Below are 281,367 nucleotides of genomic sequence, written 5' to 3'. Positions count from 1 at the left end.
CAGTTGATGTTCTCTCATCGATGTTTCTCTCTCTCTCCCTCTCCCTTCCTCTCTCTCTGAAATCAATAAAGGAAAAAAAATAGATGCAGGTGCAAGACCAGGGCCACGAGACAAGGACTGGGTGGCCCTGGTTGACTCCAGGCAGAACAGAGGCCATAAGGGACTGGAACGAGCTTGGTGGGTTTGAGGGAAGGCGAGGAGGCGCGCTGGCCTCAGGTGAAGGCAGAAAGTGAGGCAGGCACTGGGGAGTGAGCTCAAGCCTTCTTGCATGGGCCCGTGTGCACAGCAAGGGGTGAGGGGCGGAGCCTGTAACCCGAAAGCATAATTCTCTTGGGTCCCTGCTGTGGAATGGAGGGCCCAAGGCCCTAGCTGAGGCCGTGCAGATGAACGTGACATTGGGTGGTGTCATGGACTGAACTGTGTCCCCAAAAATTCTTATGTTGAAGCTCTAACCCCTAGAACCTCTGAATGTGACCACATTTAGAGATAGGGTCTTTACAGAGGTGATTATAATTAGATGAGATCATATGGGAGGGCCCTAACCCAGCCTGACTGGTGCTCTTCTCAGAAGAGAAGATCAGGACACAAACACTCCCAGAGGGATGGCCATGTGAGCACACAGGGACAGGGGCCATGTACCAGCCAAAGAGAGAGGCTTCAGGAGAAAGCAATTCTGTCACACCTCGACCTTGGACTTCCAGCCTCCAGCACTGTGAGAAAATACATTTCTGCTGTTGAAGCACTCAGTGTGTGGTATTTGTTGCAGCAGCCCCAGCACACTAATACAGGCTGATAGAGCAAAGTGAGCAAATTTGAATACATTTTGAGCATAGACTTGGCAAAACTTGCTGATGAACTGCATGTGGGAAAGGGGACAAGCAGTGTGACTCTGAGATGCTTATTTGAGCAGCTGGTGAGTGGTGATGTCACATGTCAGATAGAAAAGCCTAGGGCAGGAGCCAATACAATTTCCTCGTAGGCCCCTGGAGTGTGCGAGGTCTGCGAGACCTTCGTGTGCTGCTATCAGGTGTGTGGCCCACACGGGAGTCTGGAGATCTGGGACAAGAACGCAGACCTGCCCTGGGCCCTCACCTGAGCTTGTGTCTGCAGCCCGCTCACAGACTCCTTTGCTATGGGCAGCACCCCATGGCGAGATCCCCTCACCAGCCTACACTGCAGCAAATAAAAGCAAAAACCAAGAAGTGCCCGTGGACAGGGGTCTGGGGAGAGTGGCCACTCCCCTCCCCTATTAGTCCTGGGCACTGTGCCTGTAAGGTGCCACAAGGAGGCCAGGCCAGGGTCCTGCTCTCAGGGGTCTCACTCATGTGAGTGAAAAGAAGAGGTACCGGAGAACGATGCAGCTGTGGTGCTGGGGCAGAGACGCCTGTCCAGGACGGCCAGCGGGCTGAGACGGCGAGAAGGAGCAGCAGCTTCCAGGAGACAGGGACGAGCAAAGGCCCTGAGGTGGAACGAAGTTCATTCTGAGGAAAGAGGGGGAAGAAGATGGAGCCAAGGAGACTGGTTGGGGTGGGGGCTGGGGTGGTCATCACACTATCTCCCCCACCCCGGGATTGAACCCAAGATACTAGGGACTTTGCTGAAGGCGGTGCAGCCACTTTGGGCAGGGGTTATAGCAGTTTGACTTCTGTCAACAGTGATTTCTTTATATTTTTTTTATTCCTCACCCGAGGACATTGATATTTTGTTCAGATAGAGTGGGAGTGAGAGAGAGAGAGAAAGACATCGACGTGAAAGAAACACATCGAGTGGCTGCCACCCACACGACCCCAACTGGGGCCGGGGACAAACTGCAACCGAGGTACATGCCCTTACGGGAACCGAACCCGGGTCTCTCCAGACCACAGGCCAACGCTCTAACCGCTGAGCCAACCTGGCCAGGGCAACAGTGATTTCTTATCGATTGCCTTAGATCCATGATTAGGAAAGGGAGATTGTCTATGCAGGAAAAACACTGAGATGGCTAATGGGCCCTGGGGGTGTCTACAACTTGCACACTCTGGTGTCCCTCCCACCCACCAGGCCGCCAGCACGGAATGCACCGGCTCACTCAGCGCCTCCCCGGAGCCTGCACGGCTGCAGGCAGCTCTGCCGCCCTGCGTGGGAACCCCAGCCAACGCAAACACCGCTCTGGGCTTTCTTCCTGAGGCAGAGCTAGCAGGCCACGGCGGAGTTTCAGCACAGCCCCCGGCCCTACAGGCTGCACTGCCCCAGCTTTCCTCCTCCGTCTCAGCCCTGTCACCACTCACCCCACAGCCCATGGCCCCCAGGGACCTATGCCGGGGGGAGTCCAGACTCATGTAGCCGTCATGATGTCCCAGGGGCATGTTAGAGTCATGTCCCATAGGGACACACTTTCCTTCCATTCCTCCTCCCCCACCACGCCTGGTGCAGCTGCCCCTGGCCACACCTCGGGTGGCCTTCTCCTCTCCACTGTCTTGCCCTTGTCCTGCAGGCCCATTGTAGCTCAACAGATGAAGAGTCTCCACACCACCTGCTTCATTCACCCCCACACTGCCGGCCAGAGATGGATCAATATAAATTATCCAGTCTGTAGAACAGAGAGATAAAACATCGATCAACAAAAAGAGGAGATTTAGCCCTGGCCATTTAGGCTCAGCAGTAGAGGGTCGGCCCTTGGACCAATGAGTCGTGGGTTTTATTCCGGCCAAGGGCACGTACCTCGGTTGCGTTCATCCGTGGTCCTGGTCGGGGTCGTGTGGGAGGCAACTAGTTGATGTGTACCTCTCACATTCTCTCTCTCCCTTTTTTTTTTTTTATCCTCACCCGAGGACATTTCTCCATTTTGTTGTTGTTGTTGTTGTTCGGATAGGGTAGGAGAAAGAGAGAGAGAGAGAGAGAAACATTGACGTGAAAGGGACACATCGAGTGGCTGCCACCCACACAACCCAACCAGGGCCGGGTACAAACTGCAACCGAGGTACGTGCCCTTAGCGGGAACCAAACCCAGGTCTCTCTGGACCGCAGGCCGACGCTCTAACCGCTGAGCCAAACCAGCCAGGGCTGATAATGTATTTTTAATTTTGGTTTCTATATATTCATTGCTACTATATAGAAATACAATTGATTTTTGTATGTTGATCTTGTATTCTGCAACCTTGCTGAAGTGGGAAGAAATCTACCTGATTTTACTATGTATTCTATAGCTACAGTAATTAAAACAGGATGGTATTTGTATAGAGCAGTGAAACAGAAGAGAATCCAGAAATAGATCCACCTAAGCATGCCAAACTGATTTTTTTTTTAACCTCACCCGAGGACATTTTTCCATTTTTTGTTCAGATAGAGCGGGAGGGAGAGAGAGGAAGAGAGAGAGAGAGAAACATCGATGTGAAGGGACACATCGAGTGGCTGCCACCCGCACGACCAACCAGGGCCGGGGACAAACTGCAACCGAGGTACGTGCCCTTAGCGGGAACCGAACCCGGGTCTCTCTGTACCACAGGCCGACACTCCAACCACTGAGCCAAACCGGCCAGGGCAGCATGCCAAACTGATTTTTGACCAAAGTTCAAAAGTAAGTCCATGAAGGAAGGATGCAACAAATGTTGCAAAGCAATTGGACATCCATAGGAAAAACAAAAACAAGAAAAAAACTTCAACTTAAATCTCACACTTTATGCAAAAATTAACTCAAAATGGAAATATGGCCTTAAATTTAAAATGTGAAATGATGTCACTAATCATTAGAGAAGTACAAATTTAAACCACAATGAGATGTCACCTCACACCTCAGCTATCATCAATAAATCAACAAACAAGTTCTGGAGAGGATGTGGAGAAAAGGGAACCCTTTTGTTGGTGGGAATGCAGACTGGTGCAACCACTGTGGAAAACAATATGGAGTTTTCTCAAAAAATTTAAAATGGAACTGCCTTATGACCCAGCGCTTCCACTTCTGGGAATATATCCAAAGAAACCAGAAACACTAATTCAAAATAATGTGTGCACCCCTATGTTCATTGCAGTATTATTTACAATAGCCAAGATTTGGAAGCAGCCAAAGTGCCCATCAGTAGATGAGTGGATAAATAAGCTATAGTACGTTTACACAATGGAATACTACTCGGCCATGAAAAAGAAGGAACTCTTTTGCAATAGCATAGATGAACCTGGAGAGTATTATGCTAAGTGAAATAAGCCAGTCAGAGAAAGACAAATACCATATGATTTCACTTATATGTGGAATCAATGAACAAAATAGAAACAGACTCATAGATACAGAAAACAAACTGACAGTTGTCAGAAGGGCAGGGTGTTGGGAGGCTGGGTAAAAAGGGTGAAGGAATTAAATAAAAACCAAAAAAATAAAACCCTAAAACAACTTCTAGACACAGAGAACAGTATAGTGATTACAAGAGGGAAATGGGAGTGGGAGGGGGTAGAAGAGGATAAAGGAGGGATAAATGGTGATGGAAGGAGACTTGACTTGGGGTGGTGAACTCACAGTACAATATGCAGATGATGTATTATGGAATTGTACACTTGAAACCTATATAATTTTTTTTTTTTTTGGTATGTGCCCCTAGCAGGAACCGAACCCGGGACTCTCTGGTCCACAGGCCAATGCTCCAAACGCTGAGCCAAACCGGCCAGGGCTGAAACCTATATAATTGTATTAACCAATGTCACCTCATTAAATTCAATAAAAAAATGTAAATATAAACTGATAACATTTTTAGGAAAAGATAAGCAGGAGAACAATGTTCAGGACCTAGGGCTAGGCGAAGATCTTTTACTTAGGTCCCAAAAAGACAAGTCATAAAAAGAAAAATTGATAAATTGGATTTCATCAAAATTAAAAACTTTTACTCTGCAAAACACACTCTGTTCAAAGGATGAAAAGACAAGCTACAGACAGGAAGAAAATACTTGTAAATAACATATCCAACAGAGGATTAGTACCTAGAATATATAAAGAACTCTCAAAACTCAACAGTAGCCCTGGCCAGTTTGGCTCAGCGGTTCGAGCGTCGGCCTGCGGTCCGGAGAGACCCGGGTTCGGTTCCCGCTAAGGGCACGTACTTCGGTTGCAGTTTGTCCCCGGCCCTGGTTGGTCGTGCGGGTGGCAGCCACTCCCTTCACGTCGATGTTTCTCTCTCTCTCTCTCCCTCCCACTCTATCTGTACAAAAAATGGAAAAATATCCTCGGGTGAGGATAAAAAGAAAACAAACAAAAAAAAAATTCAACAGTAAAAAAAAAAAAAAATTCCAGTGGAACATGGATCAATTCTAATCCATTAGAACATAGGAAAAAGATATGAACAGACAGTTCACTGAAGAGGATATGCAGATGGCAAATAGGCACAACAGGAAAAGCACATCCTTAGCAAATGAAAACTATGATGAGATGTCATTGCACATCTATAGCATGGGGGGAAAGTGACAACACCAAATGCTGACGAGGATGTGGCCCAACTGCATCATTCATACATGGCTAGTGGGAATGTAAAGTGGTACAGCCCCTCTAGAAAACAGTTTGGCAGTTTCTTAAAAATCTAAATGTGAAAGACCTAAGTGTCACTTACTCTGGAAACCCTCCATAGCCCCCTAGGTTTAGACAGGTGTCTTCTCATTTTTCTAACACCCTGACCAAATATCTAGCTCAGCACTGTGGGTTCTAGACTTTAAATTCCTTAAAAGAAGTGCCCATGTGCTCATGTCTCCATTCCTCACAGTACTCAGTACAGGACTTTGCATGTGGTAGGTACTCAATACATATTTAGTAAATAAATGAGTGAGCGAATGAATGAATGAATGAATGTGCACTTGAATGGCTAAACAGAGTAATAAAGTAGGTAAATGGATAAGATAGGAATGTTGAGGTTATGAGGCTGTTTCTATGATATTATTGAGGTTATGAGGCTATTTCTATGAGGTTATTCCAGAGATATTTCTACCTCATCAGTTGCTCATGTAGCTTCTTCAATAAATGCTGATAAAAAACAACAACAAAACAACCCTAAACATGTAACTTTCCTATGACCCAGCAATTACATTCCTGAGCATTTGCCCCAGAGAAATCAAGACTGATGTCCACACCAAACCTGTATGTGAATATTAGTAGCAGCTATATTCATAGTAGCTAGAGACTGGAAAGAACTCAGATTCCCTTTGATGGGTGTATGGTTCAACAAACCTTGGTCCATCCATACTATGGAATACTACTCAGCAGTAAAAAAAAAAAAAAAAAAAAAAGAAGGAACTACTGACACACACAGCAAATTGGATGAATCTCCAGAGAATCGTGCAGAGTGGAAAAAGCCAATCCCAAGAGGCTATATACTGTATGATTCTGTTAATGTAACATTCATAAAATAACAAAATTATAGAAATGGAGATGGAGGAGATAGTGATATATCATATACACTTTAGCTCTAAGACCACCGCCGTCAGCCCCTCTCCATCCTTGATCTCTTCCCTACCCCTTGTCACAGGTGTCTCCTTGCGGGTGTTCTAAGAGGTCTTGTCCACGTCCCTCCCTCAAACAAGGTCTTGGTGTCCAGAGCCCGGGCCTTCCTGTTGTGAATGCCCCTTGCCCTGGTTCTCCTGCTCAGTTCCTCGGACAGCCCAGATGGCAGGAGGGAGGGAGCATGGCCCTCTGCAGGGGGCTCCCAGCCAAGACTAGGGGTGCCAAGATGAATCTTGGTGGGGGAGACAGGGGAAGGTTCTTACCAAGCGAGGGAAGAGGAGGGAGGCCAAGGGCAGTGGTGGGCTCAGCACAGTGGAAGGGGCATGGCCTGAGAGTGGGAAGTATGGATGGTTACCATGGCACTCAGGACTGTCTCTGAAGATGGCCCAAGGTCCAGGCTAGACACAAGGAGGCCCACAGAAAGCTGGGCATATGGGCCAGGCATGGTGAGCCCAGGACAAGGTGGGTCTCAGGAGTCCTTGGCCCCCATCTTTGGCAGGCTCCTCTTGGGAGAAAAGACAATTCAAGTTCTTTGTCCATTTTTTAATTAAGTTGTCTTTTTGTTGTTTGATGATCTCTCTTTTTATTGAGATATAACTGAATATGACATCGTATAAGTTTAAGGTGTACAACATATTGATTTGATACATTTACATTACAATATGATTACAACTGTAGTGTTAACTAACACCTGCTGGGTCACATAACTATCATTTCTTCTAGTGGTGGATACAAGTAAGATCTAGTCTCATAGCAAATTTAAAGTTTATGATCCAGTCTTGTTGCCTGTAGTCCCTGTGCTGTGTATGAGGTCTCCAGGGTTTATTTATCTACTAGTTGCAAATCTGTACCCTTGAACAACATCTCCCCATTCCCCACGCCCACTCCTTGGTAGCCACCATTCCACTCTGTTTTTTCAAGTTCAGTTGTTTTTAGATCCCACATATAAGTGAGACATACAATATTTGTCTTTGTCCGACTTCTCTCACTTAGCATAATGTCCTCAAGGTCCATCCATGTTGTCACAAATGGGACAGTCTCTTTTCTTTCCTCAAAAGAGAGGAAACAGATGAAGAAACTGAGGCGGGCCTGCTCCAGACCTCAGGACGACGAGGCACCGGTCCAGGACAGGGCATCTGAGGGCTCAGAGGTGCTCTGGTTGGACCCCAGGTTAAACTTGGGTCTGCTGTGGGAATCTCGGATCCAGACTCTGGCGGGGGTCAGGCAGAACCTTCGGGGCTGTCTTGGCAGCAAGGCCCACACCCAGCATGCTGGCCCTGCTCCCTGCAGCGTAAGTGCTGAGACCACCCAACAGTGCCCTCATGATCACCCCGGACTCTCCACTCTCCTGGACCCCACCCCTTTCTTCTGGCCTGTGGCCAGCGTCTCATGGAGCCTGTGATATGTTGACCCTCCAATGTGAAACCCCAGGAAAGAGCTTTCACCCCACTTTCTGCTGTACGATGTGGCTGGGCAGGGCTGGTGGCCACTGTGCAGGTGAGAGGCAGCAGTCCTGCCCACACGGTGCCCTCCACTTGTTGTGCAGGGCTGACTGGGGAGTCCCGAGGGAGAACCGGTTTAGCACATCCTTGGTGGCTCCTTCCGAGGAGGCTGAGCATGGCTGCTCATCAGGGAGTGAGAGTGGGGGGCACCTGAGAACACGCCGGCACCTGTGGGCGTTGAGAAGAGTCGTGTCTGCAAAACGAGCCTTTGGTAAAAGCTTGAGGGAGGGGGGCGACTCCCAGTGATTCCTTTTTTCTATGTGGTCCCACTTGGATATCCCCAGGTCCAGTTCCCAAAAGTAACCTGGGGAGGCCTCCTTGATCTGAACGCTCTCAGCCATCCCCATGGGATGCGGGCCAGACACGCCGAGGCTTGGTGCCAAGCCTGTGCCTCCCACATGCCATTTGGAGCCACTGGTGATGCGGAGGGGCCTCCTTTCCCGGAAAGTAGTCCAGGCCAGGGGACTCTGTCTCCTCCAGATCTCTTATCTATGTGGGGGAGTCCTGACGATGGTTCTCATCAGCCTCTGAGTGGCCCCCACAGGCTCCAATGAAAAGACAGCCTTTGGAACAGGGAGGGGACAGGCACCAACTTCAGGACCAACCGGGAGCCCTTCCCAAAGGCTCCATGTGGCTCTGGCCTGTTGTGGGTGTGGGAGGAACGCCTTGTGGGGACTGAGGCCAACTGGGAGCAGAGAGGAGACCACCCCCACCCTCACCCTGGAGAAGGAGCACGAGGCCCCGCCCAGGCACCAGAAGGGCAGCCCCCTCATTCCCTACCCGCCCTCCTTGACCCCTCCTCAGAGGTGTGTGCCTGGGTAGGCAGAGGAAGCCCGAGGGCCTGCAGCCAGGAGGAGGATTCGGGAGGGAAGGAAGGAGGGAAATGAGCTGGGACCTGCCCTAACCCAGGTGTGGCCAGTCACCAGGAACCAAGGAAATCAGGTGACAGACACCAGCTCTGAGGACTCTGGTGGCCGCTTTCTCACCTGGGTGTGACCAGCAGCACATGTGCACTTGTTCAGCCAACCCCCTCCCCTCCCTGGGTGGAGCGGGGCCCTGCAGCCCAACGTGCATATGGTGGGGTGCCAGGGTCACAGCAGGACAGGCCTGTGTGACTGGATGGTGGGGGCTGGGGCCTTCGCTGTGTCGTTTATTCCCAGGGTATTCTGATCCGTCTCTGGCCTGATGCTCAAGGGGCAGACCTGGGAGCCAGGGTGCAGTGGGCAGCTGGAGCCAGCCTTTGGAACCCCAACCCTTGGCCTTGCCATGGCAGAAAGGCGGGTCGCAGGGAGGGGTGTGAGCTTCCCACGTTGCCTGGCTGGCCGCCTCGGGATCTAGGTCACCAGTGCTCCAGCCCCACGCTCTGCCTTGCGCAAGCACGAGTTCCCGTGGGATTTTTTTTAAATGCTTGACTGCCTCTGGGAGAATCTCCATATTGGTACCATTTCATATCTCCACTCTGGCTTTTCATGAAATCCCAGAACTGCAGTGAGGACAGAGAACTTCAGAGGTGTCAGGACACCTTATGGGAGGTGGTGTCCAGCCTTCCGGCCACCCCCAGTGCATCCTCTCGGAGGGCCCAGGAGGCACATGGTCGGGAACTCTTCCCTACCGAGCCGTATGGCTTTCAGGGCCCCTGTCACTCTGGCCCCAGCCCTGGCTGTTCTCTGTGTCCTCTCCCCAAGCCCTTCAGGGGATTATGTCTCATTGGATGTGGTTGGAAGCCCACGCCCTGCACTGCAGGTGGCACCCACCAGTGTTCTGGGTCCTCAGTGCCCAGGCTGGCTCACTGCCTCGGAGCACAGGCGCCCTTTGTAGCCTCCCTCCCGCTGCCCAGTGAATGGGGGACGTGGTGTGGCCTGAGGCTGCCCCACTTGGAACCCTGTTCTGTCCCCTGCAACACACAGGCTGCTTTAACGGGCCAGGCAGCACCCTCCTGGCAGGGGCAGCTGCTGTGACTGCTCTTTTATCAGCCTGTCTCCATTGGTGAGGGGGCCGGTGCGTTCCTGACCCTGCACATTTCTCACAAGCAGATCAAGAAAAGCGTTCTGTGGGGCCCCTCACTGCAGACACATTTCCCTGTGTGCCCTGAGGCAGCTGTCCCAGAACTCCTGGCCCCACAGCCCCACTCAGCCAGGCCAGGAAGGACTGGGGATGGCGCCTGGGTCCCCCGGGCCGGGGGGGCGGGGGGCAGGGCAGGGTGGTCCAGGCAGAGGGCACATGGAAGCCCAGAGCTGCAGGAAACACCCACAGGCACAAGGCAGAACGTGAGTCAGCAGGCAGGGCGGCCCTCCTGCTGGGAGCCCGAGGTGCTGGGATGGTTTCAGGTCTACTGACAGGTATGGCTGAGCCAGGACAACAGGACTAGCAAGGACGGGGCGTGGGAGCAGTGCCCCAAAGCAGACAAAGGCAGGGTCAGGAGGGCATCCGGACCACCCAGTTGATAGAGTTCAGGGTCAGACAGGGCTACCTGACTGGGACAGGCCCCTGGCTGGGCTGGGAGCATGTCACACCTGTTGGCAAGAGAGAGGCCTGAGCCTGGAGGCCTGGGTTCAGCTCTTTGGTCTTACCACATATAGAGCTCTGATTCCTGGGCTATGCATTCCCAGCCCGAGCCGGAGCTGTCCCAGACAGGACCATGTAGGTGGAGGGCTGCAGAGTGCCCTGGGTCCTGCTCCCGTCATCCTTGGAGGAGGTGAGGTAGGGTGGTTGAGTTCACCTTGCAGCAGACGAGGAACTACTCTGTGAGACCACTGGGGAGGCCAAGTTTCAGCATCTGCTGGCAGGAGAGGAGTGACTAGTTGACCCAGCCCGAGTTGCCCTCCATGGCTCCTGCATTGCACCCAAAGGAACAGGGGCCTTGGGACGGGGACATTAGGCTACAGTCCCCCAAGCCAGAGGAGGTAGATGCAGCAGAACAGTGTCCAGGACAGTGTGGCAGGAAGGAGGGGACAGGTGGGGCTATTTGTGGAAGCTGGCAGAGCAGGTGGGTGGAGGGGTGCATCAGGGCAGGGTGCTCATCATGGAGGGACCCTGAGCACAGCACCCTCCATTGGCCAGAGCAGTAAGTCCTTCTCTCGGCCCTCACTGAGCTTTGCCTTGGCCTGCTCTGCACACTGGTCCCACAGCCTACAGCAGATTCCCGGGAGTCATTTAGAGGACCCAAGCTCCACCTTGAGACCAGTTGAGGTGAACTGTGTGACTCACAGCCTCGAGCCTTATTTTGGGCCTTCCCTGACATTCCCCCAGGGAGGGTCCCACAAGCTGCCAGGCATGGGGAAAGTCGCCCCACCGCTAGGGCTTCTCCAGGGGGCAGAGCAGAAAGGGGTATCTCAGGGCTCCTGGCTTCTGGGGTGCCTAAAGTCCCAAAGAGAAAGTTGGGTCTTGTCTTTCCACACTGTCCATCCACCCCAGCCTCCAGGGTGCTTGGACCAGGGTTACATCACTGTCTCCAGCCTCTCAGGGTCTGTGGCCCCAGGTACCAATCTGATGTAGAAATGCAGGCAAGGTTTTCATTTCATATGAAGATTTCTCGAGTCGATTAAATGCATTTTGAGCTGATGTAAGGTCCTTCTTTGCTGTGCCTCTGTCCAAATAAAGGGACATGCCTCATCTCATAGTAGCCTTCTCCTCAAGAACATGGTCCAGTCCCCGTGAGGGGTCTCAGCATCTTACTTGCTGTGCTCAGCTTGGCCTCTGTCTTGTCCTCAGGTGGACTGAATATTCTAGAGTTTTGTCATCAGTGGCTCCTACTCCACCTAACGTGTATCACCTGCAGCAAACCTCTGGACCCTAGCACCTGCATTGCCTGCCACCCACTTGTCCTTTTGTCATCATCACTGGGGTTGACTGAGGCTATGTCCCTACAAGCTCCTTCCTCTCCATCCTACGTGACCACACAGACACCCACGAGTCTGTAGAGGGGAGAGAGACACCACTGGGCTAAATGCAGCCTCTTGAGGATTTAACTAAAAGAGTTTTTTTTTGTTTTGTTTTGTTTCTGAAAAGAATCAAGCTATTTGTAGCCCAACTTGGTTGAACAGATTTTTAGCTTATTTTTTACTCATTAACTTCTTTTCCTTATGAATCAAAAAGTAGCATTTTTTTTCTCACCCAGAAGTCTTATTTACGGCTCTCTGCATCACAGCCAGAGCTTTGTCTGCTGGGGAAGCTGACACAGTCCCACTCGGGGAGGCTGCACTTCCCTTCAAGCCACAGCTCCTAAGTAGGTAGAGGTGGTACGTCCGGGCCACACTCTGCTACTCCTGTCCCTTCTTTTTTTATTTTATTTTATTTTATTTTTTTAATCCTCACCCGAGAACATTTTTCCATTTTTCACTCAGATAGAGCGGGAAGGAGAGAGAGGAAGAGAGAGAAACATCGATGTGAAAGGGACACATCGAGTGGCCGCCACCCACATGACCCAACCAGGGCCGGGGACAAACTGCAGCCAAGGTACATGCCCTTAGCAGGAACCGAACCCGGGTCTCTGTGGACCGCAGGCTGACGCTCTAACCGCTGAGCCAAACCGGCCAGGGCTCCTGTCCCTTCTTGATGTGGTTGGATGGACAAGAGCCATGTAAGGGTTTTGCTTAGCCCATTCCATTGGCAATGTCCAGGCTGGCAAAAGTGAGAGAGGCTTTACACTGTCCCACTGGGCAGAACTGGTGGTCAGTGCCCTCGTGGCCCATTTCCTGACTTCAGCAATATCCCAGACAGACGTTTTGCCTGGCAAGCAATGGGTGCTGCCACCCTGAGGGTCTCTCAACTAGATGGAGCAGCTCTGGTGTGTCTGTGGTGGGATTTGGGGCTGTGTCCTGGAGGCAGTCATGGGTGACCACAGTTGCAGGGTGAGGAGCAGCACTGACCCAGGCCTGCCCTGACTTCTTCCTGGGAGCAGTTCCCAGTCCTCGACACAAATTCTCCAGACCTAAAATGCTGCATCTCTCTAATCCAACTGCATTTCTGTCCGTAATCTTCTGGGTCACACTTATCTTAATAAGGAAGATCATATTTACATGGTCACCTTGTTTTTTTCTGTCTCCCATCTCCGGAACTGTTTCAAAACTTAGAATCTTGTTCACGTACACCTCCTCTCCTCTGCCTGAGCTATGCCCTTGGTCTGCAGCCCACTCTCTTTAGGCCATTTTCAAACCCCCTGGCCCAGAGCTGCCTGGAGCCCCCTCGCCTGAGCCCAGAGGAGGGCAGCACTGTTAGGGCCCTTTGCAGGGGCATGTCTGCCTAGTCAAGGACAGGTATCTGCGTTTCCTCCTTTGTCCCCACAAGCACAGGCTTGTATGGGACCATCATGCTAAATGTCCAACTGTCATTTTTTTTTTTATCCTCACCCGAGGACATTTTTCCATTTTTGGTTCAGGTAGAGTGGGAGGGAGAGAGAGAAAAAAAACATCGGCGTGAAAGGGACACATCGAGTGGTTTCCACCTGCACGACCAACCAGGGCCGGAGACAAACTGCATCCGAGGTACGTACCTTTAGTGGAAACCGAACCCGGGTCTCTCTGAACCTCAGGCCGATGCTCCAACCGCTGAGCCAAAGTGGCCAGGGCCAAGTGTCATTTTTTATTGACCAACTGAACCATTTGCAAAGCTACAGAGCCCCGAGGCGGGGTTCCCATAGAGCATCTCAGAGCTGATGAAGGCTCAGAAGTCTTTCCTGACACCTTGAGTGTCCCCTCCAGCCCCATTCCTTTATCCACAATTCCAAATTCTCCGAAGCTCTGAAACGTCAAGGTTTTTAAGACAAAGCTGGACACAAACTGATGGGCAGCCCCAGTTCCTTTGAATAGTAAAATCTTGTATTTCATTACAAGGTACAGCCCCAGCTTCCAGAGACGTGTCATATAAAATACAATATATACAAAGAATCCTGAATTCTTTGGGAACCTCGGGACCAGTCACACATGGTCCCGAGGTTCTGGATGAGGGGTTGGAGCAGTGAAGTGTCCTCACACTTGTCACAGGTTTGGACCAGGAGGAGGTTCCCAGTTCTGGGAAAGATGGACTTTGGCCACAGAATTTGGCAGAGTGACAGTGCTGCTGATGTGACTTTTACACTAACAGAGCTAACAACTGTGTGCTAGGTGCTGTTGGAGCCCCAGGACCCTCTTTCCCCAGCCCAAGGGCCAATGGAGGAAACAAGGGCACATGAGGGGCTGGATCTGGAGAAGGGTTTCCTGCGGGGGGGGGGGCACTCACCTGGGGAGATGGTGACCACAGGTCTGACTGTCCCTTGCTGAGGGACCAAAGGCTCCAGATGTGCCACGAGGAGCACTCCAAGAAGGTTCAGGCTGAGGGTACCGGGAGTGTGATTGTGACAGAGAGGATGGGAGCCATTCGTGTTCATGAGTTCCATGTACTCAGTGCAGGTCTGGGGTCTCAGCTTTCTCACATAAATGGGGCAAAGGCCCTGGCCCTCCCTTCACAGTGCCCCTCGCTGCCCTCCAGTACAGAAAGCCAGGATCCCACCTCTAGCAGGTCAGCCTGTGAGTCTGCAGAGCAGGGGGTTGGGGGTGGAGGGGAGTGGGGTGGGGAGCAGAGCAGGAGCTGGCATGAGGCAGTCAGGTCCCAAGGGGCAGGTTTCACAGAAGGGCCACAGCACGGGGTGGTCAGAAGCCCACGTTTGGACTAGGGGCCGTGAAAGCAGGAGTCACAGTCCAGGACTGGGCAAAGGGACAAGGGACGGAGGGCAGGGCGTCGGGCAGTGGGCACGATGCCCCTGCCAGATGGAGGGGAGGGCGTGGCCCCCAGGCCGCCGGCGCGGGGGTGGGTGGTGGGTGTCCCGGTCCCCGCCCCCGCGGGCCGCGCCGGGTCGCGCGTGGGCGCGGCGGGCGCCGATTGGCTGCCGGGCTCGCGGGCGGGGCGGGCGGCGGCGCGCGGAGGGCCGGTCACCCCGCAGCCCGGCCTCGGCCTCGCCGCTCGTCGCCGCGCCCCGCCCGCGCGCCCGCCGCCGCACGTCCCCCGCCGGCGGCCACCATGAGCACAGGCCTGCGGTACAAGAGCAAGCTGGCGACTCCAGGTGAGCCTGGCGCCCGCCTGCGCGCGCCTTTGTCCCCGCCGCCTGCCCGTCTCTCACCGTGTCTCTCCGTCTCTCCCCCGCCCGCCGGCCCGGAACCGCCCGGACCCGGACCCCGACCCGACCCGACCCCTACCCAGCAGAGGACAAGCAGGTATGTGCGTGCTGCCGCTCACCCGGCTGGCTGTCACCCATTGTGGCACCAGCGCTGTGGGCGCCCAGGCGAGACCCCGCCCCCGCCGGCCGTCACCCCACCCTGTCGCGACAATCGATTGTCAGCTTGGGCAGTGCTGCAGTGCCTGGGGCTGCGGATGGCATTAGTAGGCGCCATGCCACAGGGGTCTGGCCTCTGACCCTCACAGCAGGAGTGTGCACCCCTCCCAGGATGGATGTACAGGCCAGGTGCCCTTCTCCACTGGTCCAGCGCCTGCATCCTCAGGCTGACCTGGCCTTAGGCCCTGTGCTGAGGGTCCCAAGTAAAGCTACTGTTAGGGCAGGCCACAGGCTGGGGGGGCCTGCACCATCCAGGGACCCCTGGGGCGGGGTCTCTGTGTTCACCAGCCAGCACAGAGACCCTGAGCAGCCCCACAGGGGAGCCCTTGTCCATCACTCCCCATTCTTCTGCATCTTATGCCCCTCTCTCCCCACAAACCCATCTGAGTGGGCTGTTCTGTGGCCAGGCCTTTTCTCCAGGCAGGGAGCCTCTGGAACCTGGTCTGAGTCATCCCTGAGCCCAGCAAGGGTCTTCCGACCTAGTGGGTACAAATAGGCTTGTCCCCACCCTCCAGGAATGCAGGACTCGACAGGAGGCTGGTCTGGGTACCCAATGAGAAACGCAGATGGGGTTCGGATTAAACAGCTGGAGACCCAGAGTGTGAGAAGGGAGTGGGTAACCGGGTGGGCTGGGGGCTCTGGAGCAGTCCTGCTGGGGCCTCTCTTACTTGAGAACAACCATGTTTTGGGGAGAAAAGAAGGGCCCAACTCTGGCACCAGGGTGGCCCTGCAGCCCTGGTGAGGATGGGGGTTCATACACCAGGCAGATGCTGGGTAGAAACCTGAAGTGATGGCACAGGGTGAGGCAGGTGGGCTAGGTGTGGCCCAGTAGTTGGGGTGGGGGCTGGGAGTCACTGGCTGCCTGATGCCAGTCTCCTGGCAGGGACACACCCTGCCCTGAGACTTGTGGGGCTCCTGGGGAGGAACCTCACCCTGCCAGCGAGGGGCTCCCTAGGGAGCCCAGGCCGGGAACTGCCTCTCCAAATGTGGGTTGGACAATGCCTGAGATGCGCGGACACATGCTGCCAGGCCATTGTTGAGGGAGAGAGGGAAGGCCTGGAAGACCAGCCCCCGCGGCTTCTCCTGGGCCTGCTGTCACTGGGCCGAGCAGTTATTGCCTAGTACCCCCCAGGGACCCCTCTTGCATGGTGTGAGCCCCTTCAGGCCTGTGTCTGACCCTCCTTTGAAGTCATTTAGGCACCTGCCTAACACCCTCTGCCCCTAGGACCTGGGAGAGGGCGCCATGTAGCTAGAGGGGGAGACCCGGGAGCAGGGCCATGGAGCCAGGTGTTTGGGGCTTCAGTGTCACCATTGTTGATGTTACTGTCCACACTCGGGGGGGGGGGGGTGGAGCTCCAGTGGCTCTCTGTGCTTCTAATCATCTCAGGAAGTAGGGGGGCTCTGGTGGCCCTCTGCGCCCCTTTCTCCAAACCCCACCCGGTCTCAGGCAGTGATGGGGGCTCTGTTGGCTCTGGTGACTGCTTCCGGAGCTGACTGCGCTGAGTCTAAGAATGGAAATGCCTCGAGAGTCAGGCTGCAGGAGGAGGTGGGCACAGCTGTGTCTAGGGCTTGGGAAGCCCTGAGGAGAACGTGTTGTGCTTCAGGGCCAGAGAAAGGTGGTGGTAGGGCCCCTTCCTCGGGGTTCTCCCAGGGCGGCCACTGGCCCTGTCTGGGCACATTTGGGTAATAGGGCAGGCAAACTGGAGCTGGGAGTGAGACGCTCTTTCTCCCAACCTATGCCTCCCAGAGCTGTGCCTTACCTCTGGGGATAATGAGGTAATCTGGGAGCTGTTAGACACCAGGCTGTGGAGTGCTGAGGCTCTCTCTCAGCCTGAGCCCAGACCCGGGTCTCTCTGTCTGTCTTCCTGGAGGTGCCCCAGCCACTTGCCAGACATTCCTTCCTGTCCAGCTGGCGCTGTCTTGTTCAGATTCTAGTTGGGTGCTGGAGGGGATGGAGAGGGTTTGGTGGCTCAGGAGACCACTGTGGCCTGGGGTAAGGGCTGAGCTGGCCGGAACTCTCCAGTCCCTGTGTGCTCAGTTCTGTGGGTCAGAGCAGTCAGAGAGGCGTAGAGCGAATAGCCACGGGAAAGGGGCCGCACTCCACACACCTCCACCTCTGCAGCAAAGGGCTTTCAGGGACAGCCATGGCAGCACACAGTGGAGCGACATGCTGGTCTCAGCTTCCAAGTTTCCAGAGGTAGAGCAGGGTAGGTGGCTAGTGCTCTGACTGGCCCCTGCCTGCTCCCAGCCTCCTTGGGGCTGGGGGTTGGGGAGTGGATATAGCAGCAGAGCAAGGGGGAGGTGGGGGTGGGGGGCACATCCAGGCTGAGGAGGATGGTCCTGATTCATGGGGAAGCTGGGCTTTGCCCTCGTCCTGTTCCCCCACAGGTCTTGGGGGCACGCTAGTTAAGTAGTCCCAAACATACATGCTAACACACGCACACACATGAGGGGGTGGGGCAGTTCAGCCCCAAGCGGAGGGGTGGGGGCAGTGCCGCGAGGGGTGTGCCCATGGGTAGGCCAGACAACGCCGGCGGTTTTCCCGCGGAGTCTGCGAGGAAAGTGGGTGCATGGGCAGGTCCCGTGTGGGTGCGCGTGGGGCCCGGGAGCGGCCTTTGGCGCCCTCTGGCGGACAGAAGCTACGCTGCACCTCTCGAGGGGCCGGACGCAGCGGCCAGTCTCCCCGGTTCCCCACAACGACCCGCCAGTGGAACCCGGCCTCACCTTCCCCCTCTTTACCCCGGTTGTCCCGACGCCTGGATTGAGGCCGCACGTCGGGCAGCGGGGCTCCCTGTAGGCGCCGCGTCCCCCCTCGCCTGTGCTCGTCCCTGCCCTCCGCGGCAGCTTTCGGGTGACTCCGCCCGCGGCCCAATTTCCAGGCGACCGTTTCCCGGCGACAGCGGGGCGGTCTCTGCGCGGAGCCCCGCCTCTGGTTCGCGTGCAGAGCGGGGCCGGCTGTGGCTGCGACGCCGCGTCTCAGGGCGGGTCCGCAGAGGCAGGGGGATGGCTTGCGCGGCCTCCGGGGTCGGCGGCACCTCGGGTGGGCCACGTCCGGTTTCCCGGCCTCGGTTCCCGTGTCCCTAAAACCGGAACGAGAATAGGGCTTCGAGACACTACCGCGTCTAAGTCCCTCCAGAACGTCGGGCCCGTGTTGGTCTGACCCGGTCTGAGGTCCGGAGGCGCCAGCTGGGTCTGGGGGGTCGCTGTGATGGATTCCCTGGCAGCGCCCCAGGACCGCCTGGTGGAGCAGCTGCTGTCGCCGCGGACCCAGGCCCAGAGGCGGCTCAAGGTGTGTGTGGAGAAGGGAGTGGAATGTGGGTCAGTGTGTGTGCGCCTGCTGGGGCCAGGCCCAGGGCTCTGGGATGTGACAGCGGCCCACGGGGCCAGGGTCCACAGGGGGTGGGTGTGGGACCCTGCAGGCCGGCGGGCGGGGGAGGCTCGGCGCCGTTATCTATAAATAGCCCCTGCTCCGATGTTGCTGCAGCCAGCCACCCCCGCGGCTGGATCAGGGCCACACGGGGCCTCCCACCCCCTGGTACACTAGGGAGGGGTGAGTATTGAGGCCAGGCTTTTCCTGCCTATGAAGGGCCTAGGGCAAGTTGGAAGGGTCTCGGTTTTGGTGCCCTCTGTCCGCCACTCAAGGGAGGACACTGCCTGCCTGCTGCCTCCAGACATCTCTCCCTCCACACACTTACACGGTGTCGGCTATGACCTGCCTACCCACCTCCAAGCCCTCATCCCCTTTCTGCCATTGAAATTCCCCACCCTGGGGATTCTTTCCTCTGCTGCCTTCTTGCCTGAGCTGGGTAGGGGACAGGGCGTGGGACTGCCCAGGAGCCCCAGGGTACCCCTGACCTGCCTCACCCCTGCCCCCAGGATATTGACAAGCAGTACGTGGGCTTTGCCACGCTGCCCAACCAGGTGCACCGGAAGTCAGTGAAGAAGGGCTTCGATTTCACGCTCATGGTGGCCGGTGAGTGGGCCAGGATCCCAGGTAGGGTGGCTGGGGCCTGGCCAGGATCTGTTGTGGGCGCCTCAGACCTAATCTGACTTCTTCGCTGTACCTGTGGGCAGGTGAGTCGGGCCTGGGGAAGTCCACACTGGTCCACAGCCTCTTCCTGACCGATCTGTACAAGGACCGGAAACTTCTCAGTGCTGAGGGTGAGTGAACCCCAAACTGTCCTGGCACTGGTTCACCATCCCCTCCTGTGCGACCCCCTCAGAGGATGCCCTTCCAGGTCCAGCCCCACTTCTCTCTCCCCACAGCATGGGTCTTCTGTTCAGGATCTAGCAGGAGTGGCCCAAACCGCAGTCAGGAACTGTGGCCAGGGCCAAAACACTAGGATGGATGAGAACAGGATCCTGGCTGCCAGGGTGAAGGGTGAGGGCCAGAGAGGCCCCTCCAACCACGTCTATGTTCCCCACAGAGCGCATCAGCCAGACTGTAGAGATCCTGAAGCACACTGTGGACATCGAGGAGAAGGGTGTCAAGCTGAAGCTCACCATTGTGGACACCCCGGGCTTTGGGGATGCTGTAAACAACTCTGAGTGGTGAGGAAGGCCTGGCTGGGGAACAGTGCCTGCCCAGGCTGACCCAGCCTCCCCTGGTGCCAGCATGCTGCCCTCACAGCCCAGCCTCATGCACCCCCTGCCCACAGCTGGAAGCCCATTACTGACTACGTGGACCAGCAGTTTGAGCAGTATTTCCGTGACGAGAGTGGCCTCAACCGCAAGAACATCCAAGACAACCGTGTGCATTGCTGCCTGTACTTCATCTCTCCATTTGGGCACGGGTGTGTGACTTTCCTGGGGTCAGGGGCCACCCACCTTTGCAGAGAGCCATCTGAGCCCCCACACCATTCCCTCCCTGAACCCTCCCCCACCTTCCCTCTGCCCCACCATCACCCCCACCAGCTCCTCACCACCCTGGCTGCTCCCTGCAGGCTGCGGCCAGTGGACGTGGGTTTCATGAAGGCTCTGCATGAGAAGGTGAACATCGTGCCCCTCATTGCCAAAGCTGACTGTCTGGTCCCCGGTGAGATCCGGAAGCTGAAGGAGCGGGTGAGCCTGTGTGGCAGTGGGGCCTGGCCCAGGATTTGGGCTCCAAGAGCACCAGGCATGCTGACCCTGGGGGCCACCACACTGGGCCCAGGGGACCTTGCCAGCCCTTAATCTGACAGCCTTACCCCACTGCAGATCCGGGAAGAGATTGACAAATTCGGGATCCATGTGTATCAGTTTCCTGAGTGTGACTCAGATGAGGACGAGGACTTCAAGCAGCAGGATCGGGAACTGAAGGTGAGTATGCAGCCCATAGGGCAGGGAGGAAACTGAAGTCCAGTTCACATGGGACGGAGGAGGGGAGCCTGCCCAGGTGCAACTTGGGAGTTGGTTTTCAGTCTGGGCAATAGAATCTCTTCACCTAGCCTGAGAGAGCTAGGGTCGCCCATGTTCCTGCTTACCTTATATATCTGGGTCCCTCTTGGTTAGCGAGTCGTGGAGCTCTTGCCAGGACCCAAAGGTACAGCTTCAGGCCAGGCCCCCGCCCTGACCCTGCTCCTCAGTCTCCTCAAGAATCACCAGCAGAAGGGCCTGGCCAGTGGCTTTGCATACACACTGGCTCCCAGAATTCTGTGCATCAGAGAGTGGAGGTGGCTTTGAGTGCCACAGCACCTAGAGTGGTTATGATCAATCCGAAGCTGGAGACAAGTGGTCACAAGACCAGGAGCAGGGTTGGGCAGGCCCTTGGCCCCAACTAAAGTCAGGAGTATCACTAGGAGGCATAGGTACAGTCATAGGCCGTAGGATGTGAGCTGCACCAGCTTTGGCTTCAGCCAGCAGCAGAGAGGCCAGAAGGTGGGGTGGGAGTGGAGGTGGTGACACCAGGATCTCTTTGGGGAGAGGACGTTGATGGTGATCCCGGAGGGCCTGACCAGGCGCTGAGTCATGCCCCTCTCCAACCACTAACCCATGCCCCTCTCCAACCACTAACCCATACTAATTGGGCGTGAGCCCTTGCACCTGCCCCTCCACAGGAGAGTGCACCTTTCGCCGTAATCGGCAGCAACACGGTGGTGGAGGCCAAGGGCCAGCGAGTCCGGGGGCGACTGTACCCCTGGGGGATCGTGGAGGGTGAGTCCAGGCATAGGGCACAGCATGCTGGGTGGGAAGGCTTCCCCCTGGTTGGCGCCCCACCCACTTCCTGCTCCTGCTCTGCAGTGGAGAACCAGGCGCATTGCGACTTCGTGAAGCTGCGAAACATGCTCATCCGAACACACATGCATGACCTCAAGGACGTGACGTGTGACGTGCACTACGAGAACTACCGTGCACATTGCATCCAGCAGATGACCAGGTGCATCATCTCGCCGCAAACCTAGACACAAACCTCTTGGCCTCAGACACATCTCTATAACCAAGCCTTGTCCTGGCTGCCCACCCAGGCCTGAACCTTGCCCCAGCCCCCAGACCGGCTCCCCACCACCTTGTCTCCGCAGAGCATCCCAGAGGTGTGGGAGATTAGGAGGGCAGCCTTGGTAGTGGCAGGGTTGACCGAACCTCCCAGCAGCACTATCCCTCCTGTCCACCCTGCAGCAAACTGACCCAGGACAGCCGCATGGAGAGCCCCATCCCCATCCTGCCACTGCCCACTCCCGATGCTGAGACGGAGAAGCTTATCAGGATGAAGGATGAGGAGGTTGGTGAGGCATGGAGCAGGGGTGGTGAGGGCTAGGGGCTGGGGACTGAGCCAGGACTCATTTCTCACCCACCTTCCCTTGTTCCTTCCACCCCCCCACCCCCCAGCTAAGGCGCATGCAGGAGATGCTGCAGAAGATGAAGCAGCAAATGCAGGACCAGTGACCCTGCCCCAGCTCCACATTGCCATGGATATACTGCCAGTTTCTGGACTGGCCCTTCCCACCCCTGGACCCCGACTGGCCTGGATTTGACCCTGGATTCATCTGGATCTCTGACAGGCCTGGACACAACCCCAATCCCAGAGTGGCCTAGACCCAGACTGTTCCTGACCTGACCCAGAGACGTGGGGTCACAACCCCCAGCCAACCCTAATTTATTCTCAGAATCAGCCCCTCCCCTCATTTGTACCTGTCTCCATGGGCCCTGGGCAATGGCCCTCACTCTGGCCTTGGGGGAGCAGGAGCTAGGTTGGGCTGTGACTTTTGAGATTTTACTCCCACCCCAGATCACAGCACTCAGACTCCAGGCCCTATCAGACAGGCAGGCAAACTAAGGCAGAATAGGGGAGCAGATCCTGGGGGTCTCAGTCCTATTCCCTCAGCCCAGTGCCACCGCACAGACTTGGGAGCTGTGTTCCCCTGCTCTGGTGGTCCACCCAGCATATGCTGAGACCTCACTTTGTGTGGATGTGGGCCAGGTCCTCTCTTCCTCCTCACCCGGTAGCTCAGCAGGCAGGTGGGACACCCGAGGCATTTAGGATCCTTCCAGACCTAAGGAGGCCAGCCCACTGCAGGCCAGGATGGAGGCATGGGGCTGGGGTGCCTGTATAGCCCACGCCCCTCCCCCACAGCTGCAGTTTGTGGAGGGCTCCAGGAGCAGTGAGCTGTGGGCCATCCCCTGGCAACCTTGATGCCTAGACTGCTGTTCCCTGCCTTCGGCTGGGGGTCCCTTTTACCCAGTATCATTGTTGCCCTGGGTTCCCTAGCCCTTGGCCCAGCCCACCACCCCTCCACCCGCATGAACCCCCCCCCCCCAAGCCCCATTCTCCAGTTTTGTTTAGTTGTGAATGCCGTCCTGTCCTGGTGACAGGAGAACAATGTTGGTGAACGTCCATGCGGGTGTCCGAGTGCTCCTTGCGCCCCTGGGAGAGGATGGGGGCGGAAGCGCGGGCGGAGCTGGCCCTGGTGATAGCGCTCTATCAGCGGCCTCAGCGCCAGCGGAGGCAGCCTCGGGGTTATTTCTGGCGGGACAGCTGTGCTGCGGTCGGTGAACCCGGAGCGCCAGAGCCTGGTAGGGGCGTGGCGGCCTTATCTCCTGGTTCTCGAGCAAACGCCTCCAGCTCCAGAGCAAGCCGGGCCACCATCCTCTCGCCATGGGCTCTGGTGAGTCTGGCGGCTGGGCCAGGCCACACCCTGAGCAGAGTCGGGTTGGGAGGCGCTCCTGTCATTTTGGCTGCAATAGAGATTTGGGTCGGACTTAAACTTACCGCCAGTGCAGGGGTGGTCAGGGTGGCGAGGCTTGCGGGCAACGAGGGGCGCGGGTTTCCGGGGCTGGAGTTAGCACCGGCGCTCTGGGTGCTGAGGGACCCCAACCAGGTGCCCAGCAGGCCACCCAGCTCACCGCGGCGCTTTCTTTCCAGGGCCGCACGGGGCGCTGAGCCTATTGCTCCTGCTGCTCGCGCCGCCGAGCCGCCCGGCCGCGGGCTGTCCCGCGCCGTGTCGCTGCGCCGAGACGCTCGTGGACTGCGGGCGCCGCGGGCTGACTTGGGCCTCATTGCCGGCCGCCTTTCCACCGGACACAACCGAACTGGTGCTGACCGGCAACAACCTGACGGCGCTGCCGCTGGGGATGCTGGACGTGATGCCCGCGCTGCGCGCAGTGCACCTGGGCGGCAACCCCTGGCGCTGCGACTGCCGCCTGGTGCCACTGCGCGCCTGGCTGGCCGGCCGTCCAGAACGCGCGCTCTATCGCGACCTGCGCTGCGCCGGGCCCCCAGCGCTGCGCGGCCGCCTACTGCCCTACCTGACCGAGGAAGAGCTTCGCGCCGCCTGCGCGCCCGGCGTGCTCTGCTGGGGGACGCTGGTGGCGCAGCTGGTGTTGCTCGTCCTCGGGCTGCTGCACGCGCTGCTTCTGGCGCTGCTACTGCGCCGCCTGCGGAGGCTGCGCGCCCGCGCTGCGCACCGTTGGTCGCTGACTGCCCCGCTAGTGGAGCTGGACGGAGCCAGCGAGTCCTAAGAGAAGTGGACTGGCGCCTAGCGAGGTGGGCCTGCCTACTCGCCAGGACCCTGCCCCAGGAGCCCTTCGCCCTAACCTGGACCCACTCTCCTCCACCCAGGCATCATCTCCCAGGCCCGCCATCCTCTGCAGGCCTTGGTCCACCCACCGCTAACGTGCGCGAGCCCACGCTCTGGACGCTTAGGAAGGTCCAGGGGATCAAATGCACCCCAACCCTTTGGGGTCCCTCACGCCAAATTCCAGTGCAGAATAAACCCGTCTCCCGATTTGACCTGTCTCTCTACACCCACGACCTGGGAACCCTCTTCCTCAAACCGCAGAAAAAGCTCTGAGAAGCAGTTCAAAGGGACAGTCACACCTTCATACACCCCCAATAACCTCCGAACATGAGGCCAGTGAGTAAACTGTCTCAGCCACTGACTCTCACAGAAGTTCAAGTGGGAAGGAAAACCCAAAGGACAATGACACACTGTAGGGTAGTAGGGACACTGTGGGGACAGTGCGGACCGTGAGGACTCTATGAGGAGAGTGAGTACACTGTTGGGACAGTTGAGGCTCTGTGGAGACAGAAGATATTGTGGACAGTGAGGACTATGGGGACAGTGAGGACATCGTGGGGACGGTGAAGACACTGGACAGTGAGGTCAGTGAACAGCAAGGACTCAGTGGGGAGTGGGGACATTAAAGACAGTGTGGGGCCATGAGGACGCTGGGAGCAGTGAGGACCCCTTCGGGACACAGAGAATGCTGTGGGGACAGAGAGGACCCTGGGGAGTGAAGACACTGTGGAGACAGTGGGAACACAGTTGGGAGAGCAAGGACACTGGAGAGTGAGGACTGTGGACAGTGAGGACACTGGGGTGGGCTGTGGGGACACTATGAAGACAGGGCACTGGACAGTGAGAGCTCTGGGACAGTCAGGACTCTGTGGGTACAGTGAGAATTCTGTGGGAAGAGTGGTGAAACTATGGGGACAGTAGGACACCGTGGGGCAGTGGGGACACTGGCAAGGTTGGAAACAGGACACTGCTGACACAGTGGGGAGTGACAGTGTGGAGCAGTGAGAACACGGGGCAGCAAGGACACTGGACATAGAGGACACGGAACAGTGAGGAGACTGTGGGGAATGACACTGGGGCAGTGAGGACACTTTGAAGACAGTGTGGGGACAGTGAGGACACTGGGGTAGTGTGGACAGTGTAGGGACAGTGAGGACACTGGGGACAGTGAGGACACTGGGGTAGTGAGGACACTAGGGACAGTGAGGACACCAGGGTAGTGAGGACACTGGAACAATGAGGATCACGGGACAGTGAGGACACTGGGGACAGTGAGAGCAGTGTGGGGACACCGCAGGGCAGTGTTTTGAGAGAGGATGCTCTGAGAGGCAGTTTCCAGGGTCAGTGAGGGCCCGTGAGGTGGCTCTGGGGACAGGTCAGTGTGTGACGTTTCCCCAGTGGCAGGCTTCAGAGCAGTCAGGGGTGAATTGGGGATGATGAGGACGGTCTGGTGGCCCACCAAGAACCTTGGTCATCTGGTGAGAAGCTCTGAAAGGCAGGTGGGGTGGGGTCCAAGCCATGCAAAGTGGGGTCTACAGAAGGTCTCTGCAGGGGTGAGTGCACACCAGGGTTTGCACGGTCTCTGAAATCATGCCCTCCCCTTACCACCGCTCACTGCAGGAAGGCACCTCCAACTGCGCAGACCAGCCAGGGGCTTCTCAGGGCCTTAAGTCACCCCCAGCCCCTGGCGGTCAGTCAGGGCTGGGAACTCCACTGTGGGCACCCCAGTGCATCACAGGCTGCTTACTGGGGATCTGTAAGCACTCCCGCCCAGGTGTGGCCTCCACCTGGCTGGTCCTGTGAACAATGAAGGCTGCTTTCCGTGGACCCCAAACAGGACCCCAGTGGAGCCTCAGGCCTGGACCTCAGCCGCCTGGCACAGGAAGGCCCAGACCCCCACTGACCGGGTCGGGGAGGCTGCTGCTGACATGGCCTTTGTCCTGGCCTTTGTAGGACAAGACGGATGACTCTCCGGTTGGGCTGATGCTATCTTGGGTCTACTGGTGGGACGTGAGGCAGGAACCACCCTGCCTTTGTAGGCAGGTGCAAGGCATCCGGCTGTCCTTCCAGGCTTATCACCACATCAGAGATGATGGCCCCTTTGTACAAATGAACTGCCACCCTGCCCTCCCCAGGGGTGGCCCAACACCCCCAGAGCCCTTGATAGGGATCAGAGGTGATGGTCGTTGTCACAGCAAGGTACACAGGCAACTTCCTAAACTCAGTCCCAACATGGTGTGGGGGCATCCCCCGCTCTTTCCAGAGGAGGAAAGCCAATCCCACAGATGGGTCTCCTGCTGAACCCAGAGCTTCCTCCATGGCTGAGAGCAGCCCCCTAGATTCCCTCTCTTCCCTTCACTGACGCCCTGAAGGGAGCAAATGCAGGGCCCAGGAGAAAGTAGCTCCTGGAGTCCTAGTTGACCCCAGATAGGAAGAGGAGGCTCCCTTGGGCTACAGGACAAGGCCCTAGCAGGAGCCAAACTTCACTGCTCACTGCCCACAGGGTAGAGGGCTTCTGGGCCAGTGCCCAGATGAGAGGGTGGGCATGGGGGCCATGAAGGGCAGGATGGAGGAAAGAGGTTGACAATACAGTGTGGTCAGACCTAAGGAAGAACTTCCCCTTGTTGGTGGATGGGGCAGCTGAACCCCGTGGTTCTTTTAGAATTCCCTCGCTTCCTTTCAGTTCTCCAAGATTCAGAACTGCTCCTGCCAAGGTACTGGCCACAGGGAACACTGACCTGGCCTCAATGGCTGACCTTCTCCAGCGGCCTGGGAGCCCCCAGCCCCAATCCTGACTGTGAGCTGACCCTCTACACACTGACCCTGGGGCCTCAGCCTCCGAGGAGTGTGGGGAAGTGGATGGTCCCAGCTCAGCGCCCCTGAATGGCCCTGCTCAGGGCGGGAGAGCCCCAGACCAGGGGGCCTACCATGCCCCTCACCACACCATTGCCCTCTGCCTCATGGAAAACACACCAATTTCAGGGCCCCTTTCCCACTGACAGGCTGGTCCGCTCTGTGGCCTCAGATGCCTTCCAGATGGGAACAGGTAGCAATCCACTCAAAGGCCCTGCCCAGCTCCTTCCCCACCACATCTCCAGCCCTCAGTCTGACTGATTCAGGGGCCCTTGCCCTGCAGCCCGAGGGTTCTCAGACCCCACCTCTGCTTCCTCTGTCTCCCTGGGCTCCCAGGACCCTCCATTCTCCATCAAGGTCCAGGTGTGCCCTCCCTACCAGGCCAATGTCTCCGAACCTTTCTTTGTCCCTTCCAGCTGTAACTACGTCCACACTATTCAAGGCCCCACAAGCACGGCCTCCGCAGGGAGTTTCCCTGACACATGGGACCCTGTGTTCAGCCAGGCCTGTGCCCCTGAGGTCCGCCAGGGTCAAAAGCCACATCCCAGGTCTGCTTGCAACCAGCTAGCTAGTGAGTGACCAAAGGGTTGAATAGAGCAAGCCCTCACGGGGCCAGACAGCATTCCTGGGGCAGACACAGCTGCGACCCGCTAGGAGCCTCAGCGCTGCTCGGGTCCCGTCCAGCCCTCCCCTCGCGCGCCGTGACCCCGAGCAGGCACCAGAGGGCGCTCGCGGTCTGCAGAAACGCAGGCAGGGGGGCGGACGGCGAGGTAGGTGCTGGATGCAGACACCCAGAGTCCACGGAGAAACAGGAGCCAAGAGACGGGGAACTTGCCCAGGCTGGCGGGCGGTGGGTCGTGGGGAGGGGCGGGCAGATGGCACACCCCGTGGGGGCGGGGAGGGGTGCGCCGAAGGCCGCTGACAGACGGGGAGGGGTGCGCGCCCCCTCCGCCCCTCCCCTCCTCTCCATCTCCCCGCCCCTCCATACCTCCCCCCTACCCCGCCCGGGGCTTGCTGACAGCCCGTCAACCGGGAAGATAAGGGACCTCTTCCGCCGGGTGGGGGTGGGGGGGGTCAACCCAGGTGTGCCCTCCGCCCTCCCGACGCCTGTTTGCTCCGAAAACACTTATTGAGCCCCTGCTGTGTGCACCGAGGCGGGGGTGGGGCAGAGCGGCTGCCAGGCCGGCGAGGAGGCGGCAGTGAGGGGCTGGCCTCAGCTCCTTCGATCTCGGATGCCGTTGGGTAGGAGGCCTGGAGCGGGCTCCCCAGAGGAGTGGAACAGAGGTCCCGCCACTTCCCGACCAACCTGGTGGTGGGGGAAGGGATGTGGGGTCCTCTAAGGGCCCTCCTCCAGCCTGGGGAGGCGAGGGGGAGTTTGGGGAGAGGGCTAGCCACTCACTGGGCGGAGTCTTGAGTAAAGCCCTTGGAGGAGGCCCTGGGAAGGTCTGGGGGACCGAACCCCTGGCCAGGTTGTGGTGGTGGGGGGGTGCACCCGCCGACCAGACAGAGCAACAACATTGGGGTGGGTGGTGGAGCCCTGGGGGCCCATAGCTCACTGCACAGTCTGCGCCCACCCCCAGCGTTTCCGATGGAAGACAGGCAGTGTGTGATAAATCACCAGCTCCCACCCCTACCCACCCAGGCAGCCATGGGGAAGGGGGGCTGCATGGGACAGAGACAGAGCCTGAGACAGAGACAGGCCTAGAGATGGAAAGACAACCACAGGGAGAAACAAAGGCAGCCATGGGGCCAGCTGACACCGGCCAGGTCCCTTTACCCAGGGTGTCTGGGTTTCCATCCCCAGGGTCCCCCTCCACCAGGTCCATCTGGAAACCAGCTGAGAGCCACCCTACCCCAGCTGACCCCCAACTGGGAGGAGGAGGAGGGAGGGAGCAAGGCCTTAGCAGCCTAAGTCCTGTCTACCCTGGAGGACCATAAATCAGCAAGGGGCTCTCCCTTCACTGGCCCCAGGCTGGGGGGCGGTCTTTGGGGTCACTGGTCCTGGTAAGCAGGCCTGGCCTTAGCTGTGTCCCTTCCTCCTTAAACAACCCTTGGGGCATCCATTGAGCCGGACCTCTCCCCCAGCACAGTCACACACCCAGAGCTGTCTCCACCCAGCGCTGTCTCCACTGGACGCACACTGTCAATGCCCCCATCTCTGTCTGCAGGGAGATGTCCTGTCCCATGAGGGGACCTGTGGGCTGGCCCTGCAGGAACTGAGGGTCAGTGGTCCTCCCCATTGAAGCCTTCCCAGGGGTCCACTCCGCCTCAGGGAAAATGCCATCTGTCCCTCTTTTGGACCTGCCTTCCCACCCCCCACCCACCCACCCCCTCCCAGTGCTGAGGCCCACTGGACAAAGGGTGCTGAGAGATGGGCCAGGTGTGCGCCCCCTGGAGGTCAGTACTTAGTGAACAAGGCTTAAGAGAGCCCACAGGAGTGTTCCCAGGACCTGCAGAGTGTGCTCAGCATCCTTAGTGTCCAGCACCCCAATCCTAGGCAGGACGCCCTGGGATGGCTGTTCCAGTGGTCTGTCCTGCAGACAACTCCTCAGGGCTCATATGGCAGAGATAAGGCCACCTGTACACAAGGAAACGCACAGGTCCACCGTGAAATCTTTCATGGCTTGTCTCAGAGTGGTAGGGGTGGGGATGGGGACTTGCTTGTCTTGAAAGACTTGGAGCTCTTGCAATTCTGTGCCTGAGAGAGGTGCTGAGTGTCCCATGGATTGGCCTGGGCCTCGTCACGTGGACAGTTCGCTTGACCCTCAGAACAAACTTCCTGAGTTGCCCCGCAGGCTGAGACACCTAAAGCACTGACTGGTGTGTCCACGAGGGGACTGGGAAGGCCTTCTGGGGAGTCCAGACCGAGGGAGCAGCTGTCAGGAGACACCTCTCCAGGGAAAGGACAGAGAGCGAAGGGCTGAAAGGTGCTGAGCTCGCCTGTAAGAGGCAGAGGGCAGAAGGGTGCCCAGGTGTGCAGAAGGAGCCATCATTCATGTGTTCTCAGTTGTTGTTCCCAGCAGTGTGCAGCCCTGCCTGGAGGCCCCGGCTGTGTGGGGGAGGGAAGAGGGTGCAGATCCTATGGTCCCCAGATCTCTACCCAACAGAGACACCCTACTCTTCCCTCCACCCCTCCTGAGGGCCCAAGGAAACTGGCCAGCTCCCTACTCCCAGTGTCCCTTGGGGGCTCATCTCAACCTGTTTAGGCATGTCAGACGAATTGAGGGGCTCTGAGTCAGACAGACCCTCATGTGGCATTGAGTGGAGAGGGGAGGCACCAGCCTGCCCAGCCCTCCCCACCTGCCCAGGTTCTGCTTTCTGTGCCTCTGTCTCAGTCATCCAGGACCCTGCGATCATCCCCACAAGGTCACTGTGCCCCTTTTGAGGTAAAGAAACCCTCAAAGGTGTGAGGGTCACGAAGGGAAACCTTCAAGCTTTGCCTAACGGACATCCCCAGAGAAATAGAGGGTCTCCAAGGCAACTAGTTCTCTTGCCCAGGTATGTGGACAGGCCTGGCATGACCACCCCCAAGAGGGAGCCTGTAGCTTGGGGCTGGAAGTACAGGGAACTGGGGGTAAGGGTCCCAGGGCATAGCTGGACAATTGTGTTCCTAGGGGGAGGGTGGAGGTGCACAGGCTTGGGAGGAATTTTGAGGAGGTGCCTGTGTGGGGACCAAAGGCGTAGTTCTGCTGAGTGTCTGCGGAGAAACCTATTTTGATGTGATTTGTATTTGGGAGTTTGCTTTTCTCTATGCTTTGTTTATTTAAAGATGCTCTTGAAGAATTCCAGCCAGTCTTTGCACTAAGGAAAGAGCTTCTGTCTAGGCAGGGCTGGGGAGGGGTGGGCCCCCCTGACAACCGCCTGTCCTAGCATGCCCGCCAATGCCCCTGTGTGCCCACTAAAGGTGCTTGTGGCTCTGAGGCTGCCCTGCCTTCCTGCAGGAACAAAGGCGGGGGGGGGGGGGGGCAGGTCTGGAAGAGCACCTATGACAAAGCCCCAGAGCAGGGAAAGGAGCCCATGAACGTGCCATCCTGCGATGCCCGTGTTGAGGTGGGTACAGGGGACCATCAGCTTTCTTTCTGGGAAAGGAGGTCAGATTTGTGGGAGCCCTGGCTCTCTCTCTCCTGACAGTAAATGCCTTACCTGGGCCCCCTCTGCTCTGAGGGGTCCCTGGTGATGGTTTTCATGTTGTGGATCTCTCTGCTGCAGGTCCTTCATCTGGGGTCCCTGCTATGGGAATTTCTGTGAGGGTCCCGATCTTGGTGTCTCTGCTGTGGGGGTGGGTCCTTGATCTGAAATCCCTGTTCAGTGGGTCCCTGGTGTGGGGGTCTCTGGTGTCAGAGGTCCCTCTCAACTCTCCAGGTGTCTGCTCTGTGGGTCCTTGGTACGGGGCTGCCTCTCCTTATTTGGGGGTACCATGGTTCTGCTTCAGTGGTCTCTGGGACATCAGTCAGCCCCTTCTCCCTGGGTTGGACATCTGCTGCCACCAGAATCCTCCCACCTGGAATGGCCAACAGGAGTGGCTGGAACACTGTGTCCCCAGACCATCCGTGGAGGGTGTTGACAGCTAAGGCTGACCCCAAGTCTCCACTCCATGAAGCTCCCAAGTCCTTGCCAGACTTCAGGGACGCTGGTGTGAGCCTACTGCGTCCTCCCCGAATCCTCCAGGAGCCCCACCCTCAAGCCCTCAGTCTGCCTGGGTCTCCCAGAGTCTTCCCTGCCCTCCCTGATGCTCCCTCAGGCTCCCAGGACCTTGCCTGCAGTGTTCCCCGACCCCGCCTTCGCAGGCTTGGGCTGCTGTGCTGATCGGGTACCAGCAGGTCGCTGAGATTGGCACCGGTAGATCCTTGAGCCTGGAAATGTCCTACGGAGTCCTGGTGGACAAGGTGGACAATGGGCATGGCAGTCTGCAGGCTTGGCAGCAGGACTGTAAAGGGACAAGGCTGAATCATGTTCTCACTCCTTTAGCATCAGTGTCTGGGGTGTATTCAGTGGCTGGACTGGTAAAGCCTCCAAGACAGTCAACCCTCAAAGCAGGTGGGACCCCAACAGGACTGATGTATCACCACCCGCCCTGTTCCTGCTCTTCCTCATCTCCCAATAGGCTCGCCTGTGTCCTCCTTGGGCCAGCTGGTCTCCTGCTCTGTTTTACCTCCCTGTACAATGACCCTGGCCCCCCTCACTTGGTCCTCTCATAGGCTGTCTGGGGATGGGGGAGACTGCACACACACTCATGTGCATGTACACACATGAACACATGCAATGCGCACAATGCACAAATGCACGCCCATGTACACACGTGCAAAACATCCCCACTTGCGTATGCAAGTACATATATACATACACAAAACACATGTCCACATGTGTGTGCATGTGTGCACATGCACAAACACACCTGCACCCACACATGCATGCACAAGCATTCACAGAGCCTTTGGTCTTCCCTTTCCTGGGTCTGGCTCCTCTGAGGGTATGGGTCTAACACGAGGCTAGGTGCAGTCTCCCCCACCCCTGCTTCTGAGTGGCATGCCCATTGAGTGTCCCCAGCATGCTGTGTCACCTTCTGATGTTTGAGTGTGTGTAATTGTAACACTGTGTTTACATAAGGTGCGATTATATAAGAGATGCACAGCCTTCCCGTCCCCTAGGAGCACATCTGTGTCCCCACACCCCCATGAGTGTGTCTATGTCCTCACACCTCCTGTGTGCGCGTGGCCTGCTGGCCCGCCATGCACTGCATGCCCCCAGCAGCCGCCTGTCCCTGCCCGCCGCGCCATGTGTACACAGAGGCTTGTTTTCTCTGCCTTTCGGGCCAGGGGTGTGCTTGTAAATCGTGCAGTCGATGACACATTTATCCTGCAGGCGACTGGCAGTGTGAATTTATGGCTGCCCCTCCCTCCTGGCTGAGGCAGGCCAGGGGCCCGGACACCCTGCAATCAGGCACCTACAGGCCATTCAGCTAGCCAGACTGTCATGGAGCCCCGGGGGCCAGAGCTGGGCCAGGAAGGTCTCAGGAGCGCTCTGAAGCCCTGAAATTTCAGGATCCTCAGGTCAGATGGAAGGCTAAAAGGCTGGGTCAGCTCTGTCTGGGCCAGGGCTGGGGTGCAAGGATGTCTGAGCCATCCATCTACAGTGCGCACTGTACCTCAGTCTTCCCACCTATGAAATGGTGCAGCAGCTCTACTGTGCAGGACTGGAGGGGCCCCCTCCCTCAGATGTGGAGTCAGCACACCCACTGCTACTGGGCCTATTGGAGGCATCAAGGTTTTGGGGAGGACTGTCTGAAAGGATGGGGGCATTAAGGACAGCTGGGGTTGCGGAGTGATACGGTGCAAAGTCAAGACAGGGAGGGCCCCTCAGCATGCCTGCCCTTCTCTGCCTTATAAAGATGGGGAAACTGAGACCCAGAGAGGGGCAGGGCCTCAAGACCCCAGATTCCTGCTCCCCAGTGTACAATATGGGGGTCCCAGGCTCAGCCTCCCTTCCTGCACAGTCTCTTTTGTCCTGCAAAGTCTTCAGGTGGGGGAGGGGCCAGCCAGCCAGGTCTGACAGGGGAGATGCTGGAGCCAGGTCCCCTGAGGCCACAGCTGGGGATGGGAGCCAGCCAGGGGACAGGGTTCCTGGCTGCCTCCCCTCTGTCTGTCTGTGTTAGGGGTCAGGTCTCCAAGGGACCCTCTGTTGGCTCTCATGCTCCCCTCCATCGCTGGTCCCCAGCCCCCCCCTCACCGCCCGCCTGTCAGGATGAGCGATGGCTGTGCCCCTCCCTAGGCCCCCGGCCCCAGGCCCGGTTCCCGCTCATTAGCCGCTGACACTGTTTGCTTTCCCGCCTGGGATGCCCACCCCCGTCACAGGCCATTTCTCCTGGCGCCTCCCACCCCCGTGGGCCTGCCTGGGGGTCCAGGGTGCCAGGAAGGACCTACATTTGGCTCCCAGAGTGATGGCCAGACAGATCTCAGCCCCACCCTCACCTGCACCCATCCTCACCTGCACACCCTAGAGGATGTCCCCACAGCCCACCACAGCAAGAGGGAGACGGGGGGCTTTGTATGACACCAGGGTGGGTCTCTGGTGACAGGCACCAGGCTCACTCTTTCTTTGTCTTATCTATCTTTATCACCTGCCCCTATTTTTGTCTTTGTCCCTCTGGGTCTTGCCCCCAGCTCCATCCCCTGAAATGACCGCTGAGCCACCAGCAGAAGACATATCCCCCACCTGGAGCCCCTCTGTCCCCCCAAGTAACCTGACATCAGTGTGTGGGTCAGAGGGTGAATCTGTGATGCCAAGGCTCTGCGAGGAAGGCAGGAGGCAGCAGTGCCCAAGACAGAGCTGGGGGGCACTCCCTGCTTCTTGCACCCCAGCTCTGGAGGGGTCTAAGCAGGGGAGGCCATAGATATCAGTGCGGGGCTTGGGGGGCATGTTGGGGGCAGTAGGCACTCCTCCCTCAGGCTGCCTCTGGCCCCCCACACCCCCTCTCCATATCCTCCCCCTACCCTCCCCACCCCCCCACCCCGCCCAGTGTGGCCACAGCTGGGCGGCATCAGGGCTCGAAGGCCGGTGGCAGCCAGTCCTTCACTTAAAAATGTGTTTGTGATTTCGGCGGCGGGGCAGATAACGGTGACGAATGGCCCGCCTGCCCCACGAGGCCCCCAGCCCATCTGGTTTGACTTTGGCCTGTCGTAGGGTGCCCTTGGGCCCCCACCCCTGCCCTCGGGCAGTACCCTCAGAGTGAAGCCCGGGGGCCAGTGTGGGCAGTCTGAGCAACCCGGATGCACCTCTAACCTTTGCATGCACTGGTCCCCCTGCCCTCGGAGAGTGCCCCCTCCTTCACGAATCTCCCTCGGTTGTGCCCACCAAGAGACTCTAGGGCACCAGGGCTGCAGGCGCTGGGCGTGGGCTGGGGTTGGTGTCAGGGCCATGCCTGGGTGGCTCCTCTGTGGAACCGGGAGTGGTGGGCGCCTCCCCTGGCAGGCGGCAGGAGCCACGAAGCAGGCCAAGCGGTGGATGCACGTGGTCGTCATCAGGAGGAATTTCTGACAGGGCTCCCAGCCCTCCCGCAGCCCTGACCATTGATGACTGGGCCAGAGAGCAGCCTCTGGATGGGCCCTGCTCAGCTGGAGGGCAGTGAGGTCAGCTGAGCTGCTCTCTTCCTCTCCCTAGGAGCTCCTGGAGGTGGGCAGAGATGAGGGGTGTCCTCTGTCACCCAAGCCCCTGCTCCACCCCCACAGCCCCAAAGCAAGCACCCTGGTCCAAGACCAGGCCAAGCCACACCCTGGGGACATGAGCTCATGCACTCCACAGTGAAGCTTCCTGAGCCCCTTGCCCAGGTCACAGATGGTTGGACACTCCCAGCAAGGAGATAAGAGAGGTACAGGGTTTAGAGGTCCATTGCGGGATGGGGGGCGGGGGGTAGGCTGCGAGGGAGGAAGGGCATCAGGCCCAGGGAGCGGCTGCAGGGCCTGCAGTCCTGAGGAAGCAAAGGTGGGGGATGGGATCACCCCCATTGGAGCAGCCTGAACTGCTCTGTCCCCCATCTTGGTGGTGAGGACAGCTGGGGGAGGGGGAGGGGTGGCGCCGTGTTAGGACCACATCTCTCCTCCCTCCATGGCAGGAAAATCCCTCTCCCTCAGTATCACATTGTTGAGAATTAACTTTGTTGAAATAAAAATTGGTCTTGGTATTAACTTGGCCTCCAGGATTTTCTCCGGATTGTGGAGGCCGCAGAGGGGTCAGACACCCATTCCCAGATCTGGCCGCAGGCTCAACTTTCAAGGGCGCCAACCACCTCCTAATCCTCCTCCCGCTGTACCTCTCAGCCCCTCGGGGACAGGGCACCTGGTTCCTGGGGGGAGGACACAACTCGGGCTCCTGCCTTGTCTGGCCCTGGCCATGAAGCAGGACAGTGTGACAGTACGGATCTCAGGGGTCTGTCCTTTGTCCTTCCCCTGCCAAGACTCTGCCCTGATCCCTGCCACTGCTGAGGATCCACAGGACACCCCCTGCCCCTCAGGCTGTTGCCTCAGCCTCAGCCTCACAGCCTTGGTTTCCCCACCTATAAAATTGGATTCTTGCCCCGGCCTGGGTGTAGGAGGCCCTGAGAACAGACAGGACAGACAGGTGGTTGCACACTCAAAGGCAGCCAACTAAGAGCACAGTAACACCCTTCTGAGAAGCCAGTACCCCAAGTGAGGGCGGGGAGCAGGTAGGGGAGGGCTCTGCCGGGGTCTCCGGAGGGCAGTGCGGGCACACAGGTGTTCACTGCCTCGGCCACAGACAGAAATCGCACCCCAGGCTGTGCAGGGGTGGGGGGCGCTTGAGAACAGGAGCACAGGGTCTGTGGGCACTGCCCAGAACTCTCCAAGCCCAGTCCCCACGAAGGCAAGAAGACACTTATCCCACTGGTGCTACCAAGAAGGATGGCAGCCACCAGATTGACATTTCTGCCCTACACAGTTCTGTGTGCAACTGTCCCAGAGCTGCTGGGGGTTCGCCTCCTTGCATGCGATCCCTTCTGGCCGAGGCGTCTCCCTGGGTCCTTCCACTGTCGGAAGTGTGTGTGTCCTACAGGGAGACTGAGCCCATGAACACAGGCAGAGGAAAGAGTCAGGGGCCATGTCGGGCCTCCCCCAGCCTGGGCCTGGTAGCCAGTGGGTAGGTGAGATTTCCCAGCAGGTGGTCCCTCACAGCCTCCTCTGGCCTGGGTGTTTTGGGGGTGGGGTGCAGCCTGGGAACGGCTGGGATGGGGGCCTGGGAACAAAGGCAGTGGCCCCTGGGGGATGCTCGAGTGGGGCCAGCTGTTGCTGCCTGGCTCCAATTCCCGCTCTGCGCCAAGGCCGGTCCCTCGGGCCAAGGCCGGTGGTCTGCCTGGGAGGGAAAGGGCGGGCCTGGGGAGCTGGGCCTTTCTCCAGGCCATGGTCCCAGGGGCACCAGAGGTAGAAGGGAGCCACCTTCATGCTGAGTGGCAGAACCGCTTGTCCAGGTGGGCTCTCTTGTCCCTGAAGCAGCAGGTCCCAAAGTTTGCTCTGAGCCTCAATCCCACCCTCACCTGGCATTGGGGCCAGCACCCTGCGTGGGCCTCTGTTCCAGGCCCCTCAGGTGCCCCCCATACCCCAGTTACCCTCCAGCCAGGTCCTCCTGCTCAGGCTTATCCTTCTGCCCAGGGAACCTCCCAACCAGGACCAGAACCATCTGAAAACTCCTACTCAACCTTCAAGACCCCAAGCATCCCTGTCCCTGGGAAGCCACCCTAAGTACTAGGCCCAGCATCAGTGTGGTGCCATCATCTTTTCCAGGCTGCTTTCTAGAGGCCCTGCATCCGCCACAGGGCTGGACACCGTGGTGTGGTGCACAGCTCCACGCCATGGCAAGAGGAGGCCTCATCCTCCCCAGGCCTTAGTTCCCTATCTGAATGTCCTTGGCTGAAGCATTCACAGGTCCTATTGGAGCACATTCGAGCTCTGGGGGGGAGACTGAGGCCTTGGGACCTATGCCTCCACCCTCCCCAGTTCTGAGGAGCTAGAGGAGCTCCGAAGACCAGGGCTTAATGTGGGCAAACAGGGGTTCCCCAAGGACAGGAGAGTAGGGGCCCAGCTGGCACCCCCTAAACACTTGGCTGGCTTCAGCTGAGGCCAAGGGGCCGGCAGAGAGGCCGGAGGGGTGGGGGCCAGAGGGGGAATCTTCTTACTCCTGAAATCCCTCCCGCCTGCCTGGAGGCCCCCAGGGAAGCCCCGTGATGCAGGAACCTGATATTTTAAGACTTAAAACAAATGTTTCTGGAGCCCAAGCTGCGCCAAGGCTCCCACCCTGGCCTCCTGGGGGCAGGGCCAGCCAGAGGAGAAGAACCCCCACACCCCTCACATTCCCACCATGAACCAACCCTGCCCCTCCCTGGGCTGCAGTTTGTAGTGGGACAGGAGGGACAATGAGGCAGGACCCTTTATGAGGGGTCAGAGCCAAGGGCAGCTTCAACATTGAGAGTGAGGGCCTGGTATTGGCTCCCCACTGGGCCGGTCCCTCTCTCATGGGCTTCTAGCACAACGCGAAGCCCATCAGGAGCCCGGAACCCCTCTAGGGCTGCCCTTCCCTGATGCTACCGGACCGTCCTTCCTGCACCATCAGGTGGGCTAGTGCCGTGCTGCTTTGGACCCACAGGCCACCTGGAGCTCGGTGCTGAGAAGCCTGAAGCTTCTGGGTCCACAGAGCAGGAGATCTGGGATCTGTTGGCGATGTCTGCCTGGGATGCGGGAGTGAGAGCATGAATCTGTGTGCTGAAACTGGCCGCATGAAAAAGCCACATGCCTGGGTTTCTTCACCGCCACATCAGAAGGGACTCCCAGTACCTGGGCGACAGGGAGCTTGGCTCAGGCTGAGCAGAGTTGGCCTTGGTGAGGCCCAGGCTCCAAGTCCTTCTGTCTGGGAGGGTGGAGGGGCCGAGCTGGTGGATGGACAGTGCAGGGCAAAGAGGCTGGGGACCCGCTGGGTCTGACAGGATTAGGGCCTAATCTCTAAGAAATGTTTTGGGGACTGGGCCAGCCCAGGACCAGCTGGGAATGTGGGGAGTGAAGAGGCAGATGTTCTGTGGATTCTTCCAGGGTGGGCCATCCTGACGACCTCAGTTAGCGGGGCCCCCTGCTTTCAAAGCACCTGCACTGTGTCCCTGCTCTGACTCAGCTGGTGGGTTGGGCCATATCCCTACTCCCACGCCACAGAGCCTGTCAGAGCCCAAAAGTCTCCTCATGGGCCATCTATCATTCTAAAGACGGGAAACCGAGGCCAAGAGAGGGGACAACCCTTCCAGAGTCCGGGTAAAGCCTACAGCCAGCTCCACTGCGCAGACTCCTTGCTTGACCCCGCCCCAGCCCGAGGCCCTCCAGTCCGGGCTCTGGACAGTGGGGTGGGGCGAGGAAAGGCCTGAATGCGAATCCCAGGTTCCTGCCTCCAGAGCCTGGGAGATGCTCGCCCACCCCGAACCCCAGCTTCCCCTCCCAACTATGGTCTGCTTCCCACTGGCCCTTCTGTCCTGGTGAACTCCTATGCACCCTCAAAATGCACTGGGGCCTAAACAGTGAAACCCAAATCGGCACACACACCCCAGCTGCATCCCCAGCTGCTCGCTGCCTCATACCCCCTGTGGAGCCCACCAGCCCTCCCTCCCTGGCAGTAGCAGGCCGGGCCCTGCTCCCTCACCTCACTGGACACCATGGGTGAAGGGGCTGGGTGGGTGGGTGGATAGCACAGGGCAGAGAAGGACTCATTGCCAGGCCTGGACAGACACGCTGCGTGGCTGTGCCTCAGTTTCTCTGGCTCTGCAATGAAGATGGCGTCAGGTGGGTGATGAGCTCTGGGTGCCCTGACGGAATGCTCGGGGGAGATCAGGGTGGGCTGCACAGAGAAAGGGCAGCTGCTGGGAGCCGCACCCACAGTGGCCACCGCTTCAGGGGCACGGACACTGTCCATAGTTCTCTCATCCAGCCGGATTCTCAGGGCTACGGGCAGACCCCTGACTACTGGCCCCGACAGGCGGGGGCTGGGGAACTGTGCCCATGGGGGCTGAAGGCTGCACAGCAGCCCCTCCCAATAAGCCAGGCTGCCCAGAAGTCACTGCCCCCCCAGCGGTCACTGCCAGAACCCTCCCACCGCTGCCACCGTAGCCCCAGGAGAGCTTCGACCACTCCATCCAGCACTGCGTCATCTCAGCACCTCCTTCTACTCCTCGGGCCTCGGTTTCCCCACGTGTGTCTGAGAGAAGGGCAGACGGGCAGACTTTGATTGGAGGAAGGGAGAGGGCATCCTAGGCATTTGGGGCAGCTGAGACTAGAGTGGGGAGGAGAGGCAGGCTCTAGGGCTTGGGAGAGGAGGGCAGGAGGTGAGAGGAAGGGGAGAGGCAGAAGGCCTTTGTCCATCCCTCCAGGGGCACAGAGAGGGCCAATGCCCCAGGTGTAGGAAGCAGAGGAACACGGATTTAAAATAAGGCAGACGATGTGTAGATGGGAGGTGTCTCCCACAAGAACACCACACTCTGGGACCTCAAGCTACTGCTCAATGCCACTGTCCCCACTATCCCCCCCCCCCCCCACAGAGCCCATTACCCAGGCCTCTCCCCGAGGAAGGCCGAGGGGGCCAAGAACCTAAGCTACTTGCTTTCGGGAACCTGCTCCACCCCAGCCTCTCTGACCACAGAAGTCCCGTTGAGGCTGCAGCCTGGGTCCCTTCCCAGACCTGTGATGGGCCAGATGGCACAGGCAGATGGGCTGAGGACCAGGCCTCCTCTTTGAAGCCCATGTGACCCTAGCAGCTCAGGGTGGAGCTCACCCACCTGTCAGGTGAGGGCAGATGTGGACAGGAAGGTGGCAGCAAGGCCAGGTCCAGGGATGGCCTTGCACCCAGGCCCAATTCCTTTCTTCAGCCACACCCCTGCCAGGGCCCCCTCCTCCTCCAGCCCCCACGCCCCACTGGTTCCCAGGCCCCTAGCCCTGCTTGGGCACCCAGGCTCCAAACCAGAAAAACTAGATGAAGAATAAACAAGCCTACGTTGCAGCCTCCACCATGTCCAGCGCGGACAGGGCCATGGAACTGGGTCCAACCCCTCCTGGGGTCCTGAGGGGCAGGGCAGGAGGGGCAGCCAGGAAAAGTGCACAGAGTCCACACTCTCCAGCCAACAAGCAGGCTTCCGTGGTCTGCCACCTCCTGCCTCGCCCCCTGTGCTGGCCCTGCTGTCTCTCCAGGGGTGGGCTTTCTACCCGCCAACCTGCAAAGCAAGAACTGTTAAGCCTGCTGACCTGGATGCCGTGGACTGCCTCTGGGGAGTGAGCCTCTCATCGCTAGGAGCATGGGAGTAGGGCCAGAGGACCGCAGGGGGCTGCAGGAGGAGGCGCAGGCTGGAGGGTGTGGCTGATTTTCCTGAGGTCCCTTTCAGACGAAGAGTCCCTGGACCCAAGGCTCCTAGGGCCCAAGCTTCCAGGATTCTGACCTCTGGGATGGCGGCATTTGTCGTGTGGTGAGCACAGTGCTGAACATGTCAGAGGTGCTGGACAAACACTAGATTATTCAATCTACAAACACCTGGGTGCGGTTTAGTGGCAGCAGGTGTCTTGGGCTCATCAGCCTCTGTTGTTGCCACCACCTGCCCCTGCCCTCCTCCCTGCCCCTCTGAGATCAGGCCAGACCACTGGACCCTGCAGTGCCTCAGGCAGGGCTCCCCTCCCCCGCACCTGCCACTCCTGCCCCAAGGGTTTTGCATGAGACTTTAATCAAGTGAGAGTAGAAACTGTCGGTTTGGATTCAAGTAACTGGAATAGCCATGCTGGAAAACTCTCTCCCAGGCTGCTTGCCATTTTTCAGTATATTTGCAGATTCTTAGCTAGACAGTCTCCTTTCTACGGAAGGAGCGGGAGAGAAGGCGTGTGCGTTAGGAAACAGTGGAGGGCTGGCTGCTTGGTGTCCAGGACTCGCCCAGCAGGGGGGGATGCAGCACTGGGCTTGAGAGACAGGCCAAGGTGGGACCTGGGGTCCAGAATGCTGTCTGAGGGGGCTGGGGAGGGCAGCTGAGAGGTTGGGGGGGTAGGGACTCTGTCCCCCACTGAGCCCCCTTTAGCTTCCTCAGAGCCCTGACCCCAGTGATGTGGGGTTCAAAGGACCTCACTTGACTGTCGGGTCAGGAGCAATTTGAGGCTGGGACAGGAAGTGAGGTCCAGAGAGGGCGTACAGAGGACACTGGAGTCAAGCTCCCTCTGCTGGGCTAGCTGTCAGCTCAGAACAGCCTGAAGAAGAGGGGTTTGGCATGGGGTGGTACAAGGATGAGCATACAGGGCAGGCTAGGGCCCGAGGGTGAAGGGGACAGGTGGGGGCTGAGGCTGTGGGGGCCAGAGTGGCAGGGTGGGACTGTGCTGAGGGCCTGGTCACACGGTCAGTGCTGGGCAGGCCTACCCTTCCGAGGGGTCTGACAGAAGCCTCAGGCTTGAGGTGAGGGTCAGGGCAGGGTCCAGGGCTGCTCCGAGCGGAGTGGGCTGGGCACCCAGCTGTCCTGCGAGGACATGCTGCCTCACCCTTGGGCCTTGCCACCAACATTCACATGACCCACGTCTGGCTGCCTGCCTGGCCGGCACCCCCGCCAACCACGCTGACCTTCCTCCCACCAGCACCTGCTGGGAGCTGACAGAGGTCTCTATTCCCGGCCAGGCGCCTGCTCACGTTATATTTAGGCCATTAGGGGGGTGCTGGGCTGCTGACCCCCTCCCGGGGCCCGGAGCAGGGGCAGCTGGGGCTGGGACGGCTGCCCAGGCCCAGCCGATGGCTTAGGCTGAGCTCTGCGCATAGGTTGCCGCCTGTGGGCCTCTCCCTAGGCTCCTTGCCCCCTGTCCATAGCTGCTTGTCCATGGGCGGCATGCGCTCTGGCCATGGCCCACGTGGGGAGCTGAAACTGGACTAGGGTCTGAGCTCCTGGCCAGGGAAGGATGATAAGGCTGACAGTGCTGGGAACTCCAGGAGCTCAGCCCAGGGTGGGGTTGAGGGGCAGGAGCTCCAGGTTGGGGTAGGTGGGGAGCCCTCCTGGGACCTCCCAGGGCCTGCCCGAGGGGATGAGGGGATGAGAGCATGAGGGGACTTGAGCCCCAGGCCCTTCCTGCCTTCCTGGACTGGAGCTCTCTTCCCTGCTGCTGCCCAGCAGGATATTCCCGAGGAGGAAATGGCCCCTCAGAGGCCACCCATCCCTCCTGGAGTCCAGGGCCTTTTCCTGCCCCACGTGGGCGCCTTGGTCCTGCCCCCGTTCTGCCATCCCAGGCTAGACCCAGACTTCCTGCCCCAGCAGCGTAGTCCAAACTCACCAGGCCAGAAAGCTTGAAAGCCTCTACCTGGGACCCCAGGCCCCTACCCACAGACCCCTCGTTCAGACACCCCCCTCTAACATCACCTGCTGCCCTCGCAGCCCATCTCGGGGGGCAAGGTGACCTCAGGCATTCCTGATCTGCTCCTGGAAGCTAGACTGCATCAGAGCCTCGTCCTGGCTACGCAGAGGCCGGCCGTCTTGCATTCCCAGGGCCTTGAACCAGTGGGCATGCCTATCTGAAGGGTCAACGGTAGAAGTCACAACCCTGTAGGCAGCTTTGTCTCCAGAGAAAGTCCCTCCTCAGCCCAGCCCTCCCCTTCCGCCCAGGCCCCTCACCCACCAGGTCTTCACACCCCATTCAATGGGCTTCCTGCCTCTGTTGACCCCAGTCCAGGGCGAGTTGCCTGGCCATCCCCCTCCACTCTCTGCCCCAGGAAACAAACAGCTGAGGGACTTTGGGACTGGGCTGAAGAAGCTGAGGGAAGGGCTGGGGGCTCTGGAGGGAAGTGCAAGGCCCCAGCCCAGCCTGCTCCGAGGTTCAGGAAGTGGGGGTCTTGGAAGCTTCCTCTCAGCCAGACGTGCTCTCTGTGGGGTGAGCGGCTGGGGGGTCAGAGGCCTGGTCACAGCTGCCCCTTCCTCTCCAGCCGGTCACCAGCTGGGTGGGCTATACTGCCACAGGCCTCAGGCTGGGTAGCAGGGTGTCCCTCAGGCCCACAGGTGGCCAGCAGTCAGGGCCAGAGGTCTTTGAGCCTACGCAGGCTGGAGGCACGTCAGCCATGGCCTCCTTGGGGAATGTGGGCACAGCCTCTCCTGCCTGGCAGGGTTTAGCCTCAGATGGGTATGGCAGGGCTCAGGAGTACCCAGCAGGTCCCACCCCAGCTTGGGCCTGTATTCCCTCCAGCAGGAACTTCCCCAATTCTCAGTTTTTCCATCTGTACAATAAGGTGACAATCCCTGGCCCAACAGATGAAGGGGCTGGTTAAGGTTGGAGCTAGGTTGACTGGGGCAGAGGACCCCTGGGGCTTTCTGGGGCAGTGCAGTGCACCCAGGCCTACCAGACCTGAGACTTGGAGCCCCACTACCTGGCCTTTCATCAAGACTCAGCCCCTCCTGGTGTGCCTGCCCCGCCCCACCCTGAGCTCAGGGACCTGGCCCCTCCAGGGCCTTTTCTCCCTGACCAGGTGCCCTCAGCTCAGGCTCTGCTGGGGTCCCAGGCTGTGGAGACCTCCGGGGCCCATGCACACACTCAGGTGCTGAGAAAGACTTCAGAGGACCCCGGCCTGATCAGGCCCAGCGCACCCAGAGCACAGAGGCCGAGGGGGGATTTTTGCCATCTGGGTGACAGGTGGGAATCTCAGAGGGTACGTGGAGGATCCCACCGTCAGGTATGTTGTCATATTGGCTTATTCCCCACCCATGATGGGGACCTAGACCACACAAAGATGGGGAAACTGAGGCTTGGGGGCACTGACTTGCCCAGGTTTTGGTCCGCCCGGGTCTCTGGCCAGGGAGGGTTTCAGGTTGCGACAAGGCCAGCACCGTGGCTCATGAGTGTGTGTCTGTGCCTGTGTCCAAGGCCTCACTGGGCCCCCGCCCCTGGCCCACACATGATGGGCGGTCGTCCATCAGCACGGCCAGCCCTTCTGGCCATCCATCACCAGCCAGCGGCCACAGGAGGAATGGCCTGTTTGTTTTGCCAGCTCCGTGTCGCTCCCAGGGGCGGGGGCTAGAGGAAATGGCCATTTTTGCCTGGGCGGGCGATGGACAGCAGAGGTGTGCAGGGCACCAAGGGCAGGGCCTGGCTGGGATGTGACAGGACCCCAGCTGGGCAAGGCTCCTCCTAGATGCTCGAGGCCTTGCCCTGCTCTGTGCCTCAGTCTCCCCTCTGGCATCAGTGTCAATGACATTGGCATTTTCCCACAGCAGCTGTCTCCAGCCAGGTCATTCACCCCTGCCCCTTGCCACTGGGTGGAGTGGGCTCAGGTATCAGCTGCCACCAGGTGGGAGGTCTCCTTGTCAGAAATCTAAGATGCTTGATGCTGGCTGTCCACAGCGGCTGTGGGGAGCTACCCTGGTGGTGTGTCCAGGCCACAAACCAGCTGGTGAGGAGTACAAGGCTGCAAGGAGGTCTAGAAGGACCTGGGCACCTATTTGGAGACAGCCAGCCTCCAGATCAGAGCCAGGGACACTTGGGGCCACATTAAGGAAGACGGCACATGTAGAATGGAGGAAGTGACATGCCATACCAAGAGGGCAATGTCCTCAGCACCTACACAATGACCACTGCTGCTTCGTGAATAACAGGTATAATTTACTGATCTGGTGCTAGGTGTCCACTGATCACGATCACTTCGCACAGCAACACCCCCGAGTCTCCTGTGGGCTGACCTGGGACGTATCTTTCACTGCTGCAGCCTTGGGCCTCTGCCCTTACCCCTGATCCATAACAGTCACTCTTCACGCCCCCAGCCCTGGGCTCCTGCTTGGGCCTGCAGACAAGGAAAGTGAGCCCCAAAGTCCACAGCTTCCAGGCCACTGGGCATTAGGCCCCTGCTCCACGGCAGACACCACAAAGAGAACACTCATTCTGAGTGTAGAAGGGCCTGATCCCCAAGAAGTAAAGGCAGAAGCCCAAAGCCTGTGGCTCAGTGCCCCCTGTGGCCTTTGCCATCCCCACTGCCCTCCTCCCTTCCCCATGGCCACCCCCTTTACTTACCTCCCAGGCAGCCCTGAGAGTTGCATAGCTTTTCATCTGGGAGAACAATCCCCTTCCAGAACTTTCTGTCCTTAGACCCGGGCTGCTTTCTCTGTCCTGGGACAGCTCTGCAGACATTTGAAGGGCAGTGACCCATTCTACACGTCTCAGACGGAAAGGAACTCGCCCTTGAAGTAAGACTCTGGCTGGTTTTAGCAGATTTCAGGAATGAATCTGCCAAAATTTCCTCGAAGGTGAGAATTACTGTTGGTCACCCTGCCTTGAATGTGCCGGGACAGGTGGGGGGCGCTCAGGGGAACAGTACTGTCTGCAGCCACGAGAAAGAAATACCTGGAAGCAAGTTGAAGGGGCTCTGGGAGGGCTGACTCCCCAGGTCCCAGCCTGGGTCCAGCTCATGAGGGCTAGCTTAGCCCCACCGATGTGCCACCTCCTAGTGGACCTTCTTTCAAGTCACTTACTCAGATGGCTTGGTTCTGCTTTGCCACCTACTGCCACCCCACCCCCCCAGGCCCAAAGAACAGGTAGAAACATCAAAGCAGAGCAAAGGGCCCAGCAGGTCCAAAGGGTGCAGTCCTGAGATGGATTTTGTTGGTAGTGGGGGCAGAACCATGGCACAGAGCCAGGAAGGAGGAGACACATGCCCAGGGGCCCAGATGGGAGCCAGGACCCAGGCAGGCAGGCGATTTGGAGAGGGGCTTGCGTGGAGTGGGAAGGAGAGCCAGGCTGGCCAGGCTGGCCCAGGGAGGCCCGGTGTCCCTGTTCCACGCTGGCTTTGTCAGGGGGCTGCCTCGGTTTCTCCAGTGGGCACCTCAGACACTCAGGTCCCGGCCACTCCCAGCGAGGCCCGACAGCCTGCCTAGCATGGGCAGCCCTGAGGGCATCCAGTCCTGGCAAAGACCCTGGAGGGAGGGGATGTGTTGGTTTTGGGGCGCCGGTGTAAGCTCTAATTCATCTGTCTGTCTGTCTGTCTGCCTCTCATAGCTGGTGCCAAGTGTCCACTTAGCAGGATGGGGCAGCTGGTGCGTTTTCCTGTCCCAGATGCCTGGCAGCCAAGGATAGCTTCACCTACCCTGTCTTGGCCTCAGTTTCCCCATCTCTGGGAGGCTCCTTGGTGGGTAGAGGAAAAGATCAAGGCATGGTGGGGGTGGGAAGATTCAGCCAGACCCTCCCCTCTGTCCTTCTGGCCCCAGTGTAGGGCTCTGGAGGGAAGCTGAGGGTCCAGGTCTGGCCAGGGACCCCTCCCTCCTCCTCCCTGCTTCCTCCCCCCTCACTGTTGGCATTACCTCAGAGCAGGGATAGCTTGGTGGGTTAGTGGGGACCCAAGAAGGGGGCTGCAATAGAGGAAAACTGACCCAGCCTGTGTCCCACCCAGTCACTGATGGCTACTGAGACAGCAGGAAGGGCCAGGCCACCCCTACACGCACAGATGCAGGCCAGACCCTCTCAGCCATGAAGGCAGAAGAGGCCCGGGGGAGGGGTGGGTGGAAGAACTGGCTCCGAGTCTCGTGGCCCAGGGATCCATCCAGGGGCTGACCAGAGAGGGCCCAGCAGCAGAGGCTCTACCGGGGCCTCAGGGCTGTCAGGCCATCCCCTCCCGGCAGCTGTCTCAAGCTCCCGCCTCCCCCACCCGCCCCCAGGACTCCTATTTCACTGAGGAGATTAAGACCACCTGGCGAGAACCCCCTCTGGGCCCTCCCTCACCCCAGCCCTCCCTCCTAGCCCTGTGGGCCCCTTGAGGTGCCCTCCTGCCTCGTGCCTCTCCACCCCACGTTCCCACACAGCCTCCACGGCCCTGCCCCTGAACCTAGACAACATTGCCACCTGCTCAGATGGCTGCCTGGTCCTCCGAGCTCAGACCTTGCAGTCCTCACCCACTCTGCTCCACCAGCCCTGCCTGCTGCACCTCGGCAGACGGCTGTCACCAGCGCTGTCTCCACAGTGGCTCCCTGGTCACATCCTGCCCTTCCCCTCCAGGCCCGGCATCCTTTCTGGGCAGCCCCATGCTTCAGGGACGGTGTCCTGAGGGTTCAGTCGTGGATCCTGTCCAGCCTGCCGTGGGCAGCCAGCGGGCCCTGATGCTGCTCAGACAGACCAAGGAATCTGAGCTCTGAAAACCACAGCTCTGAGCTCGCCTATTTGTTTGCTTTTGAGAAATTCCAACCTGGTTCAGCAGAGCCTCAGAGGAGGGAAGGGATTTGTCTGGCTGGGGTGGGGCGGGGCCTTGCTCATGGACATGAGGAACCAAGGCTGAGTGTGGGACCTGGACTGGGCGGGGAAGTCAGGCAGAGTGTGCCTGACTGGGCTTTCTGGGGGCACACCAAGGAATCCCTCCCTGAACCCCAGGCCAGGCCTGGAGGCCCCACAGGAGCACAGAGGCAACAGCTGCCCACCCATAGTCCTGTGGGACCAGCTGGATTGGGGGTGGCCCATGGGGGTGGCCCTGGGCAACAGCAATGATAACATCAGCTAAGGAGCCACATTCGGGAGCCAACATGAGCTCATTTGATCCACACTGTAAGGCCTCTAGCATTCTCCCCATTTCTTAGACAAAAACACTGAGTCTTGGAGAGGCCAAGCTGTGTCCCTGGACACGCGCGTTGCATGGTGAGGCTCACGCCTGGCCCCAGTTTGTGATGACTGGGCTACACTACCAGCCCTGGCTCTGCCCTGTTCTGAATGGCCAAGGGGACAAGGAGACCTGCCTGAGAGTCACATTCTCCTCTGCAATGTTATCCCCACCTCTTCCCAGCAGGTCCTTCCCCAGGAAAGCAGGAGGACAGGCAGGGCTGAAAGTCCCCCAGGGAGGTCTTGCTGCCTCCATTGGTCTGCCCAGGCCTCAGTCTCCCATCTGCCCATGGGGAGGGGGGTGCTCAGCAGAGGGGCTCCCCATTCTGGAGTCTTGCTCTTCAGGCCATTCTGCCTTCACATTGTACCATGACAGAGCGTCCCCACCACTTGGACAATGTCCCCCAGGCTGGACAGTTTACCTGCCTCCTGCCTGCAGCCCAGGTCAGCAGGCAGAGGGGGACTGCAAGGTGAGCCTGCTGAGGGCAGTGGGCACAGAGACTCTGGGTGCCAGGCCACAGCACCTGGGTGTGGTCTTGGGATAACCATCCAGCAGCGCTGGGGGCCCTGCCAGGGAGCAGAGTGGATGGAGAAGGGTGCAGTCACACAGCCAACCCTCCGAGGCACTCGGACCGGATTTCCACCCAGAGTTTCTCCAAATAGTCACACTTGGCTGTCACAGTGAATATGTGGGCAACTTGAATTTGCTAAACTTATCAAGCATTTAATGAAAATTCCAAGACTGAAATATTCAACTGTCTTAAACGCACTAAGTATCTTTAACAGGAGACACATATATCCAATGATTATAGGGAGAACACCCTCTGTTAACAAAGGTGCTGATGCTTCTTCATCACCACCTCTGGCCCTGACCCGTTTCTTGCTTCCCAGGGCTCATCTTACCCACCCAGCCCGATTCACGGCTGGGCCTAAGCATGGAGTGACCTCCCAGGTGACTCCACCCAGAAGGGTCCCTGTTGAGTGCCCTGTTATGGGAGCCTCTTCTTGTTCTCAATGTCCAGGGCATCATCCTGGCCATCAGAGCTCCCCGTTGGGGTATCATCTGAGTATGTCATGTTCAGGAAATGACCCAACGTGAGTGAAGTGAAACATTCTTCCTTCATCGTGTGGTACCTATAGCTTCCACACGGACCTTGTCGATGTCAAGTAAACCTAAGGTCCACTTGAGTTACTGAAATGAGTGTCACTGACATTAAAGACCTACCCCAGTGGCCACTGTAAGGAATACACCTGCACACACGTGCATGCCCATGTAAATGTTCTGCACGTGGATTATGTGCACTCTGGCCCATGTTGGTGTCTGTACGTGAACAGTGTGTGCATGTACCTGCCCCTGATCACATGTGTGTATGGTGTGCTCAGGGGCATATGTGTGAGCACTCAGCTGTAGATGTGTTCATGTATGTGTGGTGTGTGAACACATGTGAACACATGTCCAATTTTGGTGTATGTGAAGTGCTGTGGGTACATGATGGATGGGTACTGTTACCCAGCCAGGGTCCCCCGCTGGCCAGAGGAACCTGAGGAGAGTGTTGGCAGGTGTCTACTGGTCATTCACCCTCAGCCAACACACCCCAGGGGCTTTTGGGGTCTGTCCCTTTCCCTGGAAAGTGTGGCTCCCCTTGCCCTGGCCATAGAAGGGAAGCAAGGGGTCTGGTGGGGCTGCTTTCCTCAGCCCACCAGTAGGCAGCCTAAATCTAGGTCACCTGTGTCTCTGAGCCCTGCCTCTGCCTGAGAGCACCTGGGGTGGAGGGACTAGTGTGGCCAGTAGATGGACAGCCAGCTCCCCATGTGGCTGGGTCCTCCCACCAAGTGGGCAGCTAAATCAACAGGCCCAGAAATCGGAGAGGGGCCCAGGACCTGGCTGTGCACCAGTCTGTCTGTTTGTTTGTTTGTTCTAGAATTGTGGGAACTTCCAGCCTGCAGGGGGCCCTGGTGTCCAGCAGTGGGGGGAGGGGCAGGAGGTGCTATTACCCAGGCCTAGCTGACATCCCCATCCTGTCTGGTGTTCCCTCTCACCATCTCCACAACCCCTCATCTGTCCTCCTGGGCACTGGGCCCAGAAGACAGCACACACAATGGGGGTGCATTGGGCCCAGAAGACAGCACCCACAGTGAGAGAGGTGGTGGACAGGAGGCTTTGACTCAGCTGTGCAGGGCTGTATAAACCCCGCTCATCCCTTCCCAGCTCTGAGGGGGCTGGTGTCACAGGGGTGTGTGGCTCTCTGTCCTGCCTTCTCCCCGCCTGTCACTCCCCTCAGTGTCTGCCCCACTCAACGTCTCAGTTTTCCTCTTTGTTCATCCTGCAGTCATCAGTCCTCCAAGGTCCACTCGCACTAGCACTCGGAGATGTCCCAGTCCTGGGACTAGGAGACAGGTGGCGCTGGGGTCCAGGAAGTCTCAGATGATGTCATGGGAGAGGTGAGAGGTTCATCCCCTTCCTGGCCATAGCTCAGCTCATTCCCACCCCCCATCTCCTAGCCACCAGAGTGCACAGAGCAGGCTGCTTCTAACTCCTGAATCTTTTCAAAAATTCCATTGGGTTTATCTGTCCAGGCTCACTTGGGCATCTCCTTGGAGTCTGAGTCCCGCTCATGTGGACCCCACTATGCACCTGGAACTCCCAGGCAGGGCCAGGCATAGACCCGTTCCCCTACCAGAGGTCTGTGTCAGGGCCCAACACCAAGGTGGGAGCCTGGGGAGGGGAGAACTGCCCGGCACCCTGAAGGAAGTGCCAGGGGTCAGTTAGGGCCGGTGGAGCCACTGCTCTCCCTAAGCTGGGGAGAAGGGGTTGCCTCCTTCTCCACCTCTACAGAACAGTGTCCCCAGAGCCCACGACATGTGCAGGGGGCTCTGTGTGTGTGTGCAAGGAAACTGCTTCTGCCACCACCCCACAGCTCTGGCCATGAGGCAAGCCCCGCAGGCCTCCAATCTTGACAAGGCACCCACCGTGTAAGCGCGGTCGGTGCTTCCGCCAACGGTGCGCGTGCTGGGCGCGGAGGGAGGTTCGACTCCGATTCGGACTTGGACGCAGACTCCGCTCTAACTGCGCCGGCTCCTCCCCGGACGCGCTGAGCCTGCGGGTCTTCTCACCGCTCTGTGGCTGGGGACCGAGGGGAGGGAAGTCACAGCACGGCGGCCCCCACCCGCCCATCCACGCCTACGGGGGCCACCCAGATAGCGGCGTTCGCCCTTGTCTCGGGCGAAGCACCGTCGTTGAATGGAGGAACGACGGGGCCAGGGTCCTGCAAGAGGCGTTCGGCATAGGAGAGGTGGGGACGGAGCCGGGAAGGGAGGACGAAACTGCTGAGCACGCCGCCTCTCCCGGCTCCAGCGAAAGTGGCTCCCCTCCTAACCTCTGCGCTGCCCCGCTGAGACTCGGGCCCCCAAAGGCCCAAAGCTGTTGGCAGGGGAGGAGCCGCTGACTGGGTCCAGGCTGCTCTTGGTGCGGGACCTCCCTGGGAGAGCCCTGAGGCCGAGTCTAGGCAGGCGCTGGACGCAGTCCCCCGCTAATCAATCCTGAAACGAATTAATGGGGTCAAGTAAAGCCCAGCCCCTCTCTGTCTGAGCCCTGGGTGACGCAACCCGGTTCTACTCCGATCCATTCTCTGACTCCTAGGGGAGGGGGTCCTCAGTGCACCACGAACTCACATCCTGTAGGCTGCCTGCACAGATCCATCTGCTTGTGTTTTTGCCCCAGATGGCCCGAGACCCGCTGGGTGCGCGGGTGGTGTGCACCGGTGGTGTGCACCTTGTCTCGAGGAGCACTTCAGGGCAAGGATCGGTGGGCTTCGTGCCTGGCAGAGATGCACAAGGGTGTGCTGGTCCTTCCAAGTCTGGGAACAAAGATGCCAGAGTGAATTCTGAGCGGTGTCCACGGTGCTGTGGATGTGTCTTTACAATGGGCAGAGAATGAAGAGAGGGGTCCCCGCCAAAAGAGGGTGCCCATCTTTGATGGCTCCCCTAAGGGAGCCACTTGCGCTCTGGGGAGGCGGAGCTGGGCGGGCAGCGAGTCAGGCAAGACTCTCCAGGGGCCGCCTCCTGCGCTGGGGAGAAAACATCCGAAATAGGGCTTGCTTCAGGCGAAACTCCGAAGATGCTGGGGGAAGGCGGCAGTGAGTAAGCCGAGGCACGCAAGGCTTCTGGGGCAGTGCTGAGTCCCCACGTGGGACCCTGCGCAGGGAGAAGCAAAAGCTGCGGCCCTGTCCCGGGTGCGGAGGGGCCACGGCCCCAGCCCAGCCCGCCCCTGCTGCCTCCTGCCCTTCTCCAGACTTCTGTTCCCCATCCCGTACTACTGGCTGCCACCCAAAGCTGAGCCTTGGTTTTAAGGCCTGTAAAATGGTCTCATAGAACCCACCTCGCAGCCAGCCGGCGCGGCAAAATGCGGGTCTGGTCTTCACTCTTCGTCCCAGGCGGAGGGACAGGCTGCGAATCCCAGGCCGCAACCGTGCACCACGCTCTAACGTGGCCAACCCGGAGCAGCTCACGACCCCCTGCCGCGCTCTGCCCTCCCGGCCGGCGTAGCCAGGCCTCCTACCTCCTGGTAATGGAGGCGCGGCCGGCAGGGGGAGCGAGGCGGAAGGGAACGGCGGCCGGTCCAGGTGAGAGATGAAGCCAAGCCTTCCCGCAGGCAGCGGCGCGGCGCGCGCGCGGGACGGGTGTACGGGGCTCGGGACCACTCGCGGGCGCGTTCCCTCTGGGCTGCGGCCTGCACGAGGGGTGGGCGGCGCGAGTGGCTGGGCGCTCCGGCAGGTTGCCGGGCAGGGGAGCCTGGCGGAGTGGGAGGGAGGTGCGGCCCCAGAAGGGACTGAGGGGAGGTCGGAGGAGCGCAGCCCCGGTGGGCAGTGGAGGCAGCGGTTCTGCCGCGGGCTGGAGACTCGGGCGATCTCGCGCCTCGGGCATCTTTGGGCTCCTCTGAGTTGAGTGCTCCATGAGGGCCCGCGCGTGGAGCATCGGGGTCCGGGGTTGTTAAGTCGCGCGGGTCATTATTGGCAGCTGGTGGAGTGAGTCGCTCTGCAGACAGAGCTGCTCCGGGAGGGGGGTTGCGGCTCATGTCTTCCTAGCGCTCCGTCGTGGACCATGAAGAATTCTCTCTGCTCTGGAGTTTTTGACAAAACAGCCGACACTGCAGATCCCAGCTTGAGCAGGAAGGGGTTAATGAGGGACTGGGAGGATCCCCTCTCCCCCTCCACCACCTCTGCCATGGAAGGTCAAGGGCCTCAAGATGGTGCTCCAGGAGGCTGACCTAGAGTCTCCAGGAAGCCCCAGGGTTTTTCACTTTCACTTCTCCCTTCTCAATATTGGTGTCACCCTGGGGCTCATCTGGACACTGCCTTCAGGTGTTCCCCCAGATATATAAGGAAGGCTCTCCCAGGTTCAGAGGACACAACTACTGGCACCCCACATGCTGGGACAGCGTGTATCCCAGATAACCCACAACCACAAGCAGGAGTCCATACCATTGAGCCCCCACATGGGGACCCACACATAAACTGTGAGTGAGTGAAGCTACCAGTAAAAGGTACCCCTAGCGACAGGTGATACCCCTGCACACCTCTGGGTGCAAACTGACAATACTGGGCACACTTCCTGCAACACTACCAGGACCTGCCTCCACCAATACCCTCTCCCAGCTGGGCTCTCCAGCTCCTCCTGGGGTCCTGGAAGCGTTGTGCCTGCCCTGCTCATCAAGGAGGCACAGGGAAGCTGGCTGGTGCCCATATCACACTCCTCCTTGGATGTGCCCCTAGGTCCCATAGGTCACTGTCACTGTCACTGTCACAGCCCTGAACGACCACTTAGGTCTGGGGACATGCCCTGGCAACAGCTTCCCTTTCCCTCCACAATCCATAAAGCTGGGGGGCAGGGAGGGGCTCACTGTGCATGAGGTCACACACAGCACACCCCAGTCACACAGCACTGACCCATATGCTCACCCACTATACTCTAGCCTCACACTCTTTGCTGGACCTCAGGCCCCAGAGCCAGTTGCTTCCCACTGGAGCCTAATCCCTGGTCCCCAGTTCCTGGGCCTTCCCTGCCTCCTAGCCAGCACCCCCTGCAGCCTAGAGTCTGAGGCCCTAGGATTGTAAAAACCCTGAGAGAGGCTGCATACCCCCTACCCCCTTTCAGACAAGCACAGGCAAATGATGTGGTTGCAGGCAGAGAGGCCTTGGAAAGGAGGCCCTGACTGCCAGAACCTCAGTGCAGGGCCAGAGAGGCTCCTGGGAGGCAGGGAGGCCTGACATCTTGCTGGGGAGACACTGGACAGGAAGGCAATGGATGCCTGATACGGTCAGAAGAGGCCCCAGAGGCAGTAGGTAGGGGAAGGCACAAGCTAAGTTAGGCCTTTTGGTACCCAAAGCCTGGGCCTAAAGGCCTTAAGGTCTCAGGCAGGCCCTACTTCACTCTGTGGGGCCTAACTGCCCCAGGCAGGCAGGCTGACTGTGAAGTGGGCCTAACTGCCCTAGGCGGACTATGAAGTGGGTGGCAGCGAGGGGCAGCACACCACCAAACTGAGAGGCCTGGACTCCAACAGACATGTCCTCAGCTCCCTTGGCCAGTCCAGGCCCCGCCCCCGGGCCCTCCCTGCGCCTGGCCGGTGCGCGGGGAGGTCAGAGGAGCGGGCACTGCCCACCCTCCGGATGTATAAGCCTCCTGGCCAGAGGCGGGCGGTGCGCGCGATTGCGCGTGACGCTTGGACTCCCGGGCTGCACAGCCTGGGCGGTGTCCCTCTGCTTGGGGTCCCCAGCCACAACAGTGAGCTAATCGAAGGCGGCCCAGAGCATTTGCTGGCCTGGGTTCTGTCCTGCTTCGCCGAGGCCGTGCTGGAGCCCGAACTGCCCTCTCCTCACCCAGGTGCAGGGGCAGCCAGGGAGGAGGAGGCAGGAGGGGCTGAGGGCAGGGGCAGGGGCAGGGCTGGGCCCACGCGGCCCCTCGGTACTTCATCCGTGTCCCACTACCTTGGGCTGGGGCTGAGCGCTCCCGCTATAATCACCTTTCCTCAGGGGCCGTAGAAGCTGACAGAGGGAACCCTGGCCTCAGCGGGAGCTGTGGGATGTTCCAGGGGCACTGGTCATGGAGGTCCCTGGGAGCAGAGGCGAGGGGGCAGGAGCTTGAAAAGCAGAAGGGTCCTGTGCTCTCAGGGCGCCCCACCCGTCTGGGCCCCTTGGCTGCCACTGGCCCGGAGTGGGGGGCCATGACGCCATAATCCCCTGGGTCCGGGCTAAGGGCTGTGAGTGGCACCGCAGGCTCCCGCCCCCGGTTCCCGTGGGCTGGGCCGGCCTCGGTGCGGCTAGGCGCACGCAGTCGGAGGCGGCGCCGGCCAGGCCGCCGGGCGCCTATGGACGCGCGGAGCCCGCTCTCTCCCCGGGCCAGCGCGTTCAGCATCGCCTCTCTGGTTGCAGCAGAGGCCACAGAGCGTACCGCTCGCCTGGGCCCCGGGTCCTCCAACCGGGCGAAGCTTCACCGGCTGCTGGAATCCCCGGCCGGGATGCACTTCAGCACCGTCACCAGGGACATGGAAGGTGAGCCTTCCCACTGCGTCTACACCAACCCGCATTCCAGATCCCCTATCACTGCTGCCTCGGGAGCCCATCGAAGAGGGTTGGCAGGGCGGGGGCACAGAGTGGGTAGGAGAGGAGCTCTGGCAGGGTGGACTCCAGGTTTCCAGCTTCAACACTGGGGCAAACGGAAGGGCAGGCATCCTGCCCAAAGCCTGTGCACCCTCCAGCCTGGGGACCCAGCTGCAGAGACCTGCACGCAGCTAGACACAGACCCAGAACTGGGCTAGTGGAGACTGGGAAGGACAGATGGGGAGGACCAGAGAAAGGCGGCAGAAGTAGTAGCCCTGAGCTCAGATAGGTGGGATGAAAATAGCACAAGAGGAGAGTGGAAACATGGGAAAAGGAGAGAGAAAGAAGTGAGGCAGACGAGAGGAGAAGAAATACAGAAAAGGAGAGAAAACACAGAAAACCCGAAGAGAAGCTAGGAATAAGGAGAAAAAAGAAAAAGAAATAAAGAGGGCAAGAACAAAAAGAAGAACGAGAAGGAACTTCTAATAAAGTAATTAAAAAAAAGATAGAGAACTTCAGTTCTTTTTTTTAAAGAGGAAAATACAGTGCATAACAAAGAAAGACATACATAAACAAGAGGGGAAAGGCAGATCGAAAAGAAAGAGTGATGAAAAATAAAGTGGAAAGAAAAGAGCGGGGCATAACAGGAAAAAGAGGAAGAGGTAGAAAAGCAAACAGAAATAAAGAGAAACGAAAGAGATAGTGGAAGAAGGAAAGACGAATAGGAGGGAAAATTTAAACGATAAAGACAAAGGTAAAAAAATAAATAAACTGTAAAGAGAGCCTGGACAGAGAAGGGAGAAGTGCAACACGGGAGGGCGGCAGAGCGAGGGGCGGCGGACGGCCCGGCACTCTGGGGAGCCGGTCCGGGCGGTCGGGGGGCCCGGGCCGAGCAGCCGCGGCGGGCGGGCTGGGGGCCGGGGAGGGGGAAGGGGCGGAGGAGGGGCGCGGGAAGGGGAGGGGAAGGAGGCATTGTCTCGGCGGGGGGGTGGGGAGCGCGGGGCGGGGCGGGGCGGGGCGCCTCTTCGGGGCCGGCCCGCGGTGTGGGGCGGCGCGGCCCCGGGCGCGGCGCGGCGCCCGCCACTCGGCCCGGGGCGCGGGGTAGCGCTCACCTCGGCGGCGGGGCGGCGGCGGCGGCGGCCCGCGGGTCATGATCTCCGCCGTGTCCAGCCCGTGGCTCACGCAGCTCTCGCACTTCTGCGACGTTGCAGCCTTCACGGCCAGCAGCCTGAGCAGCCTGGGGGCCGCCGGGGGCTTCCCGGGCGCCGCGTCGCCGGGCGCGGACCCATACGGCCCGCGCGAGCCGCCGCCGCCGCGCTACGACCCGTGCGCCGCCGCCGCCGCCCCGGGCGCCCCGCCGCCGCACGCCTACCCGTTCGCGCCGGCCGCCGGGGCCGCCACCAGCACCGCTGCCGAGCCCGAGGGCCCAGGGGCCAGTTGTGCGGCCGCCGCCAAGGCGCCGGTAAAGAAGAACGCGAAGGTGGCCAGCGTGAGCGTACAGCTGGAGATGAAGGCTCTGTGGGACGAATTCAATCAGCTGGGCACCGAGATGATCGTCACCAAGGCTGGCAGGTCAGGGCGCCCCTCTCCCCGCTGCGACCCTCCCCACGTGGCGCCGGTCTCGGGCAGCGGGCTTTGGCCGGATCCACACCAGCAAGATTGAGGAGCGGGGTGGGGGGCGCGGCCTGGCCACCTGCGGGTCCCTCTCGGCGCGGGCCAGCTCCTTCGCTCTTCGAGTCCCGGCTCCAGCGACAGCCGCCTGGAGCGCCGGGCCGGAGGGTACGGCTCCGGAGGCCAGGAAGGCGGCGGAGAGAAACCCCACGGACCTATTGCCGGACCAGCAGCCCCAGGACAGGGGGCCGCCAGAAACGGACCAGCTCGGAGCACACTGGGATTGGGGGGAAGGCAGCCGCCTCTGAGGGGCTTCGCCGCCAGCCGGCTCCCAATGGATCCTACCTCAAAGGAAATTCGGTCTTTGGTTCCCTAGTTCAGTCTATCCCCGCTAAAGAAGGAGCAGCTGGGCAATTGTCGGGAAAATTTTAGGGGAGAATTAAGATTCTAAAACAGTGTGTTCCGTTTCGTGGAAGTTGCTACCCAGTTTTCTCAGGCCTAAATTCCGGGTGATTGTGGGGCCTGGCTCCGCCGCTGGGGCCTGCCGTCTTCCAATTGGCCTGTATTTGTTGTAAGGGCCCAGAGAGAAGAAGGGGAACAAGTTTTTCGATGCAATGGATTTGACCAACAGACAAAGGCGAGTGCCGGGCTGTGTCTAATGTACACACAGAGACACCAGGTCTGCGTCCGCCTGGCCAAAGGGAGCTCAGGGCCTGTTTGCAGAGCCTTCTGGTGGTTTCTGTTTCTTTGCCGAGGCCGTCCTCCCTGGGAAGCCTGGGGCCCCCATGCTCCGCTCCAGCTCAAGTGGGTCTACTCCAGGCTCTTTTTGCTGTCCTGGGCATACGCACCATCCCTCCCTCCTCCAGGACTGTGCCCCGGCCTCTGGTGCAGGCCAGCCCAGCAAGGGCCTTGGCACCAGCCAGGCTTCTCCCCAGGAGCCAGCATTCTGCAGCACCCTCTGGCCTACAGAGGTGGGGTGGTGGTGGTAGCAGGCCAGTCTAGGAGGGCCAGCTCTGTGCCATCTGTTTTCTGCCCACTGGCTGCTAGGAGTGAAAGAACGTTGTAGGAAGGACTGGGGGGCCAGACCTAGTGCTGTGCTCCAGGGTGAAGCGACTGACACTGCTGCCCATAGGGACAGGGCTGGCCTATGGCCAGTGGCCCATCCTGGAGTGGCATAATGCCCTTTCAAGAACCCTGATCTGGTTATCAAGTTAGGGAGGGGAGGGAGAGTATGGGGCCATGAGGGCACAAGCCAAGTCTGCTCTAAGTAGCTGTGTCTTGGGGTTATGGTGGGAGTGGGTGAGTAGGAACTTACATATGTACCCAAGGAAAATAAGGATACTTCAGCATTGGGGGGAGGCAGGGCCTGAGAGTTGGGTCACAGCTGGGGCTGCGGGATCCAAGGCCTTGGCCTTGCTGAGGGATTGGGGAACAGCCTTAGACTTATTCAAAAGGGCAACCAGGACTCTTTAGAATCACAGAATACCCCGGTTTCACTTTGTTTGAGCCGGGAGCTCAGATCGAGCTGGGGTGGCTCTGTTGAGGGCTGGGACTGGATCCTGCTGCTGGGGTGTTGCCAGCTGAGGCTAGCTCGGCAATTGCTAGGCTGGATCCACACAGGCAAGGGTGACAGAAGTGATTGGCCAAGGTTGGGGTGGAGGTTCAGCTCCAGTGCTGAGTTAGCCATTTTTGTATTTAAGCAGGGGGCTGCCCCACTGCTCCTCTTGTCCTGGCTAGGCAGGGGCCTGGTCAGGTTAGAGCAGCTGAGTGAGGGGGGATGAGATGGAGGGACCAGGCCACCAAACCAAATGCAGCATTCAGCAGGGAGGCTGTACTTCTCTTGGCTGGTCAAGGTGAAGCGACCCTGCCCTTCTCTATCTAAGGTGACCTGCCTCCCTGCTGTCCTGTCCTCAGGCGCATGTTCCCCACCTTCCAAGTCAAGCTCTTCGGCATGGACCCCATGGCTGACTACATGCTCCTCATGGACTTTGTCCCTGTGGATGACAAGCGCTACCGGTGAGCGCCCAGCAGGACCTGGGAGGGCGCCCTGGGAAGCTACGGGGTCCCTGCCTGGTGATGCCTTGGGTGCATTGGTAACTGAGTGGTCCCAGGCCTCTGTGCCAGCTTCCCCACTAGCCTTTGTGTCCTGTTCCCTCCACATCCCATCAGATCCCAAACTCAAACACCCCACCCTCAGAGGCTCTCCAGAACTCCCCTTAGGTTGCATAGACTGGTTACTTCTCCACCAGCTTTAGGCCCTAGGCAGCTCCCATGGGGGGGGGCAATTCCAGCACACAGTCCCCCCTTTCTTCCTGTCTCCTCCCATGAGATGAGTGTGGGCACCTTTCCCCCTTCCCCCATCCCAAGGGAATGCTGGGCCCCTGAGCAGGGCAGGAAAGGTGGGGTGGCCGGCAGAGATTATGCAGGGCAGGCAGGCCTTAGCTGCCCAGACAATTAACGGCAATTAATAAAAAGAACATGGTTTGCCCTGTGCCCCAGGCAGCCTGCTAGGCTAAATCCAGGCTCCTGCTAAGTGGGTGACACTGGAGGCCAGCAGGGAAGCCCAGGGCAAGCAGACCCGTGTGCAGCGAAATGTGGCACCAGGAGCTCAGCCTCCCTCCTCCTTCCTCGGTGCCAGGATTCCTGCTGTCTTGTGTATTGGGACAGGAGGGAGTTTTCTGTTTTCTTTACAATCCCCCTCCGAAAAGCTCTCAGCCCGTGTGGCAGCTGAAGCCTCGATTTGATTTCACCGATGGGGAAACTCATCAGAGGCACTTCCCGGGTTCACTCGGCAAGGCCCTCGGTTCGTCCCCACATGACGTGACCCATGCTCCGGTGCCGTCCCAGGTACGCCTTCCACAGCTCCTCCTGGCTGGTGGCTGGGAAGGCGGACCCTGCCACTCCAGGCCGAGTACACTACCACCCTGACTCGCCTGCCAAGGGTGCACAGTGGATGAAGCAAATTGTGTCCTTTGACAAGCTCAAACTGACCAACAACCTACTGGACGACAACGGCCACGTGAGCAACCCCCTTCCCCAGGCTACCACGCATTCCCCCCACCCCTGCAGGCCCTCCGGAGTTCCTGCAGACCAGAGCCAGAGCCAGAGCCAGAGCCAGGCCAGAGCCAGAGGCAGAGGCAGAGCTTGGGTAGCTTGGGGTGTGAATGAGGGACAGGCTGCAGAGCAGCCCCTCTGGTCAGGGCCTCACAGGGCCTGGTGGACCTCATGCCTGGGAGAGGGTTCCTGCTTCCATCACCCTATTCCTGATCTTTTGCTGGAGATTTTTAACTGGAAAGGATGGCCCTGTGTGGGGGTAGGTACAGGAGGCTTTTCGGAATCCAGGCGGGTGATGTGGGTCACAGTTCTTGAGAACTTAAGGAAATAGAATCTAAGCCTCCATCTTTTGCCACTTGGAGAAGCGTTTTTCCCAGTGGCCCCCAATCGGTCACAGCATCTGCTTGGGATCCATGGCCAGGCCTCGTTTTGGGAGATAAGGGTTTTGCCCAAGTTCTCTGGGATGTTCACTGACTATCCAGACCTTGGCCAATTTCCTAGCTCCGGCCTCGCCACCTTGTCTTCCAGATTATTCTCAACTCCATGCACAGATACCAGCCCCGCTTCCATGTGGTCTATGTGGACCCACGAAAAGACAGTGAGAAATACGCCGAGGAGAACTTCAAAACCTTCGTGTTCGAGGAGACGCGTTTCACTGCTGTCACTGCCTATCAGAACCATAGGGTGAGGCCCTGAGGACCCGCACCTTCAAAACTTCTGGGATGGGGTACAATTTTCCAGTCTCTGCTTGGGGAACAGAAGGTTTGGACCTGCACGTTGTGGGCCCCAGTGGAACAAACCAGCATGCAGCCCCCTCCCCTCTGCAGGTCGTTCAGGCCTCCTATCAGGTTGACCTCTCAAGCAGCAACTGTCAATGTGGCCTGAAAGTTTGTTTTCCAAACCATTCCGGAAACTCCCCATCAGGGGCCAGATCTGAGGTTTACCCAGATTCCTAGGGTGCCCCTTCGCTCTTCTCCACTGCGGGGTGGGGGTGGAGGTGACTACATTCCCATCCCAGCCAGGGGCGAGAGGTTCCTTCCCAAGAAAGGAGGCTCCGCAGACGTCCCGCGCAGGAGACAGGCACAGTATCCGTGGGGGAGGGGCAGCTGTGGGCCGGTTCATGTCAGCGGAGAGTAGAGAGGCTTTCCTGGAGGAACCCCTTTTAACACTCCCCAACTCTCCGCGGAGGCCCAATGGCCTCGAGCCGCTTGCTCAGTGTCCTCTTCCCCGCAGATTACGCAGCTCAAGATCGCCAGCAACCCTTTCGCCAAAGGCTTCCGAGACTGCGACCCCGAAGACTGGTGAGTGTCCTGCGAGAAGATAGCGAGCGCCGGGCGCCTGCACAGGGCGCCCGCTGATCCACCGCCCACCTCCCTCCCTCAGGCCCCGTAACCACCGGCCTGGCGCGCTGCCGCTCATGACTGCTTTTGCGCGCTCGCGGAACCCGGTGGCCTCCCCCACGCAGCCGAACGGCGCGGAGAAAGGTAGGGCCGGGGTCGTGGGATCCGGGCCGCGGCCCTGCGCGTGCTCCACCCCGGGGAGGCGGCTGCGCCCGGCCTTGCCTGCGCCTCAGGGGCGCTAGCGGCCTTCCCGCCGCTTGCACAACGGCCGTGGCGGCGGGCAAGCGCGCACTCGCCCGCCTGGCCCGACGGCTGAGCCTCGCCCTGCCGCCCGCGGAGGTGCGCGGGCTCCTGGGGAGGGCCGGGGTCTTCTCGGGCTGGTTCGGAGAGAAGGGAAGAGGAGCGGCCTAGCACTTCATCCTGCCGGCGGGACTCTCGCGGGTCCCCTCTGCGTTTCGGCCCCCGCGCTCACCCGTCGGCCTTTCTCGCAGACGCGGCCGAAGCCCGGCGAGAATTCGAGCGCGAAGCGGGCGGGCCGGCCGTGCTCGGGGACCCGGCGCCCCCGCCGCCGCTGCTGGCGCGCGTGCTGAGCCCCGCGTTGCCCGGGGCTGGCGGCCCCGGCGGCCTGGTTCCGCTGCCCGGTGCACCCGGAGGCCGGCCCAGCCCCCCGCACCCCGAGCTGCGCCTGGAGGCGCCCGGCGCGTCGGAGCCATTGCACCACCACCCCTACAAGTACCCGGCTGCCGCCTACGACCACTACCTCGGGGCCAAGAGCCGGCCCGCGCCCTACCCGCTGCCAGGCCTGCGCGGCCACGGCTACCACGCGCACGCACACACGCACCACCACCCAGTGAGCCCGGCCGCCGCCGCCGCCGCTGCCGCCGCCGCTGCCGCCGCCGCCGCCAACATGTACTCGGCAGGGGCCGCGCCGCCTGGCTCCTACGACTACTGCCCCAGATAACGCGGCCGCCCCGCCCGCGGGCCCGGGCAGCCCTGAGGCCGGCAGGGAACGCGCCCCAGCCCCGGGTAACCGCGGGTCACCCCTTCTCCAGCCTCGCAGCCATGAGGTCCTCCACCCTCCGCCCAAGCGCTGTCGGACGACCTGGTTCTCCAGCCCGGGCGCCACCGTGGCCCCCTTGCCCCCTACGGCCCCGAGGGCCACGGGCCGCGCCGCCAGTGCCAAAGCTCCCGGTCAGCGCGGAAGGAAGTGATATTTATTGTTCTCCAAGAGACCGCGTCGCCCCTGGCCCGGCCAGCAGCTGCAGTGTAGACGACTCGAGGGCCCTGTCTGCAGGCGGTGTAGATACGTGTAGATATTTGTAGATACTGTAGATACCGCGCAGTCGGCGACTTGATAAACGATTTCGCCTCTTTTGGAAGCTGCCTGAGTGTCCGTTTATTTGCGGTTAAATCGCGCGAGGGATCTCGGGGACTTAAGGGTCTGCCCAGCTCCAGTCCCCGCAGGCCACATGTCCGGCCTTGGACAGAGCTGGTGGCGGGGAGTGGGGTGGGGGGGCGCTGCAGGGCCCTTCCAGCCTCTTTCCAGAGCCTCTTCCCAGCCACGCCTCTCTCTGTCCTCCCGCGCCACCTCCGCGCGCTGCCTGACCGGGTTTGCTCTCACCGCCCCTTCCCGCCCCCCTCCTTTCCCCGACTTTGCCTGAGTGTCCCTTTCCCACTTGGACCTAGCAGCTTCACCCCAGGCTGTGGGTACCAGGGCTCCGCCCAGCCCCAGGTGTGCATCTGGCCTTTTTACTTAAATTCCTCACGCAGGCAGTTGTCCCTCTTCTAAGACTTGGATCCACGCCCAGGGCCTGTTTTCAGGATCGATGCCGGTCCTGCGTGCTTTTCCACGGAAGCTGGGGATGACCGTCATGACAGAACACTGTGGACTGGAAAGAGAGAAGCCTGACTCTGATCAAGGAAAGACAAAAACAGGCAGTTCTGCCCTTCTAGCATTTCCCCTGGCTGGCCCTAGCCCCGGCCTGCGTTTCCCCCTGTTTATTGACTCTATTCACTGTGAGTGTCCCCACGGAGTGACCTGGATAGGGGGGCACAATGACAGTGGTCATGAGTCATCTTGAAACCTGTCGGTGAAGCATTTTCCCAGGCCAGGTGGTGAGGGACCTCTCCCCATTAACTCAACACCAGGGATGGGCCAGAGGAACCCTTTGATCCCTCCCTTCCTGAGTCCAGGCAGGAAAAGCTGACAGCCAGTCAACCTCAAGGCTACTAACTTGGACACAAAATGAACGGGAAATGCAAGCGGTTGAGGTTCTGTCCCGGTGTTTGTGGCAGTCCCATGGCAGTGGCAGCCTGCTCCCACCTCTCTGAGGGCATGGCCGGGCATTTCCTGATGTCTGCCCTGGACTGAAGGCTTTCTTCCCAGGTGTGTTTGCCCTGGGTGTGTGAACTGACCAAGGGCATAGAAATCGGATGGCAGGAACTGGTGCCATGAGGTGGGTCTAGGAAGGGAGTGGGTGACCAAGGCTGCTGAGGGGTGCACTCTGGAGCCAGGGCCCCCAAAAGCCTCCAAGGGCATCTAGTGTCAGGGCATGAAGACTCTTGCAGCATATACTCAAGTGGATAGCAGGCTCCGTGGGCACAGCTTCAAGGATGCACTCCTAAGGGAAGCTCTGGACACCACCCCCATGAACACCCCCCCACACCCAGTGCAGATGTTCCTCTGGGTGTATTGAATTTGTACTCACAAATGCACCCATACCCTTCCTTGTCCTGAGAGGCCTGCAGGAGTGAAGGGCTGTGGTTGGCCCTGCAGAGCCAGTGTCCCCTACAGGTGCTGGCATCCCTCCAGGGCCCACTGTGATTCTCAGGCCTCCCTCTCTGCACACTTCCCACACTTGGGCCATGGTGGCGGCATGCAGGGGGTGAGAACCTCAGTTGGAGAGATCTCCGTTTTGCCTTTTTTCAAAGCTGAAGCAGGAGAGGTGCCCTTCTGAACTGATGATGATGCCTGGTGTTTGCAGATGAGCGGATGCAGCCCACACGTGAACCTTCGATGTGTAGCTTGCTTTCCTTGTGCATATGACCCTCTCCCACAATCATAAACCACTCAAGATGGAGAGCCACACTGCTGTGCAACACAGTGGCCAATAGCCATTGGGGACCACATACAAGAACAGAATAAAATTAAACATTGGGTTCCTCACAGGCTACATTCCGAGTGCTGCTGGATACTACAAATGAGAACTCGCCCTGCACTGCAGAACAGTCTCCAGAGGCGTGGTTTTCTCTCCCCTCCCCCATAGATGAGTTTGCCCAACTAAGAACTTCTCATAAATGGGATCATGTAGCAGGGCTCCTGGGCTGGCTGCTCCTGCTTCACAGTGTGTCTCCAGACTGTCCCATGCTGCTGCTCGCATGGCAGTTTTCAGTGCTGACCGGCACCCAGTCTCCTGTGAAGGGCATCTGGCTGTTTTAGGATAAATGCTTCAATGTTTGATGCTGAGGGCAGGGCTGGGTCCTCTGGGCAGCTCTGCTGTGTGTGGGCCATGCATTACCTCAGCAGGGTGCTGTGCTGTCACCCTGACCTGCATCCTGGGATGGGGGCAGTGAAGGAAGGGTTAATTCGGGTTACCCAGCTTCTACTGGGGCGGGGGGGGGTCCACATTTTAGAAAGGCACCAGGGCCATCTCTTGGTCATTCATTCCTGAAACTGGTTGGGGAGCACCCCCCGTTGCAGGCTCTGTCTGGCCACTGCCACGTGGAACTGACAACTAATTATGGGCATCAGCTGCTGGACAGTCCTTGGCTTCTTGTGAAGCATCTGTCCCAGCGGTTTTCTTTCTGTGACTGTCTTATCCTTCTCACTTCTGCTTCTGTCACTTTCGATTCCTCTGCAAACATACCTGGCCTGCCCTTTCAATGAGCCACCGTGCTGTGCAGGGCTTGGGGTCCTATCCAACCTGCTCACCCCTCAGCTGTTGGATGCCCCACAGCACCTTTCTCTGGGTCCCCCAGTTGGCCCAGAGGCCCCTCACCTGTCTCCAGATGTCCAGCTGCCAGGACTTGAGAGGACAAGAGTTTGGACTAGAAAGGACCTCAGTGAGCTTCTGGTCCAGGGACCCCAGACTCCTTGACCCTTGAAGCCCTTCAAAAAACAATAGACGCCCGAAGTATAGGTAAACTCCTAAGTGGAGTTTGGGTCCCACATGAGGTTTAGGGAACCCAGGGACCCTGCGGTATGGTGGGATGACCCCCACCCCCAGCCCAGTTCCCTGTTTTCAGAGGAGGAAGACCAGCCGAGAGCCACTGCGCCGCTGTCCTCAGCTGTGGAGCCTCTCTGTGACTTAACCATTCCAGCTCCCAGGAAGGCTTGGGAAACTGCCCTGCTGGTGGGGATGTTCCCACACAGGCGACTGGTGTGTATGGAGAACTCACCGAGTTCCAGGCACCCGGAAGCCCCACGGTCGCTGTCTCCTCTCACCTAAGGCTCCGAAAGCCAAGAAGTGGGAGCTGTAATGACCCTGTGGGACACAGGGCCTTGTCCTGCTCGTGGTTGGTTCAAAGATGCTCTGGACCAGGGCCCTCCCTTGTACTGCCACTTCAGTAAAGCTGGTGACACCACACACCTTTATAGGGACAAAAAGAAAGCAAAGCACTGGAAAGGAAGGTACGGGGAGCTGTTTGGTGCTGCAGATGTGGGCACAGGTCTCTTGGCAAACATCTTGGAGGCGTTGGTTACAGTCTCCCTCTGGGAAGCATTTGGGGTGCAGAGGCCATGCACTGAAATTTGGCCATGGAATGAGGGGAGCCTGAAGCCTGGAATTGCAGAGGGAGGGGGCCCTAGTAGTTGTAGAGCTCCAGTCTCCACCCCAGGGAGCTCCAGCCCCCCTTCCCTCTGGCTGGGGAAGTCCACAGAGTGTGTGGGACCCATATGACTATGGCTGGATGGATGTGAGGCACTGATCTCCAGGTGTGCTACAGATCAAAGCGCCCGCGCACCGGAGAATTCCCGGCCACAGCTGCCGAGGGCAGAGCCAGCAGAGCCGTGTGCAGGCAGACGGAGGGAAGGTGGGGGCGAGGAGCTGGTTCTAGGACCAAAGGGATGATTCCAGGGGTGGTAGGAGTGCGGCCCAACCTGGAGCTGGGTGTGAGGGAGAGCACGCTCACTGGGTCCGTGGGTCCGTGCCTCAGTTTCTCCTTAATACTGTGGTGCTGATCCTTGCCTGTACAGGGAAGCGGGTATCTGCCCATCCTGACCCCATGTACCTCCTTCCGGCCACCCTCGCCCCTCAAATCCACCTCTGTGTCCAGCCAGGGAGCAGGTGGGGGACATGCCCTGCGGCCAGGGGGTGGCACCCAGCCCTGAGAGAGGAGGATGGGGTTGTTTCCTGGTCTATCTCACACATTTTCTGTATTTAAAAAAATACACAGCCGTGCCTTTGATTCGATTCCCTTTCCTGCTTGTCGCACTACTTCAAACCAGATGGCTCACGAGATGAAGCTCTGGAGTCTCGCGTCTGTTTAACTGCCGCCAGGTCTGTGTGTGGGAGACAGCAGAACCAGAGGTATTTTGTTAAAAGCAGCTCACGTGGGGGAGAAGCTTAGGTTTTAATAGCAGTAATTAAATTATCTTCTTAATTATAAAGAGGAATGGCATTGTAGACATCCTTTATCTATCAGTTTTCAATTGCACGAAGTAAGAACTTAATCCGCTCCTTCCAGCGGCTGCCACCCGCTCCTCCCCGAGGGCTCACCAGGCTGCTCCTGCCATGCAGACCTCCATCCGGGACACCTGCGGGTGTGCCAACTGTGTCGGCGAGTCTAAGAGGCTAGAGTTCCTCACATCTCAGCATCTCTGAAGTTGGGACACGTCTCTATCGAAGGGGCTCACAGTGGAACCGGAGGCCTTTTCCTTGGGGGCCCAGACTTGAGGAACTCGGTCATTCCTTCAGTCCCGTATTTATGTGTGCCTACTGAGCCTCGGGATCCTGAGCCCCTTGGGTGCGGACACCTCACCCTGGGACACCTTGCAAATCAGGACTCAGCTCCTCAGGCCCCAGTCCCTGAGCTTCACCCCACCTTGGCCCCACCCTTCAGGGTGGATACATACACCCCATCCTCTGTCTCCTTGCTCCTTGGTGTCACCCTAGCCTCATCCTATCTCGACCCCCCCCCCCCAATCTTTGAACACACCATTTATCCCAGAAGGTATTTTCTGGATTCTTCCCCAGGACAAGTTTTTTTGTGATCTCATCACAGTGAAGGCGATGATGGCAGCCAGGGCCAGCGGAGGCCTTGTTAAGGAAGAACCGTTGTTCTTGGGCCTCCAAGGCTGCCCGGCTGCACATGACCACAGCTCGGGCCTTTCCCCAACAGGCAGCCTATCCCCAGAGGGCATGGCAGGCTCTTCATTGCAGGGTACCTCCCCTGCCCTGTAAGGGACAGTCTATAGACTCATAGACTCAGGTCATCAGCTGGGGCGCAGGCACCTTTGCTGTGTTCCTTAGCACGCTGAGATTCCTTCTTCCCCCAGGTGTGTTTTGAGTCCCACATCCTGCCTGGTGGCAGTTGGATGAGCAGGCACCCCTCTGGTAGGAGACACACTCCTGGTTCTACTCCCAAGAGGCCAAGTTCACCCCAGGCCCTCTCCACGTCTCCCCAGTGCCCAGGGACCCATACTTGCCAGTGAGGCAGGCAGTCCAGCCCCCAACCCAAGCAGTGGGTCACATGCACTTGGGGAGCTGTGACAGCTCTGGGTGTGGGGGTCAAGACCGCTGGGAGACAGCACCTCCAAGTCCAGCCCAGAGGGTACCGGAGCAGGTGTGTGCCAGGTAGGCGTGGATGGACTGAGTTTTCATGGACTGCAGCCTTGGCGCCCCTGAAAACACCAGGGAAGTCCCTGAGGCTTTCACAGTGAAAGGTAGAACTTGGGCGTGTGCTGACCTCTGACCCTTGACCCCAAGGAGACAGGGCTCTTTCTGGTTCCTTCTGTGGTCTACTCCTATAGAAACGGTACTTCGAATTTTGAATTTTCATCTTTTCCCGGGCTAGCGCTGTCCAGTACGATACCCTCCTGATGCTGAGCAGTAGCTGACTTTCTAGCCGTAGGCTAGTGCCAGTGTTCTGAGCTCTTTCAGGGTGGGCTAGGCTAAGCTATGATGTTTGGAAGGTTAGTTGTATTAAGTACATTTTTTATTTCCACTATTTTCAACTTACAATGTGTTTATTGGGACGTAACCCCATCGTAAGTTGAGGAGTTTCTGTATTTGTTGAGACAGTTCCTGCTTTAAAGAGGGCATGTCCCTGCAGGGAGGGACAGATGATGCCCACCAGGAATGCCAGGGCCTCTGTGGAGGTGCTGGTGGCCGGCATGCTCCCTGGGGAGGGACCGAGGGGCTCAGGACCCCCCACTGAGGAATGGGGTCTCCCACGTTTGAGGGTGACTCTGGGAGAGGAGCCATTTCTCAGGGGCAGCCACTGGGCCCAAAAAGTAGAACTGCGCGTGATCAGGTTGGCGGGGCAAAGCTTCAAGCGAGCACGTCTAGCACAGAGTGGAAGCAGAGACTCGCACCCACACATCAACAGCAGCTGGGTCTCCAGAACCTGGGCACAGGCGAGGTGTGCCCCAGCGGGTGGACGGGGAAGCACTGTGGGCCCTCCATCCACAGGGCAGGACCCAGCAGTGAAGCAGAAGGAACAGTCTGGGTGGATGGCGACTGCGTCCGGTGAGCAGAACAGCGGGGCTCCGGAGGCGGTGCCCTGTGAGTCCACCTATGGGCGCCCGGAGAAGCCAGGTAACGGAGAATGAACCAGCACGCGCCAGGGCTGGCTGTGGAGGGGGCCACGGCGAAGGGCAGGATGGTGTTACTGGGTGGTGGAAGGTTGTCACATTCACACAGCCATCTACTGAAGAGTGAATCCTTCTGAACGTTAAGTTCTGCTCTCACATATAAAGAACTTGCCAGGCCCTTTCTCGCCCCCGCCTTCTCTTCTGTTTCGATCCCATTCTGGTGTGTCTGTTCTTTCCCCTCTCCTCCCTCTTGGCCCCTTTAACGGAGCTGGGAATCATTTTAGGACTTGTTATTCTCCATGAGCAAAGCAGCATGTTTTGTTCTTCGCTTCTCCCAGCAGGCAAGAGCAACGTCAAGTTCCATGGGTCACGGGCAGGAAAGGTGTGTGCTGTCACGAGCGTCCCGGTGTGGCTGTGGACCCCAGCAGCGCCCAGTCCTCCTGCCACGCGCACCTTCAGACTCTTGACCTCAGTCTCGTCTACAAGGAGAAAGAGATGCGTCCTGTAGATGCTGTGTCCACTCTCTTCTGGATGCGTCGCTCCCGCGTGTTAGGTGAGCGGCTGCGAGCTCTGGGCCCCAGGAGCACAAACCTCAGAGCCCGGAACGCTCGCTCCAGAGACGCGGGTGCCAGTGCCGACGTTTGAACCCTTCAGGCCCGGGGTGTTTGATGTTGAAGCTGGTGCCCCCTACACAAGGATAGTTGTTTCCCCTTCATTTTGTTCTATGGCTGAGATTTACACACACACACACACACACACACGCTAATTATTCAATGAATTCTCAAGATTAATAAATTGTATGTTGGATAATAAATAATTATATAGTTCTTGCCCAGCCGGTGTGGCTCAGTGGTTGAACATCAACCCATGTACCAGGAGGTCCCCAGTTCGACCCCGTCAGGGCACATGCCCAGGTTGTGGGCCATATCCCCAGTGGGGGGCATGCAGGAGGTGGCCAATTGATGTTCTCTCACTGATGTTTCTCTCTCTCTCCCCCTCTCCCTTCCTCTCTCTCTAAAATCAATAAAGAAAAAAAAATTATATAGTTCTACTCCAACTCAGTTGATAAATCAAAATTTATGGCTATAACAAAGTAAAATTTTCCCAATGTTTAAACAGTGGTTGCAAGTTTATTAAAAACACTTCCAAATATTTAACAAAAATGACAAGCCTAACATATATCAGTTCTAGAAATGTCTTAACATCTTGGGAAAGACACGTACGATACGAGAATCACTGTTTGAGGTTCTTTCTAGACTGTTTCTCACTCTTTCCTGGGTGTGTAGTCGGCACCCACAGGGCTCAGCCTCCGACAGGTTGATGGGAACTCAGCTCTGGGCCAGGCACCTCAGGAGGGCCTGGTGCCGCCACTGCGTGAGGCTGGCCTGTCCCCACCTCATACTGAGCTTCTCTTTGTAACCAAACTTCTCTATGTATTGAGGAACTCTTAACTGTAGTCCCATCTTCCATATTTATTTTCAGTTTCTGACCCTTGGCTTCTCTCCCTGAGATGAAGGATTCAATAGGTTTCATGTGGATGGGAGGTCCTGACCCACTGTCCTGTTATTTGGAGATATGACCCTTGTGTGTTGGGATGAGCAACCTTCCCAGTGAGAATTTGATCACATCCAGCAGGGCCGAGTGGGGGGTGCCGTGAGCATGGCCAGCGGGAGCGGGCTGCTGCACACTCCCACCTGCTAATGCAGGAGGACCGGGCATATCGCATGGTCCTGCCCCGGGCTCCTTCCCTCTAGCTCTGGAGTCTCAGATGTCTGTGCTCACTCTGTCTGTGACACAGACGAGACACAGGACGAGCCTCATTTGTAAAGGCCGCAAACACCTCGACCTTCCTCCATCTCGAGGTGGGGTCTGTGTCCTCTCTCCCATACAGGGCTGGGCAAAGAAGGCTCTGGGCTCCCAGCAGGCTCAATGGACGAGCTCTTGGAGCCCCACATAAGGAGGCCGACTCCCCTGCGATCGCGATGCTGAGAAGCCAGGCAGAGGGGCTGGCCCCGGTGGCACTCCCTGTGCCCACCTCTCGGACCTCCAGTCTGGCAAGCCCCTCCAGACTTCCTGACCCGTGGGCTCTACGTGCACAGAGGCTAAGTTTGGGCTGGTTATTAATGCAGCGGCAGATAACGACAACAGGGTGAGGGCAAATGACTAGGTTACTCACCATTCCACATCTTTAAAAAACAAGGAGGGTGAAATGGGTAAAGGGGCTCAATTGTACGGTGACAGATGGAAACTAGACTTTGGTGGTGGGCATGATGTAGTACATGCAGATGTTGATTATAATGTTGCACACCTGAAACTTATATCATGTTATAAATCAATGTTACCTCAATAAAAAAGAAATTTAAAAAATAAATTAAACAGTAAAAATGTAAGCATCTTGTCTTAGTCAGTTCAGGCTGCTGTAACAACATACCAGACTTGTGGCTCATAAACAACAGAAATTCACTTCTCATGGTTCTGGAGGCCGGGAGGCCGGGTTCAAGGCTGATTCGGTGTTGGGTGAGGGCCTGCTTCGTGGTTCGGAGATGGCTGTCTTCTCTCCATGTCCTCAGATGGTGGAAGGAGTAAGGAATCACTCTGGAATCTCTTTTAAAAGGGCACTAATCCCGTTCATGAGGGCTCCACCCTCATGACCCAAGCATCTCCCAAAGGCGCCACCTTTTTTTTTGAAGTTTTAAAATTGATTTTAGAGAGAGAAAGGGAGCTGGCAGGGGTGAGGAGTGGTAAACATTGATGCGAGAGAGAAACATCGATTGGTTGCCGCCCACACACGCCCCAACCAGGAAGTGAACCATCACTGGTCAGTGCACAGGACGATGCTCCAAGCAACTGAGCCACGCCCACCAGGGCAAGGTGTAAGTATTGTCTGTTGGAACTGATGCCAGTGACTGTCATCTTGATGCCTCACGCATCCTAGGCCTGTGAGGGTGACCCCTTGATCCTCAGTGCTACTTCTGGCCCCTCTGGCTTTGTGGCAGCAGCAAGAGTCCCCACGCCCGCCTGCTCCGAAGCAGCTAGCCTTTGAGGCAGGGGCCAACACACTTTTCCTGTGAAGGGCCAGGCAGTGCATACTTTTGCCTCTGCCGGTCCGAGGTCCCAGACACCGTGGCACAAGGTGGTGTTGACAACATGTAGAGTGTACTTCCCTGACTGCTCTGTGTGTCTCAGAGCCCAAGTTGGGTGCAAGTCATGAGCATTTAATTAATTTTCTCAGTTGAGCACACCATGTGGGCATGCCCTACTGCCTATGGTTTGTGGTTGTACCTCCCAGTCAGACGCTTTCCCCTGTGGATGGTTTTGGAACTGCTTTTGGTGGGCATCTGTCTGGGTGGGCCAGGTGTGTGTCTGCCTGTTCAGCAGCAGTCGCCTCGCCTTCTGCATCTTGCTCAGCTCCATCCGGCCAGGTGCTTCCTTCCTCCCTGGCTCCTAATGGGCCTTCTGGACAGGCTGGTGTGGGGGCCGTGCCGCTGCTCTCTGGCCTGGAGAAGCAGTCTAGGCAGGGCTGAGCTGGCCCCAACACATATGAACACCAGAGCAAAGGCAGAGATGCTGCAGGAGAGGGTGTCGGCTGGATGTGGGGCTGCAGGATGAGGAGCCGGCCTGTCTGCACTGAAGCACAGGTGCACCGCAAGCTCAGATTCAAGGTCTTGGTCCGTGCCAGCTTGTCTTTAACACCAGGCTTTCCCATGAAGTTATAGTTAGTTGAGTATCAAGCGTTTCTAAAGAACCCCCTGAAGGAATGTTTTTCCTTTGTGCAAACAGTCCTTTTGTGCAGAGGGTGTTCTGTGGCTTCTTGGCAGAGACACAGGTGGGAAACACCTGATTGAACATCACTCAGTCAGGAGTGTAAAGACACGCACCGCACGTCAGCACAAAGCTGGCCGGCCGAGCCAGCGCAGCGAGGTCTCCCAGGCTGCTGCACCCCAGCAGGCCCTTCCTTGGGTCATCCTCAGCATCCAGCTCCCCAGGGTCACCCACCACCACACGCAGGCTGGTTTGTGTATTTCCAGAGCACACGGCTTTCTGACATCCCATCTGTGAGACGTGGGAAGCACCGGAAAGAGCGGTGAATGCTGGAGACCTGGGGCTGTGTCCCTGGTCACTGCCTGGTCTGCCGTCAACCTCCCGCTTGTCTGGGAAGAACCCGACCTGCAGTCGGGATGCTGGGTAAGTGCTGTACACCTGCTGGAGCGAGTGACTGTGGGGCCCACCTTGCAGGGTGGCCATGGGGCTGGAAGAGGGTCGGCAGCTGGTTCCTCTGTGCACTCTCTTGCCAGGCACGCGTGCTGGGCCACTCACCCGCCTGCGCTGCTGGCGAAGGCCGCAGGGCCTCCTCTGTCTCCCTGCATAGCTGCCTGCCTTCCAGAGGAAGTGGCCTGGAGGTGGGACCCGCTGCAGCCCTGGCTGTCCTACTGATCAGAAGGGCCCCTTGCCCTGCACTGGGGCAGTGGCCCGGGATGCTTTGACTTTGTGGTAGAATGTTGGATCCCACACTGGGCCATGAAAGTCACCGCATGGAACACCCTAAGACCACTCCTGTTGGCCGTGAAGAGGCTGGGCAGCCTCCAGGAGCCGAGGGCCTCAGTCCTACAACACAGGGCTCGGGATTCTGCCAACAACCACGAGGGCAGGAAGAGGTGCCCACGCCGCTCACACCTGACTACAACCTGTTAAGGCCCGGAGCAGAGGCTGCAGCAAGGACAGGGCGGCAGAACACACTGACCAGAGCTGGAACTGCACCTGAGAGGCATCTATCACGCTCCCCGAGCCCTGCTCTCTCTTCTGTCTAACAGGCTGAGGAACAGTGCAGGCCACTGGACTGCCAAGGGTAGGGTCACTGACTGACACAGGACGTGCAGAAACATCTTTAAGGAAAAGCAGGCCTTTTGTATTGTGGTAAAAGGGGACTGGAGAAAACTTGGCCGTGGAGTGTGAGGCCTCCCATTGTCCTCTGCCTGAGCCCCAAGGGGCTATTCAAAGTATGGTAAGGCCATGCCCACACAGCCTCTGTGGGGGCGTTGTCCTAGGGCACCTCATGTGACCCCAGCTGGGCAGACACCCTGACCAGCCTGGGGAGGTCTGGCTGCACTGAGCTTTCTGGCCCGCGGTGACCTCAGCAGACTGCCTGCTACTGCACCTTCCGCCCCAGTTCCAAGGGCCTAGCCAGGGTCCGCTCTGTGGCTGGCAGAACTCCATGGTATGGACGAACCACAGTCTGCATCTCCGTTTGTGTGCCAATAGACATTTTGGTTGTTTTTAGTTTTGACTAAAGCTGCTATGAACATTCATGTAAAGGAAGAAAAGAAGCCATCCCCAGAACACAGAGAGCCCAAAGTAAACATCAAGGGGACTAGCTGTGAGGGCACGCTCAGCCCCGGGTGGGGAGCAACCTGGGAGCTGCACAGGCTCCTTGCACAGCACCTGCGTGTCCCATGTGAGAGGCCAGGGACCTGTGCCCACTCTGCAGCCCACCTGGACGGTCAGGGAAGATGGCAGTGCCCCTGCGCACCGGGCTCCCGGAGCTCAGCCAGCTCCTGGCACTAGGTCAGGTGTGAAGAAGGGCTCGGCTCTGGGACATGACAAGGATGATCTGAAGCTTCGCAAACATGAAGCATCTTCTCCAGGCCAGGCGTCTGGAACAGGGCCCGTTTCTTACAGTGTGCGAGGTGTGGCGATTTGCTAATGCCCAGGTCCTGCTGATGCAGAGGCTGTGTGGCACGAAGCCACGGGTCCCACAGTGGGTGCAGAGGAGGAACCCAGGGGACGACCTGGAGGGCCTGCTGGCTTGGACACCACTGTGATAGGTGGTGCCACTGCTGTTCTAGGTGGCTCAACTGAGTAAACAAAATTCTCAGCCACCAGTCTCTCCATGTGACATCCATTAAGCCTCGGAGGCTGAGGAACTCTCTACCTTACCCACCCAGACCCAGCACAAGGCCCCACTATGCATGGAGGAAGGCCACATCAGGCAGAGAGCTCGCGGGGCCTGTCACAGTCTGACTTGGTCCCCATGCACTGAGCTTTGGCCACAAGATGTCCCCGGGACACTGCTCACCAGCACATGACTCGGTGGACAGCCCAGAGCCCAGCTTGAGTCAGCTGCCCATGATGCTCCGTGCGCCTCTGCTTGTGCCTTCAGCATGAAGGCCAGGGCCAGGTGCGGACACGGGGTTGCGTGGCCAACACCTCCTCTTAGCCATCTCCGGGCGTGGGGTGCTGGCAGCCAACACACAGCTCCCCTCAGCATTCTGCAAGCGCCTCACGCTGACTTGCAGCACCCTGACCCTTGGTCTGTGACACACCTCCATGGCTATTTTGTAAATACAGCGATTCTGCCAAAGGACAGAGTCATCAAGACTCTTGATGGGCCGGTGACATGGACTTAAACAGGGGCAGGAGCACATTCCCTCAGCTGGGACCTGGGTCCACAGCCTCCTGAGTCTGCACCAGTCCAGCGCCTGGCGCCTCAGCGTCCAAGCTGAGGCAGGACGGCTGCAGGGGTGTCCCAGAACAGCAGTGGGTTGGAGCAGGGCTGGGAGGGCACAGAATAAGCGATGCGGTGCCCCTTCCTTGCAGCGTACGTCCACAGTGCAGCCCCTCTCCCAGCACCCGAGGGCGGACGTCGCCGCCTGCCCTTTGCACGTGCTCACGACTGCTTCCACGAGGCCAGGTGGGTGAAGAGCCTTGTCTGACAGTTCGTGGCTATTTGGCATTAGCCTGTGGCCATTGTCACCTCTGGGTGTCTCTGGAAATGGCTGGGGATGCTTTGCTGGAGGCCGGGGAGGCATGTATGAGACTTGGGAGCCCGGCCACGGGCAGAGGCAGCAGAGGTGCACCTTCTGAAATGACCATCCACAGCCTGGCCCCGGCTGCCTCAGCTGTGAGTGGGCGGGGCCTCCCGCAGAGATGAGACAGATGATGTGTGTTCTGAGGTGGCCCTCTCCGACTACCGTCACTGCCCCAGCACAGGGCCAGGCTGCGTCTTGGTGAGCTCACCCTCCACCGTGTCTGACCTGACGGCTCCCTGTGACGAGCACCCAGAGCTGGCTCACTCGGCAGCTTCCCTGACATCTGAGGAGGTCAGATTGTTGAGCCTGAACAGCTACTCCTTCTCACTGACCCTTATGATGTGGAATCCCTCTGGAGGTGTCCCCTAACATCCTGGTGACCTCACTATAGGACACGCAGGGGCCAGTGTGGTCCCTCCTTTAGGTGCTGGAGTCACACCCAGCAGCACCTCTGTCCACTGGGGCGTGTGGGAGGCCAGTCCCGGCACTGGGAGATCCCTGAGCTCGGGATCAGGGCTGCTGTCCCAGGACGGTGCTCAGTTCCTGGGAAGGGCTGCAGGCCCCTAGGGGAGGCTGCGCAAAGATCGGAGGTACCTGTTGTCAGCAGCATAGTGGGATGTTTCCTCAAGGGGCTGGGCCTCTGTTTGGTGGCCCAAGTCAGATGTTCGTTTCCTAGATCCACACCACTTCCACTCATGTGGACCACATCCACCTTCAGCAGGCTGAGCCTCAGTTCCTTTCCGGGGACCCACGGTCACCAGCCCCTGCCTGCACCTCTGTGGGTCAGACTGCTGACTGGGGCCACGGCCCACCAGCCACCACGACCACCATGCCCACCCTGTCTTTAGCAACTGAGTGCCACCAATAGGCCCTGCCACCCTGGGAACCCGCTGCATTTAGATCCCTGTTCTGTGACAGCAGCTCCCTCCAGTTTCTGACCTACAGAGGAGCGACTGCAGGGTTCTTCCAGGATGCCAGGCCCCTCACAGATGTCTTCCTCACAGTCGTGGGGACAGGCGTGTCCTCTGGACCATCCTGTGGTGGGCGAGCAGGTCTCACGTGGTGAGTCGCCTAGAACACCCCAATCTCCCTAAGCCCTCAGATCCCCACTCTGCAGCACCCTAGGGTGCTTCTGGCGTTTCAACTCTACTTGGTGTACCTGCCGTGTGGTCCATGTATCAAACTACCGACAAGATCTCAGAGGCCTTTCCAATCCCTCGAGCAGCAGCATCGAGTCCAGACCCCGTTAGTGGACCCGTTTCAGTGGATTCGCCTGACGCATCTCATATTCCTGCCACCTGGATCCCACACGTGTTCTCCAGATTTCTGCCTGCACAAGCTGGGAGACTGTGCAGCTCCTTTGGAGCACAGCCACCTCCTCATGGGTCACTTTGCACCTCACCTTTGGGGGCCTGCTGGGACCTGGGTCTCATTATAAGCGAAGTGGGGTGGGGCTGAGGATCCTGCGTGTCCTGCAGGCCCCTGCCTACGGGGCAGCCATTCTAGGTCCTTCTGGTACAGGAGGGCTGACCTCCTCGGGCAGGGCCCAAAGGGGGCTCTTCTGACAAAGAAGCCAGTGGAGTAAAGGGGTTTGAGGACCCCAGCTTTGCCGGGATCTGCCCATAGTCCTCATCCCAGTTTTTTTTTTTTAATTCTCATCAGAGGACTTTTTTTTTTTTTGGCATTTATCTTCAGATAGAGTGAGAGGGAGAGAAGGAGGAAGAGAGAAAGAGAGAGAAACATCAACGTGGGAGACACATCGACTGGTCACCACCCACATGACCCCAACCAGGGCCGAGGACAAACCGTAACTGAGGTACCTGCCCTTAGCAGGAACCGAACCCGGGACTCTGATCTCAATTTTAAGGATCCTATTTCTTCCCTATCAGTGATCCAGCTTATGGGAAGACACCCTGACAGTGGGCTCGGCCACACATGGAGGAGACCCCGGGCACTGCCTGATTTGGCGGCTAATTCCCAGCTGCCCTGGGTGTGCGGTGCCGGCTGGGACTGTGCCTTGGTTGCCGGGGGCCTGGCCTGCCTCAGGGGATCCTGCTGTGCTTTCCTCCCCAAGCCGCCCTTTGCCATCCCTGGTCTCACTCCTTGAGGCAGCCCTTCCTCCCACCAGCCCTGTGTTTGGCTGGCCCCACCCCACGGGCTCTCTGCTCAGCTGCCTGGCCGTCCCCCTCGGTGCCCTCTTTCTGCCCCGCTTCCTTAGGAGTCCCTCCTTCCACTGTCCTGGCCTCCGCACTGTGTCGGGAACCCCTGGCTGTCTTTGGGGTGAGGAGCTACGAGGAGTCTACAGGTCCTGGGGACCACACTCAGTGTCCCCTGTTGGATGGGGGCTGACCACCCTGCCCAGTGGAGGGTCTAAGGATGCTCTTGGCTCTGACCCTGAAAGGGAAGCAGGTTTTGCCTCTGGACAATTCATACCTTGAGCCTGAAGGGTTGCAACTTTAGGTTTACTGTAAAGCACCCCTAGGCTGGCCTCGCACCCAGGCCACACATGCCCAGAGGTCTGGCCCGGTTACTCTGTGAACCGCAGCCCCCGCCGTACAGAAGCCGTATTTCACGAAAGGAAGCAACTTCATGCAAGAAGCAAGCACCCCACGGACCAAGCTCTTCTTGCAACTGGAGGAGGAAAACCAGTGACTTGCTGTCCTCGGGGGTCCTGAGGCATGGTTTCCACATGCCTGGGTCAGGCCAAAGTGTGGGTGCTACCTCTCTGTCCTCTGTGCGTCTGGAACAGGGAGCCGGCAAGTCACGAGCGTGAGTAGAGCGACCAGACACTGATGCGATGATCCCTGGACCCTGCGGCCAGCAAGCCATCTGCAGCGAAGGCCACGCAGTGGACAACAGCACTGTGAAAGGCCAGCACAGCCAGGGGCTTCATTGTCCGCCAGTGAAACACACGAACACGGTGGTCCCAGCCCGCGGTGGCCAGGAGCTTTCGGTCAGGCCGGATCTTGACGTCAGAGATCCCAGGATTGGTGAGTTCATGAGTTCCGCACACCTACAAGATTGAGAGTGGCAGACAGAACCATCAGGTGGCTTCTTAGATCTGTCACAGGGGCTCCCATGGAAAATGGATGGAAACGCAGGCTGCTGTGAGGGCCACACACTCCTACAAACGTACCCCCTTCCTCCTGGGAGGTAGGAGCAGGTCTGCCAAGGGAAGTGGCTTCACCTCTGTCCTTAGCCAAACCCTCGGGTTATGATAAGGACTTAAGGCCCTTCCCGTCAGAGCCCTGCACGAGCCCCTGCACGAGCCCCTGCACGAGCCCCTGCACAAGCCCCTGCACGAGCCCCTGCTCGAGCCCCTGCACAAGGACTGCTGGGAATTCAGGGGCTGCTCTGTTCCCTCCACCAGGCCCTCAGGAAAAACCTCAGTAGGCTGAATCCTGGGCCCCTCAGCACAGAAACATACTGCACCCCAGCGTCTAGTTGAGCAGCAACATTTCCAGTTTGATGGCAACATCAAGTCAGCATTTCTCACTCTGGAGGAACCTCACACCCATCTCAAAGCACCAGGAGTACAACAAACACAAATTCCATCTTCAGCAAAACTGAGGTTAAATGAAACCTCAAAATGCGAGAAGGGTTGAAGGGCCACCAAGAGCGGGAACCAGCATGTGGTGTGAGTGGAGAAACGCTGAGCGGGCTGCAGGAGTAGCTGTGGGGCGGGACTAAGGCTTCGGGAAAAGCCTTAGTCCCCAGCCTGCATCCCGGAAGCAGACGCCGCGCAGAGCAAGGCTGCACAGGCACAGCACACTCGTGTGGAGCAAGCAGCAGGCTGGCATCTCTCTGGGCCGAGTCCCCCATACTCCTCATTGCTAGCTGATGACCCCTCTCTCCGACATGTGCCTCCTGAAATCAGAGCTGCCTTGTGGCCATGGCTGTTCTTGGTTACACAGGTCTGTATTGTGCACTGCAGAGCATCTGGTATCTCTGTCCCCACACGCTAAATGACAGAGGCACTTTGCCATCATTGTGACAACTCCAAATGGCTTCCTTCCACTGCTCCTGTGTTTAGCCTCGCCCTGTATATCACGAGCTCTCGCTACCCAGAAGTCACCTTGTCATCCCTCACCAGCACCCCTTTCTCTCCTAATTCACCTCCCGATGGGGCCACAGCAACCTCAGTTGAGAATCACTCATTTCTACAAAGATAACACAAGGAAAAAGGAAAAAGAAATGAGGAAAAACAAATAGGAACATTTCCGGAAGCAAATGGAAATAGTCAACAAGCATTTTAGCTATAAATTAACAAACAAAACTTCAGAAAGCAGTTACCTCTATAAAACAAAAACCCAAAGCAGCAAAACAGAGGTGGTAACTTGAACTGGGAGAGCACAGGAAAAAGCGGAAGGAAAACTTAAAGAAATGAAAGGTAGCCCTGGCTGGCTTGGCTCAGTGGTTAGAGCGTCGGCCCAGGTACCAAAGAGTCACGGGTTCAATTCCGGTCGAAGGCACGTACGTTGGTTGCGGTTTGGTGCCTGGCCCTGGTTGGGATCATGCGGGAGGCAACCAATCGATGTCTCTCTCTCACATTGATGTTTCTTTCTCTCTCTCCCTCCCTCTCACTCTATCTAAAAATAAATGGAAAAATATCCTCTGGTAAGGATTAAAAAATAATAAAATTAAATTAAAAAAAGAAATGAAGGGTAATTGGAAACAGCAGATGGAGATGGTAACAAGACAGTGGAGGCAGGAATGGTACATTGTGAGCAAAATGGAAGGGAAACAAAGAGAAGAGTCAGTGTTGAGATATTTCTGGTAAAATCATTGGCCTTAATAGCTAAAAGAGTCCCTTTGGTAGGCAGGCAAACAGATCAAGTTGGTTTGTGAGGGTGAGGTATAGGCTGTCCTCAGAACGTTTCCAGGCCACATCTGTGCCAGCAGACGGCAGAGTGATGCCTGCAAAGACTGTGAAGGGAGGCATGGCCCAAGAATTTTATATCCAGCCAAACTGCCGCTCAAGTATAAAACAACAGACAAGCATTTTTGAACATGTAAGAACTCAAAGAATATGCTCCCATAAGCTCTTCTCGAAGGACTAGAAGATTAACCCCAGTCTCATAAGAGAGAACTGGAGAACGAAGCAAATGGTCTGGCAGAGCACATGGAATCTACTTACCTGTAGGATTAAGTCTAAAACAATATGGGGATTATGGCTATAGAACCGGTTATGTAACCAACAGAAATGTGGGAGGGCAGCAAGAGAGATGGGATGTTAAGTTTACTGATTTTCACATCTTTTGTCATTTGGAGAAAAGATACAATAGTCAGCCTCATATGTGAAAGATTATCTGATACCACACTGTAAATAACGACAAAACATTATTTCCTCTGCCTCCCCCCACACACAGACATTAGGTATCCTTGTTTCCTATTATTTGTCCTTGTATTTCTCCATGAGGAATAAAGATTTATGATTTGAATCCAAAGTTAAATCCAGCCCTGGCTGGTTTGGCTCAGCAGTTAGAGCGTCAGCCTGCGGTCCAGAGAGACCCGGGTTCAGTTCCCACTAAGAGCATGTACCTCGGTTGCAGTTTGTCCCCGGCCCTGGTTGGGTCGTGCGGGTGGCAGCCACTCGATGTGTCCCTTTCACATTGATGTTTCTCTCTCTCTCTCTCCCTCCACTCTATCTGAACAAAAAATGGAAAAATGTCCTCGGGTGAGGATAAAAAAACAAAACAAACAAACAAAGTTAAATCCAAATCTGTGCTACATATAAAAGAGATGCCAAAAGAATGATCAGCAAAGATATACCAGGAGACTTCAGACAACAGAAACGGGGGTCCCATCCCAGAAAGACTGGATTCAGAGCTGAAAGCACTGAGTCAGACTGTATGTCATAATTAACAATGATAAAGGGTACAATTCGCAACAAAGAGCTATGAATATCTGTTCAACAAATTCTTATCATTCATGAAGCAAGAATAGGAAAGTGGTTATGATGGAGTAACTGGTACCAGCCCAGTTATCTTGTTGTAAACAACCATCAAACTGGACAAAATATACCAGCAGCTGTGTCCAGGCACTGGACAACAGGAGGGAAGGCAGATGATGAGACAGATCTCTTAAATGCTCTCTGCCCAGGGAAATGTCCCAGTCACGAGTCCAGGTGGAGCCCAGCAGCCACGCGAAGTTGAGGAGGCAGGGGTCTGAATGAGGGGCAGCCGGAGCAGCTAAAATCTGTGGGGCATGGCAGCGGCACAGAGGGAGCTGGTGGAGGGACTGTGTGGCCCCGTGACTTCTGTGAGAGGCTGGGCTGTGCATGCTCCGGGCACCACACCAGGTTTACCAGACAGTGGCTGCTACAGGGTTAAACAGAACAGATTCAAGAGACCAACAATGATCTCAGGTCCAGCCAGGCCTGAGTACACAGATTGCGTGACAACCTAATACTCACTGAGATACCATGTGGCCTGGCTTCAAGAATGAGGTTACACCTTTGGGCAGACCCCACTCTAGACCTACTGTGACGAAGCTGAAAACCAGGCCCGATGAGTTTGGAAGTTTGTCCAACCACATTAGAAGAGTCTGGGAATGAGCCTGGGATTTCCACAGACCTGCCCTAACAGAGCACAAAACCAAACCTACACAAGTTCAGGGTGAATAGCCAGTAGTAACTGAACTGTCTGCGAGAACAAAAGTGAACACTTTTCAAAGCAAAATAATAGAATTCAGAGTCTTCATCACATATTATTTACAATGTCTAGCACACAAACAAAAAATTACCAGACATGCAAAAGAGCAGAAATATATTATGACCCACAGTCAAGGGGGAAAAAAGCAGTTAATAGAAATTGACCCAGAATGGGCACACATGTTGAACAAATCAGACAAAGACTTTAAAGCAGATATTCAAATGTTAAAAACAAAAAAACAAACAAACAAAAAAAAACATGAAGGGAAATGGATTAATTACAAAAAAAATTATCCTGATGAGTGAATAGATAGGAACTTTTACCAGAGAAACAAAATTATAAAAAAAGAACCAACCTAGAATAGCCAACACAACACACACACACACATATATACGTATATTTTTTTTTATCCTCACCCGAGAACATTTTTCCATTTTTTGTCCAGATAGAGTGGGGGAGAGAAAAAAAAACATTGATGTGAAAGGGACACATCGAGTGGCTGCCCCCTGCACGACCCAACCAGGGCCAGGGACAAACTGCAACCAAGGTACGTGCCCTTAGCAGGAACCGAACCCGGGTCTCTCTGGACTGCAGGCTGATGCTCTAACTGCTGAGCCAAACCGGCCAGGGCAGCCAACACAATATTAAAGGAGAAAATAAAGTTGGAAGACTGATGTCACCCAACTCTAAGACTGGCTATAAACCTACAGTAAACAGATAATGTGGTAGTGGTGAAAGAATAGACAAATAGATCATGGAACAGAACAGAGCTCAAAAATAGACCCATATAAATGTAGTCAACTGATCTTTGACAAAGGAGCAAGGATAATCTTTTCAACAAATGGTGCGGCAACAACTAAGACATCCACATGCAAAAAAATGAATCTACACACAACCTTATATCCTTCACAAAAATTAACTCAAAATGGATCACAGATTCAAATATAAAATACAAAACTATAAAACTAGAAGACAACAGAGAAGAAAATCTAGATGACCTTGGGTTTGGTGATAACATTTTAGATACAACACCAAAGACACAGCCTGTGCAAAGAAAGAACTGGTAAGCTGAATTTCATTAAAATTAAAATTAAAATTTTCTGCTCTGTGAAAGACACTGTCAAAAGAATGAAAAGACAAGCTACAGACTGAGAGAAAATATTTGCAGAAGACACATGTGATAAAGGATTGTTATCCAACATATACAAACAACTCTTAAAACCGAGTAATAAGAAAACAAACAACCTGATTAAAAAATGGGTCAGAGTCCTTAACAGACACCTCACCAAAGAAGATACACAGAGTGCAAATAAGCAAAATGGAAAGATGCTCCCAGCCTTAGGCCACTCTGCAACAGGGAAGGGGGTTCTGAGGGTATGCTCAGCAGCATCATGTGCAGTTTCAGCAAGTCCAGGGTGGCACCCGCAAAGCCACCCTGGACCAGTGCGGGCAGGCACAGGAGCCAGGTACACAGGTGGGGTGGCCCCGGTCCAGCACCCTCCTCTGCTGCTGTTCCTCACCCCCGCCTCTGTGAAGCCCTCCTGCCCTGTGCCTGCCACCAGGAAGTGGGAGTTGAGGCCTGGCTCCAGCTCGCCTTCAACCGCCACCTCCACGTGCATCTGTGTATAGTACTGTCCTTCAGTTACCTCCACCAGGCTCAGGCCAAAGGCTTCCCTCTCCAGCTCCAGGCTGGGGAAGAGCCAGTAGCTGCCACTCTGCAGGGGCTTCAGTAGTGCAGCTCAGGTCTCCTCACAGCGCATCGCAGAACCAGGAGACAGATGGTGAGATGGGGTGCAGACAGAAGACTCACCCCTCCTGGAAGTGTGTTATGTACTAAGAAGACACGCCAATCTGGTGAATCTCCTCACCAGGTTTATTTCGCAGAATCTTCGCTGCATTTCATAAAACATGTGTTCCAGGTCACTAGCTCTCTGGCTTCCTGAGCGGGGGTTTGGAGGTGAGCAGAGCAAAGGTGGCCCCACAGGTTTGTGAAGCCCTCCTCCCACTTGAGGAGCCAGAGGGGAGGCTGGGTGCACTCAGGGCTCAGCGGCACCAGCCTCTGGGGTCCCCTGTGAGCGGATGCACATTTCAGATGAATCTGCCACTGTACAAGTATTCCACCCCAAGAGCAGGTCAGGCCAGAATGAAAAAGTAACCCCACGCTCATCAAGTTTGTGTAAAGAGAGCCTCCACTGTGTCCACCCTGGAAGATGAGGGGGTGGAGAATGGCTCAGAGATGTAAACTGTGCCTGGGATAATAGGGGAGACTTATTTAAAGGACAGAAAATATTCACCAGGACCCAGCCATGTTTTCAAATGAGTATAAAGTATTTTATCAGTGCATTTGCAAAGGTTTATAAAAACCCTCATAATATATTTTTTCCTTAGATTTTAGTTACCAGTGTGACAGTTAATGCAATGATGACTTGTTACAAATGCCAGTGTTTAAGCTGCATAAAGCTGATTTTATTCATTTTTCTTGTAGGCTGCATTGCAGTTAATGAAATTAACACACCTATAACATTTGTCCCCAGGGGACAAGGAACTGAACACACCACTGTTTACTTTTCTATTAAAATAAGTTGCAGACAGCACGGCCGGTGTGCTCAGTGACTGAGTGTCGTCCCATGGACTGAGAGGCCTGGGTTTGATTCCTGGTCAGGACACATACCGGGGTTGCAGGCTCGATCCTCAGTAGGGGGCATGCAGGAGGCAGCTGATTGATGTATCTCTCTCAATCGATGTTTCTCTCTCTCTCTCCCTTCCTCTCTCTCTAAAAAAAAAATCAATAAAAACATATTTAAAATAAACAAGTTGCAGACAATCGCATTTGAATGGCCCTAAGTGGGGTTCACCCGGGAGCCAAGGGGCTCTCTGGGCTTCTGGATGCAGTTCATCAGCGCCAGGGCTGGGCTGAGGCGCCAGCATTCCAGAGATAATGACATCTGAAACCTACAATGTTAAAAAAAGAAATTTTTGTAATAATATTGAGGATCATTCCATTGATCTTCCTAGAAAGTGGATCTTTGATTTCACTAATAAGATCATGAAAGAGGATAAAAAAAAATCTACAAACAATTGTCTACTTACATAGATAGAACAGCTGGACAAGCTGTGAAGAGCCCAGATAAACCACATAAGGTGATGTACCACAGGAAGAAAGTCATTGTCCTTTTCCAAATCCTTGTTATAAAAAGAAACAGTCCCTAGAAATTGGGACTGTGCCATGGCAAATAAAGAAAATAAACTGGCTTGTGCAGGCCACCTGCCTGACCAAGTACATCACGCTAGTGGAACACAGTTGCTTAACTCTGGTGATTCTGGTTCTTCATAGACAGAAAGCCAGTCATCAAAATACAGTGTTTTGATTTTTTTCCTGAGGTTTCTTAGGACCATGAAACAATGACACAAGTTTTGTTCAGCAGGAATTTGAGATTGAATGTAGCTTTAACTTTCTGGAAAAAAAGAAGTAAGTATAAGTGAACTAGCAGCTTATTCGGTGAGGACAGAAGACTTGGAGTGGGGGTGAGTTGCTTTCTTATACTCACCAATAGTTTACAGGAAGAAAAACAATACATTTCTCTTGGCTGCTGCGTAGACTTGCTGTCTCTAGTAGAGTCACTACTTAAAAGTAAATTTGAAGAATATACAATAGTTGGTTTAAACTGGCTTCAAGCAGTCATAAAGAGGAGGTGGTCTATCATCAAAAATAGAAATTATAAATAATAAAAATATTCACATTTTAAAACAACAATGAAGTGGATTGTGGGAACAAGAAACCCATCTTACTTTGGTTCCAGGATACACTGATAATATAACTATGATGTACAGGCGTATTTATTATGGTTGCATTGAGAGACTTCATACTAAAGAGAATATTCAATACATCCTTGAATTATTTCATTTCCAAAAAATGTCTCATCAAAAAACTGTGAATTATGCCCTGGCCGGTTTGGTTCAGCGGTTGGAGCATCGGCCTGTGGACCAGAGAGTCCCAGGTTCGGTTCCTGCTAGGGGCACATACCAAAAAAAAACCCAACCCCCCAAAAACACTGAACTATGAAAGAAATCAAAACCTTTTTTTTAAAGCCGCATAATGAAAACACTAACAAAACTGTAACAATCTGCTTTATATTGAAGTGGAAAAATATCCGAAAGGAGCAGCTTCAACTTCAAGGAGGTGAAAGTGCACTCTGAAGGATGCTCACCTTGGCTGCACTGGGATTTATATGATTATTCGGTAACATTGTTTTTTGTTTTGTTTTTCTTTATTGATTTGAGAGAGAGAGGAAGGGAGAAGGAGAGAGAGACAGAAACATCAGTGAGCGAGAACATCGATGGCCGCCTCCTGCATGCCCCCCACTGGGGACTTGGCCCACAACCTGGGCATGTGCCTTGACTGGGAGTTGAACTGGCAACCTCTTGGTACATGGGTCCACGCTCAACCACTGAGACACACTGGCCAGGCTGGTAACACTATTTAAAAACTACTACATTTTTATGCAATCCTGCATAAGAATATACTTCATGTTGTGAAAAAATTAAACATTACTGGAAACGACAAAGACCAAACATCATTACATTTTTTTAAGATTATATTTGAAAACACTCAAATGTGTGCAGCTATTTTCTTTCTTTTTTTTTTTTTATTCTCACCAGAGGACACTTTTGCATTTATCTTCAGATAGAGCGGGAGAAAGAGAGGGAGGAAGAGAGAGAGAGAGAGAAACATCGATGTGAGAGAGACACATCGAGTGCTTGCCACCCACATGACCCCAATCGGGGCTGGGTACAGACTGCAATAGACTTCGAAAGTTTAAAACATCATAGAAAATAATATTAAAAGTTTGTGTGCACAATGAGATACTGTGTATACAAAATGCCTTAATTATTAATAAGCCAACGTGTATGATACCAATATCAATTTATAAAAATTGAAACCAATCATGCTTCTGGCATGATAAAGTGTGGAATTAAATCAGGGGTTTCCACTTATGTAGAATGTTGTTGTCAAAACTTATTCCAGCCCTGGCCGGTTTGGCTCAGCGGTTAGAGTGTTGGTCCGCGGACCAGAGAGGCCCGGGTTTGGTTCCCGCTAAGGGCATGTACCTCGGTTGCAGTATGTCCTCAGCCCTGGTTGGGGTCGTGTGGGTGGCAGCCACTCGATGTGTCTCTCTCACATTGATGTTTCTCTCTCTCTTCCCCCTTCTCTCCCTCCTGCTCTATCTGAAGATAAATGCAAAAATGTCCTCTGGTGAAGATAAAAAAACAAAACAAAAAAAAACAAAACTTATTCCACACCAGCTTTAAAATATGAGAATATTTTTAGTATCTCTGGTTTTATTTTTCCAGAATTATCATGTCATGTATATATACAAGAAAAAGGTGACTATGTATTTGTATGAATCCTTAGCTGGAAATGTTCATATAGAGTTGGCTAACTTAGATTCACTTTCTATTGTATATAGATGTCAAATATTTTCAGTTCTATATCATTTAAGCTCCCTTCATTTGAATAAATTCACTAAATAGCCCTAAAAAAAATGATGCTCCCATCATTTGTCACCAGGGAAATGCAAATTAAAACAACAATGGTACCCTACACACCCATTAGAATGCCCCAAATCCAGAACACAGACACCAAATGCTGGGGAGGATATGGAATAACAGGAACTGTCATTCATTGCTCCTGGGAATGGACAAAGGTACAGCCACTATGGAAGACAGTTTGATGGTTTCTTACAAAACTAGACATACTCTTACCACACAATGTAGCAGTTGCGCTCTTTGGTATTTACTCCAAAGAAGCAGAAATTTATGTCCACTCAAAAACCTGCACATGGACATTTATAGCAGCTTTATTCATAACTTCCAAAACTTGGAAGCTTCCCAGGTGCCTTTCAGTAGGTGAATGGATAAACTATGGAACATCCAGACAATGAACTATTAGTCAGCACTAAAAAGAAACGTGCTATCAAACCAAGAACAGACATGGAGGGAACTCAGATGCATATTACTAAGAGAAAGAAGTCAATCTGAAAAGGCTACAGATTGTATGATACCAACTATATGACATTCTGGAAAAGGCAAAACTATGGAGACAGTAAAAAGATCAGTGGTTATCAGGGGTGAGCGGGGAGGGAGGGATGAATAGGTGGAGCACACATGATTTCTAGGGCAGTGAAAATACATGGTGTGATACTATAATGGTGGACACATGTGCAAACAGAATGTATACCTTCAAGAGTGAACAGAATGTAAAGTATAAACTCTGGGTCCATCAAAGGTTATAACAGCCCTGGCTGGTTTGGCTCAGTGGTTAGAACGTTGGCCTGTGGTCCAGAGAGACCCGGGTTTGGTTCCCGCTAAGGGCACGTACCTCGATTGCAGTTTGTCCCCGGCCCTGGTTGGGTCGTGCGGGTGGCAACCACTCGATGTGTCCCTTTCATGTCGATGTTTCTCTCTCTTTCTCTCCCTCCCACTCTCTCTGAACAACAACAACAACAACAAAAATGGAAAAATGTCCTCGGGTGAGGATTAAAAAAAAAAGGTTAAAACAAATTTTTTGTTGGAGATGTTGAAAATGGGGAAGGTTGTGGGGCAGGGGGTATATGGGATATGTCGGTACCTTCTCAATTTTGCTGTGAACCTAAAACTGCTCTTTAAAAAAAAGTCACACACACACACAATAAAGTACCGTAATAGAAAACATAGAACTAAAAGATCAAAACTGAAATAAAAAATTTGTAAGATAGGATCAAAAGCAGACTGAAAATTATTTTTTTTTAAATCAGTAAATAAGAAGACACATCCATAGATATTATCCAACCTGGGGGAGAGAGAGAGAGAAAAGATTGAAGAAAACTGAACACAGCCTCAAGAACCTATGGGACATCAAACTGTCTAACTTACAGAAGTCCCAGGAGAGTCAGACTACTGACAACAACAGATGAAAAGAAAATCTTGAAAGCAGCCATGGAATGAGACACATGACATGTGGGAAATAAGATACGATGAGTCCTCATCAGAAACAATGGAGGTCAGAAGACAATGGAACAACAGCTTTAAAGTACATGGAAAAAAAAAAACAAATGAAACAAAAACAAAAAGCTATCATCCCTAAATTATATGGGTAGAAGTCTTTAAAAAGGAGAGTGAGCCCTGGCCGGTTTGGCTCAGCAGTAGAGCATCGGCCCAAGGACCAATGAGTTGTGGGTTCAATTCCAGACCAGGGCATGTACCTCAGTTGCGGTTCGTCCTGGCCCTGGTCGGGGTTGTGTGGGAGGCAACCAGTCGATGTGTCCCTCTCATGTCGATGTTTCTCTCTTTCTCTCCCTCCCTCCGTCACTCCCTCCCAAGACAAACAGAAAAATATCTTTGGTTGAGGATTTAAAAAATAAATAAAAAGGAGGGTGAGCCCTGGTCAGTGTGGCTCAGTGGTTGGAGTGTAGTCTCATACAATGAAAGGTTGCAGTTCAATTTCCAGTCAGGGCACATACCCAGATTTCAGGTTTGATCCCCGGTTGGAATATGTACAGGAGGCAGCCAATCTCTCTCTCTCTCTCTCTCTTCCTTCCTCCCTCTCTAAAATTAGTAAACATATCCTCAGCTGAGAATTACAATAAAATAATAATAAAATAAAATAAAATAAAAAGGAAGGTTAAATAAAGACATTTTTCTGATTAAAATTTTGTCAATGGAACTGCACTACAAGAAATGCTAAAGGATGTATTTCCAGCTAAAGGGAAATAAAACCAGATAGAAACTCAGATCTATAGGAGGAACACCAGACATGGTAACAGTTGAATAAATATCAAACATTACATTTTTTATTTCCTGTAAGTTTTAAGAAGTAGATAACACTGTAAGGTGGAGTTTACAGTAGTGCACAGCAGAAAGTGGGGGAGGGCGGGCGCCGGAGTCCTGCCGCTGCAGAGCTATGGCCGTGATGGGCAGCGTGACCACGCCAAGGAGACGAGCTGTACAGCAAAGGAGCCGAGAGAGGAAGTGAAATGGAATACTACAAATAAATATTTGATTAATGCACAAGAAGGCAGGAGTAAAAGAGGGTAAAAAACAGAAGTGATAAGTGGAAAACATACCAAGATGGTAGACTTAATGCCAGACACTTCACTAATTATATTAAGTGCAAACAGATGAAATGCTCCCATTAAAAGGCAGGGATTGTCACAAAGGATCAAAAAGCAAGACTGTGAAAGATGTTTTTAAATACAAAGAGATCAAAACAGGTCAAAAGTAAAAGATGTATCATTCAAAGAGAAAATATAAGAAAGCTTATGCCACAGTTTTAGTATCAGACAAAGCTGACTTTAGGACAAAGGATGTTACAAGAGAACCAGAGGACATTTCATAAAATGACCACCCAGCAGGATGTGGTAACCATCTTAAATGCTTATATTCCCAACGACAGAGCTTTAAAAGTCATGAAACACGAATGAAGAACTGAAGGGAGAAATAGACATCTCCACAACCACACTCAGAGACTGTGAGACCTCACTCAGTAACTCGTAGAAAGCTAGACAAAAAGATGGGCAAGGATGCTGAAGACCTGAACAACACTACCAAGCACCTCGACCTAAGTCGGGCTGACAGAACACTCCGCCCAACAACTGCAGAACACATGCGCTTTCACCAAGATACACCATGTGCTGGGCCAAAACACAAGCCTCAATAAATATCTGCATACTGACATTGTACAGGGTACCTTCACTGACAGCAGAATTAAACTAGATTAAAGATATCCACAAATTCAACAAATATTTGGAAATTAAATAATATACTTCTAAGGAACCACTGGATCAAAGAAGAAATCACAAGGGAAAATAGAAAGAATTTTCAACTGAATAAAAATGAAGACACAATAAATCAAAATGTGTGGGACAGACCCACAAAGGCTGGCATTTCGCTCTTCCACGGCCAGCGGAGGCGCGGCACGAACCCAGAGATGCCCCGACAACGTGGGCAGCGTCAACACGCTGACTCACACTCAGAGGTCCCCACTAAAGGCTTCCTAGAGTTGGCCTTCTCAACTTCTAGAAAGGAGGGCTTGAGATGCAAAAATGCTGGCAACATTCACCACACAAAATGGTAACAAGGAGATGCAATCTGTGTGCCAAACCCGCTCTGTGAGAGAGACAGCTTCATCTGAAGGAAGGTGGAAGGCGGGGGATCGAAAAGACAAAAGCTATCAAAGGATGTAGTAACCAGAGGAAACCTGGCCTGAGCCATGTTAGCAGTTGGCGAAATTGGCTTTTGGGCAAAATCTTTTCCGGACATAAGGGGGACTAAAGAAAAGTTTCCATGCCCAGGAAGATCAGCATTCTGCACTTGTATGTTCGTAAGCCAGCTTCGGAGTGCAGAACGCAGAAAAGCACAGGACAGGAAAAGTTAGCAAGATGTGCGGCAGCTGGAGGTTCCACCTGGCCCTTTCCAGGGTCCCTGGGTCACAGGCACACGGGAGGCCACGCCTGACCCAGCGTGCACAGGTACGGCCGTGCATCTAGCAGTGAGCAGCACTTTCTTCTCAAGCACATGTGGAACACTTATGAAAACTGGACCGGCCTCCACATTTCAAAGAGCTGATATCATTCAGACCTTCTTCTCAGACCACAGTGGAATTAAGTTAGAAATTGAAAAATAAAAAATAACTGGGGGGAAAAAAAATCAAACATTTGGAAACATAAAATCACTCTAATCAGCTCAGCAGTCAGAGAACAAATAAAAATCAGGTCCGCCCAGAGTGAGTGGTGATGAAGACGGCGACATGGAACAATGTGGGACGCAGACTTCAGCTGCTGTGAGAAAGGAAGACGGGCGAATGCGTCATGCGCTCAACTCGAGTCAGCAGCAGAGCGAGCCCAGAGAACCCAGGGAGCAGGGGAAGAGCGGGCAGAAATGCGGGAACAACAAAGAAAGGTCTACAAATCAAGACTGATCAGGAATAATAAAGGGACAGTCCTGCAAATACAGCAGAAATGTAAATAATCATTACAAAAGACTAAAAAAAGTCAGTATGAAAATACCTTGAGGATTTTTATGCCTATAGACAAATTCCTAGAAAAATAAAACTAACCCCCCAAAATCAGGACACCTAGAAGAAAATTAGACCTTCCCTTCAGAGAACACGCCTACCCCACGGGTATAGGCAAAGACTGACCCACAGCCACTCAAGAAACAGACCCCTTATCCTGGCCAGTTTGCTCAGTGGTCAGAGCATTGGCCCGAGGCCTGAAGGGTTTGATTCCGGGTCAAGGGCACACAACTTGGTTGCAGGTTTGATCCCTGGCATTGGACAGGGTCATTCGGGAGGCAACCAGTTGATGTGTCTCACATCGGTGTTTCTCTCCTCCTCCCTCCCTTCCACTCTAAAATGTAATGGAAAAATATCCTCGGGTGAAGATTAACAAACAAACAATAAAAAACGAAACAGCCCTGGCCTGTTTGGCTCAGCGGTTGGAGCGTCGGCTCGCGGTCTGGAGAGACCCAGGTTCGGTTCTCGCTAAGGGCATGTACCTCGGTTGCAGTTTGCCCCCGGCCCCAGTTGGGGTTGTGTGGGTGGTGACCACTCAATGTGTCTCTCTCACATCGATGTTTCTCTCTCTCTCTCTCTCTCTTCCTCCCTCTCTCCCTCTTGCTTTATGAATGCAAAAAGTGTCCTCAGGTGAAGATTAAAAAAAAAAAAACGAAACATATCCCTCGTCAACAAGTCCAGAGATCAGCAGAGGAGGGGATGCCTGCCTCCCGATTCTGGCTCCTGACACTCCACTATCATAAGCAGTGTGAGGCAACGAAGAGGGTCCGCTGCTCAGTCCACTGACAGACAACCCTAAACAACTCCAGCTGAGCCCCTCAGAGAACATGCTATGTATCGGGTTATTTTAGCACTATACAATTGCTCTAATGTTGTAAAACATCAAATAATGGAATTCCCTAAATGGGCAGATTTCAGAAGACAAGCCATGAGTCTGATAGCCCAACAATGCTCATGATCCAGATTCTCTCCCCACCAGGAGTGGAAGAGAACCTAAGCTGACAATGAGAATCTGCCGAACACAGTTCTCCCTGTCCAACCAGCAGCATGTCCAGGATGCTTGTGGTGGCCCCTGCTTCCTCTCAACACGTCCTGCACTCCCGGCTCCACGCACAGGCTGCCACGACGGGCACGTGCTGGAGCAGGGCCCTGGGGCGGACGCCACTGTGCGCGGGTGAGAGGGCAAATTCCACTCGTGTGCCCACTTGTGGAGGCCTGCACCTGCCCAAGTCCCTCCCGACTTGCACGGACAGAGCACTGGCAGTCGGAACAAGCACGAGAAGCTGACCATCACTGTCCCCATCCTTTTCTCTCATGTGAACGTCATCCCTGAGCCAGCTGCATTCTCACACCTCCACGGCAGTGTCACCACTGGGAGTGGCTGAGACACCCAGTGCTGCCCAGGGGTCAGCTATGAGACTCACCCCACCTGCCACCCTCGCAGCTCCTCCTGGGAATGCAGCAGCATCTAGGCAGAGGCCTTCAGCACACGCCCAGGTCGCTGGCAGGCAATGACAAGAGGCAATGGAAGTTTCGTGGGGACCTAAACTGGAACAGCCCGGTCCCTGTGCAGGGGCTGTGTTCCCAAGGAAGAGGAGTCCTGTCAGGGTGTTCACGATGAACGTGGCCAGAGCCCCATTCTACCGTGTTCCCGAGACGAGTACAGCAGGCTGGGTTCTGCCCACAGTTCTCTTTTCTCTAATTATAAAGTTAGGAGGAACATGCTGGGTCAGGGTCCTGTGGGATCCCCCTAACCTGCCCTACCCGTCTTGCTGCCAACACTTTAGAGGGAGGTCCCCGGCAGGGCCGTGGAAAAGGAGGGCAGTGGCCACGCAGCAGGGACACCTGGCCGGCCCCAGGCAAAATGAAGGGGGGAGTGTGGTTAGTCTGCTTCCCAGTCCTGGCTGGCTGGGGTGGGGGGGCCTCATTATTATTTAAAGGCCTAAAAATATTGCTGGCCGTAAATCAGCCCCTGCTTCAAGGCCGTGGGCCCTGCCCCACGTGTGGGAGGAAGGAGCAGGTCTGTGCACCACCTGTGTCTGATGACAGCTGAGGCCCAAGCTCCTGGTGGCTCTCTGGAAGCCACCTCGGGAAGGCAGGTGAGCAGCCCAGCACTGCAGCGTGCCCTCAAGGCTACAGTACCCTGATGCAGGTGACTGCAGGCTCCTGGCCACCACCCCAGCCCTTGGCCAAACCTGTCCTGGAACGGCCCCTCTGGGAAGGATCCCTGGCCACCAGTGGCTCTCACAGCGCATGACCTCAGGTGCCAGGAATGCGCACGCGGCGCGGCAGCCATCTGGTTCCCATTACCCACGCTCTGCTGCGGGAAACTTCATCTGCGTCTCCGCGCCCAGCGCCCGCCTGGGAGAGATTGATTCGGGCTCATTAGAGACTTCAGCAGCAGGCCTAAAGGTGAGGCACATCTGTGCCCACGTGGCTTGGGGGCCAGTGGGCAGCCACATCGCAGTGCTCACTGCAGGGCTAGGCGCAACACACGGAGGGCCCCCATTGGTAAGGACGCCTGTAGATGACCAGGGCCTGGAGGCCCCAGACACGCCCTCCTCAGAGGCCTGCACTGAGCAACCCAAAAGTCTCCAGGGCCTCTGGGCCGATCAGATTTTGAATGTGATGTCCAGTTGTCTTTGGGTGAGGTGGCTGTGCTCGGCGGGAGGAGCACTCACCTGCTTTGACGGGCACTGCTGAGCGAGGGCCTGGCCCAGGCACTGCCATCACACCAACTACGCCCATTCTGCGGTGCCTGCTCCCTTTCTGCTGTAACTTTCCAATTCATTAACAATACCCTCTGCTTTAGCTTTTCAGTTCATCGGTACAGTAAAAGTTCATCTCTGCACTAGAACATGCCCCATAAATTTAAGTCTTAAGTTCCAGCAGCTGTTTCCCGAAGGAGCCAGGAGAGACCCGGCAGAGCTGAGCCAAGACAGCAGGAGGGCCCATCCTGGGGACCTGGGAGCGTGGAGCCTGGGCAGAGGCCTCAGGGAAACTGCCGGAGTCTTCAGCTCTTTGTGGAGTCAGGCTGAGGAAGTTCAAGGTGGGCTGGAGCACTGGACTCCACAGTGAGTGAGGAGCTTGAGGCTTGAGGAACAGGAGGGAAGGGTGTGAGGGAAAACCCTCCTGCCCGTGGAGGTGGGGAGGGCTCCGCAGCCAGCAAGGGTGACTCAACTGCCAACGACCCAGCACACGAAGAAGGAGCACCAGAGTGGCTCCATCCAGCTTCTGAAGATGACTGCTATCATTATGACTTTCACTCCCACCCTCAGCAGGTCCACGAAAGCCCTTCTCAGGGTGAAGGCATGAGATACTCAGCCCCCTGCCTGGCCTGACCCATTAGGAAGCCTGTCTGACCCCCCTTCCTTCAGGACCTTAATGGGCTCCCTGGGATGACAGAAGGATGGAAGGATGATTGCGAGAGGTGAGGCCAAAGAAGTGTGAACTTGTGCCTTGTCCCCAAATACGACATGTGACATGCTCCTTCTGCCTTGCTAGGCTCTGACCTGGTTGCTCCTCGTGACTCACAGGGCTCCGGACAGAGCCTCAGGTCCCACCTGCAGAGTCTCGGGGCAGCCTCGCACGGCCCCACCCCTGCTGCTGCCCACCATGCGCTCTCATTCTAACCTTGGTTCTCCAACAGGACTGCTCTTTTGGGGATGTCAGTGGCCCCTTCAGCAGTAACATGGAAGGCACCTTCCGGTCTCACTCTACCCAACTTCAGTGTCTGTCCTCAGACCTTTACATCACTGCTCTCTCGGGCACACCCTCCTGACCCTGGCTGTCTTTGCGCTGTTCCTCTTGGGATGACCTGGTGACAATGTCACGCTCCCAAGTGGCAGCCAGATTATGGTGGCACCTGCTGGGTGCCGCAGTGTGTCCCTATTTTCAACTGGGGCCCATCCCTTCCCCGCCCCACTCATGTGCCTCAGGGGCCCAGTGATGCCCACCCAGGACCTCTCCCCTGGCTGTGGGAGTCTGTCTGGGCAAGTGTGAGGCAGGCTTGGTAGGCTGCTAGGAAAGGCTTCTCCACCTGGACAGGGGCCCCGAGAGACACCTCTTCTTCAGTCTCCTGTCTATGGTGGGAAGCCTGGACCACACAGTCCTGCAGAGGAGTAGCCCCCAGGACCTGTCCTCCAGCGCGCCAGTGATGAGAGTCTAGGTGAGGTCAGGAGCTGGGCTGCTGCTGCTTCCACTAGACCTGGATTCACAGAGCTGCCTTCCCATCGGGCTTCTACTTGCTGGCTGTGGTCAAGTCTCAGCCATCCAAGGCTCCCTGGCTAATGGGGGCTCCTTTCCCACCCCCAGAAGACAGTGTGCACTAAGGTGACCCTCTGAGGACCAGAAGGTACAGGACATACCTAGCAGCATCTCATCCTCCATGGCCTGCAGCCTCCTGGGACCTGTACCAGAGTGAGACCTGGATAGGAGGCTCCCCACCCCCAAACTCCAACAGAGCTGAGCAAGTAGGACAGGCCAACCCGCGCTGCACACCAGGCACAGGCCTAGATGTGACCCCAGGTGCTCCACAAGGCACGCTAGATGGAAAGTCCACTGGGACGTTATGAGGGTTACTGGGACATCATGGGAAGGTTTTCAGCAATGTCCCACTCCACCCTGAGACCGCACATCCCTTCCCCGCTGCCCGTGAGGAACGGCCTCCCTCGGGCCTACTTGCAGACCGCCACTGGGGCGTGACTCCGTGGATTTCTTCACATTGGGCTATTTTAGTTTTTTGATTAATCAGTTCCTTACTGACCAAATTCCTCTGAGTTTTTGCAAATGGGCTTGCGTACTTACTCCTGGACTCTACATGCCTTTTCTCTAGATGGACAAGACGTGACTGCTATTAACCCAAGGTCTGAGAGAAACCCAAACCATGTGAACGGTTCACAAACGCCCACGCCCCCTTCTTCCTGCGCTGGCCCCACAGACAGGCCTGCCTGCACCCCGCCTCAGAGTGATTAATTAGCCAGCGATCTGCAACAACTCCTCTTCATGCCTAAATATTGTTTCAGCCTATCAGACTGTTAGTGCGGAGCAGGATAAATGACACCTCGGGGCTGGCGCACTGACCTGCAGGGCCTGCTGCTCATCCAGGCTCCAGACAGCCAGCGCCTTCTCTGCGGAGCCTGAGACGCCCCTGGCCTTCTGGGAGTCAAAGTCAAGGCCCATGACGGGCTCTGTGTGGCAGGCGATTCGGCTGCACACCTTCCGCTCGGAGACATCCCACAGGGCCACCGATCCGTCCTCATAGCCGGCCAGGAGGAGCGGGCGGGGGCTGGAGTCGGCCTGCGGAGAACAGCACAGCAGTCAGCTCCTGAAGGGTCCTGGTGCGTTTTTTGGGCACAAGGGACTCTAGAAATGGGCTTTCTCTTCTGCTGGCCCCAGGGGCAACCCAGCCAGGGAGCTGTTCTTTGCTTGGCTCTGCACACCCCCTTGGTGGCTGATACCACTGGTACAGGACCTGCACGGGCTGGTGTTGGGGCATCCCAAGGACTGACTGGAGGGCACAGAGTCCAGGGCGGCTTAGCACGCCACCACCTAACACTGCCACGCTGCTGCTCACCAGGTCCTGCCAGGATCACAGGGTGCTGCTGGGTCCTTTCCACAGGCCCGAGACTCTTGACCACCCCTTGGTGGGGCCAGTCACCTGTCTACAACCACCAACCAAAGAAAATTGTGAACTCTTTGTCAATGAAAAATGAACTCTCTGTGCTTTGTCAACGTCGCTGCGGAAGCCCCCCCAATCCCTGGGCTGGGTGAGCCGCTGCGGCGCTGAGCTATTGTGATAAATGAGGGCACAGGTCAGAGGGCCCGCACCCTGGGCAGACACCTCGTTTATCTAGCCTCTGTATCAACTCCAGAAGAGCACTGCAGGATTCCAAGTCACTCTGGCACCGAGAGTGGCGACACCATGCTTGGTACTCAGTCCCCAGATACTACCAACAGGAAACGCTGTCAGGACAGGTGCCTAGGTTGCTTCCGGGACAAAGAGCACACTTGGCTGATGCTTTTTGTGCTTCACTTGTCTCAGCATCCCCCACTGAGCTGCCTGGGAATGGCCTCACTTGAGTGACAGAATAACTGAGCACATCCCTCCATCTGAGCTCTGACCTGGCCTGGCCTTCAGCCTCTGGATGGTCAACAGTGAGAATGGGAGACTGAGGGGCTGGTCATCAAAACTGCCTGGGTCACCTGCAATTCCAAGGACAGTCCATTGCTGGCAGGCAAGGCTGGCACTGAGCAGAGCGCCTGGGTCTCGCTGGATGTGGGCCAACAGCCTCACAGAGGCCCTCCTCACCCACCTGCTGGAACTCCTGTTAATGTGCTGTGTGGGCGCTTGTGCCACCCGGAGGGGCTCCGGGCCCGGATGCTGCACATGCCGCTCAGAGCACCTCTCCACCATGTTCCCGAGCACCTAAAAAGAACCCCCTTTTGGCCAAGCAGGTGACCTGGTTTAACCAGAGGCATGAGGGTGTATGAGGAACACGAGTGGACACCACATCCTCAACCCAGGAAGCAGAGATCTGTCCGTGGATCAGGGAAACTGAGGCTGTGGGTGTACTGCCCGACACGGGTGTGCAGGCCCTCAGCGCAGGCAGCTGGAAGACAGCTGCGCCTCTCCAGATAGGGCGTCCCCCTGAGCAGCCATATCTGGACCCAAGGCAGGGTGAGGGCCAGGTGAGAACAGCCTGGATGTACTGTGTGAACCCCAGCCGGGAACTAGCACCGACCCTGAGACCACACCAGAGGCTGACTGTGAGGAACCTGTCGGGCCCATTCCAGTCTGTTCCCTTTGGGACAGTGCATGCTGCCTGGGCCCAGCCTGTCCCCCTGGCTCCCTGGGCACATTCTTCCCATGTCCAGTGCTCCTGATATTGCTGACACATTTTTTTCTGGCCAGAGTCTATAGCCCAAGTCCACGTGGTGATGCCGATGGCCTCTGGGTTCTGAGCACCTCAGCTGTTCCGGGGATACACACTACTGACCCAGGGCAGCCAGGGTGGGAACAGGCTGGCGTGCAGGGCTCACCCAGCAGTTGCCAAGGGGGCCCAAAGGCCGAGCTCCGGCCTCTATTCCTACTTGCACTGCAGGCCTCTTCAGCTTCTTTCCTAGCATGCAGGGTCCCTGTGGCACTCCCAGTGACAGAGTGCAGGAAGGACAGTGCTCCTATGACCACAGGCCTTTGGTGGCCACACCCATAGTACCAGGCTGACCTCCATGGGGTGAGGACCTGGCGTTACCATGAGGATTTGCTCTGAGACCCCTCCTGTATGTGGTCATGACGGCCTGGAGGGACCGCAGCAGGCAGGTCCTGTGGGGAGCCCCCAGCTCAAGTGGGGCCCGCAGCTCTGAAGGCTTGATTCTACATGAGGCTTGATCCTGGTCCTGACATTTTATGTGATAATCATAACCACGTGGGTCGGCCTCCCTGAGGAACAAACGAGAATACACCTGAAAGCGTCAGAAAAAAATGCCATTTCAGGCCACTCGGCCACACTCAGGTTAATACACTGTAACCTGGACCTTCAGGTCTGGAGAGAAAAAAGGGACATTTACGACTAACATAGACTCTTCTTTTATGTTGGATCCATATCAACTAACAAAAACGAGATTTGTCCTTCTGTCAACTATATTAATTACCTTAACAAGTTTGTACATCCCATTTCTACACATTTTTCTGCTGGAATTTTTACATGATTACGCAATGACAGCGTTTCCAGGGAGTGGAGTACGAGCGAGCGGATGTAGCCCCTGACATCCTGCCCCGGGACCTGTGAGCACCACACCGAGCCGGAAGCATCATGGCTCCGGGGTATTTCCCACCGAGTGTCTGCCACGAACCTGCTGGCGCCAGGAGCTTCATCATCCAGGTGAGCCTCGGAGCCTCACCTCCCTACCCCCGTGGGCTTCTCCGAGGTGCTGCAGCAGCAGCAACACTGAGACTCCGAATTCCAACGGGGAAGTTATTGGTTAAGAAACTATAGGAGGAAACCAACTGCTAGAAAGGCCAAGGAATCTTTCTGGTCCTTCGAGGGGCAAAAGGCTTGGGGTAGGGTCTCTGGGGAGGCCTGTCCCCAGGAATCCTATTGGTCATACAAACACCTCCAAACTGCCTGAGCCCATCTGTCTAACTCTTAGGAAGAGTTCGAACAAGCACTGAGGCACAAGGCAGGAGTCGCCTGCTCTGATCGCGGACTGGCACAGGGTGGCCCTCAGAAGATGCTGGTAAACTGAACAGAGCTGAGAAAATGGCCTGTGAGCAGCACTCCTGAGATGAACACTGGTCAGTGCCCTGCTTACCAGTTTCTGCAACAGCCAAGACGCTACCCAGGATGCTTTCTAAGTGAACACACCAGACCATTTGCTGTGCTGTCCCAAACACAAGTGACCCAAGGAGTGGGTATGCACACTTTGGGCCAGTATTGGCCTCTGGGGGACTGGGGGCAGGACCTCTGGTGAAGGAGAGGAGGAGAGGAGAAGGAGGGGAGGGGAAGAAAGGAGAGGAGGGGAGAGGAGCCCCTCACTGGGAGGGGCCAGCTCAGCTGACCCAGCTGCCCCCTCGCTGCACTGGCAGGGGTGGTGCCCCTACCCCAGCCCAGCCTGCAGAGGACAGCACAAGCCAGGCTTACCCTGGGGCAGTTTGCAGCAGTATCCCTCGAAGCAGCAGGAGGGTGGCAGGGGCTGCCAGGGACAGAGGCTGCTGTGAAAGCGGCAGGCACATGTTCTCCCAAGGGGGTAATTGCCCTGTTGGTTTGACAAGAAACCAAATCCTGAATGGGGCATGATTCACGGCCCAGCGGGCGTGGCTGACAGGGCGTGGCTGGCGTGCACTGGGCCTTACCTGCCACAGCTCCAGGCACATGGGCATGCCTGGCTTGGCATCTGCCTCTGGCTTCAGGGTGCACACTGACGTCTTGGATGGCATCTCCAGAATCTGAATCTGACAGTAAGAAAACAAGTTGATTTGGGCCGGCGCCAAGTTGAGTCTGTTCTATACAAACAAGAGACTTTTAAGGCGATTAGCTAAGACTGCTGCGAGTTTCTGTCTGCTGCAGTAGGAACCTGGGAGCCCAGGCTCCTAATTAGGCGGCACAGGCTCGTGGGCTCGGGTGCTACGAGCCTCGGGAAACAAGGTGCGCGGTGTCGTTCCTGAGCGACTGCACATCCCTCCAGCAGCATCCCGCCTGGCTGCTGCCTGGGCCTCCCCCACTTTCACCTCCTCGCCCCCTGAGGGCTGCCTCAGCGCGCCCATTCTCCCGACCTCTGACCTTGCCTGTTCCCCTTTCCTGCTAGGGGTTTTACATGTGAACGACTCTGCACTCAGGCATAGCAAATGGCACAAAGACTTGCACAGGGACTATGGGGACCCTCCACACAGCCTAGGAAAGAACCATGACACGCGCCACGGGAGCCCTGTTGAGAGCCTGTTTCCACTGCCCCATGTCTCTGCCCTGGGGGTGTGGCTGTCACCTGAACTGGCCTGTCACTGCCCCGCGGACAGTTCACACTCAGGCCTGTCCACCGAGTTGAGTCAGGCCCCGCATCGTCAACAGGGGACAGCCAAGGCCACAGGAGCTGGCTCAGGAATTGGAGCCCCACAGGCTGAAAGTGGGATCCCAACCGTCTGCACCCCTCATGCCTCAGCTCCCTCATCTGCCAAGCAGGGACAAGGTGCCGCTGCTGCAGGGCTTGGGAGAGGAGAGGGGATCCACTGCCCCGTGGTGGGGTTCAGCGGGCCCCTAGCTCCCCAGGCACTGGTGAGAGCGGCTCCACCAATATCACAGCAGCAAGGTACAGCCACGGTGGAGCCGCGCGTCACCCTCACTGCCACAGAGGCATCCTCTGGTTTGCAGACCAGGAGTCTGAGTTCCAGAGGAGTTGAGGACATTGAAGGGACAGCTGGCCTACTGTCTGATGCCCAAAACACAGAACCCCCAGCGGAGAGAACAGGAGGTGAACTCGAGTTGTGCAAGTGTGGCTGAGCTCTCGCTGACACACAGAAGAATGGGCCCGAGCCCAGCATTAAGCCCCGAGTCTGAGTTCTGCCACATGTGTGCTGGGTGCCATGCCTGAGGGCAGCTGCAGGCAGGGTGGAAAGTGGGTGACGCAGCCTGGTCCTCTCAGCTTTGAGGCCCTGCAACACGCCCCAGGCCTGCCTCTATGCTGGGGCGGCGCATCCGCAAGCTGGGGCTGTGGGTACGCTCGGGGAGGGCTCTCAACAGGAGCCTGCAAAGCATCGTAGCACCAGCACTGCTAGGAAGGGTGAGTCCTGGGGCCCCCGCCGGGTGTGCACATGTGTGCACACACGCACATGCACACAAACGCACATGCACTCACACACGCATCCACACAAGCACACAGGTACCCCATCACCATCTACACCAGGTGGACTGGCCCTCACTGCCCACAATGGGACAGAACAGAAGTGAACTGTGTTACTGTCATGAAATAAAAGGCTGCCAGGAAAAGGACCCTGGAACAGCAAAGATGCTCAAGGAGAAGCTCTAGCAAAATGAAAAGAAACATAAGAAAGACGATGTATGACAAGCAAGACACAGTGGCACAGGTATGACCCAAAAGTAAAAAGAAAACCACAGAGAAAGGAGAGAGGGCGCTTAGATCCCTGCTGTTCTCTGCAGTGAGTGATACCAACTCAGGGACAGACTCATTCCCCGAGAACCGCTGCCAACAACGGAGGCAGGCGAAGTGCCCGGCCAGGATGGCCTACCCAAGGCAGAGAGAGATGCTCTTCTCAGACCCCACGCCTCAGGCACCATAACCCTGTACAGGTGCAAAGCAGCAGGTTCTTGCCAAGTGGCAGGGTCCCCCTCCGCTGTGTCGCAGGGTCCGAGTGAGCCGCCCACCTCTGCCATGGGGGGGTGGTCTGGAAAGACACCGGCCAAACTGCTGGAGGCAGCACACCTGACTCCTGCTCTGTGCACTTTTTATTTCTTGAACTAGTCAGATTTCTTAAAATGAGACTTGTTCCTTTTGTCACCATATCAGGAGGACAGGCTGGTTTCAAGATGCTAAGTGGCTAGAGAGGGAAGGAGAAGCCACAGGGAGAGGGATGTTGCAGGAGGCAGATGTCGCTGGACACAGTCTGCACAGGCCTACATCTTGGATGGCCTGGCACATGGGTCTCCGGGTCAATGAGGGATGGCCATCCTGGTCTTTGAGCTCATGACCAGTGAGGAGGGGCACAGAACAAGGGGGTGAGTCACCCAGCAAGTCTGCTCTGGTCAGGAAGAGGGAGGCTTAGGGGGCAAGGGGGGCAGCCCTGAGGCCTGAGCGAGGTGCCGTGGGAGGGAGCGAGGGAAAGGAGAGCAAGGAGCCGTGGCCCAAGGACCAGGGCAAGCCCAGTGGCCCATGCTCAGAGCCTCCTGTAGGTACTGGAGCACTTTCCATCTGGCACTCAACTGCAACTTTTATTTCCAGAAGGAAAAGGGTTTGGTTTGAGCAAGCATGGCCACCCAGACGGCCAAGCAGGGCAGGAGCAGGTCCTCCCCCGCACTGTCTGGGCACAGGCCAGTGATGCTTTTCCAGGGCCTAGTCCAGGCAGATTCCAGGTGGGAACATGGAAAATAACCATTTTCCCAGGATGTGCGAGGTCCCTGGACTGGCTGCTCCTGAAAAACACAGATGCTGCCAGAGCTGGGAGCCAGGAGGTCGGTTAAAACAGCCTCAAGCAGAAGGCATGAGTGGTCTTGGGGACTGGGCCGGGGGGGGGGGGGGCAGAGGGTAAGGGCAGGAGGAGGAAGGCCAGCCAGAGGTCCTGGGGGGGCTGAGGTGGAAGACAACACACAGCCCCCTGGCCTCGATGGGTGAGCTGGCTTGGCCCCCAGGCCAGTCTCTGCGTGCGGGGCACAGGAGGAAGGCTGGGCTGCCCGGCTTCTGCCCTCCCGGAGGGAGCACACCTCTCTCTAGTCACATTAATAAAACTTTTAACAGGTTTTTGGCAAATTGGCAAGAAAAGTGTATGTAGCTCCTAATTGGTGATTTAAATGCAATCATGAACAAATAAATGCCTGTTCCTATCTCATTATTTATGAACTGAACCTGCTTTAAGACAGACGGCTCTTCTTGGGCAGGGGGCCAAACCTCCCCATGTGCACAGGCCTCAGGTCCCTGCCCTGCGCCGCCTGTCATGCAGACTGTCTGGGAGAACACTGGAGTGGGCGGAAGAAAGAGGCTCCCACCCCTGCCCATCACCGCACCCCCGCCCGCAGCGGGCCCCACACTCTCCAGCCTATCCAATCACTGCTCATGGGTTTCTTCTCCCATTTCCCTTCCGCTCCCCCAAGAGCTGGCACCTCCAGCCACACCCCCTCCTCTGCCAGGCTTCCTGGTATCTGCCCCACGTGCTGGGCACTGCTTCCCTTGAGGATTCTGCCTCTTCTGTCCCCGGGCTGTGGACACCACTGTGCAGCCTGACCAGTCCTTGCCACCACCAACCACTGCTGGCCACTCTGGCATGAGCACCATCCGACAGTGACCTCTGAGGCTCTGTCACACCCACCCCACCCTCCAGCTCCATCCTCTAATGCACCCCTGCTCACTTGTGTCCCTCTATACTTCAATCACCACCCGAGACCCTAGCCCTGGCTGTGGCCTCCCACCCCAGGGCCCAGTTCTGCTCCCCAGAAGGCTGCCCCTCCCCTGCTGCCCTGGCTCCCTGGCCCACCTCATTTCACCAGAGCCTTGGTGTATCCTCCACCACCTCCTGCTGGTCTGCTGGGGACTTCCCTGTGCACGTGCCTGCTCCTAAGTCCTCTGAGGATCTGTCTGGGCCATCTCTCCCAGTACTCCTGATGGCCTCAGGCCTCAACACTTACCCATCTGCACCGTGCTGGGTGCCTGATCCTCCCAGAGATACAAGTCACCCCTCTGGGCCTCCTTCCTGACTTTCACCACCAGGGCCATCTCACAGGTGACCAGGTGAAGGCCCATCCCAAAGCCCCGGAGCTGTGATCTAGGAGACAGATGCAGGCCTGCCCCACAGCTCCAAGGGGTTCCGTGGAGAACAGTGTTCCTATAACCAGGTGCTAAGAGTGAGTGTGCCCATGTAGGGGAAACTGAGCCTCCAGGGACTCGTGAACACAGGGCTGTGCAGGCTGGTGCTCACCTCGTCAGTGCCTTTCCCGGGCACAGCCAGTGTCCAGGGCTGCTCACCCCTGGCCAGGATGGAGCCCCTGCAGAAGCCCACACTCTCCAGACACACACGGTCCACAACGGCATTTCTGCCCTCCGCCAGGTCCCACAGGCACAGCTTCAGGTCTCGTCCCTGACTGCCAAAAAAGAGAGAGGCCATGAGCCTCCAGGTGAGCGGTCTACACATCCCACCTGGACAAATGTTGGCATGCTGTGGCCAACCCGAGGCCAGAGGAAGGCAGGGGCCACTTTCCAGAGAGGGGCCGCAGCTGGCGCCAGATCATCGGGCTGGGGCCCCTCAGCCGAGGGAGGGCCCCTCAGCCCTGGCGCTCGCCTGAGAATCTGGGTCCATGACGCCCAATCCCTAACACACTCCCCGGCATCCCAGAGACCACTGAGGATGGAGGCCGCCTGTGGTTTTCCTGCCACACCCCACGCGGCCAAAGCCAGTGGTCTCCCTGCTTCCCTCCCTTTGTGAATGAACTTTGACCACCTGGCAATCCCACCCTCAGGTATTTTCCCAAGTGAATTTAAAACCTACATTCACACAGAAACCTGTACAGAAGATGTTTCCAGCAATTCTGTTCCTAATCACCCAGACCGGAAACCACTCTTCCACAGGAGGCTGGAGAGTAACTGTGGTGAGTCCACAGCAGCGAGTCCACTCAGCAACAGAGGAACGCCTGGGACACACGCAACCACCTGCGTGAACCTCGGGTGCATTTGCCAAGTGAAGGAAGCCAGATTCGAAAGGCCACACACTGCATGACTCCATTGCTGTGACCTTCCAGCAGAGGTCAGGATGGAGGACTACAGGGCCCTGCCCACAGACATGTGGCACGAGGTCTCTGCAGGGTATGGCCTGCTCTGTGTGGCCCTGGGGTGGCCCAAACACGACTGTGAGCATCATCAAGCCCACAGATCTATGCCACAAAGAGCGAACTTTACTGTGTATACGTATAAAAACAATAACAATGAGGATGTTGGGACACCAGGATGAACTGCAGACTGTGACAAAGGCAGGGCACATTGCGTCCAGCATGCGGGCAGACAGAATCTGACCCAAGGGATTGTGGGAAAGCATGTCAACTTGATGTTTCAAGGTTAAAGACCAAATAACTGTACAGAAACATAGGACTCCAGCTGATCCACCTGTTTCTCACTGGGGTGTGGGTGAGCAATTCCGAAACCTTTCTACATATATAGCAGGCTGAACAGAGGAGGACAGGAGTGGACAGGGGGAGCCAGCTTCCTCTCGTAGTGCAAAGCGGTCATGAAGAAGCCCAAGGCAGCCTGGCCAGTGTGGCTCAGTTGGTTGGCCATCGTCCCAGGCACCGAAAGGTTGCCAATATGATTCCTAGTCGAGGGCACATGCCTGGGTTGCAGGCTCAATCCCTGGTAGGGGTTGTGCCGGAGGCAGCTGATCTCTCTCTCTCTCTCTTTCTCTCAAAATCAATATAAAATCTTCAAGTAAAGAAGCCCAGGGAAGGCGAGATGAACCTGTAGTTTTGGATTCAAATCAGAGATGCTAGTATTAGTGCATGTTTATCCCAAATCATATACAGATAGGCAGACAGAGAAGTGCACACGGACTGCCCGAGAGGACTGAGAGGGAGCGATGCCCCAGCAGTGCCGAGTGTGCCTAGTGCCCGCGTCTGCTTTCTTACCCTTTCTCCAAAGACAGAAACCAGGTTTCCGGAGAAGCGGCTGGAGTGGGGGGAAAGCCAAGATGAGTTCTGAGCATCTTGTAGCCAGAAGTAAGAAATACCTTACAAATAAAATAAAGGATGGGGACACATCCAAAGGACCTGGCTGCCAAACTTAGAACAATCTGAGCAATAAAGTAAATAACAGTAGTGTGAGATTATAATTGAAGAATAAACCAAATTTCCATGAGCCCAGACTCATGAGGCAACACACAAATAAACAGAGAAGAAGAGATAAACTTACCTTACAGAATCCCAATTAAGTAGAATTCTACCAAGAGTAGGAGCACAGTAGACAGAAAGCCCCCATGAGAACACCCTAGTAATAACTGTGGGGGCAGAGCCCACTGACGGATGCTACAATCAGTGGGCAAAACTTAAGGAGAAACAGGACATACGCATCACCTCAAAGTATCTCCCCAGAGGCTTATCACTCACTGTGGAGGCTTGAACATAACCACACATTCTTTGACCTGCCTTAATCCTTAATTCTTTGTCCCTTGAGGAAGGTCCTTGCTGGACATAGGGACTCATTTCCAAGGAGCCCAGTAAGCAGAGGGAAATGTCCCTGAAGGTAGGACATCTGCAGACACATGCTCCCCAGGTAACCAAGGTGACCTCACCAGAGATTACTCCTGTGGACGTCACAGACGCACAGACAATGGGATAAGAGCCTTGGCCTCTAGGTTTCCTCCCGAAAGCCCATCAACCCCTCTAATCCTGAGAAACCATGAGGCAAACTCCCCCTGAGGGGCCTTCTACATAACTACTGACAGTCCTTCTTCCCAAGGGTAGAGGTCAGGAAAAACAAGGGGAAAAGAAGCAAACATAGACAACAGAGGACTAAGGAGATGTGACAACTTGGTGGGTCCTGGCACAGAAAAGGACATTTGTGGGAGACCAACAGCCTGCACAAGGCCCAGTGTCTAGTCGCTGGTGCAGCCACAAGTGCTGTGACCAACCTGCCCTGTCACACGAGACACTTGGGCCCCCAGAACTTGGTGTTGCGCAGATTACTGCTTTCCCCAGGCTGAGCAACAACTCAGCCCCTATCCAAATCTCAACTCCATTTCGAAGACCCACCAAGCTGATGATGAATACCTGAACATCTGGAGGACTAAGAACCACATGGCCCCCCTAAGGACTGGGCTGACGCGGTGCTCTGCTGGACTATGAGGGAGACAGACGTGGCAGTGTTCTTGGCTCAGGACAGAGCAGAGACTAATGCAAGAGAGACATGCTCACACAAGGAGGACATCTGACTCACGGTCAAGATGGCAGTCATGCTGTAAGCAAAGGACTGGCCTGTTTTTAAGTAGCTTTTTATTTTGCATTTATTTCGAACTCACAGAACAGTTGTGAGAACAGTAGGAAGACCTCCCACAACTCCTTCACCCATCCCCTAATTGCTAACGCTATACACATTCATTCCTGGCCTGATGCCCATCACCCCAGATGCTCCTCACATGGGGACAGCCACACCCAGGAGCTCCTTGGCCCAGGTGGCAGTGTTGAGGTGGGGGGGCACACTGGCCACACTGGGATGAGCGCAGCCGGGGCTCCTGAGCAGTCATATGTGCGCAAACAGAAAGTTCTACCTGTGGGTATGGACCCACCCTGCTGACACCTGTGTGCCTGGTACCAAAAGGCCTAGCTGAGAGCCTACTTCCACTTTATCCACAGCAGGCCCAGTGACAACTCAGATCTCCACCTACCACAGAATATAAGTCATCTGGGTACACACACCCCGGGCACACCACACAGCACACCTGCACAGTGTGATGCGGCCACAGGCACCTCGGGGGGGTCTCACAGACAGGGCTGAGTGAAAAAAGATGCACAGGAAACTCTTCTGTATGACTCCATTTTTTTTTAAGTTAAGAAAAAAACCCAGACAAAACGAGTCCCCGCCTTTTGGAGATGCACATTTGGAAGGTCAACAAAGCAAGGCACGAGAGGCTGCCTGCCGGGGACAGGGCAGACGGGGCTGGCAGTGCTCTGCTTCCTGCTGGGAGTGCTTACACAGGTGTCCACTCTGTGACAGTACAACAGTCTGCAAACCTGTTCTATGCACTTTTCTGTGCGTCTGTTACACCTCACAATACAAAAGGCAGGAAACATACCCACCCAGGTGGCTGTCGCGAGCACAGGTGTGTCCTCGAGCCCATGGATGGGGCTGGGGGTGTCTGTGGAGCTGCCCTGGGTTTCCTGAAGCCCTGTGTACAGCCTGGCAAAGGCCCACTTTCTGTCCTCCAGACTCTCCTTGACATGAAAGCTCACTTTCCCCCCTCAAGAGCCACTTTGGAGAGACTTGGCTTCCAAACACAGCTGGGCGCACAGCCTCTAGTGCAACATAAACGCACCTGGGCATTCCAAGCACCTGCACAGTCTGCACTGCAGACCTTGCCTGCAGGCCCTGCCTGGAGTGGGGCCACTGCAGTGCCATCACGACCGGAAGGAAGGGTGCCATCCAAGATCCCTTCACAGATTATACCAGCAGCTTCCCACCCCGCAGCGCACTGGCCCAGATGTCTGTGAACTGAAGCCTCAGAGCAGGGTGTCAGGCACCCCAGCACTCATGGCCAGGGGTTGCCAGAGGACAGCCCAAGGTGCCTGGGCCCTGGAGGAACAGGAGGCCCAGAAGAGCCTACACCTCAAATTCTGCAGGAACATTTATAATCGGCAGCTCCTGATACAAGTCACTTAGTGGGGTATTCAGACATGACACCTATTCTATCATCAGGGAAAGACAGGAACTGTGAGGGCCCTGTGCACCAAGTGTGTGTGTGGGGGGAGGCATCTGGGTCAGCCTGGCAAGGGAGACAAGGCCCTGTGAGGGCTCTACAAGCACATACGTCCAGGCCAACAGCTTTCCAGGACACCTTTGGTCGCTCAGTCAACATTGAGTCACCTTCAGGGTGGCAGGAGCTGCATGAGTCTGGCACAGAAGTGCTTTGCAGACCAGTGGAGGCCCAGCAGGCCTCATCCTCTGGGGATCAGCTCCACAGTGCATACATAGATGTCGGTTCCAAGTCCAGGACAGAACAGGCCAGTCCTGGAGTTTGGGGCAGAGAGCATCCAGGAGAAGAGCACTTTGATTTGATGGATTCCTGAGCTGGGGCAGCAATCCCTGAATGGGGGCAGACGTCAGTATGACCACAGACAATGGCCAGCTGGCAGCCAGGCAGGTACCCGGCTCCTGCATACCATCCTGGCCCCTGTCTCTCCCCAAGGGAAGCAAGAAAGCCCCTTCCAACTTGCTGTCCCACCCACCTGCCCCTTCCTGTTGCCCCCTGGCCTACCAGGAGTCCCCAGCCTGTCGCCTCCACAGGGCCACATCGGCAGTGCCAGAACAGAACCGCTCCCGATGCTGCTGCCCAGCTTCCAGCCCCTCACAGCCCCTGTGACACTCACAGGCTGGGCCCGCCACAGCCTCGGCAAACGCACTCTCCTCCACCAGGAGGGCCAGGCTGCCACTGCCTGCTGACCCCTTGCTGGCCAGCCCTGAGTGCCACCGACAGTGCCCCTGGAGGCAGCGACACTGGATGGTGGAGTGTTTCTCTGACCAGCCTGGTGAGCTTTTAGGCTCAGGCTCTCTGTGCTGCCCTAGTGACCAGTCTTTGCCACCTTACAGGAAGGTGACTACACAGCCAGAGAGAAGGTCACCTGGCAGAGTGCTGTTATGACGCCGGGGCCCCAGGGCCTGCAGGAGGGAAGCTGAGGCTCCTCCAACAAGAAGCTTCGAGCTCAGCCTCAGGACCCCAGGCCCCGCACTGGGGAGCTGTAGCAGGCCAGGCAGGCTCTGCTCAGGCCACAGGCGGTGTGGGGCTATGGACGGAGGGGACTTATACATTCATTGGGCCCTTCTTAGTGAGCACCAGCTGGGTCAGCACCCAGCACGTCTTAGACGCACTGCCTCAGGATGGGCTGAGAGTGGAGGTCACACCCTGCACTGCTGTTGTGGGTGGGGCAGCCTGAGTGGCTAGGGGAGGCCTCGGGGATCTCAGCTGGAGAGCTCCTGGCCCCCCCTGAAGGCCACAACTTGGCTCCTTTGGGATGCCACAAAGACTCACCTGAGGAGCTGGTGTCCCTGGGGCAGTGTCTGCAGCCAGGTCACACACTGACCCCCGTGCCCGTCCAGGGTGGCGATCGCCCTCCGTGTTTGCAGGCTCCAGATGTGCACCAGCCCACTCAGGGACCTGTTCAGACAGCGCAGGCGCAGGGCCAGGAGGAGTGTCAGAGGGGGTGGACGTGCCCAGCACCCTCACAGGGCTGGCCTGGAGCTGCACCGCTGGTGGACCAGTGCTCCAGCTGCTTGCGCTTTTCGTCTAGGTGATGGCTGTAAACGTGAACTAGGTAAAGCGGTACATGCTCTTTCCCGGGGCTGCTTCTCAGCAGAGGGAGGGAGGGCTGCCGTCGACAGTGCAAACTGACAGAATGGGCGTGTGTCCCTGCCTCCCCCAAGGGGACGAGGATCAAGGGACAGCATGTTGAGTAGGCTCAAAAAGTGTGCCGGATAACAGGCAGCCTGACCCCCCATTCCAGCACCAGGCTCATTGCTAGCCCCCCCCAAACTTCACCCTGGGCTAGCCCCTGGGGACAGGTCAGCAGCAGCTACTCACCCTGAGAGGAGAAGTGGGTGCCCCTGCCCCTGGGCTCCTCCATAGAAATGCAATGCATGTACCGCCGACTGGGTGCCTCGGAGGACAAACTGGGGGTCTGGTGGGGCCGCCATACTGGGCAGGGATGCAGTTACCTGGGGACCGAGGGAGGGCATGCAAGTGACCCACCTGTCCTCCTTCTTCAGAAAGATAGCAAGAGGCCTCCCTAGATGCTGCCCACCCCCCTCTTCCATCTGCCTATTGGCCTCTGCATCCAAGTGTGATCAGCCTAGTCTCAACATGGGCACAGCAGGGCCCACACCCTCCTTCAGCCACACGTGCCCAGCACAGAGCCCTCCACTGGTCTCCAGGCATTCCAGTCCACCCACCAGCTACACAGGCTCCCTAGCTCCACTGGCCACTCCAGCACCGTCCCACGCAGGCTAGGGCAGGCCCTCTTCATCCGGGCTGGGCAGTGGTCATCCTGACTCAAGGCCTGGCTGAGTCCTGCCTTCTGTCCAGGCCTCACTTCAGTTTTTCCCTCAGGGAGCCCACCCCAAATAGCCCTCCCAGAAAATTCAGAGTGTGCGAGGGCCCTGGGTGCCCCAGAGTGAGCAGGACCAGAAGATGGAGAGAAAGCACTTCCTCACATGCGCTGCAGACACTGCCTGCTGGGTCCTGGGCCTGAACACCACGCTGCTCATTGTTGCTGCTGTCCTTCAAGGAGGCAGCTCCCTGCACTGTTGGGGAGGCAACAGTCTAGCGAGCTGCCCTAGGCTCCTGAGGCTCAGGCCTGCATGCTGCCCGGAGGGGCAGAGGATCCAGTGCAGCAGTGGGTGAGCAAGGGGCAGGGGACTGAACCACCTTGCCATTACCCAGGGTGCTATAGATGAGAGACCTTCCTCACATCACTGTTCCTGTGTTTAAGGCCTGTTGGGGCCCACCCACCCCAAAGGAGAATCTGCCTAGTGTCCTCACTGAGCATACCCCAATCACTCAATCCTGCAGAGTCCCTGGAAGCCTGTGTCCTCTCGTGCCACCTCAGTCCCACAGGCAGCGAGGGACTCAACAGTGCAGGGGTGGCTATTCTCAGCAGGTGGGTTTGTTGGAGGGGCAGAATCAAAAGTGACTTCCTCCAATAGTCAGGGGACTGTCTGCCCTCGGGCCCGGCTTGGGCTGAGGATACTAGGCTCTGAGATAGTTCCAACCCACCCACCTCCAGCCTGCACCCAGAGCAAGGAGGAGGCCAGGTACCCAACCACTATGGCAGCCACAGTCACCAGGGGAACCAGGGCAAGTAAGACAGGAAGGGTTCCTCCAGGAGGATAGGCTTGGCCAGGGGGTTGATGCCAGGGGCTGGAGGGGGTTCCAGCCCCAGCCTAAAGGTCCATGTAGGAGGGGCAGCAGGCTGAGGCGGGGCACATGCACAAGCAGCAAAGGCAGGAGAGGTGTAGGCACTAGCCCAGACACCACGTCAGCCGGGCTCTCAAACACCAAGCCCTGAATTTTCCCCATCTTTGGCTAAAGGCCAGCTGACTCTTCCCGAACACAAGAACGGCCTCCAGCAGGGAGCAAAGGGACCCAACCCCATACTGCAACCCCATGACTCACGTCCTCAGCCCTGGCATGGGAAAGGCAAACCACCTAGAGATGTTGCCTGGCCAGGGCTGCAAACCCTGCAGTGGCTACCCCTGGGCAGGCTGGTTTGGTGGACAAGTTCCAAGGAGCAGCTGTTGGGCCCTCAGAAGTTACTGCCTGCCTGTGCTGTGCCCACCCCGTCAGAACAGCTGGTTGGTGATGGGCACAGAGTTGCTGGGCCCCAGATTAGGAGAAACTCAAGAATGCAGACCCTATTGAAGCACCTCAACCCAGCAGAGAAGCCCCAGTTCAGGATGGGGGACACCCCACCACTTGTCCAAGCCACAGAGTCCAACAGGCCATCTTGGCAGGGCTCCCCCTGTGCAGTCCTGACACGCACACTTCCACAAGTCCAACCTCGGTCCACACGCACATGCGCTCACACACGCATACACACACATACCCATGCACACGCTTACAGGCACACACAGGCATGTGCATACATGCATGCACACACACACACACATGCAGTGCCTCCTGAAGGAAGGGTTCCTGCCTGGGGCCTGATAGGAGTTTCCAGACCCCACCAGCACAGGCTCACTCTGAGGTGATGAAATCAAGTTCTCCTCTATTGTTTTCCTAGAAGTACAGGGAACAAACTCGTCACGTTGTTACAACAACCAAAACGCTCAGGCCAAAATGATGCATCGGCAATTAAGGGCTCCATCATTTCAAGCAATTAAAATAAATGCTTTGTTTGAAAACTAATTAATTCTAGCTACATATTTTTCCCATGACAATATCCTATGATTACTTGATTTATGACATCTAATTATTCTTTATTAATCTAATTGAGAATAATCGCATTATCCTATCTCCCCTGGCACCAGCTGCCCGGAGTGGAGGCCGCAGCCCCTTGCGCAAGGCTGATGTGCGATATGGCCGACACCACCTCCTTTCCCTGTTCTATCACTTGTCTCTTCCTCCCGGAGGGCAAAGGAACATGAAACTTAATCCACTGCGCACAACTTCGTATTCTGCCTGCTCTTCAAAATGTCAAAGCGAGGCACATTCTTTTAAAAATTAAAAAGAAAGACAATCTGACACAATTTGCACAACTCTGACAGCCTTTCCAACTGATGCTACAAATGCCCCCCCAAAGCCCTGCAGGCCCTCAGCCCGCAGAAGTACAACGGCAGCGTCTCCTTGTGTCCCTCAGCAGCAACAGCCGGGCAGGGTTATCCCCAGGGGAAGGGACCCGAGACTGTCCCCAGGCATGGGGAGCAGTGGGCACTAAGGCCACATCCAGCACTCCCACTCCCACTAAGGTCACATGCCTTGGGCAGGCCCAGCAAGCATGGGGGTCCAAGGACACTCCCCATGGTGAAAGCAGCATGTACCCAAACAACTGGGTGCTGGAGGAAACCTGCCACAGCCCACAGGGGCTGCATCAGCAGACGGAACCATACAATTCAAGAGGCAGAGGAGGCAGGGCCAGAGGAGGGGCTGGTGCCCAGAGATCACAGGTCCCTATCTGACATTCTTGGGCTACGGTGGGGTTCACACCTCTGTGTACCCCACCGTCTGATCCACCAATAGGTTGAAGGACTGCCCTGGGCACCTACCCTACACCCAGTCATGGAGTCCTTTCCTTTTATTGCAATAGGACCACTGCTCCGTGAAGAAGCCTGGAAATCTAGAAAGAATACCAGAAGTGAGCCAACGCGGGGAAGCCACCACCCAGAGATGCTGGGCACTGCTCCAGCCCGCTGGATCCTGCCTCACTGACTGTGTGCGTGAGAGAGCAAGGACAGGCAGAATGGGACTCTGAAAGTAGCTCAAACAGGAACCCCACCCTGTATGAGCGGCAGACAAGGGCACAGAACCACCTCCAGCAGGCCCTCGGGGCCCCTGGGCATTCCATAGCCAGCACAGACTAGGGAGGCACCACTTTTCTAGCAGAATGAATGTCCTGATTAGCCCGTCCCCCAAAAAACAAATTAAAATGCTGATAACATTTAAAAAAACAAAATCTTCAATACATCAATAAGTTGACTTTCAAAAAGTCTGGAACTTTTAGAGGCCAAACACTAAGTAAAAGTCAAACCTAGTGAGATCTGTGGAGCCTGTAGCTGGCTCCTGCCCTGAAGGCATTTGCTGTACCAGTGACCTAGAGTTCCTGCTCTCAGGCCTCTGGGCCCATGAAACAAAACTCAGGGCCCTCCCAAGGTTGGTAATGTCAAAGGAACATCCCCATAGAGATGAGACCCCACAGGGCCATATGCTCAGTGTTAGACTGAACCAGAACTAACGCTGCATCCAGAGGTGCCAGATCAAAGAAAGCCCTCAGGTTTTCGGGCCCAATTCATACCACCTTGGGAGGTCCTCAAAACTTCAGTTTGTGAAGTCTCTCACAAGTTTCTCAGACCTCAGTGAATTCATAGATACAGCCCTACAAAATTCAGACTTATAGTCAAAACTCAGAAAAACAAACAAGGAGACATGGCACCATGAGTGAGAGCCATCAGAAACAACAGGAAGTAGAACTAGACCCCTAGAGCAAAGCATTCAGGTATATTTAAAATGAGAATGCTTAATTAAAGAAAAAGAGGGCACTAAGTAGAGAGCAAGAGACTATAAAAATCACCAATCAGATTTGAAAAAGGATTCAAACGGGTAAAAAGGTTGTTGGGAAACAGGTGATATGTCAAGGTATTACTCCAGTGATTATTTACTAATCACAAAAGGAAAAGATTCCTTTACAATGGAGACATCTGGCTGTCACCACCTTCACCATCTGATCAAAACTGGCACTGCCAATAGTAAACAAACTGACATGACTGATCGCCTGAGGTGATGCAAGAAACAAGGCGCCATCCTCGTGTATCTGTGTCAACAACGTTCAGGAAACAGGCAGACACATCCAGATTATGGGACTGGACAACTAGTTCAGACTTATCAAAAGGTAATGGTCAAGAAAAATAACAATAGCAAAAAGCAGGGCAACTCTTCTAAATTAAGACTTAGGAGGCATCACAAATAAATGCAGCGTGGAAACCTTGATTAGATCCTTGATCAAAATGGGGGAACCTACAGAGAAACTGTTTGGGACAACTGAGGAAATCTGAATATAGACTTCAGATAATAGGAATTATTGTTAATTTTCTTGGGAAGGTTAATGGTATTTTGTGTAAAAGAATGTCCTTATTCCTAGGCTACAGTATTTTTGAGGTAAAATGTCATGATATCTACAATGTGTTGCAAATGTTTCAGAAAGTTCTTTTTCTTTTTAAAAAAAATATATTTTATTGATTTTTTTTTTTCTTATCCTCACCCAAGCACATTTTTTCCATTTTTTGTTCAGATAGAGTGGGAGGGAGAGAGAGAAACATCAATGTGAAAGGGACACATCGAATGGCTGCCACCCGCATGACCCAACCAGGGCCGGGGACAAACTGCAACCAAGGTATGTGCCCTTAGTGGGAACCGAACCCGGGTCTCTCTGGACCACAGGCCGGCGCTCTAACAGCTGAGCCAAACTGGCCAGGGCTGTTTTATTGATTTTTTTTTTTTAGAGAGAAAGAGATAGAAACATCGATGTGAGAAAGAAACATCAATCGACTGTCTCCTGCATGTTCCCTACCAAGTATTGAGCCTACAACCGGGGCATGTGCCATAACCGGGAATCCAACCGAGACCGCTCAGTCCATGGGATGATGCTCAATCCACTGAGCCACATCTGCTGGACAGAAAAAATTTTCTTTATCTCTATCTACATACACGTATACAGGCAGAGAGGTAAAGCAAATGTGGAAAAATGCTAACAATTGTTAATCACTGGCAAAGTATACATAGGTATTTATTATATACTATACTTGCAACTTTTCTGTAGGTTTAAAAATATAAAAGCACACTAGAGGAGGGAGAGGAAGACAAACCCATACTGGACTCAGAATAGATAAAGAACACACACATCAATATCATAAAAAAGCAAACACGAAAAAGAAAAATAACCAAAAGACTTGAATAGATATTTCATAACAAACATAAGTGGCTAATAAACATATTAAAAGATGTTTAACCTAATTAATAACCTTAGAAATGCCTGTCAAAACCACAATGTGACATAATTAAACTTCTAACAAATTAGTAAAAAATTAAACAGTCTGTCAAATGTTGACCAAGATATGGGACAAGTGAAACCATCTACCATGCTAGAGGGAGCATAAACTGATACAATCTGGGACTATTTGGCACACCTTATGACTCAGCAACCCACTCTTAGATAAACACCCTAAAGGAATTCTCACACATGTACACAAAGAGAGTTGTACAAGAGTGTTCATAGCAGTATTGTGCATAATAATAAAGAAAACCAGAAACAACACAAATGATCATCATCTGCAGAATGGGATAAATTTGGTACATTCACACAATAGAATACTCTACAAAATTGAAAATAAATAAACTGTAATCTCACATGCATGAAGCTCAAAATCATAATTATAATCAAGGGACATTAAAGAAGTAAAAACTAGGGTATAAAATGACAATAACAAAAATAAGGCTATAGATGGGAGAAAATATTCACAAAAATGTATCTGATAAAGGACTCATACTCAATATAAAAGTCAATAAAAAACAAACCACTAAAGTGATTCCAAAAGGCTAAAATTAGAGATAGACAATTATATCAGGCAAACAGAAACAATAAGAAATACTGATATCAACAAAGGTGAATTCTAGCCCAAAGGCATTAGATTTGACAAAGCCAGACACTTTCTAACACTAAAAGCTGAAATTCACAACACTTATGACTATCCACACACCAAATAACAGAGATACTAGCTTTATAAAGCAAAATTACAGGAGATGTAAGGGGTCAGAAAAACTCACTAACCACTCTTAGTACTAGTCAGATCCAGTAGACAATAAGAAGTTAGGAGAGAGAAGGCTCAACAGGAAAGATTATGGATCTGTATGGAACTTTACACTCCGATAAGAAATAAGAAACTACACCTTCTTCTCAACTGCATATGAACATCTGTAAAAATTGATTCTATATTGGGTGTCACAAAGAAAACATCAGGCCCTGGCCGGTTTGGCTCAGCGGTTAGAGCATCGGCCTGCGGACCAGAGAGTCCCAGGTTCAGTTTCCGCTAAGGGCATGTACCGCAGTTGCAGTTTATCCCTGCTCCAGTTGGGGTCATGTGAGTGGCAACCAGTTGATGTGTCTCTCTCACATCAATGTTTCTGTTTCTCTCTCTCTCCCCCCCCACCCCCCTCCCTCCCGCTCTATCTGAAGATAAATGCAAAAAGTGTCCTTGGGTGAGGATAAAAAAAAGAAAACATCAGTGAGTTCCATAAATAAGAAATATAATAAGCAATATCCTATGACTATAGTGCAATTAAACCAGAAATTAACAAAATAAAAATCAGATCTTTGCAACTAAAATTTATTAAACGAATTTCAGATGAAAGGGGAAATGCTTAAACCACAAATTTTTAAAAAGACACTGTAAAACACTACAGAATTCAGGAGATATAATTAAAGATTTGATCAGAAGAAAAGTAGAGACCAATATCACTTATGAATATTGCAAAAAATTATGAGTAAAATATTAGAAAACAAAATACAATATCAAATTAAGAAAATAACATATGAGGACCAAGTGGAAATTATTCTGGGAATACAATTAGGTCATTAATGCCATACACTGTATTAATAGATCTATAGAGAAAAATCATATTATCATCTCCAATGATGCTGAAAATCCTTGGACAACATTCAATATCCATTTATTACCCAGTTAAACAAACAGTAAATGATGGGTTTCATAAAAATAATAAAATACACACACAAACCCTCCTTAGTTCTAAAACCAACACATTACTTTTTTTTTTTATCCTTACCCGAGGATATTTTGCATTTTTATTTTCAGATAGAGCAGGAGGGAGAGTGGGAGGAAGAGCGAGAAAGAAACATCGATGTGAGAGAGACATATCTACTGGTTGCCACCTGCATGACCCCAACTGGGGCCGGGGACAAACCACAACCGAGGTACGTACCTTTAGCGGGAATGGAACCCAGGACTCTCGGGTCCGCGGGCTGACGCTCCAATTGCTGAGCCAAACTGGCCAGGGCCAACACATTACTTTTTATTTATTTATTTAATTTATTTTTTTATCATCACCTGAGGACATTTTTCCATTTTTTGTTCAGATAGAGTGGGAGGGAGAGAGAGAAACATTGACGTGAAAGGGACACATTGAGTGGCTGCCACCCACACAACCCAACCAAGGCCAGGGACAAACTACAACCGAGGTACATGCCCTTAGCGGGAACCAAACCCGGGTCTCTCTGGACCACAGGCCGATGCTCTAACCGCTGAGCCAAACTGGCCAGGGCCCAACACATTACTCTTTAAAGAAATACTGGAGTTATTTCCACTAAGATGAGAACATCCACTGTCTACTATCAACATCATACTAGAGGTTTAAGCCAATGAAATTAACCAAGAAAAGTCCATTAGAGGTTTATAAATTGGAAAAGAAGAATTTAAACTATTTTCCAGATGATATGATGATATACATAAGGGCCCTAGATAATCAATGATAAGTTAGAGTCAAACATTAAAAAATTTCATATGGTAGAGGAAATAAAACAAAAAGGGTTCAGAAAGAACAAAGTTGGAGGTATCACACTACCTGATATCAAACTATACTATAAGGCTATAGTAATCAAAACAGCATGATACTAGCATAAAAACAGGCATATACATCAATGGAATCAAATAGAGAGCCCAGAAATAAATCCACACCTGTATGGTCAATTAATATATAACAAAGGAGGTAAGAATATAAAATGGGGTAAAGATAATCTATTCAATAAATGGTGTTGGAAAAATTGGACAGATAGATGCAAAAATTGACAGTAGGTATCCTTCTTACACCATATACAAGAATAAATTCAAAATGGATTAAAGACTTAAATATAAGGCTTCAAACCATAAAACTTGAAAAGAAAACATAGGCAGGAAAATCTCTGACATTTCTCTTAGCAACATTTTTTTCTGATATATATCTTCAGGCAAAGGAAACAAATGAAAAAATAAACAAGCCCTGGCCAGTTTGGCTCAGTGGTGCGTCGCCCTGCGGTCCAGAGAGACCTGGGTCGGTTCCCACTAAGGGCGTGTACCTCGTGTACCTTGGTTGCAGTTTGTCCCCGGCCCTGGTTGGGTTGTGCGGGAGGCAGCCACTCGATGTGTCCTCTTCACATCGATGTTTCTCTCTCTCTCCCTCCCACTCTATCTGAACAAAAAATGGAAAAATATCCTTGGGTGAGGATAAAAAAAAAAAAAATCAATAAACCACAAGTGTTAGCAAGGATGCGGAGAAAAGGGAACGCTGGTGCACTGTTGGTGAGAATGCAGATTGGTGCAGCCACTGTGGGAAGCAGTATGGTATTACCTCAAGAAATTAAAAATGGAACTGCAATTCCACTTCTGGGCATTTATCCAAAGAAACTCAAAACACTAATTTGAAAACATATATGCACTCCTATGTTCCTTGCAACGTTATTTACAATAGCCAAGATATGGAAGCTATCCAAGTACCCATCAAAAGACGAGTGGATAAAAAAACTGTGGTAGCCCTGGCTGGTTTGGCTCAGCAGTTAGAGTATCAGTCCACAGACCGAAGGGTCTTGAGTTCGATTCCCAGTCAAGGGCATGTATCTGGGTTGCAGGTCTGATCCCCAGCTCTCCTCAGGGTCGTGTGGGAGGCAGCTGATCAATGTGTCTCTCTCACATCAATGTTTCTCTCTCTCTCGCTCCTCTCTCCCTCCTTCCCTCCCTTCCACTCTAAAAAAATCAATAGAAAAATACCCTTAGGTGAGGATTAACAAAAACAACAAAAAAGCTATAGTATATATATAATGGAATATTACTCAGTCATAAAAAAGAATAAAATCTTGCCAGTTGAGACAGCAGGGATGGACCTGGAGAGTATTATGCTAAATGAAATAAGTCAGTCAGAGAAAGGCAAATACCACGTTTTTTCACTTATATGTAGAATCTAAAGAATAGCATAAACAGACAAGCTTGAAACACTCGTAAATGCAGAGAACTGACTGATGGTTGCCAGAGGAAAGCGGGGTCGGGGGACTGGGTGAAAAAGGTAAAGGGATTAAGAAGTACAAAATGGCAGTTATAAAATAGAGGGATGCAAAGTATAGCATTAGAAATATAGTCAATAATATTGTATTAAATATGTATGGTTAGGTGGGTACGTGAAATATCAGGGGGAATAATTTGTAAAGTATATGTTTGTCTAACCACGGTGCTGTACACCTGAAACTAATACAAAATAATATTACTATAAACTGTAATTGAAAAATAAATGAAATTACTTATTTTTTTAAAAGAGCTCAAGCTTCCACACACAAACAATAACCTGTTAAAAGAAAATCCCATTTATAATACCAACTAAGAAGATAAATACTTAACAATAAATTTTTAAACTTTTTCATGTCAAAAAAGATGAGAGTCTGGTACCTGTAAAAATATATAAAATCTTCAATATTAAGGAAGGAAAGACTAATAGCCAAATAGAAAAATGGGCTAAAGACATAAAAACATAAAATTCACAAAAAAGGATATGCAAATGGTCCTTAAATATATGAAGAGATGCTTGACCATGTTCATAAGGAAATGTAAATGAAACTACATTGAGAGGCTTCCGGTTCTGGGCAGGATGAAGTCAGCTCACTACAGCCTCTCTCTCTGATTGCTTGCAACTAAAAACTCTGGACAAGATGTAAAAAAAGCAATTACCTGAAAACTCTGAAATGTGAACAACAGCAGCCAGATTTTGGAAGTAAGCAAAAACTTGGAGAAGTGACCTGTATGTACTAGGAGAATTTCCCGTTTTTATTTTTATGTCTTAGGCATTGCTCTGAGGGTAGGCCCAGGTTGCATAGCTACAAGGCAGTATGGCTAGGACTTAGAGAGAAATCCCTAATTTCTATACAGAGAAAAAATCTAAAGAATGTGAGAGGTGCTGGGGAGGGTGGGGGGTGGGATCAGGAGGAGGGTGTCTGGGGTGGGGAGAAACATCTGTAACAAAAATAAATTTATTTTTTTGCAAAAAAAAAAAAAAAAAAGAATGTAAGAGGAAATCCCTGATGGTCAGTTGTTTTTTTTTTTTCTCTTCTCTCTTGGTGGTGTCCCAGAGATGGGCCCTAGAGAGGGAAAAGAAACTCTTTGGGAAACCCCTGTCTTTCTGATCCAAGTAACCAAGGGAAGGGGGCCCTGCAGGATGAAGTGTATGTGTTGGGGGGCGGGGGGGCAGTGTGCAGGGTTTGGGGAGAGAACTGTAAAGAGGGGAGATAAAAAGGTCCCTTAATTCTGTGAAGGAACCCACAAAAGTTCAAGGTTCATTCTTAAACTGGCACAGGCCCAAAGCAGCATCAGCTTTACCACGTGGACTAAGATTTAAACCACCACCCAAGTCTCAGGCAAACCCCCGAGTGGTTGATATGTGGGACAGACTCATAGCAGCATCTCAAAAGCTTTGAAAATTGAAATGAGATTAAAACCATAGCCCATGGAGGGCGAGACAGAACTTGTGATGCAAAGTTAACTGGGTTGATTACCTGCTAACACAAAACCCAACATTCTCCAAAGGATCCAACATAATACTCAATCCAGGATATGTCTAGGATACAAAACAAAAATTACCCAACGAGCCTGGCTGGTGTGGCTCACTTGGTTGAGCATCATCCCATGTACCAGGGTTGCTGGTTCAATTCCTGGTCAGGGCATGTGCCCAGGTTGCAGGCTTGACCCCCTGGGGGAGTGCAGGAGGCAGCCAATCAATATTTCTCTCTCCCCCTCTCCTTTCCTCTCTCTAAAATCAACTTAAAAAACAAAACATTAAAAAAAGAAACTAGAAGAGGAACAAAATAAGCCCAAATCAAGCCAAAGGGAGGAAATAAGTCTAGAGAGAAATGAAACAGGGAACAGTAATACCACAGAGAAAATCAACAAAACCAGAGATTGGTTCTTTAAAAAGATCAATAAAATGGTTAAATCTAGCTAGATTGACAACCAAAAAAAAGAGAGAAGAAACAAAGTATAATAAAGAAAGACGGGTTATCCACAAACACTAAAAGGATGATAAAGAAATACTATAAACAACTCAATGCACATAAGCTTAACAACTTAGATGAACTAGAATTGAAGACCACAGACCATTAAAATGGCTAGAAGAAAAAAAACAACAACTGACAAAACCAAGTGCTGGCTGGAATGTGGAGCAACTGGAATTCTCATACATTGTTGGTGAGAATACAAAATGATATAAGCATTCTGGAAAACAATGGGGCAGTTTCGTATAAAATGAAATACACATGTATCATATTGCCCAACAATCCTACCCCTATATATTTATTCTAGAGAAGTGAAAACTTATGAGCAAACAAAAGTATGTACCTGAATGCTTATAGCAGTTCTACTGCATTCACATTGCCCCAAATGGGAAATAACCCAAATGACATCCATGGGTGAAGCAGGGGTGGGGAATGTCCGGCCTGCAGGCCATATAAGGCCCGCAAAATCAATACCAGCTAACATCCCATGCCTCACCAAGTTAGCCTGACCAAATACAGCAGGCTAATTTTTTTTAATCCTCAACCAAAGATATTTTTCCATTTACCTTCAGATAGAGTGGGAGGGAGGAGAGAGAGAGAGAGAGAAAGAGAGAGAAACACTGACATGAGAGAGACACATCGACTGGTTGCCTCCTGCATGACCCCAACGAGGGCCAGGACCGAACCACAACTGAGGTAAGTGCCCTTGACTGGAATCGAACCCACAACTCTTTGGTCCATGGGCTGATGCTCTAACTGCTGAGTCAAACCAGCCAGGGCAGCAGGTTAATTTTTAAGTTGATAATTTTCTATGGCCCTCAAATGATGTTATAAATATCCAAATGGCCCTTGGCAGAAAAAAGGTTCCCTACCCGTGGGCAAATAAAACACTCTTGAGCAATAAAAAGGAACAAACTATTGATAAATGCAACAATGTGATGAATCTCCAGAGAATTATGGTGAGTAAAAGGCTATATACTATGTGAGCCTAGTTATATGGTATTCTGGAAAAGGCAAAACTAGGCAGAAAGCACAAATGGCTGGTTGTCAGGGGTCAGGGGGAGGGGCAGGGGCTGACTACCAAGGGGCAGCAGGGGGAGAGTTCTGAGGTAATGGAACAGTTTCTGTATCCGGACTGTGGCAATGCTGATGTGGGCAGGTGTTAAGACTCACTGTAAGAACATTTCACAATAATCATAACATATGAATAATAGATATTCATGAGTTCATACTTATGCAAAGACAGGAGAGTAGACAAATTTCCCACACAGAATTCCAAATAATGTATGTAGATGCTCCGCCTTCAAGGCAGCAGAGTAGAACACCCAGCCCTGATGAGGGGCTTCCCAAAGTGACTTTCTAAGAGCACAGTCTGGAAACAGGGAAAACAGTAGCTTTACAGTGGGGAAACCTGACAACCACTACCTCAGCCAGGGGACCACGGTTAACATCCATAGTGATGTCATGTTGACAGCATGTACCAGTGTTATGATGTCATGAGTTGGCACTTATCTCTGAGGTCTAGCTCCCAGAAACCCACAACCCCTGTCTAATCATGAGAAAAACATGCAACAAATCCCAGCTAGGGACAGTCTACAAAAGGTCTGACCAGTGCTCCTCAAAATTGTGAAGGCCATAAAGACAAGGGAAGTCTAAGAAACTGTGACGGTCCAGAGGAACTAAGGAGACAGGATGACTAAATACAATGTGGTGTCCTGGATAGGATCTTGGAACAGAAAAAGGACATTATGTAAAAACTCAAGAAATGGACTTGAATCAATAACAATGCCTCTATGTTGTTTCATTACCAAGACAATTGTACCATGCTAATATAAGATGTTAATAAAAGGGAACAGGGCTCAGACATGGGTCTGTGTACAAGGTAACACACTGATCTCTTGGCCATTTTCTGAGGGAAATATGTTGTACAATATTTTTGTGTTTTTTTCCTCATGCTATAGGTAATGGCATTTCATTTACCACTAATGTGTTACGAAAATCCAGTTTCCTGCTTTGATTCTTTCAGATTTAGAGCCAATTTCTAATTCTACTTAAGGAGACCTTAAAACAGATTTAATGCCAATTTTTAGGTGTTTCTCCCATTTAAAATAATTTACCATTCTATTTTTTAAAATATAAATAGATTTTAATTCATCAGTAGTGTCCCCAGCACAAGGTAGTCGGTATTCAGTTAAGCAAATTAGTGGGTGACCTTTACCATCATCATCATCGTTACTTCTAGAAATAGAGCAGCATGCCAGGGAAAGGAAGAACCCCATCTAACAACAGTGCTCTCCATCAGTCCGACCTACTCATTCTCTCTTTGAAGTAGCACAATCATTCCAGTGGGAAAATTCTGAATTGGTTGGTCCCCTGGACCAGCAGGAACGGAGGCCCACTCCTCTGTACCTCCCAGGCCTCAAATGGAACCTGAAAGACATTCTCTGAACAGGCTGGTCCTGAGTGAGGCCTCACTGCCCTCCCACCTTCCTGATTAGGACAGACCATAGCAAAGCCCAGAGTCCCAGAATGGGCCTCTGCATTCAGCCATGATGACCTTAGCTGGTGACATTCTCTGAGCTGACCCCTCAAAGCTCCATCACAGATGCAGCCAAAACACTGGGAAACTTTCCAGGGCTGCTGCTTCCCATCAGGAAATGGAGGTCTGACCACAGCACCCCACCATCTTTGAGATCTAGTAGAGTCTTCAGGTGCACATACAACACAGCTGTGACTCAGGACAGCCCTTCACCTCTCGGTCACTGAGACCCTTGGGGTCAGTGTCCTGTCTACAACATAGGCTAAGATGGGGGTGGGCAGCCCTATAAGTGACACCTGGGCCCCAAGGGGTGGTCCTACCATAAATCAGGTCCCCTACAGAGAGGCCAGACCTGCCCCTGAAGGCTATAGAAAAGCTGTGTCCAGATGAGGCAAGGGAAGGAACAGCCTGCTGGGATAAGCTCTGATCCCCTTACCTGCAGCTCACAGCCATATAAAGAACTGGACACACTCCCAGGCCAAGGAAACACCACACCGAAGGACCTGGGCAGGTGGGCGGGCCAGCCACGGCCCCAGCCTGCCTGAGCTTGGAGGTAGGTTTGCCCAGGGTAACTCAAACTTCACAAAGAAACCATTTCTGGAATGGGGCTCCGTTGGTGAGTTGAAGTCAAAGGCGCACTTCATAGCTCCTTTCCAAACCCCATGCATTGTCAGGGCCCTTGCCCCTTTGAAGCCTTGGTGAGTGATTGAAGCGTCTACTTTCTGAGGGGCAGATAGCACGGGCCGGTAATCTGACTCTAAGCCCCGGGATAAAGGTAGTTTGTTTCCTCTCAGCCCATCTGTCAACACCTCCTCAGTAATTAGCCCTAATTATTACCAAGGGCCAGCCTCCCATTCGGTTATTAAATCAGAAATAGTATCATGGCCGGGCATCTGTCAACACCCGGCTGGCGACCTTGGATTCATTGAATCCTCTGTCAGTATCCATGGCTTCAAAGATGCAGATCCTGGGGAGGGTTCCGGGATGCAGCCTGGCCAAACCTGCCCCAGAGGGAGGGAGGGAGGGAGACAGGGAAGGAGGGAGGAGGGAAGCTGGTGCCACAAGCAGCCCAGTCCTGCACACCTTGGGCCTCAGAGCTGGGTGGGGAGGTGGGAGCCCAGCATCGTCCCTGCATCCGCCTTCCCCTTGGCAGCAACTACACACCCCAACCACAGCTATTCCCAACTCCCCAGGTGACTGATATAACTGGGGGGGGGGGGGGGGGGTGATAGGCACACCCTCAACAGCGCTTTCTGTAGAGGATCTGAGACTGGCCCCAGGCCGGCCTGCCACATCTGTCTCCCAGGAGCAGCAGGCAGTGCCCTTGGCCTTGACTGATGGAGCTGGGCCTAAGACTGGGCAAGGTCCTGTTCTGTGAGTGCACAGGGAAAACACTGGAGCCCTGCTGCCAGAAGCTCCCTCGAGCCTGGGCACCCTTGCAGGGTAGGGCACCTCCCTATGAGCCAGTGACTCCCCTAAGCAGAACTCAGGGGACAGCCACAGATACAGGTTTCTGCGGTAGAGCCAACAGTGTCACACTACTGAAGGCCCTGGGGTTAGGACAGCCACCCACCTCTGTCCTTGGCCTGAAACCTCTCCTTCCATCCAAGAAAAGCGAGTCACTTGCTCCATAACTTAGACCTTCTGCTCATGCAAAGCTCAGCCATCACCTCTAGCAAACTAGATTGCCTCAGGCAGGAGCAGACACTGACCTCACCTCCCTGGGGGCAGTGTCCCAGGCCCCTCAGCTTGGGGCTGGCTTCCAGTGACTCCTATGAAGACTAAGGGGGTCTCCTGGCCTGCAGGCTTTGCCCCACAGTGCCTGGACATTCACCCCACCAGGTCTAAAAACACCCCTCTCCAGATGAACCCCACTACGTTTGGGGCAGAGGGTAACCAAGGTCAAGTTATAGCCAAGTCTCCCAGGACCAGGATCCTCTGCTGGAGTCAAGGCCCACACGGTGAGCCCAACAGCCAGCCCACCCCGGCCTGTTCTTCCCTGCCATGTCACAGCCAATGCACTGGCAGGGCCAGGCTGGGCTGGGGCAGCAGGAGTGAGCCTTCGGGAGATAAGGCACAGTGATGTCTAAAAGGCGTGGTGCTGTCTTACAGCCTCAAGGTTGGAGGTATGAGGTGTGAATGACCAGTCTCCTCACAGCCAGCAAGGGCCTCCCACAGCTGTGGGTGCTGAGGATGAAAGTCACAGACTTTTCCTCAGAACCAGGCTGAAAGGAAGGAAATGCCAGGGTGAGGGGCCGCTGGGCTACAGGGTAGGCAGGATGGGCGGGCAGGGCCTCTCCATGAACAGGCGCCTCAAGCTGCAGCTGAGGACATCCGTTACCCCCAGGAGCGGGTCCAAGGAGCCCGGCGAGATGGCAGGAAGGAAGCCCGACTGAGGGGTGTTTTCAGCCAGCCTGTCCCCAAGCACTTACGGTCAGGGGTGGGAACCTGGCCAGCAACAAGCCTCAAGTCTCTTTATCCCTGGTGAACACATGGAGAAGCTTGTGGTTTTATGAGAAGTGTGACCATCCCACGTGCCAGTGCCAGCCTCTGGGGCCCACTTCTGCCAGAGGTCTGGTCCATAGCGGTCAGCTGCCCAGTGTTGAAGACAGCACCCAGACTACACTCACCTAGGGCATGGGAAGGAGGTTGGTTCCCGCGGGCTGGTGCCCAGGCAGCTCCTGGGAACCCAGTCCTACTTGGAGAGGGGTTCCCTAACCCTGGTGGTGGTGGTGCACTTTCTGACAGGGATCCACACAATTGCTCCTGCGGCAGAGTCCATCTCAAATCGGGGAGTCCTTCCAGTGATCTACCAGGCATACAAGTGATGTGCCTACAAATGCACTGCATGTTCACAATGGGCTGCAGGTCTGTGCACACACACGTGTCTGGGGCACACACCCACACGTGTGCACTCACACTAGAGGCTGTCAGCAGTGCTTGGCTGAAGTCTGAGGGAGAGAAGTTTCAGGGACAGTGATGAGAGCCCTGAGGGGCCGGCTGCTTTCCAGGCACATGTGAGGCAGAAGTTCTAATTTACAGGCAGCAAAAGTGAGACTAGGAGTTCAGCTACTTGCTGGGAGTGGGGGGACAATAACGGGGACTAGGAAGCTGAAGTGGGCATTATGAAGTGTGCGCCTGGGGCAGGTGCACTGGCCCTGGGTCACCTTCCTGGCTGCCATCACCCCAAGGATCCCATTTGTATCGTGATTTTCAGGGCAGGAACACAGGGTCTTGGTGGTGGGACACTGTGGTGCCCCGAGGGACAGCACATTGGATCAGGTGCCCAATCAACATGCCTCCAGGATCCTCCATCCTGCAGGCCCTCACAGGCCACCCATAGCTTTCAGAAAGCTTTGGCTATGGTATGAGTGTCAAGGTGAATGACAATGCTATGACACTATGCACTTGGAACCTTGGGGAATGCAAGATGTGGCACCCCCAGCAGCCAGCAGGTGTCCCTGTGCTGACCACAGGTGGAAAGCAGCCCAGGGACATCCCTCTCTACCATCTGATGGTCCCGCCAATGGGGAGACATAAGCACCTGGCAAGTGGATAAGCACCCATCCTCCACAGGTCCTGACCCTGGTTGTGTGCCCGAGGCCAGGAGAGAAGGAATGGGCTGTCAAGAACACCCTGCAGGCCAGAGGCTCCTCTCAGGCCCACTCTTGATGCCCTTGTAACAGAGATCATGTCACCCATCTGCAGATGTGGACACCACTCCTAGTACACGTTCAGCACAGGTGGGCGGAGAAACAAAGTGAGCTCAGGACGCCTGCTGTTCCAGAGAACATGCTCAGCCCAGCAGTCCACCAACACAGAACCGCTGGGGTGAGAGGACTGACCACTGCTGAAGCTAGGAGCTAGGCGTAAAGCAGCCCACTTTTGTGTTGTGATAAAATGTTTTAAAAACTAGCCAAGACAATATGAAGAACAAGGGAGGGGAGGATGCTTCTCTATCGGATAATGAAGACATACCATAAAGCTAGATATTAATGGGGAATGGAGCAGACTTGGGAGCCAGGCATGTATGAGAGATGACACCACGAACAGGTTTGGCCAGCATGGCATCCAGCACTGGAGACTGACAGTCACCTGCCCTATGGGAAGGGTGAAATGGGGTCCTCTTATCAGTTAGGATAGACTAGGTCATGCTGTGGAAAACACAAGCCCCCAAACTCAGCAGCTTCACACAGTCAACATTTATTTCCCACTCCTAGTACACATTCAGCATAGGTGGGCGGAGAAACCATTCTTCTCAGGCTGTGATGCTCACAGCAGATCCCTCTGCACCCCATACTGTTACAGATTCCAGCCAATGTAAAAGGCAAAGCATTAAGACTTGGGATACAGTGTAATGTCTTTGACCCTCAGGTAGGGAAATAGTTCTTAATTAAAAGAGTCCTGCCCTGGCTGGGTGGCTCAGTTGGTGGGAGTGTCATTCCATATACCAAAAAAAAAAAAAGGTTTGGGGTTAATTTCCCAGTCAGGGAACATACAGGAGGCAACCAATCAATGTTTCTCTCTCACATCAGTGTTTTTCTCTTTCTTTCCCTTCCTCTCTCTTTAAAATCAATAGAAACAGCCCTGGCCGGTTTGGCTCAGCGGTTAGAGCGTCCGCCTGCGGTCCGGAGAGACCCGGGTTCGGTTCCCATTAAGGGCACGTACCTCGGTTGCAGTTTGTCCCCGGCCCTGGTTGGTCGTGCGGGTGGCAGCCACTCGATGTGTCCCTTTCACATCGATGTTTCCCTCTCTGTCTCTCTCCCTCCCACTCTGTCTGTACAAAAAATGGAAAAATGTCCTCGGATGAGGATAAAAAATAAATTAAAAAAAATCAATAGAAACATATCCTCGGGTGAGGTTTAAAAAAGGAAGAAAAGCCCTGGCCAGTTTGGCCCAGCGGTTAGAGCATCGGCCTGCGGTCCACAGAGACCCAGGTTCGGTTCCCACTGAAGACATGTACCTCGGATGCAGTCTGTCCCTGGCCCTGGTTGGTCGTGTGGGTGGCAGCCACTCGATGTGTCCCTTCACGTCGATGTTTCTCTCTCTCTCCCTCTCACTCTGTCTGAACAAAAAATGGGAAAATGTCCTTGGGTGAGGATAAACCCCCCCCCCCAAAAAAACAAAAACAAAAAGAAGCCCATTCTAAGCATGGCTCTTTAAAGAACCTCCCCCCTAGAGGCAGGAGAAATTTAAAATAAAAAAAAAATAAAAAATAAAAAAGGAAGAAAAGCCCAGCATACAGAACAACCGGGCACTTGTTTTCTGCCCCAGAGGCCTAGAGGAGCTCTGCACATGGGCATTCAGTGACACTCAGAAGGTTCTCATGACAACCCTGTCCCAAATTGCAAAATAAATAACTAAAAAGAAATCCATCTTGGTTTGGTCAGTGTGCTCAGTGGTTGAGCATGGACCCATGCACCAAGAGGTCACCAGTTCAATTCCAGGTCAGGACACATGCCCAGGTTGTGGGCCAAATCCCCAGCGGGGGACATGCAGGAGACATGTTCTCTCATCCATGTTTTTCTCTCCCTCTCTCTAAAATCAATAAAGAAAAAATTCTTAAAAGAAAAAAAAGAAACCCATCTTGTGCAGTATCATGGCCTAAATGGTGTCTCCCCCCAAATTCAGAGTTTTAACCCCTAGAATCTCAGAATGTGACTATTTGGAAACAGGAGCTTTAAAGAAGAAATTAAGGTTACATTAAATCATATGGGTGGGCCCTAATAATATAACTGGCATCCTCATAAAAGATCAGGACACAGGCACAGAGGGACAATCATGTGAAGGGGACAGCCATCACAAGCTAGGGAGAGGGGCCTCAGGAGAAACTACCCCTGTAGTTTCCAATACCCTGAGGACTGTCAGCTGCCAATAACTTGATATTGGACTTCTAGCCTCCAGAGCTGTGAAACAAAACATTTCTGTTGTTGAGCCATACCACCCTGACAAAGGCACACAGGCATCCTTCCAGAGTATTGATGCAATCCGCCACCCACTCCTCGATGGCTGCACTCTTGAGTTGTGCTGAGTGGATGCTTGCTCTTCTCAAGGCTGAGCATCCTACCCCATCCCACAGCAGGATTAGATGCTCTCATCCATCCAAACTCAGGTGGCTTCTCTGGCCACAATAATGGTAGTGGAAGGGGAGACATGTATCACTTGTGGTTCACTGTAGTCTGTACCCTCCTTCTGTGGTGGTAGAAACACATCCAGTGGGGTTCCTGTTGGCATGGGTCCCTAAGAGACTATAAACGCAGGGGGTGCCCCAGTTAATTTGTGACAAGATGCTAGAAGTTTGTTACTGCAGCACAATCAGGCACACATCCTGACTGATATAACGAATAATAGCTCTGTTTACCTCACTCCTGTCAGACCTTTGGGCTGTTTCATTTTGCTGCAGTTAGGCTCATTAGACAGTCACTAGGGCTCAGGTCACTGCCTGGGGGTTATCTCATTTAACCCTCCCATGTCCTGTGCCGATAAACTTTTCTAACAGCTTATAGGTCAGGTGACACCGAAGACTGTCAGCTTCCAAGTGTAACAGGCAAGGTGTAACCAAGCTCGAGTCCATGCTCTGAAGCTCCACACCGAGGAAGGAGCAACGACCAACTGTATGCAAGGCAAGTGGTCAGCATCTGCGTGCCTATAAACATCATGTGGGCAAATCGTAGTATTTGATACTCCAACAGCATAAAAGTCTGTTTCTCCATGTCTTGACAATTCTGGGTATCTAAAACTTTTAAAGTAAGTCCTGGAAAAAAGTCACAGACTAAAAAAAAATTCACCCTATACTACTTTAAATAATTTTTTTAAATGTTGAAATCTTTGCCCTGGCCGGTTTGGCTCAGCAGTTAAATGTTGAAATCTTTAATTCATCTGGAGTATAGGCTGGTATTTTCCAAATGGCTAACCAGTTGTTCCAACTTCTTTTACTGAATAATCCATTTTACCCTAATTTGAAACACTTCTAGCATGAACTAAATTCCTTATTTGGCTTTACTCCAAAGTTCTCTATTCTCCTCTGTTCATCCGTCCACACCAATTTCCAAGCACCTTCATTATTGCAGCTTTAATAAAATGTTCAGTATCTCATAGGACCTTTTCCTCAGTACTTCCGGTGTTAGAATTTTCCTTGGAGATAGGTATTTGAAAAACTCTCCCATAGTGCCCACTGTGTCCTATCATTAGGAAATAAAATCTGCAGGTATTTCTGAGGGAAGTGAGGGACAGGCACGATGATCTAGAAGGCAGGCCCGAGCACCTCAGCCTGGCCGTAGCATGTCCACAAACCCTACCAGACTATGCAGCTTTCAGGAGCACCCTCTTTGGGGTCACCCACCTGTGTGTGGAGAGTGGGGAGTGGCAAATGTCCAGCGGGCCCTCCACCCACCAAGCACAGCAGGGCCTCCTCTCCTGGCCGTGTTCCCGCTCCCCTAAAGAATGGGAAAGCAGCTAGGTCACTGCATCTGTCCAAAGGCAGGGCACAGCGCCAGAAAAAGCTGTCACTTTGCAACACCATACACACTGCCTGTGAGGCAGGCCAGGACACAGCCCTCCCATCCTCTCCTGATGCCACCCAGGAACAGGTACCTTTGCCATCACCAATGAGGCCATGCCCCCTTCTCCTCTCCTTTCATGCCGACAGTCCGACCACAGTAAGACCATTCTCCAAATTAAAAAACAGGTCACCTGGCCTCTCCCCAAATCTTGTTGGGCTTGCCTTGGCAGAGCTGGCCCTCAGGAGAGGAGTGTCAGATTATAACCCAAGCCCACAGGAGCTGTCTGGGGCCTGAGGAAGGAAAAGCCCCAATGGGACAGGGGGTCGGAAGGGAAAATGGAATCTTGAGCTGAAGGAATTCATTCCAGGTCCACTAAATGGAGACAGGAAAGGCAGGCAGCCTGTGCAGAGACCAGCAACATAGTAGGGGTCAACTGGACCATCCCCTCAGAAGCAGCTCTAGGCTCTACTGCCAGAGCTGTTTTGCCAGCTCAAATGAGGGTCCTTCTATCACCAACCATACCAGACCCACAGGCAAGCCCAGCCACAGCTGACTGGGGGAGGTAGGAGCAGTCAGACCCGTGCCTGTAAGAGGGCCTGGACCTGAGCAACAGCACGGAAAATCTTCCACATCTGTTCAGAATCAGACTGCACATGATTTGTCATCTTGCTTGTTTTGCTTTTAGGGTTATATTAGCTTCTCACCTATTTCTAAGATTTGCAACTGTTTTACTTAGAGGGTATCTGCCTTAAAATAACTCACACATAAAACCATCTGAACCTAGAGCCTTTTAAGTGACAGTTACTAAATAAAATAATCCCAACAATGTACTTTAAATTTTTTATCAGATGTTTGCTTATTACAATTTTCCCTAAAATAACTAGTTTTATTTGCAGTTCCCGATTCTACTTATTTCTTCTTCCTACTTTCCAGGAAGGTGTTCTTTTGTTTTATTTACAATTGTAAAGCTGAAAGGGGCTTGAAATTCTTGCCTAACCACTCCTCTGAGTTGGTGCACTGTACCAATCCCATGTTAAATTTGGCTTGAGGGGGCTTCCCAGCTCAGCTCTCATTATTAGAAAACCCATCCTTATGCAGAACAGGTCTTTCTTCATTCCAATCCTCTGGCCCCCTGGGGCTTCACAACTCAGATCTGCTGCCTGCTCCTCACTTCACCTACACTCTCAGAAGTCAGTTTTCAAGGCCAAACTCCACCTGTCAGGCCTCCCACTTCCACCCATTTAGCCCAACTCCTCAACCAGAGCCTTCTGCTCCTCAAAGCTCCCAACCACACATGCAACACTGACCTGGGGTGCTACGGCTAGGGCCTAGCCTCTCTGTTCCTGACGGAATGGGTACAGTGATCCTGCCAATGGAACAAAGACTCTGCTTGTCAGCAGCCACTACACCACAGGCTCAGCCATGGGTCCAACACACATTTAATGAGCACCAACTGTGTACTAGAGACCCAAGCTAAGATGGAGCCCATGCCTTAGAGGCTCACAGTGTACCCAGGTATACAAGTCATGTACAGTGCTGGGGTTTCAATGCTGAATAAGCAATTGCAAAAGTAGGCAATAAGGCAATGACTGTTTAAGAGCAGAAGTTAGAAGGGCAACAGGGACAAAGGCACTGAGACAGAAAGATTCAAGGAAATCAGGTGACTAGAATGTTAATATACAGAAGGAGAAAATGCCTGGAACAGAGTTGAGACTGCATCTTACCTTCCTGTATCTGAGCCCTCCCAACTGACCAGAAGTGCTGACAAACCCACAGAAAAGCATCTTTCTCTATCAAGATACCATCTGACTCACACTCAACAATAGAAGTGTCCACTTCCTCCATGCAACCTTCCTTAAATTCCAGCCCAGAGGTCAGGTCACAGGAGCAGAGCTGGGGGTAGGGTGGGGTGGGGGGGTCAAAGCAAAAACCATCCAGGGACCAGATCCAAACAAGGCTGGCATGGCAGACCCAGTCCAGTTTCAGCCAGAACTGAAAGGGGGTTCTGTGTGGGTGGGAGTGTACGATTTACAAAGACAGTGCAAATACCTGATGGGGACTGATGTACAGAACTCTGTTCAACCAATGAGAACAAGCCCGGGTAAGATGGCACTCCCAGGGCAGATGTGAGGATACTGCAGAGCCCAGCAGGAAACAGCCTCTGGGCCACCAGGGAAGTCAGAATGAGGAGCACAGGGCAGAGGCTAACAGTCTACTGTGGTGAGGGAAGGGGAGGACGAAGGGGATTGTTTGTGCTCAGATAAGGCAGAGTCCAAATAAATGCACCTCCTAACCAGCAACGGGGCAAGTGGACAGGGCAACAGGTGGTAGCACTGTCTAGTCATCTGGCAATGCCATTCGCTCCTGACGGGGGACTATGGGGTTCCTTGACTACAGAGGCCACTTCATCACGAGGGGCACTGCTACACCTGCCTGGGCCCTGTTCAGAATCCAGGGTTGCAGGGTGAAGAGCAGGAGAAAATGGTGGCTCTCCTGGGGTCTCTGGGATGTCCACCACTCCCTGTGGGCCACCTAAAGATACCTCCTGGTCTCCCTCTGCCTCAGAAACCTCCTCTGTCTTCTGGGGTTCTGGACCCCTTGGGTGAGCTGGATCTGGTTTCTGGGCAGGGGAATCACCAGATTCTGAAAGTACAAGGACAGGTTTGGGGGTCACCTCCCTTGGCTGGGAGGAGGCTGGCCCCACCAGATCAAGATTAGTGCTGCACGCAGAACTGGACAAGGCAGGGGGCTCAGTGGGCCCAGGGCTGCTCTTCTTGGCCATCTGCTGCTCAGGTAGAGCATTTTTTAATGTCGAGTCAGAACCAGAAACAGCAGGGGTGGCCACAGTGGCTGGGACAGACCTGGAGGTAGCACCCATGTTGAGTGCCAGGGCCTCCGAGAACCTAGCTAAGTACTGCCTCACCACAGGTAACTGTGGGGCCACTGGTGGCTGGCTTGAGGCTGGGGGTAAGGGGCAGGGCACTGCAGCATGATACTCAGCAAAATTGTTCGGGTCTTGAATAACCTCCTCTAGATCCTGACAAAAGAGTTCATAATCATCAGGCAGGGGTAGGTCCCCATCAAGGTAGGGGGCTGCCCATGCCCGGGCTCGGCCTGTCAGGCGCCCGAGGATCTCGCAGACGCGGCTGAGGTTGTCCTGGTAGTGTTCAAAACGGAAAGACATGTAATCGCCCAGCTGGGCCAAAAAGCGGTCCAGCAGCCATGGAGAGCCATCAAAGGTGCCTGGGTCTGAGCCGGGCACCCAGTGGAAGTCCACCCTGAGGGGTCGTGGGCCGGGCATGCGCACAGCAGGCGGACCCTTTTCTGTGGCCTCACTGCTCACTGTGCTCTTCTGCTCCATGGTCGTGCGCACGCACACAGGGTCCCCACAGCAGGGCTGCTCAATCCAGGGATCCACTAGGGGAGCATATGCAGCCCCGGGAGAGGCCCAGTCGATCTCTTGCCAAGGGTGTGCGTTGGCATAATTGGCTGCAGCCCGGATGGGATTACGAGGACCCTGCCGCCGGCGCCGGCCACGAGGCATGCTGGGAGTAGAAGGGAAGCTGCTGCACCAACTACTAGAAAGAAGGGGAGAAGGGAAGAAGAGATGGCACAGGAGGGGAGGGTGGTCAGAAGTGACACTCAGGACACAAATGGACAGAAAGGGGCGTGGCAAACCCCAGGTGTTCCAGGTAAGTGCTGAGGGTCAGGGGAGCTGACAGCTGCGGCCTCAGGAGAGCTGAGAAGAGCTCATGGGACTGTCAGACGCAGGTCACCATCCAAGGCAATCTGTCCAAAAACAAGGTGGGGAAGAACGAAAACTAGGCCCAACTGTCACCATCGGGCTATAGGAGGAAGGCAACAAGCAGGCAAACCTTAGGTAACCCACCAGGAGCTCTGAATGGAAGAAGGGCCTGGGAAGCTGGCCTTGGAGGTCCAAGAAAGTGGGCAAATGCCACCTGTGACATTTCAAGGGCAAGGTGTGATGGCAGATGCTGCCAGTACCAGGAGAAGGAAAGGGGGCCAGATTGGAACCTCCTGGGCTTTCTTGAACAGCCTGGCTATCAGAGAATTTCAGGAGAATGACAGTAGGAACCTTTTACTGAGTGCTCTATCCACACCAAACACTGACCCTCTCATAAGGTTGGTACTATTATGGTCCCTGAGGCAGAGTGGTGAGTGAAGTTGCTTGTCTGCAGCCACACACCAACCAGTAAGTGGCAGAGGCAGCTGAACCTGGCTCTAGAGACCAAACACTTAACCATCAACTCCACCACACCAATTTTGAACTACACTTTACAGCTGAGTAGTCCTCCAGCTGCCCAAACACTAACTTATGGCACAGATGGCCATAAGATACTTTTACATCACAGCATCAGGAGCATGGTAGATACTACCCGCGTGCATGACAGAAGCCCAGGACCTTACTATTTTTTTTGTCTCTAGCCTTCCCCCCATTCTTTCCAGACTCACTTCACTACTCAGAGTATAGCCTACAGGCAATGCCACCCCAATACTGACCATCACCTCCCTGCACTCCCTTCCCTGTTAAAAGCCCAGCATCTGATACCCCAGTTTAGTCCCACTTGCTGCATCTTCTCTCACCTCCCCAAAGTTACTCCTGCAAACGGTCTGGAGAGCAGTGATCAACCCTTAGTAGCTCAAAGAGCCCTGAAGTGGGAAAGGAAGCACAGTTCATTTCCAGTGCAAGAAGCCCTCCCCCAGGGCTTTCACACTGCCCACTTAGCCTAATTATAACCACTTCCCCAAATCTCTGCAAAGAGAGATCCACTCATAGCCTCCAAAGAACCCTCTGCTTCATCCCTCCTTGTGCAATTTTTCCAACAACCCCTCCACCATATCTCAATTCTCTACCAACTCACACCTAACGGCACCATGTGCAGTTTCCCATGTTTTTATCGCCCATCATAGTGAGTTCCTCCAGGAAGGCACAGTTCTATTGGTCTTTCTGCCCAGAACCTCCCAGGGTGGACTGCAGCACTCGAAGCTGCCAGAGCCACCAGCACCTACTTCTGCCACCCAAGCATTACAGAACCTCTTAGATACATTCCCTACTCTGGGTTCAGTCTTTCACATGAAAGCCCTTCCCATCCTAATACAAAGAAACAATATGCTAGGGCCTGCCAGCAGCAGTGGCCCATAGCACATAATACAATACACTCAGAGACCAGTCCAGTCCCTCACCGAGCTCTGAAAAGCAATAACTGCATCGCTGCTATCACTAATCTGAGGTTAGGTCCCAGGTCGCCCAGAGACCACATCCCATGCTCAGGAGCCAATGCACTACCCAGATCTCTGCCCTCCCTTTCTCCCAGTTCAGACATCCCATCCCCACTCAGAACACTAGCTGTCACCCTCCCAACTCATCATTATTCCTGTGTGCCCCCTGCAACCTCAAAGGTTTCTCTGCGCCAAACAGTCAACCCTGCGAAGGCCTGAACCTTCCTAAGCCTGGGCCTGACTGGTGAGAGAATCTTGGCTCTCCTATGCCTATCAATCTGTTGGTCTGTCTCAATTCTCTCCTCTCCCTGCCTGGCACTGTGTAATTTGGGCCGTTCTCCTGGACGGGACAGCGCTCTATCAAGGAGCAGATACTGCGGCTCACGCGCACTTGGCCTGCGCAAAGTCAAAGCCAGCACCTGGAACAATGGAACGTTCTCTACTCTGAGGAGACCCCGGGGCCCCAGGAGTAGAATAACTTGCCCAAAGCCTCATGGCAAGTGCCTCCACTTCAGGGCAGACCACTGCACCACCCCTCCTGTAACCGCCATGCAAGAAACCGCGGGGATTTGAACTCACAAGCTCCACCGCAGTAAGAATCCGACCCACCTACGGCTACCACAGGCGCTCATGAAGAGGGTCCACGAATCTGCAGCCAGAGACCTTGCGGACGCGTCTCCCTCCGAAGGCGAGAGTCCAAGTGTCACCTAGAAAGTGGAGAACAAGATCGGCCACCGTGAGGCGAGGAGGGACGCTATCTCTGAGGACGACGACGGCGGGAACCACCCGAAAATGATTGCAGGCGTCCCCTCAGCCTCGGCGCGGATTGATAAACTGAGGCCCGCTGGCCGAAGGACAGCGGGGACCCAGTCCGGAGGCTCCGAGCGCGTTTCCGCGGATGGAGATTTGGGAAGGGACGGAGGGCGGGATCCCACCGCCGGTCACCCGGGTTCTCGCCGCCCCACTGACCCTAGAGCTGAAGATAGCGACTCCAACTCGCAGCGGCGAGAAGCACAGGGCCCCACCGCGCCGTGCAGCCACACCCCCTGCGTGCGCACAGCCTCCCGTACGTCCCCGCTCCGGCTCTCGGCCCACCCTATGCTGGCCTCCCAACCAGGCCGCGCCTGCGCCATGCGCCGTGGAGCCGCGGCCGCGCAGACGCTCCCTGGTCCTGCCAGCGAGGCAGCGCGGCGCGAGGGCTGACGGGATCGCGCTCAGCCCTGCGCCGCGCCAAGCGCCACGAGAGCACACAGGACCGCGTGCGCAGGCGCAGGGCGGGCGGGGCGGGCGGAGCGGGCGGGGCGGGCGGAGCTAAGCGGGTGGGCGGGGACGCTCTGGGGATGAGGCCTGAGTAGCTAGAAGGAGGGGCCGCGGCCCCCACCTGGCTCCCGCAGAGGTGCAGGCGCTGGTGCCACCACAGTCCGTGGTTACTGCCCCGAGTCAGATGGGCACGGAAGGCTGCGGGCATCAGGAAAGGTTTGGGCGTAGAGAGCCCGCAGAGCTCCTTAGGAAAGTCTCTCTCACCATCCAGTGCCCAGTGTTCAGAGAGCCTAGTTCTGCATACCTCCTGCATACCTCGGGCGCAGAGCGAGAGGGCCGGGCAGCTCTGGCCCAAGGACCCTCGACCTGCTGGCGGGCGGGGCCTGGGAGTTTCTCATCGTTGATGGGCTTGGGCTGCTCTACCCCAGCCGAGACTGGACCCAGAGAGGACAATGAGGGCAGGCTGCCAAGGCCAAGCCTGCCTCCCAGGAGTGACGTGCCCAGTCAGTACCCAGGGACGTTGGGCAAGCCGGCATAGGATGAGATTGGGGGCCCCTCTCGTGCACGGCCCTATGCCCCTCCTCCCGCCCTCTCAGTGCCTAGACAAGAGGTGGGAGAAGGTTCCAGCCCAAGGACCTAATATCCCGTGGGCCAAGGACCTGGATGCAGGCCAGGAGTTACTGGGGCCATGGACAGCCGAATTCACTGGAAAATTTTTCTCAAGGCGAACACACGTAACACACCAGCTCCCTTTCTGCCCTGGTCTAGTGACTCCTTTCATGAAAGGATCTCTGAAATGTTATCTGCATTTACACCCAAACTCACTCTCTTTGATCTTTGAAACGCAAATCAAAGATCACATTGTACCTTCCCTGGGTCTGTGGGGCTTTCAGCAGCCTCCGCCAAAAATAATAAAAGTGGCACCAAGCCAGGAAACGCCTCCTTGAAGCGTGAATGAAACTTGTATTTTTCGGTTGTATCTTTCCTAATTGACCTGATAATTTAAACTTCCTGCCTCAAAGGAGAGGGGGAGTTCCTAACAATTGTGCTTACCTCAGGCACCAGGCGGCTAAGGCTAAGGCCAGCTCAAGGGCCATCAGCAGGCCTGGGCCAGGCCATTAGAAAATCACTGTTTTGATCAAAACTGCGTGTTCCCCCCCCCCCCCATTCAGGCCATCTAAGCATATATATTTTTAGTGACAAAATATACATAACATAGTATTAACATTTTAACCATTTGTAGGTATACAGTTAGTTCAGTGGTACTAATTACATTCACATTGTTGTACAGCCCTTCATCACCCCAAACAGAAACTCTGTCCCTATAAAACACTAACTCCTAACCACCACCCTTTTCCCCAGCCCCTGGTAACTTCTATTCTACTTTATCTATATTGATTTGCCTATTCTAAGTACCTTGTGTAAGTGGAATCATACATTGTCATTTCATGTAGAATAGTGTTGTTGTTTTTTTTGTTTTTTTATCCTCACCTGAGGACATTTTTCCATATTTTGTTCAGGTAGAGTGGGAGGGAGAGAGAGAAACAGAGAGAGAGAGAGAAACATCGATGTGAAAGGAACACATCGAGTGGCTGCCACCCGCACGACCAACCAGGGCCGGGGACAAACTGCAACCGAGGTACACGCCCTTAGCGGGAACCGAACCCGGGTCTCTCAGGACCGCAGGCCGATGCTCTAACCGCTGAGCCAAACCAACTAGGGCAAGAATAGTGTTGTTTTTTAATCCTCACTCAAGGAGAGAGGAAGGGAGAGAGAGAGGAGAGAGGGAGGGAGGGAGGGAGGGAGACAGACAGAGATAGAGACAGAGAGACATGGATTAGTTGCCTCCCTTACGTGCCCCAACTGGGGATGAAACCTGCAACCTAAGTATGTGTCCTGACTGGAAATCGAACCCACAACCTTTCAGTGTATAGGACCATGCTCCAACCAACTGAGCCACACCAGTCAGGGCTAGAATAGTTTTAAAGTTTCATCCATGTTGTAGCATCTGTCAGAATTTTGTTTCTTTTTAAGGCTGAATAATATTCCATATGTGTACATACTGCATATTGTTTATCCATTTATCTATTAAAGGACACTCGGGTTGCTCCCATCTTTTGGCTACTGTTATGAACATGGGTGTACAGATATCTGTTTGAGTACCTGCTTTCAGTTTTTTTAGGTATAAAACCAGAAGTGGAATTGCTGAATCATAAGGTAATTATACGTTTAAATTTTGAGGAACTGCCAAACTTTTCCACAGCAGCTGCACCGTTTTTACATTCCCACCAGGAGTGCACAATGTTTCTAATTTCTCCACATCCTCAAAATCATTTGCTCTCTTCTGCTTTTTTTGTTAATAGACATCCTAATGGGTGTGAAGTGTTATCTCGTGGTTTTGATTTGCATTTCCCTAGTGACTAGTGATATTCAGCATCTTTTCATGTTCTTGTTGGCCTATGTCTTCTTTGGAGAAATGTCTATTCAAGTCTTTCCCATTTTTAAACTGGGTTATCTGTTTTGCTGTTGAGTTGTAGGAGTTTTTTGCATATTTTGGTTATTAAACTTTTAGCAGATATATAATTTGTAAATATTTTTCTTATTCTGCGAGTTATCTTTTCACTCTCTTGATAGTTTTCTTTGATGCAGAAAACTTTTTAATTTTGATAGAGTAGAATTACCTAGTTTTTCTTTTGTTGTTTTGGTGTCATATTCAAGAAGTCATTGCCAAATCCGATACTGTGGACATTTTCCCTTGTTTTCTAGGTTTTATAGTTTTGGCTCTTACATTTAGGTCTTTAATCTATTTTGAGTTTGTTTTTCATAACTTGGTATAAGATAACACTCCAACTTCGTTCTTTTATATGTGGATACACAGTTTACCCATACCATTTATTAAAAAGACTATCCTTTCCCCCATTGAATGGTCTTGGCACCCTTGTCAAAAATCAATTGACAATGTATGTACACGTAACTATATGCCTTTTTTTTTTTTTGCTTATTGCTGGAATCTCTATTTTATTCCATTGGTCGGTCTCTATGTCTACCCTTATTCATGATTACTGCAGGTTCATAATAAATTTTGAAATCAGGAAGTATAAGTCTCAACTTTGTTCTTTTTTTCATCTTGTTTTGGTTATTGAGGTCCATATACATTTTAGAATGTTTTCTATTTCTGAAAAAAACACACAAAACTGTTGGGACTTTCATAGGGATTGCATTTAATCTGTGTATCACTTTATGTAGTATGGATATTTTAACAATATTGTCTTCTAATCCATGAGTATGAAATGACTTTCCATTTATTTAAGACTTCTTTAATGTCTTTCAGTGATGTTCTGTAGTTTTTAGTGTACAAATCTTTTGCCTCTGTTGTTAAATTTATTCCTATATGTTTTATTCTCTTTGATGTTATTGTAAGTGGTTTTGCTTTCTTTTTTTTTTTAAATCCTCACCCGAGGATATTTTTCCATTTATCTTCAGTCAGAGTGGGAGGGAAGGCGGGAGGGAGGGAGGGAAGGAGAGAGAGAAGAGAGAAAGAAATCCACTGGTTGCCTCCTGCATAACCCAACCAGAGCCAGGACTGAACCGCAACCGAGGCACGTGCCCTTGATCAGAATCGAACCCATGACTTGACACTCTAACCACTGAACCAAACCAGCTGGGCTGAATTGCTTTTTTAATTTCCTTTTTGGATTTTTCATTGTTGGTGTATAGAGGCACATTGATTTTGTGTGTTGAATTTTTATCCTGCAACTTTGCTGAATGTATTTATTAACTCTAGCAGTGTTTTTGTGAAATACTTAGGGTTTTCTACATAAAAGATTATATCATCTGCAAACAAAGATAATTTTACTTCTTCCTTTCCAATTTTAATGCCTTTATTTCTTTTTCTTGCCTTATTGCTCTAGCTAGGATTTCCAGCACTAAACTGACTAGAAGTGGTAAAAGCAGGCACCCTTGCCTTGTTCTTGATCTTATAGGAAAAGCTTTCAGTTTTTCACCATTGAGTATAATGCTGCCTGTGGGTTTTTTATATATGGCCTTTATTATATTAAGGAAGAGTCCTTCTGTTCCTAGTTTACTAAGTGTTTTATCATGAAGAATTATTGAATTTTATCAAATTTTTTTTCTGTATCAAGTGAGATGATAATGTGGGGGGTTTTCTTCTTTCTATTAATGGTGTATCGCATTGATTTTTATATATTTTTTAGAAAATGGTTTTACCTTTCCTGTGACCTGGATTCTTAACAGGACCTAATGCTGCCTTTTCACCCATGTAGTGGGGGTGAGCTAACTTTGCTAAGAACCCACCAAGTGCACAGCATGTGACCTCAGAGTTCTCATTGGATGATGAGGGCAGGAATCAGCTTATTTCACAGATGGAGAAGCTAGGCTTCATGAAGGCCAGGACTTCCCTGAATAATGGTAAACTTTAGAGTTCCTACCCAGCTTGCAGCCCCTTCTTTGGAAGTGCTCCCACTTGTCTTTGGTGCCAGATATGAGTGTTTGAATTAGGAAGCTCAGAGGCAGTGTTCAGGTAGGATAGATTGGAGCTAGGACTGGCTCTGAAACATTCAGGGTTGGTGTCAGCACTATGCCCTGCTGCCACCCAAGACGGGGCAGCAAGAAAGCAGGGTTATGCAGCCCAAGATAGCTGCCACCAGCTGTGCAAAGACTATCAGCTTCTCAAGCCTGCCGTGCTTCTTGCACTTGGACTTTTATCAGAGCCCTTCCCTGGAATTAGCTGGTAGATGTTCAGAACCCAGAACCAGGATGGGGCAGAGTCTCTGTTCATCCAGCCCCTTCTTGCTCCACCAGAAGTTTCCTTAAAAATGTAGAGCTACAGCAGTTGGAGTATCGGCCTGCAGTCCAGAGAGACCCGGGTTCGGTTCCCGCTAAGGGCATGTACCTCGGTTGTAGTTTGTCCCCCGCCCCTGGTTGGGTCGTGCGGGAGGCAGCCACTCGATGTGTCTCTTTCACGTCGATGGGTGAGGATTTAAAAAAATGTAGAGCTGAATCCTTTGGTGCCTTCTCAGAGGTCCCAGTGTCATTTTCCAGAAAGGGGTGTTTCCTGACCTGTTGGTGAGCTGTGCCCCACATGATTAGTATGGATGCCTCAGAGACCCTTCCAACCTAGCCAGCGGGTTGGGCACCTGAGCCTGCTGCCCCTGGAGTTCCCTGTGCTTCAACCTTGTTGCTGTGGACTGAATGTTTGTGTTGTCTGCCCTCCCCCCATTCACATGTTGAAATCCTAACCCCCTAGTGCAATGGTTTTAGGGTGGAGCCCTCCTGAATGGGATTATGGCCCTTATAAAACAGTTTAACAATATCAAATCTTCCAATCCATGCACAGATTATGTCTCTTCACTTATTTAGGTCTTAATTTTTTTCAGGAAGTGTTACAGTTTTTGGTGCACAGGTTTGTGAATATTTTGTTAAATTTATCTCTAAACATGTTACGGGTTTAGATACTATTGTAAATAGTATTTAAAAAATGTTAAAATTTCCAGTTGTTCTTTGCTAGTGTATAAAAATAGAATCGACATTTTATCTTATGCTCTTGCTAAATTTGCTTAATAGTTCTATTAGTTGTTCTATAGACTCCTTAGGATTTTCTATGTACACAACCATATAATCGGCAAATAAACACAATTGTCTTTCTTGTATAGCTATATGTAATGTGTGTGCATACATACATGTATGTAAACATAACTATATAATTTTTTAGGGGCCTATTGCAGTGGCCAAAACTTTCAGTAATAAAGTTCAGTAAAAGTGGTAGGAGTAGGCATCCTTGACCTATTCCTAATCTTAGAAGGAGAGTGATCTTTTACTATTAAGTCTGGTGTCAGCTGTCACTGTTTTCAATAGATGCCTTTTTATTAGATTGAGGGTGTTTCCTTTGAGTCCTAGTTTGCAGAAGTATGTTTTTTCATAAATGGGTGTTGAATTTGGTCAAATGCTTTTACTCCATCGTTGCTATGATCACAATATTTTTTTTTTCATTCCGTTAATGTGACAAATTACAAGGCTTGAAATGTTGAATGTAAAACCACTTGCATTCCTGGGATAAACCCCACTTGGCCATAATGAATTCTTTGCATGTATTGCTAGGTTCAAGCACTCATATTTTGTTAAGGACCTTGATCTATGTACTTAAGGGATATTGGTTTATTTTCTTTTCCTATAACATCTTTATCTGGTTTTGATATCAGGGTAATACTGGTTTAATAAACTGACTTGGGAAGTGATTTTTCCTCCACTACTTTCTGAAATAATTGCTGTAGGGAGGTATTACTTCTTTCTTAAATATTTGCTAAAATTAATCAGTGAAAACATCTGGGCCTGGAGTTTTCTTTATGGGATATTTTAAATAAAGAACTTAACTCCTTTAATAGATGTAAAGCTATTCATACTTTCTACTTTCTGTGAATGTAAAGGAATCTGTCCATTTCTAATGTCAAATGTATCAAATTAAGTTTTGTTCATAATATTGCCTGTAGGCTCTGTAACAGTGTTACTTCTTTCATTCCCTGATAGGGATCATTTTATTGCTTTTTCCCAAATAACTAACACTTTATTTATTTTTTTATTATTTATTTTGTTTTACTGATTCCCACATTTATATTTATTATTTCCATCCTTTTATTTCCTGTTGTCTGAATTTGCTCTTCTTTTTCTGGTTTCATAAGGAGGGTGCTTGGGTCATGAATCATAAACCTTTTTTTTAATCCTCACCCGAAGACACCCCTCCACTTTCTGTTTAGATAGAGTGGGAGGGAGAGAGAGGAACAGGCAGAGAGAGAAACATCAACGTGAAAGGGACGCATTGAGCTGCTGCCTCCCGCACGACCCAACCAGGGCCGGAGACAAACTGCAACCAAGGTACGTGCCCTTAGCGGGAACCGAACCCGGGTCTCTCTGGACCGCAGGCTGACGCTCTAACCGCTGAGCCAAACTGGCCAGGGCACCTTTTTTCTTTTTAATGCAGTAATTTAAAGCTTTGCACTTCCCTCTAACCACTTACTTAGTTGAATCCCAGAAATAGTAATGTATTGTGTTTTATTATCATTCAGTTCAAAATACTCTCCAATTTGTCTTGTGAGTTCTTTAATCCCTGGGTTATTTAGAAGTGTGTTGTTTTTTTGTTTGTTTTTTTCCTCATCCGATGACATTTTTCCACTTTTGTTCAGATAGAGTGGGAGGGAGAGAAAGAGAGAGAGAGAGAGAGAGAGAGAGAGAGAGAGAGAGAGAGAGAGAAAACCATCAACGCGAAAGGGACACATTGAGTGGCTGCCTCCCGCATGACCCCAACCAGGGCCAGGGACCAATTGCAACTGAGGTACGTGCCCTTGACCGGAATCGAACCTGCAACTCATTGGTCTGCTGGCCAATGCTCTAACTGCTAAGCCAAACTGGCCAGGGCTAGAAGTGTGTTGTTTAATTTTTAAATATTTGAGGGATTTTCAAAGTATCTTTTGCTATTTTTGTTGTTATGTCCCGGTGTATACTCTACTAGGGGAAAGTTCCACGTGTGCCTGAGAAGAATGTGAAGAATAAAACGAATGTGAAGAAAAAGATGAGAATCTGGTCAAATAACTTTAGAAAAACTCTTTGGCATTCTCGCCCTGGCCGGTTTGGCTCAGCGGTTAGAGCGTCGGCCTGCGGCCCGGAGAGACCCGGGTTCGGTTCCCGCTAAGGGCACGTACTTCGGTTGCAGTTTGTCCCCGGCCCTGGTTGGTCGTGCGGGTGGCAGCCACTCGATGTGTCCCTTCACGTCGATGTTTCTCACTCTCTCTCCCTTCCTCTCTCTCCCTCCCACTCTATCTGTACAAAAAATGGAAAAATATCCTCAGGTGAGGATAAAAAATAAATAAATAAATAAGAAAAACTCTTTGGCATTCTTATGTTAAACATTTACCTACCAAATGACCTAGTCATTTCACTCCTAGATATATATCCAAAAGAAATGAAAACATATGTCCACACAAAGAGTTGTACATTAATATTCACTGATATCATTTCATTGAAAATAGCCCAAAATGACTCAAATAACCACCAAGTGGTGAATGGATAAGCAAATTGTGGTACATCTATACAATGGAACACCCTTTTCTAAAAGAGGAACTGATATCAACTATTAATACATACCTGAGCCTGGCTGGTGTGGCTCAGTGGTTGAGCATCAACCCATGCACCAAGAGGTCGCTGGATTCGATTCCTGGTCAGGGCACATGCCCAGGCTGCGAGCCAAATCCCCAGTGGGGGGCATGAAGAAGGCGGCCAATCAATGGTCTCTTTCACTGATGTTTCTATCTCTCTCTCCCCTTCCCTTCCTCTCTCTCTAAAATCAATAAAGAAAAACAATAATAAAAATATATAACTGAAAGAAGTCAGGTGGAGGAGTATATACTGTGTGAATTCATTTATGTAAAATGGGAGAAAATGCAAACTAATCAATAGTGACAGAAAGCTGATCAGTGGTTGCCTAAAGCAGGAAGTGGAAGGAGAGAAAGACTGCAAAGGGGCATAAGGAAATTTTGGGAGGAGGAGGATGGAAGTTTCTATATCTTGATTGTTGGGGTGGCTTCCTGAGTATATATATCTGTCAAAACATATCAAATTGTACCCTTGAAGTGAGTGCGATTTATCGTATGTAATTATACCTAAAATTTTTTATTTTTAATAAAGCTCTAACTAAAAACTACTCATTCATTATGACCACTTTTTCCTTTGAGTACTTAAACATATTTATAATAGCTGTTTTTTTTTATCCTCACACGAGGACATTTTTTTTGCATTTTTTGTTCAGACAGAGCGGGAGGGAGAGAGAGGAAGAGAGAGAGAGAGAAACATCGATGTGAAGGGACACATCGAGTGGTTGCCACCCGCACGACCAACCAGGGCCGGGGACAAACTGCAACCGAGGTACGTGCCCTTAGCGGGAACCGAACCCGGGTCTCTCTGGACCACAGGCCGACGCTCCAACCGCTGAGCCAAACCGGCCAGGGCTATAATAGCTGTTTTAAACTTTAATTCCAACATCGGCACTATCTTGGGGCTGGTTTCTGTTAAGTGCTTTTTGGGGGAGGGCAGGGTTAGGGATTACACTTTCATGTTCTTCACGTCTAGTAATTTTTTTTGCACTCTGGACATTGTGAATGACAGTTGTAGAGACTTTGGATTCTGTTTTCTTCTGAACCTACACTGACTTTGTTTTACCAGGCCTTTCATTTTGAACTTCTGTAGGCTTAGTTTTATATTTGTTAGGATGGATTTATTGCAATTTTACCTTTAGTCCTAATGCAAACCCTTTAGTCCTGGTACATAATTCCTTCTACAGCATAGACATTCTGTGGTTCCAATGGAGAGCTTACAGTATTTACACAGTCCCTGTAATGTGGCAGGACTTGAGATCCAAACTCTCTTCTCCCCTGTGGTAGGTGACAGCTGAGTCTCTGTTCAGCTGTTATCTTCCTCCTGGGCTCTTCTGAATCTTGACCAGGCATGTGCAGTTCAGGAGTCAACCGAGGATTTGCGGGGAGTTTATATGCAGGTTTTCAGGGATTTTCTCCCTCATTCCCAGATGCTCTGCCTGACCCAAACTCTGTTCTCTGGTACCTCAAGCCAACAGGACTACCGCTTTCTTCTCACATTCTAGTCACCCATGCTGTGCCCTAAAGCGGGCCTTCAGGGTAAAAGCAGTATAAACACTGATCTCACGCAGTGCATTTCTCTTCTTCCGGTGGTTGGATTCCCTCTAGTTTCTGATTGCTTTGGGTGATTTTCAGTGCATTCAAACAGTTATCTTTTCTATTTTGTCTAGAGTTGGTCATTTTTTTTGTTTATTTGTTTTTTATCCTCACCTGAGGACATTTTTGCATTTATCTTCAGATAGAGCGGGAGGGAGAGAGGGAGGAAGAGAGAGAGAAACATCGATGTGAGAGAGACACATCGAGTGGTTGCCTCCCATACAACCCAGACAGGGGCAGGGGACAAACTGCAACTGAGACATATGCCCTTAGCGGGAACCGAACCCAGGACTCTCTGGTCCACAGTCCGACGCTTCAACTGCTGAGCCAAGCCGGCCAGGGCTAGAGTTGGTCATTTTTATCTGTGGAAAAGTTAGCCCTATACAAGCTGCTCAGTTATTGCCCAGACCAGCCCCTCCATACATTTGTTTTACAAGCATCAGTCCAGTTGTGTCTGCCTTTGTGGTTAGCACGCACAGTGCCTGATGAAATGCTTGGAACAGATCTGCTGTTCTGCCACCTGGTATGGTCCTGGCACGTCGGAACTGGGAGGAGGTACCATGAAGGAAGTCAGGACAGGTTCTAAGCCACACACTTCTTTCCGTGGATTTAAGTGTGTGGGGCACATGTACTTGGATCTTGCAGAACAGGACACCACGGACATTTTAGAATAGGAAACATCCCATAGAGACTTCACACCAACATTCATTGACAACCATTCTTTGAGCACCATGCTGGGGACAAACATGTGAGAAGGGAGGCTCCTTTAGGGCAAAAAAGGAAGAGGTGGTAATAGAGACACAATTCCGATTCCGTGGAAGCTCTAAGCCAGGTGTCAGGGAAGGCTTCTTGGAGGGGGAGCTCTGCACTGAATCTTAACTAAAGGCAGGGAGTTAGAGCAGAGGGTGGCACCGCTTAGGGCTGAGGGCACAGCATGAACAAGGGCTAAGGGCCAGGTGTGTGCCGTGGGAGAAGTACAGGCAGGAGTAAGAGGAGCAACCCCACTCATTGAGGCATCAGGTCCTCACAGGGGCACTTGATGGGTGGGGTGGGGGTCAAAGCTTGTCTGAGCTGGTGAAGGCAAGACTCATTCATTGTGCCTGGGCCCCCTGATGCAGCTTCCTGCCCTGACAAACTTGGGCACCAGGGAGCTGACAGGTAATGCACCTTTTGCGAGCTATAAGGCGCTGGATGGGACTCTGACTTGCAAAGAGTGAGCTGATGTGAACAACATACTCTATTTATACACCTTCTCCCAAAGACTTTGAAAATCAAACACTCCCCGACCTCTGCTCATTGTTAGGACTTTGTTACTATAATCATCCACCCAGTTCCAGCCACCACCGGCTGCATAAGGAGTCACTGAAGCCATTGGAGGTCTTATCTCCCACCCATCCTCTCCCACAGGCAGAGGCCTGGCCTTGGTGGGCAAGGAGGCGATGTGCCCCAAGGGGATCTCGGGGGGGTCTGAGCATAGGTTTTCTCTCATCAAGTAGGCGCTCCCCCACAAAACACATCCAATGTTGTTTTGATCTCCTTACATTCTGTCTCCTATCTTGACCCTGGTAGTTCAGGGGCTAATTACATCTGCTCTGGGAAAATTTATGGGTATGAAAATTCTTCAGATACTAAAGACCACTAGGTGCTATTAACTGTTCTTACCACGCATGGCCTGCATGCCTCACTCTCAGAACTATGAAAAGGGGGCCTGTGGGGTGCCCTGTGCTGGGGCACTCACATGTGGCCAGTGCCCAGTCCCCTGGGAACCTTGGCTGGATCAGTGGTCAGTAGTCAGGGCAAGGGGTGAGCCCAGCTGGCTCCTGACCCCCAGCTGTTACATAACAAGGTCACACGGTCTCTTGTTTATGATTCCACTTTATTCCCAAGCATTTGGTGTTATTTGATCATCAGTTATAAGCCAAAAAAATCCCAATTTTATTAGGGGGAAAAAAACTTAATTTCATGGCCAGATCACTGTCCCATGAAACCCTAGAGGCCAGAACCTCGGCAGGCTTGAGGTAGGCCTGCCTTGCCTGTCATTTCTGCTGCTGCCACTGGCTTTGAATTTCCTGCCTGGACCAGCCAGGCAGCTGAGGGCTTAGCTGTTTCTTGAGCTCACCGGGACTCGTCAAGGTTGGATCTTCACCCTTTGGGTGCCCAATTCCCTGTCCTGTCCTGGTAGGGGTCAGCCCTGAACACAACATGCACACGGGAGGGGGTCTTCTTGATGGCGCTGGGAAGGCTTCTGGGCCCTGGTTTGGGTTTCGGGATTAGGGAAACCGAAGCACCACAGCATGTTGGGGCTGGGATTAGGTGAGCTCAGCTCTAAGATGCTTTGCTGGGCCCCATGGGGCCCACTCGGTGGCCTCTTTGCTCCCCTTGCAGGCACAGGTGCTTGGTCAGGGACCAGGAAATGCAGGGCTCCTGGAGCCCTCAGGGCAGGACTAGAAACCCAAGAGACTGCTGGAAGCTGGGGTGGCAGATGGGGGAGGAGTGGGCATAGGGCAGGGTAGGCAGCAGGTCAGGCCTGCCCAGAGCAGGTCTGCAGGGGAGTACACTGGTCTGTTTTGTCCCACGGATATTACAACTTAGTCTGAAGGTTGTGGCCCTGGCCATGCCATGATCAAGTGCATGTGTAACAAGCAGCAGCATCTGTAAAATCAGCCCAAACCCTGTCTACTCTGCCCCCTCCCTGGGGCATCACTCCTGAAGTCACTCAGCCCTGCTGTCTGGTGGGGACCCCTGGAGTGGGAAGGGAGGGGAAGTGGCTCCCAGAGGAAACCTGGGAGGCTCAGAGGGTTGTGAGTAGGGAGGCAGGAGTGGCTCCTGGTGGCCTGCCCCTGAGCGCCCTGGCCTGGACCCTGACACGGTAAGAGCCAGACGCAATGTGTGCACTTCCAGTGAGTGAAGTGAGTGCAGGGCATTGAGGCCATGCAAGGAGCCCCCTCACCGGGGTGGCCCAGGCACCTGGAGCCTGAATAGGGTCTGGAGGGCTCAGTGATGTGGCCTGGAAGCCATGGATCTCTCAAGATGACACAGGCCCTGATGAGCACACTGCCTGGCTGACTCAGGGTGCCCCTCCTCAGGGGCCTGGGTCACTTGCACTGCAGAAGCTCCTGGCAGCTCTGCACCCAGCAGTGAGTGGTAGGTGAGGGGCTCAGGCTTGCATCAGGTTGGGGAGTGGGCTGGAGCCCAGGGTACTGCTTGTGCCTCCGAGCTGCTGCCTGGGGTAGGTGAAGTGAGGAGTGTGGCCGAGATACTGTGGGACAAGCCACCCTAGGGTCCTAGGGGCAAGCCCAAACCTGAAGCCGCAGGCACAGACACCCTGAACCACAGGCATCGCCTGACGCAGACCTGTTCTCATGGGGCAACTCTGCCTGCAAGGACCCCTGCTATGCAAGGTGGTCACTTCCTCAGCCAGGCCTCCCCACTGCATTTAAAGCATGGCTGCAGCACGCATGGGGCAGGTGTTCCCCGCTGCTGCTGAGAAAAGCTGGGGGTCTTGGCAGGGCTGTGAGGTGCTGGGAAGACATCAGCAGCCTGCAGAGGGTTTAGAGGGGGACTGCAGCCTGAGCATCTTGGCGACCTCTCATGAGCTGATGCCTCTTCTGTACCCCCTCACCTATTTCGTCATCCTCAGTCCAGCCCTCAAAAACTGCTTGTCACCTCTCCTCTGTGTACCTGCCTCACTAGAGGCCTTAGGGGACAACACCCCAGCGTGCTAGAAAAGGAAGAGGAGTGGCAGCCTGCTAAAGGGTGACTTGCCCAACTTCAGAGCTAAGAGTGAGCCAGGGAGGGGGTGGTTTGGCCTTGAGCGGCAGCCCCTCTCCCTCCCATGTCGTTGTGCAATCTGAGCCATAAGCAGAAGTGTGCAGGACGTCACCGGGGGTAATTGTAGGTTACACAAAACAATCTGAGGAATTAAAATCATATTTTCATTGCACCATAAAAACATGCAAAGGCGGCGGGAAGGCGGCCCTCAGGCCAGGTGGAGAGCACCTGGCCTGTGGTGCTCTGGCACCTCCCTCAATCTTTGGGAGGCGGGGACAGGGTATGGGTGGGTCTAGGGAGGGGCCTCGGGCCAAGCAATGAGCCTGGAGCCAGGAGGCAAGCAAGACAGAGAACACTGCAGCTCAGTGCTCTGTCCTGCTCAGAGCTCTGTCCTGCCACCCACGCTCTTATTTAGACTTGAGACCCATGTGCATAGTGGGCTGTGACCTGAACGAAACAGCTCTCGGAAGATTGCCTGCCCAGAACCCCAGTATCTGGTCCCCAGACCTCACAGAGCCGTGGGTACATGTGGGACGGCCAGGTCACTGGGCAACATGGCGGCAACCGCATATGGACACATGTGGCTCAGGGGAAGGCGTCAGGCTCCATGGCAGGCTGTCACCTGGAACCCCCACTGCTCGCTCACGAACTGGGCCAGGTCCCTGCCCACCATTTACCAGAAAGCGTGAGCCCCATGCAGGGAAGCCAGTGGGCCTGAGGTCTCTGGGATGGATGCTGTGGAGCTTCAGGGCCACATAGGCAGCATCCCCCAAGAGCTGTCCTGAGTACCCACAGGCCTAGACAGTGAGGCTGGTGGTGCCCCGCACCATAGATGCTCTGTTCTCCCCCAGGTGCTGGCACAGGCCAGATGCAGCACAGACAGTGGGCGTTACAGACCCAGCAGGTGTGCTGGAGCAAGGGCTGGACTGGGGCAAGGGGTGTGCAGAGAAAACCACGGGGGGGAGGGCACATGTGGACAGCACCCGGCTGCCAGTGACGGGTGCCCCAGAGAGGTGCCCAGTGTGTACTGAAGGCTCCCACTCAGGCAGCATCACTTCCATCATCACAAAAAGAAACAAGGCCATTTCGGGTTCCTCATTTGCCCCAAGGCAGAAATGGGTCCAGCTCAAGGAATCTGAAAGCCCCTGCCTAGAAGGGGCCCCTCCGGCTGCCCTGGCAGCCCAAGCGCTAGCTGACCTCTGCAGACCTCGCCTTTGCCTCCAAGACAGGGGCACACCTCCTCCCAGCGGAGCGGCGGCCCTCGGAGCAGGATCCAGGATGGGGCGTGCTGCCAGCCGTGCGTTAAATGGGACACGGCTGATCTCGCACTGCACTTGTCGAGAGGGCCCGGCCCAGCCCAGCACTTGGCATCTTAATTGGGCGTCTGAGAGCTCCTGCACACGCTTCACACAGAGCGGCGGAGGCTCCCGTAGGCCCATTACGGTGCAGAGACATTCCTTTGTTTGCTGACAAGCAGGGTCCCATCCAAGGCTCCTGGGCCGGCAGACTAAGTGATGTTTTCTTAAGAAAGACATGAGATTAACCGCCACTAAAGCCCCAGCACAATGCCAGGCCCTGCCTGTCGCTGTCAGCACTATCTCTCTGTGGTGACTGACAGGCACCATCAAGCCTCAATGTGCAGGATTAGCCTGAGTACCGCAGACAAGCTGACTTGGAGGCCACCATGAAAACGTAATGAGGTGCCTGACATTCAGGGACAGAAAGCCTCCAACACCCCTGCCCACTCCCGTCGCTGGGTCACACCACTGGCAGGATGCTCTAAAACAAAGCCAGAGGCTTCCTGCCCCGCCCCCAACCCCAGCACCTACCAGGTGGGGTGGATGCCCACCTATGAGGTGCACAGAGCGTCCTGGGAGGGATTCCCCGAGGTCTGTGCCGGGAGGGTCGGGGTCTTCCGAGGCACTGATGCTGGGAATGCAGGGATACTACCCCAGCTCCCATCGCAGAACTTGGAAGCAGTTCCCAAATGATGAAGGAAGGTGATGGGGTGGGAGGCTGTCAGGATGGATGGCCAGGTCCCACCCCCACAGAGCCATCCTGGAGATACACTGGAGATGCAGCAGGCAGGGCACACTTCAGGAAAACACCCTCTTTATTTGTACTCCAGAAATACCAGGGAGGCTCGGACATGGGCAGCCCACAGGGTGGGTTTCTGCGCAGGTCGTCATCATCTGGCATCAGGGCCTAGCAGGGCTGCCAGGCAGGAGGGGGTGGACAGGGAAAGTGTGGGGACCGATACCCCCAGAAGCCATCCCTGCAGGGCACACGGGCAGTCCATCCAGACACGCCGCCCACGCCAACTACCTCAGGGGCTCTCCAGGCTGGGGATCTCCAGGCAGGGCTGAGGGTCGCCTGGGCTTGGCCTCCAGTGTCCTGCCAAAGATGTGGGGTCAGCATGCGGTAGCCACACCATCCCCACATACGCCTGGCCATGTCTTTTGTGCCCACACACAGGGATCCACTCAGGGCAGATGAGAAACAAGCCCCGAAGAGCGCCCCCTGAGGCTGATGAGTCATAGGGAACACTGTAATGTGAAAAATATTTTGCGATGATAAAAATTTATGGCAGGCTCTTAACAAAATAGCTCTTTTAGGTGTGACACTGATAAGGGCTTCCTCAGGATGCCCTCTGTGTGTCTGTGTCAAAGGCAGCCCTGACTGAGGGACTGTGGTGGAGCAGGTGCTCAGAGTGCCCCAGGAGAGGCCCTGAACCCACTGCCAATGGGCCCCTCGGCCACTGCTTGGCCCCGCACGCTGAGGCTGAAGGATGCGCAGGCTGAGAGATGAAAGGCCCTGACCGCAGGCATCCCCTTGGCAGGGGTCAGGGAGGGCCTCGCTAATGTCTTCCTCCTCGGAAGAGGGCTGAGATCAACAACATAGCCAGAGGCTTCCAGCCGCCACTGGCCCAGCTTGGCTTTGGGAAGCTCTAAGAAACCAGCGGTGCTGCGGCAGCTGTGCACAAGGCAGCATCTCCACCTTCTGGGCGAGAGAGAAACGAGCTGGCGCTGCTCTGCACAGGGCAAGACAGGAGGGGGGAGAGGGAGGCCCTCCTTCCACCCAGCGGCCCACTGAGCTCAGCCTGGAGGACACTTCCCACACCCTGGGGATGGTGGGGCCTTCAGCGGCCTCTTCCTATCCCTGTTTCTTTGGCTACTGTGGCCTGGGACCAGGGCTTACCTGTGAGGTGGCACAGCAGGTACAGCCTGCCACACACCTGGAGAGCAGTTCACAGTGGCACCTTCCCCCCTCCCACCACTGCTCTATCCTTTCATGGAGCCCACCCCGTACACGTACCTGGATTTGAAGCTCCGAAGGGCCTGGCTGTGGGGTAGCAGGTGTGCCGTGTGCCCTGGGCCTGTCAGGGATGGCGGCTTACCCTCAGCAGCCAGTCACTGTGGGGTCCAGGCCCGAGCGCTTGGAGATATGCAGCTTGGCCACCTCCTCGGCGCAAGTGGGGTGGATGCCCACTGTCTGCATCACCTGTGCATAGGAGGCCCCACACCTACACGCAAGAGGAGGGGGGGGGCAGTGAGGCAGTGCAGGGTGACATGTTCACGTTACCCTGTTTCTGGGGAGGTGGCACACAGGGGCGCGCCTCAGAAGTCATCTCTCAACCCTGGCCCCCACCCTCTTTCCTCCAGCCAGAGCCAGAAACACCTGCTAACACCTGTTGGACCCATCCAATCTCCCTCCAAATGCCTGCAGTGGACATGCAGCCCCGCCTCAAGCCTGCCTCCCACCTGACCCCTCCCTCATTTGCTCCAGCCTGGCTTCCTGCTGCTCCCAGCCCACCAGACACAGCTCTGCTTGGGCTGTGGCTCCAGCTGGTCCTTCTACGGGACCCACTTCCTCACTCTGCCTGGGCCCACTTTTTATTACCAGAGCCTGCACCTGCCCAGCTCCCTCTCCCAGTCGCTCTTCTGCTTGGCACCCGGCACCTGTCGCACAGGTGCCTCCTGCATGCTCAGCAACAACCACTCCCCATGCACTGTTCACTCCTTGGCATACTGCATGTGGGCACCCCACAGGGCACTCCCATCACACAGCTCTTCTTATGTCTGTGCACACGTGTGCCGGGATGCCTATCTGGTAGGAAGAATCCCACCATGAACATCTAGTGTGTTCATTTCAAATGCGGAAAGAAGGCCTTCCTTCCAAATGTCTGGAACATCACTCTTATCACTCCACTGACTTGCTCAAACCTTCAGCATCTCCATTGTGCAGACGCTGGAAAACTATCACTACCGGACACCCTCATCAACCAAAAGGGTTTCTTGGTGTTTCCATTACATTTTAAAATTCTGATCAAGACACATCAGCTTTTTACTTATTTTTATATTCCTTTCTTCTGAATTAGCCTATCGTGTTCCCTATCTTTCTATAGAATTCATCCTATGATTATTACTATTGATTTCTAAGAGTTCTTTGCATATTAAAGAAATCAGCCCTTTGTAGTTGGATTATTTTAAAAAGGCTGCTGCATTTTAAAGGGTCACTCTAGAAATTGTTCCAGAAGCTCAGTGATAGTCCTGGCAAAAGTATCATCATGCTGGAGTATGGATAGAGATGGCTTCGTGGGAGAGCCAAGACTCCCTGTCCCAGTGGCCACAGAGACCTCCAGGGCTGGAGCTGCAGACAGCCCGGCCTGCCAGTGCTCACACACAGGTCAGTGGGCAAAGTTCCAGGGCTCACCCTCAGCTGTTCTCTTTGTGCCCAGGGTAGACTGCCCTCCCCACAACAGGCTCTGGCAAGACTCAGCAGAGTCTTATACCAGGTTCATGGGCTTCCTTCCAATGGTCGCTCTGGACTGAATGGGGTGTAACATGAATCTCATGATTAAGGACCAGAGACACACGTTCCAAGGATGTTAGTCCAGCCCTGGACCCAGCCCTGGCTCCTCTCCTCTCCTTCAAGGCCCACCTGCCCTTCCCCTCTGGGGAGAACCTGACCCCACAGCCCAGTGATCACCTTGACGTGTGTGTGAAGGGCTAGGAGGGCAAGGGTGGGGCCCGAGGCTTGCTGCCCTGTGATGGGATGCCTCTATCCGAGGGCCCATGCTGCCTATGTGGGAGGCTGGGGTATCCCTAGGACATCTGGACTAAACCCTCGGCCTTTGCAGCCCTTCCATCATCAGCTTTTCTGGGTATCAACCCTGCTCCTTGAACCCACCCTGTCCTCAGACTTCCTACCTCCATATACCCCAAGCACAAGTGGGGATCCAGGAGGCACACGTGTCCTCCTTTATGAGTTCAGTCCCTCCCCTCTGTTTCACCCCATCCTATGGCCCCTGACAGCCCCACACCAAGCTGCCCCACCTCCGAGCTGCCCTGAATAACCCACTCACACCCAGAGCCCCCGTCAGCGACGGCTCCAGGAAGCCCTGGGCCCCACAACGCACAGCCTGTGCCCAAGACCCAGGTAATGGCTAGGGCTCCAGCAGATGAATGCTTCCCGGGGGGCTGGCTCTCACAGTTCCCTTCACGCTGAAACCTTGCTCATGACCGCCTGAGTGCTGGGCCCCATGATCAAGGGACCCAACCCTGCTCATTTTGAGTAGAAAAGACCCAAAGAGTGACACCCCTGGGCTAGCCAGGGACATGAGGCTCTCCTCTTGCCCCCCAGGTGGCCTGGCCATAGATAGACAGGCGGTGTGGCTGGCTTATCAGGGTTTGGCTGGAGAAGAAAGCCGCTTGTCTGGCTGAACCTGGCCCCTCTGAGGAGACATTCTGCTGAAAACACAGACAACACTACATAAAAGCAACGTCAACACAGTGGACGTTCCACTGTACTGCTGCCAACATTCAGAGGGACACCAGTCTGAGCATCATGTAACGGCCGACATTCTTCTGGACTTACTTGATCCCCAGAGCAAATCCTTGAGTAACTTCACCTGCGTTGGGGCCTAGGAAGTGCAGGCCGAGCACCAGCTGTGGGGGCTCCCGCAGGCACACCATCTGAAAGCCACACAGTCAGCTGCCACCAGGCTGGAGGTGGGACCCCGGGGCTGCGTGTGGCCCCCCCCCAGGGCATGTGTGGCCATGTGGGGCTCCCCCACCCTCCAGGTCCCACTCTTTCACTCTCTCTCACCTCCTGACATGCCCCATCCCAGGCCCACGAGGACACTCACCTTTATGTAACACTGGGAGGCATCCCGTTCAGCCACTGTGAACTCCAGTGGTTTATAATGGGCGTGATAAACCTGGGTGACAAATACCAATTCCTGGAGTCAGCGGCTGCAGCCAATCAAGCCCCCAGACACTTTCCAGCTCTGACAGGCTATGTGAACATAGTAGAGACCAGGGAGACGCTGCCGGGTGAATGGGGTGACTGAGGCAGCGGGAGACAGGAGCGGGTTAGCGGGTGGCCATCTGGCCTCCCTCAGGCACCCTGGTGCTTGGTGGGCCCTCACTTGAGCAGGGAGGAGGGGGCAGGCGCAGGGCGGCCCCCGGCCCACACCGGAGCTGTCGGACAAAGGCTTTCAGCACCCGAGAAGGAACCAACAGCGTGTTCAGGGCTGCGGCTGAGTAAAAAATGAGCAGGGCCCTCACATGTGTTGCACAGCCATTATTAATTAATGGAGCTTCAGAGAATATTGTTCTAACTAAGACAGAATTGAAAAAAAAACAAACAAAGAGTATTTGGCCATTCAACATTGTGAAACATAAAACAACATTATAAAATGCCATGAACATATGTCCCAGTGTACTTGTGATGAATCAAACAAAAATAGCAAATAAAGTGCTGAGGGAAAGGCTGGCCTGTCAGGCCTGGCCCGTTGATGGAGGGGACTGGGGCGCTGGGGCAAGGGGCAGGCCCCGGAGTCCAGTGACTCATTCCCAAAGGGTACCGAGCCCTGCTGTGGTGGCCACATGGGGTCTGGTTTCTGATCGGTCTGCCTGCAGGCTGCTGCAGCAGCAAGAGGAACCCACACTGCAGGCTTCCAGCATCCAAAGCCTTCCCACATCCTGCCAGGCTGCCTGGGGCACGCTCCGTGGCCGCCTCCAGGCCACAGTGGGCCTGCCAGAGCAGACCCCAGAAGCCTTGTCTGATGAAACCCCTCTGCCTCAGGGATGACAGCCCAAGTCTGGACTGCCAGGGGCCTGTGGGGACTGGAAGGGTCTCGGAAGAGTAGAGGCAGAAGCTGGCATGTGGCTGGGAGGGGACTGTGACCCCCTCAGACTGAAGAAACCACAGGGGAGAGTCGCAGGAAGTCAAGGTATCTGGGGGCAGGGCCAGGCTGGGGCAAGAGAACAGAGGACAAGGGGAGCAGAGGTCAGAGTGCAGGAGAAGCCTTTCCAGGTCTAGGGAGACATATGCCCCTGTGAGGTGGGCCACACCCCAAAGGCTCCCTAGTTTCTGAGGCCACCCTCTCACACCCCCATCTCACATGTCCCTTCCAGCCACATCACGGTATCACAGCCATCGTTCTGGGTCCCCATGTTCCATCCTGTTCCTGCCCTGCCAAGCGGCAGGCCCTGGGAAGCAGGGAAGCCCACACTCTTGCTCCTCTGCCAGGCCTCTGTCAGGGAGGGGATGTCAGGAGGCATGAGTGCCACACAGGTATCATACTGTGGCAGCCGCTTCTCCTCAGCGCCCTGATTTACCTCCACGTGCTCCTCTCCATGGCGTGCCACAGCCTCCTCCTCTGACAGCCCCACACAGCCATATTCTAGCGGGGTGAAGACTGTCGTGGGGACCTGGAAAGCAGGTTCTGAGTCAGACACACCCCTGGAGACCCAACACTAAAGATTCTCACTTGGGCCAAGTCCCCAGACATGTTGGCTGGCAGGTCACAAGACAATTGGTAGACTCACTCACTTCTTCTGGGGCTTGCCCTCAGAGCTGAACCTCATATACATGCATGCACACACACACTGATGTGTGCACACACATGCACATGAAGATGTGTACATATGCATGCACACATGCATACACACGCACAAAAATGCAGATACCTGCACACACACAGACATGCATGTACACACACCACACACCCACATACACACACAGAGAGACGTGCACATACATGCACACATACTCCCACACTCCAGGACGAACCACAGCCCTCTCCAGGCTGAACCTAGCCTTGTGAAGAGAAGTGAGCACTCACATTGTCATAGTCCATCAGCTCAGAGGACTGGCCGCAGAGCCTCTGGGCCAGGAGCCTCCCTGCCATGACAGCTGTGGGCGTCAGCTCGGGCCGCCCCTGACAGAGGAAGGAGGAGTGTGGGGTTAGTTTGGCGCGTCTTCAAAGGGAGTCTATGTAGTCCCTCCATCACCCATCACCTTCTAGTGAGGTGTCTCCCTTTCAGAAACCCCCAAACACTGTTTGCTGCTGGGTCTCTGCAGTGAGGCAGCAGCACCAGGGCCCTTGGTGAGTCTGCTGGTTCTCTCTTCCCTCCCTCTGTCCTGCTCTGGGGGACACCTGTGGTGATGACACCCTTCCCCCACAGAGAGCTGAGCTTCTAATGAGCCCACCACAGTACCCACGCTCCCTTGCGACTTCTATCTGAACTACTTCTTCATGTCAGTGACCTTGGCGAGCTGACCCCACAACAAAGCTCAAAAGAGATCCTGCTGCCGTTCACATCAACTGGGATTCAGGCTAAAAGAGGCCCTGGAAGCATCCTGTGTGCTCCTGACACACAGCTCATCATAGCCCATTACAAATCCCAAATCAAAATGCCACTCTGCTGGGGGCCCCTCTAACCCAGTGGGTGTCCTGCTGGGGGGAAGGTGGGGGCGCACAGCCCCCAACGTTCCTGCACGGGTAAGCCTGGGACTGGCTGCCAATCACCTCTGCAGCAGCAGGAAATGCAGATGTTGTTTGACATTCCAGAAATGAATAGAGATCCACAGAGATAACTCAGGAAAGCAGGCTGTGCATTCCACCAAGCCTGGCTAGGTGCGGAAACCTCCAGGCGCACGCGCACAGTATTGCACTAAACAATGGCTTCCCCACCCTGGACCATTGGGGCATTAACTCTTGTGCCGGCTCAGAATGACCTTTCCAAGTAAGCAAATTTAATGTTTGAATAAATAATGTCTTTGTGTGTACTATATGTTCCTGGCAACGTGGTCTGAAATAGATGGAACTCCAACTCACTCAGCTCCTGGGGTACGTATCTTATTCAAATTGGGCTCTCTCCCAAGACTTGATGCTGTCTTAAGGCACAGCTCACAGGATGGCCACTACCAAAGAATGGCACATCCAGGCTATCAGAGATCATACTGACCAACTGCACTGCCTGACTATGTGAGCCGGGTCCTGGGGACACTTGAGGTCATGTAAAGCCACTTACTTCTGTCCACAGCAACAGGACGACTAGATGGTCAAAGATGACCTGGAGGAGAACTGACCAGAGCTCTGACCATACGCCCCACCTGAGCTGTCCCCAAATACCCATGCCCAATGGGAAGACTGGCCTCTCAGGAACAAAGGGAAGGCCCAGCTTTATGTGTAACCCTGCCCTGGCCTGTCTCCACATGTCCAAGCTCTCCCGAAGCCCCCCAGATATGACCACAGCAAAGGCTGGCACGCAACACTGAGGGAAGGATGGTCCCATAGCATCAGTGACATCTGCCACTTGTGCCCTCTCGGCTCCAGGATGCCCTGCCCTAGGATCCACTTACCTAAGATACTGGCTTCCCTATGCCCAGGTACATGTGCCTGAGCTCCCCTGTGCCTTTTCTAGCTCTTCTCCAGCCCTCACCATCCCCCCTTCAGGCTTCTCCTGACCCTTAGTAATTAAGCATCTTCTAAATCTGAAATAGTCTACTTACTTATTTGTCATGTATGATCTCTACCAGAATGTCACCTCTATGAGGGTTGGGACTTTTATCTGTTCCTGCAATGGTCCCAGAACCCAGAGAAGTGCCTGGTACCAGAACGGTGGATACTCAGTCAGTACATGATGAATGAATGTAAATCAGCACATCATGGTGGGTTTAACAGCATCCCCCGCAAATTCACCTCTGCCTGGAACCTCAGAATGTGAGCTTATTTGGAAATAAGGGTCTTTGCAGACATGATTAAGGTAAGGATGGACATGAGGACATACTGGATTAGGGTGGGCCCTAAATCCAATGAGAGGGTCTTGATAAATGATAAACAAGAACAAACAGCCACCTGGAGGAGACGGCCACGTGAAGATGGAGATCACAAAGCTCCAGCTCCAAGCCTGGAACGTCTGGGGCCACCAGAAGCTAGAGGAGGCAAGGAAGGATCCTTCCCCTAGAGGCTTTGGAGGGGGAGATTTCAGACTTCTAGCCTCCAGAATGAGAGAAAATAAATTTCTATTGTTCTAAGCCACCCAGTGTGTGGTGATTTGTGATGGCAGCCCTGGGAAACTAACATACATGTCAATAATGCTAGCAGGTCTCAAGGCCAAGAGGCCTGCTGAGGTCTGGGGGTCCTGGTGTCCCTCTCAGCCCCCTTTGACCAGGGACTCTCCTGCACTACTTTTTCAGTATGTGCTGTACACATGCGGGACAGGCCGACTGCTCCTGAGGCTGTCTGGGAGCAGGGGCCCCACAACTGACCAGAAGCCTGTGAGGAGAGAGGGCAGGGTTTCCACCAGGGACTCACAGGTGGTGTGCACCCTACTTTCCGGGGAGGGAACAGGAGGGCTGCGTGTGGGTCTGGGTCCATACCCTATCAGGCTCCAGCGCCCTCAGGCCCTGCCCGTGTCTGACAGCCCACGGAGAGTACTCACCTGCCCAGAGATCAGAGCATAAATTGAGGCAAGGAGGTTAGATCCAATGCTCTGGGCTAACACGGCCCAAGGCTGTGTCCAGCGGCAGCATTTCTAGGGCCCTGCACCTCTGCCCACCTCTATAGGGAGGTTGAAGCCAGTACTGCAGTGAACAAGTGTGTTCCTTCAGAGCTGACACACAGGAGGTTTGTGACAGAATCTGCTAACGGTGCTCTGAGCCATTTTTAAACCTTCCCTACCTGCCCTCCACAGAAAGAAAGAGCATTCAAGACAGCAGAGGCTGACACCCAATTCTTCCCAGTACTCAAGTCATAGCTCCTGGGACTTGGCCCAGAGCATCTGTCAGCCATGTGTGTCCCCAAGGCCTAGCCAGGGTAGGTAGCCAGGGTGGGGGGTCAGGCATCAGGCACCAGCCATACCTCCGCTGTGTCTCCAATGGCGTAGATATGGGGGACAGAGGTGGCTTCCTGGGCATCAACCAGGATCTTCTTACTCTCAGGGTTGGTGTTTACTCCAGCCTTCTCCAAATTCAGACTTCTGGTTTCTGGAACTCGACCTAAAGGAGATAAGAGCGGTTTATTTACCACAGTCTTCTTTAGCAGGTTTGACCGAGATTCCTTGGTTTACCTGAAATACTTCTCACAATGTCCACTTTAGAATTGGTAAAACATCGAACACAAATATCATCGAGGGATTTTTGACCTCCATGGGCTTCAAACACACCCACACCCACACACTTACATTTTCACAACGAATCAATGAAAGGATGAGACAGGACTAATAGAAACAGTGAGCCTCAGAAAGGGAGGAAATGGGGCATCTGCAATACTTTCTTTTTTTTCTTTTTTTATCCTCACCCAAGGACATTTTTCCATTTTTTGTTCAGGTAGAGTGGGAGGGAGAGAGAGGAACAGAGAGAGAGAGAGAAACATCGATGTGAAAGGAACACATCGAGTGGCTGCCACCCGCACGACCGACCAGGGCCAGGGACAAACTGCAACCGAGGTACGCGCCCTTAGCGGGAATCGAACCCGGGTCTCTCAGGACCGCAGGCTGACGCTCTAACCGCTGAACCAAACCGGCCAGGGCCATCTTTCAACAATAAAGACAAATTTTAAAAAAAAGAAAAGAAAGGGAGGAAACAGCAGGGAGGAGACAGAAACAAGAATAGGACTTCTCTAAACACATCCTGTGATACAATTTTGTTTTCTTAATCATATACATAGCTTACATATTAAAAAATAAAATTAAATAAAAAATAGGAAAAACCCCTTTGACCTATAGATAACCTGAAACAAAGGGGCCTGATTGTGTATGAAGCTGGTAACAGAGCAATAGAAAGATGATTTGTTCAAGAGCCATAGGAACCAACATTTTAACTGAATATCCTCAGAAGGTTATGTCCTAACAATAAAGCTGCAAACAGATCTTATGTGTCAAAGGGAACAGTTAAAACCTCATAATGTTAAATTTGAATTGGAAATTCACGATCTTAAAAAATATATAAAGTCTCTGGTTCTGACCACAGAAAGGTCTAGAAGCAGTGATGACCCAAGGAAGATGTGCATGAAGACTGCGATCACTACACCCCTCCCCAGTGAAGGGGTCAGGATCCTGGCGTAGCCCACTCCAGGCCTGGATGCCTTGCGACATGGCAGAGCAGCCACAGACATGATGTGACAGGGCCATGCAACTGTTAGAGACATCGTGCCCCAGGGGGAAGATATGGAATATACACAACCCAGGCCCTCGGCCCTCACAGAAGCTGTGACTCCTGTCCTGTGCACGCATGTTCCACTGAGACAGGTGTCTCTGTCTCTGTGACGCCCGTCAGTGGGCCTCAGGAGAGCTGACAGCATCGTGAGTTCCCATGTGGCCCTTCCTGGGGTGGGGTGCCCTCCCTTCCATTCTCTCTGTGACCTTAGGCCCCCTGCCATGCTCTTCCTGAAGGTTTGTACTGGGGGCAGGGCAGCACTTCAAGGTGGGTTTATGCTTCTATTCTGCCACCAGGTTGTTTCAATGGATAAGCCCTGTGTCCCCAGGTGCCACATGGAGGGGAGCCAACCCAGAGCAAGCAGCAAGAGTGCACAAACTCACATGCTGCTCAGGGCCTCAGGACAGTCCTCACAACTCCTTTTGTGGGGCTAGAGGCCAGTTCTTGTGGCAGCTCCGTGCTGCAGGCCCTCAGCTCCCCTTCTGTGTGCCATGGCACCTGCCTAGCAGACACATCAGCTTTGAGACCCCCAAGGTTGAGAGAAGACCTGGGCCAAGGGGCAGAGCACACCACCCCCACTCTTGGTGCAGTCAGCTTGTTAATCCTGCTCTTGGGTGCAAAGACCAGGAGGGGCAGAGAATACTGGTCCCTGGATGTGTTGGCACAGCTGCCTCCCTGCCAGGCTCCACATGCTACAGCCTTGGGCATCATCACAACTGAGCTGCCAGAAGAGGTTCCTTTCTCCCTAATTTAGTCAATGTGGCCTCACTGAGCCAGGAAGCGGCAAAGGCAGCCCTTCCTGCCTGATCCTAGGAGGGTAGCAGGCAGCCTCATGGCCCCCAGGGGCTCAGGGTGATTCCCTAATGACAAAAATTAATTATTTCTAAGGCATAGTTCTCACTCTCAGCAGCTCAGACACATAAGAGGTCGGGTAGCGGGTGGTGCCAATCTGAACATCTGGAAGACCAAGCCGTGTGAAAGGGAAACCTCGTCTCCAGCTGCTCTCTTGGAGCGGGAAGTCAAAACAGAGTCTCGGCTAAGCCGTGCTTCTCAAGTTCGGGGGGAGCCGGCTCCAGCCTCTTCACTTTACTCAGCCACAGGAATGGGTGCCGGGCAGGCTGGCACCCATCGCCAATCAGACCAGACACATGAGACAAGAGGCCCTGAGGTCCCTGCCTTCTAATGGCACTGACGTTGTATGACTGGAGACCCATGAGAATGCAGAATAGAACATGCCACCCTAGCTGGTGTCCTGCCCTGGACAAGATGAGCTGGGGGCCCAGGCCTGACTCCTGAGTAAGGGATACTGGTCTTTTGAACCCAGTGGGCACCCAGGAGCCCTCATGCATTTGGGAAGGGACTGAAACATGCTGTGCCTCAGTGAGGAAGGAGCTGGGTCCCATGGGCAGGACTGGAGGGGGTTGGCTGGGTGGGCCGAGAGTCCCTGCAAGCAAAGGGCTCATGGCTCAGTCTTCTAGTTCCTCCCCAGGCCCCCAATTCTGGGGAGCACAGCATACAGGAGCTCACCAGGCTCACCACTTCCTGCTGATTGTTCTGGGTTGGGGCTGGAGTGTCCGAGGGCAAGCTGGTGCCCGAGACCAACTTGTTCTGATGCCGACCATGCTGTATCCAAACTCTCTCCTGCACTCCTGCCTGGCCAGTTACTGGAGGCCAAGAGCATTTCCTCATGCACCTCATAGTAACCATGGTAACTGCACACCTTTCAAATGCCAATCAAACCGCATCTGAGGTCCTAAAAAAAACCCAGAGTATTCCCCCCTTATCCACCGAGGTGATACATTCCAAGACTCCCAGTGGATGTTTGAAACTGTGGATAGTACTCAATCCTATGTATACTTTTTTTTTCTTCTACGTCAGCAATTTTCAGCCTTTTTCATCTCGTGGCACACATAAACTAATTACTAAAATTCTGTGGCACAGAAAATATATATTTTGCAATTTGACAAATAAAATTGGTATAATTTTGATTCATTCACAGCAGACAGCCATTATTGTGTTGGCTGTTGTCATTTTTTATTTGACAATCTAAGAGAAATGAGGTCAGTGCCCCTGACTAAATAGTCAGGTATTGCATGTTTTAAAAATTCTTGTGGCACACCAGTTGAAAGTCACTGTTATATATACATGCCTTTTCACTTAAAGGAATCACCTTATGGGTTTTCTTTGGCATATTCTAACAGCTAGCATCACTACTCTTATGCTTTGGGGTCATTATTAAGTAAAATAAGGGTAACTTGAACACAAGCATTATGATACCTTGCAGTTGATCTGATAACTGAGACGGCGACTAAGTGACTAATGGTGGGTAGCGGATACAGTGTAGAGAAACTGGACAAAGGGATGATTCACATCCCGGGGCAGGATGAAGTGGGATCATGCAGAATTTCATCCCTCTACTCGAACAGCATGCAATTGAAAACTTATGCATTATTTACTTCTGGAATTTTCAACTTAATATTTTTAGACCGAAGTTGTCTGGGTAACTGAAACAGAGAAAGGTGAAACCATGCATGGAGGGGGGCTATCATATAGATAAATTTATTTATTTATTTTTATCCTCACCCAAGGACATTTTTTTTTTTTTCATTTATCCTGAGATAGAGCGGGAGGGAGAGAGGGAGAAAGAGAGAGATACATCGATATGAGAGAGACACATCGAGTGGTTGCCACTGACTCGAACTCAACCGGGGTTGGGGACAAACTGCAACCGAGGTACGTGCTCTTAGCGGGAACCAAACCCAGGCCTTTCTGGTCTGTGGGCTGACACTTTAACCACTGAGCCAAACCGGCCAGGGCCATAGATAAATTTAAAAGTAGTAACAGGAGGCCTGGCTGGTGTGGCTCTGTGGATTGAGCATCATCACATGGACTGAGAGGTCCCGGTTCAATTCCCACTCAGGGCACCTTCTAAGAGCTAGCATCACTACTTTTATGCTTTGGGTTGCGGGCTCAATCCCCAGCAGAAGGCATGCAGGAGGCAGCTGATCGATGTTCCTCACATGGATATTTCTATCTCCCTCTCTCTCTAAAAAAAAATCAATAAAAATATATTTAAAAAATAAAAGTAGTAACAGGAGATCATAACAAATGCATGAATTAGGTGGCCTCTATAGTCCAAATTTTGAAGCCAGAACTTTTAGGACATGCTATGTACATAAACTTGGAACATTCATGGGAATGTGTGAGGCAGGCCATGGGTAAAAGGAATAAATGGATGGATGGCTGGAGCAGGAGGGTAGAGGGGTTAAACAGTGTAGCAAAGAAGATACCCTCATGGAGTAAGCACTCCACAGATGCTTCTGGAACAAACAGTGAAGGGAGATGACCTTATCAGGTAGTCAAAGATAGCTGTGGGGCCACATCCCAGAGCTGAGACAGGCATCACAGGAGCTGAGACAGGCCTCACAGGGCCACAGCCAGGACACCAGGCCCTGAGACCCCACCATGGGCCTCACTGAGCAAACAACGTGGGCAGTGGTCACAGAGGAGGGAGGGACAGCCCCCATGACCCTCCAGAGTTCTGTTCCCTCATGCTCAGAGCAGGGACATGTCTCCCCATGGGTGCTGGGGTACAGTCAGATGGTGTGGGCCCCCACAGTTCAGGCCCAGAGCCCCAGAGGAGAGGGGAGAATGGGTGTCATGGTAGAACCCAGTGGCCATTCACACAAGCAGGACAGCTCTGCCATGAGGACAACGCCCAGCCCAAGCTCAGGCCCTAAATAAATGGCACAAAGCAAGATGCAGGCAAGTGTACCAATCTCTTTGACCATTTCCCTTTTACCTTATGCAAAAATAAAGGTACTTCCCTGGCCAGTGTGGTTAAGTTGGTTGGAGCATCATCCTGTACACCAAAAGATTGCGAGTTTTATTTCTGGTCAGGGCACAGACCTAGGTTGCAAGTTCGATCCGATCCTCAGTTGAGGCGCATACAGAAAAGCAACTGATCGATGTTTGTCTCTGCCTCTCTCTCTCTTTTCCTCTCTAAAATCAATAAGCAAGTCCTTGGGTGAGGATTAAAAACTAAATAAAAATAAATAAAAGTACTACTCAGGTGATTTGGGGAAGAGGGGAACCCCTACTGTGCCCCCATCTGCGTCACCCTGCATGTCACCCACAGCACTTTCCTCAGCCCAGTACAGCAGGCTACCCACTCCTAGCCCCGCAGAATCTCTCCCCCTTCAGCCTGGGCTCTTGGCACCCAGCTTGGTCTACCAAGTGTTTCTGAATGGCTGCCCTGGGTGGGACTTCTGGAGGCCCTCAAGTCTCTGCTCCCTGGACACCACTGGAATGTAGATGGTGATCTGTCCACATGTCAGTTTAGTTCCTTGGGGCAGATCCTCAGAAGAGGGTCACTGGCCAGGTGAGGCTTCCGCAGGGCAGGGCAGGGCAGGGCAGGGGGCCCCACCCCATGACTCCATCTTAGGCTCTGCTCCTTCCCAAAGGAAGTGAAGGCAGTGCTCTCTCAGTGCTGATCTCCACTAGTGAAATTATTTTTTGGCCATGCATTGATTAACTCTATTTCCTCCTGTGAATTGTTAATTCCTGCCTTTTCTTTCACTTATAGACATTTTCATGACCTTCTTGCCTTGGAAGAGCTTCTTATGGAATATACGGATAACACTCCGCCATTAATACGGCAATGCAAACATTAAAATTCCAGGTACAAACAGACATTCTCCCTTCCTTCCTCCTCAGAGACGACAACCATCTGCGTAAATGTGTGAATGGGCCCACACACTTCTCTCTGCTCTCGGAGCTGCCTCCCTCACCAGGCCTAGCCTTTTCTGTTGGCCAAGTCCCTCCTTCCCAGCACCCACCACCCAGGACACCCCAGGGCCCTGAAGTTGTGGCAGAACCAGCATTCAGCCCAGGTGTTCTTGGCACAACTGGACCCGGCCAGCCCTCCTCTGATGGCCCCACCGGCTGCTGCTCACGGGCCACCACACTCACTCAGCCAGCTGAAGAAGGCTGAAGTTGAAAACTTCAGATGGCAGCTGATGGTCAATTATTACCTGCTCTGCCAGGCAAGGGGACACAGATAACTGGGCACATGCAGTTTCACAGGCCTCTTTCATCCATTATGGGAAGACGGGCATTCCCTCCAATTTCACGCCTGCCTGGAGCACATGTTCTGATGAGTGAAGGGCAATCCGTGTAACGAGGTAAGATTTAAGTGCCAGCAGGAGTATGACAGCGTGAATGAGGGCTGTGATCAGACGTACGCAGCCAGGATTTAAAGGAAGCAGCTGGAAGCTCAGTGCCGGGAGTTTGGGAGTCCGGGAGGCTGGACGGGGCAGCGTGGGTGAGGGCCCAGCAGCAGCTTCACACACAGGCTCATGGAGGGCGCCCCTGGGCAACCCTCCTGAGGGGTATGTGGACCCCCAGAGCTGGCCACTCCCACCGGGCCAGGCCTATGTAGCACCTTGGACCAGGCACAGAAGGGAACTCCCACCTTCGAAACCTCCATTTGGATTCTCGGAAACCTACTTTTCAAAAATGTATTATATGTGTCTTGTCATCCATGAGACTTAAGGGAAAATGATAGTAACAGCAAAGGGCTTCTTTTATTTTCTCAAATGGGCCATTCTCAGTGAGTCCCAGGCCCCATCTACAGCTGCAAGCCCGCCGGGGACAGGAGAGAGCAGCTATCCTGCTGGTCTCAATGTTCCAGGCAGGATTCAATATTTGTTGAATGAATGAGTGAGTCCTGGATCTTAGTGTGACCTGAGGCAGGCTGCTTGCTGTAACCACCAGCACTCACCAGTGCCTCCTAGGCCACCACGAGGGAGTCTCTTACCTGGAAGGCTCCTTGGACAAGTGGGGCAAGCTTACCTCTTGGGGAGCACATGGGTCTTTCCTACGTAAGCCTGTGTGCAAGCACCGACATCATATAAAATAAGTCACATTGGTCCTACAGTCAGCCCTTGGACTCCACGGAATCTCCAGCTCAGGCCCAGCTACAGCCTGGTCATGGGACCCCTGCCCCCGGAAGAAACATGCTCCATGGCAGGTAGCAATTATAGGTATAACAACTATAGACATAATTTTCCCGCTGGTTGGCTGCTCCGAGTGGCACTTGCAGAATTTAGATTGTGCACATTAATGTGCACACACAGTGCCCATTTCTCTCTCTAGAAGAGCATTCACAAAAGATTTTTTTTCTTTTTTCCTAATTTTCCTAAGTTCTAACCATAAATCCTGGGTTTGACTTGGTAAAAAGACCCCACCTGGTCCTCGTGAGCACTGAGGCGGCCAGCTGCGTCTGATGGCTGTGGGGGGCAGGGGACCCTGGCCACAAGAAGGAGCTGGCTTGCAGGCTCGGCGCAGCTCTGTGTGGACCACCCCAAGCAGAAGGCATTAGGCCAGTCTGGAAGCACAGGGCACTGTTTTCCCGCTGCCCCTCTCCTGGCTTCTGCCATGGGTTAGTGCCACTGCAAGCCACGGCTGAGGGAATGAAGATCACTGAGCCAATGGCGCTGCTCCAGGAGCAGTGGTGCACTGCCTGGGGGCCACACAGTGCGGTAGGGAAGGCCGTGGCCACTTCCCTGGGCCTGTGAAAGGTGCCTATAGGTGTGAGCTCTGTAAATGTCTTCTTTTCCTCCAAGAGCAAACTACAGACACAAGCAGATTTGGGTCTCTCTTGATGTCAGCAATTACAAACTTTACATGTGCACTAACATAAAAAGGTGTTAGAATATCAGAAGCAGAGTAGTACATTCTTCAAGGCCAGCTGCTCCACCTTGAGAGAAGGGAAGGGGTGAGCACCGGGTGAACTGGGGTATCTGTCACAAAGCAGTCTTTTGTATGTAACCTGTCATAACCAGGCCACTGCAGAGTCCCCACTGGGAAGAAGATAGCCACACACCTGCTTTCCTACAGCCACAGCAAGATGCAGTCCCAGAGGACAGGTCTGGTGACCTTGGACCGGGTCTTCTCCCAACCAGGTTGCATCCATGGTCATTCCACAAGCTGCTCCCGACATCCATGGCCTTCAGGAGGAGCCAGGGCCCTGGACTGCCTCTTCCTTTTCGCTGGGCTCAGAGCACGCCCATCCATGAATCCCCAGCCGCAGGGGCTCAGTTCTGTTTTGCCTCCTGTCTCCTCTCCTGCTGCATGGCACCAGGGGGGAGTTCCTCAGGGACCTTCATGAACCATGTTTGTGGTGTGGGAGAGCCATCAGATGAACCCAGTTGAGCACAGATGGCTAGCATGTACACCAGAATACGAAGTCCTTGGGACAGAGAGAGAGGGGCCCCAGGCTACAGTCCATCCTGGTCAGATGTGCTCCCCTCCCTGGGCATAGTGGGCCCCCATCATGGGCTCCCTGGACACCACCTGTGTCCCTGGCTGCAGTCCAAGCACACATGCTGTGTGGGTGGGCTGTATTCAGAGTGGCTCCTGGTAGTGGCCTCAGTATGGTGGTTGGATGGAAGCTGGAAAGCTGGGCCTCCAGTACCTGAGAGCCAGGGCCTGCTGGCTCCTTTTATACCATCTTAGAGGCTCAGAAGTGACCTAACCATGATGGGATGACAATAGCTCTTCTACTGAGATTAAGCCTGAGAAAAGGAGACGGCTTCAGTGGCTGATTCTCCCAGGTCTCACCCAGCAGACCATGGTGCTCCCAAGGCAGGTCTGGAACAACCCTCCCAATACTATGAACACTGGGAACACAGCCATCTGGGCTCTTCCAACAGTGGGCAGAACTCCCAGGCCCAGGGATAGATGCTCCAAAGCCTTCATCCTTCCCTCAAGTGAGGGACAGAGAATCTTCCCGAGAAGCTGGAGATGCTGAGGGGCAGGGGGGTTTCCATTCTTGATTTTCCAGGCTATGATCCAAATGCCTTTCATCCGTGCTTTAAAAAAAAAAAGAAAACTAAACTAAACTAAACTAAAGCTGACCACCAGCCTAGAAGCATTTATGCTCAGAAGTGTCCACTCCTGACACCCATCCTGCTCCTGCTCCCCCAGACAATGGGGGATTCAGGCCACAACTGGTTAACTGTGCAGGGCGAATTCGAGCCGGCAGTGCAGGCTGACTGTCTTCACTCAGCACTGTAATCGGCACATCTGCAGACAGGAAATCCTCCTCGCTGCGAGTTCCCAGTCTATTATCTGAGACACCTGGTGTGGGTGGGTGATTCAGAGACAAACAATGAGAGGGCCCCCTGCACAGCAATTAACTGCTTTAACTGCTAATGTGTTTAATCCACCACGTGGAGATCAAGGCTGCCCGGAGGAAGGGGCTCAGAGTCCTCCTTGGCTTTCAGACTGCAAGGCTGACTTTGCCATCCGTACATCCACTGTCCTTGCCAGCTGTGGCCCCGGCATCAGGCACAAGGGCATCTGGGCTAGGCTGGCGCTCAGTCCCACGGGAGGTCCTTGCAGCCCTCAGCGTGTGTCCACAGGGCACGAGGGGTGTCCTTCCCTTTTGTGTGTTTAACTGATGTCAAAGTCCAGCTCACTGCTAGGAAGGGATGTCTGGTCCAAGAGTTCTGTTGTGCCAGCCGTGTGGCCCCCAGGGCATTTTATTTTAACCCCCCGGATTGAATCATCCTTCATTGCAAGCAGAAGTAGTGCCTAGTTCAAGGCTTGCTGCGTAAATCGGCAGAAAACATTCCCAGTTGTTACACAGGGAAGTGGCTCCTGATGTTTACAAAACCTGCCGGGAACGAGCAGCGAAGTCAGCACAAGCCCGTGCAGCCCCAGGAGGCGTGCCAGAAACCGCCGCCACAGCGCCGCCTGGGGAAGCAAGGTCAAAGGCCAAGGACTGCGAAAAGCTTACACCCCCAGCATCAATCATGCCGGGCAGACTGTCTGGGGATGCTCTTTTTGAAAATACAAAAAATAAAATGAACTCCTGGTGGGGGAGGGCAGGCATGCATGTTGGGGGACCTTGTTTGTTATCCACCAGGCCCCATCTGGAAGCTGGGGAACCCTAAAGCTTCCCGAGGGCACAGCCCCTTGCCCTCTGAGCTGCTGCCATCAGCATGGCCTCAGCAAGTAGCTCTGGGTGCAGGCTAACACCTCAGTGCAAAGGTAGAGACCAGGGACATGGGCACAGAGGGACATCAGAAAATAAAGGGGTACTGCTGGGGTGCAAATGGGAGGGGAGAAACATGCCAACTCCCAGTTAGAACACAGTTTAAGATATTAAATGTCAATTTACATTTCTGGATCTGAATAGTTATGCAATCTTTCATAGTGTTCATCAGAATAAACCTATTTTTTTTTTTTATCCTCACCCGAGGACATTTTTCCATTTTTTGTTCAGATAGAGCAGGAGGGAGAGAGAGGAAGAAAGAGAGGGAGAGAGAAACATCGATGTGAAGGGACACATCGAGTGGCTGCCACCTGCACGACCAACCAGGGCCGGGGACAAACTGCAAGCGAGGTACGTGCCCTTAGCGGAAACTGAACCCGGGTCTCTCTGTACCGCAGGCCGACGCTCCAACCGCTGAGCCAAACTGGCCAGGGCCAGAATAAACCTATTTAAAATTTACTTTTATGATTTGATCAAGAATATTTCCTTTGGTAATTTACAGAATTTTCATAAAGATGCACTAAATCCACCCTGGGGTATTTCAAATCTGCTCGTGTTGACCAGACAAGTGAAGAGCTCTGACTCCTCTGGAGTTTAGTTCACCTTGTGATTTCCAGTCGCTCTAAGTGACTCGGGGAAACAGGCTTTTCCGAAAGGCATTCTCTTTGATGCAGCCCCGCTCCTCAGATGGAGCACTGGACCTAGCAACCAGGTCTTCACAAACACTGAGGGGACAGCCCCTCTGAGTGACAGCCCCTCTGAGTGCTCAGTAACCACGTGCTTCATCGACATGGAGCCCGGGGACAATTCTGTTCGCCACATGGATTGAGTCCTGGCTCACAGAAGAGGGACAACTGACCAAGCAGAGAAAACCTTTCAAACTGAAAATATCAAGCACAAGCAAGACCTTGATTGCTCCAACTTTTCACATGCAAGTTGATGGGTGATTAGGAAACAAAACTCTAACCCCAGAAGCCACAGCAGAAGCGTCCCAGCAGAGATCAGGCTCCTGATGGCATGGTATCTGGGTGTCCAGTTCTTCCCATCCAGCTCCAGGTCTTTCCTCAAAGCCCATTCCCCTCCCTCAGACCAGCTCAGATCCAGGCCCTGAGCAAGGGTCTTTCCCCTCCCTCCACATCCACATTCTCTACCCTTCTCCTCAGTGGGGCGGCCACTGAGTGCAGGGAGGGCCCAGCCTGGGAGGGAGTATGCACTGCAAGGTGGGCAATGGGCTAGTTCTGCATAGCCACACTTGCCCAAACTTCCCCCCTACCGAAAGCTGCCCACAGCTTCCCAGAGAACTGGAAGATGAGAACACAGCTCACGCCTGCCTGGAAAGGGCCTTTGGTCTCTGCCCTATCACTGGATGCTGTCTTTGGAAATCTGCAGTGTGATTTCTGGAAAGGCTGGTAGAACAACCCCTCCTGGCATGTGATGACCTGCATAGCTCAAAGCAACCCACTGGGGAGCATCGGAAGCAATCCCACAAGTCTATGACGGCCCAAGAGGTGCACTCTGCAGCGTCCAACCCACCTAAGAGCCAGCAGGATGAGGGGAGCCCCTGGAGGCAGTGTGAAGGGGGGCAGTGCCACCGCTCTCCACGTGTGTACACTCATGCACGTGCACTTATGGCTCGAACACCCTTACCTGTGGCCCACAGGACGGTATTGAAGGTGTCCATGTCCTCCCTGCCAGAGGCGAGATCCTTCCAGGTGACCTGAAGCTGGTTGTCCTGGAGCTTCCTCACTCTCAAGGGGGTGCAGCCTCTCAGAAAGTGGGTTCCATGAGAGGCCATGTGATCTGTGACCAAGGATGACATTTGCTGCAAGGCACAAGAGGACGCGCTGTGAGGACCAGGTGTCAGAGAAAATGTCGCTCCTGATGACTGGGAAGAGAGGACCCGGCCGCCTGCCTCCTTGAAAAGGCCCTGAGGTAGGGGCAAGAGGGGTCTGTTCCAAGGAGAGGGTTCGGTGCCCCACCCCTTCTTCTCCTGCCCCACGTCCAGGTCCCCTTGTGCTCTGTGGAGCTGAGAGAAGAGCCAGAAGAGCATCTGACACACCCTTCCTCAACCCCCAGCTCCAAATCTGAGAACCCTGAGCCCTTAAGTTAGGATGCTCTTCACCTTTGGCTCTTCTTTAGATGCTAATTAACTGTCTTCACTGAAATCAATGACAAAAAAGCACCCCTTTCTCGTGGGGGCTCTGCTCTACCTGAACCAGATGGGGCTCAGCTCCCTCACTGAGTGTGGTCAGCAACTCTGCCACTGGGGAACTGGGACAGTAAGTGGGCACCTCTGTTCCCCACCAAGAAACACGGGGGTAGTGGGTGTTGTGGGAGGCGGGTCATCTGTACAGGGGCTCCTTCTTCCCAGCCCAGGAGACTCTGTACACCCAGGCTGCGACGGGGGGCCCAGCTCCTGGCGCCACTGTGGGGCTTGCCACAAAGGTGCAGTCAGCCACAGCTTCTCTTTTCAGGAGAAAATAAAAGACACTGTTTAAACCCTCTGCCATCTGCTTGGGTGCACCAGCTCACCTAGGGACGGTACACCAGGAGAAGCCCCGCCTATCTGGGATTGTCGCACCGGCCACAGGAACAGGTAGATAGGCTTCCTGTCCCGTCTGGATCCCTCTGGACTCCTGACAGGCCTGGACATCCCTGTCACAGTCTGAAGGGGAATTGCTGGGCCCTCTTGAGCCACAGGGCCGGTCCACCATCCCTAGGCCTGCCACTGAGGCTGCACATCCTTCTTATTGAGGCATAGCCTCAGTCACCTGACCGTGCCACTGTACCTCTCCCAGGGCACACTTGGAGCCTGCTCCTTCTCCTCCAGACTCTCACCTGGGTGATCCCACTGTCTCCAAGTGGGATGGACATCCAACTTTACCCAGGCATCAGACTGCCTGCTACGGATGCCTTCAGGGCACTCCAGCCCAGCCTTGCTCACTCCAGCCCCTCAAGAGGCCTAGATCCATTCCATGGGCCCCTCTGGTTACTGCTCCCCCTCCCACTGTCTCCAGCTTCTGCCTCCATTCAGTGCCAAGACCAGCTCTCCCAGCAGCCCTGGTCTCTGCTGTCCCCTCTGCCTCTCTAGCCTCATCTCTGTTGCATCTGCCATGTGGCCTCCTTGTGGCTCCTACGTGCTGCCTGGTACATTCTCCCCACAGCCTGGGGCTCAGAGGCCAGCCCTAGATGCTGTGTCCCCACAGCAGACACACAGGACCTCTGTGCTGAGTGAAGTGACAGATGAGTGTGACCGCTAAGGGGCAAACGGCACACAATGGACGCAGCATGGAGGGGCAAATCTCTGCATCACCGGGCAGGAGCCAAGGGTGGGCTAAAGGCCAGTGGGACTGTGTGATGAATAGCAGTCTATCTTCTTTTGGGGCCATGGAGAGTTTGACATGTTAACAACAACCCCAGACTTAGATTTTAACAGGTGACCTTTCTTTGGAGAGTTTTTAATATGTCTATTCTTATTATTATTATTGATTTTTTAGAGAGAGAGGAAGGGAGAGAGAGATAGAAACATCAATGTGAGAGAGAAACACTGATCAGCTGTCTCCTGCCCACCTCCTACTGGAGATTGAGCCTACAACCCGGGCACATACCCTGACCAGGAATAGAACTGGGACCTCTCAGTCTATGAGATGATGCCCAATCCACTAAGCCACACACCGGCTAGGCTCTTTGGAGAGTTTTTAGAAAAAAACAAAAGACAACACTCAACACGCTGTTCACATGGGTGTGTCTGCTGTCAACATGTGTGTCTGCATCCCAGACACATATGAAGACAACCTGCACATGCAGATGTGGTGAGATGGCCCGCTGGGCTCCTGCCACACAGCTGCCAGGAGTGGACCACAACAGGCTCACTGTGCATGGAGCTGGCGCTGACCCCTGTACAGTGCATGTGGAGAGACAGGGCCTCAGAGACTATGCTGATGCGCCAAGTACTCGGGGTGGACTGCCCACCTGCTGGGGAACTGAGTGCTCATCCTGGCTTGTGGGTTACTTTTTTAGTCTATTGGCAGGTGGCCAGTACTGTGGCCAGGAGCTACCATGTTCTGAGGTGGCCACCAAGGGCCTCACTAGTCTGCCACCTGCTTCCTTGCCTGGAGTTACCCTTACTGAGGTGGCACCCCCCATCAGACCCTAGAGGGGCTCACCAAGGAGGCAGGGGATAGCATTTCTGCTGACACACATCTGCCACTTACTGATGGAATGACCGAGGTCTGAGAGGCTGGCCCAGTGTGCCCAGAACTGCCACACACTCCAAGTGACAACCCTTGCTTCCACTCTGGCAGATGTTTTATATTTTATGAACAACCTCCTCATTCAACTTAAGGGCTAGTTTCTAAAGACTGAGACAGTCCCAGCCCACATCTGCACCTGTCTGGGCTGGGGCAGTTTGTGGAGGAAAAATGCCACAAACTGGGGAAAGCAGAGCCACAGGTGGGAGCTGGGTCCAAGGGCATTACCTGGTCAAAGCCCCGCAGAGGGATGCTGCGGATCATGACAGTGGTGTCCAGTCCAAGTCCAGTGAGGAAGCCGGCACACTCCAGGGCGACATCTGCCAGAGACAAGCTAAGGAATGCTAACTAGCTGATCATGACATCGGGAACCAAGTGGTAAGATACCCTGGGCCCTACGCCAGCAGCCCACTTCCTACTAGTCTCCAGACAGCCCAAAGGAGGCTCCAAACACCAGCCACAAAGAACTCCTTACCCCCATCTCTCAAATGCACATCTAGGACAAGGTAGGAGCTCCCTCCAGCACCCATGGGCCAGGTGGCTTCTGCCTACCGGGGGTTATTTGTCCAGACTCCCTGGGAGTTTAATCTCAGCCACCAGGATTGGGCCCACTCTGTGGGGTCCGAGTGGTGATGGAAGGGTAACACCCACTCTGTGAAAGACACAAGGCAGCAGTTTCTGGCCTGTGTTCTCCGCTAGCAGTACCAGCACTTTCATCTTCCCTTGAATGTCCCCCCTCCTGACCCCAGATCCTCTTGTGGCTCCTCTCCTGACCCTCCCTGGTTCTACTGCTCTCTCTAAAGGAATAGGCCTGAGCAAGTGGGGCTGCTCTCAAGGGAGGATCACCTGCCTCACGGCTGTGTCCAGCTGGCCCAGCTGGCTCAGCCACCTCAGTGTGTGGCTCAGGAAAAGCCTCCAGGAAGCCCTAGCCTCAAAGGTCAGCCTAAAATTGTCCCCTGAGCACAGGTCATCCACCCTGAGTGGCCCTGTAAGTGCCTGCTTCCAGGCAGCAGAGTGTACTCCCTGACAGAAGAGAGAGCCGTGGGGGAGGGGCTCTGGGCACTGGGCGTCCACTCTCAGGGCTGTAGGCAAGGCCCTCTGTCACCGGCATGCTCGCAAAGGATACAGCTGGCCCCAACCACCAACCTGTCAGAGGAATGAATACAGAGAAAAGAACAGAAGTGAGTCTCACACGTGGCCCACCGTCATACATAAGCAGCTGTTCTGAGTCGGGGCTCTGTCGTGGGGACAGCACCCTTCAGCCTTCATGCAGGGCACTTGGTCAGCTGAAGTGTCACTGTTGATGAGTCAGCTGAGGCTGACTGTTCAAACAGCTTGTCCCAAGGTACAAAACCTACTTCCCAGAGGCTGCAGCTGTGAAATACAACATGACAAACAGTGTCATTGAATCAGAAAATTGCCTGGTGGTGAAGGATGTGAGTGGTCAGTGACAAAACAGCACATGTGCTGTGAAAGGCCCTGAAACTGGGGCCAACATGGATTCCATGGACATGCTGGGGAAAGCCAGTTAGAGGAAGCAGAAGGGTTTTCCTTCTGTTCTAAGGTAAGTTCTGCCTTGGGGGGGTCTCTCTGGACCCCCTGCAGGCAGGGTGGAGACAAAGACGCTTTGCAGAATGGTGAGGGCACCAGACAGTGGGGTGGGAGGCTCCTGGAAAGCATCATCTACGGGCAGAACACTCTTGGACCACGGAAGGCCAGACCAGAAGGCTGACATCTGCCTGTCCAGCCTGGGAAGCAGCTCCTCTGAGCAAGGAAGAAGGTGCCTGAGTGGAGGAGCAGACACAGGACACTGGGACCCAGCGAACCATTTAAAATGTCTATACAGCCCTGGCCGGTTTGGCTCAGCGGTTAGAGTGTCCGCCTGCGGTCCGGAGAGACCCGGGTTCGGTTCCCGCTAAGGGCATGTACCTCGGTTGCAGTTTGTCCCCGGCCCTGGTTGGTCGTGCGGGTGGCAGCCACTCGATGTGTTCCTTTCACATCGATGTTTCCCTCTCTCTCTCTTCCTCTCTTTCCCTCCTACTCTGTCTGTACAAAAAAATGGAAAAATGTCCTCGGATGAGGATTAAAAAAAAATAATAAAAAAAATAAATAAAATGTCTATACAAATCATGTAAAAATAGCAGTATAAATCCCCTCCTATTCAGCTTGCACACTCTGCATGCACACACACACACGCACACACATACTTGCACGCAGGCACACACATACTTGCACAAAAACTTGCACACATACACGCACACACACTTGCACGCATGCACACACATGCACATATGCACTGAACCTAACGCAGAATGTAAACTCCCAGCCTGGGAGGCGATGTGTGGGTGGGCTTGTCAGATCACTCCTTCAGCCTTTGAACAAGAGGAGGTGATGTAAGGATGGATAAGCCCAATGTCAGCTCTAATCCCGGCAGGTACTAATGATATAATTCCATTTCAAGAAGTGGCGTATCCCGTGGAACACTCCTGCAGGTGCCCTGTGAGAAGCAACTGGCGCAGAGCTTCCTCTCAGGAGCTAGAGACAGAGCCATGGAGCCATGGCTGCAGCAAGCTCAGTACATGAGGAAGCGAGGAGGACTTATGCACCCATGTGGTATCATATATATGCCTACGGACAGGTACATTTTCAAAATTACAGAACCTAACCTTTTTTGGATTCGATGTATATGGTGAAAGGTATAATAAGCCTTTCTTTAAGATACGAGTTATGACACAAACAGATTTTAGCTACTTTGAATATCCTGCCCCAAACACAAGAATAAAGTTGGGTTAGAGAATCAGTGCTGAACACACAGCCAGTACCCTTTGCGCCCTGCTTCCTGCAGCAGCAGCGGTGTGTGCCGACCGCCTCCTTGCCAGGAGCACAGCGCAGGCGCTGGGCAGCCCCTTTGTCCTCCAAGTGGTCTATCCCTGCTTATCTCTGAGCCTTCCTGTCTCTGTAAAAGTGGGCTGTCCTGCAGAGTGAACTGTCTACAGCCTGTAGCCTACAGGACAGCTCCAGGTCCTTATGCCACATTGCTGTATGCTACACAGTCACATGTTCTTCTGATTTGGGCAAAAACATTGTTTCTGCAGCACCCACACACCTCCCTACCCTTCTGCACTATGCAGACAAGGAGTTGGATGAGGAGAAAGGGCAGGCAGCTGCCGAATCTCCAGCTCCTCCCACAGAGACCCCAGTGCCTGGGCCTCCCGCTCCTATCTCAAAGTCATGGGTGCCCCCAACTTCAGGCCACCAGCTCTGAGTCGCCAACAAAGGGCATACCTGGGAGGAAGCAGGAGCCAGCCAGGCCTTTCCTAAGGGGGTGTCCTTGACCAAATGTGTGTGGCTGAAATCTCACAAACAAAACCAGGCATCCCACATGTATGGAGGCTAACCCTGGGCCTTTTCTTGCCTTCATGAGGCAGGATTATAAACCGCTTGATTTTCACTCCACCCTGGCCTCTAATTTATCAAATAATGATTATTCTTTGAAGAATGAAGGATCCAAGAACCTATCCAGAGAACTCCCTTCAAATGGACTAAAGTAAGAATATGCTGGAGCAAAAGTGGAGACAGACACCGGAGCCTCCAGGTCATGAGCAGGGAGACCGCCAGAAGACAGGGGCATCATTTTGTTTTTTTGGTAAGTTTGGAACTGCAGGTGAGCTTCCGCTGGCCACTGAGGAAACCCTCTGCCTGGATGGGGACCTGGGAATGATGAGGCTGAGACTGGGTGCCAAGTCACAGTGACTAACATAGGCCTGGCTGGCCACGGGAGGACAGCAGTGCTAGCAGCAGAAGTCAGGGGGCCGGCCTGACAGACGTGGGGGGAAGAGGACGAGTGAGCTTCTGAGGCCTGGAAACTTGCCCTGTCACTGCACTAGGAGGTCCAAGACTAGGGATCAGCCCACGCCGGAATTCACCACTGCACCCTGGAGCTCCTGATCCGATTTTCCACGTGTTCTGGGCACTTCTACTCTCTGCCTTTCGGTGTGCAAACATTTTACACGAAGGCATAACTACAGTGGGATTAGCCTAATCACAGGGCAGGCTTTCTTGTTCAAAATTTGAACGGGGGGAGGAAACAGAAACAAAAGCCTTAATTCAGGCCCATGAAGCCCTGGCTTAAAGAGCTCTCCACCTGCCTCTCAAGTTTGAAGGCCCCTGATCTGCTCCCCAAGGGGAATACCCACACAAAGCGAGGGCCTCACGGCAGGCACCTGGTCCCTTGGCAGTCCTGCCAGCGCAGGAAATGCCAAACGGGCTTCAGGGAGGCAGCACAGGAGGGGGGCACCCAAGGCCTCCTCTCCAGTGTGGGCCAGCCCCATCCCACCCTCAGGGCCTGTTGCTGGGCCCACTTCCACTAGGCCAGAGCCTCTACGTTCTGGCCCCACAACGGATGCCACCTCAAGGCTCTGACCCCATAACTACTGCCCCCTGAGGAGGTGTCTTTCTCAGCCCGAGCCCTGCATGTCTTAGTCACAGGGACATGCCCCAGGAAATGGTCAGCGGTGCTTTACAGGCTGGTAGCCAGATCCAGGCTGTTGGCTAATCTCCCTTTTGCTGGACGTAAGGATATTACACTAAACGAATATGAAAGTTAGGCAGAAAATGAAAAAATTAGGCGGCAGTGACTTTTCCTAAATTAACAGCTGTGGTTCTTCGCAAAATAAAATTTACATTCAGCTTCTGGACTTAATAAGGGTCAGACAAAAGCTCCTTCCATGACTGACTCTGACAGGCAGCATTAAATCAGTCCAAGTTACAAAAACTCTCCCTGCTTTGCTCTCCCTGGGGCCCAAGGACAGAGAGGGTCAGGCTGTGGAGCAGCCACAGGACAGTGTACAGTCCCGGGCTGGCAAGCAAGCTGGGCAGCTGCAGGGCAAGTCAGCCAGCTCCTCATTCTACAGACCCTCAAGGAGACCGAGGCTGTCCGAGTCGGGAGTGTGAACAACAGGGTCCTGGTTCTCCTCTGGAAATGGCAACTCTGTTGCCTGGTAGGTCCAACATGGGAGAAGAGCCGCCTGTAGGTGTCTCCGTCTCATTCAAGTCCTCTTGGCCATCAGAGAAAGTTCTGACCCTGAAGTCAGCCCAGAGCTCTAGCTCAACGCCGAGGTCTGCAGAGAGCTGACTTCTAGACCTGGAGCGAGCCCTAGGCAGCAGGGCTGACCAGCTGGGCCAGGGAGCCAAGGGGGTCTAGAGTCCAGTGACCTTGATTACCCATCCTTAAGGTACCTGAACAGTTGCAGGAGGCATCGACCAGATGACCCTGGGCCTGAGCAGGTTGGGTGGCTGGGCCCAAGTCCCCACCAGGCTGCCCGGGGCCAGAAGGCCTCAGAGCAGAGCTGGCCCTCCACATGAGCAAGCAAACATCACGGGGCTGTGAGACGGAGGTGGAGCCAGGCTGCCTCGGGGGAACTTGGTACTAGATACCCCAGTACCTGTCTCCTTCCAGGAGCTGTGGAGAGTGGTCTGCCTTTCTCCCTTCCACATTCCCTCCACCTGGGCCACGCAGTGTTGAGCACCACCTCTGAGCCTCCCTGTGTAGGGTTGTACACACCCTCTGTGCCCTCATTTCCTCCACTGGTGGTGGACAGCTTCCCAAAGTGGTCATTATTCCCCTGCCCATTCCTTTCAAAAGGGCTCCTGCCAACCTGGGGGACCCTGTCCTCCCACCAGAATCATCCACATCTCCACATCTTCAACCCATCCTGGATTTCCACAGAAAAATAAAGAAACAAGAATAATAAAAAAGACAAACAAGCCGGACACAAAGCTGGTGTTCAGGTGGCAGAGCTGAAGATGCTAACCTGTACAGTCCCGCCTTAGGCTCTGCACGTGCTGGCCCAGCCCCTCCTGGCCTCAGAAAGTCCTGCTCATGAACTCAGAAACTCACGCTGCACTTGCTGGAGTCATCTACACATGATGCATCACCTCTAGGGGTTCCAAATCAGGTACCAGCTGTGTAGTGAGGGTGTTGATTCTGTTTCCCACTGACTGGGCTCAGGCTTGGCTACCCCCCTCTGCCATGCGTATAGCCCTGAGCTCCTTAGACCTGGACACAAACAAAGGAAGAAAGAGGTCTCCTCACATGTCCATGAGGCCTGGCTGCCATTGTGGCCACGGGGGTCCAAAGAGCAGCAAAGGTGGTATGGAGCAGATGCATGAAGCTGAAAGCCACAGACCCCACCATGGGCTCCACTTGCCAGATCTGAAGCTACTGGTCATTGTGCTCCATGCAGACGCACCCTGGAAGAAGGTCCCAGCTGCTGCCCGGGCCCCACCATGGGGCGAGAAGGAGAGAGAGACTCCTGTACATGCTGCAGAATCCATGAGAAAACTGGGGCCAGGCATGGCCACCAGAAGCCTCCAATAGGCCTTGGGGAGCTGGTCAGTGGACACAGCACCCACTGCAAGAGGAGGCCAGGCACACTGGGCCACCAGCCTGGCCTCTTTGATGGGGCCAAGTAGAAACGTCCCCGCCCAGTGACGGGAGGCACTTGGGGCCAGGGGGCAGCCCTCAGGTCCATATTAATTTCAGCTCCATTTTAAAGGCGAGTTAAAATAAACACGGGGAATATTTATAAGGCAAATAAATCTGGCAGAAACAGCCCCTCCAAGTGTGAGCAGAGGCCTCCCCCTCAGCCCCAGCCCAAGCTGATAAAATACAGAAATGCTACTGTAGACCCTGCGGGCTTATTTTGACTGCACGGAGGAATGTAACATGTAAACACTGACTCCCATATCACACTGTTACAACTTGCATTAACAGCACCGGACAAAAGCTGCATTTTCACAGAAGCATCGTACAGGGATATATCTCCAGCTTAATTTTTTAAAAAAAACCATTTCCTCACATAAATCATGCTCAGAACGAAACGGGTGACTGATACATTGCAAACACTTTTTTTCTTAAACAATAACATACCTAGATTCCTTCTAAACGAAAGAGCTTGTTTAAAAAAAAAATCTTCTAAATTTTTTTTCTGAAGAAAATAAACACTACAGTTTCTTTCCTGACCAAAGTATCTGGGACTGTGTCTTCATGGCCGAACGGGCCACTGCCCCCAGCACTCGGCCACAGAGGAGCAGTGCAAGCCAGGGCCACCTCGATTAGTGCCACCGGTACCCACTGCACCCAGGCCTCTCTCCCCAGCCCTGTCTGAAGACGATGCCAGGCACTCCTGCCAATGCCACAGGAAAACCAGAAGAGAGCCAGAGGAGGACAGGGACTCAACTCTAGATGGAGCTTTCAGACTGGCTTGAGGGGTTGAGTGTTCAGTGATGCTGGACTCCTGCAGCCTGGTCTCCACACTACAGATGAATTGCAAACACCCCAGGACGCAAAGGCAAAATCTGAAGGGTGGAAGCCCTAAGGGAAAATATACGAGGTTTTTTTTTTTTTTTTTTTAAACAATCTTGGAGGTGGGGCAGGCCTTCCTGAACATGCAATAAATCTAAAAGCCATTAAGTGTAAAAAGAGATCTAAGTTACATTAAAAAAAACATTTGTACATTGCACAAGTTAAAAGACATGACATGTTGAGAAAGTCTGCAACATAAACGACATGGGATCACAGTCCTAATATGCAAACCAGCTGGAAGATAAGAGATAAGAGAAGAAAAAGAAAAACCAGATAGAAAGCAGGTCAAGGACCAAGCTGACAATTCACACACACACACACACTCAATTTTAAATGGCCAATAAATACATAAAAACATAACTAATAACAGCAAATACAAATAAAACCAGGTCATGTTTAACCTACTGGATAGTCAAAAATAAAAGAACAGAAATCTAGAAATGCATAAAGAGGGAAAAAAAAGATAAATTTGACAACATAAAAATGTCTGCGTGAAAAACTTCTCCAAGTCAAAAGACAAACCACAGCTTTCGGGGCTCGTGGACGGTGATGGACAGAGGGACACCAAGCTGCGTGAGCTTGAGCACAGGAAGACCCTGATGTGCCTGGGGAAAGGCGACTGGCGCTCACCTGACGGGGGCAGGAGAGGCTCCTTTCCATTTTATGCCTATGGAAAAGCTGATGCCCACGTGAGGAGGAGGGGGACCGGAGGCAGATACGCACATATAACAGGGTAAAGCCTGCCAGGAGGGAGCATGTTAGCAGATGTGTGAAGGTATGAAGGGCACCTGCCCTGGACCTAGGGTTTCTACTTGTGAAAACACCGACAGGTATATGTAATACATAAAAAGCACTTACAACAATATATAACATACACACCAAAGGTTTTCATTGCAACATTTTATAATAATGAAAAAGAGGAACTATTGAAATGTTCATGAACGGTGGAAAGATAAAATAAACTATATAGCACATCCATTCAAGGGAATCCAGCCTCAGCCCTGAACAAAGAAGCTTCATGAACAGGAAATGATAATGGTGAGCAGAGCACATGACTGCACACATACTCCCCATGCACACAACACACGTGCATACACAGCCCCACATGTACACTTGTGTACACATGCCTGTCCACCTCTGGACACACTTCCACCCATATTTTCTTGTTAGGCAAGTCCCAAGGCAGCCCAGTGCAGCTCACAACCAAGCCTCTGCCGCCCTCTGGTGGTCTTTCTGGTCCCTATGAGCATGAAGTCCCCTCCACAACCCACAGGCAGGAGCTGTCTGGACCAGAACAGACAGCTCTGTGGATGCAGGAAATGAACTTAGGGCATTTTCCCCTGCTTGGGGAGTGTGAAACCACTCCCATGCCACAGGTCTCAATTCCACAACTGGGTTGTAGTTTCTGAGGCCTCTGGAACCTTTGCTAGATCTCAGGGAAGTCCAAGGTGTGAACCAGGTGAAAGCGGGAAAGTTTGATTGAGGCCAGAGGGGCGGAGGGCTTGTCCTGATGACCTGAACCTCTTTCTGTCCTTGAATACCCCTTCTCTGATGTTCTTGACAGGACCCACTGAAACCCTGGGGCTCCAGGGAACCCTGCTTGATATCCATTGCCCTAGACAATAAATGTCCGATTCACTTTGTGACACGTGCCATCATTTCCAAGACAGTCACAGGATGTGTCAACAACCCCTCTGAGGGACACAATAACAGGCTTTCTGTCCTCCTCTCAGATAGATGGGAAGGAATGTGCTAGGAGAGAGGACCACACCGTATTCTACACGGCCCTGACATTTATGAAGATGAACCAGCCCTGGCCGGTTTGGCTCAGTGGTAGAGCGTTGGCCCTAGGACCAAGGAGTCTCAGGTTCAATTCTGGTCAAGGGCATGTACCTTGGTTGTGGTTCGTCCCAGCCCTGGTCAGGGTCGTGTGGGAGGCAACAACCAGTTAGTGTGTCCCTCTCATGTCAATGTTTCTCTCTCTTGCCCTTTCTCTCCCCCTCTCTTCCTCCCACTCTATCCGAAGATAAATAGAAAAATATCCTCAGGTAAGGATTAAAAAAAAAAGATGAACCAAGAAGACCCCCCCCACTCAGGCATGTAACAGGTCTTACGTTTTTCCAGGGGATTCTTTCAGCCAGAAGATGTCATCACTTGTAATTCCATGTTCCACGGCACCTTCAATCTATCCAGAAAAAAGGGTCAATGTGAGAAGAGTGTCATTTGGCCTGTGCTGGAGACTCCCTCAAAGGGGATGCCCATTTTGTAGACACAACACAACCAGAACCACCCTATTCTGCTCATGGGTGCACTTCCCTGCTCCACAGACATTTCTTCAGGGTGTGGCCTCTAGGGACAGGTGACCTGTCTATATGTAACTCAGTGTGCCATCTGTCCAGCAGGAAAGCACCAAGCTCTCCTTGGCTGTGCAAGGTGACCAGGGAGTCAGGGCATGGCTAGAAGCTCTTTCCTCTCTGCTCTCCAGGGCTCCCACTTCACCCAGACCCTGAGCTATGGGGAGAGGAGGAGGGAGGTTAGGCGGGGGTGGGGGAGCAAGCCATCTCCAAGGGCACCAGGCTGAAGGCTAGATGTGACAGGCACCCTTGAGGGAAAGCACAAGTGGGCCCTGTGCCCAGGAATTACACAGATCACCCTGTATCCCAGTGGGGCCTGCCGGGGGGCGGTCAAGCAGGTGGGGAAGACACCAGGAGAGTGCTCTCTCCGAGGCCTGTGAGAGTAAAATGTGCTGGTGGAGAGGAAATGGATTTCAAACAGTTTACGATTCTAATTGGCAAAAAAAATAAAGTCAGGAATTTCTTGGGTTTGCTGAAGGAAAACCGAAAGGTCTGAAAATCAAAGGTACTAAAACACAAGTCTTGGCAGGCACCCAGGGGGATGGGCAGCAGGGCCATCCTGGGCTAGGTGTCAAAGAACAGAAGAGCCAGGACGAGGACTGGCAGCTTCTGCCTCATCTCCCTCTGGCGAACAGACACCAGCAGCTGCCCAGCCGAGGTCCAGCAATGGGGAGCCAGGCCGGTCCCCTCCACAGGGCACCCTGGCGTGGGCAAGTGTGCAGCTCTATCCAGTGCCTCAAAGGAGCTGAGAGGCTCCCTGGCCTTCAGGGGTTTTAGGTGGAACCAACATGGGCCTGGCAACTGGGTGAGGGGTCACTGACAGTCACCCACTTTGCCCCTATCTGTGGTAGCTACCTTGAACAACAGCGCCTGCCATCTTACAGAGCCGCACGGCCTGCCCAAGGGCAAGCCCTGTGCACGAGCTGCCTGCTTCCCTCTGGAGGCTGCTCCTGCAGGCCTGACAGCAGAAGGGAAGTCTAGCAGTCTGAGGGCTGGAGGCATGCTTTTTCCTCGGTGCCCCATTTCCAGAGAAAGCACAAAACAGAAACTGGGGGTTCGGGACTTAGGTGTCTGAGGAGAAAAAGAACCGGTCCTTGTTCTTCCATTTATGCTCCACCTGGGTCTAAGTAGGAGGCAAGAGTCGCCTCCAGGCCAGTGGGACCTATGGGCCTCTCTGCATTCTGCTGTGGCCCACGTGAAGGCTCAGGCCTTGCAGCACCCATTTCCTGGGGACCCTGGGAGACCCTCGAGGATGTGGCCTTAATCAGCCCCACCCCACCTGGGGCCTTTTCCCTAGGTTGACCTTCCTCATGGTGGTAAGGACAGAGAAGGCCCCACATGTAAGACTGGGCCAGGAGGTGAGGTTAGCAAGAACTGAGGACCTCCAAAGTTCACCCCTCCATAAAAACAGCAAAAGAAGTGGCAAAAACTGATCAGATTCAACTTTTCCATAACTCTGGACATCAACTGAAGGCTTGTGGCAACACAGGAAACATCAAGTCAAGAGAATGGCTGAAACTTGGTAAGAATGGTAAGGTTTGTGGAGTTTTAACTTACTCTAGTCCCATCCCCCAGCTCAGTGGCAGCCTTGAAAAATGACAGTATGGAGAGAGCAGAATGGAGCTGGAGCCTGTTCCAAGTTCCTTCCCAAAGAACAGTCATTGGTGGACCTTGCTGCTGGTTCCCTGAAAGACCCCACTCAATAGGCTTGTCTTCCTCTGACCTCGCCTGAACTTGCCCTGTGCTGAAAGCCTCTCCCTGGGGAGGATTTGACCAATGACTGAACATCACAGCTGCCTGAAGTGATGGATAACAGTTGACGCAAACAATAGACTACCCGAAAGGGTAAAAGGAAAAGCTGAGGAATGAGATATCCATAGGGGCTGTGAAAAGCTCCAACATATTCCTGGGATCTAGATGGGCAGGCATAGGCACGGGGCTGTGCACACACCTGGGAAAGGCCTGAAATGGCCCTGAGCTCTCACCTCCGGCTGACCTCAGGCTCTGCACCAGCAGGAAGTGAGGGCTAAGGCAGAGTTGAAGGTATGCCTCAAAATGCCCATGGACACTTGGCAAAGACAGGAGATTTCTTGGTTTCAGGTGTTTAAGGAAAGCTCTGTCCAGTCATTAGCTGACCACTAAGCTAATAGCAGAGAATCCAATGGCCTTACACCACAAAGAATAAAGACTTTACAAAATCAGTTTAGAAAAATGACCCAATAGCCATAAACAAAATCCTACAGTGGAGAGAGAGTTTGATTTCCAGGGTTAACACATTATTTAATTTGAAAAGTTCCATTATCAACAGAAAACTATGAGACATGCAAAGAAACAAGAAAGTATGACATTCATACATGGCTGGTAGGAATATGAAATGATGCAGCTGCTTTGGAAAACAGTCTGGCAGTTCCTCAAGAAGTTAAACATAGTTAATATATGACCCAGCAACTCTATTCCTAGGTATATGCCCAAGAGAAGTGAAAATTTAAGTCCACAGAAAAACTTCTAAACAGATGTTCATAGCAGCATTATTCACAAGAACTAAAAGCAGAAACAACCCAGATGTCCGTCAACGGACAGGGGATAAACAAAATGTGGCATACACACACAATGCAATATTATTCAGTCAAAAGAGAAATGAAGTTCTGATACATGCTACACCGTGAACGAACCCTGAAGACATTATGCTAAGTGCAGGAAGCCAGTCACAAAGGCCACATCTTATGTGATTCCATTTATGTGAAATGTCCAGAACAGGTAAATCCACAGAGACAGAAAGCAGACCAGTGGTTGCCAGGGACTGGGAAAGTAGGGAATGGCAGTGAATGCTAAGGGATACAGGGATTCATTTTGGGGTGATGAAAATGTTCTGGAATTAAGTAGTGGTGATTGATGGTCACACAACTCTGTGAAATACCCATTGAATTACACCCTTTAAAAGGGTGTGTTTTATGGTATGTAAATTTTATGTCAATTAAAAAAAATATTTGGATTTGGAGCAGGAAGAACAAGGCCTAAACCCTGGATGGTCCAATGTTTTGAGGCCGAAGAGAAAAGAAGGAATCAACAGAGAAGACAGAACAAGTGGCGTGGAGATCAAGGGAGAACAGATCTGGTGGTGTCTCACAAGCCAGCTGAAGACCAAATGGAGAACAGCTCAGGATTCAGCAGTGTGGGGGTCCTGGTGACCTGAATCAGCAGAGTGGATTTGAGAGAGAATTGGAAAATAGAAAGTAACAATAGTGAGCATGCAAAAAATAATTTTAAAGAAGAGGAAGAGTGGGGAGTGCTGCTGGTATCGGAAGCATGAGCATAGTAAACAGTGTATCACATGAGCCCAGAGACCATGAATGTGGCCAAAGCATGGGGGAAGGCTGGGCTTTGAGGACACTCACATGTGGGGGGTACTTTGGCCGCCCTCCAGTAGCGATGACAATGTGCTCAGCCGAAAGCAGAGTCTGAGAAGAAACCAAGAAAGCCAGAGTCAAACAGGTACACTGTGGTAACCCACCCAGAGGACTCTGCCAGCAAGGACCCAAGGGCAAAGATCCACGATTCTAATTACGAACCCTGCCCGTTGCCTATTGCCCCATGCAAGCAGTTAGTCCATGAATTGCCCATGAGCCGGTTCATCCCTCATAAGGAATTACAAGCAGCCTCAGAGGAATCTGTGTGGTCAATTCAGCAGCACTTGTTACTGAGAATAGCACCAAGGTCCACTGAATGGTCGGGACTCACCTCTTTCCCACCTTTTGCGACACCGCAAACCGTGTGCTCATTAACAAAGCTGGCCTTCACATTAAAGTATTGGACTTTTCTGCAAAATAAATAGAATTTTCAAACATTTCCTATACAAATTCAGCACCCCCTATGGAATTAAATAGGGATCACTGTGCAGACTGGTAAAACGTGAGCTCAGGCTCACAGTCCACCATCCTCCACCCACAGTTCAGGTGGGGAAGGGTGAGTAGAATAGCTTGAGAAGCATGGGGGAGGGACTTGCCATCTCCCCAGTTTCCCTGAGACACTGTGGCCACAGCTGCCAGGCAGGGACAAAAGCCAGGTCTACCCAGTCCTGAGGACCCAAGTACAGCCCTGGTGTTTGATGACAGAAGTGTCTGGGCCTCCCCTGGGGTCAGTCCTTACCACCTAAGCACATTCCTAAGAGGTCCCCATGTGCACCCAGTTACCCCAAAACTCCCAAATCACAAGGGAGAGTGACCAGAAGATAGGCATCCCCTCAACCTTTAGGAGACAGCGAGGCCAGGAGAATGGGTACGCAAGAGCACAAAGGTGGTCGGAGCAGGGTGCGCAGAAGCAACCACCCCTCTGTCTCCCAAAGGCTATGCTGTAGTGGTGGGCTCTTGGCGGCTTCAGTAAACCTTCACCACCACCTTGACCTTATGTTCTCCCCAGTGCCAAGCCCTGTGTCTCCATGTCCCACCTGAAGCTCTGACAGAAGTCCTCACTCACCCCACAACCCATTAACAGCTGCATGACACAGACACAATTCCATACCAGCCTCCTTCTGTGGGCTGGGAGGTGAGCAGTGAGGAGTGGGGTTCACAGTGTAGGGCCTGGGAGGTGAGCAGTGAGGAGTGGGGGTCTCAGTGTAGGGCCTGGGAGGTGAGTGGTGAGGAGTGGGGGTCTCAGTGTAGGAATTGGGAGGTGAGCAGTGAGGAGTGGGGTTTGCAGTGTAGGAATTGGGAGGTGAGTGGGGGTCTCAGTGTAGGGACTGGCAGGTGAGAGGTGAGGAGTAGGGTCACAGTGTGGGAAATGGGAGGTGAGTGGTGAGGAGTGGGGGTCTCAGTGTAGGGCCTGGGAGGTGAGTGGTGAGGAGTGGGGGTCTCAGTGTAGGGCCTGGGAGGTGAGCAGTGAGGAGTGGGGTTCACAGTGTGGGAACTGGGAGGTGAGCGGTGAGGAGTGGGGTTCACAGTGTGGGAACTGGGAGGTGAGTGGTGAGAAATGGGGGTCTCAGTGTAAGGACTGGGAGGTGAGCAGTGAGGAGTGGGGTTTGCAGTGTAGGAATTGGGAGGTGAGTGGGGGTCTCAGTGTAGGGACTGGCAGGTGAGAGGTGAGGAGTAGGGTCACAGTGTGAGAACTGGGAGGTGAGAAGTGAGGATGGGGCTCACAGGACAGTGCCTGGGCCTCTAGTCTGCAGCAGCCAGGCTGGGCTCACTGGGCTCCTTCCACATAGCGATGCTGTGCCCTTGCAGGAGAAAGTCTGTCCATGCAAGGAAGGGACGGTCCAGGTGGAGGGTCCTTGCCACGCCCCCATGGCTGGCCTGTGTGCTCTCAGCCCTGAGCACACCTGCTCCTTGACAAGCCCCAGCTCTGCTCCTTCCGCTAACACGCCCTCACTCCTTGCTGCTCGGGCTCTGCTGCTGCCACCCGCAGGGTAGCCTCCACTGCCTGCCAGCTGCTTATCTGCATGTTCCACCCTGTGAGCAGGGAGCTCTGGTCTGACTGCTGCTGAGGCCCCCATGACTAAGGGCTTGTCAAGGTCTGAAATGACCCAGAGAAGACCAGGGGACCGAGCGAGGCTTCAGTACCTGTCCTGTAGCTGGACCCGGTGCCCCCAATTCAGGGACTTCACGTAGTTTTGAACAGCTTCTGCCATTTTCTTCCTATTATTACACAAAACAAACTGTTAAAAGCTACCATGGAAGTGGTAGCTGTAGGATCCCAAACAGACTATTAGATGCAAATAGTGTGTTAACAGAAACACCCAGAAATTGAAATGTGTCTAAAAATGGTAAGACACGATGTCCCTCCCATGGCCACCACCCCATCCCAGGTTTGGGCCTGTGGACTTTTGGACTCATGGGAAACAGGGCTTGGGTCCACAGTGGTCAGGACATAGTAGTAGCCCTGCGTCCAGGGGCCTGTGTGTGGACCACAAGCCGCCTGCTAAACCTAAAACGGCTCATCCCGAACCGCTGGCCTTTGGGCCAGGTCATCCTCTGTGGGGGTGTCCTGTGTGCTCTAGGGCCTTTGGCAGTGGCTCAGGGTACTACCCAGTAGATGTAGCAGCACACACCTCCCCCACCCCTGTGGTGACCAGACACAAATGTCTGGGGGCCCAGGGTTGCCCGAGTGAAAAGACCCATGGAAGAGCTCGCTCCCCTGAGGGTTAACAGGTGACTAAGCTTCTGCCTCCTCCAGGAGTAGCAGGAAAGCACTTGGGAATAGCCAGGCTCCTCACCAGTCATGCGGGACCTGCTGGGGCACCTCCCAGCCATAGTAGGGGGCGTCTCGGATCATGCCCCCCAGCAGCGCTGCCTGGTGCATCAGCTTCTTGGGGATGCAACCGACATTCACACAGGTGCCGCCAAGGCCCCACCTGGTGCCTGGTATGTTGAGAAAAGTACATTTAGATGTATATTCAGGTGGCTCTGAAGGCTTTCCTGTTCTACAGTTTGGAATTCCTTTACGTTGTGGTTCGTAACTCAAACATGGCCCAGGTGACCCTGCCCTACTGATCTTCTTTGTATAATTGTGTTCAGAGTCGGTTTTAAAAAAGAACGAGAAACTTTAAAGTAACAGCAGCTTACGGGAGAAAGAAGACACTCTCTGGAGACTCTGCAAAGCAGGGGGTGACTGGTTCTGGGCTCAGCTGCCCTCTGTACCATGAACTGCCCTCCCCTATCCCCTTCCCCAGGACACACAGCTCCAGTCAGAGGCTGCCTACCTCGGGGGGAAGGCTCCACGTAGTCTACCACGGCCACCTTCTTTCCCAGCTGAGCGGCTGGAATGACAAGAGAAGAGGGCAGGTGGGCACAACCAGGGAGCTGCTTTGGGGCTGGAGACCCCAAGGGCTAATGTGACACAGAAAAGGGTGGGAAAGGATCAGGACCAGTGGCACCCGCCAGCTCTGCATCTGGGTGTCCTGGGTCTCCCCCTGCCTGCTGCCACCTAGCTGTGCTGCCCGCAGGTCGGAACCCTCTTCTGGGCCCAGCTCTCCCTCGCCTCCCCGCCCCACCTGGTTCCAGGCCTAGACACTGAGCACAAGCCCAGTGCCCACCTGAGCCCAGGGCCTATCCCAAGCATGCTAGGAGGCATCAAAGGAGTGCCACTCCCCAGGAGAGGCCCCAGGCTTGCCAGACCCTCCCAGGGGACATGCTTCCTCCTCTCCACACTCCCCAACAACCCCCAACAGACACCACAGGTGGCCTTCACCCCTGGCCTACCCTCAACAGGGACCCCCAAGTGGGCCTTTGCTACCTGCTCTCCGAGTGAAGACACCAAAGCTCAGGAGAAGTGAAACAGCAGCGCCCGGGCCAGCCAGCCCCCAGAGCAGGAGTAAGACCCAGGCTTCAAACCGCACCCGCTGCCTAGAGACTTCTGGCCGCCCCGATGGTTGTCAGCAGGTTCTCCTGGGGCACAAGTCCAGGTTCTGAGGCCAATCCTGACACCGGCTAGCCAGAGCCAATCACAGGGCTTCCCCTTGGCACTGCTTTGGCCAACCTGAGACCCTGGACTTGACCACCTCAGAGGGTATGCCTGACTTAAATGTCATGAACCCATGAGTGCTCCAGACACTACAGAACATGCTCGATTCGTGGCTATCAGTTAGAACAAAGTTCTGGAAGACTTCATTTAAAAACTCATTTGGCTCAATTAATGATGGAATTCCAGTGCTTGATTTATTTATTTATTTTTTAATCCTTACTCAAGGATATTTTTCCATTTATTTTCAGACAGAGTGGGAGGGAGAGATAGAGAGAGAGAAACATCAATGTGAGAGAGACACATTGATTGGTTGCCTCCTGCACAACCCCAACCAGGGCAGGAGACCGAACTGCAACAGAGGTACATGCCCTTGACTGGAATCAAATCCATGACTCTTTGGTCCACAGGCCAACGCTCTAACTGCTGAGCCAAACATGCCAGGGCTCCAGTGCTAGATTTAAAATCTCCAGCTGCCCTGGCCAGTTTGGCTCAGCGGTTAAAGCATTAGCCTGTGGACCAAAGAGTCCAAGGTTCGATTCTGGCCAAGAGCAGGTATGTACCGTGGTTGTGGTTTGTCCCTGGCCCCAGTTGGGGTCATGTGGGTGGCAACCAACTGATGTGTCTCTCTCACATCGATGTTTTTCTCTCTCTCTCTTCCTCTCTCCCTCCCTCCCACTCTGTCTGAAGATAAATGGAAAAATATCCTTGGGTGAAGATGGAAAACAAAAGAGCTCCGGCCAAGGGGACTCATCAAACAGTCCAATGGCCAACTCCCATGTCTGACGATGATGGAGCAAGAGGGACTAGATGTTCCCTTCCACTTGAAGCGACCAAAAATTCAGACAAAATACATGAAACAGTAGGTTTCAAGGCACGGGACATCAGAAAACAAAGGACAGTGATATTTAAAAGGAAAGGAACAAGGTGAGCCCATAACTGGAGAGTTTTCAGGATGTGGTACGAGAGAGGGCCCTGCAGAGTCCAGCAGGCACCCTGGCTGAGCAGAGGGGCTGACAGTCTGGAAAGACCAAGGCAGCCAGGGTTCCTGGGACAAAAAACACAGAGAAGATCGCTGCACAGAGAACCCTGAACATCCGATCAGTGCACGAGTGGGAAAAAACTATCCAAGGCCGGGTAAGAACCATCCAGAAGGATCAGAGGGCACGGTGCTCACACAGGGCCTGTTCCCAGAAGCCAGCCTGGAGGAAACACATAATTTCTGGGATTCTGGGTAAGCATGAAGGAAGGTCATGCCTCAGTAGTTTAGAATCATGAGTCCTAGACTGCACCACTCCACACCTGCCAAATAATCTTTAGTAGAGGATCGAAAAAGATCAGATTGTCTCCTACCTGTAGAACATGCTCAAAAATATTTCGAGGAAATACAAAAATATCTAGAGCCCAATAAGATTAAGTTAAAAGTGTTTGGGATTCAAGCAAAAATTGCCAGGCGTGCAAGGAAGCAGTAAAATACAAGCCATAAAGAGAAAATAATCAGCCAGTGGAAATGGCTAAGAGCGGACACAGATGTCAGAATTCCAGAAGGGCAGCAAAACTGGTATTCCATATGTTCAGAATGTTAAGGAACAACATAGAAGATACACAAAAGGACCCAAGTCAAATCTGTAGAGATAAAACACAATACAAGAGATGAAAAATATATTAGACATTGCAGAATCTTTTATCAGTGAATTTGAAAACGTGGGAATAGAAACGATCCAAAAAGAAAAGAGCATCAATGAGCTGCAGGGCCACTTCAAGCAGCCTAATATATGTGTAAAGTCTCCAGAAGTGAAGAAGAGAGGGAGGGAACAGAAAAATTATCTGAAGAAATAATGGTTAAAAATTCTCACAGCTTGATGGGCATACAAAGCAATATAGAGATCATGTATCATAGACATGTAAACTTGAAATCTATATGATCCTATTAGCCAATGTCACCTAAATAGATTTAATTAAAAAAAAAAAAAAAGCCTATATGAAAAAAAATTCTCACAGCTTGATGAAAACTATAAATCCACAGATCCAGGAAGTTCAACTGAACTATAGCAGAAAAAAAATTAAGAACTACATCAAGGCACAGCATCATTAAACTGCTCAAAACCAATGAAAAGAAAAAAATCCTAAAAGAACAACCAGAGAAAAAAAGACACACTACAGAACAACAAAGATAAAGATGGAGGAAGATTTCTCATCAGAAACAATGTAAGTGATGCCCTGGCTGGTGTGGCTCCGTTGGTTGGAGCATCATCCCATATACTGAAAGGTGGTGGGTTCAATTCCCAGTCAGGGCACGTACACAGGTTGGAGGTTTGATCCCCAGTTGGGGCACGTAAAGGAGGCAACTGCTGGATGTTTCTCTCTCACATAGATGTTTCTCTCTCTGTCTCTCTCTCTTTCCCTAAAATCTATAAAAAAAAGTCCATGAGTGAGGATTTTTTAAAAAAGAAAGAAACAATGGATGCAAGAAGACGGGGACAACATCTTTAAAGTACTAAACAGAAAAATTGTCTATCTCAAATTCTATACCTTTAAAAAACAAAGGCAAAATAAAGATATCTTCAGAGACACAAAAGCCGAAAGAATACATTATCCCTAGAGCGACATCACAAGAAATGTTCATGGACGTTGTCCTTAGGGTAGAAGAAAAAGGATGCCAGACAGAAACTCGAATCCACACCAAGGAATGAAGAGCATCAGAAATGGTGACCACTTGGAAGATCTGTAAGATTTTTTTTCTGATTATTTAAATCTCTTTAGAAGGTAACTGTTTAAACAAAAATAATAACAATGTGTTGTGGAATTTATAAGATGTAAATAAAAGTAAAATTTATGACAATACAGAATAAAGGCTGGGAGGAGAGAGATGGAAGATTGCTGTTGTAAGGTCTTTGAACAACATGCAAAGTGGGAGGAGGCAAGTGACAAGTTCAAGATGTCTGCACCTCACACCATATTTGTATGTTAACTCAAAATGAACAAAGATCTAAGAGTGAGAGCTGAAACTGTGAAACTCTTAGAAGAAAACATCGGCAAAAATCTTTGTGACCTTGGATTAGGCAACTGTTTCTTAGATATGACACCAAAAGCATAAGCAACAAAAGAAACAATAGGTAAACTGGACTTCATCAAAGTAAAACTGTTGTGCTGCAAAGGACACTGTCAAGAAAGTGAAAAGAGAATCCACAGAGTGGGAGAAAGTATTTGAAAATCATGTATCTGACAAGGGTCTAGTATCCAGAAAATATATATTAAAAAACTCTTTTTTATAAAATTTTTTTCTTTTTCTTTATTGATTTTAGAGAGAGAGGAAGGGAGAGAGAGAGAGATAGAAACATCGATGAGAGAGAACATCAATTGGCTGCCTCCTAGATGCCCCCAGCGGGGGATCAGGCCCACAACCTGGGCATGTGCCCTGACTGGGAATTGAACCAGCGGCCTCTTGGTGCATGGGTTGACACTCAACCATTGAGCCACACCAGCCGGGCTAAAAACTCTTATAACTCAATTATTAAAAAACAATCCAATTTTATTTTTTAATTTTATTCATTTATTTATTTTTTATCCTTACCCGAGGACATTTTTCCATTTTTTGTTCAGATAGAGTGGGAGGGGGAGAGAGAGAGAGAGACATCAATGTGAAAGGGACACATCGAGTGGCTGCCACCTGCACGACCCAACCAGGGCCAGGGACAAACTGCAACCAAGGTACGTGCCTTTAGAGGAAACTGAACCTGGGTCTCTCTGGACTGCAGGCCGATGCTCTAACCACTGAGAAAAACCAGCCAGGGCGACACCCAATTTTTAAAAGGACAAAGGTTCTGAACAGATATTTCTCCATAGACACAAATAGCTAATAAACACATGAAAGATGCATGTCAACCACAATAAAAAACCATTTGACACCTACTTAGAATAGGCTATAATAAAAAAGATAAGAAGCCCAGATGAGGAGATAGAGAAATTCAACTCTCATACTTGCTGGTGGGAATATAAAATCACTCAGCCACTTTGGAAAACAGGCAGGCTTTTCTCAAAAAATTCAATGCTGAGTTACCATACCACTCGGCAATTCCACTTCTAGGTATCTACCCAAGAGATATGAAAACATGTCCACACAAAAACTTGTACACAGATCTCCAAAGCAGCATTATTTATAATAGCCAAAAAGTGGAAACAATCCAAATGTCCATCAAGGGATAAGTGGATAAACAAAATGTGGTCTATACACACAATGAAATAATATGCAGGGGGTGGGGGGAAGGGAATGAACCCTGGCCAGTTTGGCTCAGTAGTTAGAGCACCAGCTTGTGGACAGAAGGGTTGCAGGTTCAATCCTGGGTCGAGGTAGTGTGGAAGGTGACCGACTAATGTGTCCCTCTCACATCGATGTTTCTCACTCTCTCTCTCTCCTTCCACGCTCTCTAAAACTCAATGGGAAAACATTCTCGGGTGAGAATTAACAACAACAAAAAAGTACTGCACATGCTATATATGGGTGAATGCTGAAAACATCCTGCTAAATGACAGAAGACCACATATTTACATGAAATGTCCACAACGGGCAAATCCAGAGAGATGGAAAGTAGATCATGGAGGGAATGGGAAATGACTACTAATGGGTACAAAGTATGTTTGGAGGGAGATGAGAATGTTCTAAAATTGATTGGGGTGATGGTTGTACAACTTTATGAGTATACTAAAAACCATTGAATTATGCACTTTAAATGAGTAAACTGTATGGTATGTGACATATCTTAGTAAAACTGTTATAAAAGTATGAAATATTTAGGGATAAATCTGACAAAAGATGTGAAAAACCTATACATTGAAAACTACAAAACACTGCTGAAATGAAAAAAAAAAAAACCTGAATAAGAGATATATCACATGACCTAGCTGTTCCATTTTTAAGCATTTATCCAAAAGAATTTAAAACATACATTCACACAAAGATACATACACACACACACACACACACACACGAATGTTCACAGCAGCACTGTTCACAACAGCCCCAAACTAGAAACAACCCAAACATCCATTTACAGGTGAATGAATAAACAAAATGTGTGTATACAAACACACACACACCCCCCTAATGGAATACTAACCAACAGGAAAAAAGAATGAACTGTGGATATATACAGCAATGTAGATGAATCTCAAGGTAATTATGCTATGTGAAAGAAGCCAGAAAAGAATACATATAACATGATTCCATTTATACACAATTTGAGAAAAAGCAAACTAATGTATAGTGAGAGAAAGCAGATCACTGGTTGCCTAGGAATGCAGCAGGGAGGGAGAAGCAGGAAGGAGGAAACTTTGGGGGTTGTTATGGGCTGAATTGTATGCCTTCTGAATTGAAGTTCTAATCCCCAGAATCTCAAAATGTGGCCTTATTTGAAGATAGGGTCTTTATAGGGGTGATAAGTTTAAATGATGTCATATGGGTGGGCGTTAATACAATCTGACTTGTTTCTTTATATAAAAAGAGATTAGGACATGGACATTCACAGAGGGACAACCAAGTGAGGACACAATGAGAAGGTGGCCATGTGCAAGCCAAAGAGACAGGTTTCAGAATAAACTGACCCTACTGGTACTTTGATCTCAGACTTCCAGCCTCCAGAACTGTAAGAAAATACATTTCTGCTATTTAAGCCGCTCAGTCTATGATATTTGTCACAGCAGCCCCAGCACACTAATACAGGGGTGATGGATATATTCACTATCTTGATTGTCGTACCAGTTTCACAGGTGTGTACGTATGTCAAATCTTATCAGGTGTCTACTATAAATATGTACGATTTATTGTATGTCAATTATTTCTCAATAAAGCTATTAAAAAGTGTGATCATCCTCAGGGACAAATGCCAAAGACAGACCTGGGAACTGTTCTGGGTTGAGATACAGCTCTAGAGAAATGACACTGGAGTGTACACAAAGGTCCAGGGCTTTTTCCTAGTATAAGGGACAACCAACTGGCTGTGCTGTTTGTTTCCTGGGGTGGCTCAGTGGTCCAGTGAGGTGAGGACCTAAAGTCCCTCTGTGAGCCCCCAAATCAGCCAGGAGACTTCCTAGGTTCCTGCCCCCAGTACAGGCTGGCCCCCTTTCCCACCCTACAGAGTAACAGCAGTGGATAGTGAATTTCCTTTACACTATCTGTGGTTCTAAAACCCAGTATCAGCTGTGAGAGTCATAGTTTCATGGCCAGGGTGCCTGCTCAATTCCCTCTTGTTTTGGGCCATTTCTCTCCCGCCTTCTCCCCTTCACTCTCCCACATCTGCCTCCTTGTCATCTAGACTGGGGGGGGGGGTGCAGACTGCTGGGCACTCCTACAGCAGAGCATAAGGTCCACAGTGAAACACTGGCAGTCCGCTCCCCACCTGGGTTAGCGGCACACTATAACATGATGTCTCAGGATGCCTCTGGGTCCAGCCAGTTTACTGCACACCTCTTTACTAAGTGCCCCTGGGTACCTGGGCCCATCTGGGTACCCAGTTCTATCTGGAAAGTGAGACACAGCCAGCACAACAAACTGTGATCTCTTCGGGGCAGTGCCAGGGCTAAGAACAAGGACTGTGGAGCCAGTGATGGGAACTGGATGTGCAGGAGGGGTACGATTCTCAGGACATCTCAGCAACTAAGACTGAAGGGAGGTGAGTGAGCCCCACAGCTAACCCAGCAGGTGAAGAGCAGGCTAGGCAGGGTAACCACCAGGGCAATGCACAAGACCAGAGGGACCCAGGGAAGCATTTGCACAACAGCAAAGAGGCAGGGGGCTGGAGTGGTGTGAGGGAGGGCGTGGGTTGTGGGAGACATATCCCACGGGTTGGGAGAGATGCTGTGAGGCCTGGGGCTAATGCCAAGGAGGTGAGGCTCAGGCTTGGGGTTCCAACTTGGCTGCTGTGTGCTGCACAGACAATTGGGGTGCAGTGGGAAACAGGGCACAGTGACAAGATTTCTGAGGTGACCCTGGCAGGGAGATAGGACCCTGGAGGCCTCTCAGGGCACATCCCCACCCAGCCCTAGAGAACAACACTGCTCACTCCAGGGGACCCTGAAAGCTTGGTGACACCAGTGGGACACAGGACACAGGACACATACCTTCTTTGGCACAGGCCAGCCCGCCGGATCCCCCACCAATCACCAGGAGATCGTAGTCCTGCCGTCCTGCTGGGGTAAGGGGCAAGGGGTAAGAAAGAAGGGCAGGACAAGCCTGAGGCGCCGATCCCAGAAGGTGACACACAGTTTCCAAGGGGCAAGAAGCCTTGTCTGGTTAAAAGTGGCACAGAATCTGTTTCATTGGATAGAAGACCCCATCCTGTGACAATTGGAGTGTGACACATACACATGGGGCAGAAGGCAGTGACGAGGCCCACATGTGCATAAGTCTCGAGACTATGCCATGCCAGGAGAGATGGGGGAGATGTACAATCATGTTTGCACCTCCCACCACCACCATTCAAGAAAGAAATTTAACTAACAGGACTACTCTGAACTCCAGACACCCAATGTTCTGAGCCAGACAGGATGCAAATTTTTCTTGCATCCACCTGTCTTTCTGTTGTGAGGGTTACCTTGTTATAAGTGAGGGAGAATAAAGAGCTGTTCCTATGTCGGGTAGCACAGCCAGGCCTCTCAGAGTACCTGGTACATGCTGGGCTTTGGAGGGAACCCACTCTGAGCAATAGTAAGAGCTATGGGGTCCAGAGTTTCTCCCTGAAATGCCTTTGGGGCTCACTGTGGTGTCACCTCAGAGGGAGCGTACATCCTCCACTCCTGCGCCTGGCACAGAGGGCTGCTCGCATCTTTTCTGCCCTGCAGAAGGCATGATCTCTATCTCTTCTGCAAACTACTGACATGGAAGGCAGTCAAGAGAGAGCCAAAAAGAAGACATGGAGGAAGGGAGTGGAGGGAGTAGGTGAGGGCAGGTGTGTCCTTAGGTATGACCAGCCTGTGAGATCTCTAACCCAGGACCCAAGTCAGGGATACCCAGCACAGCCACAGGTCTGCTGCCTGTGGAAGAAGGAAGAAATAACAGAAAATTATCAGTACGTGGAGAGGGAGGGGAGGGCACAGACTGCTGCCAGGGTGTTTGAAGTCGGCCGCTGCTCCCAGGCAAAGTCCTGGATCTGCCATCCAAGCCCACCCCCCACTTGCATCAGAGCCTGGGCCTGTCAGTGAGAAGAGTGCAGCCGTTTTTTGCAGCCACCTCAACCTTCCTGGCTGTGGAAAAAAGGTCCAGAATCCTATGCCCCTCAGGAACCTCAGCTCAGTAGGTGCCCCACAGGCTGGGGTCTGGGGCTTATGCTCCTACAGGGACACAGGAGCTCAGGCCTGGAGGAGGTCCTGGGTTGCAGTTGAGGAAGCCTGGGGTGCAGCCACCCAGAGTTGCGTCCAGGCACTAGGCCCATGGCCTGCAGGCAGCCTGCAAATGGGGACACTCAGCTGTGCACACCACAAAGCAGGGCTCATCCAGGTTCCCTCCAGCAAGAGGCATTCGAGGACACCTGAGATTCATGTACAGGTACTTATTATGGATCTAATGGAGACATAGCTTGATTCAAGCAGCCAGTCCAAAGTGGGCCCAATTCCAAATTCAACTCTGAAGAGGCTGTAAACTGCTGTCAGTTACTCTTGATGGTTTTGATGTGAGCCCAGAGAACCAAGAACCAACTGCTGTTGGAGAAAAGCTACCGCTGGATGAGGAGCACAGACCTGTTGGGCAGGACTGAATCTCTCCTGCTGCCTGTGGGGAAACGGGGAGGCTTTGCCCAGAACACCCTTACCTTCCATTGCAGGTGCCTGTCCTTCCTGCTGCCACAGCAGGGTCCCTGCTGAGTCTCCCAACCCCTAAGCCCGGCCCTGTGCCCCCACCCTTCCTGGCTATCTACCAGGCAGAGAGCAAGGAGAGCAGCTAGCCATGTGAATAATGGGCTTATCTTCAGCAGTTTACTCTCCCCACTCACTGTGTACGCCCAGCTCTCTCTGTCTGATAACCACTTGGAAGAGACCAACAGTTGAGCCTTTGATAAATGTAGGAAATCCGCCTTTAAATTCATGGGAAGGGAAGGTTTAGGTAGCCTGCTGAGGAGGGACCCTGAAGGACCCCAGGGTGGATGATACTCTGCAGTGTTACTTGGAGGCAACTCACAGACTCCCCCTCCCCACCTCAGACAGAAATGGCAGCCAGGGCTAGCCCAGAAAGATCTATTCGACCTTTGTGTTTTTAGGTCATTGTCCTGAGCCCAGCAACTATGGCAAGGCTGTAAATGGTGTGCTGCTCTGGGAAGGCAAGCGGCCCACAGGTGTGCCAACTATCCTGGGAAGCCACTTTGGGGAGACCCTGGCAGCAAGTGTTGGGGGACAGGTGACACCAATAGCACTATCATGCTGGTTCCTGCTCAGGGGCTGTATCAGCTTCCCCCATAAACCTGGGACAGGGCGGGTGTCTTTCTGTTCTTAGAGGAGAATCTGTGAGATTGAAATGAAGGAGGTTTAAAATCTGATCAGGTGTCCTTGGCCCTACCTGCTAATCACCACATCCCTGGGCGGGTGTGTGTGTGTGTGTGTGTGTGTGTGTGTGTGTGGCAGAATTCTTGGGGCACCACCTCCTGCCCAACAGGAAACTAAAGACCCTAAGGTCATGGGGTTACCCTGAAGAACCCTGAACCAGAGGGGCAGCCCCTATTTACAGATCTTTTCCTTGGTCCCTTTGGGTTCCTCAAGGCCACAACAGTACAGAAGATTGCACATGTAGTCAGCCCCCCTTCTCCAGTCCACCATTGGCCAAGGGCTTGACCACTCTTCTTCCCACAGCAACTGTGTCTGTGAAGGAGCCCTCACCCTGTCCTTGCTCAGGCCCTTCAACGCTTACTCATACCCTGAGTGACCAGCCCCTGCTCGGGAACCTGATGGCACTCCAGCACTTGTGGTTATGTGATTACTGTCCTGGTTTGGTCGGTGCCCCTTAGTGGCTCCAGGAGGTTGAGCCACATATCCTCTCCTCCCCCAGGGCACCTGCAGAGCAGTGGTGGGCAGTGGGTGCTCTGAGCCCATTGTTCCCTAGTGTCCCCTCACTGATTTCTTGCATGTGCATGTACTGAGAACTTGCTGAATAAGGCCACTAGGGCCTTGGGGAGGAGGTGGCCAGATGTGCAGGGGATGGCCCCTCGTAACCTTAGGAAGTGAACCATCATCATGCTCAGGACTCTAAGGACAGATGACAGGACTTTTCTTTTTTTACGATTTTTTCCACAACTTATGAGAAGCACCTGCTGAGGCTGTTGGTGTCTACAACTTCAAACCGCCTTTCTACCCAACTGAAAGGGGTAGGAAGAATATTAGAATTAATAGAAACTATTAGAAGAATAAGAAACTAATCACAGTGGGGCACTAGAAATAGAAATATGTTAATCATCCTTTACAATTTTAATCATGATTACTTTGTTCTGATTTAGGAAAAGCCCATTCCGACCTGGGTAGGAGGTGTGCACCTCGGGAGTTTAGTCGGGAATGCTGTCCATTCTCCTAATCTGAGGACAAGAGGGACTACCTGACATCGCAGAAAGATTAACAACCTGATTATGGGAACAGTGGACCAGTGATTGCCGGCGACCAGCCCCTGCAGCCCCCAGCCCCATTCCTTCTCTCCTTTTTCCCAAGCATATTTTGCAGGCTAAAGAAGATATGATAAGAAGCCCACCTGGCCCATCTACCCTTTATTCCCAAAGCCCCCAATAAAAGAGCGACTCTTTCTGATCTGCCCAGTGCCACCTGGTACTCTGCCCTTTCCCCATGTATGGGGGGAAGAAATTAAATTTTCTCCCTTTTCTCTCTTCTCTGCTGTGAAATCTTTCACGAGCGCGCATCACCGGCCCAAACACAACCCTAACGAGGACTCTAGTTACTATCTGGCTGGGGTCGGGAGCGAGCACAGCTAACTGGACCTCTGGCAGGGTCACCCGCCGTTTCTCCATTTGCAAAGGGGTTTGACGGTGGCTGGAAGCTGACACTCTGCACGCAGGGACACCACCGCGCGGACCCCGCCCTACCTGCTGCGTCCCGCGCCGCGCCCCGCACCCCGCCCGCCAAGGCCGGGGTCCGCCACCGGAAGCGGCCGCGGAGCCTCGGCCGCGCCGCCGCCCACACCGCCATCGCCGCCATCGCCGCGGGGCCTCGTGCCCGGGCTGCCCTCCGCACTGCCTGCGCCGGCCGGCTCCGCGGCGGCGAGGTGAGTGCGCGCGGCCGGGGGGCCCAGCCCGGGAGAGGTTCGACCTGCCGCTGGGGTCCGACCTGGGGCCGGAGGTCTCCGGACAGGACTGGGTGGGGGGGCAGACTTGATGAGGGAGAGGGAGCTCGGTGCCTGTGGCAAAACCCGACCTGGGGATAGCGGTCCAGACAGGTGGGTAGCCCACTCCCGGAGGTACCAGAACCCGCAGGGTGGGGGCCGGCCTCCGCAGGAGGCTTTGACCGGGGACCGGACTGCAGTCAGGTCCTCCTGACTGTCCATAGAGGGTCCCACTTGGTCTTTGCGCCGGATCAGAGACTTGGGGTGGGCGATCCTGAGAGCCCAGGCCCGAAGGCGCTCCGTGCGATGCCCCCAACAGGTTCTCTTGGAGGCCTTGGGGTACCCCCAGGCCTTTCCTTTCCGGGGAATGGCTGCCCCACCTGGGACTGGGTATGGGTGGTGTGGTCTCATTACGCCGCCCCCGGCCCCGTGATAATGTAGAGAAAGGGGAAGTCACCCCAGGCCTGACTAACTTTTTGTTTTTTCCAGTCCGGGCCTTTTGTGTCCCTTGGCTGAGACTGAGCTTCCCCGAGTGCCTGCTGCTCCCCACTCCCAGAGGAGCTCTGGGGGCACTGCACGTCCTGTGAGAGCGGTGTCATAGACAAGCACAGCCAGACGCTAGCCGAAGCAGTGAGGATAGGTGTTATTCAGTAACTACTGATAGTACTGGAAAGAGCTTCATTTGCTCAGAGGAAACTGGGTGTTTTAACAGGGAGAATGAAGTAGGGGGAAGAACAGGGGGTGCGGACTTGAGAGAGTCAGGAAAGTGAAAAATTACAAAAAGCAGAATGGGGGTGAGAGGTGAAAGTTGGTGGTTCAAGGTGCGCAGGCATGCTAAATGGCAGTCTCAGACTGCGAATAAAGAAAAATTGGATTTATTTAAAGAAAGGGGTTGGGGAATGGGGATATCCAAAGGGAAGGGCTGCACATCACCTAGCCATGGGGTATTGGGTCCATGATGGCAGCCCCTGGGAGCTGGAGTTTAGTTCTTATATGTGTCCAATGGCCAGAAGCTTTTGTCAGTCAGTGGGTTTGCGGGTCTTGGTTGGTGGGTTTGAGCAGGGGCCGGGGTCTACAGGAATGCGGGTGTGTGAATGGGTGCTTCTTTGGTTCCTGGTACCAGGTTGCATTTCTTGTCCTCCAGTTCTCCTGTGGCAGGAAGCATCCCTGGTGCAGGGATGCTTGCAAAATGGCCATTAGGAATTATATTGCCTGTGTAAATCGTCACAGGGGCGTTGGTCTATGTGACACTGTTAACGAGAAGGGGACCTCACACTTGGCAGGTCTGCCCAGGGCCAGTCAGTAGCACATGGGTTTTTGACTTTGTACAGGAAAAATTTTACAACATGAGCCCAGGGGAATTTTAGAGGACCTTTATTAAAGTTGGGACAGTGAAACAAGAATGGGCTGGAGAAATGAGCCTAGGCTGTTCTGCTTTGGTTCACTAAGAAGTCAGAGAAAAAGGGGCCTTGGGTACAGGTTTAAGTGGTTTGCCTGGGATGAATTGCCACTGCCCATTGTTGCCCTGGTTGCAAGCCTCGTGAGGGTCTCTTAGAGTTTAGGAGATGCAAACCTGTGGGGAAATAAGGTGTGGAGGCAGGAGCAGGCAGGCCCAGGCATGCTCCTGCAGGGATTTGAAGGCTAGGTATTTAGGGGAGGATCTTAATAGAATATTCATCATCTTTATGCTGATGTACCAAAAATATTTAGTCTCTTAACTTCATCTGTTCTTGGGTGTAGTTGACACATGGCACTAATTGGATTTTTGCCATCTGTCTCCTGGCGTGGGGTGATTTATGTTATTTACCCTCTGGTTGGGGAGAAGTGCAAATCATTTGCTCTTAAGTGTGCTTGGTTTAGGGAAGATAGGAATTACTAGGTGGCTGGAGACTGCTTGGCATCTAGATTTTCTAAATGGCTGTAAACTGCTATTTAACTATCTAAATTTCCCTGTTGCACTTTTCCTGGCTTACTGGCCTGTCTCAACACCCACCTACCCTGGGTTTGCTAGCTGGCACTGATGGAAGTTAGGTTCCTCTCCTCCTTCAGAGGCTGAGAGATGAGGTGTGTCCTCAGTTGTTGGCTGGAACAGGCAGGCATCTTAAGGGAGGGGTGGGGTCATCCTAGGATAGTTGCAGCCTTGAGCTGTTAGAAACTATGTTAGTGTTTGTTCAAGTCAAGGCCTAGGTTGAGGCCCAGTTGTGAAGGGGGCTCAGAGGAGACAGCTAGGGTTTGGCCAAGGAGAGAGTCCTTGTCAGGTTCTGCTCTTATTGAAGGAAAGAATTAAAGTCCATTGTATGTTTGATCACCTTTTGTTTATTAAGGATATTTGCTGAGTGATGCAAGCTATCAGGTATTTAGTGAGAGGCATTTTTATGGAAACAGAAAGCAAAGCAAACTTAATGGTTGGAGCTGACTGTAAACCCAGTTTGTGAGTCCCAAGGACAGACAGTTGAGAAGAGTTGTTTAGAGTTGAGCACTACGGGTTTCTAGGTGGTGGAGTGAGGACAGCAGTTGCAATCGGATGGATTCCTGGTTTGTACTTTGAATGCTTGTGGTGATGGCATAGACATCAGTGCCACAGTCAAAGTTACATCCTGGAGCAGAGCCTGGAAGACAAAGGAGTTCATGTGGACTTTCTGAGTGGCCCATGTAGCAGCAGCCCTAGGCACAGAGGCTGCCCATGCATGATGTGTTGTGGTGATGAGTTCTTTGAAGGTTATATGGAGGTGTGGGGCTCTTTCAGATCCTGGAGGAAAAGGGCAGCCACAACACAACCCAGTAAGGGTCTAGGCAGTCATGTTTTAGTTTATAGTGATGCCAAGTCAGGAGGGAGGGAGTAAAAGGGAAATAGCAGTTTGGAGAGTTGTACCAGATATTAAAGGAAACCTGAAATGATTTGGTAAGGTCTGACCATATATATATAAGATGGCAGGATCCCGTCTACTTCATAGGTAGATAATAAAACCTCAAAGACAGTGAACAGCACTCGACTCTGATAACCCACAAGGGTGTGTTATTTTTCTCCATTAAGAAATTTCTCTCTACAGTCACTTCCCTTTTTGATAAAAGATAATCAGAATAATTATTCTTGTTTAAAATAGTTATGGTGTTGCCCAGCCAGTGTGGCTCAGTGGATTGAGCATTGGCCCATGGACTGAAAGGTCAGGTTTGATCCTGATCAGGGCACATGCCAGGGTTTTGAGCTCAGTCCCCAGAAGGGAGGCTGCAGGAGGCAGCCAAGCGATGTTTCTCTCTCACATCAGTATGTCTATCTCACTCTCCTCTCTAAAAAATATAAAAACATTTAAAAAATAATAAAATAAAAAATAAAATAGTTCTGGTTTCATTAAATTTGGCCTGGTTTATTTGTGTAACACTGTCAACTTGAGAAACTCCAGGCCTGTAGAGAATTTTTATGAGTTTATTTGAGCCAAGCTGCCAGTTGCCAGGAAGCAAAATCTCAACAGTTTGGAAAAGTGCTCCTGAAGATGGCAGTTTTGCAGCTTACTTTATACATTAGAATAAAAGGAGGAGACGTCAGGAGGGTTACATGAAATCCATTGGTGAAGGACTAAGGGCCAGAGAGAGCAAAGTTGGGGCCTGGGGCTGGATCTCTGCGATTGGATAAAAAGTAAATTGGAGAGCCCTGGCCAGTTTTGCTTAGTGGTTAGAACGTTGGCCTGCAGACCAGTGAGTCTCGAGTTTGATTCTGGTCAAGGGCACGTACCTGGGTTGTAGTTCATCCCTGGCCCTGATTGGGGTGGTGTGGGAGGCAACCACTCTATGTGTCCCTCTCACGTCGATGTTTCTCTCTCTCTCCTCTTCCTCTTTCTCCCTCCCACTCTATCTGAACAAAAATGGAAAAATATCCTCAGGTGAGGATTTTTAAAAAAAAGTAAATTGGAGAGACCTTTTACATTGGTGGGTACAGGATAGTTATAATGAACATTTACAGCATACAGAGATGGTCGGTGGGGAACAAGATAACAATGAAGTGTTCTGTGGTTTTTGCTCTGGTGCCCTAAGAGGCCTCAAAAAGAATATTACTCTGACATTTCAAACATATGTTATCTTAGGGGCCAAAAAAAAAGGCTCATGTAAGGTAAAAGATTGACCTTTGTCAAGGAAGCTACAGGCCTTGACTACCCACCATGATTCACTTTTAGGAGTTTTTATGTTCAGACCATCCTATGTGGTTACTTTCGGTCTCTGAGTTTGCAAGGCCTCCAGGCGGGCCTCCCCTGAGCTTGTCAGGTTTAGTATGTGGCCCCTTTTTCATTCACAGGTGCAGCAAGAACGGTAATTGACCACATAGGCCTTTTAAAATTTTCATTGTGGATCTTTTTATCGGAATCTCAGATTAGACTTTTAAAAGTCTCCCAAGGCTAGGAAGCCAAGCCAAGAACTTGCCATATACTTCACCTAGAGATTTGGGTGAATTCTTATGGTCTCCAAAATATCCTATGGTTCCTGGGCCTTCCAGAAGGGGACCTTCCTTGCTCATCGGAAGACTGGGAACCCTATTAAACCCAGGTGTCAGAGCCGTTTTTCAAGAGGGCTTTGTGAGCATTGTCTCCATAAAGTCGACCGTACTTCCTTAAAACTGTCTGTCTGGCCCTGATTGGTTTAGCTCAGTGGTTAGAGCATCAGCCTGCAGAGCAAAGGGTCTCCGATTTGATTCCCGGTTGGGGGCGCATACCTGGGTTGCAGGTTTGATCCCCGGGGCCCTGAGGTCCTGGGGGAGGCAACCAGTCAATGTGTCTCTCTCAGGTCAATGTTTCTCTTTCTCTCTCCCTCCCTGCCTCTCTATCTAAAAATCAATGGGAAAATATCCTTGGGTGAGGAGTAACAACAACAACAAAACCTGTCTATCTGGTCATATCTAATTCTATGCATCATTTTCAAATGTGACATTACTTGGTAATATAACCGATGTTTTTAATCATGTCCTATGACAAGGAGGACAGATTCGTATTGAACCTATGCAGATAATTAACTATATTACCATGAAAATAAGAATACACAATAATAGTTTTCAATTTTTGGAGGGATCAGGTGGGGAGAAAATAAATACTTCAATTTTACTTACAAAAGTATAATTTGCCAGATTGTTATGAGTCAGAGATAGCTTAAGAGAAAAAGGAAAGGCTTATTTTATATCCACAAAATAGACCATTAAAGATCCAATAATATTTTGAACAAAAGCTATAAAAAATTATAATCATCCTTTATCAGGCCCATGTAGTTAATTTTTGTTGTTTGAGCTCGGTTAACAGTTCCATGAGCCCATCAGTGTCTTATTCAGTCCAGTGGGATGGTCTCCAAGTTATTTAAGCCATGCCATCAAATGTCTGTGACCCAAAATACCTGTCATAGTCCTTCCCATGGGTCTCAGAGACAGTTTCTTTCTGTTGAAGATGAAGCACTCTGGCCTGTAGCTGATTGTAAATGCTTCTGGAGAAGAATCAGAGTGAAACAAAACCTATCTATGGATAATGAAAAACTTAAAGTGGCCACAGTTAAAGATCTGATGAGAGTTCATTATTAAAAACAATGCAGTTGACAAGGAAATTTGTTTTTTGTGACAAACAACATTTTAAATAATAACAAATTATGAGTGATAACATTATACAAGAACCTTTCATTGCCTGGCCAGTGTGGTTTAGTGGATTGAAATAGGTCCATGGATTGAAAGGTCCTGCCTGGTTGGATTACTGGTCGGGACACATGCCTGGGTTGCGGGCTCAATCTCCAGTAGGGGGTGTGCAGGAGGCAGCTGATTGAAGTTTCTCTCATCTTTGTTTCTTTCTCTCTCCCTCTCTCTCTAAAAAATCAGTAAGAACATATTTTTTAAAAAAGAAAAAAACTTTCATGGACAATGAGGGCATTGATAAGTTTATAGGACTTTTATATAATTTCTGACATTCTTATATTAATAACATTTACTCACACAAATCTAATTTATAGATTAAGCAGCACTTTTTGTTTGAAAATGCTTGTCATGAAATTTAACGTCAAATACAACTAATTAAACATCTCTCTTTACAAGGTGAAAGAACAAATCCTTTGAGATCTTCCAAGGACCCTCTATAAAATCCCAAAGTCAGTTTGAGGTCAAGAAGACTTGCAGATGTTGGGGGGCTGGACATTGGATTTATATAAGGAAGGTTTTTTGGGGGAGGCATGTTATTATGGTTTTGGGAAAGAGGGCCTGCCCCTTCCCTATGTTTGTGTGTTGTCTGTGAGATGTACGCTGGATATACTCACTGGGCACGTTGAAAGAAAGCATGTGGGATGGGCAGATTCTGCTGCCTCCAAGAAGGGAGATGAGCATGCACCCGGGAAGGCAGGTGTCCCTGTAGGTGCCCGTGCAGGCCCTGCTGAAGTCGGGATCAACAGGCAGGCAGCAGGCTGGCAGAGAGGCATTCCTGAGTGCCTGGGTCCCCCAGGGAGAGGGAGCTGGGCTGTTCTAGATCGTGCTTCCTTATGGGGAATGGCATGTCCCTTTCCCTTTTTGGAACAGGGAGTGCAAAAAGCAGGGCTGCTTGCGTTGTTTGTTTTCCACTGTTTCCTTTTTACTGTAGTAAAATATACATAACCTAAATAATATAAATCCATTCTTAGTATTTCCTCTGCAACATCCAAACCATAACCTCCATCAACTCGGATCATCGTTAATCCACCCTGAGACCCAAAGGGGGTGATCAAGAGAGTTGGTACCTGGGCAAAGCCCCTGGCCAGCCTTAGGAGGAGGTAGGGGGCAGGCAGATGACCACTGACACCCAGAGCCATCAACCCCTGGACCTTTAGCTCCATACTCCTTTGTGACAAAAGTGCTTTGCCACATCCAGCTTGACACACAGTTAAACTTCACCAATGTTAATTTTTTCATGTTAACATTTCTAAGTATAATTCAGTGGCATTGTATAACCATTAATTATCACTGTTTCCCGAACTTTGTCATCATCCCAAACAGAAACTTTGTACCCATTCAGGAGTAATTCCACTGTCCCCGAGCCCCGGGTAACCTCTATTCTACTTTCTGTCCTTATGGATCTGCCTATTCTAGATATTTCATATAAATGCAATCATACAGTATTTATCCTTTTGTGTCTGGCTTATTTCACTCAGCATAATATCTTCAAGTTCATCCATGTAGTAGCATATATCAGTGCTTCATTCATTTTAGTAACCAATTAATATTCCATTGTATGGATAGACCATATTTTGTTATCCATTCATCAATTGATGGACACTTGTGTTGTTTGTACACTTTGGGTATTGTATATAATGCTGCTAGAAATATGGGTGTACAAGTATCCATTCAAGTCCCTGCTTTCAGTTATTTTGGGTATACACCTAGGAGTGGAATTGCTGGGTCATATGATAATCCTATATTTAACTTTTTGAAGAACCATCAAACTGTTTTCCATAGCAGTTGTACCACTTTTCATTGCTGTCGGCAATGCATGGTGGTTCCAATTTTCTCCACATCCTCACCAATTGTTATTTTCCTCTTTTTTTTTTTTTTTAAATATCCACCCTAATGGGTGTGAAATGGTATCTCATTGTGGTTTTGATTTGCATGACCCTAATAATTAATGATGTTTGAGCATCTTTTCATGTACTTATTGGTCATTTGTGTATCTTTGGAGAAATACTCAAGTCCTTTGCCCATTTTTTTATTGATTTTTAGAAAGATAGGAAGGGAGAGAGAAACAGCAATGTGAGAACAAAACATTGATTGACTGCCTCCTGCACACCCCCTACCTGGGAACAAGCCCACAGCCTGGGCATGTACCCTGACAGGGAGCTGAGCTGGCAAGCTTTCCATGCATGGGTCAATGCTCAACCAACTGAGCCATACCAGCAAGGGCCCTTTGACCATTTTCTTTTCTTTTTCTTTTTTTGGTCATTTTGTTGTTGCATTGTAGGAGTTTATTATATATTCAGAATATTCAAACCTCATCAGATACATAATTTGCAAACATTTTCTCCCATTATGTGGGTTGTCCTTTGGCTTTCTTGATAAGATCCTATGATACATAAAAGTTTTTAATTTTAATAAAATTTGGTTTTATTGTCTTTTGTTGCCTGTGCTTTTGGTGTCATATTTAAGAATCTATTGCCAGATTCAGGGTCCTGAAGATTTACTCGTACATTTTCTTTTAAGAGTTTTATAGTTTAAGCCAGCTATTTTCAACCTTTTTCATCTCATAGCACACATAAACTAATTACTAAAATTCTGTGGCAGACCAAAAATACATATCCTTTTTGTTGATCTGACAAAAGAACGGGTATAATTTTGATTCATCACACCGGATGGCTGCTGTTGTGTTGACTGTTGTCATTGTTTTATTTGACAGACTAAAGGGAAAAGAGCTTGGTGCCCCAGACTAAATAGTCAGGTAGTGCGTGTTTTAAAAATTCTTGCAGCACACTGGTTGAAAATAACTGGTTTAAGCTCTTAAAGCCTTTGATTGGTTTTGCGTTATTTTTTGTGTATGATGTGAGGTAAGAGTTCAACTTCATTCTTTTGCTGGTAGTAATCTAGTCCCAGAACCATTTGTTGAAGAAAATGTTCTTTACCATTGAGTGTTCCTGGCACTCTGGTTTTAAAAAAATCATTTGAACCCTGGCCGGTTTGGCTCAGCAGTTAGAGCGTTGGCCTGCGGACCAGTGAGTCTCAGGTTCGATCCCGGTCAAGGGCACGTACCTCGGTGGCAGTTCGTCCCGGCCCTGGTCAGGGTCACACGGGAGACAACCCATCAATGTGTCCCTCTCACATAGATATTTCTCTGTCTCTCTCTCCCTCTCTCCCACTCTATCTGAAGATAAATAGAAAAATATCCTCGGGTAAGGATTAAAAAAAAAATCATTTGGTCATAGACATGAAGATGTATTTCTGGCCGCTCAGTTCTGTTCCATTGGTCTGTCTGTCTTTTGCTGGTACTAAGCTGTCTTAATTGCTATAGCTTTGTGGTTAGTTTTGAAGTCAGAAAGTGTGTCTTCCAACTTTGTTCTTTTTCAAAACTGTTTTGGCCATTTTAGATCCCTTGAGATTCCACATGACTTTTAGCATGAATTTTTCGATTTCTGCAAAAAATGCTGTTGGAATTTTTATAGGGATTGCATTGAATTGTAGGTGACTCTGGGTATTATGGACAGCTTAACAATATCAAGTCTTCCAGTCCATGAACATGGGCTGTTTTTCCATTTATTTGTGTCTCAGTTTCTTTCATGCTCTCATGATACTAAATGTGTCATCTGTGGAGGCCTCATAAAGGCCCAGCCTCCTTAGCCAAACCTAGAATTCCTTGAGCAGCTTTCTCCGGTACTGCCCCCTGCCCTGACACCAAAAGCCAGGCAGGACAGGAGATACAGGCCACTTGCACCACAGCTTGGCCTCCTCCCCTCACTGTGGTCAAGAAACCACATTTGACAAGTTTAGCTAGGCAGTCCACTTAAACACTTGTTATGACATGTTTTGAACATGTACCAAAGCAGAGAGGATCTGAGAGTGCCCCTTGGCTTCCATGCTCTCATCTCCTGGCCAGTGGCCGAGTTGCCTTTGTCCTTCTGTAACCACCCCTCACAGGGGTTTTGAAGCCAGCCCCCAGAATCACCCTTTCCATTTGTATCTCTGTAAGGTAACTGAGACTCTTCACCCCCACCCAGGGCTTGGAGCCAGAGCAGGACTGGGATCATAGGAGTCTGATTAAGGCCATCTCCGGGGAACACTGGGTGACCTCATCCTCAGTGCTTGCCAAGGGCAGAGCAGCAGGCACTCAGGTCCCAGGACCCAAAACAAGGGGAGCTCCCCATGTTTTATTTCCTCACAAAGGACTCACTCACATAGGGTAAAATCCCAGGTCTGAATGGTAAGCTCTGAATGGCTTCCTCTGCAGTGTCTGTGTGTTTGTTTTTTCTTAATGGCACGACTTAGTTTTTCAAACCTCTGCCCCTTTTGTTCTACAAAGCTCTGGGCAGATCTGTACGTGTTCTGCCCCCCACAGCTGGGTGGGTGTGGCCTCTTCCCAGCACAGCTAGGCAATGCAGAGCAGGAAGGTTTGGGAACAGTGTGGCTCTGCAGTCAGGGATGTCCAGTGGGGCTTCGGTGTTAGAAGGGGAGGTGTCCATTGTAGCCAGTGACTGATACTCAGCTGGTGGCAAGGGGCAGCCAGTCCCTCTTTCTGGGGTTCAGTCCCTCTGGGGTTGCTAGAGGACCAGATGAGGTGGGCACTGCATGGGGATGGGAAGTAGAACTTTGTCTCTCTAGGCCTCATGCTCCTGGCCCAAGAGGGCCCTGGAAGGGCCAGTGGGAGGTGGGCATGATGGACCGCAGGAAAGCATGACAGTCCCTGCACAGGGGGGTCCCTTCTGCCCTGTTTGGAGCTGCCCTTCCTGTCAGGCATGCCACATGCTCCTTGCAGAAAAGGCAAGGGGCTGCAGGCTGCCCCGTAGGTGGGGCCCCTCCCTGTACCCTTCTGAGGAATGATGAATAGACAGAGCTGGAGATAAGGATTTAAAAGCCAGATTCTTACACAATTCAAGTATTATGGGGATTGAAATGTACAGGTCACGACCCCAGAGTCCATCAAGTAATTCACTATTTAAGCAGAATATTCCTCCTTGATTTAGATATTTATTTCTAACATTTACTAGGTTGTTTTCAATATAGAAAATAAAACAAAATGGCCCAGTACCTCAGTGCCCAAACACACTACTAGTAAAATTAGTAACAAGTAACACAACATAGGTGTGTGTTTGGGAAATACTAAGCACACAGACAGGAGCACATAGAAAAGTTCTGGACATTTAGGTGGAACAGGTCTCCTGCCACTGTTTCCTGTCATCTGTGCCCTAGAAGAGAGGCTCTGTCCTTATCTACCATGCCCTCTTGCTGTGTGATCCCCTCACCTGCATGGTATGTCCTGCCCGATGGGTGCCCTTGCCCAGTGGGGGTCCAGGCATCTTCCACAGAAAGATGCCTGACTCACAGTCTGTCAGGCTGGTGAGGGTCCACCCCCCTCTGGTGCCAAGACCTGCCCTTGGTTTCCTGTGCCTGCTATGGACTTCAGGCCTTCTTCTGTACTTGCTGCCTTGGCCCATTTTTCTCTTAATGTCTTCCTCACTGATTATTATATGCTCTTTGTAACTAGCCCTTGGTCTTATATGTTGTTATGGAAAGTGCTGAGGTCCCAGAAAACCTCAGCATATTGTTCTCGGATTCCTAAAGAAATAGCCCAGAGGACTGGCTGTGAAAGACACGGGTTTATTAGGACTTGCATGCGCACTGGTGGCGACCTGACAGGTGAAGTTGAACCTTAAGTCCCATCCGGCCTGGGCCATGCGGGAGGGTTACACTGCGGGTAGCTGGTCAGTGCTATTTTGTTGCCACTCAGACTTTCCCAGCACCAGGTGTTATAGAGTACTGAAAACAGAGAAACAAGGTCTGGGTGTGTGGGGGCGGTGGGCCTGTAAGATCAAAACTGCTAGTTGTTTTCTTGGCGGAGGAGCTGGTCAGGCTCCCAAAGTCTCTCAGTCCGCTTATTGATGGCCTTCATTGTCTTCCCACAGGGTGGGGCATGGGAAGGGGCCCATGTTCCCAATTACCCTACATATGTCACTTCCAAATTGATAATTGCTTTCCTGGGAAATAGGGCTTGAGCAAAGCGGTTCATTGATTTCTCCTGCTTTTCATCAGGCATTGGTGCATGTGCCCTCGTAAGGCGGCAGGGCCAGCAAGGACTAGAGAGACTGGCCTTGTCTCCCTGACTGCCACTGCTTCTTTGAGGCCTTCTGTGCTCTTTCCCCCGAGGACGGAAAGGTAAAGGGCAAGGCTGGCCTTCAAGATTGGGTCTGGATATCTGGACCCTGGTCATTTTCAGGTTACAGTTTCCATTGATGATTATCTCAAGGCAAAAGAACTCCACAAAGTTGTCTGCTTTGCTGCTGAACTTGGAACACTAGCACAGTGGGCAAAGGCTGGCTGGGAAATCTGCCCTGAAGGTCAGGGTGGTACTGGGAGCAGGGCTGTGGAACAAGGATTCAGGCCCTTTGGGTGTGCAGACTTGGACCTGCTGAGCATGTGTCCATTCAGCCTTGTGTAAATAGGCCACATGGCCTGAGAGAACTAGAGATCCACAAGTCCACACTCTCGTGGGCGGAGTCTCAGTTTTCATATTCATTCTCTGCTCTGTCCCCCAAGCCCATTCGTTGGGAGCTTCTTGGAAAGCAGGGTCCTGTGTGGCTGCCAGGATTCCGAAGACCTTTCTTGTGAGTGACCATGGACCTGGTGGAAGCTTCCCACATTCCTCTTTCTTTCATCCTTTAACATATTAAGGGCTGTAGCCTGAAATCTGAGCGTGCGCCCTGAACATTTCGAAGTCTTCTCTGAGCTAACTCAGCCTTGCTCTGTCTTCAGGGGCCCTGGCTCGCTCCATGTGACTGGCTCCTGACCTACCTGCCTGAGTGGCGAGTCAGAGGGAGATCATGCCACACTTGTAGCAGCTGATGCAGCTGGCACATCTTGCTTACACTGTGGTGCAGGTGGCAGGGCTGATCTTCCTTGTCAAGAGAGAGACTCGCCCCCTGTGCCTGGCCTGGGGACTGCCTATGTCCTTAATTGGAAACTCACTTAAAGGACATGAGAATCCTGGACTATCCTGAGTGGGCACCCACATGGGTTGCACATGGGGCGAGACCTTCCCTGTCATGTATTCTCGCCTCAGGCCAGCTGTTGCCCCCCTTGGTCAGGGCAGAGGATGGGCCCAGGCTGTCTGGAAAGGGCCCAGACAGGGGACTATGACTAGTAGGCCCCCAGGCAGGAATGTCAGACACACACCTGCTCCATTTGCATGAGGATTCAGCCCCAGCCAGAAGCTCTTTGCAGTGGGGTTGGGCCTGTGCTCCCCTGGCACTGGGGTACTTGGTTGACCTCTTGAACCTTAGGCCCCCATCAGCACAAAGGGGACAATGTAGCACCAAAAAACTGAGGAGAAAGTGAGCGAGCCAGGAGGGTAGGTCTGCACTAACTTGGGGGCTTTGAGCCCCCCACCCCCAGCTGTCTTCAGGACTGCCTGGCCAGCCACAAAGCACTAAAGCTGGCTGCTCCGTCGCCCATGCCTTTCCCTCCTCTCCCCCTCCCCTCCCCTCTCTCAGATGCTGGAGGCCCCATTCCTGCTGTTGGCAGCCTTCTCATTGTGCCTAGTGTTGCTGCTCTTCTTGCGACGCTATGGCATGTTTTTTATCTGCTGGAACGAGTTCATCTTGCAGCCCATCTACAACATGCTCACGGGTGACAGAAAGGAGCGGCGCATCCTGCGTTATGTGCTGCAGCATGCAGTGGCCGGGGACCCACAGAGCGTGATGGAGACCATCGATGCCTACTGCTCACAGAAGGAGTGGGCCATGAACGTGGGAGACAAGAAAGGTAGGTGTCATGGCCAGTAGGAATGGGGACCTACTGGCAGCACAGCCCATGCAGGAGAGGCCTGTTATCACCCCATTTCTGGGTGTTGGGCTTGGGCCTCATCTGGTGCTGTGGGGGCCCGAGCCACCTGCCCAGCCACGGGTGAAGGCTGTGCAGAGACCCCAACACCCACATCACTGTCCCTGTAGGGAGGGAGGGACATTTGATAAACCACCCAGGAGGCCATTGTTTAGGGTCCCCCTCCTTCTGCCACACACCAACAGACAATATTAGAGGGGACAGCAGTGGCTCCATGCAGGTCCCGTACTCATACACCATCCCTCAGAGCCAGGGCTGGTGCAGGGGGCAGTGGGCCCCTGGGTGTCCCTGCCAGGCATGAGGGTGCAAAGAGCTCTGTAGACTGCCTAGCCCAGGCACTGGGCCCTTCCCTGGGCTGCCTCCTGGCCTTGGAGCGCTGCACACCCTGAAGTCCAGCCCTGAGGACAGACATGGGCTACCCCCTGGCCTTGGAGTGCTGCACACCCTGAAGTCCAGCCCTGAGGACAGACATGGGCTGCCCCCTGGCCTTGGAGCGCTGCACACCCTGAAGTCCAGCCCTGAGGACAGACATGGGCTACCCCCTGGCCTTGGAGTGCTGCACACCCTGAAGTCCAGCCCTGAGGACAGACATGGGCTGCCCCCTGGCCTTGGAGCGCTGCACACCCTGAAGTCCAGCCCTGAGGACAGACATGGGCTGCCCCCTGGCCTTGGAGCGCTGCACACCCTGAAGTCCAGCCCTGAGGACAGACATGGGCTGCCTCCTGGCCTTGGAGCGCTGCACTCCCTGAAGTCCAGCCCTAAGCACAAACTGACAGCTCCCTCAGAGCCCTTCAGTGTCCAGCTTGAGGGAGCCAGGCAGGCCCTGAGTGTGGCCCATGGACAGGGAGGGGTGGCGGCTTCCACAGCCCTAGGTTAGGACCCGTAGGAGTCAGCCATGGACCATAGAAAGAGAGACCAGCGTGTGAAAAGGCACAGAGGCCTAAGTTACCATGGGAGCTTGCGGGGTATGTACAGAGAAACCATGGCCTTGGGGTAGGGCTGGGGGCTAGGCATTGGGAGGGGCTGTTCCTTAGTCAGAAGGAACAGACCCAGGACTGAGTGGGTCTCCTGCCTGCACTCACCCCTTCTCCCACCCCTGAAGGCCAGATCGTGGATGCAGTGGTGCGGGAACAACAACCCTCGGTGTTGCTGGAGCTGGGTGCTTACTGCGGCTACTCGGCTGTGAGGATGGCCCGCCTGCTGCCGCCCAGCGCCCGCCTCCTCACCATCGAGTTCAATCCCGACTTTGCTGCCATCACCCAACAGATGCTGGACTTCGCAGGCCTGCAGGACAGGGTGTGACACCTTCCCTAGTGACAGATGTGGACACTGATGGGCCAGGTGTGGTGGGTGGGAGGGGACCTGGGGCCTGCCCTGCATGGTTCAAGGCCACATTTATCCTGCTGCAGCCAGGCCCTCTGAGCCTCCTGGGCCAGGTTTCACAGAACCCCCAGCAGCTCTGTGAGGTTCTTACTGCCTAGTTCCACAGAGCAGGAAACCTCCCTAGAATCCCAGAGAAACTGTCAGTGGACACTTGCCTGGGTGTCCAGGTGGGGTGGTCTCTGACCCCCGTGGGCACAGGCACTGACAGAGCACTATTCCAGGTAACAGTTGTCGTCGGGGCATCCCAGGACGTTATCCCCCAGCTGAAGAAGAAATATGATGTGGACACGCTGGACATGATCTTTCTCGACCACTGGAAGGACCGGTACCTGCCAGACACACTCCTCCTGGAGGTGAGCTATGCAGCTGCCTGTCTGGGATGGGCTGGCTGCTGGCACAGGGGCTGCCCCGTCAGTGGGCCTCCCCCTCTCTGAAGAGTCAGGTGCTCCAGCTAAGCCCTGCCGAGGGTGACCCTGGGGGCCACAGTTGTCTCTTGCTGGCCTGCCCAAGGTCAGGGAGCACAGAGAACTAGAGGAGGCCCTGGGGCAGGATGGAGACTGGAGGAAATGGGTTCTGGGCAGCCTGTGCTGGGCCAGCAGGGTGGGATGAGCCCATGGACCAGATGGTCTTATCCAAAAGAGCACAGTGCAGAGGAGGCAGAAGGGACCAGCCTGGCAGCTGTGCTGGCTTTCCCAACCGGACGGCTGGTGCTGGTTAGGGAAATCAGCATCTCCTGCCCTTCTCGAGGCTCCTTATTGTACAAACCCCACGCCCCCTCCCCCAGACCATCCCAGCCCTCAGTGCTACCTGCTCAGCCAGCACCAAATGGTGACCAGTGGGGTTGCCTTGTCAGAAGGGTGGAGCTTGGGGCCTGTAATGAACTGACACATGGATGTTAATATTGATAACCACTACCTTGGCCCTCCTGGGCAGTCAAGAGGACACTTAGAAGCTCCTTGGTCCGCAAGGAGGGCTTGGGACACACTGTCCCACCCCAGCCTCCCTGCCTGAGGGCCAGCCTGGGGCCGTCCCACATGATCTGTTCCATGCTCCCCCACCTCAGCTCCTCCTCGGGCGGACACTCTGCCCAGTGCAGAGGGGCTGTGAGCTCAGGAGGCATGGCCACAGGAGCCATGGCTTAAGACTGGGCAGCACCTCGAACCCAGTGGTTCTGGTGGGTGTGAAAGGACACAATGTTCCAGGAGTGGGCTGATTTGGGGCAGAGTGCCAGGGCTCTGTGTGGAGGGCCTTAAATGCCACATAGGTGGGGGCACAAGGGCTCTAAGCACATGAGGGTGAGCTTAGACCTGTCTTCAGGAAAGATCCCTGTTGGGCACGAGGAGTGGGGAGGGATGGCTGTGAGGGGGTGGTGCAGATGTCCGGAACCTCAGGGAGGCCACAGGTGCTGGTGGTGGGAAGGGAGGGGATCCAGGGACTAGACGTTGCATGGTTTTTAGTGTGTAGAATCGCTCAATCCACTGATGGTCCCATCTGTGGCCCACTGTGCCGAGTCCTTCAGCGCGACCCTTCGAGGCTGGAGCCCCTGCTGCCAGCTCACCTTGTGCACTTCCTGCCCCAGATGGGAGCTGCGCTGCTGGGGCCTGGGCCAGGGCACCTCCTCCCACACTGCTCTCTGTTCTTTTTAGACAATATTGCTAGAAAGTTCTTTTCTCATTTTTTTTTTTTAAAGAAAAACACTTCATGATTCCTAATGATACTTTCTGTTCAAATTCTGTCTCATGGGTTGCCCAGCCTTGCTGACCTCACAGTTGTGTGTTTTCTGAAGCTCTGGCTGGAGGGTCCTCAACTTCCCTCACAGCCCACAGGCTGGAGGTAACCACAGCCACCACCAGGAGGGCTGAGACCCCAGGAAGACTCTGTCCTAGGGCACAGCCCTGGAGGGGTGCAGAGGTACAGCCTAATTTTCAGTCACAAGGAGATGCCCCATGTGTGTGTGGTGCTCCTGGCAATTTCAAACACACCTGGGGTCACTTGTTTGACTTCCTTTTCCATGTTTGGGATTGCTGTTTTCCTTTTAAACTGTTATAATTATGTAGAAAAAAGGTTCTGTGCTTCCAAAGTAAAATCCAGGTGACAAGGCAACTTGGAAGACCCTTGCCCTAGTCTACCTCTCCCCCAAGGTAAACATCTCTTAAGGCTTCTCATTCTATTATTTCATGTAGTCTAAGAAGCTCCTCCCTCAGCTCAGAGACTGTGAATGTGGGAGGACCTTGGCTGTGTCCAGCTGCTCCTTCCTTCTGCAGAACCCAGCCCTGGGAATGCCAGCTTAGGGCCCAGATCTTGATGGAATGGGGAATGTCAAATGTTGGGGCTTGGGGATGTCAAAAGCGAATCCTTGTGGGGCAGGCTTGTGGGTGGGGAGATCTGCCCCTCCAGCACTGCAGGGTCATCTTGGTCAGACCAGACTGCCCCTCCAGTGACCATCCCCAGGGGCACCAGGCATTTCTGCCACCTGGAGAAGCCACATTTTCTTGGCACTGGGTGATGAGGAACACACTGGCCTTAGCACTGTAACCTGAATCCTCGCTCCATCACGACCTTCACTCCTCTAGCTAGCATTTAGTGAGCCCCTGCTACACAGTTCTAGGGACCAAGGATGCAGGAGGGAATGGAGAAGAAAAAGATCCTTCCTCATGGAGCTGACCTAGAGGTGCGACCTGCACTCAGCACAGCCCTTTACAGCAATGGGAGGCGGGTGGGGGCTAACTCTGGGGTCAGGCCAGCATATGGAGTCTCTACCTGGCCAGGTGTACCTGTCCTGCTGGTTTGGAGCAGGTTCATTGGGCACCCCTGACCCTCACCCCTTCCAACTGTCTTGTCCCCTGCAGGAGTGTGGCCTGTTACGAAAGGGTACAGTGTTGCTGGCTGACAACGTCATCTTCCCAGGAGCACCCGAGTTTCTGGCATACGTGCGTGGGAGCAGCCGCTTTGAATGCACACACTTCTCCTCCTACCTGGAATACTCACAGGTGGTGGATGGCCTGGAGAAGGCTGTCTACATGGGCCCGGGCAGCCCAGCACAGCCTTGACTGCCTTCCCAGCTCTGGGTCACTTGCCAAGCCTGGTTAAGAAGGGCATGATGGATATGCTGCTGCCAACTCCGCTTCTGCACTTCTGGGCTCTGTCCTTAATGCAGCACACTTGAGGCCTGCAAGGCCAAGGCCAGCTCTCTGCACAAGGCTCCACACACTGACCCACCCCAAGAACAACCTGCTCACTATGCAAAATATCTGGAAAGTGTCTGTAAATCCCAAATCAGGGTAGGTGGTGCCCATGACAGTGTCACTCACCCCACCAGCTTCCAGTAGGGTTTCTTACATGGACTGGTTCTTGGACACAGGAAACGGGGGGGAAGTTGGGAACATCTGGAAACTCAGGCTATGCACTCAGTCTGTCCTCGAGCTTTGCTGTCACCAAGTGGCAGCAATACCTTGGTGATGGCACTCTGACCAACAACACATCATACCTGTAATTCCTCTGGGTTCTTTTATCTCCTTTTAAGAATGAAATGCAACTCAATAAAATTGGCTGTTAATGATTTTATATACTAATAGGATTAAAAGATGCTGAAATAATGATTAAAGATCTAAATAAGTGTTTAGATATGAGGTCAACCTCTGTGTTTCTTTTCAATCCCTGCACTACTCCTTTCCCCTGGTGCCCTCCACCTTGGCACCAAGCACAGCACTCCCCTCGACTGGATGCTAATGTTGCCCATATGTCTAAGGGGCTTCCCAGCCCCAACACTGCTCCTCCAGGGGCCAGGCCAACGCCACATGTCACAGCCCCATTGGGATAGCTGCAGGCTGGGCTAAGCCACCATCTAGAGGCTGTCTTACCTGGGAAACCAGAACAGGGCAGCTGGCCACCCTTCTCACCTCCCTCTGACCAAGCAGGTGTGGGGGAATGGGGGACTCTACTGCAGCAGTGCTAGGCATGGTCTCTCCAGCACCTGACCCCTCAGGGCCCCTGTGTGGCACTAAGTGGAAGCACCTCACCAGTCCCACTCAGCCTTGTTTATGGAAGAGACAGACAGTGGGCTCAGACCAGGCTGCACAGCTGGTGAATGATGAGACAGAGTCAGTTTGTATCCACTAAATCCATAGCTGCCTCCAGTCCGACCCTGTCCCTCCAATCCCAACCCCCAGAGTACTTGGACCTTTAGTCACCTCAGAGGCTCCCCGGGGATCACCCTGTCCTGGATGAGCCCACCTCTGCCCAGAGAGGCATCTGGCCAAGACACCACTACAGGGCTTGGCCCAGCTAACCACCCAGGAGCACACCCATTCCTTTTTGTATGTAGAAAGGGAACAGCAGTGAATCTGGGAGAATGTGTGTGGGACACACCCATGGGGCCTGAGCTGAGGTCCTGCTGGACACCTGAGGCCACCTCCCCTCACTCCCCACCTGGCAAACAGAGAGGAGCTTGTGGCGAGAGGTCTGAACCATGAAAGAGGTTCCTTTGTTGCTTTTTTTAATTTTTAAATTTTCTTACAAAAATGTACGTGTTTACCAATACAGTCTTATTTTGGTTTGTTTTTAATGCTTTTGTCAGTGTTTTTCTTCTGTTTTGAAGTCACAAACAGCAGGCACTGAACAGCAGTCCCCCACTGCTGCTGAGGGTCAGTCCCAGAGATGTCAGTCCCCGGGGCTCTGGCAGACAGGCTGCAGAAGCTGTGCCAGGACCAGTGTCACTTAGGAAGGCTCCTACTCACTGGGGTTCCACGCATCCAAGGGCAGAGTGGGGGCAAGAACAGCCTAACTCCACCTCACTTCTCCAGTTCTCTGCACAGTCAGCCCCCCTAGAGCAACCCACTGGTTGGAACCCAGAGGATCGCCTCCACCCTCGAGTCAAACTCCTTCTGAGCCCCGCGCCCTAGCCAGCTGCCTAGCTCTTCTGGGGCACTACACATACAGGGCCACACTCTCCTATTCCTTGGACCCCAAAGCAAAGCCAGGCCCCCTCCTGCTGCCTCCCTGGGCCCTGCCCTGCAGCCCACCAGCCTTCTCTCTCACTTGCACACAGCACCATGCACACAGCACCATGTCAGTAAACAGCTAACTCTGCCTAGGGAGTTAGGAGGGAGGGAGCGAGGGGGTGGGAAGGGAAGCATGTCCCGCAATTCCAGCCTTGGCTCCAGAGCAGAGGCGCTGCCAATCCCTGCCACCAGGGGGCTCCAAGCTCCACAGCAGGGTCTGTGTATGCCGGCCCTGGAGTTCCCCTCTTCCCAAGATCAGATTCCTAAGAATGAAAGGCTGGGCCCAGGACCTAAGGAAGAAGAGGGGAAGGCTGAGCAGGGTGGCCTAAGGACTGAGGGCTGCTTCCACAGACTAGGCGGATGGAGATGTACACAAAGACAGCTGCTGTGGGTGGTGTGGGACTACCCTGGGGGTCTCACCACCAGGGCCAATCCCAACTGGTCTAGGGAAGCTGTGTGCTTGGGGTATTTGAAGGTGTGTGTGTGGGGGGGCCATCCCTGCTCTGGTCCCATCTTCTCAGGGACCTGACTTGGCTTGTCCTTCCCTAAGATGGGCATTCAGGGGGCTGGGCTTAAGGTGGTGGAGCGGCCAGGAGTCCCACCAGGGAGCACTCAGGGCAAACAGCGTGCAGCCAGCAGAGATGAACAAAAAGCCCCTGCCCAGTGAATGGGAAACAGTTGGACAACCAACCAGAGGAGAGAACATACCAGGCATGCAAGCTAGACCCAGGAGTCAACGGGTTGAGGCTTAGCGTCCCCCACAGCGTCCACCAGCCTGACCGCGGGCCTGCTGGGCCCTGGAGGAGGAGCCTTCCTGCTGGGGTCAGGCTGCAGCAGATGGGCGGTGAGCAGGAGGGTGTTAGAGGCAGAACAGAGTAGGTTAGTCAGAGATGACTGTGGGGGCTGGTCTGGTCAGTGGGGCGGGGCCCATGCTGGTACCTAGGAGGGGTGGGTGGAGGGGGAGGGGAGCTGAGCTAGTGTGGCTCACACAGATGCAGAGTGACGAGTGGATGCACTGAGGCCTCTGCTCAAAGCCAGGGATTGGCACAGAGCAGGTGGCAGGTGCTACCCTGGAGGTGGGAAAGTGATGGGCTCTTGCCCACGCACACACATGCAGAGTAGAGTGCAGACACACTTGCTCAGACTCCAGGGGTCCTGTGCACTATGCCAGGCAGTGCCCTCTGTCATGTGCCCCTCCCTCTCAGTGAATGTGAGCTTCTAACCGGCTGCACCCACAGACTGACTCTGATGTGAGGTTCCCAAGGTAGAGGGGCCATTCCCTAGGCTGTCTCCCAGCCCAGCTGCCCTACAGGTGGGCCCCACTTCAGGTTAACCCCAGGGTCCATCTTGCCTGAGCCCCTCTCCAGGCAGCTACTACATATGCCACCTCCCTGGGCACCTGCCCAAAGACACTCACTTTCAAAAGTTCCTTCTCAGAGGTGTCCCCTGCGGGGGTGCTGCCTCGAGCCCTCCACTCCCTCTGGTCCATCGTGGAGTATCCGTCTGTGGGGGCACAAGGGGAATTCTGAGGGGCAGGCACCACAGGAGCAGAACTCCCTCAGTCCAGACAGGGCCCCTGGGACAGGATGCATCTGGAGAGGGCACCCACCTGCCCTGCCCGGCACCATCCTGGACGCCTAGGACAGGTCTCAGAGCCCCTCCCCCCACTCTCACCATCCCCTGCCTCAAGTGGCTCAGGCCTTGCAGCGGCTTTCCGGCTCCCCTTCGGCAGCTCAGGACCCTTCAGCCTCCCTTCAGCTGACAGACCAGAGACGCTAGCTGGGCACTGACCTCTCTCTGGCTGCCCCACCCCATTACTCCCTGAGTACCCCTAAAACCAAAACCAGATCTCTCTTTTCCAACCAGTGCCTCCTGGGAAGGCCTTCCCACCAGCAGACACAGCGAAACCACCTGGCCCATTTCAGGACCCCTCCCACACAGGAAATACCTGCACTCACCTGGGCCAAGGGCCTCCATGGGGATCACATCCCGGCTGCTTGGCTTCTCACCATCTGCAAGGCACAAGCAAGTGGCTGGCTGGTTGCAAGCATCAGCGGGGAGACCAGGGCAGATAAACCCATGGCAGGGCTGGTCTCAGAGACCCTGGGAACCCTTCATCACTAACATCTTTGCACCCTTCTTCTGGGCCACTGCCCGCTGGCAACCCCCTCCCCGCTGCAACTTGGCACCAATGTTGACACCAGGAGTGAATAGGAAGTAGAAGATGCAAACAGGGAAAGGGGCCACCCTGAGGCCATTTTCCTGTAACAAGGCCAGCCTCCCTCCTCCACGCCTCACCAGACTTGTCACCATAAATGTACCGGGTGGAAGGGCTACTCTCGAACTTCAGGGATGGGTTCCCACACACCCCAACCCTGCCCAGTACTCACCGAGGCTCTTGTCCACCAGCGGCAGTGTGCTGTCATCAAAACCTCCGGGACTCAGTGCTCCCTTGGGCCCCTTGGCATTAGCAGCAGCCGACTGGAGGGAGAGAGCAAAACAGAGAGGGGTGGGGGTCAGGGGCAATCCAGCAGGGGACCCAGCCTGGCAAAGTGAGAAAGGAAAGGCTGTGCAGGCCACACCTGGAAGCGTGCCTTGGTCCAGCCATCCCTCTGCAGGGCACCACGCAGCTCCTTGTAGCTCCACACAGTCTGCAGCACGTGGGATGCAGCCTTTGCCTCTCGTACTGATTGGCTGTGGCCAGGCCCAGGACGGGGTCAGTGTCGGGCCCTGCCCCTGGACCTCCCTCATCCCCCACCACCACGTACCTGGAGGCACCAAGGGCCACCAGCGCTGGCACACCACGGGCCTGCAGCAGTGAGCGTGCATTGTCCAGGCTGTCAGACACTATCTCATGGATGGTGTTGAGCACAGCCACCACAGTGTCCTCCTCCAAGCGGGCCGCGGGTCGTGCTGGAGCCTGCGCATTGCGCACATTCCGCACGAGCTCTGCCATTGCATAGCTTCCTGAGGGGCAGGGTCGGGTGTTAGGACATGCCTCTGCCCACCCTTGTGGGAAGAAGCGGGACTCAGGAGAGGGGAGTCCTCAAGGACCTGGTGCACAGGGGGCTAGGCTCAGACAGGTTGAAGAAGATAGGAGCTCCAGCAGCTGGGACAGAGCAATGGAAGCAAGGCCTGAACCACAGGTCCCTCGGCACCTACAGCAGAACCCCCCGGAGCCATCCACCCTGTTGGCATCCAGGCTCAACCCCACCTATGTCCTCACCAATGAGGTCCTTGTTGCGTCGGTCCAGCGAAAGGTTGCGCAAGGCAATGGCGACAGCACGCACCACCTTGTCGGTCTCGGACTGCAGCAGCTCCACCAGCACTGGCAGACCGCGCTCCTTGCGCACTGTGGCCCGAATGTACGTGGCCCACTGCAGCAGCAGAGGAGGCAGGGAGCATGCTGAGCGCGCAGTCGCACCACTGTGCACAACGAACACTCTCCTACCTGAGCCCTGACCACTCCCTTCAGCTGGACTGTCCTCCTGACAAAGCCCTACACCAGTAGCTCAACTCTACCTCCCCAGACGCCTCCACACCCCACCACCCAGGGCACACTGCTTGCAGCTCTAGCGCCTGAACATCCCCTGCCATGGGGAGGTGCAGTGTCTCCTCCCCTCACCCCTGCCTGGGCAAAGGCAGGGACAGGCACCGACAGGGACACTTAGGATTCTTCCTCTGTCCCCTACCCACCAGACTTGGCCTCTCACCATCCAGTTGCCAGCACTGAGGTTCTGTAGGGCACCAGCCGCAGCCTCCAGGGTGTTGAAGTTCCGGCTCTCCGTGAGGAGTGAGAGGTAGAGACGTACCACCTCAGGCTGGTACAGCAACTCAAAGCCTGGGCACAAAGCACCAGCTGCCTATGGTCACCCAGACCTCTCCACATCGCTGCCTCTCCCTCCTCCTCCCAGGGCAAGAGAGAGCTGGGACCCAGGTATGAGTGTGGTGCAGTCAGGAAATATTTAACAACATTGTGGCCACCCAAGAGGAAAAGCAGTTCCACTTCAGAGAGGAACCAACAGAAGTTCAATGAAGAGGCAGAGGGCTCGGGAGAGGCTGTTCTTCCCCTGACCCTGATGCCAAAGAAATGGGATTAGACCTGCCTGGCAACCAGAGGATTGAGTTGGGAGAAGGTGGCAACCAGGGTGTCTCCCCTAGCAATAAGACTCAAACTCCCTAGCAACAAGGCCCACCCTCCAGTAGCTAACAGAGTTTGTACAACTGGAGGGTGGGGCCTAGCAACAAGACCCACCTCCATAGCTACAGAGCCTAGCTCCCATATGAGGGACGCTGTGTTACCAGGTCATGCCCTTAACAACAGGGCCCATTCTCTAAGAGGTCCAGGCTTGGCAGCAGTGCTCCCCAAGTGTTCTAGAGATGAGCAGCTAAGCGGCTTTCCAAGGCTGCTGTACCCACACCGGGGCCTCTACCTGTTCTTAGACATTACCTTCCTATCCCCTGTCCTATTGCCCCATGTGTTATCACTCCCTCCCTCGTTCTTATGTCCCACGCTCCCTCCACTCCATCCTAACTGGGCTTCCAACTCCCCAAATGTGTTGTCCCTTCAGGCGTCAGCCCAGGCTGATTCCTCAGCCTGTGATGCTCCCCAGACCTCCTGTGGCCGGTCCCTTCCATTCTGCTGGGAACATCTGGGCTTGCGGGCTGGGCTGTGGACCAGGTCTCTTGCACTCAGGCTGGATTCCCATCGCACAGAACAATGCCAGCGCACAACAGGGTTCCAACAGCTCCCACCCTTCACTGAGGGCCTCACTCCAAAGCTGTGTGACCCAGCAAGTAAATGCCTGGCTTCTCTATCCCCCAACCTGGCCTGAAGTGACCTATGACACTGACTCTGATTCTAAACCCTCTGCAGGTGCCCAAGGACGAGCTGGTCCTCTGGGGAACCCCACATCTGTTAGCCCGTTTCCCTGTTGGATCCTCAAGGCCCTTTAGGCCTGCTCAGTGGCACAAGGCTTCACTGCCTGGACAGTCCTGAACCTGGACTCCACTTCTACCCCCTCACCTTTAGCGGCCTCGGTTCTCTTGGGCAGCTCCAGAGTGTCAAAGTTTCGGTCCATCTCACCATCCTTCTTCCCTGGAACAGAAGAGCAATGAGAGGTGAGGCAGATCCTGGGGGAGCAGGTTGTGTCACAAAGGTTGGGCACAGCACTTTCCTGCCTAGAGCCCAGAAAGCACCCCCATGTCCAGGACCAGCCACCAAGAGGCCAGAGGAGCAGAGGCATACTGAGACCAAGTAGGCAGGTCAACCCAGGGGAGGGTAGTGGTGGCAGTGGGGCCTACAAATGTCCCAGCCAAGGCTCATCTCCCATCAGGTGCTGGGAGCTATACTGCAGACCTGCCCAATGGCCTCCTTGTGGCTGCCAGGTGTGTGAACTGAGGGCTTCAGGAGACTGGTTGAGTGGTGGGTAGGTACACACAGAGAAGCTGAGAGCTGGCAGGGACAGAACATGCTTGGCTACATGAGGCAGGGCTGGGGTAAGTTACCCATGGGGCAACTTGCCCGTCTAGGGCCTAGACCCTGTCCCAGGCTCTGCTGGCCAAGAGACCCTGCTCACAGGCCAAGCCCTTGCAGCAGCACCACCTAACACTGGTCAGCCTCGACCTGTATGCCTCTGTGAGTGCATCACCACCTCTCAGCTACCCTCCTCACCTCAGATGATGGAGTTTCTCCTCCTTTGGAAGGCAGCAGATGATCTGGGGCCCCACCAGCCTGGCCTCCTGGGGCCTTTATGTGGTCCCTGTCTGAGCCACACATGTCCCATTCTACTGGAGAGACACCCCCTAGGCCCTGAGCACATTGGCTCTGCTCCAGTTCCAGTTCTAGCCCTGCCTGGGGAGCAAAGTCTGAGGTTACAGAGGGACAGCTCCTTGGCCTCCAAACCAGTCCAGGACTGACATTCCTGCTGTTGTCATGGAGATGGCTGCCCAGAGAAGGAACTGGGGACAGGACAGGACCTTGAGACTGGCAAGCCCTACAGTTGTCATGAAGACCACTGCCTGAGCAATAAGGGGTGGAGGGTGCCTCCCTGGTGCCCACTGCACCCGCCAGTCCTGGATGGCAGGACAAACAGGGACTCACCTTGATGGAACCAGTCCTCTGGGCGGCCGGAGGAAGCACAGGAGAAAGGAGACGAGCCTGAGCGGGCAGCACCCCCACCCCATGCCCTCCCAGGAAGCCTCAATTTCCCACTGCATACCCTGGGGTGAAGAGAAGGTATGCGGAATTTCAACCCTATTACTTTTGGGGGTTGAGTGCCCACAAGTAGCACAGACTCTACCTGGCAGCTGCTGGGTAATGTTGGAACCTGCACCCTGAAGGTGGGTGTGCTATGTAGGTGGGATGGGGTGCTGGCCCTCAGGGCTTCAGGTGCCCTACCAATGCCAGAAGGTGGCATCATCTTCGGTGCTTTCTAAACTTGGGCCCATTGAACCCTCCCTGGAGCTAAGGGACTAGGTCCAGGCATTGGTCAGGTCACCGCATGGGTTCTCTCCTACCCTCCACCGGGGTCCCCATAGTGCAGGGGGGTGAAGGCTGGGTCTGTTGGATGGGTAACCCAAGGCTGCTCACCCCCCTTGGCTCCCTGCTTCCCCACTTGCCCACTGGTAGCTGACCACGAATGACATGGGTATGGAGAGCTTCAGCCTGAGGGGTGGGGAGGAGTGGTTCTAAAATGGTACCCCAGTCCCACCCACACACCTTTGGTCTTCTTGCCACCGAAGCAGCCAGCATCATCCCGCCTCCGGTGCTGGGAGCCCACAATACTGCTGGGGGGCCCAGGTTCGGCCTCCTGATACCTGTCAGCCCCAGGCACCTCCTTGTGTACATGGTAGGACAGGTTCCGCATGATGCATACGCAGTTCTCCACCGACTGTGGGGAGAACAGAGCTAATGGGGTATGGCCAGGTGGGGCGCAGGGAATGCTAAGCCCCTAAGGAAGACTGGCCACAGCCAGCATGCACCACGTGCACCGAAAGTGTAGAGACATAGAGACCTGAGCTAGGGGGCCCACACAGGCAAGAACCCTCAGGGAGGGGCCAAGAGAGGAAAAGGGTAGAACACCTACTTCACGTAGGACCACATCTGGGTTTTGTGGCAGGCCCACTTCACAGTATGGTCACTACAAGGTGGCCCATGCGATCCCCAGAAGTCCAGGTATATTCACCTCTGTGCTGCCCATATAGTTCATGCCCCCTGGGCCTTGTTTCTGGTCAATCTCCCTGACCCTTTGTGGGAGGTTGTGAGACTGGCCCTGCCTGGGACCTGCTGGGACCATGCTGTCACCCTGCTCACCTTGTTGTCCGTGTCCTTCCTGCCCACAGCTGACTGAAGGGCATGAAGAAGTGCGTCCACCAGCCCTTCACACTCCCGAAGTCGCCGCCGGGCCTCTGCACCATCTGAGCTCACGTTCCTGGGTAGCCAAGAGCAAGTTCCGTAATTCTTGGCTCCCAATGGAATGCCCCCAACCTCCACCTGGCCTTGGGGTCTTGTTTGCATCTGCAAAATGGGCGCTAACACTGCCCTGTTGGGGTTATTGGCAGGTGACACCAGCCTGCAGCAGTGAGGGAAGGTGGGGCTGGCCTAAGCACTGACAGCCTGGGGAGCAAGCCCTAACCTGGCATCTCTGTGGTGGGGGCGGGGGCTTTCCTCACTCCCATCTGAACAGGAAAGGGACAGAGGTGGGTCTATAGGCCTGAATCTATGCACAGGTACACAGGCATTTTTGGGTTCCCCCTGCCCAAACAGTGATGGCAGCTCTGGGCTTCACTTTTCCTGAGGTCAGAAACCTATAGGACCGCATCTTGATGGACAGTCAGGACTGTGGGGACCCAGGACTGCCTGTGGGATCTCTGCAGGGCCTCCCAGGGTGTAGGGGGAGAGGTCATGGAGGTGGGATGAGGCCTCTGAGGCAGACCAAAGATGAAGGTCATGTCTCCCCATTCCCTGGATGTCATGATGATGGGAGAGTGGGCTGAAGATGGGCAGGGATAGGGCCATGAGGTTCTGTATAACAGGGTGGCGGACCTTGTCCAGAGGTGGCCCTTGGGCGTGAGAACAGCCCCATCAGGCCCATTCTCAGGACTCGGACAGGAATTGTGACATGGCTCTGATCCCTAAGACTTGGACAGCTCAGTTGTCTTCCAGGTTATCTAGGACACGAGGACATGGCTATCCCAGGACAGCTGTTTGCATGCAGGTTGTGGTGCCCGGCTCCTGCCTCCTTGACAAGGAACAGCCCAGGGCAGCTGCTCAGGGGGTGCCTGAGCCCGGCCCCACCCCCACCTCAAGCAGCCTGATGTGTTCTTGAAGACAGTCGTCCACTCGGCATCCCGTGGCTTGGAGTCCTCATTGGGCTCTCGCTCCCAGCCCGAATGGGGCACAATGACCTCGTGGGTCAGTGTCTGTAGGCCATGGTCAATGATGACCATCTTCAGGGGCTCGTAGGATGACAGGTTCCAGAGTGTGCCTGTGGGGCACCATTGACCAGCCAGTGCTGACCATGGGCACTGCCTCCCTACCTCCCATGTGACTGCTCAGGACCTGTCACACCCTCTATCATGCCCAGCTCAGACCAGAAGGCAGGAAGTGACAAAAGCTGTTAGAGGTTCTGAATGCACCCCCGGGCCTGGGCACATAGCACCCACCACTGGCTCCCACTGGGTGGGGGCCGAGAGGGGCTGGGACAAGAGGAAAGGCTGGCAGGGAGCCTGGGGCTGGATACAGCAGGTGCCTTCTCTTCCCCACCCCTTCCCAGCCACACGGGTGGGTAGGACTACCACAACTGGGGCCACACTGAGAGGTGGTCATGTGACCCTGCCTGGCCACTCAGGTCCCACAAGGCACAATCTCCACCACTGCACTACTGGGAGTGGGACCGGGTGGGGAGGGGGCCTGCCTGAAGGGCCCAGTGCCAGCCCCACCAATGGCAGCAAAGTCAGAGGTAGAGATTGGTGATCTTTCAAGGATCTTTGCTGGCGCCTGCCCCCAGCAGCTGGGTCTCCTGACTAAATGGGGTGCTCTCCCAGGCCAAGCCTCATTCTCATTTCTTCCCAGGGGATGCAGGGCAGCCAGGTGCCACTCACCTGTGACGAGCTCTCGGACCTCATTGTCCCGGGCAGCCCGCAGCAGGCGCACCAGGGCAGGCACCCCACCGCAGTCCCTGATGGCGGCCTTGTTGTCAGTGTCTCGGCCATAGGAGAGGTTGCGCAGTGCCCCACAAGCCCGGCGCCGCACCTCTGCCCTTGGGTGGTCCAGCAGAGCCACAAGCAGGGGTAGCCCCCGCAGCTGCCTCACACGCCGCTTGACACCCTCATTCTCAAAGCACAGGTGCTGCAGGTAGGCAGCTGCATTGGCCTTCACAGGGTCCACAGGGTGCCTCAGCATGGCCAGTACCTCAGGCAGCTCAGGGTCCCGCCAACGCGGCTCTTTGCGGGCACTGTCGACAGAGGGCGAGCGCCGCACCACCCGGTCCAGGCTGCCTAGGCTGCCCCGTTCTGGCTGGGCCAGGGGTGCTGTCGTGGCTGGGAATGGGGGCCTCTCCTCCATCAGCTCACCGCCATCATCTGCCACATCCTCATAGGCCCTGTGCAAGTGAGCAGGGCACGTGAACATGTTCTCATCAGTTGCTGACCCTGCCTGAGCTGTCCCAACAGACCTCCAGGGGACCATGAACACACAGATGGTGAGGATGGGCCTAGAGTGTTGGTACTTGGCTTCAAGCACCGCATGGGTACCGAGTCATACCCAACCCAGCAAGAATTGACTCAGAACCAATGACAGAATCAAACCCCAGCCAATGGTCATCAGGGTATGCATCCCTCCTAGATAGGGCGCACTCATTCCCATCACCAGGCAGTGTCCCCTGATTCTGAGCTAACTGCGTTTCTATAAAATATTTGCCCATGACTGGAAGTCCCACCTTCCCATGAGGCCCATCTCTGGCTGATGCCAGGATATCGGGGGAAGTGATCCTCTTTGCATATGGTCATCCTGGTGGGCCCATCTGAGGGGCATTCAGACTACCAGTCCCCCAGGGCACAGATGTTCCTGTGGGTGTTTACCATCAAACCCACTTCCCAGGAGAGGAATTGAGGTTAGGAAGAGAGGAATTGAGGTTAGGAAGGGCCAGGTGTCTTGCCCACAGTCATGCCGCATACTCCAGACCCAGGTTGTAGTCATGTTCCCACATTACAGATAGAGAAACTGAAGGCAGAGGGAACAGATCCGGGGGTTATGCTGAGAAGGGCCTGGGAGGGGGGGGCGGGGGCAGGGTCTGGTTTCTGATTGCAACTGTGCATGGGGTAAATTGAGGCCTGAAAACACCCTGAGCTTTTTAGATTCCTGTCATCAGGGTCACATGCCTAGAGCAGGGGCAGCAGGTGTTGGACACTGTCACCAGCTTCTTTCATGCCCCAGATCTGCAGGGAGGGCACCCAGTTCAACTTCCACCATCCCAGAGCCTATCCTTGCTGCCATCCTTAAGGAGAATGGAGGCCAGTTCAAACCGATGTGTGAATAACTAATTTAACTCCGTCAGCTAGACTACCAGTGGGGTACTCTGTGATGGGCGAGTGGAAGGCAGACTCCCTGGAGGAGGTGGCAGGGCACAGGGTGCTCACCTAGTGCGAAGGCCCCGCCCACAGTCAGGCCTCCTCCTCGTGGCCGTGCCATAGTCAGGCTCCAGCTCCGGGCCACCCCCGTCATCGGCAGCCAGGCTGCGTGTGTCGTCCTCCAAGCCATATGGCTCTGCCTGGAAGCGCTCGGGCTGGGAGCGGCCGGCCGGCGGCACAGGCTCAGGGCCCTCGGTGAAGGCTTCACGGCGGCCAGGCAGTGTGAAGCAGCCATCACCAAGGCCGGGGCCAAGGGGACCACCACGTGGGGGCCGCACACCCAGCCCACGGGACAGGCTGCCATAGCTGGGGACGTCACGGGGCTCAGGGCTGTCAGGAAAGCCACCCCCACTGCTGAGGTAGGTTCGAGAGAGTGTGGCCGCTGGGCCACCCCCACGCAGCAGGAAGTGCCGGTCCAGGGGGCCATCGGCAAAGTGCCCTAGTGAGGGGCCGCCATCCAGGAGGGGGAGACCATCTGGGCCCATGGGCACCTGGCGCACTGTTCGTGTAGTCACTGTCTTGACCGTCTTGGTGACCTGGTGAGTAAGTAGGTAGCAAATGGGCTGGGCAGCCTGAGAGGCCCGGACATTGCCCCAGGGCCAGAGTGGCCTCAGTCTTCCACCCGAACAAGTGGTCCCCAGGAAGCTGGGACATGTGCCCACTCTACACTTGGGACAACTGCAGCTACACAGCCCACTTACCAACCACTTGGGCCCAGCCATACCTTGGTCTCCGTGCGCCGTGTAGTGCCATCTTCTGACATGACAATGGACACATGGGAGGTGGGAGTGCCAGGGTCCTCCTCCACCGTCACTGTCTCCTCTAGCACCTCAGGCGCCTCTGGCATTGTGGCCAGTGAGACCTGGCTGCCTGGGCTCTGCTCCTGGGTGAGGGGTCTGGGTGTCAGTGGGAGGACCCAGTGCTCACCCTGCCCTAGAGTGCAGGTGGGTGCTGGCCCGGATGCCAGGAATGACTTCATTCTCACCCCCAGAACCCACTGACCCTAGGACCTGTTTCAGCCCCAGCTAGTGAGGACAACAGCATGTTCCTGCCTCTGAATGCTGAGGGGTTGATCTTGCCCTGATGCCCTATCCCAAGGGGGAGCCCAGGGGCTGGTCCCCATTCCTGGGCCTCCTGGGGCTGAGCTGGCAGATAAGGTCTAGGACCCCAGTGATGCAGTCTTGGGGAGCCGTCTTAGCTGCAAGGCCTGACTGCAGCAAGCTCTTGGAGGCCTAGGGAGGCCAGGTGGGACCACTGGATGTTCTCCAGGTGTCCTGGGCCTCTCCCCTGCCCCACCTCAGAAACGTTGAGTACAGAGACCTTAAGGTGGCAGTTCACCTACTCCCTGTGGCCACGCCAAGGCTCCTATCCCTAAGGCCAGCCAGACACCCTCGCAGGCCAGAAATACCCAGCTCCCAGAATGCCCTGTGCACTCAAAGCACCAAAATACCCTCACAATCCTTCCGGCCCAGGCACGCTTGTTGAGTGGGCAAGGCCTGGCCCTACCATCATTAAGACTGTGGGTGTCATATCAGAGCCCAGAGACTGGGTTCAAGCCAAGGGGCCCAGCTAGTCCTTGACAAGAATACCAGTGTCCCCTCCCTGTTCACCACCTCACGTCTCCCCAACCTTGGCTCTCAGTCCTGAACACCTGCCTCATTCTCAACTTGTGTACCCTCTTGCCATCATCCCTGCAGGGGATGACCATGGTGGAATTCCAGGCAAGATGGCTCTAGACAGAGGCCCTTCAAAGGCCCATATGTCTACTGGCCAGTGGGGAAACTGAGATTCAGAGACTACAGGCACAAGGACCAAGAGTCTATCTCTGGGTCTCTGACCACACGGCACCAACATCTCAGGATCAGCATCTGGCCAGGATGGACAGGGGCTGAAACCCAAGCCACAGAGGGGCAGGTAATAGGAGGCACATTACTGGACAGCCAGGGCTGGGTCAGCAGAAGGGCAGGCTCTGCTTGTGGCCCAGGCCTCATGCCTGGCAGGACGGGTCCCCTGCCTGGGCCCCAGGCCCCTAAAGCCTTCAGACATGGAGATGAGGCCCAGGGAGGCCCAGCAGCTTCCACCAGTGTCTGCCTGGCATCAGAGCTCTACTCTGGCTCCTGTCCCTGGGCCTTGGAGTTATGCAGGGAAAAGGTAGTTCAAGCTGCCTTCAGGGCCTGCCTCCCGAGGTCCTCAGGGTGACATTTTCCCAGGTTGGGTTTCTATCCTAAAGGAATGCTTGAGTCCCCCAACTGCTTGTAGTGTTGAGGCTCTGGGTCCCTATAACCTCTTCAGGAGTCCAGGGAGGGGCCTGAGCCAACATGACAGGACAGGTGCAGCCCTCCAGCTCTGGTGACACAGGAAGTAAAAGGCCACCCACAGAAGGTACACCCTCACACACACAACTCCCCCCCCCTCCCCCCGCCGAGCAGGAGAAAGCACATGATTTTATAAAAAGGAAACTGAGACCTGACAGAGGGAAGAAGTTCTACCCAGAGTGTCACAAACTGCTAACAGGAATTTCAGGCATCCACATAGAATGCAATTTTGCAAGCCTTTTAGCCACACTGTGCCCTTTGTGGGCCACAGCCTTGGCTGTCATCCTCTCAGTCTTGGGATGCAAGTGGCTGTTGGAGACCGGGCCAGGAAGGAGGGACACTATTTCCTGGGAAGAAAAAGTAAACTGAGGCCCAGAGTAGGGACACGCTGCTGGGCTGCTGAGCAGGGAGGCCTGAGCACTTCTCAGAGCACACTAGGGACATAGGACAGTCTCAGAACAGGAAGTTCGGGAACAGCCTGTCACTCCTGGGGCGTTGGGTGCTCCATCTGTATTTAGCAAAAGAAGAAACAAATGTGTGGCACAGATAGAATTCTCTCTGCTGGGCTCTGGGGGGCCAGGCATGGAGGGACCTCAGGCCTTATCCTGGTGACTGCCAAGTGTTGGAGGGGCAAGAAGCAAGACTGACACAAGGAGACCAGGACTGTTGCCCAGGATACTACACAGCCAGTGGGATAGGGCCCCTCAGTTTGCATATGTTTGCATACATTAACACTCTCAGATAAGAGCCCCTATTCCCTGGCTGGGATGGGGGGAGTACGTCTCGGACCCCAGTACTACTCTGCAGTCCAGCGTGTTCTTCTCACTCTGGCCTGTGGTGAGGTTCTGACACAGTGAAGTCAGGAGGATGAGGGAATGGGGTGTCCAGGACAGCCAGGGCCCTCCAACAAGGCCTGATAATCCTGCAGCATCACCCACCAACACCCAGGCCAGGCAGCCCTGCAGCGTGAGCCTGAGGCACCAAGAGCCCCTGCTGGCAAATGACCTCAGGGAGCTAAAAATGGGCGATGACTTCACCCAGGCAGGCAGGAGCCTGAGTCAGCTGGAGATCATGGGAAGGCCTGGCCCCCATTACATATGCCTGGGCACACGCATGCAGACAGGGACCTGGACACACATGTGCGTGTAACTGGTCCTTCTGACAGGGACACATGTGCGCATGAGAACCCAGTCTAGCACACAGGCCTGAGTAAATCAGTTTGTGTGCTCTCCTAACAGCAGTCAGTGCACAGTGCCCGCCATCTGAAGAGGCACTTGCATGTGTACACATCCCCATTACCTCCTCTTGTCTTCCACCATGTATCCAGACTCCCTCAGCCACCACCTAGGCACCCACTATAAGAGTCTCAGAGCTGGCAGCAAATAGAACTGAGGCCTAGGGTAGGGAGAAGCCCATGGCCAACTACTGGCTTGGGACGCTATAACATATATGGGGTGGGGACATGGGATCATGGGTTAATGACCAGCACACAGTTGGTGCTCAAAATAAGCAGCTAACCAGTATGCCTGGATCCTTGTATGGCACTGAAGCCCTGCTCGAGGGCCTCATATACCACCAAGTCCACCTACCCAGGCCAACCCACCCTCAGGGACCCCTAGCCTGAAGCCCCAGTTCTCCCCCTATACCCCACACATGGGCATTTGCATAGACACACCACCCCCAGCCCTGCCCCATGTCCCAAATCCTGCCAGGTCCTGCCAACTGTCTTGGCACTTTTTCTCCAGCCCTAGCCTCATCCTTGCAAGCTCTCACTGGGACCATTGCCCAGACTCCCATCAACCACCTCCAGGGCCCAAATCTGTCCTGTGATACTCCTATCCAAGGTCCACCTGGTCAATGGTCCATGGGCTCTGGCCTGGAGAGGGGCTGCTGCCCAAGCCTGGGGTTTTCCATGAGCTCCCTTGAACTTATGGGAGGGGCCTAGCTCAGGTCTCCGAGTGGGGGCTGAAGTACCCCAGAAAGGTGATGCTCTCAAGAGGGTGCCTGAAGGCACAGTGCTGAGCATAGCAAGAGGGTCTTGTGCCCCTTCACAAACCAGGGGCTCGGCTTTTTCATACAGAAATAGAAAGGACCAAGGTTGTCAAGGCTGTGGAACAGGCGGAGGATAGTGCCAGTCCACCTTTGTGGCCAGATATGGGACAATGCAAACAGGGGCTGCCACCTGGGCAAAAGTCCACAATAGCCTCTGGGGTGAATGTGGGAATGGCCAAGGGAGGGGACGGAGGAAACAAGCTAAGTTGTAATGGGGGGTGGGAGGGACAGGCTGGACTGGGGTCCCAGAGGCATGGATCTATCTGCACTGGCTTCGCTTGTCAGATGAGCACGCATGGTCTGTATCATGAAGAATTAACTGAGGTGCAGGTGCCCCACCCTGTCCACAGCTCTGCTGGCAAACACAGGGAATGGGTTAAGGTGGAATCCTACACCTGGCTCCCATAACCCCCTGAGGGCCAGGTCCCCAGAGGGCATAAGATGGGTGCTAGTGAATGAACAGAGGGGTAGAGAAGTGACAGCCCTGTCCCACCATCAGGGCCATCCCAGTTAGACTCAAGGACAAATCAGGCTGGCATCTCCCACCAGGAAGCAAGCCCTTGGCCACCACAGACACCCTCTCCCTTGATGTCCATGGCCTCTGAACAGCCCTGGCAGACTGGAGCTCACTTCTCCACCACAGCAGTCCTCCTGCTAGGGCACAGTCTCACGCTGAGTGGCAGAGAGGCCAAGGGCTAGTAGGTGTCCAGCTGGCTGGGGGAGCAGGCTTGTGGGGCACAGAAAGCAGAGCTGGCTGTCACTCACCGCAACTTCCCCAAACCCAGCCCACATCCATTGGCCACACTGAGGCCCAAATCCCCCAAATTCCCCCAATGGCCCCTCCATCTCTGGGGTAGTCAGTGGCCAGATCCCGGGGGCCACACCAGGGATACAGAGGAAGCAAAAACTGGCTGGCTGTCCCAAGAGGCAGGTGTGTGGGAGACCTACCTCCCAGCACAAGGGGCGCCAAGTGGTTGTTCCCTCCCTCAGCCTGTTTCTGGACCCCGCCCCCTCTGGGCAAAAGTGCAGGCTGCCCAAATGCCTCCCCCCGCCCCAAGACTAGAAGGCAGACTGCCCGGGTTTCCCTCAGAGACCCCTCCAGCCTCTGCACGTGGGCAGGGCTGTCCTCCACCCCTCCCCTCACGTGTGCTGCCGCTGCAGACAGGGCTTTCCTTAAAGCTCCCTCCGGAATCTCCTTCGCAGATCCCCAGTGTCAGAACCCACGCTAGGGCTTTGGAGAGGAGGCCCGGCGAGCCCCCGGGAGCAGGAGGCCTAGCTGGTCTTCCCACTCCGGACTCGGCCCCCCTCTTGCACAGAGGGGTCTACTCCGAAGGCCTTCGTCCCCCGACCCTGTCGCCGGCACCTGTCCTGGGCGCTGGCCCGGGGTGCGCCCATAGAGTCCCGGGCCCCGCTCCCCGCTAAGGGTCGCACCGCCCGGGGCCCCCGCGCCCGGCCCCTGGAGACCCCGCGGGCTCGCGTCGTGCACAGCCTCCGGAGGCGCGCTCACTCCGCCGCCCCGCCCGTGCCCGACGCGCCGGCCCGGAGCGCAGACAATAGCCGCCTCCGGCCGGCGGCTCCAAGGAACAAAAGCAGGTCCTCCCGGGAAGGCCGGTGCCCCGCCCTCCGTCACTGGTCCCGGGACCGGGCCCATCACCCGGGACCAAGTTCCCTCCAACCTGTCTGAGTTCGGCCGGCATTGGGCCGGCTCGGGGAAGCGTGGGCCGGAGGTGAGGCAGCGGCGGCTGGACTGGGCTCGGGTCCGACACCTCGGCCACTCGGGCTCCGGCTCCGCGGACTCGCTCCCCGCGGGGGCGGACCTGGCAGCGGTCACCGCGAGCAGCCAATCGGGCGGGGCCGCGCCCAGGCGGGGCGGGGCGGGGGCCGGTGGGCGGGGCAGGGCGGGGCGGGGCGGAGCTCTGCGGCCAAGGCTGGTGGGGGGTCTCTCCTGCAGTGAGTCTGGGCTTCTCATCTTTCCCCCCCTGCACAGCCTTCGCCACGGGAGTGATATTTTTCCTGACCAGTGATGAGCCCAGTCCCTCTTCCCGGACTTAGGTTTGTTCCCTGTTAAAGAGCTCACACGTCCCTCCCCCTGTCGAGTTGAGGAAACAATTCTGGTATTGCAGGGTCCAATGTGGCCATGGACAGAGTGCAAACCCACCCTTGATGGCACAAGTTGCTCATCCAGGCTGTGACTCAGTTTCCCCTTGCTGTGAAATGGGGGCCCATAAGGCAGTAGTTACTACAATGACAGTGCTGCAAGGGCTCTCAGATCCCACTCCAGGCCCCTACCCCTCCCCCAAAAGGCCCTCCAAGTAAGTGTCCCCACAGAGCTCAACCCTGACCTGGCAAAGGGACCTGTACTGACCGACCCACTTTGACTTGGGTTTTCTTTTTTTTTATCCTCACCCTAGGACATTTTTCCATTCTTTGTTCAGGTAGAGTGGGAGGGAGAGAGAGGAACAGAGAGAGAGAGAAACATCGATGTGAAAGGAACACATCGAGTGGACACCACCCGCACAACCCACCAGGGCCGGGGACAAACTGCAACCGAGGTACGTGCCCTTAGCGGACACTGAACCCGGGTCTCTCTGGACCGCAGGCCGACGCTCTAACCGCTGAGCCAAACCGGCCAGGGCTGTCTTGGGTTTTCATCCTCAGGACACAGGCCCACCATCCCTCCACCCTCTGAGGAGTGTCAGAACACATCAAAGGGAGAGGAAAACTGTTGGGTGACCTTGGGTGAAAGCTTTTGAGGCTCAGCTAACTGCCTCAGACCCTCTCTCCTCCATGCCTTTGATCTACTGGGAAGTGGTGGTGGTGGAGGTTTCAGACTAGTGGGTTAATCAGGGTGCACCCTTTCCACCCCCTCCTCCCAGAAGCCTGGTGAGAAGGTATAGCCACACCCTGGGGAGTCTGGCTCTGCTAGAAAGAAATGTAGACAAGGGAAAGGCAGGGCTGGGCCACCTCTTGGGTCATATCCCACAAAAACAAGCCAGTGGCTCTTGCATTATGATCAAGGTAACTAGGCTCAAAGAGGAACAGAGCTGGGGCCAGCCCAGGGAGATTCAATGTGTCAAGAGAGGAGGTCCAGACCTGGCCTCCTGCCTCCTACCTGTTTTTCCACAGACCCCACTCAAAAAACCGAGCCATAACAGGGCTTCTTTTCTTCCATAGCATGCCATGTACAGACCATGCAGCCAGCATGCTCAAGCACTCTGGGTGTCCACTGTATGTCCGTCTGAGCCTGTTTTACCAGGGGTGAGTTAACCTGACCACTGGCCCCCGTATCATCTATCCATGGCAGCTCTAGGTGGAGCAGAAGCAGGAGGACTGGACCACTGCCTAAGGGAACTTGGCCTGCATGCTTACATTGGGTTCATTTCTGTCTTTTCCCAAATTCCACCAGTTACTAGTGCCCCAGCCTGAAGATGGATAGACCCCTAAAGAAATGATCCCACCCCCCCCCCTGCACACACATACACACTTGGTCAGGGCCAGCCCTGCTCCAGTCAGGGGTCTGGAGGAGGAGACCCTTCCTGCAGGAGAATGAAGGGCAGGCAGCCAGGACTATGGAGCAGCCTAGGGGGTCACAGCAGCAGTAGCCCCTGGCCTCTCAACCCCCTGGCCCCAGCTACCTGCCTTGCCACCAGCTCCCAAGCTGTGCAGAGCCTGGCTCTGACCCTTAGGACCAGCTCCAGGTAGCCCTGTGGCTCAGCAGGCAAGGTCACCAGGCACCTCATGCTGAGATAGTTCTAGAAAGTAGGTTTGGCATCGAGGCTGCTAGGCCTGGATGGCCGGATGTGGCGCCACCTCCCACAGCATCCCCATCAGTCTTGCCAGTCTAGACACCACTCTGGGACACACACTCCCATATCAGCCTGAGAAAACCATCTCCTTTCAAGAGAGAGAAAATCGAGGGCAGGCTGGGAAAGCCTTGGGTAAGGAGGGCAGAGATGGGTGGTGGCCTGAGGTCTTCCTTCCACAGCCCTCAGGAAGCCAGAGCAGCTCCAGGCCATGGGAACATCTTCCCTCTGGGGCATCAACCCTTGGCTGCGCCCTCTGGGCTGAAGGCCCAAGCCTTTTCCGGCCTGGGAGGGCTGGATAGAGTGCCTGGCGCCTGAAGGGTGGCCTTGGGGTCATTGGCTGTTGCTGTCCCCAGATGGCCCAGCTGGGCTGTTCTGCCCCTCCTCCAGTTCAGGGGTACAGGCCTCAACTTTGGAGGACTCCGTGGGACCAGAGAAGGGAGCGTGTGCCTGTGCTAGGGGACTCACTGGGAGGAGCTCCTGCTCATGTTTAGGAGAGCAACCCTGCTGCCCTGCCCAGGGAGCTGAGGAGCCCACTGGGAGGGCCCTCCAGGGTCACTGTGAAGAACCCAGGGGAATCAGCAGGCCTCCACCACCTAGGCTTCTGGTGGTGAGGAGAGGCCACAGTGGTAGGCCTGCAGGGTGGACTGCCACCCAAGGACCCTATACTGCAGCTTCCCCCAAGTTCCTGGGACAGCTCCACCCTGCCTGTCCCGCACCCCATGCCTCAGTTAATAATAGGAACCAAAATAATAGTGGCAAACTCCAGGAGCCTCGAACTTCCTTGTTCTGCCCCTACCATCCAATGAGCAAGGTGCTTTTGTCACTCATCTGCAGGTTAGACAGTGGGGCACAGTGGATGGTGGGAGGAGTCTAGGTAGCCTGACTTCTGAACACGTACCCCAACTTCAGAGTTCTCAGCATCTGGCCACAGAGGAGAAAGGGTTCTACACCTCCTGGGAGCTGAACAGCGGCCTGAGACCAGTCTGAGGGCAATAGCCAGTGGAGAAACTGAGCTCCCAGGTCACCTTCTGAGCTGCAGGCAGAGCCCAAGGCCTTGTTTGAACCTACCTCTGGGGTTGACCCACTGATGCATGCTATGGAGACTTCAGGGCTGGCAAAACCCTGACTTACCATGTTGACCACTGAGCTGCCCAGAATACACCCTGTCCAGCTGCCTGGGTCCTGAGGGCTCACTAGAGTGGAGGGTGCTGTTCTGAGGGTCAGGTTTTGTCCTGCCCGTTCATCACATGGTGCCCTGAACACCCACACAGGATTTTTAGTCCCTTTGGGAATCCCACTTTTCTCCTCTCCCCCAGTGGCTCCAGGAGGTCTTACAATAAGCCAATGCATGCTGGCTTATAGCTCACCAGGGCCCTTTGATTGTTTTCCCACTTGACCATTTTACCCTTCCTGAGTCACTGGGCTGTTACCTGCAAGACCATCTGTTGCCAGGCCATCGGCAGGGGCTGCCCACTGCCCATGCCACCACTGCCCACACCAGGCTGCTGGGCGCGCTCCAGCTGCAGGGCAACATGGCGCCGTTCCTGCTCTAGCGCCCGTGTCAGCCGCTCGAAGCGAGCCTCCTGCTCCTTCACCGAGGCCAGGATGCTGGCAGCCGAGTGCACGTTGCAGTCCTCCATGACCAGGATGCCTGCTGGCTGCAGGCAAAGCAGAGCAAGGTCAAGGTAGGGCCAAGGCAGAGGGCACCATGGGTCCCCTGCCTGCCCCACTCACAAATCATACAACTCACTTCCAGACTGGAACATCCAACTCTCAAGAGAGAGGCTACATTGATTAAATTCTAAATTAAAAGGCATTAATCTGAGTCTGGCCAGAAGTAGCTGGCTCCTTCCCTGCGGGGTGTGGGGCTCTGACTAGAGCTCCATTGCTCCCTGGCAGGCTCAGCAGAACCATGGACTGTGGCGGTCCTAGAGCCCATTGGGAAGGGAAGGGCCAGAAGAACTTAGTATGACCAGCATTCAGACCCTCCAGGCCCTCTGCTGCCCACAGCACATGCCAGCTCACCCCAATCTCATGAGGCCAGCCCAGGCTCATCTTACTGAGGTGAATGCTGGGGCCCAGACAGGATGGGGGACCTGTCCATAGCCACTTCATCAGTGTGGCAGTCAATGCACCAGTGAGCAGGGTGTGAGGTGTTACTCCACAGCTGCCAGGTGCCTGGGACATCTAGGCGTGTGCAGGGTTGACAATGGCCTACAGACCAGTGGTCTGGCCTCCACTCACAGCTATGCTGGCTGGAACGAGGGTGATGTTTACCCACATGGCAGAGTGAAAATCGAGTACAGCCTGGTTGCAATTCTGTGCCCAAAATGGCCCATGTGCTTGACATTGGATCCAGAGGGAGGTTAAGGGCAGGGGCCCAGGATACCCAGGCCCAGTGTGCTGGGAGGGCCAGGCCTGCCCCGGTCCAGATCCAGTGCTTCCCCTGAAGGTCCCAGGGGATCAGGTGGGGGTGGCAGAGTTTGGCAGCTGCAATAATGAGCCAGCACTTTTCCTCACCACTTGCTCCCTGGCTGCCCAGTGTGTTTGTTTTTCATGGGCAAAAAGAAGCAGGATTATTTAGAGTTCACACCCAGTCGGATGGCAGTGCATGGGGTACAAGCCATGTGGCCACAATGCCAGGCACTTAGTGTGCCACATGGTGCCAGTGCTCCTGACTTGACCCACACCAGTTCACTGAGGCTGCCTCAACTGGCCACCTCACCCCTCCACCTATGTAGGGCCTGAGCTTGGAGACACAGCACAGTGGGCAGCACCCGAGAAAGTCCAGCTTTGCAGGGCAGAGCCAGCTGCAAGGGCAGAGCCTCACGGAGGAAGGGTCAGTGCTAGGCTTGGCCACACCGATGCTGGCTGGGCCAGGGACACTGTGGATGGCATGAGTGCACCTCCACTTAAAAGGACACCAAAGAGTCCAATCCACTGTGACATCTGGGGAAACTGAGGCCCAGAGAGGAAAAGGGGCCAGTGTAGGTCCCAGAAGCTCCTCTTCATTTCCCCAGCACCAGTCACACAAATAAACTGTCAGCGTGACCTAGAGGAGGGGTAGTGAGAGGTCTTGGCACTCACAGAGAGGTGGGGGTGCAGTCTGCCAGCAGGGAACAAGGGACAAACAGCAAGGCTACCTGTGCAGGGGTCCCAGATACACCTGCATGTGGTGGCCACCACGGTCTGCAGTGCAGGCCTGGTTCTGCACTGCAGACCCTAGTTAAACTAAACCTGGCTGCTTCAGGTGGGTGTTTTGGACCCTTCCTCCCTCGAGGGCAGCCCAGGGCAGGGTAGAAGCTGAAGCAGGTCAGTCTTTAGCCAGCCTTGATTGTAGCGGGGCAGTCTCAGCTGAGCCTCATGGCCCTGGGCAGCACAGTGGAGACCAGGGCCACACATATGAGGGGAAGGTGTGCCCTGGGAGGGGATGATCACAACCCATGGGACAGCTGTTGGCCTCATGGCCAGGAGGTGGCTTCCCTCCCTCCTTGTGCGGAGACATGGGTTCCTGGCTGACCTCAGGCTTCCCCTGCCCCACCCAACAGAACCAGGCCTGCACTGCAGACCCTCGGGACAGCAGGCAAGGGGACAGCCTTAGCCTACAGCTTCCCTGCCCTGGGCCCTCCAGCACGCCCCAGCTCTGGTGTCCAAGGAATCCCCTGAAGGGGGCCCACTTGCTCTGGCTGGGGGCTGGCCAGGGGCCCAGAATGCTGAGGCTATAGTGAGAAGGTGGCCAAACCCCACACTGACATTTCCATTGCCCAGTTCTCTCAGCTGGAGCTAAATAACTGTGTGTCTCCCAGGTGACAACCCCAAATGCCAGCCAGCTTGAGAGTAGAGTGCCCACAGCTGCCTACAGGAGAACAGAGCCCCTGGGCCCTAGGCCCATGCCCTCTACTTCAGCCAGAGGGTGCACCCCGTCTGCCTGTGAATGAGGGCACTGAACCTTGCAGGCTGCAGTCTTTGAACCTTGGTGGCCTCAAGGGCAGCCCTGGCATGTGCAGAAGGCCCACTCTCCGGGCATGGTAGCTTCTCTAGGTCCCAGGTGTGCAGAAGCACATGTGGGCACAGGTGACCCAGGCTGTCACCCCAGAGGCAGCTTTTCTGATGGTAACTCAAAACGCTATTTTTATAGTAAAACAATAAATATGTAATGACATGGAAGGCAAAATGTGCAGGAATTTTTAAGATCGACCATGAGACTTCAACGATGTTTTCCCCAGGGGGCCTTGGTAGGGCCCCAATCCTGGGTAGTGGTGGGCACCAGACTCATTCCTGCTGTGACCCAGGAGGTTCTGGAGGCAGGCAGGGAGGAGTCACACTGTGGGACCTCAGCTGACCCTCACTCTCCTCCCGGACTGACATTATCACAGCCTCCATTTACCTGGGAAGGGCCCTGCACTGCCTGCAGGGCAGATCTATCATGACCTCACCCTGACCCCAGCAACCACCTTTGCAAGTCACTTTTCACTACACACACACACCTGCCCAGAGGTGATTTAGCAAGAAGACAGGAACAAACGTGCCATCCAGAGACAGTCTTGCCTGTCTCAGAGCAGGAGTGGAGGTGCTCAACCTAGAGACTGCCTGTTCAGACTTGGGCACCCAGCAGTGACCCCAGGTGGATGGATTACTGGGTGGGTGCAGGGATGAAAGTACAGAGGCTGGATGGAAGGGGAAATGAATGAACGAGTAAACGGATGTGTGAGTCGAAGAATAAGTAGTTCGTTGCATGAGAGGATGAGGGTAGATGAGTGGGTGGGTGGGTTGGTGGGTGGATACATAGGCAGTTGATGAGTAGATAAAAGGACAGGTGAAGGAATGGGAGGCTGGCTGGAGGAATGAGGGAATGGACAGTTGAGCAGATGAATGAATGAGTGGGCAGGTGGGCAAGAATACGGCTCTGAAACACGGCTGGGAGGAGGAAACCTTGCCCCCAAGCTTCTGGGGCACAACTGTAGACAATGCACACCCATCAGGAAAGCGAAGGCACCATCAGAGGAACGAGGGGGAAGATGCTGATCCTTCCCCCAAAACCTAAGCCCACATTTGATGGCTTCCTACTGACCCAGACATTCCTCCTCACAGGGAGTACAGCCAAACCCTGCTCCAGAAAATCAAATTATGGGGCCTGAGTCCAATCTGGGTTGAGGAATTAGAGGAATTTCCTAAGGGTCAGGCCAGCAGGGGGAGGTAGGTGAAAGGGTTAGTAATGTTTTAAAGGGTAAAGCTAAAAGCTTGTAAAAGGCGGAAACTGTGAAAAATTGTGTTCCTTGTGTGACCTTCTGTTGATTACGGATAAGGATTATCTGCATTATCCCCAAGACAATGAATCACCCAACAGATGCAGAAACAGATACCAGGCCAGTCCGACTGCAAAGTGGACAATGGGCCAGGCAGAGTACATCAGCAGGAACTGCCTAAAGCTAAAAGTAGAGTATATAGCCTACACCCCAACTATTATTCAATGCTGAACCCTTTTCGGCTCAGCCGACCTGCTCCCAAACGCATGCAATAAAGCCATTTTGCTTTACATTGGCCTTGTGCTGTGGATGACCCCTCATTGGCCATCTGTCAGTACACTGCCTGCTGCCCTTGTCTCCTATGAGGGGAAAGAGGGGACTGGCCACCGGTTGAACCTCCTTCCACACCCTACTCCCCCGCCTATCCAGGAGGGGAGGAAGTAGTGTGAGCAGGGGCAGAAGAGCAGAACCCAGGTCTGGTGGTGCCGAAGCCCTCTCTCATCAGGTCCCCACCTCAGCACTGCCAGCATGGAGACTTGCTGGCTGCACCTCTGGCCAGGCCTCGTGGGGGCCCATCTTTACCCTGTCACCTCCGGCTATGGTTACAGCCACTGGGATAGCTTCTGGTCAGCCTACAGGGATGCACACTGTGCTAAGGCTGGGGACAGGGATGGAGCAGGAGCTCCTGCCTGGGGCATGGGGTTCACAAGGGTGGAGTCCTTGTCCCTCCATCTGTCCCAGCCAGGACCACTGGGTCACTCGCAGTCAGTGCAGGGCCTGGGGTGTCTGGGTGGGAGGAGGCTGTTCTCAATCTTTTTTTTTTTTTTTATCCTTACCCCAGGACATTTTTTTTTCCATTTTTTGTTCAGATAGAGTGGGAGGGAGAGAGAGGAAGAAAGAGAGAGAGAGAAACATCAATGTGAAAGGGACACATTGAGTGGTTGCCACCTGCACAACCCAACCAGGGCCAAGGACAAACTACAACTGAGGTACATGCCCTTAGAGGGAACCGAACCCAGGTCTCTCTGGACCGCAGGCCAATGCTCTAACCGCTGAGCCAAACCGGCCGGGGCCTCAACCTTAAAGCATTGGAAGAAACTGCCAAGGAAAGACAAATCAGCTCGACTTTGTGAGGCTGAAACATTTTGTACAACTAAAATAAACACCATGTATTGTGGTTGTAGTTTTTTTTTAAGTGACACCATTCACAGTAGCACATATAGAGAACGTTTCAGACAAAAGACAATGGCTGTACTTCTACATTGTGACTTCATCATGGTGGATGCTGGTGAGGAATGAGGGGTACGTGGGGATGCGTCACACTGGTCTCTCTATTTCTGTGTGATTGTAATTTTCCACAATAGAAAGTAGGAGAAAAAGATATAAAGATAACCAAAAGACAACCGACACATTGGGATCAGGTCTCTGCAACAGCCAGCAATAAAGTGATACCCTTTCTCTACGAAGTGCTTTTATACATCAATAGGAAAAACCAAATCTTCAGCTCAAAGTAGGTAAAGGTCATGAACAAGGGACATGGCCAGCGAGATAAGATGCAATGACTGTGGAAACAACTGTGTGCATATGTGTGTACACAGAAAAAAGACGGGAAGGAATTTGTCTCAGGTTGCAGCAGCTCCAGGCCCCTCAGGCCCCTGCCAATGCTCTAGGAAGGAGCACAAGCTCCTGCTATAATCAGACCCTAAGAAAGAAACGGGAAAAACAGACATCCACTCCAGCTGGCGGCCGAGTGAGGAAGCTGGGGAACTCAGCTCCCGAGGGGCCTGGGCGGTGCCAATTGCTGCCCAAAGGAAGCAGCAGAATTTTCAGGGAGCTAGGAAAGCCATAATTGCATTCAGCCTGGAAATTAGATTTCTCCAGCGGAGGAGGTGCCCCTACTGCATTGGACACCATGGAGGAACAGAGGAACAGAGATAGTTCCTTGGTGACCTCCTCCTGCCCCAAAGCTGTCCCCATGGACCCCCGGCAGCACACATCCCATGATCACATGGAAGACGACTCCCACATATAGGGAGACAGTCTGGGGGTGTTCTTTCCAAAAGGTTCTTGCCCTGTGCTAATGAGGCGTCCTAGGCCAAGTACTTGGCCAGTCCCAGGGCAGGGGGGCACCACTTGGCAGATGATCCAGAAGGACGGGGCTGTAGAGGGTGAGGGGGCTGATGTAGGAAATTAAGGGTCAGATCCAGGCAGGGACATTCTTGGGGGCCCAGGGAATCTGAGGTCTGAGGAGCTGAGAGCCTAGGGCGGGGGCTGGGGCTGGGGAGTGGCCAGGTGACAGGTCAGAGATAGCAATGGCTGGCAGGGGCAGGTGAGCATCCCAGCTCAAGAGCCACAGGGAGCCGAGCAAGAGCCCCCTAAAGGGTCTGGGCCTGAGATTCCCACTGGGACAGGTCACAGACTGTGCTCCCTGTGCCAATTGTGGTACCCCTCACGTCTCCTTTGTTCCCTGGGGCCTGTCTCTGTGAGGACTCGTGGGGTGATGTACAGCAGTCCCCCAGTTCCTAGGCTGGAATTCTGGTCAGCTCCCTCACTGCCCCTCCTGCACCCGACCCAGATTGCAGCTGCAGCCTAGGGCCGAGGGCTATACCTTTCAGGCTCCAAGTGTGGGTCTGGGCAGTGTGGACCCACCTTCTCTGTGGTCTCTGCAGCAGCCAGTCCAGGGGCACCCCAAGGCACCAGGGTTGGGGAGCGATGGCACTCCAGGCAGAGAGGGCTGGAGGCTGGCAGGTACAGTCCTCTCTCCACGTGCACCAGCAGCCCACCCATTCCAGTCTCAACCATGAGACGGGAGCCTGGGGCATAAGGGAGGGGTCAAGCCCCAAGATGCCCCTCTGCATAAGGTCAATTGGCCCTCTGCCTCATTGTCTCCCCCACCAGGCACCCAGCCTGCAAGGCACCCTGTGTGGCTCTCCCAATCCCTCCAGCAGAATCCTGCTTACCAGCCCCCTCCACCTCAGGAAGAGTGAAGCAAGCAACATGGTGGTGGTGGTGGGGGGGAATTATGAGGGCCCAGGCTCAGAGACCCAACCCACTGCACTATGGGGTGAGCACAGGGGCCGAGGCATTCCCGAGGGGCCTGAGGCTCATCGCCAGGCTGGGAACAAACCCAGACAGATCCCACAGCAACCAGGGCCTGGGAGCCCAGCCTGTACTGAGGGGCCAAGGGATCCATGAGATGCTCTGATGGCCCCACTCAGGCACAGCCGGGGCAGCTGTCTAGCCAGGCTGAGGGCCAAAGCCTGGCAGTGCATCCATCACCCACACTGGCCACTGGCCTATGCACATCAGTGCCCTCTGCCTGGAATGCCCCTTTCCCCCCACACAGTGGACCCCCTTCTTCCAGGCCCCCTCTGTAGCCATGGTAACACCCAGGCTTCTCTGGGAGGGACAGAGCCTCTTTGTGGTGGTACAAAGCCTCTTTGAGGGGCAATGGGGTTACAGCCCTTGGGAGTTTGTGGCCTATAAACTCCTGGGGGGGCAAGACAGGGCCCCTCAACCCACTGCCCCCCATTACAGAGTCAAGGAAGCGGGGGCAGGAGAGCCTAAGGGTTAGGGGCTAGGACCTCCCCCACTACAGCCACCTGCCCCGGCTACCCACTGAAGGGTCTCTGGGATGAGCACCATGGTCCCTGAAAGTGGCTGTCTGCTGGGGACTGGGGGACTTCCCACTGTCTTACCCATTGTTCTGACAAGCAGTGCATTCTGCCTAGATAAATGGGAAAAGGCATAGGCAGCAGGGAAACTCCCACCTCACTGTAAACCAGGCAGGGAAGTCCTGGGTGCTGGCAGGCAGGGCAGGCTGGTCAGATGGTAGGAGGTCTGGGACCAGGGCTGCTGAAGGGACTGTGCATGGTGTCTGGCCCACCCCAGTTCACTGTCCCTTGTTTCTCTGGCTGGCTTCCCCTGCTATAGAGGTCCCCATCTTGGCCTGCCTGCCCTGAGATTTTTGCAAGCCCAGTTGTGTGGCCTGGGGCAAACTTGCTGCAGCCACAATCTTAGGACAGGCTTGCGCCAGAGTTGGGGGAGATAGGACTGAGGTCAATGTAGGTTCAGGGCACAGTGACAGGGACCCACTGAGGAGTCCCCATCCTCACTGTATCATGTCTACCCTGTCTGTGTCTCAGCTCCACACTCAAGGAAGCTTACCCCAGCAGGGCACCCCCCTCCACCCTGGAGGTGGCCCCAGCCAGAGAGCCCCTCCCTGTCCTCAGGTCACTCCCACCCTGACTGCTGCTGACCAAGCACTTGGCAGTGCCCCTGCTTGTTGGGCCCCTGCTGGGCTGGCCCTCCCCAAGCGACCTCAGTCTGACCCACTGCAGCTTTGCTAACTAAGCCCCTGGGGTGTGGGGATCACAGGCCCAGGAGGCAGCATAAGGTGGGAATGGCCTCAGGACAGATTTGTCCCTTTGTAGGCAGATCCACATAGGTCCCAGGGATGAGACAAAGGGCAGCCCTGGACACATTAGTGCCCCTGCAAGTCAGCAAGCGTCCCCTTCACCCCCACGCTGGCCCCTACTTCACCCACCTGGCCAGCTCTCCCATCAGCATTCCTGCTGGCTGCTGACACTGTCAGGCAGCTGGCTATGCCTGCTAGGACCATTATCAGCAATGCCCAGTCAATTCTCTCACAACCTGGGAGGGAGGGGAGTGCTGGGGGGACCCCAACATAGCCCAGCCTGTGCCTTGCCATCCAGGGGGATGGGGTCTGGGGCTCAGCTGAATCACCCACAGCCCCAGAAGAAGGTTCTCTGGGAAGAGTGAGATGTGTGGGGAACTGGCTCTCATTCCGTTATCAGGGAACAACACCGGGGACCCAAGCAGGGAGACTCCATTTGGCTTCACCTGCATGGCAATCATAGTCCAGTGAAAGGGACAGGGCCTACAAGCAGCACAGGTGTCAGAACAACCCTCCAGCTGCTGTGGGCAGAGGCAGAGTGGTCGTGGCTGCCTGGTTCTGGATGGATCAGAGGTGGGCATGCCCTGGGGAGAGAGTTTCCAGGCCCTTCCAACCTTGCTCCTGGCCTGCTGTGTCAAAGGGCCAGGTCCCCTCTGGTCTGCCCTTGCCCAGGGTCCCAAGTGGCCTCTGGCCAGGTCTGGCTCCTTGCAGAGGCCCCCAGGGACACCTTTTCCCTCCCAGAAACTGAGCTGGATGCCAGCCTTGCTGCTCCCAACCCCTCCTCTGCCTGGGAGCCAGCTCTGCTGCTCCTGAGTGCCCATGGCAACAAGTCCAGACACCACCAACCTCCAGCCAACAGCGAAGTCTCGCTTTTCATATGCAAATGACCCAGTGGTACTGGGCAGGGGTTCCACCCCACCCCCACCCAGCACAGACTTTAGGCCCTGCAGTGTCCCTGTCTGGCTCCCCCAAGCCACACACATAATATACCATGAGACCCTGCTGGGAACCCAGCTTGTCTATGGCTAGCCACAAGGAGGAAGAAACACTGCAGAAGGCTTGCTGACTATTTTGGGACTGCCTAAAGCCCACCTGTGGTACATATGTGCAGCCACCCACACAATCATGCATACACATGCATGCACACTATCTGCTCTATGTGGCTGCTAATGAGCTCACCACAGCTGCCCTGTGGGGCCTCTCCAGCCCCACGAGAAAATGGGGGGTAGGTGGCCTGACAAGTCCTTGTGGGGAGGGGAAGGTAGCACTATGGCTCCTTAGCCATTGTGGCTCCTGGTGAGAATCAACAGTCCTAGGCAGACCCCATTACATCCAGCAAGGCTGCCTACTAGCGGGAGGCCAGGCCTGTTCCTGACAACACAGTCGGCAAGCAGCCCCAAGCCTCTGGTCCACGATGAGGTCTGTGACAGGTGGGGGTGGCTGGGCCGCAGGCCCTGGACAGAAGCACCCAGCATGCACAGACCTCCTGTAGCACCCCAGCACCCCAGGAAGATCCTGCCATCCTTAAGAGACTCGAGAGAGCTGCCTTATGCTGAAATATGTATAGCACAGATGTTAGGGAATAGCTGACATGTGTCCTCAAAAGGTTAAAGACAGTGTTGAATTGATGAACTGAGATTGTTCCATAATGAAAAGGAACGATCATAAATGAGGATCCTGTAGAGATTTACAGGAAAACATGGCAGAGACAGCAAACAGCAGCCAAAGCTCAGCAGAAAACCAGGATATAGTGAGGTAGCAGAAGGCAAACTCAAAACAAAGCAGTCCTTCCAAACCAGCAGAAACGGATAAGGAGTTGATAAAAAAGAGGGAAGACAGGAGACGTGAAATGTGAATCCTGGGCCAAGTTTTGACATAACAGGGATTCTCTGAGGGAGAAAAAATAGGCATGAGACCCAAAGGAAAGGTCAGAAACTGCCTCAACAGAGAAGACCTCTCACAGGGCTGTCACTGTCCAGGTCAGAATCTGAGTGTTCTTCCCGGAGAACAAGCTGAGAAAATTGTGGACACGTCTATTCCCAGAGTTTTATGATTCACTCTCATTAGGTTGATGTTTCCTGGGACTTCTCAAACCTGTGGTGTCTGTGCTGCAGTGTGCGAAGGAGGCCTGCCTAGCCTGACATCCCAGGCCACACTGAGGTCTGGGTTCACAGTCTCCAGCAGGCTGTCCACAGCCCTGGACACGGTCCAGATATTCATAGATACCAGCTGCAGCACCCGCTGCCCACTCATCACCGCCCATGTTACACTCTCTGGTAAGAAATAGCCGACAGCCTTGTTAAAACAAACAAAAATACCTCACCTCAACTTGAGAGAACCTCGCTCTGAAATTATCTTAAGCAGACATCATGGTGAAGTTTCTGGATTTTCAGAGTCATGATTTGCCATTCACATGGTCAATCTTTCCCTGGGAGACAGTGAACATGGCTCACCAGGACCCTGGACTATGGCTTCAAAAGCCAAAAGAAGGGCCCTGGCCAAGTAGCTCAGTTGGTTAGAGCATCACTCTGATATACCAAGGTTGTGGGTTCAATCCTCAGTCAGGGCACACATAAGAAGTAACCAATGATCTGGCCAGTGTGGCTCAGTGGTTGAGCATCGACCCATGCACCAAGAGGTCGCCAGTTCGATTCCAAGTCATGACACATGCCCATGTTGTGGGCCTGAATCCCCACTGGGGGTCATGTAGGAGGTGGCCAATCAATGTTCTCTCTCATTGATGTTTCTACCTTTCTCTCTCCCTCTCACTTTCTCTCTCTCTAAATCAATAAATGGAAAAAAAAAAAAAAGAAGTAACCAATGAATGCATAAATAAGTGGAACAACAAATTGATGTTTTCTCTCTCTCTAAAACCTATGAAAAAAAATTATAGCCCAGCAGGTGTGGCTCAGTGGTTGAGCGTCGACTTATGCACTAAGAGGTCGCCGGTTCGATTCTGGTCAGGGCACATGCCCGAGTTGTGGGCTAGATCCACAGTAGGGGGCATGCAGGAAGCAGCCAATCAATGTTCTCTCTCATAGATGTTTCTCTCTCTTTCCTTTCCTCTCTCTAAAAATCAATAAAGAAAAATTATTTTTAAAAAATTAAAAAAAAAAAAAAAGCCAAAAGAAGTGAAAAACTCCAGAATCCAAGAGGTCTGGCCAACCCAAGCACTTTGGGGAACTGCAAGCAGAGGCTGCAGGCAATGCCCTTTAGGGAACAAGGGCTGCTGAGAGGTCAAACTGTGTTTTCCAGCAATACAGAGTGGTGCGAAAGTAGGGTTAAAATTGTTCATATGGAAACTAATACGATAATTAATAAATAATAAATTCCATGTCTCCTGTATTCACAACTGTAAACCTACTTTTGCCCCACACTGTAATACTGATGTTCTTAGTGCCTTAAGATGGCTTCAGTTGTCTGTAGCTGTCCTCTGCCAGCCATCCCTGGGGAGTATTTTTACTGTCTCAGGAAATCTGTGGATCTGTGGACTGATGACAAGGGAGTAGGTGTGAATCCAGGAAACATAAAACAAAGCCCAACCAATCCAAACAACCAAACACACACACATAAATATATGAGGTGATGGATGTGGATGTGTTAACTAGATGGGGACAAACGCTTCCACAATGTATATCAACTATCACTACGTATACTTTAAATATCTTACAGTTTTGTCAGTTATATTCAATAAAACTGAAAAAGAAGAAGAAAAATAAAGAATATTTTTAGCTACATTATATAAATTCAATTGGTTAAAAATAAACTTAAAAAATGTAAACAACCCCACACTCACTTGTGTCTAGTATGCCTTTTTCTTGTGTAATATTGTATTCCTTTTTTTCCCTGTACACTGTTCTTTTCCTTTTTTTAATGTTTTTATTGATTTTTAGAGAGAGAGAGAAACATAGATCGGCTGCCTCCTGCACATCCCCTACTGGGGATGGAGACTGCAACCTGGGCATGTGCCCTGACTGCGAATCAAACCAGTGACCTTTTGATGCATGGGTCAATGCTCAACCACGGAGCCACACTGGCCGGGCTGTATACTGTTCTTAAATGAAAAGATTATAAGAGAATACTACGAACAATTATATACCAACAAATTCGATAACCTAGATGAAATGGATAAATTTCTAAAAACATAGAATCTACCAAAACTGATCCATGAAGAAACAGAAAATTGAGTAAGTAGACAGACCTTCTGTTAGGAGACTGAATCAGTAATCAAAGTCTCCCAACAAAGAAAGAAAAGACAGGCCCAGCTACTTTACTGGTGAATTCTACCAATCGTTCAAAGAAGAATTAACCTCAATCTTCCTCAAACTGTTCCCAAAGATTGAAGAGAAGGGAATACTTTCTAACTCATTCTATGAGGCCAACCAACATTACCCTGATATCAAAGCCATAATAGAAAAATATGGACCAATATTCCTCATGAACACTGATGCAAAAATCCTCAACAAAACAGTAGCTAACTGATGCCCTGGCCAGTTTGGCTCAGCGGTTGAGCGTCCACCTGCAGACCAGAGAGTCCCGGGTTCAGTTCCCGCTAGGGGCATGTACCATAATAAATAAATTAATTAATTAAAATAAAATAAAATTCCCCAATAAAAAACAAATGAAAAAACAAAACAAAACATTAGCTAACTGAACTCAGCAGCATATTAAAAATATTGTACACCATGACCAAGTGGGATTAATTCTTAAATGCCAGGATGCCTCAACATATGGTAATCAATCAACATAATGAGTCACATTAACAGAATGATGAAAAAAATGATCATTTCAATTAATGTATAGAAGCATTTGACAAAATTCAACACTCTTTCATGATAAAAGAAAAAAACTACGTAAAACAAACTAGCAATAGAAGGGAACCATTTCAACATAATAAAGATCATATATGGGAAGCTACACAATACTACATATCATACTATACATACACCACAGCTAACACCATACTCAGTAGTGAACAACTCAAAGCTTTTGTCTAGAAATAGGCATGGATTTCCACTTTTGCCACTTCCATTCAACATAGTACTAGAGCAATTAGGCAAAAAAAAAAAAAAAAGTAAATAAAAGGTATCTAAATTGGAAAGGGAAAATAAAATGATTTCTGTTTGTAGACAACATGATCTTATATAAAGAAAATCCTAAAGATTCTGTAAAACCCTTGGAACTAATAAATGAGCTCAGTAAAGTTGCAGGGCACAAAAATCCATGAACAGAAATCAGTTATATTAACAATGAACAATCCAGAGGGTTGGGTGGAGCGGGGCAAAAAGGAAGAAAATGGAAGACATCTGTAATACTGTCAACAATAAAGTAAAATTTAAAAAACGAACAATCCAAAAAGGAAATCAAAAAACTTATTTCATTTATAATAGCATCAAATTTCATTTATTTCATATATAATAGCGTCATTTGTAATTTGTTCATTTATAAAAGAACAGAATAGAAATTTAACTAAAAAGAAGAAAGACTGGTACAGTGAAAACTGTAAAACATCGCTGAAAAAAATTAAAGAAGATCTAAATAAATGGAAAGACATCCCATTTTTATGAATTGGAAGACTTGATATTGTCGAGATAGCAATACTACCCAAAGCAATCTACAAATTTAATGTAATCCCTATCAAAATTTCAATGGCATTTTTAAGAAAATAGAAAAATTCCTCCTAAAATTCACATGGAACCTCAATGGATCTTGAATAGCCGAAACAATTTTATAAAGAAGAACAAAGTTGGAGGTCATACACATCCTGATTTCAAAACTTACTGTAAGGCCACAGTAATTAGAACAGTGTGGTCATATCATCAAGACAGATATATACACCAATGGAATAGAATAGAAATAAACCTTCACATACATGGCCAATTGATTTTTTACAAGGTGTCAAAACCATTCAATGGGGGAAAAGAACAGTATTTTTAACAAATGATGATGGAAAAACTGGACATCCACATGCAAAAGAATGAAGTTAGACCCTTACCTTAGACCATATATAAAAACTAACTCAAAATGCATCAAAGATCTAAATATAAGACCAAAAACTATAAAGCTCTTAGAAGAAAGCCTAAAGAAAAAACTTTGTGATGTTGGGTTTGACAATAAGTTCTTGGATATAACAGCAAAAGTATAAGCAATGAAAGTAAAAATAGAAAAACTAAACTACACCAAAACTTTAAACTTCTCTTATTAAAGGACATGATCAAGCCCTGGCCGGTTTGGTTCAGCGGTTAGAGCGTCGGCCTGCGGTCCTGAGAGACCCGGGTTCCGTTCCCGCTAAGGGCGCATACCTCGGTTGCAGTTTGTCCCCGGCCCTGGTCGGTTGTGCGGGTGGCAGCCACTCGATGTGTTCCTTTCACATCGATGTTTCTCTCTCTCTCTCTGTTCCTCTCTCTCCCTCCCACTCTACCTGAACAAAAAATGGAAAAGTGTCCTCGGGTGAGGATAAAAAATAAAAATAAAAATAAATAAAAAATAAAGGACATGATCAACATAGAGAAAAAACAACACAGAGAAAAGGAATGGGAGAAAATATTTGCAAATCATATATCTGATATGGAGTTAATATATACAAAATATATAATAGAATATATAAAGAATTCCCAGAACTTGACAAAAAGAAAACAAATAACCCAATTAAAAATGGGACCGGCTGGTGTGGCTCAGTGGTTGAGCATCAACCCATGCACCAAGAGGTTGCTGGTTCGATTCCGTCAGGACACATGCCCAGGTTGTGGGCCCAATCCCCAGTGGGGGGCATGTAGGAGGCAGCCAATCAGTGTTCTCTCTCATGGATGTTTCTATCTCTTTCTCCCTCTCACTTCCTCTTTCTCTAAAATCAATAAAGAGAAAAAATAATAATTCTCCAAGTTTAAAAAAAAAATGGGCAAAGAATGTGAACAGATATTTCCCCGAAGAAGATATAGAGATGGTCAACAAGTTTATGAAAAGATGCTCAACATCACTAATCATTAGTGAAATGCAAATCAAAAGCACAATAAAATGTCCCCTTACACCCATTAGTTGACTATTCTAAAAAACACAATATAGTAAGTGTTGAAGGATGTGGAGAAAATGCAATCCTGTTGGTGGGATGTCAAATGGCACAGCCGTTATTGAAATCATCATGGTGGCTCCTCAGAAAGTTAAAAATAGAATTACCATATCTCATAATTCCCACATTTCACCTCTGAATTTTTATCCAAAAGAACTAAAAGCAGGCCTTGAAGAGATATTTGCACATGAACGTTCATAGTAGTGTTATTCATAATAGCCAAAAGATGAAGCAATCCAAGTGTCTATTGTCAGATGGATGGATAAACAAAATGTGATACAGACTTATAATGGAGTATCATTCCATCCTTAAGAGGAAGGAAAATCTGACATACAACATGATGAATCTTGAGGACATTATGCTAAGTAAAATAAGCCAGATGTAAAAAAACAAATATTGTATTATTCCACTTATATAAGGCATCTAGAGTAGCCAAATTCATAGAAAGAGAAAGTAGAATAGTGGTTCCAGGGGCTGTTCTTTAATGAGTATGGAGTTTCAATTTCGCAAGATGAAAAGTTGCAGAAATGTGAATAATGCCATTGAACTGTATACTTACAATTAAGATGGTAAATTATTTATGTATTTTACAACAATTAAAAATAAGCATTTAGCCCTGGCCTGTTTGGCTCAGTAGTTGGAGCATCGGCCTGCGGACCAGAGTCCCGGGTTTGGTTCCCGGTAGGGGCACGTACTCCCCCCCCCCAAAAAAAAAGCATTTAAAAAGAGCTACCATGTAATATATTCTTTTTTTTTTAAATCCTCACCCAAGGACATTTTTCCATTTTTGTTCAGATAGAGTGGGAGGTGGGAGGGAGAGAGAGAGAGAAACATCCACATGAAAGGGACACATCGAGTGGCTGCCTTCTGCCCAACCCCAACCGGGGCTGGGGACAAACTGCAACCGAGGTACGTGCCCTTAGTGGGAACTGAACCCGGGTCTCTCTGGACCGGGGGCCGACACTCTTAACCGCTGAGCCAAACCGGCCAGGGCTGCAAAATACTCTTTTAAATAAAGAGTAAATCAGCGATAAAACTTTATCCTTGGATGGGTAGCTCAGTTGGTTAGAACATCATCCCAATAGGCCAAGATTGTGAGCTCAATCCCCAGTCAGGGCACATGCAAGAAACAACCAATGAAAGCATAAATAAGTGAAACAACAAATCTCTCTCTCTCTCTAAAAAAATCAATATTTTTAAAAAAAATATATAAAAATTTAAGTATAGAGAGCTATTTAGAAACAGTGAAAAAATACACTCACATATCATACATAAACATGTATGAATCGTAGAATGGTGGTTGCCAGAGGCTGAAGGGTAGGGGGAATGGAGAGATAGCGGTCAAAGTGTACGAACTGTCAGTTATAAGATGACTAAGTTCTGGGATCTAACATACAGCATGGTGTCTATAGTTAACGATACAGCAGGTCTTTGAACAACATCATTTTGTTCAATATCATTTCATTATAACATTGATGAGATGCCACAGGAACTTAACTCTTGTTTATATAAATTGGCCTGTGGTAAAATTGGTTTCATTATATGTCATTTTGCCACAGTTCCAAGAACCAATTAATGAGTTAAGTGAGGACTTACTGTACTTGAAAGGACTAGAAGTCCTAATTACAGCAATTAGGCAAAAAAAGAAGAAAATAAATAAATAAAAGTTATCTAAATTGGAATGGGAAAATAAAATTATTTCTGTTTGCAGACAACACGATCTTACATATAGAAAATCCTAAAAAGTTTGCAAAAACCTTGGAACTAATAAATGAGTTCAGTCAAGTGCAAGATTTTGCAAGAAACTGGAGAACTGTCAGGAGAAGGGCTGCCTTGGGGCTCCTGAGTGCTGAGAGCGCCTCTGTGTAGAACGGCACAGGCGGGTGAGTCAGAGACCTCAGCCAGGCAGAGCCTGCTGCTGCTGAAGGTGCGTGTGGCAAGGAGTGAGGCTGGTGGTATCATAGGGACCAGGTATGGCTTCTATACTGAAGGTGATGGGGGTACATCTCATAGCGGGTATTGAGGCAAGAGAACCAGGTCCAGCTCAGGAGCTACCCCTGCCCTGGCCAAAGCAGCTCCACCATCAGCTTCAGGGAGGGATGGCAGACACTCCTCCACTCCCACCCAGCTCCCTTCCTCTGCCCAAGGCCGCTGTCCTCAGACCCCATGTGTCTGGCCTGAGGTTCACTTCTCTTGCCCATCAGTTGGTGGGGGGTGGGGGGACTCTGACCTAAGAGAGCAAGACAGCTTGGGTCAGGGTAGGAGAGAATCACCTAGAGCAAGAAGACATGTCAACCTGCATGCTGGGCCCAGGGTTCCCCCAGGGTACCCAGCTACTGTGTCACAGGTCACAGGTGGCCTCCTTGGGGAATCTCATACCTCTACCCCCAGCAACACTAAACCTCTGGAAGTCTTGGTTCTGCAAAGACAAAAGTCTACAAGCATAAAGGCTTAATTAAAAATTGCTTGGCCGGTGTGGCTCAGTGGATTGAGCTTTGTCCCATGGACTGAGAGGTCCTGGTTCGATTCCCGGTCAGGGCACATGCCTGGGTTTTGGGCTGGATCCCCAGTAGGAGGTGTGCAGGAGGCAGCCAATCAATGTATTTCTCTCACACTGATGTTTCTATCTCTCTCTCCCGTCCTCTCTAAAATCAGTAAAAAAAAAAAAAAAAAAATATATATATATATATGTATGTATGTATGTATGTATATAAATTAACGAATGCCCCTGTTAACAAAGGTTTAGAAAATAATGTCTGGAATTCTCTCTTTTTAAATATGCTTTTATTGATTTTAGAGAGAGGAAGGGAGAGGGAGAGAGAGAGAGAGAAACTTGGATTGGCTGCCTCCTGCACGCCCCTTACTGAGGACAAAGCTCCCAACGCAGGCATGTGCCCTGTCTGGGAATTAAACTGGTGACCTCTTGGTGCATGGGACAACGCTTAAACAACTGAGCCACACCAGCCAGGCTGGAATTATTTCTTCCAATACAAATATTCTGATTAGTCTCACAAACAATAGATTTCTGCAGACAAACAAAGGCCAGAGAACTGTCACCAAGAAGATGGAAGAGGAAGATGTACTTGTCTGGGGCAGGCCTGGGAGCAGGCCCCCTGTACCACTCTGCTTGCTGGTAGGCCCAAGAGGCAAGGTGGTCTTGGTCTCACCCAAGTCCCTGGCCCCAGCTGGGCCTGGGGCTCTAATGGGGAGGGAGTGGGGAAGCCCCGGCTGAGAGAAGGTGGGCCTAGGTGGTGTCCTGGCCATGGCTCTGCTTCCTCTGGGGCCCTGGACAGGTCACCTGCCTTCCTGGGTAGCAATGAACCTGCCTCACTCCTATCCTGGGCAGGAGTATATGCCCATTGATTGGAGGGTGGCGGGGGTCCATGGCCTATCCGCTTCAAGGGTAGCAGCTCAGCATGTGGCCAGGCAGCTTAAGAGTACATAGTCTTGCCTGGCAAGTATGGCTCAGTGGTTGAGCATTGACCCATGCACCAAGAGGTCACCGGTTCGATTCCTGGTCAGGGCACATGCCCAGGTTGTGGGTGCAATCCCCGGTGGGGGGCATGCAGGAGGCAGTCAATCGATGTTCTTTCTCATCTCTCTCTCTCTCCCCCCCCCTCCCTTCCCCCCTCTCTCTAAAATCAATAAAAAGAGAAAGTATTTAAAAAAAAAAAAAAAGAGTACATGGTCTTCCTCGTCCTAGCTTCCATTCCTGGGCCTGGGCTGCCCTTGGCCACCTTCTGCCTCCCTCCCTCTGAACCTCTGTCTCTCCCTCCTAACCCCTACCCCTGCATCTCTGCTGTCCCCTGCTCCTCCCTGTCCCTCTTCCCTGTCCTCCCACATTCCCATACCCTCACATCTCCATACCCTCTGTCCCCCTGCATGCCTCTTCTCCCAGAAGCCTTGCCTCCCCCTTGCTTCCCTTTCCCAATTCCCCTCCCTTACCTATGCCCCCACTTTCTCCCACATCCTTGTCTCCTCAGCACCCTGCCCTCTCACATCCCTATTCTCCCTGTACCCTACACACCCAAGTTTCTGCCCCTTTCTCCCCTTATACCCCTGTATTCCCACCCTTGCTTCCCTCTTGCCCTGTCAGACTTTCTGGTCACAAGTTCCCCAAAATGGGCAGACTGGGAGGTCCATGGCATACTGCAAGGGGCACAGATGGCCCCCAGCAGAGCCTTGGAGCCTTCACTCCATCACAAGCCTGTGAATGGGGCAGAGTCGAGGGTGAATGTTAGATGTCTTGAGCCCTCTACCTCCAGCTGTGTGTAGAAGACTCACTCTTACTAGGAGAGCCATCTGTGAGCCCTCCCTGAGGGTCCCAGTGACTCATCTCAGAGGTGATCATCTGCAGGAGTGCTGGTACCACCAGGCCTCCAACTCCCAATGGAACCGGGCTGGGTGGGGGATGGAGGCTGAGGGGAAGGGTGCCCCAGTGCCTGCTGTGCAGTGACCACAGAGCTGGGGACCACGCTGGCCTCCTGATCACCCATATTCCTCAGCATAGCCCCAGGAGGGTGTCACCTCACACACACCTGCTGAGGCCCCTGGGCTGCCATGCCACAGAGAGGGAACAGGAGTGGGAGCAGTATGGCTCCCTGGACTGTCTGTCTTGGAGGGGGTCCGTCTCCTGTGCAGGTCCCTGGAGCGGGGTGGTCTCTGTCTTAAGACAGTGGGTCTACGTGTCTCTCAGAAGAAGGGCTGTCATGGGCCCCCCTCAGGCCACTCTCAGGCCTTGCTCTAGTCTGATCATCTCCACCATGGCTCTGCCCCCAGTACACACACACACACACACACACACACACACACACACAGTTGGCCCTGCCTGGACCTCAAGATCGAACCAAACCCAAGTTGTTTAAACACAGAAAGACAGCTTTGGGCACAGAATGTTTACTTCAGCAGCCCCGACGGTGGAGGGGAGCTGCAAACAGCCTGAGTGTCCACGGTGGAATGTGATTCCCGAGCTCCTAGCTGCAGCAGTCACTGCGCGAACCCCACGGACAAACGGGGGCAGGCTGCCGGGGAAGTGCAGGCTGGGGGCAATGGACAGGGGCCAGAGGGAGGAGTGGTAGGGCCAGCACAGTGAGGGGCACCCACTCTCTTGTGTTGGCAAAGCATTAACACGGAAGATGCTGGCGAGGGGAAGGGGTCCCGGCCCCAGCAGCTTAAACTTGCACAGGAGGAACCGCCTCCCGAGGAGCCTGGGAAGGACTGCCAGTGCCAGGATGTAGGGGTGACAGGCGTTCTTTCCCTTTCCTTTTCTGAGTCTTTCCTTATATCTTCTATAAACAAGCACACATTGGTTTATACTTTATGAAAAAGGCAAAACAGAAGCTCAGGTGCCACTGTCATTTGGTGTCTGAGGTTGGTCCTGTGGCCTCCTCTCCCTGGCTTTCAGTCCCTCAGGGGAGCCTGGTCTGGTGGGATTTAGGAGGCACCTCAGTGGCATCACTAAGGCCATGGCCTTGACCCAGGGCCTGGGGTGGCAGGAGGTGACAGAAGGTGACAAGAGGTGACAGGAGATGCTGATTTGGAAAGGGTGGGCCTTGCTGGGTCTAAGACCCCTCCAACAACTCTATCTCAGACTCTTCAGTGGCCCAGGCCTGTTCCCCATCTATATACTTCGTGTACCCCCCAAGGGCCTTGGGACCCAGATCCCACAGGCCAGGAAAGGCCATAGGGGTGCCTTTCCCTTTAGGGCACACAGCAAAAGCCCTACCCCCACCGAGAATAGCTTTGGCAGCGTCTTCACAGTCTCATTATCTCACAAAATGCAGAGAGCAGCAAGTACATTGAGACGAATGAATGGCCTAATTAGGTTTTCAGGAGAGTGAAATATTTTGAAAAGAAAAAGTTTAACTAAAGGCATATTTGAAATACCAAACTCATCAACTGCAAACATCAACCTGGCAAGATGCACATGGGGGTGGGGTGCCTCCGGCTTCCCCAACCGGGATACTGGACAGCCTTCCCTGTGGTGAGAGAAAAGGAGCTGGTGACTCCAGGTGCTCCAGCTGAAGGTCATCTTGGGACGGGGCACCCAGGGCCTGGGGGAATGGAGACCTCCTCTCAGCAGCCTGATGGTCCTGGGGGCTTCACAGGCAGCTCCCCGGAGGACAGGCCAAGAAAAAGCCTGGGAAACATCCAAAGCTGACTCTGGCCAGAGTGACAGTGAGAGGCCCCAGAGGAGGCCATAGGAGAAGAGTGGAGGGGCAGGGGATGCTCTGGGAGGAGACTGATGGGACTGGGGGGCCAGGGTACCCAGAGCAAAACAGCCACTGTAGGCTTGCAGAGACTGCCCAGGCCACCAGCCATGAATCACCCTGAGCAAGGAATGATGCAGCCAGAAGCTGGTGTGGCACCACACCATAACTGCAGTGATCAGCACGGAGCCCTTCATGTGGCGTATGGGACAAACAGAGCCAGAGTCTGAACCCAAGTCCTGCCGCGTAGGTGTTCTTCCTCCTGCCTTACCTGAGATGCATGCATTCTGGGGGTGGAAAAGGGCCGGGGGGCTGTGGTGCTGGCTACCGTTTCTCACATGGAGCCCACCTGGGGAATGATTCACAAGTCCAATCACAGAGACTCCTGGATACCTGGCTTAGAACAGCCCACAGGTAAGAGGGTAGCGGCCATCCTGAAGCAGGCGTTCCAGCCACGTGAGCAAGATCCTTGTGTGGCCGGCAGAGTAGCCAACCACCGCATGCCTGCCAGCCCGAGGCTGAGACACAAACAGGACACATGGGAGCCCCTGGCCTGTGGTGCCACCCACTGCAGTCATGAGGATGCCAAACCCATGACCCTTGAGGAAGAGGTCGATGTACTCCCCACAGCGTGACAAAGTCGCCTGGGCAAGACACCACATGTGAAAGCCCACAAACACTGTTATCAGGAGACCCATGCCCCTCCTTGCAGGTGGTTCTGGTGCTGTCCTTGGACATAGGTAGGATGTCTACACAGGGACCCGGTCACCTTTGGGGCTTCTGAGGGGGCCCCACCATGGCAGGAACCTGTTCTCAGTAATGAAGGGTGCTCAGAGGGGCTGCGAGCCCAAGACACAGGGAAACAGCAAGACGTGCACGGGCACCAACCCGTGCAGGGAGAACCAATGGGCTCCAGACAGCATGAGCCTAAGGTGAGTCCACAGAGGGAAGAGGCCTGACAGAGTGGACCCAACACGTCTCTACAGAGTAAACATGCAGAAGGAACAGACTTCTGAGAACAAAGGCTGATCACCGGAGGCCCTGACCTGATCTTCTTAACGATTCAGTGGGCACTGGCCAAGGGCACAAACCTGAGGACACAGTATGTAATATTTCCAATTTCTGGTGACAGAAAATATTAGGCGAGAAACAGTTCAGTGTGCGCCCCCTCCCAGGAGTACGCTTGCTCCTTTTCCTTCTCCCTCTTCTTCCCCATGGGCGTACATCTCCTAAACTCTAAGGGACCCCACACGACTTGCAACCAGGGGAGCAAGGGGCAGTGGCAGCTTGTCCCAGGCTACCCTCTGAACCTGTCTCCAAGGCCCCACTCCTCTGCCTCTCCAGTGAGCTGACAACAGCCCAGTCTAGGCTCTCCTGTTGCTTCTTCTATCCTAAGCCCTTCCTTGTTTCACTATCCCCAGTTTTAGTAAACATACTCTCAAAATAAAAAAAAATAAAAAAGAAATAGTTCAGATACAACTATATAAACAAAGTTAAATCCTCACCTCACATTTACATTAAAATAAATTCTAGATGAGTAAAATCTTGAGTGCAGACACTAAACTAGGAATACCTACAGGAAAAGATTGATGTACATTTTTCTGGCTATGCTAGGGAGGACAACGCATGAACAGTGGGATAAGTAAAAGAGGAAAAAAATCCAGCAGGTTTCACCACAAAATATGAAAACTTTCTGAATATGTAAACCCACAAACAAAAATTAAAAGGCTGAAAAAAACTTACAGCAGGCAGATGGACAAGGAAAGAATTCATCCTTTAATGCGTCAAGATTCATACCAGTGGTTAGAAAACACATCAAAATCCCAAGAAACCCTGGCTGGGGACCAACGGTCACAAAAGAGCAGCCTCGCTCAGCCACAAAGGCTGAGTTGAGGGCGGTTTCCTGGCGGAGGTACCGGTGCTGGCTTCACTGCGGTGAAGAGCACCCATGCTCCTCAGGGCCTCTCTTGCCTATGCATGGCATCACCATCACCCCACATACCAGCTTCCAGCTCCCCCTTCCTGGCACCCTACTACTCATCACCATCTTGCAGTTCCAGAGTTGGCCACTCCTTTTTCAAGTCTGTTGCTGTGTTCTCAGGCAGGCTAGGGGCTCCCCCAGGGCAGGGAGGTACCTAATGTGATCACAATGCCCAGTGTCCAACATGAAGCTCAGTGAGGAGGTGATAAATGGCTGAAGGTGAGTTCGGGGGACATGTGCACTTGTGATCAGTCCCCATCCCAACTTAGTTCCATGGGCCTCTCCCCATCCTCCTCCAATATGGGCAGGGCCTTACCACAGGGCCCAGCAAAGTAGGGAGCCCTCGGCCAGAGCCCAGCCTCTACTTCCGAGCCTTTGAAACAGTTCCAGCCCAAAGCAAAGATGACAAATACTACCACCCATCCCTCCAGTGCTTATGGCAGACATGAACAGTCAATTACCATGGCAGACAAAAATAGTCAATCACCAACTCAAGAAGGGCAGGACAGAGACAGGAGACAGGAGTCAGGGAGAGGCAGAGCTGCACAGAGAGGGCCAGAGAGAAACAGGGAGAAAACTAGGAGCAGGAAGACAGGGAAGGAGAGACAGAAACAAAACAATGCAAGTAAGGACAGTGATAATGGGCAAGAGTGGCAGGCAGCTTCCTGCAAGCCCAGTTATCAGACCAGTCATTCCGTGGCTGGTGGCCCTGCCAACCTGAGGCATGGTGGCCTACCAGGAGTTAAGGGGACTGGGGGCCAGCCACCTGCCACCCTCACTCCAAGATGCTATGTCACCTGTGCCACATGCAGTGACAGGTCCTGAGTGCTGGATGCAGCCTGAGCGTCTTCTTTTTTTTTTAAGATATGTTTTTATTGATTGTTTAAGAAGCGAGGAAGGGAGAGATAGAAACATCTATGTGAGAGAGAAACATTAATAGGCTGTTTCCTGCACGCCCCCCCACCAAGTAAGGATTGAGCCTACAACCCCAGGCATATACCCTGACCTGGAATAGACTGGGTGGGACCTATCAGTCCATGGGATGATGCTCAATCCACTGAGCCACAAGGGCCGGGCATGCCTGAGCTTCTTTAACCCAATCCAGAACCCCTGCATGACCCACCAGTCTGGCCACCAAGATGCTTGCTCAGACCTTAGTCATCCCACACAACCAAGTGACAGTGGATCCCCAGCTCCCACCAGCCCAGCTGGCAGCTTCCCACAACTGAGGTCCTGAGAAAAGACAAGAGTGGGGTGTCTCATGCCCATCCTCTGTCGTACTGGTTTCAGCATAGGACATTCAGGCATCTGGAGACCTAAGGGCTCCTGAGTCTGTGCCTTCTCGTCACCACATGAGCACTGGCTGGGCCAGGCCTTCTACACTGGGCACTCAGTGACGAGGATGATCCACAGAGCTGGGTTAGCTGAGCCTCCCACAGTGACAGCACCTAGTGGGGCAGGGGCAGACCACTGGGCTGGGGACTGGGAGCCTGTGCTGGATGGACAAGAGTGACGGGCATTCTAACAAGCCATCACCACTACAAACGCCACTACTACAGCAACCTCACAGACCGAGGTATCAGCATGGCACACCTTCGCATCATTCATAGGGTCCTTGGGGAAAGAGGGACCTCTCAGCCTCCTGCTACACTTCTGGGCACCACACCCTGTTCCACTGGAGCTGTGATTAACGAGGAACCCAACAACACAGATAATGCCCAAGGGTGTGGGCCAGCACAGGGCATGGGCTGTGAGCAGGACAGTTGGACTACTCAGTGACTTGTCGTCCAGGGCTTTGGCTCTACAACAACAGACCAGTGTGGCTGTGAGTGGCAGACCTTATGGCCAGCAGAACTGAAACATTAACTCTCTGGGCCTGACAAAGCCTGCTGCTTGGCCTTGGTGTCCTCCTGCTGGTACTCTGGCATGTGGGCCCATTGCCTGTCCCCAGCTGGTGGCTTTAGTCTCCCTGGGCAGCAGGGACTACCCTGAATTAAGAGCAGAGCTGGGCAGGCTGTGCCAATATCAGACACTGCTGTGGCAGATGTCCTTATCAAGGTGGGTGCAGAGCAGCCCTGCTAACATCCTGGTCAGTTGGCCCCACTGCAGGCTCATCCCTCAAGCCAGACATCCACACTCAGCCCATCAGTGAATCCAAGCAGGGGTGGCAGGAGGTCCCCATGCCCAGCACCGTCCAGCCCAGGATGCTGTGCCCACCCAGCAAGAGGCCGGAACACACACCACTCAGAGCTGGTTCAACTTCTGTTGACCACACTGATCCAGCCCACCAGGATACTCTGCTGTCCTGTGTGAGGAAATGTCCCTAGGCCCAGCCCAGGTCACCTACCTGTCTCAAGGGGAGATCAGCATGTCTCAATACCCATCCTGCTGACTCCAGCTCCTGCAGGGAAACCAGAGGGCACCTTGTGAGGCCCACCTGCCAAGCTGTCTCTTCTGGATGTGGCCAGACACTGTGGCTAGGCAACTGTCATCCCCGACCCAAAGGTCGTCCCATGGTGCTTTTGACATGCGCAGTTGTGGGCACTCTTGTCCCAACTCAACCGGGACCATCACATCAGCAGTTTGTATTGGAATACCATAGTCCCTTGTGTTTCTAATCCTGATGATGATCCTTCAAAAGTGTGACTGTTGCCCTGGCCGGTTTGGCTCAGCGGTTAGAGCGTCGGCCTGCGGTCCTGAGAGACCCGGGTTCGGTTCCTGCTAAGGGCACATACCTCGGTTGCAGTTTGTCCCCGGCCCTGGTTGGTCGTGCGGGTGGCAGCCACTCGATGTGTTCCTTTCACGTCGATGTTTCTCTCTCTCTCTCTGTTCCTCTCTCTCCCTCCCACTCTACCTGAACAAAAAAAAATGGAAAAATGTCCTCGGGTGAGGATAAAAAAAAAAAAAAAAAAAAAAAGTGTGACTGTTGAGTTGTGGACTGATGATACATCTGTCCCCATTCCAGAAGGATGAGTGTGTTTCATTGTGATAAAAGGCCCAGCAAGGAGAACTCACACACCAGAGTCCAACCAGCCTAAGCAGGTGTCATGACTCTCCAGGGATCTCTCTCTCCTCACTCACCCTGCTCCCCCTACCTGTCCTGTGGGATAACCCACCTGCCTTTCTTGAGGCTACCTGAGGCCAACTCAGCTCCCTACTCCCTGGGCCCCAGGAGCTGAAGCTATGGCCAAGTGCCCTTCATATGCCCGCAGAAGTGGGGATGGAGAACCCATGTGGCCTCCTGTCCTGGCCAACAACCTGGGGGACTCATTCCATTTTGTATTGAGTCTGGGGATGTTGCCAGAGAGTGTCTATGTCATGAAAAAGAACACCAGGGTGGCAGAGACAGGCAGGGAGGGTCTGAACCCCAGAGAGGGGGCTATCTCCTGGGGGACATGGTTGATGGGCGCTCTCTCCCTCAGCTCTATGGTGTTTGCCAGATTGTTCCAGTCTCTGTCCAATCTTCCTTTGGAGACATGGCCCATTTGGGGCCTGGAGGATAGGCCTCCCTGCCTCACTGCAGCCCCTTCATCGAGGAGAGGGGCTTCAAGTCAGGGAGGATCATGAGGTCAGAGTCAAGACACTGGGGCCAGAAGCAGGGAAGAACGAGGACCCAAGCTGGGCATGCACATGCACATGCACATGCATACATAAGCGTGTGCATCTAGGAAGAGAGGCATGGTCAGGAGCCCACCTGCCCAGTGACGCCCTTCTACTCACAGCTCAGGCTCCGATGCTCCTGTCCCGAGGTCTGAGGCTCAGGGATCAGCTTTTGTTCAGAATGTGACATATCTAGGACACCTGTTTTTGGCTTAAATGTTCATATAGATCTCGTCTCAGAGAACTATGTGCCCCCCCTTTTTATTTTTTATTTATTTTTATTTTTATTTTTTATTTTATTTTTTATTTATTTATTTTTTTATCCTCACCCGAGGATATTTTTCCATTTTTTGTACAGATAGAGTGGGAAGGAGAGAGAGGAAGGGAAGAGAGAGAGAAACATCGACGTGAAGGGACACATCGAGTGGCTGCCACCCGCACGACCAACCAGGGCCGGGGACAAACTGCAACCGAAGTACGTGCCCTTAGCGGGAACCGAACCCGGGTCTCTCCGGACCGCAGGCCGAAGCTCTAACCGCTGAGCCAAACTGGCCAGGGCTGCCCCCCCTTTTTAAAAATCAGTCCTGATAACCACCAGCCTCTCCCCCCACTTGGCTTCATGAAAAGCCTCTTCAAGTGCTGGCTGTGCATTATCATCACATAGACTCACATTCAATACCTTGGGTTGGCCCAATACCCCATTACAGGAGCCCAGCCCAGCCTTCAAGGGCCAGCCAAAAGGCCGGATTAAGCAAGCTATGGACCCGTAGATATCTGACAAGGAGATAGCTCCCACGGGCACAAACAGAGTCTAGAGAAGGAATGGGGCTGGGGCTGAAGGGCCTGGCAAGTGGCTTGGGGCCATGGTGGGTGGTGAGGAGCTCAGGTGAGGGTCCAGCAGGCATAAGTCTAAAAGCTCACTTTGCACTAGAGCTTTGCACTAGAGCCTCAAATCCTGCTGTACCACAGCAAATCCTGATGAGCTCTTCCAAGCCGCTAGTCACTCGGGTAACTCGATGCATCATGCAAAGGCGCCCACTTTGGCTGACCCTTTCATTTTACAGATGAGGGCACTGAGACAGTAAGGCACAACCCCATCCTGAGTGGCTGGTTCAGAGTCTGACCCTTCGATGATGGCAGGGCTAGCCTATGGAAGCAGAGAGGTGCTTGGGGCATGCAACTGAAGAAGTCCTCACTCTCAGGGCTGTGTAGGTGCAGGGCCCATCCTTTACTGTCTTTGCCCAAACCAGTGCTCATCAAAGGTGGTGAGGGGCCTTGTTCCAGGGATCCTTGCTCCTCTCCAGCTGTGCACCCAAAACAGGCAACCTGGAAAAAGCAAAGCTCTGGCCTCCCTTCTGGGTGCCTCGGGAAGCGTCCTGGGTGGAGCCAGTCTTGCCTGCCATGGTGGTCCTGGGAGACCTCTGGTGGCCACACTCAGGTTGCTGCTGCTTTCAGAAGTGGGGAACCTTTTTCTGCCAAGGGCCATGTGGACATTTATAACATTATTTGTGGGCCACACAAAATTATCAACTTAAAAATTAGCCTGCTATATTTGGTCAGGCTAATTTGGTGAGGCGTGTGATATTAGCTGGTATTGATTTCACAGGCTTTATATGGCCTGTAGGCCAGATGTTCCCCACCCCTGCGAGGCTGCTGGCCCTTCTGGGTTCACTGGGGCAATGGGAAGGCTTGTGACTGACCCAGGGTGAGGGGAGGGGAAAGAGGGAGCCATGTAAGTGATGTGGTTGTCCACCAGCTCTGGGCTCATCTTCTGACCTGTGAAATAGGTCACGATGTGCAGCCCTTCCAGTTGGGAAGCCCTATGAAAGGATTCCAGACCCTGTGTCCCCCCTCTGGTTACTCTAATTCAGAGACTCCTGCAGAGTGGTCCTAGACCTCATCCTTATCTCGATGGAAGCTGGCAGCAAAAGAACAGATGTCTTCCCCCAATTTGAGCATCTATTGGGGAAGTTCTCAGAACCCCTTGTGCCCCTCCAACCCCCACCCCCCTCCCTCCACCCCCATCCCATAGTACTTGCCCCAGGGCCCTCATCTTTCCTCCTGGTCCTTCACTCCAGCTCTGCCCCCTCCCTCTCTCTGCTGAGGCCAGGCTGGCTCACAGGGCAGATGCTAGAGGCTGGCTGAGGCTCTGGCATGCCTGATATCCTTGCCACCCCAAGAGGTGCCTCAGTTCCTGGCTCCTCTTGGAGGCAAATGATCCCGCTGCTCGTGTCCCCCAAGCCTGTGTTGTGGGGTGAAGGGGACACAGTGAACCCAACCTGAATCCTTGTGCAACACTAACAGGAATGGAGATGCAAAGGAACCCCTGGACTAGGAAGAGACCTGAGGGGCTACCTCTGAAGGGGGCACTATGCAGTCCAGATGTAGCGGGGGTGGGGGTGGGGGCAGCTCTAACTTAGTAGGACTGAGAGCTGTGGGCTGGACCCAGTTCATCCAGGAAGGACTTGATCATCAGATATTGGTGCCTATAGAAAAGCCAGTGAGGAAGAGAAAGGTATGGCTGGCCTGGCTGTACTCACCTGACCCTCCTCCCCAGGCCAGGACCAGAGTCCCGAGTAAAAAGAGTACTCTGTGCCAGCTCTGTGCTAGATGCTGGCAGGTCACAGACTTGCAGGGGTCACAGGGGACAGACATGGTACAGTGGATGGGATAGGGCAAAGCTGGGAGAAAGCATACCTTCTGGATTCATGGCCATACATGCTGTGGCCAACCCCAAGGCCTGGACCACCTACTCAGAAACTGAATGGCTCATGAGCTCTGACTATCTCCTGTGGCCAGCATCATCCCAGAGACACACTGAGCACAGGTCAGGCAGGACATGCTTGAGATAGGCAGACCTCTGGCAGCAACCTAAATCTGGGAGTGGAGGCAGGCAGGAAGAGTAGGGGTACTGCCAGCATGCCCCTGGTGCTGTCCTTATAGGACAGGTTGCCCCCATAGGCACTAGACTGCTCATCTCCTGAGCACCTGAGTTTGTTAAATCCTGACCTGGTGTGTGCCCTGCACCGTAACATGGGTGACAAGGGGAAAGGGCATGAGCAAGGGATAACCACCTGAGGTTACATTAAGAGTCTATCCAAAATAGATCAAGCCCAACTGGGCAGGTTCTTCCCTTTTCCTTGCTTCTAAACATGTCTGGCCCTAAATCGAATGGGAACCTAAGCAATACACTCTGCAGAGATTAGATACGGTGACTTGCTGTAAATACCTAATATTTAATAAAGATTAAAATGGAAGGCTGGGAGTCCCAGGCTGCCTGTCCAAGGCGACACCTCAGCGAACCAGGACTGGGTGGCATTTCGAGTGGAAAGGACGAGGTTCCACTAAGGGCCTACTGTCCCACCAAGGTAGTGCAGGGGGAGTGGGGTTAGGAGGTAGAAGGCCCAGATAGGGGCACTGCACAGGGACCCAGGGCAGCGTCCCTCCCTTGTCCTCTAGGCGGTGGAAGTAACGTGGCACAGAGACATCCCCTTGGCCTCGCTGTGCCCCAGCACTTCCCTGTGGCTCACCACCCCCAGGAAAGTTCCCCAGCCCTGCCGCCCCTCCGGCGGTTGTAAAGTTTCCATGGCTGCACAGCCTGCTACAGGGCGCCCGGAGTCGCGCAGTGCAAGGTGCCCAAGTCAGTCAGGCAGGGCCGGGAGGCCACGCACAAAGGGACCTGACCCCGACAGTCGAGGGTCTAGCGCACCGTGGAGCGGGGGAGATGTGGTTGGGCGGAGCTGGTCTCCGATCCCCAGCCCTGACCTGGCGCAGACCTGGACTGTCAGTCAAAGACCCCGCCCAGGCACGGCCCCTACTGTGCCGGCACCCTACAGCCCCAACCCCTGGCTCCCTGCGGACCCCGCCCTCCGGCCCAGCCTACCTGGAGCGCGGCGTGGGCGGCTCCGCAGCGCGGCCCCCACCCCCAGACGGGCGTCCCCAGGTCCCTACGCGCGCGGGACGTGGAGTCCCTAGGACGCGTTGCAGATGGCCGTTCGCGAAGCCTTGGGTTAGACCAGTGCGGGGGCTGACCCTCCTGGGTCCAGCGCGCAGTCCTGGGACCAGTCCTGGGACCAGACCTAAGCCCCTCGCTTGGCCCGTGCGCAAAGCGGACCGGGCCAGCAACACGGCTCTCTGCCCCGCCCCATCCGCCCGCTAATTTTCCTATTGGTCAGAAGAACGGCGCCGGAGCGGCAACCAGCGTCGATTGGCCAGGCTCAGGGAGACGCCAGCTTGCCATTGGGCTACCTGGATGTCCGTCCCAACCGACCGGCCCCCTTATAGAGCGGCGGAGGCTCGGCACCTGCCGGGACCCGCCGGGCTGTTCCTCCCACCCGCCTTCCAGGACGTCCCTGGACCGTCCGGCCCCGAACGGGTGCTGGCAGGACTAACGACCCTTTCCCGGACTCCGGTCGCGTTGTCTCCATCACCACCTCCACTTCGCAGGTATCCTTCACTGGCACCTGCTGTTCACAAGGCGCTTTGCGCACGGTCCTTCTGTCCACCTCAAATTGTATTCCTCACGCAACCAGCAGAGTTCTGCTGCCATCCCAATTTTCAGGTGGGAAACTGACTCAGAGAGGTTCTCACTTGCTTTAAGTCACCGTACATCTGATCCCTGGGCCTGGGGACTCCCCTCCTCCCCGCTTCATCACCCCAGGGTTCCCACCGCAGAAGCAGTGTGCAGGCTTAGAGAGGCTGTCGTGGGTGAAGGCCTGCAGGGTTTCCAGGGCAGGAAGGGACCCTTCCGTTAAAAGGGGTTTTCCTCTACCACCAGGCCCGAATCTGTAGACATCTTGGGCTCAGCCCACCCTGCAGGACTCCACAGGACCACCCTCCCTCATATCCCTCATCCCACAGCCACAGGAGAAATTTGTGCCTTTATCACCCCTCATTCCTGGTGTCCCATTTCCTCCACCATTCCCCGGAACACTGTGGGGTTCAGTTTAGCAAAGGTTGTATTTCCCTGTCAGGTAGAGAGTAGCCACCTGGTCCCTGCAATGACACAGGGCACACATATGAACATGAATGGGACTATAACCCTAGGTCAACTCCACTTAACTTTGTGGTGTGAGTGGCACCAGTTGGGATGCTGCCCATTGGGGACTGTTTCAGGGGCTTCCTGAAATGTCTCCTTGACCAGTGTTCTTGACCCATTCGAAGGTTCTAAGCCTTTCCTGTCCTGGTTGCATCTGGAGAGGAAGACCAGATCCTCAGCTCACCAATTCCCCTCGGCCACTCAGGAAACTACACTGCACACAATACTTATCCACCCATGTCAGAGGCTAGAGTATTCACCCAATAGTTTCTCGGTCAGAACAAAGAAAGGGAAATGACTTGGGGTTTAAAACTCACCACTGGAACAACCACTGGGTCCCCATGTGCCTTGGCATACAAGGCAAATTGATTCCGACAGCCTTTCAGAGCCAGGCAGCCACCACCAATCAACTGGAGTTGGCACTTGAGGTGACAGCCCTTTGGTACCCTGGCACAGGGATGTTGTTCAAAGCTCTGGGCAGGGCCCTGGCCAGTGTTGTTCAGTGGTTACAGCATCAGCCCATGAACCGAAGGGTCAC

At 53.5% G+C, this 281,367-nt stretch overlaps 8 protein-coding genes and 1 pseudogene across 32 annotated transcripts; 5 read left to right on the top strand and 4 right to left on the bottom strand.

Annotated features, from left to right (window-relative positions):
• The first annotated feature begins 14,864 nt into the window (after positions 1-14,864).
• On the top strand, positions 14,865-22,979 carry SEPTIN5 (septin 5). 3 transcript variants are annotated; one of them, XM_036276899.1, is made up of 12 exons: positions 14,865-14,989; positions 15,130-15,140; positions 19,136-19,232; positions 19,334-19,420; positions 19,687-19,810; positions 19,918-20,052; positions 20,203-20,320; positions 20,456-20,557; positions 21,295-21,391; positions 21,479-21,614; positions 21,854-21,956; positions 22,064-22,979. In XM_036276899.1, the coding sequence occupies exons 1-12, from the start codon at positions 14,947-14,949 to the stop codon at positions 22,118-22,120; spliced, it is 1,110 nt and encodes a 369-aa protein (XP_036132792.1). In that variant the 5' UTR covers positions 14,865-14,946; the 3' UTR covers positions 22,121-22,979. The 3 variants fall into 3 exon arrangements, with proteins under 3 accessions (XP_036132792.1, XP_036132791.1, XP_036132790.1); XM_036276898.1 differs by having other exon boundaries at positions 14,928-14,989; positions 15,127-15,140; XM_036276897.1 differs by lacking the exons at positions 14,865-14,989; positions 15,130-15,140 and adding an exon at positions 18,244-18,548.
• A 68-nt stretch (positions 22,980-23,047) lies between these two features.
• Positions 23,048-24,454, top strand: GP1BB (glycoprotein Ib platelet subunit beta). Its single transcript, XM_036276900.1, has 2 exons — positions 23,048-23,340; positions 23,598-24,454. Exons 1-2 carry the CDS (start codon positions 23,331-23,333, stop codon positions 24,191-24,193), a joined length of 606 nt encoding a protein of 201 aa, XP_036132793.1. The 5' UTR covers positions 23,048-23,330; the 3' UTR covers positions 24,194-24,454.
• A 28,337-nt stretch (positions 24,455-52,791) lies between these two features.
• TBX1 (T-box transcription factor 1) lies at positions 52,792-63,185 on the top strand. 2 transcript variants are annotated; one of them, XM_036276824.1, is made up of 9 exons: positions 52,792-52,828; positions 55,634-55,753; positions 57,013-57,373; positions 59,327-59,428; positions 60,260-60,431; positions 60,995-61,150; positions 61,700-61,767; positions 61,850-61,950; positions 62,298-63,183. In XM_036276824.1, the coding sequence occupies exons 2-9, from the start codon at positions 55,720-55,722 to the stop codon at positions 62,765-62,767; spliced, it is 1,464 nt and encodes a 487-aa protein (XP_036132717.1). In that variant the 5' UTR covers positions 52,792-52,828; positions 55,634-55,719; the 3' UTR covers positions 62,768-63,183. The 2 variants fall into 2 exon arrangements, with proteins under 2 accessions (XP_036132717.1, XP_036132716.1); XM_036276823.1 differs by lacking the exons at positions 52,792-52,828; positions 55,634-55,753 and having other exon boundaries at positions 56,884-57,373; positions 62,298-63,185.
• A 15,528-nt stretch (positions 63,186-78,713) lies between these two features.
• GNB1L (G protein subunit beta 1 like) lies at positions 78,714-140,251 on the bottom strand. Its single transcript, XM_036276929.1, has 7 exons — positions 140,160-140,251; positions 112,562-112,695; positions 112,013-112,138; positions 106,208-106,370; positions 101,924-102,022; positions 98,152-98,367; positions 78,714-79,378 (listed from the first exon to the last, which is right to left on the bottom strand). The coding sequence occupies exons 2-7, from the start codon at positions 112,672-112,674 to the stop codon at positions 79,127-79,129; spliced, it is 969 nt and encodes a 322-aa protein (XP_036132822.1). The 5' UTR covers positions 112,675-112,695; positions 140,160-140,251; the 3' UTR covers positions 78,714-79,126.
• On the top strand, positions 85,957-86,873 carry LOC118640100 (annotated as a pseudogene).
• Positions 136,273-140,251, bottom strand: RTL10 (retrotransposon Gag like 10). Its single transcript, XM_036276927.1, has 2 exons — positions 140,160-140,251; positions 136,273-138,098 (listed from the first exon to the last, which is right to left on the bottom strand). The coding sequence occupies exon 2, from the start codon at positions 137,851-137,853 to the stop codon at positions 136,651-136,653; it is 1,203 nt and encodes a 400-aa protein (XP_036132820.1). The 5' UTR covers positions 137,854-138,098; positions 140,160-140,251; the 3' UTR covers positions 136,273-136,650.
• A 16,198-nt stretch (positions 140,252-156,449) lies between these two features.
• On the bottom strand, positions 156,450-208,444 carry TXNRD2 (thioredoxin reductase 2). 9 transcript variants are annotated; one of them, XM_036276593.1, is made up of 18 exons: positions 208,333-208,394; positions 204,383-204,451; positions 196,509-196,565; positions 196,023-196,167; positions 195,370-195,444; positions 193,556-193,634; positions 193,213-193,275; positions 189,578-189,648; positions 181,224-181,243; positions 180,326-180,417; positions 177,495-177,669; positions 165,492-165,628; positions 162,468-162,563; positions 161,962-162,054; positions 160,485-160,556; positions 160,214-160,311; positions 157,652-157,859; positions 156,450-156,882 (listed from the first exon to the last, which is right to left on the bottom strand). In XM_036276593.1, the coding sequence occupies exons 4-17, from the start codon at positions 196,106-196,108 to the stop codon at positions 157,736-157,738; spliced, it is 1,281 nt and encodes a 426-aa protein (XP_036132486.1). In that variant the 5' UTR covers positions 196,109-196,167; positions 196,509-196,565; positions 204,383-204,451; positions 208,333-208,394; the 3' UTR covers positions 156,450-156,882; positions 157,652-157,735. The 9 variants fall into 9 exon arrangements, with proteins under 9 accessions (XP_036132486.1, XP_036132485.1, XP_036132489.1 ...); XM_036276592.1 differs by having other exon boundaries at positions 156,450-156,730; XM_036276596.1 differs by lacking the exon at positions 208,333-208,394 and adding an exon at positions 206,068-206,112 and having other exon boundaries at positions 156,450-156,730; positions 204,383-204,448.
• Positions 208,436-227,089, top strand: COMT (catechol-O-methyltransferase). 12 transcript variants are annotated; one of them, XM_036276602.1, is made up of 7 exons: positions 208,444-208,511; positions 220,279-220,401; positions 220,783-220,850; positions 221,785-222,006; positions 223,187-223,380; positions 223,689-223,820; positions 226,317-227,089. In XM_036276602.1, exons 2-7 carry the CDS (start codon positions 220,289-220,291, stop codon positions 226,515-226,517), a joined length of 930 nt encoding a protein of 309 aa, XP_036132495.1. In that variant the 5' UTR covers positions 208,444-208,511; positions 220,279-220,288; the 3' UTR covers positions 226,518-227,089. The 12 variants fall into 12 exon arrangements, with proteins under 12 accessions (XP_036132497.1, XP_036132495.1, XP_036132505.1 ...); XM_036276601.1 differs by lacking the exon at positions 208,444-208,511 and adding an exon at positions 208,554-208,682; XM_036276612.1 differs by lacking the exon at positions 220,279-220,401 and having other exon boundaries at positions 221,850-222,006.
• Positions 227,090-227,951: 862 nt separating this feature from the next.
• ARVCF (ARVCF delta catenin family member) lies at positions 227,952-274,559 on the bottom strand. 3 transcript variants are annotated; one of them, XM_036276591.1, is made up of 18 exons: positions 274,539-274,559; positions 248,703-248,930; positions 239,824-239,982; positions 239,109-239,635; positions 237,573-238,072; positions 236,773-236,956; positions 235,783-235,900; positions 235,189-235,360; positions 233,494-233,565; positions 232,181-232,308; positions 231,694-231,844; positions 231,236-231,434; positions 231,050-231,161; positions 230,858-230,948; positions 230,426-230,479; positions 229,885-229,970; positions 229,176-229,295; positions 227,952-228,757 (listed from the first exon to the last, which is right to left on the bottom strand). In XM_036276591.1, exons 2-17 carry the CDS (start codon positions 248,910-248,912, stop codon positions 229,188-229,190), a joined length of 2,871 nt encoding a protein of 956 aa, XP_036132484.1. In that variant the 5' UTR covers positions 248,913-248,930; positions 274,539-274,559; the 3' UTR covers positions 227,952-228,757; positions 229,176-229,187. The 3 variants fall into 3 exon arrangements, with proteins under 3 accessions (XP_036132484.1, XP_036132482.1, XP_036132483.1); XM_036276589.1 differs by lacking the exons at positions 248,703-248,930; positions 274,539-274,559 and adding an exon at positions 245,143-245,241; XM_036276590.1 differs by lacking the exons at positions 229,176-229,295; positions 248,703-248,930; positions 274,539-274,559 and adding an exon at positions 245,143-245,241.
• Between the last annotated feature and the right edge of the window lie 6,808 nt (positions 274,560-281,367).

Source organism: Molossus molossus, unplaced genomic scaffold (genome assembly GCF_014108415.1).
Source record: "Molossus molossus isolate mMolMol1 unplaced genomic scaffold, mMolMol1.p scaffold_m16_p_22, whole genome shotgun sequence".
NCBI classification, from domain to species: Eukaryota; Metazoa; Chordata; class Mammalia; order Chiroptera; family Molossidae; genus Molossus; species Molossus molossus.
This window is presented reverse-complemented; position numbering and strand designations above follow the sequence as displayed.

Excerpts from the sequence above, each read along its gene's own strand:
- ARVCF (XM_036276591.1), bottom strand. The coding sequence starts at position 248,912 with ATGGAGGACTGCAACGTGCACTCGGCTGCCAGCATCCTGGCCTCGGTG. Across the intron at positions 235,361-235,782 it reads GGAAGGACACGGACAACAAG|TCGGTGGAGAACTGCGTATG; the intron begins GTGAGCAGGGTG and ends TTCTCCCCACAG. Across the intron at positions 233,566-235,188 it reads CGGTGGCAAGAAGACCAAAG|GGAAGAAGGATGGTGAGATG; the intron begins GTGTGTGGGTGG and ends CTTCTGTTCCAG.
- SEPTIN5 (XM_036276897.1), top strand. The coding sequence starts at position 18,468 with ATGGATTCCCTGGCAGCGCCCCAGGACCGCCTGGTGGAGCAGCTGCTG. Across the intron at positions 19,811-19,917 it reads GCTGTAAACAACTCTGAGTG|CTGGAAGCCCATTACTGACT; the intron begins GTGAGGAAGGCC and ends CCCTGCCCACAG. Across the intron at positions 20,558-21,294 it reads AGCAGGATCGGGAACTGAAG|GAGAGTGCACCTTTCGCCGT; the intron begins GTGAGTATGCAG and ends GCCCCTCCACAG.
- TXNRD2 (XM_036276595.1), bottom strand. Across the intron at positions 193,276-193,555 it reads TCGCAAAAGGTGGGAAAGAG|ACTCTGCTTTCGGCTGAGCA; the intron begins GTGAGTCCCGAC and ends GTTTCTTCTCAG. Across the intron at positions 189,649-193,212 it reads GGCCAAAGTACCCCCCACAT|ATTGAAGGTGCCGTGGAACA; the intron begins GTGAGTGTCCTC and ends TTTTCTGGATAG.
- GNB1L (XM_036276929.1), bottom strand. The coding sequence starts at position 112,674 with ATGGCGGCCCCACCAGACCCCCAGTTTGTCCTCCGAGGCACCCAGTCG. Across the intron at positions 102,023-106,207 it reads CCGGGAAAGGCACTGACGAG|ATTCAGATTCTGGAGATGCC; the intron begins GTGAGCACCAGC and ends TCTTACTGTCAG. Across the intron at positions 98,368-101,923 it reads TGTGCCTGGAGCTGTGGCAG|GCCGACTCCAGCCCCCGCCC; the intron begins GTAAGGCCCAGT and ends TGTTCTCCGCAG.
- TBX1 (XM_036276823.1), top strand. The coding sequence starts at position 56,952 with ATGATCTCCGCCGTGTCCAGCCCGTGGCTCACGCAGCTCTCGCACTTC. Across the intron at positions 57,374-59,326 it reads ATCGTCACCAAGGCTGGCAG|GCGCATGTTCCCCACCTTCC; the intron begins GTCAGGGCGCCC and ends TCCTGTCCTCAG. Across the intron at positions 59,429-60,259 it reads GTGGATGACAAGCGCTACCG|GTACGCCTTCCACAGCTCCT; the intron begins GTGAGCGCCCAG and ends GTGCCGTCCCAG.
- COMT (XM_036276601.1), top strand. The coding sequence starts at position 208,621 with ATGAGGGAGAGGGAGCTCGGTGCCTGTGGCAAAACCCGACCTGGGGAT. Across the intron at positions 208,683-220,278 it reads GGGGATAGCGGTCCAGACAG|GCATTGGTGCATGTGCCCTC; the intron begins GTGGGTAGCCCA and ends GCTTTTCATCAG. Across the intron at positions 220,402-220,782 it reads TTTCCCCCGAGGACGGAAAG|CCCATTCGTTGGGAGCTTCT; the intron begins GTAAAGGGCAAG and ends CTGTCCCCCAAG.
- RTL10 (XM_036276927.1), bottom strand. The coding sequence starts at position 137,853 with ATGCCTCGTGGCCGGCGCCGGCGGCAGGGTCCTCGTAATCCCATCCGG.